Source organism: Rhinolophus ferrumequinum, chromosome 21 (assembly GCF_004115265.2).
Source record: "Rhinolophus ferrumequinum isolate MPI-CBG mRhiFer1 chromosome 21, mRhiFer1_v1.p, whole genome shotgun sequence".
NCBI classification, from domain to species: Eukaryota; Metazoa; Chordata; class Mammalia; order Chiroptera; family Rhinolophidae; genus Rhinolophus; species Rhinolophus ferrumequinum.
Genome location: NC_046304.1, coordinates 52,345,635 through 52,604,594, shown reverse-complemented (window position 1 = coordinate 52,604,594; position 258,960 = coordinate 52,345,635). Strand labels below are relative to the sequence as shown.

General features: G+C 53.7%; 3 protein-coding genes, 1 long non-coding RNA gene and 2 other non-coding genes across 10 annotated transcripts; 5 read left to right on the top strand and 1 right to left on the bottom strand.

Annotated features, from left to right (window-relative positions):
* The first annotated feature begins 10,806 nt into the window (after positions 1-10,806).
* CYTH1 (cytohesin 1) lies at positions 10,807-80,165 on the top strand. Of its 3 annotated transcripts, none has more exons than XM_033090350.1 (13): positions 10,807-10,937; positions 60,439-60,521; positions 61,869-61,933; positions 63,652-63,718; positions 63,994-64,112; positions 64,440-64,520; positions 65,427-65,539; positions 66,313-66,461; positions 66,852-66,964; positions 72,073-72,151; positions 75,625-75,696; positions 76,295-76,449; positions 78,340-80,165. In XM_033090350.1, the coding sequence occupies exons 1-13, from the start codon at positions 10,916-10,918 to the stop codon at positions 78,416-78,418; spliced, it is 1,197 nt and encodes a 398-aa protein (XP_032946241.1). In that variant the 5' UTR covers positions 10,807-10,915; the 3' UTR covers positions 78,419-80,165. The 3 variants fall into 3 exon arrangements, with proteins under 3 accessions (XP_032946241.1, XP_032946240.1, XP_032946242.1); XM_033090349.1 differs by lacking the exon at positions 10,807-10,937 and adding an exon at positions 45,024-45,217 and having other exon boundaries at positions 66,852-66,963; positions 72,075-72,151; XM_033090351.1 differs by lacking the exon at positions 10,807-10,937 and adding an exon at positions 51,304-51,593.
* Positions 80,166-85,956: 5,791 nt separating this feature from the next.
* On the top strand, positions 85,957-221,881 carry DNAH17 (dynein axonemal heavy chain 17). Its single transcript, XM_033089155.1, has 83 exons — positions 85,957-86,286; positions 90,336-90,593; positions 112,787-112,982; positions 116,152-116,523; positions 117,721-117,914; positions 118,701-118,893; positions 119,032-119,131; positions 119,389-119,474; positions 119,633-119,758; positions 120,458-120,610; positions 120,735-120,824; positions 122,490-122,657; positions 122,913-123,029; positions 129,664-129,929; positions 130,624-130,819; positions 132,895-133,041; positions 137,645-137,753; positions 138,768-138,871; positions 141,652-141,792; positions 143,738-143,881; positions 145,652-145,831; positions 148,316-148,570; positions 149,570-149,739; positions 150,354-150,576; positions 150,914-151,030; positions 151,119-151,205; positions 152,429-152,581; positions 156,605-156,853; positions 158,406-158,528; positions 159,534-159,881; positions 159,975-160,066; positions 160,427-160,553; positions 161,105-161,257; positions 162,581-162,706; positions 162,885-162,992; positions 163,721-163,852; positions 164,041-164,201; positions 164,713-164,869; positions 166,063-166,167; positions 168,266-168,423; positions 168,837-168,975; positions 169,180-169,407; positions 169,828-169,965; positions 170,874-171,006; positions 172,022-172,149; positions 172,864-173,012; positions 176,060-176,342; positions 176,420-176,593; positions 176,820-177,027; positions 178,514-178,679; positions 180,788-180,890; positions 181,531-181,678; positions 182,050-182,141; positions 183,733-183,894; positions 184,418-184,582; positions 184,782-184,973; positions 187,954-188,220; positions 189,322-189,483; positions 191,123-191,356; positions 191,902-192,066; positions 193,690-193,785; positions 193,946-194,163; positions 196,071-196,278; positions 196,586-196,701; positions 198,221-198,413; positions 198,704-198,939; positions 199,619-199,741; positions 201,136-201,340; positions 201,941-202,105; positions 202,318-202,458; positions 202,726-202,896; positions 203,230-203,352; positions 203,945-204,138; positions 207,172-207,320; positions 208,147-208,274; positions 209,040-209,267; positions 211,000-211,191; positions 214,252-214,431; positions 214,797-214,979; positions 215,988-216,170; positions 216,541-216,684; positions 217,178-217,403; positions 218,578-221,881. The coding sequence occupies exons 4-83, from the start codon at positions 116,179-116,181 to the stop codon at positions 218,823-218,825; spliced, it is 13,389 nt and encodes a 4,462-aa protein (XP_032945046.1). The 5' UTR covers positions 85,957-86,286; positions 90,336-90,593; positions 112,787-112,982; positions 116,152-116,178; the 3' UTR covers positions 218,826-221,881.
* TRNAR-CCU (transfer RNA arginine (anticodon CCU)) lies at positions 131,166-131,239 on the top strand. Its single transcript has one exon. It is a non-coding gene; the product is annotated as a tRNA-Arg (tRNA).
* Positions 175,197-175,270, top strand: TRNAR-CCU (transfer RNA arginine (anticodon CCU)). The gene has a single exon. It is a non-coding gene; the product is annotated as a tRNA-Arg (tRNA).
* Positions 218,381-251,723, bottom strand: PGS1 (phosphatidylglycerophosphate synthase 1). 3 transcript variants are annotated; one of them, XM_033089156.1, is made up of 10 exons: positions 251,569-251,723; positions 242,618-242,807; positions 240,115-240,192; positions 239,230-239,329; positions 238,298-238,487; positions 237,061-237,239; positions 234,681-235,202; positions 226,101-226,249; positions 221,888-222,016; positions 218,381-218,670 (listed from the first exon to the last, which is right to left on the bottom strand). In XM_033089156.1, the coding sequence occupies exons 1-9, from the start codon at positions 251,700-251,702 to the stop codon at positions 221,897-221,899; spliced, it is 1,662 nt and encodes a 553-aa protein (XP_032945047.1). In that variant the 5' UTR covers positions 251,703-251,723; the 3' UTR covers positions 218,381-218,670; positions 221,888-221,896. The 3 variants fall into 3 exon arrangements, with proteins under 3 accessions (XP_032945047.1, XP_032945049.1, XP_032945048.1); XM_033089158.1 differs by lacking the exon at positions 251,569-251,723 and adding an exon at positions 251,047-251,181; XM_033089157.1 differs by lacking the exon at positions 218,381-218,670 and having other exon boundaries at positions 226,101-226,176.
* A 128-nt stretch (positions 251,724-251,851) lies between these two features.
* On the top strand, positions 251,852-254,450 carry LOC117013715 (uncharacterized). Its single transcript, XR_004421367.1, has 2 exons — positions 251,852-251,910; positions 254,255-254,450. It is a non-coding gene; the product is annotated as an uncharacterized LOC117013715 (long non-coding RNA).
* The last annotated feature ends 4,510 nt before the right edge of the window (positions 254,451-258,960 follow it).

The window sequence follows — 258,960 nt, the reverse complement described above, 5'->3', positions numbered from 1 at the left end:
GTGGTTCTTTCTGATACTTATTATTTTCTATTTTAAAAAGGTGGGACGAATACTGCCTGTGGCTTGCCCTCAGGCTGCTTCTGATCGCAGCAGAAAGTGGACGGGACGGGGTTCTGTGCATGGTGGTCTGGGGGGCCTTTTGCCCTTTTTTCAGAGACCTGGTTTCTGCATGCCACCCGTACCTGTTCAGAGATGCGGGGCCCACCCCAGTGCTCTGTGGCTCTGTCCTTTGTCGTCTCTGCAGGGGAGCCGTGTGCCTTCAGGGGCAGGGTTTTCCCCTCTTGCAGGGAGGTGTGGACATTCATCCCTGTGCTGGCTATTTCCCTGGCCATGTTTTTCTGTAATGTTCCCTGGTTGACAAAGAAATTCTGTTGTCTGCTAGCACAGAATTGATCTCCTTTCTTTCTCTCCCTCCTCTCCTCCTTCCTTCTTCACTGTGTAATTTTAAAACCTTTTCCCCAGGAAAACACATTTGTTTTCCCTAAGGCAGTGCTGAGCTTATCACTGTTAGGTGGGCGGAGTCCTCCCCTCCTACAAAATCATCAGCCAAACTAGGAAGGGAAAAGATGGGCCCAGAAAATTAGTCCAAATTCTAGTGACGTGTACATATATAAATATATATAAATAACTAGAGCTTTTATAATAGCGGTCACTTGGTTGACTTAGAATCTGGGTTAATTTAACTTCGTGTTTAGCGTGGAGTGGTAGGGGAGCAGGGGTCTGTCGGAGGGGCTGCCTCTCCGGGTGTCCCGTGCCCTCTCCCTCACCTGCCTCTCCAGGTGGTGGCAGCCCGCTGTCACCTGTGTGTGGAGGTCTGTGCCCCCATGCTCTGCACCTTCGCTCCAGAGCCGAGGAGCCCCAGATGTTGCCAGGATCTTGGTGCAATAAAATAACGACTTTTTGTGAGTCCTGCCTGTGTCTTTGTTTCTTTTCCTTTGATATTTAAAAAGGTATATTCCAACTCCCACTTTGTTTTCCCACTGTCATCCTGTGACTTCCAGGTGACCTGTCAGTGAGTGGGGAGTGAGCGTCTTCAGCAGGCCTCCCTAAGAAGGGAATAAAGAGACTTGTTCAAGTGTACTAACAGATACATTTACTGAACTTGAAGAATTCAGGACTCCTCGGAAGGGGCCCGCTAAGGCTTGTGGGTGATTTTCAGTGAGCACGATGTTGAGGAAACGTGATCATTCCACGGAGGTTTGTTGTCTGAATTTTCTTTCGCTGAAAAATGAGATTTCTGTGGGGAAAGGTGAGGGAGCAATAACAGGTTTTAGGAAACTGCGCGTTTTCCTCATGGTTGGCGAGAGGGACACAAGCCTTCGGTTTGATGGACGCCTGTCATCCCGCCTGGCCGGCCGGACGGCCAGCTGCTTCAGCCGCAGGGTGGAGGGCGTGGTGAGCAAGACTTGCTCTTTGTGCGGACTGGAATTCACTGTCCTTACAGGAATGTAACTTGGGGTCACATGGAGATTGCTGGGCTTGTCAGGTTGGGCCGTCTTTGTTGAGCAGAAGGGTCAGGGTCTGGCTGAGACCGTGTGTCCAGGAAGTTCTGGGGAGGCCAGGAGAGGCAGCAGGTCCCTGCAGATACCCGTGACCAGGAGGATCCATTTGGCAAGAGCAGCACCTGTAAGTGGGTGACACACTAAAGCCGTTCTGGGTGGAGGTGGGTTCCAGGCGGTGGGTTCTGCACTAAATACCACGGGGCCGTGGTTACCTGAGTCCCAGGGCCCCTTACCTCTTCCTTCCCATCAAAGTGACTCCCCAGATCTCCCCACCCAACCGTGCCCCTAAAACACAGGGACTCGCTCTGTCCTGATCACCGTGAGGCTTTGGTCAAACGCCACAAAAAGGACAACAAAGTAAGAACCAGTGAGGTGAGGCAGCACTGGACCCAAACCGAAGGGGGTACACAGCAGGGTGGGAGAGAGTTGGGGTTACTGCAGGTCAGAGGCCTGTCTGCCCAGCCACGCTCATGTCCAAAGCCTCCAAATCAGTCTGGGCAGTGGCTGGGGTGCGGCTCAGACCGGGGGGTCAGGGTTGCGGTATAGCTCGGCACGGCGGTCATCCAGGCACGACCAGAGCTGCTTCACTGTTTCCAAACTCGTGGTACTGGGTGCAGGTCAAGACGAACAAGGCCAAATTTCTCACAGGTGGCCGGTGGTCTCATGGGCAGGACTGAGCTCCAAGTAGGAACCTCAAGGAGGTGTGGCCTTGGGGGTGAGGTGGTGCCGCGGACAGACTTGGGAGCGAGCCTCCGCCTGCCCGGCTCCCTTGAGTAACGCTGTCAGTCGCCAGAGTGAAAGCACACGGTATGATTTGGTTGGTAATTTGGCACGAATGTCATGCCAGCCTCTGTATGTCTTGAGAGTTACGGCGAGCTCCTGCATTGTTTTCTGCAAAGGTATTACAAGGTCTGCTTTGCTTTTGGACACCCAAGGCTGATGGCAGCGGGCGTGAAGGCCTGGGGGTGGGGATGGGGTGGAGAAACGCTGTGAGGATGACCAGCCCAACAGGCCGGCCAAGAAGTGTCCAAGGCTGGAGCTCGGACATTGGCAGTAACAGGACAGTAGAGTCACTTGGCTATTTGGAGCTAGGATGAAGAGAAAACAGATAAGATGGGAAGGTCAGGGTGCCGTAAGATGACCTCTGGCTCAGGCAGTAGAGTGGTCAGCCCAGGTAGTAGCAGAGAGGCAGGTGCCTGGCCCTTGGTGTCAAGCAGGTCTCTAGGTGGGTGACAGATTCTGTGGCAGTAATGCAGTCACGCCTGCGCTGTTTTGCATGTTATCAGAACAGGGAACCGAGGGAAAATTGCAGGTGTGAGAAACAGATGGACCGTGACCTTTGAGTTTCCTATTAAGAAAAGGTCCAGGTGTTTGAACACCCAGAGAGCCAACTGGGCATCTCTTTAGAAGCTCTGGACCCGATGTCAGGATGATTGCCGCCGAGAGCGTGACCAGCCCAGTAAAGCGCTGGGTGGTGAGGTAGAGCAAAAATCTCTGCCGAGTCCTGGTAGCGCGACAGCCTTGGTGTAGACAGAACGTGGGTAAAACTGGGCAGGCGGCGGTCATCCTTGGGTGGCTGTGAGGAGAGCACGTGATGCCGACACTCCTCGGGACCTCGTCCTTTATCCCACACGCAGGCCTGCAGGAGCCAGACCCTGCTGGCTGTCCGGCCTGCCCCTTCCTCCCACTTGTGCGTCAGGAGCCGCGGGTGCCTGCAGGTTGCCCGTCTTCCTTAGGCTCTGCTTGCCCTTTGAGATTCCGTCCTGGTCCTCAGGCAGCGCCGTCCCCATCGCGTCAGTGGTTGTTCCAAACATTCTCGTCCTCCTGCAGCCAGTGTACCCATCACTCTTGGCAAATGATTTCTAATCCCACTACAAGAATCCCCCTCCCCCTCCAAAATAAAACAACAAAACACGTGAAAAAGAAACCTGGAACCAGCTTCTCTCCTTCCCCATCTGTTCTTCCATCTTTTAAAAGTTATTTAAACCTAACACGACAAAGTCAGAACCGCAGGGGCGAGGCTTACGCCGGTGAAGCCTTCCCCAGTGATTCTCCTGGGCAGCTGCGTTACCACAGAGGTGGAAGGGCCCCATTCCCCCGACGTGCTGCGTCAGCCCCGCTGGGGTGGGGCCTGAGAAGGTGCTTTTTTTTTTTTAAGGAGGGCACAGCTCCCAGTAGCCCATGCGGGGATCAAACCAGCAACCTTGGTGCTACCAGCACCACGCTCTCACCAACAGAGCTACCCGGCCACCCCTAGAAGGTGCCTTTCTGACACGTTTCCAGGGCGTGGAGATGCTGCTGCTGGCAGCGACCACACTCGGGGGCCCGTGTTCTGATCTGATGGTTCTCATGGGGGGCTCGGGGGGGGGTGGGAGTTTGGGAAGGAAGTCAGAGGTTGTTACCCTCAGCCCTGGGTGGGCCCCCCCACTGTGGACCTGGATGAGGTCCCCTTGTAGGGCTGGCACCCCTGCTCTTGGCCACCCCCTCCACCTCTTGGGGGACCGTGCTGCAGTAATTGTCCTGCGTGCCTCCTGTGTCACTCTGGCCCCTTCCTTTGCTCACAAAGCTGGTCAGGTGCCTGCTGTCCTGAAAAGGCCGCCTGGTTCCTGTGTCCCCTCCGGGCCCCTCTCCCTCGTTCAGCTTCAGTGCGCTCCCTCTGCTTCATCCTCCAGAGTTCTTAGTCGGCCGTCCGCGCTCGTCACTCCCCTCGGTGGCCCATCCCCAGCTAGATGGGCATTGGCCGCGATTTCCTGTCAGGATTTGACACTGGTCACCCCCCTCCCTTAAATATTAAATATTAAATATTAAATCCGTGGCCTCTGGTAAACACTGGATGTGTAGGTATAGCCAGAATCAATCAACTCCAATCAATACATCCCGCTGAATGTCTTTCCTGGATCTCCTCCTGGCAAATTCACAGCTGGGTCCAAATCCATTGTTTTCTCTACGCGCCTCTCGCCTGCGTCCTGCTCCTCCTGTGTCCCTGCCCTGGCCGGGCCCCACCATCTACCTTGTTGCCAAAGCCAGAAACATGGCTGCCACCCTCCGCAGCGTCCTCTAGTTGCCCCCACTGATGGGAGTCTCCTCTTTCTACCTGGCTGTCTTGAAATTCCTTCTCCCTTTCCTGCCCCCACCACCTGGCTCTCGGTTTGAGTCACCACCCTTTTTCTTCTGGACTCAAGTCTTCCAACCAGTTCTGCAACCAGCTCCACTTTCCTGGCTGGCCCCCAGGACAGCCTTTCAAGACAAGAAGCCCTAATCAAATCATTCCCCGATGTAAGACCCCTGCCCCACCAGTCAGATAATATGCCGTCTGCTGCATTTTGTGAGATAGACCCTCCTGCCCCTCTAATCTCCACTGTCCGCTGAAGGCCTCGGGCAGCCACCCAGTAATACGTTCTTCCTTGGGAAACAGTGTAGGACTCCAGGAAAAGGACCTCTGTCTGCGAGGGGCCCGGGTGAGCTCACGCAGTGGCTTCCTCAAGGAAAAGCTGCTGCCTACTCTTCCTGCTTGAAAAGGATTCAGGCGGAGTCACGTGGGAGTCAGGCTGGGGTCATGACTTCCGGTAGAAGGACCAGACTGGGGGACAAGGCCTGTGTTCTAGTAAGGGTCTGCCGTGGCTTCTTACCATCGCCGAGCCAGGTGTTAACACACAGAACCCAAGGACGAGGCAGGTACATGCGGTGAAGGGTGTGGAGGAAATGCATGTGTGTTTCCTTAAACTAAAGGCTTTTTCAGTTGGGATTGTTAAAAGGTATCGTTATGTGGTTTTCGGCTCTTACAGTATTAGGAACGATCTGTGCTTCATGTACTTTTTGTCTCCCTTTACATGTATTATTCACTCTGCTGTTCTCGGTCTTACGTGGCCACAGGTAGACACCTCCCATGACGTGGCCACAGGTAGACAGCTCCCATTGGCAGAGACCAGCGGTCATTGTCCCCAGCAGGGCCCAGCACTCCCAGGCACTCAGGAAATCTTTCTTGAATGAGTGAACTGGAAACGCTGTTTAAGGAAGTGTAGTGTGTGACCATGCATTTGGATGCCATCCGCGTCACCTACTGGCTCGGAAATTCTTACACCCGTTCCCCCTGAGCCAGAGCCTCCCCCCCCCCCCGCCCCGCTACCCACCCCCCTGCCCCCGCTTTGTTGTTTTTTTTCACAAGTGAAAACGTTTTGGCAAAGTCTGGCAGGAACTAGAGCATTCGCTCCTCTATCTGAAGTGAAAGCCTAACTGTGTGGCACGTGGCCAGCTGTCTTTTGGGTGGCATGGGAACACTTGGTGACAGCTGGATACAATCAAGTTCCATTACAAACAGATTTTAAGTGCCACTCACATAAAGAAGAAATTGCAAGCTTTAGCAAAATAAAATCTGGGGGCTTTCAAAGCAAGACAATGCCCCAATCGCAGGCTGTGTTAGCGATTTGGTTTGTGGGCTCACTCCCCCAAGCACCCTTTCTTCCCCAGTGTACCACCTGCCCCCCAGAGTGCAGACTGCAGGCTGGTGCGGCAGACAAGGGCGCTCCCCAGCTGTCGTCTGAATTGAATGCCTTCCACCCACCCCACTACAAGAGCGGCTGCCCTGCCTTGGTCACCCTGTCACCTGGGTCTCAGGTCACGCTAAGGGCTCACATAGGGGTTGAGCAGGTGCCGTCCCAGCTGGCAGGCCCAGCTAAGCCACTCTTCTTCTCACCCGGAGGGATTGCTCAGCCCTCGCTGCCCCGCCCACCCCCACCTCTGGCCTTGGCAGAGCTTTGAGCAGCGGCTCCAGAGGGGGGCTTACAATTCTGTCGAGGGGGGTGGGGCTCAGGATGTCATGGTTTCCTGTGGTTCTGTTGGCCTCAGCAGCCCGTGGACCTGAGCTTCTCCGGCTTTTGCCCTTGGCCCTTCTTTCCTCCCCCTGTTCCTTCAGCACGTGCGGGAGTGGGGTGCTCATACAGAGTGAAGACAGTGTCCCCTTTCTCACGAGACCCTCCAGCTTGCACCTCCTTCCTGGCACCCCTGCTGCCTCACTTATCCTCACGGGAGAAAAGAAAGGCGAGGAGGTAGAATCATTTGTTTGAGAACAAGGAACCAGATACAACAGGGCAGGAGGGAGGATAGAAAGGTAACAAAACGCCTTTGCCAAGTATCTAAGCACCCTCTAAAACTTTTATTTTAAACGTGAATTTAAAATAGGCAATCCGTGCATATGGTATATAATTTAAAAGCTATGCATGTCCCAGGGCTGCTATAACAAAGTCCCACAAACTGGGGGGCGCTTAAAACAACAGAAATGGATTCCCTCACAGGTCTGGAGGCCAAGGGTCTGAAACGAAGCTGTGAGCAGGGCCATGCTCCCTCTGCTGGCTCTAGAGGAGTTCTTCTTGGCCTCTTCCAGCTTCTGGGGTCCCTTGGCTTCTGGCCACATCACTCTGATCTCTGCCTCCATCTTGACATGACCTTCTCTGTGTGTCTCTGTGTCCTGATCTCTTCTTATGGGGATACCAGTCAGAGAAGTAGGGCCACCTCAATGACCTCAACTTGATTATATCTGCCAAGACCCTATTTCAAATAAGGTCACAATTCACGGGTACTGGTGGTTAGGGCTTCAATATATCTTTTCGGGGGACACAGCTCAACCCCTAACAGCATGGAAGGGTGTGCAATGAAGAGTCTCTCTCTCCTCTTTCCATGGCAACCGGCTCTCCTCCTGGAGGCAGGGTGGCCACCGGTCCCTTCTGTACCCTGCTAGTGAAGTCCATGCTTGTCCACCTGCATGGAAGCCACTGGCGGGCAAGGCTTTCCGGTCACTGTCTTCACTGATGTGTCCCCAGTACCTGGGGACAGTGCCTGGCACACCACAGGCCCCAAAACAAATATTTGTTGAATGGCTGTATATACAAGTATAAATGTATTGACGTAAGAGCGCCCGAACCTGTTGAGAATTTTATGAGTTTATTTGAGCCAAACTGACTCCATATGCCGGGAGCAAGATCTCAAATGCTCTGGAAAATAACAATTCTGCAGCTTCTTTTATACGTTTGAAATTAAGGAGGGGACGTAAGGAAGATGACATGGAGATGGGAGAAAGCGCGGTGGGGACTGGATTACAGGAGAGTTAAGATTATGTCCTCCTTTGGGGTTAATACCCTCTTCGAGGGACATTACTCCTGGCATTTCAAAAGATGCCCAAGAATAGTGGACAGGGCTGGCTTAAAACCTTTCACCAAAAAAATTACAGGCCTGGGGTGTGACTCCCCACCATGACCTGCCCAGTGAGGAATTTATGGTCAGATCACCCTGTGAGGTTACTTTCCTCAGAACCCCTTTTTTCTGCCCACAAATGTGTATCACATATACGTGAATTTGTATTACAATTGGAAATATACACCACCGTGGTGTCCTTGCTTTTTTCACTTCACGTGGCTTGGGAACCTTCTCATGTTGGTAGATTCTGAAATTAGCCTGTGCGTGTTCCCTTGTAGGAAAGTGTAATCCGGTAACTTGGCCCCTGTTGAATAGTGAGATTGTTTTGAAACACCACTGTATAAGCACAGGAAAACAATATACTTTGGGTTACCTCTGCTTAAAAGACATCCTTCGTAATTCGGATGTTTGAGATTATGATGTAAAGCAGGGTGGCAGAAGGGAGGCACCAACATAACAAAAAACTTGCTAGGGGTATCAACCACTAAGGTCGACAGACCACAGACAGGGAGGCCTGCAGGGAGCCCTGACCCATTTTCAAGGTTCTCTGAGGAGCAGTGAGGCTGCTGGGAGGCAGGGGGCTGAAAGGGTCCTCGCCACTGCGCCTGCGGTGCTTCCCGCTCCGGCCTTCCTCGCTGAGGTCTCCTTACACTCCAGGGGCTGAGGACACAAGTTGCTGGGACGCTCCCAGGGCTCCGTGAGCCTCGGTCTCCAGATCGGTGGTTGGGAAATAACGACTAACCATCTCTGTCAGGAATGGGATCCAATGGAGTGTCCCGACAGTGACCCACAGTCAGAAATACAGTGTACGTCCCTACTGAGGGGACACTTGTGTGCCTTCATACACAACCAAAACCAAACATTACCCTTATTACATGACAGATACTGTTTTTTCCCCATTCATTCTATCTTCTCTTCCTTTAATGATTGGTTTCTCAACCATGAAGAGTGGGGACCTGTAATCGAAAACACCGAAAACACCGTGGTAATGAAACAATGTAAGTTAAGGGGATTTGTAACTGTCAAGTACCCTGCTAATCGAGGTGATTCGTATCATATTCTTCCGCCTCCCAATCCAAATCTACTGGATTTGGGAGTTCAGATAACAAGCTGGGAGAATTAACATGGGATCTGAATTGCTTTCTTTCCTGAGTTTTGGTCATTGAGCAAAAGTTCCCATGGCAAGGCCCATGGCCTACTGCTAAGGTTAGAAAGCCAGCTGGAGAATGCCTGGAACCTTCTGGGGACTGGGGTAGAGAGTACCGTGTTTCCCGAAAATAAGACCTAGCCGGACAATCAGTTCTAATGCATCTTTTGGAGCAAGAATTACTATAAAGCCCGGTTTTATTTTATTACAATATAAGACTGGGTCTTTAATAGAATAGAATAGAATAGAAAATATGTATCAGGCCGTTTATTAATTTTTGCTCCAAAAGACGCATTAGAGCTGACTGTCCGGCTAGGTCTTATTTTCGGGGAAACATGGTAGTAAAGAGAGCAGGTGGCCAACCCGAGTCTCTGCTCCACTGTGATGAAGGGAGACTCTCCAGACAAAGCGGGTGACTCTACAAGTGTCCAAATCCAGGCCCATAGGAACGAAATGCAGCTGGATCACTGAGCATACCCACCAAAACGCAAGGATACATGGGGCCAAAATGTGACTCCCTGTCTAATGTCACCTGTAAAACTGGACAGTGTGGTGAAATCAGTGAAACTTTAAGCTCCTGAGTTCACCAGAACCAACCTTGCAGGAGGAGAAGGGTGAAAATCTATACAAGGGAAGTAAGTGCCTAATTTCTGGGATTATTCAAAAGAAGCATTTGGGGGATGTGCCTAAGGAAATAGAGACCACCTTAGACTTTCGGGGAACATCAAGTTTCTCCAAAGCCTGGGTCACTCAGTTCATGAGATTTAAGAAGGCTGCTTGTTTGTGAATGAGCCATTTTCTTAGCCACCAGAAGGGTGGGCCAGAGCTGCACCCCCGACAGGACATAAAGATTAGGGTTCCTTAGGCTGTGTTGAAATCCAGCTCATTTAACAGAATGCTGATAGCTGCGTAGAAGTCTAGTGGAAGTCGGCGACAGATCCGTCACTTCAGAGATCAATTCTGGGTGGAAGGCTCGATTTTGTAGGCAGAGGCTGCATTTTGTGGGTGGGAAACAGATCCAGGGGGTTGAGGCGTTTGCCCAGGTCGCGAGGCTCATCAGAGCAGATCTGGGATGAAAGCAGAGATTCTTCATTCACTTATTACTTTTCCATGAAAGGACATGACTTTTCTTTGTGTCCAGAACAATCGAGAAATCCTGGGAGGCACATTTTAGGGTTGGCCAGGAAAGAACTAGGTTGATGAGCGGGGTCTCACCTCTGATGGAGACTCCGAGGGGTCCTGTGGTATTTCCGGGGTCTTGGGCTGAGCTCTCCTCCAGCCGCAAATAAAACATGTAGGGAAGTCTAGAAACGTGCGATTTAAGAGGTGCTTGAATCAGGGTCACTAAAATCCTGAAATGCTGGGAGAGGAGGTGCCTCCCTTTGAAACGTGATCCAGGTACATAAGGAGGACCATGAAAGGAAGTATAAGGCAGTGAACTCGTAACATTCATTGTGCTAAGGTTCGGACCACAGACGTAAGGGAATGCAAGTGTCCTGCGGCCTCTGGCCGGCGACCCGGCTCGCCCAGCCAGCCGGGGAGGGCCTGACCGCGCGGCTGGCGGCGGCGAGGACCACCCTGCCCTTCAGCGCCGGGGCGCGACCTTGGGCCTCCGCGCGCCGCGGCGCTGCCCGCGCGGGGCCTGCCCGGACTCGCCAGTGGGAGGGCTCGCACCGCCCTGGTGAAACCCGAAACCTGCTCGGCCCGCCGGGGCGAGGGGGGTGGGGGCTCGGGCGAAGGGCGGGACCTGGGCGGGCACGCGTGCGCAGGCGTGTGCCAGGAGGCGGCCGCGTGCCGCGGGGCGGGGTGTGGAGAGGGGGGTGAGGGGAGGGCGCGCGCGGGCGGGGCCGTGGGCCCAGGGGCGGGGCCGGGGCGCTCGTGCGCAGGCGCGGGCCGGGAGGCGGCCGCATGCCAGGGGGGTGCGGACGCTGGCCGAGGCGGGCGGGGCGCCCCGCGGAAGGCGCGGGGCCGGGGGCGGGGCTCCGAGCAGTGCTGAGGCGAGCGGGGCCCGGCGCGGCGGGACGCGAGGGAGAGGCGGCCCGGCGTCGGCACCGGCACCGGCACCGGCACCGGCACCATGGAGGAGGACGACAGCTACGGTCAGTGCGGCCCGGCGGGGTAGACACTCCCTCCTTCGCTTCCTCTCTTCCCGGGCCGGGCGCCCGGCGGCGCCTCTGGCGGCTCGCGTTTCCCGGGAACCGTGGTGCGGGACGCGAGCCCGGGGGGCCGGACCGGGCGGAAGCCTCCGCAGGGCGGGGGGCGCTGGGAGGCTGAGGGCGCCCCGGTCTCCGGGGCGGGAGCCGGACGTCGCAGGGCTGGGGTCGCCGGGGTCGTAGTGTCTAGGTCGCCCGGGCAGGGACCGGGGGTCTCCGGGCCGGCGGTCGTAGGGCTGGGGTCTCCGGCCGCTGTCCCCCGACGCAGGCCTGGCGGTGCCCCCGCGAACGATCAGGCGCCTCTGCGCCTCCGTCCGCATTCTCGGTAGTTTCCGGCCCTTTTTGGTATTCGCAAGTTGTGTGCCCCGCTCCACGTCTTTGTCTGAAACCAAAATGAGAAAACTGCAGATCACTCCGAAGTGGACAGGCTTCCCCCAGGGCTGTTTCTGCGGCCAAGTTACCCGGGACTACGGTGCTGTCGGCGGCCACCGGTCGCCCGGTAGGTCCCGGGGAATCATTGCTGAGCGCGTTACGTTGTACAGCGGCTGCTGATCCAAAACACCTGTCTTTGGAGCTCGAAGGTGCTGGGACGGAGAACCAAGTTTGCATTTTCGTCTGTGCACATGGACACGGCAGAGTAATTGCACCACACAGATAGCGAAAACTTGACAAAAACTAACAGTGGCCAGTTTTCCTTCAGCTAACCTTATCCTAAGATCTGTCGGCCAACAGCGAGGGTTGTCCTCCCTCAAATAGCTTGAAATGGCAGACGTTGCAAAAGATTATTTGAAATGCTATAGTCAATTTATGAACATTTTATTCGTGAGGAATTTAAGAAAGAATGGCAACTGGAACAAATGGTGAATTTTTGTGGTTTGGTAGCAGAGTACAGATAGAGCAGAATTTAAAATGCTTATGCAGCTAAATGGAACCAAATCCTGGTTTATTGACTAACGCAGGTTAATGTAGGTTTTCTGCTTGTGTATGAGTAAGTCATTGAGAAACCGTTGACTGGCCCGAAGAGGTGGGTTTATGACCCGCAACTTGACCCTGAGCCACAGACGGGGATCCGCACAGCTGCTCTCAAGACTCATTCACAGCCTGAAGTCCAGAGCACGTTTGGGATGGGTGCCCATCAGATGTCCCCTGGTTACCTTTCAAGTAAAAGCCATGTGTGCTTTTTGTGTGTGTGTGATTGAAAATAAAAAATCACCCACTGGCAGGTTCCAAAAGATTTTGTCCATGAGAAACCTCCTTCCATTTTGTCTGCTTTTTCTCTGCCTGCTCTTGACATTTACTCTCTCTCAGACCCCTGTGTCCTGCCAGGCTTTCTTCTTGCCCTCTTCTGGTCTTACCTGCCAGGCGAGGCAGGACGCTGTTGGCCTGGTTGCTTTTAGTACAAGTGATTTCTTTGCCACCAGGCATGACATGAATTCGTACTTGGAAGGGGGTAAAATAGAAGCAGGGTGTATTCCTTCCCTCTGGTGTTACTGTAACAGACACGCACGAACATGGCGGCTCAAAACGATATAAATGTATTATGTTGAAGTCCAAATTTGGTCTCACCAGGCTAAAGTCAAGGTGTGTGCAGGGCTGGGATCCTTTCTGAAAGGTTTTAGGGGAACATCTGCTTCCTTGTCTTTTGCAGCTTCTCGAGGCCCCTCCCATCTTCATAGCCAGTGGGTGGTAGCATCTTCTCATTTCTCGCTGACCTCTGCTCCTTCTGAGGACCCTTGTGATGCCCTTGGACCCACCTGGCTAATCAGTGTAAGGGTCCGCAACTTGATTCTGCAATGACAGTCTGCCTTTGCCCCGTAGAGTGACACATTCCCAGGTCCTGGGGACTAGGACAGGGACATGTTTGGGGGTCCTTACTCTGCTGACCACACATAAAGATGGGGAAGAGGGTTATTCTTCTGTTTTATACAGTTAAAAAAATCACCTTCTTTGTATTTTGGAGAACCAGAAAGGTGGATTTAAGGAGGCTCCCCCACCCGCAGGCGCACCACACAAAAAGTACCTGCTGGTTTAAGGTAATCATAGGCAGAAGGAGATTCTGAGTTCTTTAAGGTTGGCCTTAGTTTCCAGAACTGCCCATTTCCCTCCTAAGTTTTACAGAGAATTTACTTTGAGAGATACAACAGTGACTCAGATTCCGTATTTCAAAAAGAAAGTGTGTCTGCTAAGGACTCAAAAAGCACCTAAAATGCCCTGTCCACAGGCTCCTTCAGAACTTCCATGGTTTCAAGAGTCAGCTGGGCCACAACCACTGTTTTTAACATAGTGTGTCTGGGGAGATGGGTTATGATTTCCTAGCTGCCACTGTTGTATTAAAACTCTTTAGAACATAACTCACAATATGCTGAAGAAAGAGGCTACGTCAGAGAGTTTTAGAGTTTTCCTGTTCAATTAAAGAAAATCTCAGAAACGCACCGAAAAACTCCACTGCCTGCCCTTTGTTCTGTGTAGCCCCAGGAACTGCACCTCTGAGTTCCGAAGCCCTTCCTGCTGTAGACGCCCCTGTAATAGCCAGTTGTTTACACTGAGGTGCTCAGCTCACCAGACAGGTGCTGTGTGTTTGCAACTCCACGTGTGGAATGGTATGCTGTGCTGTGAAGGCTGGGGCGGTGGGGGAAGAAGTCACACAGTCACTTAAAACTTATGTTTCTGGGAAAACATGTGGACTTAGTGATTTTCTAAAAGCTCAATTGACATTTTAAGAAAGATGTTCATGTTCCCTGTGGCTGATTGTTTATGTCCCTCAGTTTCTTCCTAAACACTGTGAAATAATTGGGAGGGTTTTTTTAAGGGCCACATGACCTCCTTGTTAGATCACTGTACTTCCTAGGCTTCACCGCTCTCGCAAAAGGAAGAGGTCTTTTGCCATCATAGGATATCCTGCCCAAGAAAAGGCTGTGACTCTGTTCCTCTTGGTAACTTCTGAACCCGAGCCGAGATTTTGAAGCTGCAGGCCGCCCCTTAATGGCTCCTGGAGCCCTTGGAAGTTGTACGTGAAAGTTGTTGTGAATGTGCCTTTTTGGAGGGTCCGTAGCTTGCGTGGCTTCTGATGCCAGGAAAGCTGCTGGGGAGGGTGCCGTGTCATCCTCTCTCAGGACCGGTTGTGAGGAGCTAGAGACTGGCAGGGTCATCCAGTAGTAACACTGCAAATGTTCGTGGATGTACCACAGCGATGACAAAATAATCCAATTTCTGAGCATGATTCTTAAAATCATCGAACTCACAGTACCGTTCAAGGCCTTTACTTCTCAAGCATAGCTTCGACTCCTCTCGCTTTTTATTAGCTTCAGACCTGTCCCTGTTCTGCAGCGTGAGGGAGAATTGGCCTTTCAGAAGCTTCTGTGGGGAGTGGAGATGTGATCCTCCAGGGAGGGGAGGTGGGGAGGGTCTGCCAGCAGAGGATAAACAGGTGTGGGCAGGGGTGAGCGCTGTGGTGGGATGGTGTGTGGGGGCCCGTGCTCAGGGGACATTTGCTGGTTCACTGAGTCTGTGCTTTCAGAACAAGCGTGGGGCCTGGAACCCAACAGAAGCAGCTCAGCAACTGTTGAGGGCATGCTAGATTGAACCCGGTTCTACGTGGCAAAAGTTAATATTCAGGGAGCTTGAGTTCTTCAACTCTCCATCCCAGCCAGAAACAGGAACACTTTTCTGTATCCGTTTGACCCTGGGCCAAACTAACTTTCTTTGTTTTTCTGTCATATTGATGACTCTCATTGTTCTCAAAGTTAATCATACACTTAATGATTTGTCTTTATTGAAAAGAATACAATTAAGTGAACTCAGCTTTCTTAGAAAATCTGGAACATACAAGGTTACCATACTTACTATTTTGTGGTCTTTAAGGTAGATTTCCAGGGGTGACATTAAGTTGCTGGAGGGTATAAACAGTTGTAGGATTCTTGATGCATGGTGCCAGTTTGCTTTCCCAGAGGGCGGTACCAGTGTACCCTGTTCTTAGTGGTGTATGGGGGTACATGTTCCATCATCGTGGCAAATGTGTCATTGGTGAGGATTAGCATTTGAAAGCTTTTTTTTTTAAAAAACCAATTTAGTGGTTACAAAATGGGACTTCATTAAATCTGTTGATGACTAGCTAGGTTGAAAACTTTTTTTTTTTTTTTTTTTTGCTTATTGGTGTATTATGACCTGGCTATTCAAGTGGGATGATGGTTTCTTTATTTACTTAACTGAGATTAACTTTTTTTATGGGCTTTATCTAATCAAGTGATTTATGTTTTTCTCTCTGGTATTTTAAGAATGGAGAAATATACGTATTCATTTTGAGGTTTGGGTCAGCTTTTGACCAATTGTAGTAGTCACTTATTTACCTTGCCTGAATTTTTCTCTTAAAGATTGAAGATCTCTCCAGCCATATATTGTCTTCTGGTTACATACAAAAGGTTTCTTTTAGAGTTAAGTAGCTCCTATCTGTCTGGGTTGTAAAGATAACTGCTTCAGTCTGAAGGCGTGTACCTGCCCCTTTCTAAATGTCCGGTCATCAAAACAATGTTGCCCAGGAGGTCTTTTTCTGGTATATTTCTTGCATTCAAGGTCAGATGGCTGGCTCTACGGTGAGAACTGCTGAATGCCTTCTGGGTTCAAGGGTGAGAACAAACATGTAGGTCAGTCTGCGGGGGAGGAGGGAGGAGACCCCGGTGAGGCTGAGGCTGGGAGCTTGAGCCCCAGCCCTGGGGGCAGAGTCTGCGCTCCTGAGGGCCTCCCCGCCCTTTCCTGCTTCCCCCCCACCCCCCAACCTGTCCATTTGTTGCCTTGCCACCCGGCTTCCTGAGTGTCTCTAATGATTGTTGCTTAGTTTCAGTTGCAATAATAGAGGCATGGAGGAGGTGGAAGATTACTTAGAAATAAATGTTCAAGAAGTGAACAGCACAGCCTCTGAAGGTGCTGATAACACTGCTTTGCTCCTCTCTGTGTTGACTAAAAACAATGCAATATAGGTTGACGGGCGGCTGGCGATTTCTGTCCCTCGTTATCCAAGCCAGTGTCATACTGTGTCTTTCTGCTTTGGCGCTAGTGACCTGGTTGTTAGCTGCCTTCTGTGACACCTGACTCCTTTAGCAGGGGTCAGGATATTATCTCCCCGAGTGAGTCTTTTCATGTTTTCCACTTTTTTTTTTTTTTGGTTTTCTGTTTCAGAAGCATACCTTTATCTGCCTTTGTCACAGTCCATATTGTAATTACTAATGTTGGGTGTGAATAATACAGTTGGTTTCCTGCTATTTAAAAAAACTGGCCTGGGGGTGGCTGGTTAGCTCAGTTGGTTCGAGTGTGGTGCTAGTAATAACAAGGTTCGATCCCTGCATGGGCCACTGGGAGCTGTGCCCTCCTTAAAAATGAAAAGAACATAAAAATGTAAGTACTGCCCCTCCAGTAGTACTGCTGTCACAGGTTTGCTTTCTGTGAGCACTTTCTCGGCCGTGTTAGCAACCACTCCCCGTCACACAGGCAGCTCCTGCTGCCATGGATGCTTTGAGCCCAGGAGAGTGGATGTGGCAGGTTGTACACGAAACCTCACGTAAACCGAGGAGAGCAGTCCTGCCTGGAGTTGGAGTGGGACTGGCTTGGGCAGCAGAAAGGTCACAGAAGACCTGGTGTCGGGAAAAGGAGCTGGTGCTACCGAGGGGCGTGTGGCACAGGAATAATTTCAGGCGAGAGAAGGAGCAGAGGCCAGGGGTGTGGAGTAACGGGGCCCTGGGATCAGGCCGTGGGGTGAGTGGTTCTGTGTGGCTGGGGAGGTGGAGGCAGGAGGCCAGAGGCAGGGCTGTAGGAGGCGGGCACAAAGCCCCGGAGACTTCCGTGTGTTGGCAAGGACTTGATTCTCTGGGCTACGATGATTATTTCGCATTTTAGAAAGATGCTTCTGACTGTGTAGTTCAGGTGGGCAGCAGGGAGAGCCACCGGGACTGTTGCAGCCGTCCGGGTGAGGTTGTGGTGGAGGCCGGCGTTAGGGCAGTAGGAGTGGGAGAAAGGGAAGAGGACCTGCCAGGTGGGTGAAGGACCTGAGATCCGTAGGATTTGGGTACCAGGGTTCCGGAGGGACATAGCATTGAAGGGAGATAAAGGAAACAGGGTTCCGGAGGTTTCTGTCTCGGGGTGACGGCTTGGAGGGTTCCCAGAGCGTCAGGAGTTGAGCACAGGAGCTCGGCTTCGGACACACTGAGTGGCGTTTTGAGGGACTTACAGACCGTGGATTGGGAGAGGTCCATTCGGCCTTTGAGTCTGGAACTGGGACTCAGAAGTTCTCACACAGGAGTGGAGGTGGCGGCCGCTGGGGGTGCTGCCATGGGCTGATGGAGAAGCAGTCCCAGGGCATCGTCTTGGGCAGGCCACCACGGAGGGGAAGCGGGGCAGAGAAAGAGGCCCGGAAAGGAGACTGCAGGCCGATACACGTCTTAATCTTCCAGGGAACTAGACCGAAAATGGACAGAGAGAGGGAGCAGCTAGAAGACGACGAGACGAGAAACTTGTTTGTAATCTGGGGACACTGAAGACTGTCTGTAGACCCTTTTTTGTAGACATTTGAAAACCCCACTGAACCAGCCTTGAATTACAGTACCCGTCGGCCGTGCTGTAAATCCAGGGGGCCCGCTCCCATTTCCCGGCGTCGCTGGGCCTCTGTGCACAGCAGCTGCCAGGCTGCATGTGTTTCCACAAGCTGTGAGCTGAAGTTCCTGTCCCTCGTGTTCTCTGCTTCCCTGAAGTACAGCTCCCCACAGCCCTCGGGACTGGAATTAGCGGTGTTCTTGACTTGCTGCTGCCTGCTGGGCATTTCCTTTGGGTACTTGACTGCGTCCTCATCTCAGGTTGAGCTGTCTGCAGGCATCCTGCCCCCTCCATTCTGGTCTTCCCTCCAGACTCCCCTGGTTTTTAAAAACTTTGATCACCATTTACATATCACCCCAGTTATTCAGCCTGAAAAAACATTCGATCCCTTTCAGTTTCTTTCTGTCTAAATTGTTTCCCAGCTCTAAAATCCGTCTGTCTATTCAACCTCCCCTTCATTATCTTCTTTTTGTGTCTGGGTATTTGCTTGATTCTGGGGCTGTAAGAGTTTTAAAATGCAGGCCCTGCTTTCAAGAAGCTCACAGTGTAGGGGGATTGACAAGTTGAAAATGTTCAAGAATACACAACAGAGGCCGTGCTGGAGGTGGAAAGGTGCTGTGGGCACCTGGGGGACGCCAGTTCTCAGTGTTTCGGGGAAGAGACACTTCCACATAAACAGCCTGCCTATGGGATCAGGTGGGCTGGCCGGCCCGGGCAGGGTTCCCACCAGGCTGTTCCTGCCGTGGTGGGGACCTGCTGGCTGGGCACAGAGCGCCCTGCTAAGCGGTTTTCATGTGTTCTCATTTGGTCCTCACAGTAACGCTGTAGGGGAAACACAGCATGCCCGCTCACGGGTGAGGAACTCGACACGGGAGATGTATTTGTGTAAAGTGACCTGGCTGCTTGGCAGGGGAGCGGGCATGGGGACCAGATTCCTCGGGCCGCGGCGCCCACGCTCCAATCACTTCTGTTCTTATCCCTTTGTTCCCCCGCCCCATGTCCTATACTTTTCTGTCCTTTATATACTTTTTATAACTCTGTTGTTCTCCTGAATTGGGGTACAGTCTTGGCAGAGTTGGAACAGTCTTGGGCTACCGTGTCTTGGTGGAGTTATAATAGTTTTCTGGTTTACCTATGTTAGGGGTTGTTAAATAGGTTTGTGTCGAACGCGCCCGGTGTTAATCTTCGGGCTGTGACTTGAGAGTTTGCAGGGCCCGCAGTAAAGCCAGCGTCTCGTCCTTCTGTCGGGCAGTACTGGTCGAGACGCGGACCTTCCCTCCCCTGGCATCTGGGGTGGGGACAGCAGGAGTTACCCGCCTGCCTGGCCTTTGGTGACCCCCTGGAGCCAGACACATGTTGTGGTTGGGCGACCAGGGTTTGTAGGGGAAACGCAGGTAAGCAGGTAAAGGTTGATGTTAGAAACCCTGCCTCTTGGAAGCCCGTGCTGAGGGCTGCCTTTCGGCATTCCACGGACCTTTCGCGTCACGCCTTGCCTTTTCACCCTTTATGACGAAATACAAGAGGCTAGTGAAAGAAGAAATTCCCCAGTGAAGCAGCGAACGCTGGGGAAGAGTCGTGTTTCCTCAGGGGAATGAGTGTCTTCCAGCGTCTTCCTGCCCAGGCTCTGACTTTGCAGCCTTGTCTCCGGTCAGGAGAGGCTGGGTTTTGAACGTGGCCTCAACAGGACACAGTCCCCTGTGGGGTCACTGAGGATTCTGAGATGAGACTTCAGCTTTGCGGGTTCAGAAACAGACTTTGGGGCCTAAATTCATACCCGGTGAGGGAGAATGCCGATTTATTACTGTGTTTGAAGGAGGTTTTAACACGAGGCTTTGGTCACGGGGCTGCTCTCAGCCCCGCTGTGGCAGCACCTGCAAGAGGACGGGTTCAGGACCCGCAGGGAGCTGGGACAGCCTCCTGGTGTTCACCACCTGTGGCCCCCACCCGACTCTGTGTCAGGGTGACACTGAGGACGTGCAGTGGCCTTCTCAGTGCCCTGGGCCCTGCTTTTGGAGATGAAGCCCTCCCGGCTGACTTGGTGGCCGTGTCAAGTCAGTCACGTTCTTCTCCATGGTGACGTTCCTGATTGTGGGGGGGTGACCTCTTCAGCCTGTTCAGTAACTCTGACAAAGACTTCAGTGGTTTCCCCGTGTGTCCAGACCATGGAGGAAGCGAAATTCTGCAGAGCGTCCTAGGACTGGAATGGAAAGATTGTTGTAGGCACTTAATAGTCTCCCAGTAGGAATAGGGGTTCCAGAAGGAACCCCTCGCTGGCTGTGTGTGCACAGGAAGGTTCCGGTGAGGCTGCTGGGGCCTCAGCGAGGCCCAGAGATCTGGCCTCACTCCGGGGCAGCGCCCCCTCTGGTGCTGCAGCCCCCCCACCCCGCCCCAGGCACCCCCGCCCCACCAGACCTCCCTCTCAGAGGGCCTCATGGTTAATCCCTCACCAGCTTTTGCTCCAATTCCCCCTCTCCCAGGGGGCCTTACCCAGATCGCCAACTCATTAAGCAACCTGGGCGCCCCTCTCCTCACCTGCCCCCCACCCTGCTGGGCTCCCCAGCACTCCCTGCTACGGCTGGTTTCTGCAGCTCAGATGGGAGCTCGCAAGGGAAGGGCTCTCTGTCCTTGTCATGAGAGGCAGCCCAGAGGACTGCAGGTGGCCCTGCCCCCACGGGCTCCGAGTTTGGGAATGACTTGTTAAACCCGTACTCCCCCGTCTGCTTCTGATGGGGAAACTGAGGTCATTGGAGTCGCTCTGGTCGGCCGGTGAGTTGCAGTTGAAATGGGGAGTTCGCCCTCTTGCCTCGTGGTCTGAGGTCCCATCTCAGTCTGGTGTTTCGTGGTTTATTTGGGGGCTTGCTTTTTGCTGCAGCTGGTGGTGGTCCTAACCAGTTAGGGGGTCCCTCACCGTTGACTTGAGGGAGGGTCATGGGGACACATTCCGTGATTCAGAGATTTCAGTGCAAATGTTCAAAGGGACATGAGATGACAGGTAGGCTTATTCTGTTCCTGACAGGTGAGTGGCAAAGAGGCGTGTTAAGAGGGGCTGATACAGCCTGCAGGGAGGTGCTGTGTGCTGTGTCTGCTTTATTCTGGGAAGTATTTGACAAACGTTTGGGGCTTAAACAGAATTAAAAAGTGGTCATTGGTTGTTTTCGTGATGAACGAACTCATCGGGCACCCGGACCTCTCGTTAGAACGGCACTTGGACGCGGGCTCTTTTCTGGCCGGTGCCCATGCTCGTCTCCTCCGGCTGCTGTGACTGCCACACATTCAGGGCTTTGACAGCACAGCGGACGTCTTTACTGTTCTGGGGGTCGCCAGACAGGGATGGGTCTCACAGCTGAAATCAAGGTGTCGGCAGGGCCGGCCCCCTCAGGAGGCTCTGGGGAGAGTCCGTGTCCTTGCGTCTTCCACCTCCCAGAGGCCAGCACACCCCCGGGCTCACGGCGCCATTCCATCTGGAGGCCTCGCATCTCTTTCTCTGACATGGACGCTCCCGCCTCCCGTTCGGAGTGGAAGGACCCTGTGGTGACGCCGGGCCCATGGGACAGTCTAGGGTGATTGCCATCGCTAGGTCAGGACAACTTCAGTTCCACGCGCACCCTGCTGCCTCCGCCATGGGGTTGAACAGACCCATGTGTCCCAGGGGTCAGGATGTGGACATCTTCCCGGGTCGGCTGGTGGTCTGCTGACCGTATGCACCTAGTGCTTTTGTCCCGAGCACGTTTGTGTCCTCACAGGACAGTTTAGTCTTTGGTGCATCTCTCTCTCTTCCTGAGGAAACATTCCACGTGGATACTAAGCTCAGGCTTACAGCACCCGTAGGCTTTGTCTGGTGAAGCATATCTGGTTCTAGAAGAGCGTTCCCCATTCAGAGGCAGGAGAAGGCGTGTGCAGAGCAGCAGGGCGTCGACCCACACATCCTGTTTCTGTCCTCAGCACCCTGTTTGTCATGAGATGACTAGAACACAATGTCTTGGGTCGGAAGTCCGCCTCGTTGCTGCCCTTTCTGAGGAATGTGGTACTTGCTTTGATAGTAAAGAGAATTTTTCCTGGTTTTCGGCAGTGGAAACATCCCTGAACAGTGGAGCTGGATGGGAGAAGGAGCCCATTATTCTAGGAGGAGATACTGGCAGGATACTGTCCAGTGATGATTTTCCCAGATGGCCGCCTTTTGTCCTCATGTCACGTGACGGACAGCTCCGTGTTGGAAGAAGCAGGCTAGGTGCTGTCACTTTTTCACGAATCCGTGTTACATGCTCCTTTGGTTTAATTTTCACCCTGAATATATTTCAGGGATACAAAACCGAGTTTTTGGCTAAACACTACCGTTCTTTCCTTTTTCTGATACAGCTGTAATCTCCCATTTTCTTAAACACATAAATGTGTGTATACATAGCATTCTGATAAGAGGAATTTAAACTTCTACTTTTAAAACATTACAAAAACAACACATCATCATAGGAAAAAAAACCAATTGGTGGAGAAAAACAGAGAGTTAAAAGTTCCTTTTGATTTTTAAAATGGTTTTAATAGGTTCCAGGAAGTTGGAGCAGTTTCGGTTCTCTGTGTTATCTCCAAGGTCAGTTGATTTCCACACCAAAATAGGTTGCACGTCCCCCAGTTCCAGCCTGGAGCAGCAGGACTGAAGAGCACAGTCCCTATGAGACTTAGTTACGCTTGGAGATCCGCAGCCTGGACCAAACCACAACCTTAGAACCATCTGGACTCAAAAGCCTGGGAAGCACAGGTGTGCAGAGACGTTTGCTGCAGCATCGCTACCTGTGAGCGGGGACGTGGCTGCAGCATCGCTACAGGAATCAGGACTTGGGAACCGCTCACATTGGTATTTTATCAACTCACATTGGTATGTGCAAAGAGAAACCTCTATAACCTTCATAAGGATTCAAATCAAACACTGAAACCAAAACTAAACGGTGGCCTGAGGAGAAGGCAGAGGGGAAGGGGGCTGGGCAGGGATATCTTACAGTTTTTACAGATGAGTGTGGAGGTTGTGAAGATAAACATTATAGAGTCTGTCTTCTTGACAATAAAAATGATGGTGACTAAATAATGGTTATGTTTGGATGAATTTTGATTTCAGGAATTGATGTCATCAGACTTATTTGGTATCTGTGTAGAGTCACTTTTTACTTAGGTTTAAAAATCTTAAGATCTGTTGTGGGATTTTTGTTTGCTTTAGAAAAAAGCGTTTTAAGCTAGTAAAATGCCATTGCATTCTCTGTTAAACTGCAAAACCTAGCTATTTGGATGAGGCCAGAGTTAAAACAGCAGTGGTCAAAAGTAGGGAATTAAGTAGTCCCTGAGTCTTTAGCCTTTATACATGCAGATTTGTAAAATAAACATGTGTTTCCCAGGCCCAGATGGGTACCTTTTGTCGTTGGAGTAGTCAGGTGCCCCAGGCAGATGGATGTACAGAAGTGGTTTGTTTAACCTACTTGTCTGAAGCCTGCAACCTAGTAAATTGGGATTAGAAAGCCGGCTCCCATACCTGGCTGATCTGCCATATCACCTGCGTGAGTTTTTTTTAAACAAGCAATTTATTCTGGAGCCGCACTCTAGCCATACCTGATGGCCCAGCATCCTCCAGGGTTAGGATCCAAGAATGAACAAAGAGCGAACGAATGAAAAAAAGAACGAATGAAGGAACAAATACATGAACACGTATTTTCAAAGGTCCTGAGTTTGCGAAGCCCAGTGGTAGAAGGCCCAGCTCAGGAACCTCTCACCAGCCCTCCTGGGGGCCACGCTGCACAGCCCTGGCCTTGGTCGGCCTGGCCAGAGATGGCTCCCTTCATCCCGTCATTTCCTGTGTTGATTGTATGAAACGACGGTGTGAGGATTTGTGTGTTCAGGATTGTAGGAAGGGCTGGCTGAGCGTTACATGCATTTCTCCAACTGTACCCGCCTGATTGATGTGGTTTTGCTTTAGACCATTCAGAATTCCCCTTAGACAGTTTTTGAGCTTGCAAGCAGAGGTTTTTTTAAGAAGAGGCTCGGCAGATCAAAGCAGCAAAGCAATAACCAAGCTTGGTTTTTTTGTTTTTATTTTTAATAACTCCTATTATAACTACCAAGTTTATCTACGTCCCCATTTCAGCTTCCCCAAGAGTCTATATAGTTGGTGTTTGTTCCTTTTAGAAGACACCTTTCCTTGTGTCACTCTGTTGCTAGGCAGCCGTGGACAGGTGCCATCTTAGAGCTGTGACCTGTACAGCATAGGAAGTGACCAAAAAGATTCTTCCCCTCCCCCTTCCCCACTTGGGACTGGACTGCCGCAGGTCGGACCTGCGGGAGAACCGAGGCCCACGCACCTTGCCCGAGGTGTCTACTCAGGAGCTGTCGGCATCTCCTCAGGGGCTGTTGGTAGGTAGTCTGAAAATTCAGCCACTTTAGGTGGTGTGCTAGGATTGGCTGCAATTGTGTCTATCCTTCTTGCTTTAGCACTTGGCAAACTGAAAAAATGAGTAGTACGAAAATCTTCCAAACACATGCGCAGGAGAGGGAAGGATGTTGTGAAGCCCCACGGAGCCGTCACCGTGGCCATTTTGGTGGAATTTCCTTTCAGTCTTTTTTTCTGTGCCTATTCCTACATGTTCACCTGTCTTCAGTACGTTTTGGAAATTGTAGGCGCAATGAATGGATTCAGTTCAATTTCAGAATAAAAAAATAAAAAAATAGTTCCAGTCATTTTGTGGAATGTTTTGTAGGGTTTTTTTTTGTTTGTTTGTTTTAACACATGTATTTTTCTTTGCCATTAAATTTTGTGATGAACAGTTTTTTAGTGGCATCTGACAGGGAAGGAGCCCGTCGTCACAGGACAGCAGGAGGAGGGGACCTCATGGGAGAGGACAGGAGGGCTGCCGCCTCTCCACAGCTCCCCAGGGGCTGGAAGCAGGTAGCGAAACTCACTGGGTCAGAACCACACGGTTGATGACCTGTAGCACAGCAGACAACAGGGTTCAGCCCTGGAGTGCAGCCTTCCCTCACCCCCTCACCCCTGTCCCACGGGTGTGACATGATGGGCCCCGACGATGGCCACTCTTGAATTGGGTTGGTCTGCAGCTGAGGAGCCAAGGACCAAGGGCTGGTACCTTCCACAGCAGCAGACCAGCCAGGCTCCTCCCCTGGGGGCCAGCAAGTGGTGCTGTGTGGTCTCCTTGACCAACCAGATGTGACAGAAAGATGTGTGGGTGCTGGGCCCACAGCGGCCTGTCTGCCACACGCAGCAGACAGGTGCACCGCGATTTAATTAAACGTTCTCTCCTGTCAGTTATTTAGAAGTTTCCACTTTGTTCCTGTGACAGATAACGCAGTAACATTACTGCTTGCAAGACTTTGCACATGTTTCAGATTATTTTCTTATGTAGATTCCCGGAAGAGGAACCTGTGGGTCATTGAGTTCAACTTTTTATTTTTAATCTTGCTGTGCACTGCTAAATGACTTTCCAGAGAGTTCCATCAGTTTACCTTCCACACTAGTACCTGATGGTATTTGTTAATTTACCCTTCCCAACACCGGATTGTTTTTAATCATTTAGCTTTTTGATACAACTTTTAAATAATGTTTTTCCTCTCCTTTCTCATTGTTGGGGAGGTGAGCTTTGGCTAGACCTGCCTGCTGTCGTGTCAGTCAGGATGGGGAAGTTACAGCAGCTGCTTTCCCCGGTCAGTTTTTGTTCACTGGATCAGCAGATAGTTTTTGAATGCCTCTTAGGAGCTGGACCCTTTCTGCGACCTAGACGTGACCCTTCTGTTCTAGATGGAAGAACTTTGACCTTTAACCAAGACAAGGAGCTGGTTTCTCTGGATAGTGTGTGTTTCATCCATTTCATTTCTCTGCCAAGTTCCCATGAGGGTTTCTTAAGAGTTAAGGTTAAGGTGAGAACTCGTTGTCTGCTTTCCACCTGTGGGTAATCGTAGTCTAGTTTTTGCCATGTTTATTGGACACTGGCCAGCAGTTGACCTCTGTGTTCCCAACTTCTCAGCGTTTGTGTGTCACCTTGCAACCGACACAGCCTTTTCATAGATACCTTCTCTAAAATGTGTTTAAAACTTGAAAGTGAGTGCACATAAATCATGATTTAGTTCTGAAAAGAGGTTTTAAAATTCTTTTCTGTCAGGATAGGGGGACAGTGCCTATTCAGGGATATCCTGGTTGAAAGGAGTCAAACTTGACTGCTAACATTGCCTTTTAATACGCTTTCCAGAACGTGCTGTTACAGATCTTGCATTAGTCAGCCTTAATTCTTACTTTGGCCATTTTGGGCCTTGGACACATTCTCTGCCTTCTCAAGGGGTACAGAACGGGGTGATGACACAGTCAGATCTGCCTCTCGGTCATCGTGAAGGGCCCATTGAGGTGCTCCCTGCACATCGGTTCGGGGGTTGACATGTGGCAGGTGCCTGGGGAGTCAGCAGCAAGGGCCACGACAGACACTCTCGAGGGCCGGGCACTGCCTCTAAGATGCCAACAGTGACATTGAAACATCACTAGTGGTGGCAAGTCCATTAATACCGATTTATCTGTTGGCTACAAACTGTACAGGTTCCCCCTCGTAGATTTTAAAAATTAACTTTGAAGGTATAATTTGCATAGAATAAACTGTATCCTTCCACAGTGTAGAATTTGAGGAGCTGTATTTGACTGACTTGTGCACCAGTAAAACCATCACAGTCACACTGCAGAACCCTGGCACTGTCCCCCAAAGATGCTGCACGTCCACTTGCAGCCCAGCCCATGGCAGGCACCCGCTGATGTGCTTTGTGTCACCCTAGGTTCCCAGCCAGCGTCCCCCAGAATTTTACACAGACGGGGCCATACACTGCAGTGCGTTCTCTGTGCCCGGCCCCCATCAGCATGCAGTGTGTGCGACCGTCGTCGGAGGTGTCGCGTGGGTCACCCCTCCTTGCTGAGCGGCACTCATTCCCCTGTCTGGATAAACCGTGTTATTTAGCTGTCCACCTGTCATGGAAATGGAGGTCGTTTCCAGTTTGGGCCATTGTAAATAAAGCTGCTGTGTGTATCCTTCACAAGTCCTGTGGATGTGTTCAAACAGTTCTCCAGGTTAACACCTGCGAGTGGGTCAGCTGGGTCGTATGGCAGGGATTTTCTTCTCCCCGTAAAAATGTTAGATTATACGTAAAATGTAATAGAGGTAAATAAGGAATGGTATGCACAAGTGGTATGCAACTAGTTTTAAAAAAAGTCTTTTAAAAAGCTTTTATTTAATGGAAGTATGATATGCGAACTGGCTAAAGAATGTTTAAGTATGTTATTTTGCATCAATCAAAAAAAAATTCTGGATTTACCTGAAAAAAAAAGTGACATAAAACTTGAAGCAGTCACAAACTGAATGAAAAAAATCTTTTTTTTTGTTCCTGGAGTAAAAGTCATAATTTTGTATAGTAGTGCCTCGGTTTTTGAACATCTCCGTTGACGAACATTTCAGTTTACGAACACTGTAAACCCAGAAGTAAATGCTTTGGTTTTCGAACACGCCTCGGAAGTCGAACATGTCACGCGGCTTCCGCTGAGTGCAAGGTCCTCGGGCCTAGCTGTTGGTTTCAGAACTCGAATGGTCTTCCGGAACGGATTACGCCCGAAAACTGAGGTTCCACTGTACTTCCTTAAAATAGGAGTGAAAACTTCATGCAAAAATTTTAAAGTATAAATTCTCATGGGTGGACAAATCCACCTAAGAGCACTGCAGAAATCAGGGGAGATGCTGTAGTGGCCTTCTGGAAAGTTCTGTCAGCATCATGTGCATCCTGCTCCTGTGCGTCCCCTATTCAGAGTTTGTCTGAGCGAATGTCTCTTGGTAGGTTGTGGCTTTTGTCCATGACATGACACTTGTGAGACAGCCTCAATGGTCACTTTGTTCCCAGAGTGTGGCTGGCTGGAGGATGGGAACCCTTCCGTGTCATCAGCGGGCACTTGCCACCGACTGGGTTAATTACACCACTGCCACTCATGGGGGGTGGGGAGAACTTCGTCTATTTTTTAAAGGGAGTATTCTAAAACACCGTTTTAGAACAGTACTGTTGTTGAGGGGTTTTTGGAGTTTGAACTACCAGGTAGATGGTGTTCTACTTCAGAATTAAGGTGTTAATTAAGGGTTTTTCTAAAGAATCAGTGATTTTTGTCCCCAGACGAATTAGGTGGTAGGGGGTAAAAGTAATTTAACCTAGTTTAAAGTTGGGGACATTGGTCTTTTCATAATTGCCGCGTGGTAAGTCACCTATTTAGTCCACTTAGTGCCCACCTTATTCTGTTCTGTTCGCATTGTTACTGCTGGATCGTGGCTGGTCTCTTCGGGTCAGGCTCCCACAAGGGTAACAAGGCGTGCCGGCAGGCATCTCGGGTCCTTCATTTACGTCTGTCAGCCTTTGGGGTGGGACGCGATGTCCTCACGTGCCCGGTGACCCTGGCCATGGACAGCAGAGACGTGGGGAAAGGGAGAGCAAATGTCTGGGGGGGAGATTTGCTAACCCCTGAGTACACGCTTCTCATGTGTTCCTGCATGTTTGGCTCCCCAGCCGAGATCACCCGTGACTTTGGCAGAACCGCCTTGTACTAAACTAATAGGAAGTTTCATACTCCATCCCTGCCTGTATGTGGCTTTGTAGTACATGGCTTTGCATTGGATCAGGCAGTTACGTGGTCAGTATAAAGTTTACTCTGCACAGTCACGCTGTTGTGAGAGGTTGGTGACGTTATTTACATTTACGTGGTCAGAGTTACAAACTAATTATGTGCTTTCCAAGGTTCTTTTTGTCCTCTTAACCTTTGGCAGCGTTGTTTATCTTCACAGTCCTAAAACCAGTTCATTGATGATATCTTCCTCCAATTAAATACTTTTTGAAGGTAATTTCTAAGAAAATCATTATGAAATGCATATGATAAAGCTCTTTACAGTGGTAGAGAGCGATCAATGAAATTTCTTTCTTTCCCTTCCATGCTCTGAACCCCTGGAAACAGAGAAAGGGGTCGGTCAGAAGGCGGGGCTCACTGTCAGGTTTGGACCTGGTGAGGAAGGGACGTGGAGAGTGCCCCGACCTCAGCCACGGGCACAGGTTGCAAGTTTGTAAAGTGGGTTCCTCCCTATTTCTTCCCCGATAGTAGGATCTTTTGAACATTTCGGATTATCGTTTGATATAACCAATAGTTTTAAGTACCGCCTGTCCTCTGGTGTCCCCCAGATTTATACGGCCGGTACTCCTCGTTATTTGTAGATCCCATATTTGTGAATTTTCCTGCTCGCTAGCATTTACTTGTAATCCCCACTCTCCACGGTCATGTGTGAACTCATGCAGGGCAGTGAAAAGTGTTGAGTGGCCGCCGCAGGTTCACAGGTGGCTCTGCCTTCTGTAGACAGGGGTCCTTTAGCACTCAGCGCCACATTCTGCGCCTCTTGTTGGTGATGGGCTGTTTAAAATGGCCCCCAGTGAGTGCTGAAGTGCTGCCTGGTGTCCCCAAGTGCAAGAAAGTAGTGATGTCACCCACGGAGAAAGCACGTGTGTCAGATGAGTTTCCTTCAGGTGTGCGTTCAGTGTCAGTGAGGCAACAGACGATAAGGTGTCCTCAACCAGAAACACACCTAACACAAGCTTCTGTGCTGACGTGTTGAGGACCTGTTGGGATGGGGCCCGCAGGCCCCTGGCCCTGTATCTGTCCTGGGAGCGCTGGTTCAGTGGTCGCCAGCTGGGCGTTAGCAGCGACTTCCGAGGACATCACGGGTCACGAGCTCTTCTCCTCACCCTTCCGGCCCTGGGAGCTCACTGCCTCACTTGTCACCCCTCGCCCCGGCCGTCGGAAGCGTCTCGCACAGCAGAGCCCGATGTGCCCAGTCCTAGGAAACAGCATGGCCCTCCACCTCGGGGTGCTCGTCGAGTGCTGGGAAAGCAACCCCGACTCCTCTCTTTCTCTTGTCTTCCAAGTTCAGCTCATTAATAATATGCTCATTCTGCCTCCAAACATGTTCTAAAGTCCTCTGCTTTTCTCCATCCCTATTGCTCCCGTGGGAATGGAGAGGCCCGCGGGATTCCCGGGGCACCTGTTTCCCGCTCCCCCTGTTGGGCACGGCACGTGGGAGACCATACTGGCGGTTGATTCGCTGGCCCTTCTCAGGCTGAGGCGGCGCAAACGGGCTGAGAACTAGTGTGTGCAGTAAGTGTTTGGTATCATTGTAGGAGCACTGGTGTTTCTGTGGGTAATGGTAGTCACTTCTGCAAACTGAGAACTGCTTCTAAACCTGATAGGAGTATTTGGGGGACTGGAAAAGAATGTTTTTAGGGAAAATAAAGATCTGAACAATAGTGTAAGAGCTTGAAGAAAATTTTGAAGAAACGCCCTTTTGAAAATAGATTGTTAGTTTTCTTGTTTGTTTTGCTTTTTTTTACTGAAATCACCTGCCTTCTGAAACAAGGAGATTCTGTTTTAGACAAAACAGGGTTTCTGCTTAGTTTGTTTTAAAATCGGTACCAGACATCAAGAAGCTGTTTGGACTGGCTTGACTTCTGTGCTGTTATCTTCTGCCTCCCTCGCTCTGCCCACGAGAAAATGTGGGCAAGGTCCGCCTTCCTCGCCAGTTCCTCTGTCATGTGATGGCTGCAGCTGCGCTGTAGCTTTGCTGTGTGTCAGCGGGGTAGAAGCAGGGTGGAGTGCATGGATTCTGTAACGTTGGCCTCGTGATTCGACAAAGAGAGGGAGTGCTGTCAAACCATTGAGGCAGAGGGGAGCAGAGGAGACAGGCAGGGTGCGCCGTGCTGTTGCGCGCGTCCGCAGCGCAGGCGGCAGACTCCTGACTGATCCCCCCGCGTACACACTGCCCCTGTCACTGGTGCAGAACTTCACTTTCATAAACACACTGGAGTCTCACCCTGTCGTGTAATTGTCGCATACCGAGTGAACATTTTTTTTAAAAATGGCTAACTGGACTTGGTTTAGTGGTGCACAGGAAACCCAGGGAATTAATCTCACCACTCCCTGTGTTAATTTTGTAGTGAAAGTACCAGAAAGGTCATTTCTGGAAGCACCAGTTGAGTTTACAGTGAACTCTGGTGCTTGGGTGCATTATTGAATCCAGTAAACTCTCCTGTCGTCTTAGTCACCGTTGCCTCCTGCAAAACCGGGATCTTGAACCATCTCCCTTGTGCCCCAGGCCAGGGTTGAAACCATCCATTCATCACAGTGGGGTATGACTGTTTGTACTCAGCTGATGGCGTCACACCTAGAGCGGTTGCTCTGATTACCTGAGACATCGAAAGCTAGCTCAGCCGGCACTTGGTAGCACAGAGAATGGGTGTCTTAGTCCACAGAATCATAAAATGTGTAGAAGTGAAACTCATCATGAATCTGGGTCAGCACCTTCAGTGTGTGGGAGGAGACTCTGGAGCTGGACTGAAGAACGGGTAGGTTTCAAATAGGAAAATAGAAAACATTCTAACGTTTCTTTAACACTGACACATACACGTAGTTTAAAAGATTGTACACACAAAAATTTACATGAATGCTTCTAACAGTATTATTCATAATAAGCAAATATCTATCCACCGATAAATGGAGAAACAAAATTAGGTAAAGCCATTCAGTGGACTTTCATTCGGCCGCAAAAAGGAATGAAGTCGTGACACACACTACAACATTGGCTGGACCCCGAAAGCGTGACGCTGAGGGAATCACTCCAGGGAAGGCCATGTGTTGTGCGAGGTCAAACCCATAGAGACGGAAAGTAGATCAGTAGCTCTGGCGGGCTGTGGACAGCTTTGGCGGGGGAGGGGTGAGTGCCAAGGGCTGCAGGGTGGGCTTTGGGGTGATAAAAGCATTCTAGAATTAGAGGGTGGCGATAATTATGTAACTTTGTGAATATGAAAAACCACTAAACTGTATACTTTAAGAGTGAATTTTATGGTTTATGAATTATACCTCTATTTTTAAAAATTCTACCTGGAGGAAATTTAACATTTGATACCATTTTCAGATTAAAGTAATTTTTCAAATATTAAGTCTCCACATAAATTGTAGAACCTTCAATGCAACCAACACTCATTTCATTTGATCTTTTATTTCTGGAAGCTCTGCATTGATTTCAGCCCCCTTATTTAAAAATCTAATACGTAAATACGTCTTTTAAATAACAAATACAAACACACATTTGCGTCCTTAGAGAAAAGGAAAATATCACATTGAACTAAAAGAGTTATAATGAAAAGTAGCAATTCCCTGCCCCACCTTGGGACAACTGGGGGCAACCATTTTGAAGTTTTTAGCTGTTTGACACACGATTTATCTCTGGATTGAAAATACTGTTTGTTCTCTCACCGCCTCCTGACTGCCGTTTTCAGATACGGTCTGTGGACTCGCTGTTGACCACCACTCTCTACGCTGTCTTTCTTGTACAACTCTTTGTTTCTCCTGGAGCTGTTAATTGCCTCAGTTTGTCCTTTGCCTGGGTTACTCTGAAATTATCAGTTGCTTTGTAAAACACGCCGCTTGGGCCCCGCGCTCTTCTCTAAGGCTTTCTGTCCGCTTTGTCCCGGCAGTTAGCTGTCTCCCTGGACTCGCCCATCCTCTTTCTGCTCAGATCTGGCTCAGTGGCTCTCAGGTCTGCTGTGTAGCCTGTGCTTTGACTTCCTTACAGTCACTGGGTGACATTTCTGTTGGACCGACTTCTAGATCCAAGTCTTTTCTGTTTTTGGTTTACCTTAAGTTTGCAGAAGCACATTCTCTAGAAGTTTCCTAAGAGAGGGTGTGTGGGAGGTGTGTGTGCTGAGTTTGCATGTTAGAAAATGTCTCAGTCTGTCCTTAGCATTTTTTCTTGGATTTGGTATAAGGTTGTTCCAATAAAGTTTTCTTCTAATTTTGGAGGCTCTTTTGCCGACCATTATGTCCATGAAATGTATCCATCTTGTTCCCTGTGGCCATCATATGTCCATTTTTACCAAAGTGTAATGTTTCATTGTTTGACTATGCCAGAGTTTTAAAAATCTGTTTCACTTTTGACGGACATTTAGGTGATTTCCAGTTGGGGTTATTGCTGCAGAGTCTCCTGTGACCATTCATATCCATACTTCCTGGTATTCACGTGACGATACGTCCCCAGCAGCATTTATAGAAAAATCAGTCTGTGATTTCCCCCCACACACACTGATCTGTGTTGACAGTTCTGTCATATGTCAAGTGTTGCCGTCAGTATGGGGCTGCTTCTGGGCTCTGGATTCTGTTCTGTTGGTCTCTTCCATGGCCACGCAATACTGTCTTATCCCTAAAACAAACAAAAACCTGCTGGGGTTGTGATTTGCAATGGCATTGGATCTGGAAAAAATGGACACCTTTAGTGTACTGAGTCTTTAGTACAGTTTCTCCATTTATTTAGGTGCTCTTTAGACTTTTGATAAAATTTCCTTTTTCCATAAAACTCTTGCACATTGTTGATAGATTTATTACTAGGTACTTTTAGTTACTGCTGGTTGCTAAGGTGTTGAAATGCATTGTGCGTTAGGTACTGATTTTGTAATCAGCAGCCTTGTTAAACTGTTAATGATTCTAACAGTTTACGTTCTTTTACCTTTTCCATGTGGACAGTCAAACCAACTGTGATAATAGTAGTTTCATTTTTTTCCCTCTTTCCAATCTTTATGCTTTTTAACAATTTTTTTGGTCCTGTTTAGTTGGCTCAGGCTTTTGGACCTAATTCTCCTGGGGCTCCTGGGTGAGAAAGGCTGGGCTGGAATGGAGTTGCTGAGAGTGGAGACCTCATTTCTTCTGGGTCTTGAAGAAAAAGCTTTCAGCGGTTCCCTCAGGAGTAGAACAGTTATCCTAAGAAGTTTGTGGATCCCTCTTACCGTGTTACAAACTGATTTGTTTCTAGTTCGCCAAGAGATTGTCTTCACTCATAAATGGATGTCTGGTTGTTTCAGTACTTGCCCTACATGTATGTGTGTCACATTGTTACAGGACATGCCGTCCAATCAGCGGGGCTGGCCCGGCACCGCCTCGCTTGTTAACCACCACGAGTGAGCGTGGTCTGAGTGTGCCGCACATACCAGTGGGGAACTTGAGTACAAAGAAATACAAAATATCTCACTATGATCATACTGATTGTATGTTGAAATGGTAAGCTTTTAGATGTATTGGGTTAAATAAAATATATTGCTAATTTTGCCTGTTTCTTTTAGTTGTTTAATGTGGTTATTAGAAAATTTAAAATTGCATATAATATATACGCATTGACCTATAATTCATCTGAATTTTTTGGTTTGTTTTTTAACTATAGAATGACAAAAAAATATATAAGTATATATAAAAATATACGTATATATGTATATATGTAAATTTTAAAGTGGATATTTTTATAGTTTTATTGGAAAGGAACACTACTCCCAAGCAGGTCCCAAAACTCAGAAGTCATGAAAGGAAAAAACAATTGACAGACTTGACTTGGTATAAATGAATTTAACATATAAATATACTATGTATATTTTACTTTGTATGACAAAATCTCCCATAAAAAAAGTTAATAAGACAGCATAGTTGGAGAAAATACAATACTTTTGCAATACTTAAAAGCAAAGGATTACTATCTAAAATATGTGAAGAGTACTTACAAATCAATAAAACGCCCAAACATTAGAAAATAGGACAAAGGATGTGGACATGTCACAGTAGAGACGTAGACAGTCAGCAAACATAAGTGTTCACTATTCCTAATAAACAGAAATATAAATTACAGCAGCATCAGATTACCAAAGTGCAGAAGCATTGGTGAAGTGGGAAGTGGACATTTTTGTGTGTGGTGGGGTCGTTGGTGTGGACTTTCCGAAGGCCATTTGGGAGTGTTGGTGGCAGTGAAGGATGCTGACATGCCACCCCCAGTGCCCAGGTCTTGGTTTCTGGGCACCATTGTCCACTAAAAGGAACCAGGGATCCTTGGGAAAAGGGATCCTTCCAGGGCTGGGGCAGGGAAAATACAAAAGGAGCCTGCTTCGGCAAGCTCACAATGGCAGGAAGTGAGGAGGTGCTCGTGAAAAGATGGGGCTGGATCGGACGGTCGCAGGAGCCAGCTTGAGGAAGTCACAACCGTGGACGCTGAAACCGGTGGGCGAGAAGGATGAGGAGGAACAGATGTCGGCGTGCGCTCAATGTATCTCCCAACGACACGCTGACCACTCAGAGGGACGGTCACTTGGCAGAAACCGGGTGGACTCTCTTTACCAAAGGTTCACGGTGAACACCACGGACCCCTGATGCGATGCAGAGAACACAGCCTCACTTTTTGTTGCCGTCTTGCCCAAAATGCCCAACTTAGAGCAGGAGAAAACCACAGATAAATCCAAATGGGGGAGCATTCCACAAAGTAACCGACCAACACTCTGCAAAGTGGCAAGTCTGTGACACGAAAGGACTGGGGAACTGTCAACGAGCCAAGTGACTAAGGTGACACGGCTACAAAATGCAGTGGGTTCTCCTGGATTGGATCCCAGACCAGAAAAAAAGGACGTTAGGGAGAAAAACGGGTGAAGTTCCACTAGGATCGGGATCGGTTAATGCTGCTGCGTCCGTGTTAACTTCCTGGTTTCAGTAACCGCTATGTTATGTAAGAAGGTAACCTTAGGGGAAGTTGGGGGCAGGGTGTATGGGAGCGCCAGGTTTCTGCAAATTCTCCGCGGGTTTGAAATTATTCCAAATAAAGAAATGCCCATACCAGTGGGCTCTTGTGATGCCCCTTTTCTGTGTGGAAACAGCCCACAGGCTCCTCCACAGGAAATCCAGGTGTGGCATCGACGTGACTGTGGAATGTACCGGTTTTAAAATATTGAAGTAGATCTGTATTCCCCAACATCGGGAAACCGCCCAGACATACGAAGTGGAAAACAGTAACTCACAGAAAACTACATCCTGTTGGCCTTATTATGTAGGCAGTAAAAAGGGACTTTATTTTTTTGTATTTGATATGTTCTGAGGCCTCCCTCAGCCCCAGGCTACAGTAATCATGTATTTCTTCTGTAATTTAAAAACATGAGGAAAATAAGTAGGGTATAGCCTGCCTTCAGTGAGATAACCCTTTGTTCTGTGTTAAAAAGAAACTCAGGGCGATCGTTTACTATTTATACTTTATTTTCTTAAGCAGTTTATTTTGATAAAAAAACAAAAAGACCAGAATTTACCCTTTGGGAAAATTTTCTTGATGCTTCACACCTGTGGTTCTTAAACCTGTTTCAGTCAAGAGGGACTGTCGTGTAGGCAATTTCATAGGCAAGGGAACTCGTACTTGGTCTCCACGCTGCGTGTATCTGTCTGGTTACCTACCACGGACAGAGCGTGCGCCGATCCGGATGAGGGAGCACATGGGGGACAGCGCGAGGGGTCCCGTGACACAGCGGTGAGGGCGCACAGCATGCTGGGAAGCCCCGCACCGGGGTTGGTGTCGGCACGTGTGGTCAGTGTGGCTCCTGCCACTCGCTTTTCCTGTGTCCTAAGCTTGCCTCATCGTGACATGGGAACGATGAGGAGGACGGTAGCAGTGGTTCCCCGCTCTGCTCCAGGGTGATGCCGATGCTCAAGAGACTGTGTTTCTTTGCAGACTGATGCCTGCCTTTAAAGGTGACCTGACGGATGACTGCACAGCAGCATGTGTCCCTTGGGTTAGTGTGACAGACCTTCCCGGGCCGCCTGACTGTTCCCTGAGCCCGTTCCCCATTGGGCCCTTCCCATGCTTTTTCCTTTGAGCCTGCGTTTCCCGGGTCTCTTTCACGCAGATGTCTTTCAGGTAGTTTCCCTGGCTGGGAAGAGAATGTGTAGCCCAGCCCATCACAAGTCTTTGTCCTGTGACTTTCGGTATCACATCATTTCCAGAAGAGCAGAGTAGCTGGACGGAGGCTTTGTTCAGTGGAAGAAAGTTAGGTGGGGGGCCAGATTCCTGGAAGGGTGAGATGTCATTATGTGAGTACAAAAATGCAAGTACAACTCGTGGGTGGTGAAGGTCTTGGGGTGACAGAAGGCAGGTGGGGAGCCAGGCAGCCTCAGGTCTGGAAGCGCCTCTTGTGCTGAGCAGCTCTGTCTGAAAGTGCCCGTCCTCTCCCGACAGTACCGACTCCCCCGAAGGTCGGCCTCCACTCCCTTCAGGGTCCTGGCCGCCGGTGGTGCTTCAGTTTTCCCACGTCTCCTCAGTACAGGTCACTGTGACTGGGGTTTTCTCAAAAGTCACTCCTCTTTTGGACTGTCCCCCCTTTCTCCCCGCCTCCCCCAGGAACTGGTTTTGGGTATTCTTCCTCTAAGAGTGTGGAGCCCCTGCCTCCACCGCCCCGCCCTTAGCACACGGGGGAGGTCTGTGTGGCTGCTGCCTCCACCTGGGTCCCCAGTCCGGCTTGTTTCCTGGGCGGCGCTGCTGTGATCTCTTCATCTTCACAGCCCAGCACCCAGCTAGCATGGTACTTACCGCAGTTCAATGGGCATCGTTCACACTGAACACAGACTCAACTCTTTTTTGAATGAATGCAGAGGACTCAGCACATCCATCTTAAAAAATAATGCGTGATGTGTGTGTGAACACCAGCTACGTATTCTGTGTGTTAGACTCTTACAGGTGACAGTACGGGACTCGCAGGCTACCAGGTGATGAGACTTGCTCCTAAAAGACCCAGCTGGAAGTGGGAGGCTCAGTGCCACAGGCCTCTGGGTCCCCAGCTCAGGTCTCTTCCTGGGGAAAGGGCCTTGGTAACCAAGTCTTGCAGATGTTGCATGGTTAATTTCATTAGTCCACATGGTGTGGACTAGAAAGGAGGAGGTTTGGAGGAGAACATAAATGCATTTCGAACACCACAGAATTTGAGAAAAGAAAAGCCTCTCAGCGGACTTCCCGTGTGGGCAGGGCAGGCTCTGGTGTCACCTTCGCAGCAATCGGGCCTGCCCAGGGCGCCCACCACCATTTTAATGCTTGAATAACCCTCGCTCCGCACGCACACTTCTCATGTCCTTCCCGCACAGCACGTGCACTTCCTAGCGTGCTCGCTGACTTACACCTCCTGTGTACCTCGTGTGTGGTCGGCGTGCCTGTTACCTGTCCCCACGGCTTAGCCAGCGTGTGGACAAAGGGCAAAGCAAGTTGACTCACAAAACCTTTTCAGAAAGCAAGTGCCGGTGCCTGTCAGCGGCGGCGGCCTGTGCGCGAGGCACAACATGCGTTTCCACTCTCCGCCCTCTGTAGGTCCAAAAGGAACTTCATTTATTGGCAAAAATGGCTGAGTGGAAACCTTTGAACATCTCTTCCTCTCGTCAGCAGGGGGCAGCACAGTGGAATCGAGCACATCCAGTACTTTTGACTATGTTACAGGGCATTTAAACTATTGCAGCAACTGCTTTCAGGTCGAGTTTCAAGTGTATTTCAACATCAAGTTGCTTCTGTCTCATTTGTGAATCATGCCGTTGCGTCTCCGTCTTCGTGGGCAATGTCTGTCTGGCATCCTGAATATGTTACGGTCACATTTTGTGAAGTATCCGTGACACGTTTCTGAGTGTCTCCTAGGACTGGTGATGTTGGAGCTGATGACTGCTGAGTGTCGTCCGGTAGGGCCTTGTCCCATTGCCCTCAGGAAGCCGGTCGTCCTGTCACTGGGGTTCCTCGGGGACGAGGCTTCTGTCCACCACTCAGAGAGGAGTGTGATGCCAGACCCCCAGCAGCTCTGAGGGTCCTCTCTGAGAATCTGCTGAACGTGTCAACACTCTTCTTGGGGGAATAAAAAAGCAAGGAATTCTTCATGACACACACAGTTCTTTGTCCTTGAGTCATTTTTTTTCCAAGATCTATTCGGTGCTAGTCATGTCTGAGGACGGACAGCACAAATCCATGTTTCTCAGGTAAGCCGTAAGCCCAGTGGAAATAACCTTCCAAAGAGTTTCCAGTGTTTCCAGGTGTCTGTGGGTTTCTGTCTGCAGAGGAGTGAAGTCTCGTCACTTTCCACCCCAGCTGACATGTCCTTGTGAGGGTTTTAGGACACTTAGGAGCATGTGTCCCAAGCCCCCCTCCCACTGGCAGCTTGTCAGGAGAGACCTGAGCCGCAGGGGTGGGGCACCAGGAAGCAGAGTGGTTTGCCCCAAGTCCCAGAAAGGCTTCGAGGCATTGCCGGCCGCTGAGCCTGGAGTGTGGAGTGAGGCCGAGTGCTAGAAGGTGGGTTGAGCATGTTTACGGCGGGCAGTGAGCACTCCCGTGCCACTGCAGCCAGCACTTTCTCCTCCACTTTTGGGAGAACATGAAGTTTAATTTCTGAAGGAGGCTGTAAAGGCACAGAGAGCTTCCCATCCTTTCTCCCTCCTGCTAGCTCCCCAGGTGCTGCTGGCCGGGTTCATAGCCCACACAGCCCACGAAGGAGGTTGGAGAACACGTCTTTGGGTCACTAGCTTAAGGAAAAAGAACCCACAGAGCCCCTCATGTGGGGTCTGTCTGCATTCCTGCTGTGTTCGTTTGTGGTGACACCCACCACGCAATAGGCTGCACCCCCCACACAGAGCTTCTAATCAGGTTGTTAGTGCCTCGCTCTTACATGGGAAGAAACAGCCTGTGTTTACTACACAGTTAAGGAAAACCCTCAACATGAACAAGAGAACAGAGCACACAGAAGGAAAGAAATGTGAGGGAACAGGTAGAAGAGATGGAAGAAAGCTTTAAAAACCACATACTTAAGAGCCTCAGGTATTACATTAACGAAACAAGAATAGGGTGCTGTCACAAAAGAATACTCAGATTAAGGCTGAGTTCTTGCAAATTCAAAATAGCAGAAATACCATATTTAATAGGAAGGTTGGAAGATAAAGTAGAGAATTGTTTGCTGTTACAACAAAGTGCCACAGAGTGGATGGCTTAAACAACATTTACTTCTCCCAGTTGTGGAGGTTGGAAGTCCGAGAGCAGGGTGCTGGCGTGGTTGGCTTCTGGGCCTGCCTTCCGGTTTGCAGACGGCTGTCTTCCTGCTGTGTCCTCACGTGGTAGTAAGAGTTAGCGAGCTCTCTGGCCTCTTCCCATAATGGCACTAATCCATTCCTGGGGGCCCCACCCCTAATACCTGCTCATCTCCCAAAGACCCCACCTCCTGAGGCCATCACATCGGGGGTTTCAAAATACGAATTTTGTTTATTCTTTTTGTCTTTTTGTTGTTGTCTTTTTTCATTTGTCTTTAACGTGAATTTTGAGGAGGAACAAACATTCAGTCCATTGCAAGAGTATTTGCTAAAAACCACCTTAAAAAAGGAATGAAAAAATAAGAATGAAAAGATAAGAAAAATGAAATGATTCATAGTGGAGGTCCAGTGTCTAACAGAAATTCCAAAAAAATGAGCACTGAATAAAAAGGATAGGAAATTATTAAAGAATGGAAGACTTCAGAATGGGGGTTTACCTAGCGGCTAGCATAATGTATGAGAAAAAGACTCAGCCTAGACACCTTGCTATGAAGCTAAACAGCACCCATGTAGAGACCAGATTCTGAAAGCTTTCTGAGGGGAAAAGGTCACATCCCAAATACTGGGTGGGTATCGTAATGGCACCATAACTAACAGCAGTGTGTGAACAGAAAACAGAACGTCTCCATTATTCTGAGGGAAAACGACTTCAACTTAGAATTCTATACCCAAAGTGTCAGTCGTGTGAGAGAACAGAGGTATTTTTAGACACAAAATTTGCGTGAAAACCCACCCTTTCTCTGTTAGTAGAGGATGTGCTCCACCAAAATGAGCAAGTGATCCAAGAAAGAAAGAAACACAGAACCACAGAAACAGGACCCAGTTTTGGGCAGCGGCTGGGGAACGTCTCAGGACGATGTTGGAAGCAGGCTCAGGCGAGGGGGTGAGGGTACAGTCCATGGATGGCCGTCCCGCAAACAGATCCACGGCGTTCTGACCATGGTGGCAGTTTTACGCCTTGGGGAGAGCTTGGCGATTAATCAGTAAGAGAAGTAAGCAAACAAAAAAGAAGACACTTAACACCTCTGTGGTCATTTTAATCACAGCGCATGGTATGGCTACGCTGTGAGCAATATTTACGAAACACTAACTCCTGATGTAACCAGAAATGTACATGTAGCTACACTGAGTGGCTGCGCGCACGTGCGTGTTGGGGGTAATGGCAGAACTGAAAACTCAAGAATGGATGGTGTGAGCCTGTTATTTAGAAATGCTGAAATAATTAGCAGAAGAAATAGCTGAAAGAGCTTCCTCTACGGAACAGGATTCGAGGGCGAGGGGTAGAGTTGGGCAGGAAACGGTGGTTTCTGTTTTAAGCCTTACGTAATGCTTGCTTTTATATGGTGTGTGCGTGTTGTTTTGCTTAAAGAAAAACACCAGGCACGAGTGGTGAGGAATGAGCCTGGAGAGACCGCAGGGTCAGGTTAAGGAAGGTCTTGAAACGGTGATGAGAAGCATAGACTCGGGCAGATGAAGGGGCCATTGAGTTCTTCAGGAGTGGCTTCCGGCATCGGGTGTTGTAGTGTGCCCTCCATCTCTGCCCGTGTCCCTCCTGCCCTCTGCTGGAGGCCGCCCTGGATGTGCTGTGTCCTCAGTCCCCTCCCTACCAGACTTCCCACCAGTGGCCTCTCCCTGCAGCCACCTCGTCCTGCAGGCCTGGCACTGATAAAGCTGCTCCCTCTCGCTGGCCCTGGGGGCTCCGTCACTCCTGTTGGTCTCCCCAAACTCTGCCCTCACGTTTACAGACAGACATGACTCCCGCTTTGAGTGCAGCTGTGTGTCCTTGGCATTATGACTGATGAGAAAAACCTTTCCCTAGAATATTGCATGAATATTCATGGAAGTGTTCTTGTGTCATTTCAAACCATTACTTGCTCGCATGCTCTCAGCTTATCCTCCACCAGAGGGGGTGAGGCTGGAGTAAAGGATCAAGGCTTATTTAAGGTGTTTCATTAATTGAAAATAAAAAGTGTCTTGGGTGAAAACCCCTGCATGCAAACGGCCTCGTGTGATTTTCAACATGAACAGCTATCGGGTGTGTTCTTCCGCTTTGTTGAGCTGTCTGGTGCTGATGACAAGGCCTGGGCCAGTCCCCTTGCCTCCTGCCTCGTGACTCCGCTGCTGCTCTGCAGCCTGGGGACCTGCTCTGCTTCTGTAGCTCTTGTTCCTTGTTCTTCAAAGTGCTTTGAACTTGGGCACAGCCCCCCTTTGGATAACTGCCCCACCGTCCTTCCCACCGGTGCTGTGCCCAGCAGGGGGTAGGTGATGCCAGGGCTGCCCCCCTTAATGCCTGTTGGCTGATGTCATTCTGAATAGTTTTCAATCTCAGAAATGTCCTCATATGGGTAAGTTACGCAGTCACTTTCCTGATGAGTGAGTCAAACATATAATTGGGTGCTTCAGTAGTTAAATTTCTATTTTAAGGAATTGAAGACGTTACTCGTTCATTACTTCCTTTTTAACAAACAGTGTTATGTGTTGTACTAACTGTGGAGCAACAGAAATCACACAGAAGACAGGGTGGAGTTGGCCCAGGAGTGCCCGCCGTGCTCCCAGTTTTAAGGCCTAAGTGGCAGCCTTTCTGCCAGCAGCTCATGGGTGCTGGCACTGAACCTGTCCTGCAGGCTGGCCTGGGGTCTGTGAGGTGCCCCCCTGTGCCCAAACTGGGATGATGGCCCTGTGAGCCATTTAGTCCCTCTTTTGAGAACGTGAACTGGGCGGCCTCGCAAGAATGCAGCGTGAGTAGTGGAGCAGAGCGGGAAGTCACACAGCCCGCAGCCCGGAGGAGAGAGCGGAGGGGCCGGGAGTGGCCTGAGTGATGGGGGCCGGCGGCTGCGTGAGCTGGGAGGCCCCGTCCTCCTCCTGTCCCGGCCTTCACACCCCATGTGTGGCAAGTCCTCGGTCCTGCCTTCGAAGTAGGCAGAGCGAGAGTTTGACCCCTTCCTGCGGAAGCCACCACCATCCCAGCCGGTCTCCCTGTGTCTGCCCTGTCTGTTCTTCCCCCGCAGCCGAAGTGGTATCTTTACAAAGGAAGTCAGGTCTTCCACTTCATTCCGAACCCTGGCAGCCGCTACCCGCCTCACCCCCAGTGGACACCAGAGTCCTTAAAATCGCCTCCAAGGCCCGGGCAGCCCTCCCCTCCTGTGTCTCGGCTCCAGCCACCCTGGCCGCCCCCACCCCCACGCGCGCAGCTCCACGTGGCGTTACTTCTTGTTTGTTTCCTGCCCTCACCCCCCAGCTCCCCGCCAGGGCAGGCCTACTTCTCTGATGTGTGTCCAGGACGCCGCACAGCACGCAGGTGTTGAGTGAAACGAATGAGGATGAGATTAGAGATTTGACTGCAACAGGAACTCTTCTCTAAGACAGAAGATAACCACAACTGATGCTAAAAGCAAGTGACAAGAGTGTGGGAGAAATATTTACAACATGTACGTTAGTGACCCACAAATCGGTAAGAAAAGATAACTGATCGGAAAATTGGCAAAGGACATGATCAAGCATTTCACAAAAGAGGAAATACCTCACGTTTAGGAAAATATATCAGCATCTCAGTCACAGATCGCTGCAAACTGAACAACTGTGAAGCCATTTTCACTCATAGACGGGCAGAAATGAGGGGTGTCCTTTGGGGGTCTCGGGGAGCCTTGGGCCGGATCTGGGAAAGCTCTGAGCACCGGGCCTCCCGGGCCAGCAGTTCTGCCCGAGGGCGTCTGTTCCGGAGAAACGCTCTTCCACTTGACAGTAAGTAGAAGATGGAAGGGACCTGTCTTCTTCAAATGGGGACCAGCAGCAGCGGAGATCAGCCCTGGTGCCGGCAGGGAAGCTTTAAGCTTTGGCTTGAAAAGGAGCAGAGCCGGGCAATCCCGGGGTTTACTGCAGATGGGGTGGGAGGGAGAAAGCGTAACTGCAACATGGACTTTCGGATTTATGTTAGTTGCCTCTACAAAACAGTGCTTTTTACAAATGTAGATGTACATATTTATTTATTATTAGACAAGAAGGAAAAGGGTGGCCAAGGTCCTGCCCTCGAGGCACCTGTGGCCACCTTCAGATGTGACTGGAGGCTGCGCTCTGGTGTGTCGCTGTGGATGGTGTTTCTGCCCCACTAGGACCCTGTCCAGGACGGCACGGTCACCCCCTACCCCCAGCCTGCTGCAGGAGTTTGCACCCCACCAGGGGGTGGGCCCTGCAGTCAGACGGGGTCAGTGCCAGGTTTGGGACTTTGGGCAAGCTGTGGGACGTCTGTACGTCTCAGTGTCCTCATCTGGGCACGGGCGCTGGAGATAGCACTTGCCTCATGAGGTGCTCTCAGGGTTAGAGGAGCCCGGCCTTGTCAGGCTGGTGCAAAGGGAGCACCCAGGAGTGTTGCCACACGACGATACCCCAGCTGCTGTCACCTGTACGTGTGACTGGCTGAGGTGCCGACCCCTCAGTCTCACCCACGAGCAGGTGGGAGGCTGTGTCTGGATCCCGCTGGGGACGTTGCTGAAGAGGTGGTGACAGGCACGTGCCAAGAAGTACCTGGGTGAGAGGTTGGCACAGAATCCGGCAGCCTCCGGGACGTCTCACAGTAGGGGGATGGCTACATATTCTGTCCATATCGTGAATAATAAAAGTACGATCGGTGTCCATTTTACAGTCATGGAAAATGTTTGTTACGAGTAAAAATAGCTGGTTAAGAGAGAGCATATAAAAGATCTAGTTCTTTCTGTCTATGTATATGTATATATATTTATGTGTATGTATACTTATCTATATGCTTATCTTGAAATAATATAAATATATCGCGAGAGAAATATATGTAATATGTATTATATAGGAGAGATACAGGAGGTACATATATAGATAGATACATGTGTGTGTAGAACATAGAACAAAAGTCTGGAAGAATATAAAGAATATATACCAAAATGTCATCAGTGGGTGTCCCTGGTGATAGGATTAAGGTTTTTGGTTTTGCTTTCCTCATTACTGTTATCTAATTTCAACAACAAACGTATCGTGAATGTAATGAGTGTGCAGAGAAGAACAGCTTGGTGGGGCCCGGGAGAAAATAGAATGGTGGTAAAATTGAACTTCTTCGGAGAGTGTTGCTCTTGGATTTTTTGTTTTTGTCTCTCAAGTCTGCCTTCTGCTTTCAGCCTGTGACCTCATAACATACCGTCTGATTACGATCTTAGTCTTTCCCTTGGGAAATGTTATCTTATTGTGCGAGGCCCAGGGGTTTTCAGTGATTGTGTGCTAAGAAAGCACTTGGGAAAGGAAGAGGGGAACCCATGGCTTTGGTTGAATCTGAGGAAAGAGCAGCAGGGCAGCTCTTAGACTCCTTGGCGTCCAGCCCAAGACTGCTGGTAGGGAGGACGAGGGAGGAGACGGCAAGGAGGAAGCCGCTTGGGCTTCACCTCAGGAACTGGGCGGTGGCAGTGGACGGGTGACGCTGCTTCTGCGGCTGGAGGCTGATTGGCCCAGGAGGGCAGCCGGCCAGCCCCGGGGTTCAGGAAGCAGCTCTGAGCTGTCCTGGCGGGGCAGCCCTCAGGTATTCCTGGCCTGCCCAGCCCTACCTCCCAGGAAAACTTGGCGGAGTTCTCCTTTGAAGAGCAAAACCGAGCCACCTTTGGGGTTCTGCTGTGACGGAGAAAGATGGTCCTTAAAACCGAGGAGGAGAGCGGTGAGTCCGGTCTCGCCGTGGGTGTGTGGAGTGGGGTTTAAGTATCTCTGTTGATCAGTGTGTGAAGTCCTGTGACGACAGTTCCACTGCCCTCTGGGACAAGTGGCAACCCAGACTCTGCTTTGTGTCTTCCTGTTTTCCGGAGGAAGGTGGAGGGCGATTTAGTGTTCAGAGGCTCAGGAGTGTGTGTGTGTGTGTGTGTGTGTGTGTGTGAGAGAGAGAGAGAGAGAGAGAGACAGAGACACACACACTTGGTGTGTTTTTAAGCCAAAGAATCTCCGCCCCCATCTTTGCCCTGGGTGCTGCTTGGCTGAGGGCAGGGAGCGGGCGCTCTGGCTTGGTGCTCCAGCCTATGCTTCCTGCATCTGAGTAAGTTGGTCAGAAGCTCTGGGAGTTGCATGTATGTCCACAGTGAGCGTCACACTAAAAAGAAAAGATGTTAGAGACCTGGTGGAAAGCACACCAGAGAGCTTCAGGGTAAATAGTATCTGCTTGTGTTAGATACAGTGTAACGAAGGGAGCCTGCAGATAGCTCCCATCTTCCTCTTTTGAACTTCCTTCATCTCCTCCACACCCACACTGTAGACAGTGACGCTATGAGTAAAAGGATGACAAATTTTGTGGCTTATGAATCCCAAAAGAGTCTTCAGGAGTGTCTCAAAGCACAGGTCAGGGCTTTACAACGTTCTGGAGTCACAGGTTTGTGTGTGGACGTGTGGATTTTATGTGATGCCTTCACCCCATGGCAGTGTTTTAATGGCACAAGACACAACGGCAAAATGGCTACTGGTTTGTACCTGGTAGGGGATGACATGAGTACGTTTGAAGTAAATACTAGGCTGTGTTTCAAAGTGGATTTTGTAAAAGTTGTAATAAAGTTTGGGAGTCCTTTTATGCTTTTCCTTCCCCGGTTCACTATGAAACACCTTCTAAAGTTTTACCTCTAGTCATGCAGATGACCGTGGGCCGTGTGTGTGGGTTGCTTTGGAAAGCTGTACCGTGCGTGAAAGGCTTTAGGAGAGAGGGACATAAATCGGTGTTTATAATGACAGTTCTGCATTTGAAGAGGGACAGTAAGGAGAGGCAGATCTAGGTCAGGCTGAGCTGCCCGTGGGGGAGGTGTTGTATCCGAAAGGCCAGTCTACGGTAGACTCGAGTTCGAAGGTCTCTAGTTCAAAAGCGGGTACTTTTGAGAGTGAAAAAGGACATTAGGTGTGACCCACTGGCCTGGGCAGATGCTGACTGCTGGTGACCGTGTCCTCTAGACAAGCCTGGCTGTAGACCCACGGAGGGGGCGTTGTTTAACGAACGATGTCATCAGCCTCTAACCGTCCGAGAGCTTTAAAATTCCACACTAGCCATTCAGCGTGTGGCACTTGTTTCAGTGGTGGGGGTGTGAGACACCATTTTAGGGCAGGGACTTCAGACACCAGAGTTTAGGGTTAGATCAATGGGCACCTTTGCTTTGAAGAAGGGGCCTCCAGAAATGAGCGCTTCTCTCCGTTCCTCTAGCCCTCCCCCCCGGGACCTTAGGGGGGCACGTTACCTTTTTAACCACCGCTAAAGCCGCTGCCCCATGGTGTTGAGATGAGATGCAGAAACAGCGTCGGGCACGTGTGCAATGAAGGGAGCTGTGGACTTTCCTTGGGCAGCTCCCCGAGGTCCCAGGAGAGGGAGAGAAGGGAGAGTTAGGTGTCAGCCTTACGCGCACGAGAGCTGCTTTTCCTAGATGTTTAACCCAAAGAGCATGCCCAGTAAAGGGAAGTGGGGGGTTCTGAAGATTTCTTTAAAGAAGTCAGGTCCTCTCCTGATGCACCAAGTCAGAGCCCCAGCCCTTAAGTGACAGTTAGTGCTTTCTGCCTCTGTCCTTACTGGCGCTTTCGCTCATCAGTTTCGGTTGCCGTCTTTCGCAGGTATGTTAGGTGGGCATGGACCAGGGGACTGAATCAGGCACAGCTGTCGTCACTGCCGGAGGTGCGCTTTTAGCTGTTGAATCTTATCTTCGGGATGCTTAGTTCCCCTTGATTTGCCTTTCAACCTCCTCTGTGGGGTGGAGTCCAAGCCCCTCGCTGTGTGGGACACGAGGCCTCACAGTACTCTCTGGGCTCTTCTGAGTGCTGTCCCCGTCCCCACGTGTCCTGGGCCCTGACCTGACCCAGGCACCCAGCCACGCCTGGCCTCCCTGTCTCGTGTGACATGTGGGTCCACACTGGTCTGTGCTGCTCTGTTTGGACAATCCATTCGTCCTCAAGTCCTGTCCCAGAGGCCCGGCCCCTCGGAAGCCTCTCGGCGTCTGTCCCCAGGTGTCCCTGAGTACTGGGCGTGCGCGGCTGCGGTGGCAGTGTGTGGTGCCCAACGGGCTCACGTGCATCCTCCACTGGCATTCACGTTCCACTCAGGGAGGGGCTGGAGCTATTTAAATCCCAGCGCCACGCACAGGCTGGGCCTGTGCACATGCTCAGTAAATGCTGAGCTGACGGGAGCCTGCTTGTAACAGTGAGAGGAAATAAAGAGCCGAGGCCTCAGCCGGGGATCCTGACTTAGTACTAAGCTCCGTTAGCGGCTGACCCGGTAGGTGCTTCGTACTCCGTGAGTCTTCTCTGGAAACGGGAGGTTACACGGCGCATAGTTTATTGTCAGGAAATAGGCATAGTTCATAGTTGGACTTTGTTGTCACATTCAAATAAAAATGGAAATGATAACACATTTTAAGCTATAAGTCACCATGTGAGTATAAAGTATCATTTATAGGAAAAATCTCCAAACAGAAGTAAGTATAGTGCCTCTGCACGAGGGTGTTGATTTTCGGTTGCATCTGAAACACGCACCCGTGGTAACCTCCCACCTCGTCCCGTCCCCTTACGCGTTCATTCCCTGGGATCGTGCCTTCCTCATTCCCTGGCTGAGGTGAGGACTGAAGTGGCGCGCTCCGGTGCTGTGACTGTAAATTCATACTCCCACGGAGTGAGTTCTCACTCCCTTCTCTACGGGCTGGCTTGGTATTTTGCAGAATCAAAAATGGTTACATCTTTATTTTTAAGCAGGAGCGCTTGGCATTGTACAAAGCACGCCTCCCGGCAGACCTGCGTCACCATCTGCTGTGACAAATTTTGAAGGGGACTCGCTGTGGTCTGAGTGTTACAGGCTCCCCTGCGGAGCACACCAGAAAGGAGGGCCAGTAGAGTTTGTTGTCAGAGGATCAGAACCGCTCTCTCTTCTTGATGAAGTCTGAGCAGAAACATGGCACGGGGTCTGCCCCTTTGGAGAAGGTGGACCCTTCCCCGTCTTCCGCGGCTTTCTGTGGCCTCCCATGTTCTCTGTTACGGAGTGTAGAAGCATGAGGCCGGCCGCCGTGCTCAGGACCTGGATTCCAGGAGGCAGGTGGGCTGTCAAAGGAGCCAGCGTCATGGGCAGGAAAGGCAGGGTGTGTGGTCCTGGCAGGCCCGGGTCTGCGGCCTGAGGAGCCCTTGTCAGCCTGCAGAGCGGTCAGCTGGGGCGAGGACGAGGCAGGTGCCCAGACCTGGGAACGCGTGACCCTCCCTGTGGCTCTGGATGGCTCGCGGAAGGATGTTTGTGGTGGCAGCTGGCGGAACCCACATAGTTTGCTGCTGGCTCCATCAAAGGTAGAGGCCAGACCTTCTGGGAATTTTTAATACTATCCGCTCCCTGCTTTCCTGTTGCATTCGACAGGCCCCCGCCCCCCCCAAAGGCACCTGTACTGAACTTCATTGTTCTTTTCTGTGCTTAGGGAAGATGTCCTTTCTAGAAAAAGAGTCTTGTGAGTCTCATACTTACCTTGTGAAGCTCCAACTCGTGGGGGATTTACGTGGGTTTCATCTTGCAGCTGGGACCGTCACCCAACACAGTGTGGTCAGACTCGTGGGGCCACGGAGGGTCTTAGAAGTGACCTGGTCCAGCCCGGCCAGCTCTGCCAGGGAGAGCCATCACCACGGCTCCCGGAGGGACGTCAGAGTGAGCCCGGAACTTCAGCTAAACAGCACAGTGAAGACGTGATGATCTCGTGACTGCACGTGTTCTTCTCCTGAGTACGTGCTGTGTTTGGTTATGTGAAGATTGGTGACACTGGGGGAAACAGGGACGGAGAAGTCTAGTCCTGCTGTCCCCAGCTCCATGTGGTCAGGACTTGCCCCAGCGCTTTTCCTTCCTTCCTTCAGAAAATAATTTCTTGACTTCGTGTGTTCTTCCGTCCTCACTCTACAGAGAAATCATAAAAGCCTAACTGCTGACCTAAAAAGTGACTTTCTTTTCCGGGTCGGTGGCTGTTGCTGCAGCTCCTTTCTGGCATCTAAAGTCTCTCCTCTTTTGAATTTTCTGTTAAGCGTTCAGGATTCTGATTCAGAGAAGCCAGATGGATTCCCACGTATAAAGTAATGGCCTGGCTCAGCAGGAGCTTCCCAGGCCTTTACCACAGGCCTCTCGTGCTTTTCTTCCACAGTACAAACACGAGGCATCAGTCCGAGCAAATGGTTTGGGTTAGTGCCTGGTGACATTTCCCTGTTTTCTCTGAATAGAAATTTCAACCTAGAGTTTTGCCTTAGTTGTGGATCCAAATAGAGTTGACCCTTGAACAACGTGGGGGATTAGGGGCACCAACCCCCCCATGCTGTCAAATCCAAGTGTAACTTTTGACTCCCCTAAACCTTTGGCTGTCTCTGTGTACCTGTGGGGTATTGGTTCCAGGACCCCCTGCAGATACCCAAAGCCTCGGATACTCGAGGCCCCTCTGTGAAATGGGGTAAATTAATGCCTACAGTCGGCCCCCGTGTCCGCAGACTCCCGTCCGCAAATCAAAACCAGTACAGGTGTTTATTGAAAAAAATCCGCCTCTCAGGGAAGCCGTGGTATTCAAACCCGCGTTGTTCAACGGTCGGCTGCATGCAGCGGGGTCTGAGACGAAGTGTGGGAGCCTCTGCTGCGCCCTGTCCACCTCCTGTCTCCGAAGAGCGTCCCTGTTGGCGGTTCAGGTCCTTCCTTCTCAGAACCTGTGCCTTTACCAACATGGGTGCCCTGTGCGGGTTTTTAGTTTTGTCCTTTTTTGTATGTTTGTTTATCCAGAGCAGTGGTTCTTGACCAGGGCGGTTTTGCCCTCAGGGGACGTTTGGCACTGCTTGGAGACATTTTTGGTTGTCACACCTGGGGGTGGCATCCAGTGGGTAGAGGTCGGGGTGCAGCCACACATGCTCCATTGCACAGGACGGCCCCCAACACGGGGCGATCTGCTGAAATGTCAATAGTGCCGAGATCCAGAACCGTCGTCTAGTGTAATGATTCATTTTGTTTTTCTCTTGCCTGTTTGGGACTTGTTCTAAAAAAAGCCTGTGTCTCCTCGCTTTTAGTCAAAGGCAGTGTTTCTCGGTGGTCTGCAGACAGGCGCTTCCAGTTGTCTTGTGCTCTGGTTTAACCTGGGGGCCCGGCACCCCACATCTGTGTTTCACGCAGGGCTGGCGGGGATCCTCGTACCCTCTGAGGTCGGGGGTCACTGCTGTCGGGCTGTAGTGATGCTTCTTGTTACCAGCCGTCTTCCACTATTGTCCCCAGGATCACCCTGCCTAACTCACCCTGAGCACAGTGGGCTGGCCTGCGGTGTCGCAGCCTCTGGTCAGGAAACAGGGCCATTGCAGTGCGGGGACAGCGGCCAGCACCACGTGGGGGCACGCCCGGTGGTGAGAAGGCAGGAGCACCCATGCAGAGAGGGGGTCTGAGGCCTCGGGACAGGAAGCCGAGCCGAGGAAGGAAGGAAGGAAGGAAGGGAGGGAGGAGGTGGCCTGTGGCAAGGGTGGCGGAATAGCCCGCAAGGCACTCCTCGACCCTGTCCCGTGTCCTCCCTCAGGAAGGAGAGGGCATCCTAAGGAAGGGTTAACACCCTCCTGGGGAAGCAGCCATCAGGGTTTTGTTTCTGAGGGGAGAGGCAAGTGCAGCCTGTGAGCGCAGAGCGAATGCCGAGGTGCGTCCCCTCCCCCGCAGGAGACTGAGTGAGGAGCGGAGGGAGGGGCTGCCGATCGCCTGGAGGAGCTGAGCGGGCGCACTGCAAGTGTCAGCCGGCAGCCCCACACCGCATCCCCGTCCACGCAGCCTTCCCCGCCAGGATCGGCTCCCTTCCTGCTAGGGGGTGCCTGCTCGGCTTTTGTTTCCTCCAGCCCCGCCCCCACCCCGGCTGAGCTGGCACACATGCTGTGCCTGCTCCGTGCCTCCCTCCACCTGGCGCTGTGGGAGCACCCGGGAGCCTGGGGCGGTGGGGTCGCGGTGCTGGTCCATCATGGGCTGTGAAGCGGACCGTGGCGACCTGCCCAGGCTTTGACGCTGCTGCTCGGGGTGGCCAGGACACAGGGGCCTCAGGAGAGGGCACTCGCCCTGGGTAAGAGCCGGGTGGGTGGCGCGGCAAGTCCAGGTTTGGAGCATCATGTACCGGGCGGGGACCCTGCTCTGTTATCTGCCTCCTGCCCGCCCCCCCAGGAGCCCGCAGAGCTGCTGTCTGAAGGGCTGGTCTCCGCACCACCGCTATCTTGTGGGTTTGCATTCTGTTCTCTTCTCCTAGGGCTTTTCCTCTGGCTCCTTCAGATAGATGTGCAAGCTTTCAGTGTGGTTTCTTCTGGGCCTGAGATTTAGGAACACGCTGATAACCAATTTCCATGCTCCTGCTTCGGTGAGGTTAGAAATAGGACGGCAGGAAGCCGAGGGACAAAATTCAGGGCGATTCTCCCTCTGGAGCCACTGCAGGAGTTTCTCTGTTATTCTTTAAGGACTTTGGACCCTTGCCTGGGTGTGGGGAGCCCTCTTTCCAGCAGTGCATATAGAAAAGAGATTGGGGTGCACATTTAATTTGATCTTAGGTGACTGTTCCAGCTGTCAGACCGAGGGAGGAGGATGTGTCAGTGTGCAGAAAAATGCAGGGTTTTGCAAAGGAGCAGCATGCAAATAGGTTTTAGAGGAAGGTAAAGTGAGAGAAAACTGACTTCTTAAAATCCCCTTGAGCCTCTATTTTGGACGTGGTGGGGGTGTGGTAGCCCAGCTGTGGCTGATGGTGATTGCAGCTGGCACGGGCCTCCCAGGGCTCTGGAGCCCTTCACTGGGGGGGGGAGGGGCCGAGGGGGGGCGGGCTTGGTGTTTCTGGTGGACTGGGGAACTCCAGGCTTTCCCTGGGAGGGAAGGACTCGGCCACTGTCTCCAGGGGGCCAGAGGTAGAAGGCTCTTCCTTGGTGAGCTGGGTGCAGCTCCGCTCTCAGCTCCTGGGATCCGTTCAAAAGCAGCCTTGGAGACGAGGATTGGCAGTAGGAGTGCTAGAAAGAAACGGCTGCAGAATTCCAGCTGGATCAGAAACCAGCACTGCCAGGTTTTGGAAAAGGTTGAGGTTCTGAAAATGATGATTTTCTTCTAGTTTAAGTCTTTATTGAAAGCAGATGTTCACGTTGTTCTTCCAAAGCTAACTTTTTGGATAAAATTTTGTGACTTAGTTTCTTTTACTGCCTTGAAATTTGACCTTTGGTTAGCTGGTTAAGTCGTAAGGTTATGCAAACTGAGGCTTCAAAATGTGTCGATTCTCTTCTCTGTGTAAAGGGTAAAATACCTTCTTTTATAAGACAGCTTATGGCTGTCTTTAATATACATTCTGTGTATTCTCTCATTCCAGACGGGCAGGGATGGTGACATGCCCCGTCCATGCTTAAGGAAATTGGGGCGGGAGACGTGGTGGCCCCCAAGGTCACAGCACTAACTACTCAGTGGAAACCCTACACAGGTGTCCCTCCTCTTAGCCCTGGGCAGCGGCTCAGCTGAATGAACAGGCCTGAGTGTTGGGTTGGTGGTTAGGAAAGTTTTCCTTAAAAATGCAGAATATGGTAATAAAATCTTTAATATACTCCTAGGTGGGAGACTGGGTGGTTTTGTGTGGAAAGAATTTAAACTAGAAGAATCTATATATGCGTATTGGCAATTTGCTAGAAGGCGCCCCCCCCCCCCCCACGTTGAGTATCAGTTATGCTGGCCATATGCTAATTTAACTCTTTCCGGTCCTGGTCGGGGGTGTAAATTCTGTTAAAACCTCTTAGGCCGTAAATTGGTGGTGAGATATTTCTTTTAAAATGTTCTACACAAAAGTCAAATGATAGCTTCTTGAAAGAAACTAAGGTAAGCAGGAACCAAAAAGTCAGGATATTGCTATTAAATTTTTAATTATGATAAAATACACATAACATAAAATTTGCCGTTTTAAGTGTGCAGGTCAATGGTGTTAAGCACATTCACATTCTTGTGCAACCAGCGTCCAAAGCTTTTTCCTCGTGCAAAATGGAAACAGCAGCTCCCCACCCCCGCCCCCACCCTGGCACCCACCCTTCTACTTTCTGTCTCTGGGGACTTGACCACTCTCAGCCCCTCCTCTGACTGGAATCATGGAGGGTTTATCCTTTTGGGACTGGCTAATTTCTCTTAGCATAATGGTCTCAAGCTCACCCGTGTTGTAACGTGTCAGAATTTCCCTTTGAAGTCAGAATAGCATGGTACTATTTAGAAAGGATGGCTATCGTTTTGACCTAGTAGGAAGGAAAGTAATCAGTTTCCCAAAGTTTCCTGACTTTCCACAAAGGTGTGAAGTGAATGGCCACCTGTGTGTCCCCATGTTCTGGGCTTCAGTCACATTCCTTTGCTCTGTCCATCTTCTCTCCTACGCTATGGTTTTGACAGCTACCCAGAGACCTGTTTCTAAATTCAGGGCTTTCAGCGAAATCAGTACAACTTTTGGGGATCTTTGTGTTGCCTTTACCTGAGAGACACTGAATTTCGACTGCATTCGTATCTCTGTCTTAATGATGTGACCCCTGTATTTCTAACGTCATCACGAATTCAGACTTTTACAAAAGTTTGCCTAACGTTTGTCTCTCCGAAGCCTGAGTTCTTTCTAGTCTTGAATTTTTCACGTTGTGAGTCACTGGGGTTTCCTGGGAGATGAGGTGACGTTCCCCCAGGGCAGGGCGGGGGAGGTGATCTGAGGTAGCAGCTGCCCAGGCTGAGGTCAGAGGGCTGAGGTGTGACCTGCACGGGCCCTTTGATCTTCACGTCTTTGGAAGGGGACAGTCACCCCTTCCTTCGCTCTCAGATACTTACCCTGATTTGCGCTCTTGAACCCCAAGCTCTTTGTATTATAAATGGCCGATGCACCTTCCATCCAGAGCCGGGAAGGAGGGAAGGAGGGCATGGCACTCGCTCCCCTCACCCCGGCCGCCCCTGCTTTATGTGGGCTGACGGTTAGGCTCCTGGGGTCCGTGTTCTCAGCCTCCTGTCTCAGTCTTCGTGAACTGCACAGCTCTGGAGGGCTGGGCCTTGCTCAGCAGGGGCCCCTGGTACCAGGCGGGTGGGCTGGGGGCCGGCAGTGTGTCCGACTGGCCAGTGCCCTCCTTGGCCTGGTGGGAAGTTGGGCTAGGCCGTTCTCTGGCTGGCTGTCTCCTCCACACGTCGGGGAAAGAAAGGGAGGCCTTTTCGGACTCGGCCCCACTTCTTCAAAAGTGTCTGTGCTGCGCCGGTTCAATTTGGACCCTTCTCCAGTGCAAGGCAGGGGCTGTTGTAAGGAGGATGGTTGATGATCATGGTGGAATAAAGAAGGCCAGTGGTGTATTTTAAGCTACAGAGGGTCCTGGTGTAGCCACGACCTCAGTGGTGTCCTGGCCCTCATGCACGCCGCGCTCACTGTTGGGTTTAGGTCTCTCTGGATGGATGCAGGACAGACAGCGCCGTCCGTCCACTGTGGTTAGCAGTGGCCTGTGCTCCTGCTGAGCAGACACTGCTGTCAGAACCGCTTTCCAGTTGAAGTTCATGGCGGGTCACTGGGCACCTGCCCGTGGCACAGAGCAGGGAGCAGCTGGGCGGGAGCCTTGGTTGCCGGCCACGCGCTTGTTCCTGGGCCGCTGGCCGGGAAGGAGGCCGTGTCCCTTTAAGACAGCCCTCCTTTGTGTGCACCGTGTGGAGCACATTTCAGCTCTGGGTTTCTGCCACTGGTAAAATCTGCAAAGCAACATTTAAATAAAGAAATAAATAGAAGCGTCCCTGTGTGGCTTTTCTATTCACAGCTGAGCACAATGACCCCTTGTTGTGGCAGGCACTTGAATCTCCTTCATTAATCGGAACCCTGCAAGGGGACGCTGCGGGGCCCAAGCTGGGCTGGTCCCCGCGCTGGAAGCAGGACACCTTGTGCATTAACCTCTGCAGGAACCGAGTCTCAAGGCCTGGGGACCCTCTGGCTCTGCATCTGTCCTCTGGGCACAGGCTGCTGCGCCCCGCCCCCATTCTTTCCAAGAGAAGAGGGCTTAGCTGCCCTTCCTGGCGCAGAAGCTGCTGCAGCACGTGGCGGCCCGGGGAGGAGGAGTTGTTTGTTGCTCTGCCATCTGGCCTGTCAGCCCATCTTTTACATTTTAACCCTGTTGGCCACGCAGGAAAGCCGCGCCATGGGTAGATGCCCAGCCCAGGGGCCCGCGCTGCTTCCCCAGGAGCTGGGGTGCAGAGTGGACGTGGTTGTTTTGAGTCCTAGCTCCTCCTTCCTGTCCTGCTGTGGCCTCCGGGGGATCCTCAGACACCAGCCAGGATCGCGGGGGTCACCCCAGCCCAGCTCTCCAACCAGAGCTTGGAGTCTTTGTACTGTTAAGTGAAGTTAAGCATTTTGTGTGTGGAATTTCTTTTCCCCCTCGTGGGCAGTATGAGCACGAAGACTTATGTTGCACTGGTAAGTTTAAGTAGAGGAGAACTTTATTAAAATACTGTATTTTTTCCTCATCTCAGAGCACAATTCTAGAGAAGTGAGACCTAACAATCTAATGAGATCTGCTTTTCTTCTGTAAGTTCTTTGATGATTTGTTGGAGCAAAAGGAAAGCAGCACTGTGATTTAAGGTGACTAACGTGGAAGGAAGAAGTGATTTAGAATTCGTGTGGTTGATGTCAGGACACCGCATGAAGTAAAGTGAGCAAATGTCTTGTTTATTCTGGCTGCGAATTGGCTAGAAGCTTTTTCTGGTCCAGCCATGAGGTCCCAGAAGGCCTGTATTTTCTAATAACCAGAGATTAACATTTTTATTCTTCATTTTGCAAATGCAGTAGTACCTCAATGTGCTTTTTAAGCGAGCGTTCAGAAGCTCACATGCCCTGTTACCCCACCCCAGACCCACGCCCAGAAGCCGCCGCTCGTAATTTCCGGTTGTTGATCTTCTGGTCGGTGCTGCCAGATGCGTATTTAATATTCTTACATCGCTGACTTTTACTGGAGTCAAAGATTATCTCCTGACTTCCTCCACCGACGTCACTCGCGTCCTTCACGCTCTCCCCGCCCATTTTTCGTAGTTTATCACAACTTTTGTTTCCTTTATTTTCCCCTTTGAAACTCCATATGCTTACTTACAAAGTGGGTTCCTCGTTGATCTTTTACTCCTCCCCCCATTCCCTGATGGCCCCTCCCTCCGTCCTGCACACCTCTGTCCATTCTTCCTCCACTTTGACATGGTCACGGTCGATAACATGTCACTTCTGTCCTGTAACCTGGCTTAGCCTTTCTGCTGTGTCCACACGCTGACTCTGCCGTTAACAACCGCAGTGGGGACCGTGGAGCTCAGCCTGGAGCCGCCGTGGGCCCGGTCAGTTCCTTCTCGGGAGGGAGGAGTTCCCAGCACCACCGTCAGGTGGGCTCTTCTTCCTGAGCTTCCCCTGACGGCGCAGAATGCCGCCACACAGGGATTGGTTTCCAGTTACCGCAGACGCTTATTTCGTTCACCATCCCCCGTCGTTGTGTTACACTGTTGATGAGACTTGACTCGTTTGGATCAATTAGCCTGTGGTAACATGGGTTTCCTTACGTGGTGTCAAGTAGGGGCTTGCTGTGTGTACCTTTCCATTCTGTTGAGAAGACCGAAGGCTGCCTTCTCACATCATAAATACTCCTCAGTGCTTTCTCATTCATTCTCTGCTTCAGGATCGATTTCATTCTTTGCGAGGACGTTCTGGCAGCCCGTTGGCTTCCTGTTCCAAGCTGTCCACCATTCTTTCATTCTCTGCCTTCTGAATGTTACTGTGACTATCTCTCTGTGAGACTTAAAAAAAAAACAAAAAAAAACTCTTTTTAAAGTACTGAATGAACAGACTTTTTGCTTCTATTTTCAAGTCTTTGCGTTTTGCTCTTTGTTCTGTGGGAGTGCCTCAGCTTTATCTTTTATTCCTTTGTTGACTTGTTTTATTTTGGGGAGAGGCTGGAAGGGCAAAATTTGTTTAATTTCCAAGAGCTTGTTTTTCTGTAATTGTCCCTTTTCAGGGTTTCCTGTTCTTTGAAAGTTGTCTTTTGTTCCCTTAATTACCTCTGTCTGCTCCAGGGTGGGTTTCTGTCCCCTGCCTGTTCCTCCTGTCGGCTGTAGGCTCAGTCATCTCTGAGAGCCACACAGTGGACAGGTTAAGTTGCGGCTCCGTGACGGGTGGACCTCCTGGACCATGAGCCTCTGCTCAGGCAGGGCAGGCCTGAGCCAGCCTGTGTCTCCCAGACGTTGCAATGGGAGACTTCACGGGCCCCGTTCCCCGTAGCTGCTCGCTCACCAGTTGCGTCAGTTCTTTTGTCTTTGCCTGGGAATCATGATGTATATTTGAAACCTTTCGTGCGCCAGGCTCTGTCCTGGGCACTGCCAACACAGCAGTGGCAGGCATGCAGGGTCCCTGGGGTTTGCATTCCCAAAGGAGCTGTTAGCACTCCTCTCTCTGTCCTGGACATTGCTGACGTCTCTTCTGTCCGAGGCCCCTGGACTCTTTGATACTGTAGATTTATAGCTTTTAAAAATTCCTGTACTGTTTCTAAAATAGTGTCTCAGAAGGTGGAGGACTAGAGGTGCATTTTGCATTTATAATACAGAAACTAGATTCTGACCTTCTAGAAAAATTGTCACGTGTGCCTGCTAGCCCCCAATGCTTAGATTGTGAAAAGAAAACCACAGAGATTTTCTAGTTTGGAACGATGAAAATTGGTTTCTCAGGGCACATAGTAGTCTTCAGACATACACGTCGTACACGACAGTTCTGGTTTCACCAGCCTCTGTGGAAACCTCGGATCCGGCTCTGCTGCTGTCGAGACACATCGGTGATCTGATTGAGCCGCCTCTGTAGGGGCCAAACCAAAGCCCGATTAGTTACACGCATGGACTAGTGATTAATGAATCATTGCCTCAAATTGTCAAAACCATGTTAAGTGAGACTGAGTATTTGTCTTCTAGAACGGCAGGAAGTTCGTTTCTTAAAGGGGATGCCTGGTCTTCACGGACCAGAAGCCTGTGTAGTCTGTGGGGGTGTCCCAAGCGGTTGAACTCCGTAGGCATACTTGTCCCTCGGGTGGGGCCGGTGGCGCTGTGGGGCTGCGCAGTCTCCAGGTGGTGTTCGCTCTGACAGCTGATCCGGCCGCAGGCTCACGTTCTCTTGCAGCAGCCGATGGAACTGGAACGCTCGGCCCTGAGTTCTAGGGACACCATGGGAGGCGCACCGTGGTCTTACGGAGTCTTCAGGGTGGTTCCCTGCCAGCCTCCAAGGCCATGGGGGGGGTGGTCTTCAAACCATGGCGTTTGGAACATTCGTGAAGCTACGAAATCAGTTCAGTGGGCCACGGCCACTGTTAAAACGAAGAGTAAAACGACAGTGTCAGTGGATTTTCCATGATATCATCTCTGATACTGTTGTGTATGGGGGAGATTGAGTCATGATATCAGATGCATTTCTTATTGTGGGTCTTGGCGTTTAAAGGCCCTTTCCTAGAGGAAGGTGACAAAACACTGGACAAAAAAAGAAAATTCGGCTTTTAAAAAATACAGCTTAACGCATGCTGTAGACTTCACTGTGGTCTGTGGTTTGTTTCTACCTTCTTTGTTGCCGTACGTGGTTTTTATGAGCTGGTTGGGGAAAGTTAACTGCCCCGTGGACAGAGTCGATTACGTTTCAGCGTCACAGTTAAGAGAGAGTGGTGGCTGCGTCCCGACTGCTGTCAGGCGGAGCTGTTGTCCCCAGTCTGCCGTCCAGTGGGAAGGTGCCACCAGCCACGAGTGCAGCGATTCAAATAATGTATTTGATTTATCGTTATTGCTTCAGTGTGTACTCAATTTAAAATCTTATTAAAGAGATAGTTTACTCTTTTGTACAAAGGCTGGTGTGCATTTCACACACAGCACCTCTTCAACTAGGTTTGCCACATTTCAAGTGCTTAATGGCCACACGTCCCATGGACACCGTGGTACACATCGAGTTCTAACTCACGTAGATGCCTGCTCACAGGAGAGAAGCATCGACCCAGTGCCCCAGCCATCAGGCTGCACGGTCCCTCGGCTTTGGCCCTAAAGGGAACAGGAGCCGCCACTTGAATCACCCTGCTGGACCTGGTCCTCACAGCAGTCTGAGAAAGTGCCACGGGGCCCCCACTTCACTGGTAATGAAACGTGGCCCGAGCAGGTTAAGTGACTTGTGCAGAGTGACCTAATTGGTGCGGGGTGGATCTGAGCCCCGTTTACCCGACGCCAATGCTTGTTCTTCTGTGACCACATGGCTTCCCCAGCACAGTCAGAAGGGTCATTTTACGGGGTGTCTGTCCTGAACCCTGTTTTTATAGGTGAGGAAATGGAGTCTTGAAGGAATGCAGAGTGTTTTGTGGTGAGAGCTGGGATTGGAATAAGTTAACTTTGTTCTCAGGATACGAGCTCCTTTTAAAACATGATTGAAACGATGTAGAATGTGTAAAGCAAAGAGAAAAGCCCCCCTAACCTAGTCCCCAGAGTTAAGCACCGTTTTCAGTTGGGGGTAGATTTTCTTCTCTGTGCGTACAATGCCTCCCCCCACCCCATGCAGAAATGGCACACAGCCCTTCAGGCCTTGCAGTGTGCCTCCCCCGCCCACCTAAGGATGTCACGGGCATCTCGCCAGGTGGGACTTGGCCTGGGGGCGGGAGCAGAGGCCTCGAGAGGCGGTTGACCAGCGGGGATGGATGTGGCCGGCCCAGTGGAGCCTCTTTCCTTCCGGCCTCACTTACCCCAAAGCAGCCTTTTTTTCTCTCATTTCTCGTGCCAAGGGCTCCTATAGCAGAGCTTTTCCTCTGTGATCCCAGGCCCCTTTCCCTTTGACATTTCTGTGGTATCTTTGTCCTTTTGTGGTTTTTGAATTTTATTTATTTTTGGCGAGATTAAAGCTTTCTTACAACACTTTTCTCCTGCAGTCCCCAGTGACCTGACTGCAGAGGAGCGTCAGGAGCTGGAGAACATCCGGCGGCGGAAGCAGGAGCTGCTGGCCGACATTCAGGTAGGAGGGCAGCACGTGCCACTGGGGTGACAGGAGGGCGACACGTGCTCTTGGGGTGGCAGGAGGGCGACTCGTGCCCTTGGGATGGCATGTGCCCCGTATAGAGTCTTCTCCTGACGCCTGACTTGCTGTCACTGCAGCTCTGGACGAAGTGTAGGTATTGAAAGTCACCTTTGCTTGACAGGTGAGGAGGTGGGATCTCAGAGAAGTGAAGTGGTTGTAAGCAACACCCAGCCGGTCAGTTGTCAGAGCCAGAGTGACCCCTGCTCTCCTGATTGCTGAGAGGCGTGTGGGCGAGGGGGGCATTGGGGCTCCGGCTGCGGGGCGAGCAGACCCCACGGCCAGGCCCTGAGGCGGCCACTTACTGGCAGAGCGATTTTAGATACGAGAAATTTGGTTCCTTGAACTTGAGTTTCTTCATCTGTACAATGAGAGTGCAAACGCCTGTTGACAGGCTGCTGTAAGGGTTAAATGAGTTCACATCTGGTCACCAGGGGTGCCTGGTCAGCCACAGCTGTTTCTCAGTTTCCCTAAATTCTTTTGCATAACTGCCAAGCTTGGTAGGAAATCAGTCACAGAAGCCATGACTTGGATTATCTTAGCCCTGAGGCAGCAGGTGTCAGTCTTGGAGGATTCCTCGAAATGTTTGGGAACTTGGGTGGGGGAGGGAGGGGGCCGTACCCTGTCACCCCCACGCTGCAGAGTGGACAGGAAAGACTTGACCAGCTCTGGTGCTGGTTTCAGTGGATTTTGACTGTTTGCCCTGATTTTTTGATTCCTGTTTTGCTGGTCAATTAGGAAAGCGAAGCGGTTTTTCCCTCAGCCCCTCCCTGTGACCGCAGTCCCTGCTCAGGGCCTGCTGACCTGGGGGAGGGAGGGAGGCGGAAAGCCGGCCTGGGCTGGGCATTCCCTCTGCTGCCACTTGGCTTGGCAGCGCTGGCTGGCGGCCTGAGCGTGGGCTGGTGGGCAGAACCTGTATCGCCGGTGTTTGGGAAGCCACAGGTGGGCTCCGAGAGGCAGTGTGGAGGCGCCGGAAGGAAGGCGCTGATTTGACGCAGTGGATATGATTATAAACTTCCTTCCTAGACTGTAAACCCCTTGCGGGCAGGAGCTTTCTGTGTCACCTTGGTGTTCCCTGGAATGCTTAGCATCCGGTAGGAGCTCCGTAAATATTTGTTGAGTAGATGAATTTTCCAAAATTTTTTGGATTTTTGTTTTGGTTTGTCTTATTCATTTTGCTCTATTTTATTTTGTTTTTTTTTTATTGGAAGGAGTTGTGAGATTTCAGAGGTTTAAATGTGATCTGTATCTTCCTCTCCTGGTAATCCTGGGCTGTTTGTTTTGTAGAGGCTGAAGGATGAGATAGCAGAAGTAGCTAATGAAATTGAAAACCTGGGATCCACAGAAGAAAGGTGAGTCTGTCCTGCTGCGGGCTGGTTCTGTGGCCGCAGCTCCTCCAAGTGCCCAGCCGGTAATTGTGGCGAGTTTGAGGAGGAAGTGCGCTCTCTGTCCTCTTTTCCCAGCAAGCACTCGTGGAGCCACAGTCCCTGCTTTCTACCCTTCAGTGTGAGGACTCGTGGATGTGAGGGCTTTTGAGGTTGTTGGAAAGGCTGAACTTGGAAGGTTCCCCAAAAGCCTTCAACTGCCCTTAATTATTGCGTGAATTCCTATTTCTTCCTCTCTGTTGTCCACTGTGTTTGTATTTTAAAGTTTCTGTTTCTCCTTTTTGTAAAGGAAAAGCTTAATGAAGGCTAAGAGTGAAATAAAGCAGGCTAGATTTCCCAGTTTTGTCTGGGTGACCTTGGGAGCCTGTTTGTACCTCCTAATGCTTAGAGACAAGAGAATGCAGACATGAAATTACAGTGCAAAATGAGAAGGGGTATTTGCGGGTTATGTTTTTCTTTTAACTCCGTGAAATGTTAGTGACTTTGAGAGTTTAGTTTTGAGGGGAGTTCCTAGACAATTTTATAACTGCTCGATGTGATAAATGGACTGTTTCTAATTCCTGCGTGTCTGTATTTTTCTAAGCCTAAGTCTCCATGTCTGGCTCTGGAAGACTGTTTGACTTTGTTATTTTAAACTCCTGTGGGCGATGCCATCAGGGATTAGTGAAACTGCGTGCTGTACAGAAAGCGGCCCGCTCATCACTGCTAGTTTCTGCATTGTCTGTTTTGGATTATAGCTTGCTTTCCATTTTTAAAAATAGTAGCTTAAAAGAAATGGATAAATTGGAGTTCATCAAAATTAAAAATTTCTGCTCTTATATAAAAGGTACTGTTGGAAAGAAATGAATAGGCAAGCCACTGACAGGAGAAAATATTTGCACTACTGTATTTGAAAATGGATTTGTATCCAGAATACATACATGCATACATACGTATGTAAAGAATACATGCAACTTAATAAAAAGACAGCCCAAATAAAAAATGGGCCATAAACTTGAATAGACACTTTACAGAAGAAGCTGTATGTGTAAAAGACACCAAAGAATGCTCACATCGTTCATCTTGAGATGCCACCCCACAACCCTCGTGTTGGCGAGTGCTGGTGAGAAGCAATGGTGTAACCACATGGGAAAACTCTTTAGCGGTTTCTTACATTAGACACGTACCCACGCTGTGCCCAGCAGTTCACCTCCCAGGCATTTACTTAAGGGAAAGGAAGCACGTCCACACAAGGAAGGGCTGTACGAGAATGTGTACAGCATTCGTATTGACAATAGCCCCAAACTGGAAAGAGCTTAATTGTCTACCAGTAGGTGGAAGGATGGAGGTAAAAGCTAACTCACACGACATACACTTGCTGGGGTGATGAAAACACTGGGTTGTGGTGATACTGCACAACCTAGTGGGCTTACTGCACATCATTCAGATGTGTGCTGAAAAGGCCACGTAAGTGGTCGGTTAATAAAGTTATACACAAAACCGCTGGAGTGGGGAACGAATGAGCCTGGGGCCAGGGTCAGGATTCCACTTGACCTTCCATCGTTAGACCTAAGTGTGCCTGTGCTTTCCTGGATAAGTCTTTCCGAAATCCCTACAAATCACTGGCTGCATGTGGGAATTGTATTTGTCTTTTGAAACCTCCTGATGACCTGGTTACTGAAGTGGCTGTGATGGTTGTTTTACAGGAAAAATATGCAGAGGAACAAACAGGTAGCCATGGGCAGGAAGAAATTTAACATGGACCCTAAGAAGGTAAGCGAGAAGGACGCCTGGGAGCCTGTAGTCTTTCGGCCGGGGTTCTCTGCCACGCTCAGCCTGGGCCTGGCGGTGTTGGCTGCGGCTCATACGGGCACCATGTAAGCCCTGCTTGCTAAACTCACTCACCTGAGCTTTTGTGTCAATGGGCAGGTCTTCACTAGACACTTCCTCTGTGTCAAGAGCACCCACACCCATTCTTCCTGTGTCCTTTCGCTTCCTTTCTAGATGTTTCTGGGGTAAACATCATAGGTATTTGTTGTCTTTTCTAGGGGATCCAGTTCTTAATAGAGAACGATCTGCTGAAGAACACTTGTGAGGACATTGCCCAGTTCTTATATAAAGGTGAAGGGCTCAACAAGACGGCCATCGGAGACTACCTAGGGGAGAGGTGAGGCCTCGGGCACGTGGGTGGGAGAGCAGGGAGAGCAGGGAGGTCGGGAGTTGAGTAGAAAAACTTCAGAATGCTCCAAGATCTTAAGGAGAGTTTTGTCCTGAGGCAGCAGCAGCCACAAGGTGCCCCTGGAGGCAGCAGCTGGTGTGTGGGGGTATGAGGGCTCCTCATTTGCTCATGCAGCAGACGGGTATGGGCTCTTTCTCACTGTGTGTGGTCATGGGAGGGACTCAGCGTGGGAAACCTCCTGGCTGGGGTTTGGGACGACCTTGGATTCTTAGCGTCAGAGTCTGACACCTGCGTGTCTTTTGTTTTTCTTGATAGAGATGATTTCAACATCCAGGTTCTTCATGCCTTCGTGGGGTTACATGAGTTCACTGACCTTAACCTTGTCCAGGCTTTACGGTGAGTGTAGTCAGGGTGGGCCCCTTGGAAAGTGGGAGAGGCAGGTCTTCGGGAGGTGTGGCAGTTTAGGGGAATTGTACCTTTGGGGGTTATTGAGACTGTCTGGAAGTGTCTTAAAGAAAAGCAGTCTAACTAACGGCCTATGATTGAAAATATTGGGTGGTTAAAGGGAATTGAATTACGATGTATCCTGAAAGCTAATTTTGCAAAAGTCTTCCAGAGGTTTTTCATTCAATATTCTGGAAATTTTTGAAATTTCAATTTTGAAATCTTTTCTCATTTTCAGTTTAGAAATGTTTTAATTTCCTGCTGCCCTAGAATAGGAAGTGGGTAGTTAGCGGTGCACTTCATTTGAGAAAGAGAAAAGTAAACTTAATTTTTCACTAAGTCTGTTACCTTGTGCCTTCTGAGAAATTGCCGTTCTGTATTTTCACGGCTATAGGTGTAAATGGTAACATCATCCTTGGTGTTGTCATTTAGGTAGAGGCAAATAATCCAGGTGAAACCTACTGGCTGTGGGTCTCCCTTTAAATTAAAGGGATCATTGTGGAAGCTTTGATAGAAAATCTCTTTTCCAGCATCGCATCTCGTTTTATGGAAAGTGGAGTTCCTTTAGGATGAGCATTATTCATATTTCAGTGTCGTGTATTATTCTGAGGAGAAGAAGCATTCTCTTGAATAGGAAACTCTTAATTTTTTATTTTTTACTCAATACTTGGCCTTTGACTGAGAGAGAGAGAGCGCGCAGGGATATGGGGTGCTACGTTTGTGTGACTCTCACAGAAGACCGTGGCCCCGCAGCTCTCCCTGTGGCCTCTGGGATAAAAATCACTGGAAGTGTAAGGATTGACGGAGAAATAAATTGTGTCCCCAAGTCCTGTAACACACCCTGTGTTCGTCACACAGGCAGTTCCTGTGGAGCTTCCGGCTGCCGGGAGAGGCCCAGAAGATCGACCGGATGATGGAGGCGTTTGCCCAGCGGTACTGCCAGTGCAACAGCGGCGTCTTCCAGTCCACGGGTGAGTGAGCGCCACCTGCAGTGTGATCACGTCGCTCAGGTTCCTTCCTCGGCACTAGACCATCTGTGAAACGGAAGGGCTTAGGTTCACACCTAAGAACATCGACTAAATGCTATCAATGGCAGTCAAAACTTGGACACAATCTGAAAGTCCAACAGTAAGCAAGTAGGAATAAGGAGCCTCTCTAAATTATGTAACTATCTGAAGCCATGTTTTTAAGAGTTTTTATTGGCATAGGAGGAGGCCGAGCAGACTGCAAAAAAGCAGGATTCCAAACTCTGAATTCCAATTTGGTTGCAACACAGGTCTGCGCGGTGCACTGGTAACGCGCATAGAGGCACGTGTCGGTACAGGGGATAAAATAGGTTACTGCGAGGCGTGGGTTACGGCGAGGCGAGGGTTACGGCGAGGTGTGGATCACGGCGAGGCGATGGTTACGGCGAGGCGTGGGTTACGGCGAGGCGAGGGTTACGGCGAGGTGTGGATCACACGAGGTATAGGGACTTACAGGCCATTTGGGTTTTCTTTTCCGTACCCTGTATTGTTCTCCCGATTTTCCGCGGCGGCTGTGTTCTGTTACGGTCTGAGAAAGCAGGCGCCGTGCAACTTGGGCCCTCGATGCACCGCTGTGCCCTGCTGTCTGCAGTGGCAGCCGCAGCTGCCAGTGAGCGGGCCGCCCCGTGGCCTCGTCCCGCGCTTCTGGTCTCCAGTCAGCTGGCACTTCATGTTCTTCCGCGCGCTGTTTCTCATCGTCTTCCTGCTCTGTTCCTCAGACACATGTTACGTCCTGTCGTTTGCCATCATCATGCTCAACACCAGCCTGCACAACCCCAACGTCAAAGACAAGCCCACGGTGGAGCGGTTCATCGCCATGAACCGGGGCATAAACGACGGCGGCGACCTGCCCGAGGAGCTGCTCCGGGTGAGCGCGGCGCCGGCACACGTCCCACGTCCCCCGTCCCCCGTCCCCGTGCGGGTGTCTGTGCTTTCCACTCGCTTAAATTCCATTACGACGTTGGTAGTGAGGCTCCACGGAGGGATCGGGAGGGGAGGTAGCCCCGAAATCTGACACTAAAGACATGAATGGAAGTCACGCTGCTGTCCTCCCTTGATTATCTATCAGGCATCTTATTTATTTTGTCACCGAGCTGCCTGAAGGCAGGAACGGTCATTTCTTCCTCTGCCCTCAGCGCCTAGCAGGGTGTGTGGCATTCAGGAGGCACACAAGTGCCTGTTGGGTGAATGAAGACAAAGGAGAGGGAGGAACGCTATTTCTAGAATCAGAGACATGCAATGTCATCTTTTATCCCAGAATCTGTATGAGAGCATAAAAAACGAGCCCTTTAAAATCCCAGAGGACGATGGGAATGACCTCACTCACACTTTCTTCAATCCAGACCGCGAAGGCTGGCTGTTGAAACTCGGTAAGTGATGCCCTCTGGTTCGGGGCTCCTGATAAGGAAACTTAGCAAGAAAGGGTGTGTGTGCTTGCACACATGTACACACGCTGTGGGACAGGGTCCACCTCCAGAAAGGAAGTGAGTGCGGGGACGCTAGAGACGTGGGGACAGACTTCGCTCCGCCATCAGTATTGCCCACGAGTGTTTGCGCTCCACATTTCCACTCTGGAAGCGATGGACCAGGTTGCGTTTCAAGGCAGTGCCTGGTCCTTTTCCCTTCCCTGTCCTCTGAACCCCTGGGCGGGTGGCCAGCTGTATCCATCTTTCTACTTCCCATCACACAAGTGTGTACCTGGTGCTCCTGCTACCCCCGCCCTGCCCCAGTGCATTGTCATCCTTCTACATCTGGCTCCCACGGCAGCGTGCATGGCAAACCCAGAGGCCTTGGCTGCAGCGCGACCCACGCCACTCCTCATTCTCGGGCACTGGTTTTTCCTCCTCCTTTCCAACGCAATCAGCCACATCGATGATTTTGTTCACTCAGGGAAAGAAAACGTATTCCTCCTCCCTCTGCCAAAAGTGAGCTTATATGGCTGAGATCTGTGACATGCCTTGTCACAGAGGTGCTGGAGTAACTGTGGGGCTCACACGACATGCACATCCACACGTGACTTTTATTAATTGTTCCAGAACCCAGAGAGAGCCCTGGACTCCCTGGACATAATGATACCAATTTTTTAGCCACTGAGAGAGAGAGTCCTTCCCTTTGTTGTCTTCCGCCTTGGCCTTTTGAAGCGTGGGTTCCCACATGATATCGGGGTGCTCATCAGAGTGAAGCTCCCTTCTGGTTCAGCCGCTTGTCACGGTGAGATCAGAAGTCACTACTCTCAGCCATTACTGACACGCCTGGGAAGTGCTGGAAAGGAATCGTTTATTTCTGACCAGTTCAGATAGCAGTAGGATTTATTATTTCCTTTTAAAAGCATATCCCAAGTCGTCGTATTTATACCTGATGACTTGATCCATGAATTTTTAAAGCCCTGCCTCACTGATTGGAGTTTTAAATGTCTCTTGAATTAGCCAACATTTCATGTATCCTTAAGCCGGTAGTATCTTTGAAGTTAAGGCTCTAAAATTACTAACCCAGGCGGCATCCGTTCTGTGCTTGAGCCTCATTGCCACATGGATACAGTTAAAAGGAAATCTTCTGCAAATTTAAAAGTACAACCAAGTTGCATCTACTTTCCCCTGCAGCGACATTCGTTTAAACCCTGATGCTGGTGTTGACAGGCCCGACCCGATACTAAAATTAGAACAGCACAAAGATGATCTTGGTTCTTGCACCGGGATGACATGCAAATTCGTGAGGCCTCCCATATTGTCAAAGAGAAAAGCATGATGAACTGAATGTGGGACCCGATGTTTAGGTCGTTGCGGTGGCTTCTCTAAGCCTCCACCAAACCCTCCGCAGCCCTTCATACTGTGTTTTCATTGTAGCACAGTTAGAATCACCTGTGTCTGTGCTGCAGACGGCGCTGCCAGCGCTGGACTTACGTGTATGTGTCTGTATGCATACAGCCGTAAGAATGTGTACTGTTGTGTATACACACATGTACATGTGTGTTCATGGGTGTACGAGTGTGTGTGTGCATTCTTACACACACTCGAAAGACTGATAGCCATCTGAAGGAAGACACTTACAATGTCCCCAAAGTAACGTTTACTCTCTTTGCTTGGGATTCTGGATGTAGTAATAAATGGTAGCTGTATGAGGACTCCTTTGTGGCATCTCTGGGGCCAGGTTTCCAGTAGTGCCTGGGAATCTGCTGCTCCCAGGTGGGAGTGGCCCGTGAGAAGAGGCGCCTCGTTTCCCCCGACAGCAGCTAGCGTTACTGTTTTTGTTTGCCCCCCCCCGTGCCCCCGCCCCCAGGCAGACATGAATAACGAATACATTGCACTTGAAGATTTAGGAACTGGGTTTAATTTCTTTGTTTTAATTTTCTTTTCTCCCTCATTTGTATGTTTCCATGATTTGGGCTCTCCTTTTCCTTGCCCCAAACTCCAGGAGGTATGTAACCCCTCAACCTGCTCGCTCCTCTGCCCAGGCCACTGTAACTGCTGCAGCGTTTTCTTATTTTGTTATTTTTGGTTATTTTGTTTTTTAATTGCTGGTGGTAGTGTTAATGCTGCTTCTAACTTACTGCACAGTCCCTAGGGAACTGGTCAGGATCAGGGGTTCGGAGCAACTTGCATGTTTTCCCCCTGGGAGTGGTAGACAGGGCGTCAGATAGCGGGGTGCCAGGGCACGGACAACTAAACCTGTCTGAGCACGGTAACGCAAGAAAACCTCCAGAGGGTGCCTTAGCAAAAGCAGAGGAAGAAGTCACTGAATTTTTTCTTGTAATTATTGGCCAGGCATGTGCTCTGTATGTCGAATTCCACTCGATTCCCATGAGTTAAAAAGTAATTTCTAAAGTGGAGAAGAGGAGGATGCCGGTGACTTCCCAGGCCGTGTGCTTCTGACAGACTGATCAGAAAGCAAACTAGGAAAAGAAATTACACAAATCAGGACATTTGCCTTTGCATGAAAAAGGGAACTGGTGTTTCCTGAACTCAAAATGATACTGAGTAAAATTTAAAAAAAAAAAGAAAGAAAAAAAGAAACCAAAACCCCCTCCTTGAAGTCCTTTTCCTTCATTTCCTGGGGGTTAGGGGAGGGCATTACAACCTCAGCTCTGTTTGTTCTGTTTTGTTTTTCTCCCTCCTCTTTTTCAACAAGTCATCTAGAAGCCTTAAATCGGCCTTAGTTACATTGTTGCTGTCCACTCTCCATTGCTGATTTGGGGAAACATGTTTTCCTGGCCGGGAGCCACGCAGGTGTGTGCTTCACGAAGCCCGACTTGAGCGGGCTGTGCGCTGAAAGACCCAGCCAAACCTTGACACCTGTTAGAAGGTCCTGGGGACTGGGCAGGGCGTCTCCAACAGCAGGGGCAGCCGCCCGCCAGCCTTTCCACCTCAGGGGTCAGGGACCCGAGGGCAGAGGTGGTCCTGTGAGTTCCACGGGGACTGTCCTAGGTGCGCGCATTGACCTGTCTGCTTGTTTCATGTCTGTTTTTCTTTCCACATGGAAATGTTCCCCCTGGGACCGCAGTGGTGCTTCATGGTAGAGGTGTCGGACACCACCCATGGTCAGGCCGAATAGCCAAGCTTTCATAACAGGGAGAGGGCGTTTCCAGCTTTGCTTTGCGCCTGGGTGTCCTTCCATCTTTGTCTTTTTGGCATCTGACCCTTTTCCATGGCTTCCTGAGCCCTGTGCCCCCGGGTGGCCCTGTGAGGGGAGCATGTTGGTAGTCACGGGGTGAGGTGTCCTGGGTGCTGAGCCCCGTGTGGGAAAGGAGGCCCAAGACGGCAGAGCCGAGTTCTCAGACTCCGAGATGGGGAGGTTTCCTTTCTATAGCAAAGTGGTTCCAATTCTAAGTATACTTCTGTCTTCTTTTTCTTTATTTATTTCGATTCTGCCCAGCCTTTCCCGTTTTCCACATGCATGACCTATTTCCATCTATGGTTTTTCCCCTAATCCATGCCGTTAGGGACCAGAGGCACATGCTCACATCAATTGCCAAATCGCCATGGGGGAGAGAGTCAGTCTGCTCGACACTGTCCCAGGGCGGGCGGGCGTGCGGGTGTGTGGCACCTACGTGCTTCTGTCAGACCCCCTTTCAGAACCCCGGTCTGTGCCGGTTAGAACCTTGGCAATGGGTGATCAATGTCTTAACCTCCCCGGGAGTGCAGGCACCCAAGCAGAGCCATCAAATGCGACCCAAAAGCCCAGTAGTCCTTCCACTTGCTGTCAGGCCCTGTGTCAGTGCTTTATTTCCGACGTTGTTTGCGCTGCTCCTGCAGTCGTATCCTTTTAGGAAACCTGGTGTGAGCACACAGCATGTCCCGGCAGTCAGAAGTACTCCTCCTTTAAATGCACCCTGCTCATTTGTGAGGGCAAGGGATCCCACTGGATCACACCCACGGCCCTTGCTTTCTGTGAAGATCGGAGAGTAGTGTTCTCTGTAGGTCAGGTCTTAGCAAAAAGAGCGCATGCTGTCCAGGGCCATAAAAACTGTTAGGAGATGCCACGCGTATCTTAACCTCTGGGTGATGGCGCGGTTCGTGTTCAGAGAGCTCGCCCTTGACCTGGTGGAAAAGGAAGGTGTGGTTCACGGCCGTGGCCGAGAGCAGGACCGGCTTCCCTCAGGCAGGTCGTCCCCTGACTCCGTTCCCATCTCAGCAGAATGGCATGACCCCAGCGTTTCTGGGTGTGTTGAACTGAGAAATACTGAAGAGAACTGAGAGAAGTTGCCACCAGCTCATAGCCACCCGTTAGCCGTCCTTTGGCCCATGGCCTTTTAGCTGTTTCTGTTACAAGCGTCTCGTGAGGAGTCCAGAATGAAAAGGCTCCAGAGTGGGCCCTCTGCTTACCAGTAAATTCTCCCCGGTACAGGACTTCTGTGCTGTGTCCCCCCTGTCTCTGGGGAAGTTTTATTTTTAGGGTACTGGCCCAGGAGCCCAAAAGTATAGAAATGCACTTCAGTTAGGAAGGTGGGGCAGTGGGTGAGGTCCACGGTCCAGGAAAACCTGATTTGATTGTGAAAGGATTAAGATGTCCTCCTTCCTGTTTCTTCCTTCCTGCCCCTTCTGATGAAACGGCTCCACACGGCCCCTGGGCTGCTTGACCCGACAGTGTAGCTTGGACCAGGGGACAGGCCCTCTCCCCTCTTGCTCTTTCGTTTGCCCGTTCCCCCCACACCGAAAGCCGCTTCTCCAGCCCCGTCAGACTTGCATTGCGTGTCATCATTGCCCAGTCTCCCCCCCACCCCCGTGCCCTCATCCCGCTGTCCTGATCCCATCTCCGGGTGCCTCCCACTTGCTTGCTCTGCTTGTACCCACAGACTTTCACTCCGTGAAAGGTGCTTCTGTTCTGGCTCTGTGTCTTGTCACCGATGTAAATCTTGCCATGGCCTCAGTGTCCCCTGGCGCCCTGGCCCTCGCAGCTTCTCCTCACTCAGAGGAGAGCTTCGTACCCCGCAGACCTGCACTGCCTGGTGACTCTTGTGGGACACCCGTCTCTTTTTGCTCTGCAGGTGGCAGGGTGAAGACTTGGAAAAGACGCTGGTTCATTCTGACTGACAACTGCCTTTACTACTTCGAATATACGACGGTGAGCTGTGCTGGTCGGCCTTGGGACCGGAAGTGGGCCTGGGATCCCCGTCCGACATGGCTGGAGAAGGCAGTGGGGCCAGTGGGGAGACAGTCAGCTTTGTCCTTCTGCTTCGTTGGGGGTGGGAGGAGAGCTAAGGAAAACACCAGTGTTGGGAACCCTGGAGATCCGTGTGGTGTCTTGCCAGAGGAGCTGTGGTGCAGAGCCACCACCTGGGCCCAGATTGGGCCAGGGGACACCTGGCCAGGAGAAAGAGGTGGAGGGCACTTGATGTGTGGCGTTAGAAACAGGTTTTAGAGCTGGGCTAGAATGAACTTGGATCAGTTGCCGAGAAAGTTTGTGGTCCTCTTGAAAGGGAGGTGAAAATCATCGTGACTTGGAGAATTCCGATTCTTTAGCAGAAGTGCTGAGCCATTAGATTCCGAAGAAACAGCCAAGGGGTAATATAGAACAGAGGGAAAAGAACTGAAATGAAATGGGAAAATTTAGAGATTACCTGGAGTTTTAGGAAGTCGAACGTTTCTTAAGCTGTGGCAGCCTTGCTGGTTTTGATTCGGTGGTGAAGGAATTAAGTACACTGCTAATACAGGGGTACCTCGATTTGCGAACGTCTCCGTTGACGGACATTTTGGTTTACGAATGCCGTAAACCCAGAAGTAAATGCTTCGGTTTTCAAACACGTCTCAAGTCGGAACATGTCACGCGGCTTCCGCTGAGTGCAAGATCCTGAGTCCTAAATGTCGGCTGTTGTCGAACGTTTCAGAACTCGAACGGGTTACGTTTGAAAACCAAGGTACCACTATATGTGTTAACCTGTAAGTCTCTTTTATAATAAGAGCCTGTGGAAATAAAAATCATCAACTAAAACCTTTTTCGAAGCGCCTTCTCACAGAGCACTCAGCAAGCCGGGCAGGTTGGTGGCTGTCCTTTCTGCCGTTCTTCTTGGTCCCCTGAGGAGCAGGGTAGGTGTACAGCTGGCAGCATCGGCCTTGTGTCTTGAAACAAGTCCCGGCAGTTGAGTGGGAATGCCTTGCTTTTGGTCTCCAACCGTCTTCACTGAGTGAAAGTTGTGGGTCTACTGAGAACATGATTTAGAAGTGTCACTTACAGTAGTGCAGAGCAAGGTGGTCTGTAAATAAAAGATGGAAATCCTGGCTGTGTTTCTGTAAAACAGCCGGAACCAGGGCTCGGTACCTCACTGCTTAGGAGCAAAGTGGGTTTTCTGCTGCTGTGCCCACACTTTGCTTCGTCCCTGTGGACGGCGTACATACGTGTCAGCTTGTAACGCAGAGTCACTCATTTTGAAAGCGTGCTGTTAGGGCAGTCAGTAGTTTTGAAAGGAGTTCTGACCAGGGATTTGTGTGTTAGAGGGGCTAAACTCATACCGCTTAGGTTCTGCAGCAGGCTTTGCTTTTCTGTGATTAACATCTTTTCAACTGTGAGAACGTGTTTCAAATACGCAAAACAGGAAAAAGATGGCTTCTTCCTGCTTCCGCCCCAAAGGACCACTATGAATGGTGTGGTGCACTTCCTTCCGTCCACCACCCCCGCGCCCCCCGACACACACATTGCCTTTTCTCTTGAAGATATCTAGACTGATGACCTCTTTAAAATCTTGTTTGGATTGTTTTCACTCTTCTCTGGGTTAAAACGAAACATACACAGACTTCTAAGCAATGTACCCTAAGTTCTGGGACAGTCCCAGCAGTAATGCAGTGAGACTCTAGAATCTTGGGGTTCTTCCTGATGCCAACCATGGTGGCATCCTCTGAATGCCATTTAGCAATGTGTCAGGCCATGGGAAAACAGAGATCACATTTCCCAAGACAGAGGGAACCCTCAGGGTTGATGGCAGGTGGAAGCTTCCGCAGAGAGCTGCCTAACACAGAGGGAGAAACGGGGGTGGGGGGGGCTATAGCACCTGGATATGCAGGGGCTGAGCTAGCGTGACATGGACACCTCGACCACGGCAGCAAGGACAGAGGCTGCGGGCGGGCACAGGGCCCTCACCGCACAGCCCTGGGGCACCCGCCAGCCCCCGCCACCACCCCACGCCCTCGTCAGGGGTAGCAAACCAGGCAGTTCTCCCCTTTCCCTCTTCCGATCAAGGAACAGTAGTCTGCTGCTGCGTAGAAATTGGTGGAATGGGAAACGTGAAAAGAAGGGACTTCCTTCCTGCGACATCAGTGAGGGCTCCAGACCGTGTTCAGTTTGGAGAACTTCCATAGAGGGTGGGTGCGTGGGCATGATGTCCCTCCCAAGGGGATGGGACCACCCTGATGTTGGGCGTTCGCGGTGCGAGAGGAGAACCAGAGCTCGGGGGTCTGAGAGGAGCTCGCCCTCCCCTCTCGTCCTTTCCTGAGACTGGGAGTGACCAGCATACAATGCACCCAGTTCTCTGGAACTTTCAGACTTAAAACAAATGAGAACATGTTTACAATGTAACTGTAATTGTAGAATTATAAGTTATTCATTAACAAATAAGTTAAAACTTTTAAGGAATGGAACAGATCAGCCAAAACTATAATCACCAAAGAGAAAAGGCTTGAGACAATCTCAGACATTATATCTGAAAGACAAGTATTAAAACAATTAGCTAAGATACAGAGGACAAATAATGACAATCCCAATACCAGAATAATTGGTGCCTTCAAATATATGACATTATTGGCCTGAAAAGGAGGAAAAACCCCAAACCTGCAAATCAAAAGAGCACATGGTATTTCGGGAACCTTTTTTTCAGAGAAAGCTTGGCGCCAAGGCTTAGCCAAGCTACGCTGTCGAGTTTGGAACAAAGGCTGTGGCCGTGGGTTGGCTGCTCGGCAGGGACAGGAGGTGTGATGGCGGATGTCAGACGTCTGATGTGTGTGCAAGCGCGTGCATGTAGCGACCTTTGTTGATGCCGGAAGCACTGAGGGAGGGCCTGTCGGTGCAAGGGGGCGGCGGGGGTGTTTGGCACGAGAGTTGAGGTGGCTTTTGAGATCCAGGTGGAGTTTCGGGGGGCGCTTTCTCTTTGGGGGTCCCACAGTCTGGTGACGGGTGAGAGAGGGTAGGAGATAATGATCAGGGATGACATGTGACACAACTATAGTCCCACGTGTTAGGGCTTCCAGGATGAGACTAGGGTTTTCAGGGAGGTGCTGAGGCTTAAACATGAGTAGGGGAGCCAGGCAAAGAGATACGACAGTTTTCTGCATGAAAGGGGCTTAGGTGTCCCTGCCGAGGGCCATACATGCATCTGTTGGACCCCTTGCCCCAGTCCTGGTGTGCACCTTGCAAAGGCCTTTGGTTAGAGGGATTCACGATGTGTCATCCCGACTACGCCCCTTCCTTGTTTGAGAGCATTGGGCCTGGGCCCTGCTGAGCTGGAAGAAGGGGGGAGAAGGTTGAAGACTGGGGTTCCGCCGGCAAGGAATGTGACAGGGGAGGGGCTCGCGAACGAGCCCTGAAGCACCTGCTCAATTCTTCTGTAGGATAAGGAGCCCCGTGGAATCATCCCCTTAGAGAACCTGAGCATCCGGGAGCTGGAGGACTCCAAAAAGCCAGTGAGTATTGGGGTGAGACCGCTTGGGGGGCAAAGGGACGGGCGTGGCAGTGCTTTGCAAAAGAGTGAAATTGCAAAGGTTTACTTTAAAACACCCCTGGAGAGTACTACCAGGCCTTGAATTGAACCTGACTTTGAAAATGGCCTTCGTGTTCAAGCTGAAGATGGGCTCCAGATAACTTTGTTGTTCTGTCATCTGCTTCATTGCCACTTACTGAAGGTTACACGTGCTTGACTGTCCCTGTTTTAATGGGTTTCAAATGCCTTCAGAGTTGTTTTCCTTTGTTTTGGAATCTCACCGTGCTGCTGGCTTAGCTTTAAAAGGCACTAAGTGGCCTGCAGTTCTCTCCGTCTTAGTTGCGTGTTAGGAGTAGAGCTCACATATGTCTGGTTGATGCCTTTGCTGGCGAGGCCTGTTTGTATAGTTTGCGTTCCCCGGAACTCCACTTCCAGGCTCTTCTCGTCTCCAGGAGCGCTTGTGTTGCCTGTGATCTGTGAGGGTCAGAATGCCGAGCCTCGTGGGAAGTAAACCAACGTTTCTTTCCTGGTTAGCAGCTTGCTAGATCTTTGTTGCTATCTCCCTCTTTTCTCATCCTCAGAACTGCTTTGAGCTTTATATCCCGGACAATAAAGACCAAGTAATCAAGGCCTGCAAGACCGAGGCCGACGGGCGCGTGGTGGAGGGCAACCACACCGTGTACCGGATTTCTGCCCCGACGCCCGAGGAGAAGGAAGAATGGATCAAGTGCATCAAGTAGGTGGCGTCTGAGCGATGGGGCTGCTTCACCTGCCTACGCCTCGCAGCGCGCAGGTGTTTGCCGTGCAGCTGTTGAGCGCACTGCCCTTTAAATCTGTAGGGAAGGGCCGGACTGTGGTTTGAGCTTACCTTCCAGGGCTTCTTGGCCATTACAGCAGGTTTAGAGAGCACCCCACATGTGGGTCCCCAAGTGCACTTCACAGGCCCAGAGGGAGCTTGTGAGCAAGCCACGGGCACACGTGCCCTTCGCTGACCTGGTTTTTCCGTGTCTTAGGGAGCGTCTCATTGTCATGGCGGCAGTTCAGGGGTGATAGTACTCGTCATGTTTTATCATTTCTTAGTCCTGTGAGACGCTGGTGTCCCGTTGACAGATGAGGAAACAGGCCCATGGAGGTTGAGTCGTTTGCCTGAAGTCACATGGCCGCGATCTAGAGTCACTCCGTGCCGCCACGGAGCTGCGGGTCTGGGAGGGAAGGCCTGAGTCAGTGTGCTGGTCCCGCGGGCCTGCGGGTCCGGGGCTCTGCTCCACGCTCCTGCGCAGCCGGAGCACCAGCCGCTCAGCGAGAGGCATGTTACGGGGCGGGGTGTCCAGGCGCCCAGGCCTCCTCCCCTTCTGCCCGGGACTCCGTGGCGCCCGCCCGGGACTCCCGTGGCGCCCGCCCAGATCAGCACTGTGCCCCATGTGCACGTCACTGCTCGTCGTGGTGGCATGTCCTCCTGAGAGCGCGTCCCCGCTGTCCCCACCAGGCGCTCTGTCCAGCAGACGTTACCCAGCTCGTCCCATTCCTGGGCCTCTTGACTTGCCCTGGAGACCAGGGGGGCTGCACTGACAGGTGGCCTTGCGTTGTCCCATGTGGTGAGCGTTCTGCCCTCAGGCCACAGCCTACCCTGAGGGGGCTGAGCGGACTCTAGTCGTCGTCTGGGGGCACCTCCACTAAAACCAGAGTACTTGGTTTACGCCCAGGGTAAATGGTGAACAAACAGCAGTTTCCTCCCACCCACTCTGGGTGGCCAGATGCCTTCTAGGCGGGGTCCCTGGGGACACGCGTCGGGTACTGTCCAGCCACAGCTTCCCCAAGGAGCCGTCAAGACATGGCTCATGGGCACAGTACCTCTTAACGGGGCACAGTACCTCTTAACGGGTCCCAGTCCCCGCACACGTGCTGGCACTTACGTGGTCAGGTGCAGAGCTAGCCGTCTCCTTGACTTGTGAGCTCCCCTGGAAACTGCTCAGCGCCCACAGTACGGCTTCTCTGGAGAAGCAAATGCAGCTTCAAAACTTTCGGATCACAAGTTGCCTGAAGGCTGAGTGTGACACACACAGGGGATGAGGACGGCTGTCAGCGTCCTGTAGTGGCTTCTCTGTGCCTCCCTGTCTACCAGGCTGTGGACGCACAGCAGGCCTGACCAGCCGCTCACGGGGGCCCCAGCGGCAGCGCTGACTGCCCAGTATTAGGTCTTGGTCATGGAGCTGGCAGCATGGGTCCCCCAGTGACATGGTACAGACCGCGGCCGCCATCTGAAAGCACGTGTGCCAGGTGCTGCCATGTGGCGTATTGGATCAAGTGGCGCTCACTGCTCCAGACAAACGCCAGCTGTCACCATGGAACTGAAGAACCACGTTTGTTTTTCTGAGTTAGAACACAACTAAAAGAATGTGTAATATTCTGTTCCTAAACTCAAATTTGAGTATTAGGGTGATGTAGACAGTAAACACCCCAAAACGATCTTGTCACCTGTGTCTCTTGGAGCTTGTCCCTTAGGCCGTGGTGTGGGCATACTGCCTTGGTCTTGACGGTGACGCCCGAGCGGGCAGGGGCCTGGGGCGTCGTCTCCTGCGGTCCTGTCCCTCAGCCTCTTCTCTCTGTCTCCTTTTCTGCATTCTAGAGCGGCCATCAGCAGGGACCCTTTCTACGAGATGCTGGCGGCTCGGAAGAAGAAGGTGTCCTCCACGAAAAGGCACTGAGTCTGTGCAGGGGGCCGGTCCGTCCCCGCACCTCCCATGTCGGGGGGCTCGCCCTGAGTTCTAGAGACTCGCTTCAGCTTTTGCTATTTTTTTCTAAGTGGGCGGAGGGTAGCAGTTAGCGCTGGGGAAGAGGGACCCCGAACCGCATCCAGCAGGGGCTTGAGTCTCTCTGAAGAGAACGGAGCTCGGTTTACCTCCCGGTTATTTCATTGAAGAAGCCTTCAGCCCTGCTCCGTGAGTTCCTATAGGGATATACTGTTACATGTTCAGAAAAGGTGGAATGGGAGTGAAGCCACGTACTCTAAAGATATATTTTTGTTTTCTAAAAAGAGAAAGTAAAATAGAGCTGTTCAGATGCGCCCTGCCCCATGTACCTGGGGAAGCTTCTCCCTGGGCAGCTGCTAAGGGGTGTCAGCCCTGGGCCCAGGGGGGCAGGCCGCCTCCTGCACTCCGGGGAGCCGGCGGGCACGCCAGAGGGTGGAGGAGGCAGCAAGCACTCCGGACTTGACAGCGTCTGCCTGGGATCTGCGGCGGCCTTGGCAGGTGGCGGGCAGGTGGGCGGGCAGTGGGCGGCCTCGGCGGGTGGCTCCCGCTGATGCTTTTCCTGTCCAAGTGCCCTGGGACCACTGAACGGAGAAGAGTCTGGACACTTGCGTTGCTTTTCTCTTTCAGAATTCATTCTTGTCGGGTTTTAAAATAGGAAGTGAGCATTTTTTCTTGAGCTAAATACCTAATAACCAAAACTGTGAGGCAGGTGACCCCAGCAGAGGCTCTGGGGTGACCTAACTGTTCTTATTTGGTTTTCCTTCCTCCTCCCAAAGTCCAGTCCTCGTTTTAGAGGAAGGAGGAGGTCCCCCCATCACCTTAGGGCTTCAGCGTTTCCTGACTCTGAAGTGGCCCTCACCTGGACTGCTCTCCATGCATTTTGTGGGGCCCTTAGGAGGGAAGTGGGCCTTTACCTGCTCGGCGGGGGCGGGTGGAGGGGCAAGGGGGCGAGAAGGTCGGCCTCCCCGGTCACTTTGCTTTCCCATCGCACGACACGTGCATTGGCCTCACCCCTCCACAGTGTGAAAGGAGCCGTGAAAAGCAGCCCTCTCCTGCCGTTCTCTCAGGGACTCTCGGGCACTCCTGCCGCTCGCCAGGGCCTGTGTGCCGGTCCAGCCAGAGCAGGGGCTGGCCGGGCAATCTCGGCCTGTCCCTCCAGGTGCCCAGGACCAGGCAGTGCTGGCCCAGTGCTGCCTCACGGAAGAAGGCGGAAGAGCCGTCGGTCTCCCCCGGGCAGCGGGACCCCGGCTCCCCCGACACCTTTAAGGCAGGCTCACATCTCTGGAAATAGCTTTTGTAAAACAGACTGGTGGAGGAGTGTTGGGGGGGCTCTCTGGGGCACCCCCTTCGTGCAGGTCCTACCTGGAGTGGCTTCGGGTACTTTTATGCCAGAGCTCGTGAAGGTGACAGAGGAGGATCCAGGCTGGAAACCTGAACTTTCTGGGCGGCAGAACCAGGGTGGTGCAGCCGAAGTCCAGGTGGCCTCGTGCCGGAGCCCTCCGCTGCCTGCAGGTGACCTGGACAGAGAGGCACCTGTCAGTATTATTAAGTCTATTTATCAGAGGTGTACATAATCCATGTATAGTTTTTCTCCTTTCAGATTATTTTGTATTTGTTTAAAAAAAGTTTTGTCAAAATATATAAAGAAATGACTGAAAGTTATTGACAGGGTTTTTAAAAAATTATAATTATTCCAATTGTTTTTCGTTTGGTTTGTTTTTTTTGCATTGTAAACTAGCGCCAAGGAACTGCAGCAAATAAACTCCAGATCTGCCCAAAGCACCTTTGTTGTCTGTGGCCTTCTGCCTGTCATTCCCAGGGTGGCTCTGGGCAGGAAGGTCAGGCTCCCAAGGCTGGTGTGGGAGGAGGTGTCACTTCCCCTTTCTTCTTAAGTCTAGTGATAAGATAAATTGGAAGTGGGGAGGAGGGCACAGCAAAAAAGACAGAACGGGGGTGACTGGATGGCTCAGTTGGTTAGAGCGCGAGCTCTCAACAACAAGGTTGCCGGTTCAATTCCCACATGGGATGGTGGGCTGTGCCCCCTGCAACTAAGACTGAAAACGGCGACTGGACTTGGGGCTGAGCTGCACCCTCCACAACTAGATTGAAGGACGACTGATGGATCCTGGAAAAACACACTGTTCCCCAATATTCCCCAAATAAAATTAAAAATTTAAAAAACACAGTCATTGCCAACTTATTTGCCAACTTATTTGAAGAAGAAACAAATGTCAAACATTCAACTTTAAAGATCAAGAAATCTGCCTTCAGCTGAACCCACACATTTGCAGTATAGTTTTGTTTTCAGCTATGCCTGCATGATGCAGGGAAGAGTCACAGTGAGACAGAACTCAGAAGCGGAGAGGACACTTGGCATGGCCTCACAGAATAGAGACAAGCCCGGGCCTGTCCCCTTGGCGGGCAGTCCTTTCACCCGCTGCTCGGACTTGTCTTTCCCCACCAGCAGCAGTAAGTTCCCGTCTCTGCTTGCTTCACACTCGCGGGCCCACCCCTGTCATCCACCGAGAAGGGGGGGTGACCCCTCCACCGAGAAGAGAGACCATTAGATGTGAAGGACAGCTCTCCTCCCTCCTGTTAGCAGCTCAACCATGGGTCTCCTTTGTTGTTCCCCCCCATCTGTGGAGGAAGTGACCACCTCCTTGCCTGCCTCCCTCCCTCGACTCTTCGTCAGTTTTTCCCTCAGGCAGACCCTTAAATCCCCACTGATGCTTTTCCCTCAAGCTACAGACGTGCACGAGTCTCTTTGGAAAAGCAACTCGCAAAGCTCGGGAGCAAGGCGATGCCTGCTCGCCCCACTTGTTTTCAGCATTGTACTGAGGGTCTTGCCAGGGCAATCAGGCAAGACAGACAACATGCTGCTAGGAAAGGAAGAGGATGAGTACCTCATCTAAGGAATCTGTTAGGTTGGTGCAAAAGTAATTGTGGTTTTTGCAATTTTTTTTTTAATTTATCGGGGTGACAATTGTTAGTAAAATTACATAGATTTCAGGTGTACAATTCTGTATTACATCATCTATAAATCCCATTGTGTGTTCAGCACCCAGAGTCAGTTGCAGTTTTTTTTAACCTTTTAAACCGCGATTACTTTTGCGCCAACCTAATACAAAAACCCTGTGAGAGCTAATACATGAATTCAGCAGGGTTGCAGGATACAAGATCGATACACAAAAATCGATTTTTTTCAATACACTACTAGTGAACAACCCAAAAACGAAATGAAGAAAATCTCACTTGCAATAGCATCAAAAAGAATAGTTGGTTTTTTTTTAGGAATAAAAAATAATTTTTTTGAAGAGGAAGATGTACACAGAAGTACAAAACATCGTGAAGGAAATTAAAGGAGACAAATGGAAAGACCCAGCATTGATGGATTGGAAGACTTAATATTGTTACCACAATACTCCCCTCATTGATCTATAGACGCAGCACAGCCCCTCCCAAAACCCCAGCTCTCTTGTTTTTGTAGAAATGGAAAAACCTAAAGTTCACATAGAAATGAAAGGGACCAAGAATAGCCAAAACTATCTCAAAAAAAAAAAAAGGAGGAAGTTGGAGAACTCACATTTCCTGATTTCAAAACTCGAGACAGTCAAGACTGAGTGCTACTGGCCTAAGGACGGACATACAGATCCGTGGAATAGAATTGGGAGTCCAGAAGTCAGCTCATACATTTATGGGCAATTTGTTTTAGACAAGAGGGCCACAATTCGTGGGGGTGGGGGGCTGGTTAGGGGAGAGAATGGCCTTCGACAAGTGGTGTTGGGGTAACTGAATACCCACGTGAAAAAAATTAAGTCGAGCCCTTACCTCACACCATCTATAAAAATTAACGTGGATCAAAGACCTAAATGTTAAAGAGCTAAGGTATCAAAACTAGAAGAAACCAGATGAAAGTCTTCATGACCTGGGATTAGGCAATGGTTTTTTAGGTGTCACACCACATTACCAGCAACCAAGACAACTTCCCAAAAAGGATAATTTGGACTCCCATCAAAATTAAACATGTTTGTGCTTTAATGGATTATGTCAGGAAAGTGAAAGGACAACCCAGAGAATGAGAGAAGATATTTGTAAGTTGTATCAGACAAGAGTCCAGTATACAGCGTACCTCAAGTACTCTTAGAACTTGACAATAAAAAAAAAAAACATAGTTAAAAGCCAGGCAGCACTTGAGGTGGGGGTTTCTCCAGAGACGTGCAGATGGCCACTCGGCACATGAAAGGTGCTGTGTCATCGGCCGTCAGGGAGGTGCAGGTCAGCAACTGTGACATGAGTGGTCGCAGCAGCATTACCCGTAACTGCCCCAAAGTGGAACTAGCCCAGATGCCTGCCGGTGGGTGAATGGGTCAAAATGTGGCCGACCCAGAAAACGGAGTGTCATTCAGCAACAAAAGGAATGCTTCCGACCGTTCATCTCGCTGCGTCGACGTCCTTGTTCCCACTCCCTTCTTGGCCACGTGCCTACCTGCCGTCTCCTCTCCACTTCGATAGACAGACGCATGTGGCTGGGCGCACCTCCTCCCCGCCCACCAACTGCCGGCATCCCCGGGGCTCCAGCTTCTAGTCTCTTAAGCCTGCTTTCTGGACAGATGCCCAGTCCCGTGACCTCAGTTGCCACTACCTGCTGGGTGGCCCTAAATGTGCCTGTGTGACCCCAGTATCTCCCAAGCCTTCCTCTTCACCTTGGACTGCTTACCGGACCTCCCACTCTCAGTGTAGCTGTACCTGAGCCTATTCTCTGAGTGTCCCAAGGGTACGTCTTGCCGACATTTCCCCGTCATTAGTCTCAGTGGACACCCTACACTGGTGGCTGCAAAATGACAACTGCGTGGATTCCTGTTTCCAGTGGTCTGTGACACATCACTGTCGTTAAGGAGTTTGGTGCTCAGATCGTCCCCGATTGGCCAGTGGGAGCCCTGTCGGCTGCTCCGCGTCCTGTGACATGTCCCTCTGTGTTGCTGAGCACTGACTTCTTTGCTCATCACAAGCTGTTCCAGGACCTTGTCGCACCCCCCGCCCCAGCCCAGCTCTGGGGTCGGCCGTGTCTCTGAGGGGTCCTGGTTCCTGTTAGAGACGAGGATCTGGGCTCCAGGTGCGCTTGTTGCTACAGGGGTGTCTGCTCCTTGGGCCTTTCAGCTGACAGCTGGGAGACACATGCGCATAAATACACGCACACACACACACACATGCATGTACACAGCACACACCTCACTGGCTTATCAGAGTGAATGAGGTGGTGCATATAAAAAACACCAAAGAGCAAAAACAACACTTAGCTTAGTGCCTGGGACATAGAACTCAGTTTAGCTGTCAGCGTCGTCATTACTATTTTTGTTAATACCAAACAGTTTCATCCTCCACGTGCCGTGCATGAAATCCTGTGTGCAGTTTGGGGTCCAGAGCAAGGGGCCAGCGGACTCACCCCTTCCCTCGGGGCGAGTGGACAGCTGGGGCCAATGGACGGACTCTAGAATGTGCTGTGTGTCTGAGCCCCACAGCTGCTCCTTCACACTGCAGAACACCAGAGCGTCCCTAGAGATGCCGAAGTGACTCCTCAGTGGCAAGAAATAGCTCTGAGCGGAGGTTCACACCCAAGACCGATCAATGCTGACTGTGGACCACGCGCGCTGGCGTGTTGTCTCTCATGGGCCGTGCAGGTACCGGCACACCGAGAAGCGGCCGGGTGGGCAAGCCCGCCATTTGCAGCGCTGCCGTCACAATCACCCGTCCTGCCTGTGCTCTGGGAATGCATCTCCCTCGCGTGGCGGAACTACGGTCACCTTTCGGAGTGGTCTTGACTTGGCGCGGATAAGCCACAGGCAGCTCTGCGGCCTCAGGGCTGTGTGACGAAGAGTCCGCTCTCCGCGGCATCTCCTTACCAGCTGAGGGGCCTGTCCACCCTCCTCCCCTCTCCCCACCTACGTTCCAGGAAGTCTCCTTACCTCCTCTGGATTTAGGTCCTTGATCCTCTTCAGCCGGAACAAACCTGTTGGTTTCCTCCGCAGCTGCCCCTCAGTTCCCGGCAGCTCACGTCCCACGGCAGCTTCGTTCATAAAACACGTCGCTCTTGACGTGCTACACAGCATCCTCGTGTCTCCATGATCTTAAGCAAGACATAATCACAGTCTATTGAACTGTGTTCCAGAGCCTTTCCGCTCATTTCTCCGTGTTGAACTCACGGTGTGAGACAGGCTGGTCGTTACAGGAAACCGGGAGGTGAAGGGTCAGATGCCTGAACACGGTTCCTGATGGGCTGCTGTGCAGACGAGCCTTGGACCCAATCTGACTTCCACACGGAGTCTGCACAGCGATTACAGCTCACCGTTGTTCATCCCACTAATCCAGACCGACAGGATGCGGCCAAACCCGAAGCCACTTTTGTGGTGTCCCTGGTGTGTGCCCAACAGCAAGTCCCCTGCCCTGGGCCCTTTGCCAAATCCCAGCTGTGCCTCCCCGGCATGGAGCCCAGAGGTGGCTGCCATCCCCCCCCCAGTCACCTTGGGGCGTCTGGATTTCCTTTGTCCTGTGACCACATATGTGTTTCCCCAGGTACCACCCAAAAACTAGCATCTTGCCAGATGTTAACAGGTGTTCCTGGGGGTTACTCAAACCGGCTTGGGAAGTGCTGGATTGGGCTACGTAGCCAGTTCCTCCCTGCAGGCCGCCTCGAGTTCCCCAAGTATCCAGAGTACGTAGCATTTCCTGGACCTGTGTGCCATGGTGCGTGTGCCAGGGACATCTCAGGAGAACCAGCGTTCCTTGGCATACAGGGGCCAGCACTGCCCTCACCCGGTCATTCCGTTCTCAGGCTACCTGCGCAAAGCCCGGCCCTTCCTGACCTCGCTGGTACCACTGCCCTTCCGGGCAGCCCCGCAGCCTAGGGCATCTGGCCCTGCCCACCCGGCCTCAGCTGCCCTCGCCCCTTCCCGGGTCCTTCCTGCTTCCAGCCTCTGACGGCAGTCACTCTGCCTTCTGCTTGGAAGTGCCCCCACCTCCGCCTTCCCTGGGCTTCTCGCTGCTTGTCTCTAAGACCCCAGTGAGCACCCCTCACCCTCCTCCACGTTCCCTGCCAGCACCTGTCTTGTCACCACCCCTGTCCCACCACGCTGACTCCCTTTCCTGTTGGGAAAGTCATGCTGTTAATTGTATAGCTTGCTGGGTTTCACATAATCACACTGAATTTTAATTTCACAGCATGGCTCTCAGCCCCGGCAAACTCCAGGAGAGTGTTTCTCATTTCGTGCTCACAGAACAACCTAGGGCGGGAGGAACGATGCCTGGTCTCACTCACGGGGACCTGAAGGCCCAGAGAGCTCGGGGAACTTAGAGACGCGCTGGGCCCCAGGCCAGCAGCACAGGCCCTTCCGGAAGCTCTGTGGGGCTTCTCTCATCATTCATGGCTGGATTTTTCCTGGGGGCCATTCAACTCTTAGGGCTTTATGTGGAGGCCTGGCCTGTTTTACAGGGGACGGAGGTACAGAGGGGATGAGACGTGTCCCCAGCGCTCTCCCAGTTCGCTGAAAATATCTGGGTCCAGGGCCTGATTCCCACACCCGGGCCAGCCCTGCCGTGTGAGGGCGGAGGCCAGCTGCTACAGTCGGGGCCACTGCAAAGCCATGGGGCCCCCGTGAACCGCCCAGCCTGGATTTGCCCTGTGGGGTTCAGGGCACGGCCCTGCAGAACCATCTGTTCATGGATGAGTGCGGTGAACCCAGTGTCTCCGGGAACCATTGTCTGTCTGGTTTTTCATCTTGGCTGCCGGGAAGCCCAGAGTCAGAGCTCACTTCCCCAGGCGACTCAAGGTAATTGTGCTTTTCACTTTTTTAAATTTATTAATAGACTTTATTCTTTTAGAGCAGTTTTAGGTTCACAGCAACATTGAGAGGGTGGGACAGAGATTTTTCCCATCCACCCCCTGCCTCCCCCCCGCACAGCCCCCCCCCGTTACCAACCCCCCCACCAGATGGTACATTTGTTACAATGGACGAACCTGCATGGACGCGTCATCACCACTCAGAGTCCACAGTTTAGATGAGGGGTCACCTGCTGCTGTACTTTCCGTGGGTTTGGACAAACGTGAAGCGACGGACCTGCCATCGGTCTCACGCAGAGGAGGTTCACGGCCCCAGAAACCCTCGCTCTGCCTGTTCAGCTCCGTCCCCCCAATCCCCTGGCAGCCCCTCCTCTTTCTTCAGGCCACTGCCTGCAGAGCTCTGCCTGGTCCTGAATGTCCCAGAGTTGGGGTCATGCAGTCTGTCACCCGTGCTTTCCAATTGAATCAAGTTTTTGACCCTTTATCCTCTTTCAGTATTACCATAGTGTAAGTTTGAATTGATAAACTCACATTTTTTAAAAGAGGAAATTGCTGAGTACACTGAGGACAAAACCTTTAGAAACTGCCTGAATGATTGGTCCAGTACTTGCTTTAGTGCCCTTTACGGGTTTGGTAATTTTTCCTTTGTGACTATTTTAAAGGGGAGATGGACCAATTGGCTGCAGAGTGAGCTCTGTGCACCGCTGATGGTGATGGCGGCAGTGTTTCTGACCACAGCCTCTTCCTAGGATAGGAGGGGACAGCCGTGGCCGTTGAAACAGAGCACTGACCTTGCTGCACTTTCTACTGTGGGCGACGTTTCTCAGGGCACAGCAATCCTTCCCCAAACTGCCCTGGGAGCAGTCATCACAATTTTAAGTTCTGTAGCCTCTGTCTTAGCATATTTGGGGGTAACACCCTCTGTGGTTTGAGGGAATACCCTCTGTGGCTTGGGGGAACCCTCTGAAAAACCTGTGGGCGCCTGCCAGAGAATGACTGTTCTTGAAGGAATAGATGATTGCAGATGATGTGGAAATACGGTCACAGTTTTCGTCACTGCCATGAAAATGATGATGTGATTCTGAGAACTTTGGGCAACGAGCTCTTTCTGAGAACCGTCCAGGGACAAGGATGTGGCCCAGTGCTTGAGGGCCCGTTGCGTCCCTGGGACCCGCGTCTCCCAGGGCAGGGCCACCCAGGGCAGGGCTGACCTCAGCTGTTTGACGCAGGTCCTCCCGGAGCAGCGTCTGACCTCTTCCCCCCTGCAGGGGCTGGACGCCAGTGCTCTCTGCAGTGTGAGTGGGACGTGCGGGCAAAACCTCTTTGCCTCAGCGCCATCTCCCCGGCCATCAGCAGGATGTTGTCCCTTGGAAACCAAGCAGGTGGCCTCTCTAATGTCACCCTATGTTGACGGGGCAGGGATATCAGACACATGCCCCTAGCCACACCGTGGGCCATGTTGGGGGACATCGTGCCACCAGTGAGGGTTCCAACAGGCACGGCAGAGCCAGATCACACGTGACATTTCATCCTGGCCCTTTCTCTCCGCTCTTTAAGCCCGTCTTCCCCGAGGCATCGCAGCATTGCGGCATCGTACGTCACCTGTCTGCACACTTGCTAGTCACCTTGTAGGAGTCAAACCTGTGTCTCATTTTCTGAATTGGGTGAAGATGTCCACCCCCGACCCCAAAGCTCTGGTCTGGATAAATCAGCCTTCCCGATGTAACAGACTCATTTCTTTGCAGGGGAAGGTCCGTGCCTGGCAAAAGCTTATGCATCTGTGTCTCCCAGAACCCCCAGCTAAATGATTCTCATTGAGGGTCACGGGCCCCTCTGTGAAGCTAGTATAAGCTACAGTGGGTGTCGCCAGAAAATTCCACACAGTCCCAAGTGCAAAGTCGGTGGGCTGCCATAGCCCCGGACCCCTTCCCCGGCTCCAGGTTACACCTGCCCATGTGGCAGTATCTCCTGGGTCCCCCACGTATGGGAGCTAGGAAGTCTTGTGTTTTGGCTCACACAAAGTTTGCTCTTTGACTCTGTCTGTTCCCTATGGGGTCAGCCCCCATGTGCAGAGATGTTCTTTATTTTAGTTTTGGATTTTCGTAAAGAGTTTAAGCCACACTGATGACAAATGCTGGGGAACAAGATCTCAAAACTTTTTTCAAAAATTTTTTATAAGTTTATTTGACATGTTCTTTAAATAGATCTATTTGTTTTAGTCTCCTCGAGTTAATATATCAAAAATACCACAGACTGGGTGGCTTAAACAGCAGAAATTTGTTTGTTCCAGTGCCGAAGGCTGGAAATCCAAGCTCAAGGTCTGGGATGATTCGGTTCCTGAGAGAGAGAGAGAGAGAGAGAGAGAGAGAGAGAGAGAGAGAGAGAGAGAGAGAGAGAGAGAGAGAGAGAGAGAGCTCTCTGCAGTCTGATGGTCTGTGTGTCTCTCTGGAGAGCCCTGACTAATACCCGTCCGCTTGGTGGCACTGCCTGGTCACCTGTGCCCACCATGCAGCCCCCGGCCTCGCTGACTACGGCTTGCTCTACATCGGTGAGGAAACTGGGTGGCGCCACTTGTATTCAAGAACGTGCAGTCTTATTCAGCATCCAAATGGCTCAGGGCACTAAGACATCAGACAGGAGGGGGAGCGTGGGCAACGGGGTGAGAAAACCGCCCACGGGTTAGTAAAATCTCTCCATGAGCCGTCCCTCCTCCCCTCCCCCGCCCCACGGCCCTCGTCCCTCCCCATTGTCTTCCCCCCACCCGTCTCCCCAACACAGCCACACACAGGGAAAGGCCCTGCCTTTCATGATACTTTTTATTTTCAGGAAGAATTTCAAAAGAGTAAAAACGTTGCAAAGATCTCTATATAGTGGAGAAGACCACCTGTGTGCCCAGGTTTACCTGTTACCATTTTACCCATTTGGTTTATCATTTGCACCCCGCCCTCGACCATTTGGAAGCTTGCTTACATGCATGCAGCCCTTCAGCCCTGAACAGCACCCATTTCCTGAGAATAGGGACACCCATTTACATCACCCTAAAACCACGGGACAGTCCCAGACGTCAGTGAATTTAACACGGGTGCCGTGCTTTTGTCCGACCGACTGTTTGAATTCAGATGCGGGCAGTTGACCCAATCGCGTCCTTTGCAGCATTTTCCCTCCAGCCCAGGATCCAGTCCAGGCTCAGGTGTTGCATGGGCTGTCCTGTCTCTTTACTCTTCTTTAATCTGGAACATTCCCATAGCCTTTCTCTGTCTACCACGGCATGGACAGATCTGAAGACTGAACCGCTCCTCCCCTGCCTGGTATGAAATAACAGACCGCTCCTCATTTGGGGTTTGCTTCATGTTTCCTCATGAACATTTGGTGGTTATGCATTTGGGGGGCCCTGTCTAGGGGTTGCTGGGCCTGTCTCAGGGCGCCCTGGGGGTAGGTGCGATGCCCAGCACCCCTCACTGGTGACGTTATGTCGCCACTCGGTCCAGGGCTGCCTGATGCCCCTGCTGAGAGGATGCTCGGGGAAACCTCCTTCGAGACTTAGGTAGCGACACGGGTGTTTCTCACCAGCTGCAGTTCTCACCTCAAGCATTTCTGCGTTCCGTTCTCTGCAAATCCAACTGTGTTGCTGAACTCGGGAGGCAGTCGTCACCTGGCTTGTCCTTCTGAGGGGTCACTTCATTAGGAGGGTTTCCTGACATTGACACACACCTTGATCTGACACTGAGGGAAGTCCTCGCTCGGGCACAGCCTGACTTGGTTGGATCGTCTAAGTATGACCGTGGTTCTGAGCGCCGGAGGCTCTCTGTGTATTTGCTAAGAGCTGTGGGGAGTTTTCCTGGAGTTGGCATGCCTCACGTCTTGACTAAATTTCCATGCAGTTCTGATGATGTCCTTTTCTTACAGCTGCTCTGTGGGACCCACGGTTAGGACCCTGCCTGGGGGATTCACCCAGGCCGGTGCTCTGGCCATGGTTTGAAGATCTGCAAATGTGGATAGAAAGTTCTGGAATCCTCACTCTGAGTCTCTTCCCTGTAGTGTCTCCACCTGCTTAAGGAACGGTCTCGACCAGCCACTCACCTTCTCTGTCAGTCATGTGTGTTGGCATTACCTGCTTTGCCTCTTCTGCGCCTGTTTTCCCGATGTCATCGAGTTGGTTATTCATGGCGTTTTCATTCAGTGCAGCAGAGAACTCAGAATGGATTACCCACTGTGATGGATCACTGTCGGGAATGCTTTGGGCTGTAGGTACCGGAACCCCAGCCGAGTGTTTCTCCTGTAACAAGGAGTCTGCAGGTAGGTGCCTGCCCAGCCACCTTGGCACGGTGGCTGTCACCCTCAGGCTTGCCCCATCGTGGTGCTCTGGTGACCCGGGCAGCTCCCCGCAGGAGGTCTGGATTCAGGACAGGAGAAGGGACACAGGAAGCAGTGCCCGGCTGTCTGTCCCTTACAGTGAGACGGCATATGCTTTCCCATCTGCCCTGTCCCGTGGCCACCGCCGGGTGCAGCTCTGAGTTACCCTTCCCGGCACCAGCAGTGAAGGGTGTCGAGGGAGGGGGTTTGGGGAATCTGCCCACGTATCCTCTTCATTGCTCCGCCTGTGCCCAGCCTAGGCCCTCTCTGTCCTGTAACTCTGTCATCTTCACGGACACTAGGGAGCCGGTTCCACAGCTGCCCTCACAGAGGACATCTCTCCTTGAGCAGCTCAGATATGTCAGTGCCCCTCTCACCGACACGTTTGTGTTGCTTTTTACAGGGGTGTCCTTTGGAGCTGCCTGGGGAGCAGAGTCTGGTGTAAGTTTAATCTCACACAGGGAAGTCATGCTAGCACGCCCTCCCTGGGCCCTCTGACCCTTACCTCAGTGTCCCAAAGCAGTTCCCACCTAATTTACCACCGGTCATAATAATGTGTGAGCTTCAAGGAGCCGTTCCAGCAATTCAGACAGCCGCCAGCCCTTCTCCAGGCCGCTGAACCCAGCCAGTCATGTAGTTCCGTCCGAGTGGGAAGGCCTGAGGAGGTGCGAGGGCCAGGGTGCGTGTCCCAGCTCAGGGAGTCAACTCCCTGCGCCCACTTGTTCTCTCCAGGCCCTCAAAGGCTGGGGGCGCCGTCCCAGTGGGGGCGGAGTGTCTTCTTTACCCAGACCCCGAGTCACTGCCGACCTCCTCTAGAAACACCCTCACGGACACCCGGCAGTAACGTTTGACCCGCTGTCTGGGCGTCCCTTAGCCAGTCAGGTTGACACACGCAACTAACCATCACAACAGGAAAACGCCCTGTTCTGAAGCCCAGAGGTCCCTCTCCTGCCCTGCTCATGAAAGGACAGGTTAGGTGTTTTGGCTTTGGTTTCCACCATGATTACGTCCCTCCACCCAAAATGGTGAGAGTTTGAGGGACGCAGGGGAGCCACCCTCAAACCACAGAGTTCTCATAAAGACCAGACCGGGCAGAGCCAGACAGCAGGAAGTACTTGCGTTTCCAGATCCCCATTTGGGGTTTTTGCCTGACTCCTTAACTTAAAGCATAGCCACCTGCCAAGTAGAAAATAATCCATTTTCATCCTAAAGGCCCAGGATGCAGTGTGTTTTTGCTATTTTCTCCCCTCTGGTTTCATAAACACCCGTGTCCTCCTGCCCCAGAAAATGACTCACGTATGTAAACATAAATCAGGAAATGTCTCCACACTCCCTGACAAAAACCAGCACTGTCTGTAAAGGGAGGTTCTGCTCTCCCATTTTATCATGTTGATTTCCAAGAGGTCCCCGGGGCGTTTGATTTTCATCATTGAGGGTGTCTTCCAGATGGAAAGTCCCAGCCAGCTTCCTGGGGAGAGCACACATGTTCTTTCCCCGAATCTTGTTCTTTTGGTTTGGAAAGTTAGAGGTTTCCTCTGCCATTTGTGGTCTGTGTGAAATACCAACTTCTGCATTTATGTCACATTCAAAGCCAACAGACAGCTTCGTCCATTTTAACCTTCCTCGGTTATCTAGCTCTCGTGGGTTGTGGCTCTTTTCCTAAATCACTTAAGAGAGGCAGCGGCAGGTTCAGCTAATGACAAAGGTTGGGGTGAGGAGAACCCCAGATGCCTTCCGCCACGAGTAGCCGATGGTTGACCTATGGGTACCTGGGGTCCCGGGAGAGCACACAGCGGCTTCTCCAAAGCTGTTTCCCCTGCAGGCAGGCAAGCAGCAGACTTCCAGGGAAGAAAGCTACTCAGGGGCCATCAGCAGTTTCCCCCGGGCCTGCCACTTGTTCTCTCCAGGCCCTCCCCCGGGCCTGCCCCGGGCCTCTCTGTGTTTCCCTGGCAAATACAGAGGAGACCTCCGCCAGGGCAGCGAGCGTGGGCTGGCCCCAAGGAGTTTCTGGATGGAAATGACAGTGGGGAAAACAGGAAGGGATGGAAGGTAACCGAACACACGGATGAAAAGAAGTGAGGCCCCTCATCCCTCATGCTTCACAGGACGAAGGAGGGCCATCCTTGCTGGGCTCATTTTCCGAATTGACTGGACACAAGGTGCATGGAGGGAGGCGCATGAGTCCCGTAAACGTGACACAGTGCAGACAGCCTGGAAATCATCAATCTGGTTGCAATTAGCAAGTCTCCAGCAATGATAACGGGCTCGCTGGCGTCCGCCCCGTGCACTGGGTGTGCAACTGGGAACAAAAGGAACAGCGCTAAGGAATGTGCACACAGGCTGGAAATAGAGTGGCAAGGTGACCTAAGAGCTGCCGGGGAATCGGGTTTTGTAGGGCTTTTCAGCTTTCAGGGTGGAAAAAAATGCCATGAGAGCATGAGAGTTTATTGTTCCACTTGGCAATAGGTACATAAAACGGGAACAGGTGACAATAGGTACCCTTCCACCCAGGGTACGGAGCTGAGGTGTTTGGAAAGTCTCCCGCTCGCCACAGTCCGAGACCAGCCCCTGAGGATAAAAAACTAATCCAAGTTCTCTTAACTGAATAAGGGAACAAGTGGAGCCCGTGAACGCCAGTGGAGAATCCTGTCCTGTCTGAGCTTGGCCTCTCTCCCTAGCTGCCCCATCTACTAGTGGAAATAAAGACCACCTGGATGAGAAGAGCACAAGCTGCGTGGCAGGGATGGGCCACGGTCCCCTGCGTTTGGCAGGCTCCAGCAGGCAGAGGAGGGGGCAGGCTTCCGGCAGAACAGAGGGAAAGCTCAGCTGTGCCCCCATTGCAGGCCAGAAGAGGGGTGTCCCATGTGATTGGTTCGGGCATGTTTGTTTCTTCCTGGTCCTGAGTGGAAAGCAGGGCAGACATGAGGGAAGCTGGCAGTTACCCACGAAGTCCAGGGTTTTGGCCTGATGGCTGCAGGGGTTGTAGTCCGAGTTGTGTTGTCATATTAGCTCTGGCCACTGTCCGTCTGTGTGTTCAGTCACTCGTTCTAATTGAGAAAGTTCCCCAAACACTGGTTCCCAGGAATTCTGCACCTCTGGCGGAGAGTGTGCCCAGGGGTGTGAGGGACCCCTGTGCCACTGGAAATAGACTGGCAGGCCCGGGCACTGGGTGTTGCTACCCCTGGAGTGGGCACAGAGGGCGGGGTCATGGACAAGGCCGGTCCCAGCTCTCAGGGCCAAACTGAGCCCAGGAGCCCCTTCCAACAGGCCCTCAACAGTTCTCCCGCCATTTAGCTCAGAAAAGGCTGGGAGCTTGGGGTTGGGGCTGGAGGGAAGGAAGCCTGCTTAGGTTGCCTCATTCCTGCCATCCTCGGCCCAAATGTCTTCAGATCAGTCTCTCCTAAGCTGCGTCATAATAAAAAGTAAGAACGGTCCCATCGGGTTAGGCCAGTTGTACATCCGTGGGAGTGAGTGAGTGGGTCTGGTTTCCGAGATGAGCCTGTGGACCTTCCATGGCCTTAATTTCAAACATTTACAAATAACTGCCAGGCATCCTGTGATGGGTAATTTCATGTATCAACTTGACCGGGTAACACCTCAGTTCCAGGTGTGTCTGTGAGGGCGTTTCTGGAGGAGGCTGGCATGTGAATAGAAGCACTAAGTAAAGATCACCCACCTCCCCCAGGGTGAGTGGGCATCTTCCCACCCACGGAGAGCCTGAATAGAGCAAAACAGGAGAGGGGCCAATTCACACTCTCTGCTAAGCCGGGAGGTCCCTCTTCCCCTGCCCTTGGACAGGGGACCTCCTGGCCCTCTGGCTTTGATTTGCACCGGATGACACCACCGTTTTCCAGGGCTCCAGCTTGCTGACAGCAGGTCGTGGGCCTCCATAATCTCGGGAGCCAATCTCTTCTCAAAAATCTTTTTCTAGGGCCGACCCGGTGTCAGGTGGTTGGAGTGCCGTGCTCCTAAGCCGAGGTTGCTGGTTCGATTCCCACATGGGCCAGTGAGCTGCGCCCTCTACAGCTAAGATTGTGAATAACAGCTCTCCCTGGAGCTGGGCTGCCGTGAGCAGCCAGTGTGAGCTGCCACCGGCTGCCTTGGGCTGCTGTGGGCTACCAAGTGCTGCCAAGAGCAGCCGGTGGCCAGTTTGAGTGGCCGGCCAAAAGATGCATTAGGGTTTATGATCGCGGGATGTCATCCTGAAAAATCGTGCTAGGGCTTATTTTTCCAGTGAGGTCTTATTTTCGGGGAAACACTGTGTATTCTATTGGTTCTGTTTCTCTGGAGAACCCTGACTAATGTGCACCCCCACTGCTCCTGTTCTAAAGCTCTTCTTGACTTCCTTGAAACCCTTTGTGGGTCCCTAATTTTAGCCAGTCCCACCTTTGGGGTTAAGAAGCCCCTTACCTGTACACCTGCTGAGTCAAGGGAGGTTTTGGGTTTTTCCCTGTGTCTTAAAGGTGTCTCTTTCCAGCAGGGCCAGGACTAGGGGAGGCCCATGTGCTCTCCTGGGGCACAACATTTAGGGCATGGGGCCGGGACAGCCTTACGGATTCTTCCTTTTGCCTCCAGTTCCAGGATGGGTTGGCACAGCGTTATTCCTCCTCCTCTCTTTATGTAAAATTTGGATATTTCGTTATCCTGAATTATGCACGTTAACTTTGATTTTCTCCAACGATTGTATTAAGTGTTGTTGACCTTGATCACTAGTTTTGGGGCATTAAATTTTTGCCCTTGAAGCTCGTGCCTCACCTTCATCACCCTAGCTCCCTCCCCGCCTTCGGGCCCTGGGTGGGCCCCCCTCCACATCTAGTGTTTCAGGATCAGTGAGTAAACCAAATGTGTTTTTAATGGCATTTTAGGTTTTAGTCATGGTTTCTGCTTCTCTTTTTGTTCATGAATCAATAATTCATCCCACAAGTATTTCTTGAGCCAGCTCTGTTCTGCAGTGCCAGTTCTGGGGGTTCAAGAGTGAGCAAACACACGAGGGCTTTGCCCCCCACAAAGCACAGCACTCATGTGGCAGAGCCCAGTCTCTTCATGTGGCCCAGGCCCTGCAGCCAGTGCTTTGATCCTGTTGTCCTCCTGGGAAAGGACCCCCCTCTGCTTTTGGAATCCCTGGGGAACAATACGTGTGGGGAGAGTGAGCGGGGCTGCGTGCCTCTGGCCCCTCCCGGACAGGCTTATGCCTCCCCACGGTGGAGATGGGCTCCTCGGGTCCGGTCCAGTCCGGGTGCTTCTTCTGTCCCAGGAAGGGCTGTCAGACGCCTGCCTGAGGGAGAGTGCGACAGAAGAGGGACCGGCCCTGAGAGTTGCCATCCTCTCCTCCTTCACCCTCGGCTGGCACATTCTTGCTTTTCCGTAAACACACTTGGAGAGTGTTGGAAACAAGCTCCCACCATCCCCAGCACAGGACCTCACAGCAGTGGGCCACCGCACATGTTGAAGAAACCAGCAATTAAAAGCTGGGGTGCCATGTGTGCCGCAGACGCAGAGGTGCAGCTGCATTAAGTGAGCCCGGCTTCTTCCTGGCAGTGACTCCCATTCGCCTTGTAGGCGAGACGAGTAGCTGTTGGCAGGTTTGAGCTCGCGAACACTCAGCTCTTTCCCTCATTAGGAATCAGAAATAGGTGGGTGTCTTTCAGTACGAAGGCTTGTGCTGAGCTTGGAATCTGCACGTGACCTCCCTGCAGCGCCCAGGTCCCGGCGGTACCACCTGGCGCAGGTTTGTAGCTGTGTCACTTCCCTGTGTTCGCAATGTCTCCTTTTCCGGTCTTAAACAGCTCAAAGGCCTAAATGGAACTGATCTCTCATCCACTAAAAGCCTCCCCCATCCTCAGTCCATGCGTCTCTCTGCCGCCCACCTTTTCACTCTCAGCTCAGCCTGGCTCAGTGCTGGGGTGCACGAGGGGAAAATGTTCGATGTGGTCGTGGACGTGCTGTTTGTTTTCAACTTGTCCCATCTGTTTTCTTGTTCCCTTTTCCTGCTTGCTTTCAGTGTCAGTATTTTTTATGATCCCATTGTGTCTCCATGGTTGTATTACTGGATGTTTTGAACTGAATTGTACCCCCTCAAAATTCGTGTGTTAAAGCCCTAATCCCCAGTGTGGTGCTATTTGGAGGTGGGGCCTACGGGAGGTGATCAGGATTAGACGAGGTCATATGGGTGTCCCCTCCCCATGATGAGATCGGTGCCCTTATAAAATAAGAGCTTGTCAATCACTCTCTCTGCCACCTGAGGACTTAGCGAGAAGATCCATCTGCAAACCAAGAGGAGGACCCTCCCCGAAAACAGTCTGCTGACCCCTTCATCTCGGACTCCCCAGCTTCAAGAATCGTGAGAAAGAAACTTCTGTTGCTTAAGCCGCCGGTCGATCGGGTTTTGTTACCACAGCCTGACTAAGACAGTGCCTATTTTTGTTTTTTTTTAGTGGTGACTGTAAATTTTACAGTATATTAGCCATTTGGCTTTGATAGCTGTCACAGGTGACTGTACAAAACTACATATATCTTTCACAGCATCTATAATTTACTTGAAAATAGTCCGGTATAATTGGTGTGACGTCATTGATGTTGAATGATTAATGAGGTGAAGCTTTCACCCCAGGAGTTGTCGGCTAACTTGCTTTTCCTAATGGAATGCACAGTCCCGTGTGGTCAGCTGGCATTTTATCCGAAAGGGCCACCCTTGAGAGGTGGCGACCACACATCCTTCTGTTACCTGCAGCTCACCGCACAGCTGGTGCTTTACCAATTAGTACCTGCAAGGGGATCCAAAATATTTTTTTTTTACTGTTGAAATTGGAAACCAGCTGACGAACACAGTGGATATGTGAGTTGGCTATAATTTCAGAGACATTCCACCCCTCGGGTGGGGCGGGAGCAACCCTGGCACGAGCGCTAACTGGTCATGTATCCAGCCATGGGTACAGGACTCGGACAGCATCATACGGACCAGAGGAAGCTGCCGTGTCTGCGCCAGGTGCATTGTCAGAGCACCCAACCAGAGCTGGATGTCAATCATGCCTGCAGTTTCAACTAACGGTGTACGCCTGCTTTGCTAATTAATATCCATCTAACAAATGCCACTCTGTGTGCAGAGTCTGGTCTGAGACTTGCTTCTATTATCATCCGGTTGAGAGGTGGTAGGGGACAAATGTCCCAACTCAGTCATTTTTGGTAGCTGCTGTCATTAACCAAAAGAACCTTCCAGTGATGCTTGATATGGTCACATTGGAGGAAGCCGAGCCCCCACAGATCCAAGGGGCAGAGTCACCTCACTGCCTCTGTTTATTAAGTCACGATATTCATTTTCCAGTCTCATCTACCAACAGTTTTTAAAAATTGGCTATAAAATTTTCATCTCCCCTCATGTCGGTCAGGTTTTCTTATAAACCAATGGAAATATGTTGTCTTTTTAAACGTTTAACAAAGTGGTTAAAACACCACTAGAACAGCCCTCATGGAGGATTTCTAAAGAAGTAAGAAGATTATTTAAAGTGAACAGATATGAGAATTTTTAATAGGTGAAACAATTATATTTGGCAACAAAACCGATAAAACCATGGAGGTAACGCCTAACACCTTTTCAAAATAGTAGCCTCTATAGGAAGAATTTATTTCAAAAGTGATTATTTTCTCATTCATTGTTAAAATGTTATCTTTGCATTACAGAAGTGTGTGTGTGTGTGTGTGTGTGTGTGTGTGTGTGTGTGTGTGTGTGTGTTTAAATATCTTCTGGGAAGCAATTTGCTGACAAAAAGCTGCAAAAAATTGCCAAGATGAACTTTAAAAGATCTGAATGAATGGAGAGATATATCATGTTTATGGATCAGAAGACTCAATATTGTAATGATGTCAATTCTCCCCAAATTGATCTATAGATTCAATGCAGTCCTAAGCACTATCCAAGAAACTTTTATAAAAAAATAGAAATTGACAATCTGATTGTTACGGAAATACAAGAACCTAAAACAACCAAAATAACTGTGAAATAGGAGAACTAATTTGGAGGACTAACACTACCTGGTTTCAAGACTTATTATAAAGTTACAGTAATCAAAGCAGTGTGGTATCGTCATAAAGATAGATAAACTGGTCAGTGGCATAGAATAGAAGGTCTAGAAATGGACACAGACATCGTCAGTTTATGACACTGGAGAAAAGATAGAGGAGAAACTCAAGGGAGAAAAGAGAGTCTTTTCAACAAATGGTGTTGAAACAATGAGACATCTGCATGCAAAAGTATAAAGAAACCTTCACCATATCTCACATTTTGAAATTAATTCAAAATCAATTCTAGACCTACATGTAAGATCTAACACTCTGAAACTCCTGGAAGAAAACATCAAAGAAAAATTTGTGCCTTTGGGTTAGACAAAGATTTTATAGATGCAACATCAAAATCATAATCCATAAATGAAAAATTGAACTTCATCAAAATTAAGAACTTCTGGTCTTTGAAAGAAACTATTAAGAGAATCAGAAGTAAAGCCACAGATTGGGAGGAAATATTTGAGGATCACATATCTGTTAAAGAATTTATACCCAGAACACACAGAGATCTCTCAAAACCAAATAATATGAAAAAAAAAACTAATTTTAAAAATGGACAGAGGATTTGAACTGACTTCGCCTGGAGAGAGCTGCAGATGGCAATTAAACACATGAAAAAATGCTCCACATAATCATTAGGGAAATGCAAATTAAAACTACAATGAGATAACATACATACCTGCTAGAATTGACAAAATTTAAAAGCCTGACTGTACCAACTGCTTGTAAGGAAGAACTTCATACACTGCTAGCAGAAATAACACTTTGGAAAATAGTTTGGCAGCTTCTTAAAAAGTTCAACATACATTTACCATATGATTCAGTAACCCTGCTCCTCCGAGATATTTACCCAAGAGAAATCAAAACATTGTATATGTAGCAAATAGTGACTGTATACATTTTTCAAAACTCATCACATTGTACAACTAAAAGGACAAATTTTTCTATCTGTAATTTGTACCTCAAAAAACCTGAATTACAACATCCTTTGATGATACAAACTCTCCACAAAGCGAATGCTGAAGGAACATACCTCCACCTACCAAAGGCCATGTATGACAAGGCTACCGTTGACATCACCCTCAGTGGTGACAGGTGGACAGCTTTCCCTCTAAGATCAGGAACAAGACAGGGTGACCACTCTCACCACCCCGATTCAACACAGTACTGGAAATCCTAGCCAGAGCAATTAGGCAAGAAAAAGAATTAAAAACCAACCCAATCTGAAAGGAAGAAGTAAAACTGTCTCTGTTTGCAGATGATCTGATCTTATATATATAGAAAACCCTAAAAACTCCACCAAAAAAAACCTGTTAGAACTAATAAATGAACCCAGTAAAGTTTCAGGATACAAAACTCAATCATAGAAATCAGTTATGTTTCTATACACTAACAAGGAACTATCTGAAAAAGAAGTAAAGAAAACAATCCCATTTCCAATCGCATCAAAAACAGTAAAATACTCAGGAATGAATTTACCCAAGGAGGTGAAAGATCTGTACTCTGAAAACATCAAAAGGACATCAATGAAAGAAATTGAAGAAGACACAAATAAATGAACACGGTCACGGTTCAGAAGAGTTGATATTGTTAAAATGTCACACAACCCAAAGCTGTCTATAGATTCAATGCAATCCTATCATATTCTGATGGCATTTTTCACAGAAATAGAAAAAACAACCCTAAAATTTTGTATGGAACCACAAAAGATTCCAGATAGCCAGGGCAATCTTAGGAAAGATCAAAGCTGGAGCCATCTCACGTCCTGATTTCAAACTATATTGTAGAGCTATAGCAATCAAAGCAGCATGGTAGTGACATAAACATAGGCACAGAGTAACGGAACAGAATGGAGAGCCCAGAAATAAACCCTTGAATGTGCAGTCAACTTATATTTGACAAGGGAGCTAAGAAAACTCAACAGGAAAAACATAGTCTCTTCAGTAGATGGTGCATGGAAAACAATATTCACATGCAAAAGAATAAAATTGGATCCTATCTTACAAAAATTAACTCTTAAACATAACACCTGAAGCCATAAAACTCCTAGAAGGAAATTTAGGGAAAGCTCCTTGACACTGGTCTTGGCAATGATATTTTGGAGGTGACACCAAAAGCACAGGCAACAAAAGGAAAAATCAACAGGTGGGACTACACAAAAGTAAAGAGCTTCTGCACAGCAAAGGAAATTATCAAGAAAATGAAGACAACCTACTGAATGGGAGAAGATATCTGCAAACCACCTGTCTGATAAGGGGTTACTGTCCAACATGTATAAGGAACTCGTACAACTCAATAGTAAAAAAAAATCCAATAAAAAAATGGGCCAAGGACATGGATAGATCATTTTTTCAAAGAAGACGTACAAATGGCCAAGTACATGCAAAGCTGCTCAGCATCACTAATCATTTGGGAAATGCAAATCAGAACCCCAGTGAGATACCAGCACACACCTGTCAGAATGGCTAGCATCAAAAAGACTAGAGATAACAAGTGTTGGGGAGGATGTGTTGAAAAGGGAACCCCGGTGCACTGTTGGTGGGATTGCAGACTGGTGCAGCCACTACGGAAAACAGTGTGGAGGGTCCTCAAAAAATAAAAAACAGAATTACTATATGATCCAGCAATTCCATTTCTGGGTATTTATCTGAAGGAAATGAAATCACTTTCTCAAATAGACATCTGCACCCCCATGTTCATTGCAGCATTATTTACAATAGTCAAGACATGGAAACAGCATAAGTGACCATCAACAAATGAATGGATAAGAAGTGGTATACACACACACACACACACACACACACACACTCACAATGGAATATTATTTAGCCGTGAGAAAGAAGGACACGTTGCCATTTGTGACAATATGGATGAATCTTGAGGGAATTATACTAAGTAGGATTAAGTCAGAGAACGACAAATACTGTCTGGGCTCATTTATACGTAGAATCCAAAAACGTCAAACTTGTAGAAACAGAGTAGAATGGTGTTTGTCAGGGGCTGGAGGGTGGAGGAAGTGGGGAGCTGTTGTTCAAAGCATATAAACTTCAAGTGAGAAGAGGAGCGGATTCTGGGAATCCAATGTACAGCGTGGTGACTTCTTGAAAACTGCTGAGAGAGTAGATTGTTAATATTCTCATCGTCACCACAACAGATGTGAGGTGACAAAGGTGTGAATTAACCTTATTGTAGTAAGCATTTCACAATATGTATGGGTATCAAATCATCCCATACACTTTAATACAGTGTTATATGTTAATTACATCTCAATTTAAAAAACACCTAAAATTTTTAAATGCCTAGCAAACAACTTAGACCTCCAAATCAGAGACTCTTTAATCAAAAAAATTTTTTTTTTCAAGTACTTTTAATTACAAAGCTTCTTATACTCCTAACAAACTGGGCTTTTTTAAAAAATTAAGTGCTGTTTATTTCATCTTTGTCATCCTGTAAGCGTTCTCTTTTTGTAGGTTTCATAAAGAACACGTCAGCACTATGGAGCGTGAACATAATTCACAAACCATAGACACCTCGATTGGGGCACACACTCAAGCAGTGCTCACAGAGGATGTCCACCGGCAAAGTGGGGAGCAGGGCCTCCCGAGAAGCCCCCTCTTGAAGGTTCTTGAGCTCATTTAGGAAGGAAAATGAAGCGGTGAATATTTTGCCCTTTTTCCCCTAGGCCAGGGGTCAGCCCCATGGCTGAAGCTGGCCCCCTGCCTGTCCCTGTAGAGGACGCACCATACCCACCATCCACGCCTGGTCTGGCTGCTTCAAAACTATGAGGCACAGACCCTCTGGAGCCCAGATCCTGAACTATTTACTCTCTGGTCCTTCACAGAAGCAGTTTGCAGACCCCTAGGGCCCCTGAGGGAGGCCGTGGACTGGAGGGTTTTGCAGCCTGAGGGCAGCCCCGCGTGAAATCCTGGGAGTGGCAGTGTGCTGGGGCGGGGTGCGTGTGTGTAAGTGGGGGGGTTATTTAAAAAAACTCAGTCCTCGCAGAATGCTGACCCAGTCTCAGCACGGCCATGTACTTGTGTTTCCGCATTTAATCAGGAGGCCCGTGAGTCACAGGTGATGCGGCCAGTTTGTCCCCACAGGACCACACCCTGGGAAATGGGCAAGTCATGTCATTGAGCCTCTGGGCAGAGGGATCAGGAAAGAGATCCATTGGGCATGGCCCTGCAGGGGCTGGGGGTACTGAGCCTGGGCAAAGGGTGGGGGCTGCAGAAAGGACTCAGGGACCAGGTGGGCTGGTTGAGGGGGCGGGAGGAGAAGAACCTGTTTTCTCATTCAGGGTTTGCGGGGCTGGACTAAGGGAAGCTCAGAATCTCAGGTTTAGCACCCTGGGCCCCCGAAGAGTCAGCTGGGGGATTGGGACGTACCAAGGGCTTCACCATTAATGGTGACGAGGGTTCACCTACTTGGTCCTGTGTGGGGACCAGCGCGCCCTTCCTGTCCCCAACCCCCATCTGTACAAAGGGATCAAAGGCAGAGCATCAGCGCCGGGTAGGAGGGACCCGGCGGTGGGGACCTTGTACTTCTTCTGCAAACGCTCCTCTGGAGGAGCCTGAGCTAGCTGTTTCCGGCAGGAGCCTGGTGAGTGTCCTCAGAGCTGGTTCTCCCCCAGGGGAGCCCGGACACCTCGACTTGGTGAGGAGGTGCAGAGCTGGGAGTGATTGACTCAGTGAGGCCGAGGCCACCAGAGCCGGGCAAGCCGCAGCCCAGCACTCGTTCGGCTGGACGGTGGACCGGATAAACAGGCTGGCGGGGAGCCTGGGGGAGCCTGGGCTTGCGTCCTTGAACTTTGCTCCAGGAAAGTGTCACTTTCAGTTCAGAAGTCTTCGGTTTCACAAGGAGCTCTTTAAGTGCAGAGTTGTTTTTAATCACGGCAAAGGAATAACTAAACAGAGCCGTAGCCCCGCTTCCATCCCTTCTGACTCAGGACTCCACTCCCCTCTGAGTGGAGTCCGGGGAGGGAGGGCTGGCCTTCAACATCCAGAAATGTCAGAGCGGCCCTGGGTGAATGGCTGGCGAGTGGCCCTGCTGGGATCAGGTGTGAATGCTGCCCTGAGGACTGTGGTGCTTTGGCTTAGAGCCATTTTTGGTGACTTTATGGGGACAGAGTCATGCCTAGATGCTGCCACAGACTTGAACAAAGGGAAGAATCTATGGCCGTGATGGTGACCTGAGTGAGGCGAGGTGTCAGCCAGGATCTTGAAAGGGGTAGATGGCGGAAGTCCACGGCGCCGCTGCAGGGCTGCGCGGTGGGCAGGGGGACGCCTGCAAATCCCCGGCCTGGCTCAGTGTTCTTCACACCTCCACAGAGACCTCTTTTTTTTCCTGTTTTTATTGTGATTTTTGTAATACACAAAACAAAATTTACTGTCTTGACCATTGTAAAGTGAACCATTTGGTGCATTCACCGTGGTGTGCCACCATCACCTCTGTCTAGTTCTAGAACATTTTCATCACCCCAGAAGGAAGCTCCGTCCCCATAACCAGTCACTCACCATGCCCCTCCCCCAGCCCCTGACGACCACTAATCCACTCTCTGTCTCTATGGATTTGCTATTCTGGACATTTGCTATAAATGGAATCATACCATATGTGGCTGTGGCTCTTAAAAATACATCATGTTTTAAAAGATTTCTCTTCCCAATTAAAAATTGGGCAAAAGACCTAAACAGAGACCTCGCCAAAGAGGACATACAGATAACAAATAAGCATATGAAAAGATGTTCCACATATATTATCAGGGAAATGCAAATTAAAATGACAGAGAGAGACCATGACACGCCTCTTCGAATGGCCAAAATCCAGAGCACTGACAACACCCAGTCTGGCCAGGAGGTGAGCCAGGAAGTCTCATTCACTGCTGGTGGGGATGCCAACTGGTCCGGCCACTTCAGAGGACAGTTTGGCGGTTCCTTACCCACTAACGTACTCTTACCACGTGACCCAGGAATCCTGCTCCTCGGTATTTAACCCAAATTAGTTAAGGACTGACTTCCACACAAAAACCTGCACACGGAGGTTTACAGCAGCTTTACCCATAATCCCTAAAACTTGAAAGGACCAAGACATCCTTCAGTAGGTGATGGATAAACAAACTGTGGCCCATCCAGACAATGGAATATTATTCAGCACTAAAAAGAAATGAGCTGTCTAGCCAGGAAAAGACAGGGAGGACCGTTAAATGCATATTCCTAAGAGAAAGACGCCAGTGTGAAAAGGCAGCATACTGTGTGATTCCAAGTGTGTGTCATTCTGGGAAAGGCGAAACTATGGAGACAGTGAAAGGATCGGGGCTGCCAGGGGGTAGGGGGTGGGGATGAACTGGCCGAGCACAGAGATTTTTAGGGCTGTGAAACTACTCTGCGTGACACAGTAGCGGTAGGTTCCTGTCACTTCATGTTCGTGCAACCCCACAGAAGGCACAACACCACATGAACCCTCATGTAAACTGGGGACTTCAGTGACTAATAATGTATTGTTATTGACTCATCCATTGTAACAAATGTCCTGCATGAATACAAAATGTTAGTAATGAGAAACAGTAGGGGCAGGGGGAGGGGTGAGAGGGGTGAGAGGTAGATGGGGGACTCTGTACTTTCTGCCCAATTTTCCTGTAAACCTAAGACTGCTCCAAAAAATCAGGTCTATCACAGGAGAAACAGAAGTTTTTTCCCCCTCTTTTCTTCCTCCTTTCCTCCCTCCCCACCACCCCCAAGCAGTCGTCGGTCGGCAGCTCACAGCAGCTCTCAGCTGCGGGGAGAAAAAATTTAATTTTTCCTCCTACTTTTCTCAATCCTTCTGGATGGACAGATAATAAGATGAACATGAGACAGATTAACAGGAGGAAAGACCCAGAGTTAACTACGTGTGTACACAGCGGGGTTCCTTAAGAATGTGGGCAGTTGAGGCGTTTGTGGCATCTTAAGTTAAGGAGAAAGGGAGGTTGTGCTTGGGGCTGCAGAGGGCAGGGAGGGGTCCACATGGAGATGGAAAAGCAAACGTCTGGGAAATGCAGGTCTGCTGGGCCATCTAACAAGGGGCACAGGCGGGACTTGGACCAGTGGCCGTGCCAGGCTCCTCTGTCTGTCACACTGCAGTTTATATAAAAGTGTAGTCACCTATATCTCCCCTCCTAAAGCACGTTCTCTATCTGAATTCTTTCAGGCAGTTAGGGGGACAGGTCAAAGTTTCCTTCTGAGTCTTGGTGTCCTAAAAACAAGCACCTTAGGATAATCAAGATCCAAAAGGCATATTTCGGGGTGGCCTACTCTGCCTCCCCTCTCTATTAATGGAAAAGAAAATCTCTCTGTCATGTATTATTTGTATTGACTTGTTTTTCCAGTTTTATTCAAAGACACATGTAACTGTCCTTCAAAACTTGATAAAACTCCCTGTGGAGCGTAGGCTCCGGCTATTCTGGTGAGCTTGTGCCAGCTGCCTGGAGGGTAAATGCACCATTTCCCTGTGGCTTTAAGTAGTGTCAGCCATGGCTCGGGGTCCACTGCTCTGGCCTCTGGCACAGGACTTCCCACAGCCCACTAGAGCTCGAAGCTCCCAGGGGTGGGGCTGAGAGTCTTCCTTTCCAACAGTTTCCCAGGTGTCACATCGGAGGCCCACCCTTCAAGTCGGAGGCACTGGGGTTTGAAGACCTTAAAATAAAGCTCTGCCATGAAAGTGGTCCCTTGAGGGGCTGAACCAGCAGCATTTGGCGAACTGGAAAATCAGATTCCAAACCTGGCCCCACTAATTACAAAATGGGTGGTCCCGACCAAGTCTCCACCTCTCTGAAAACCCCAGGGGAAGTCTTTGGCTGCCTGCCAGGTCCCCGGGCCTCAGCCAGCCCTGACTGCTCCTCCGGTCAGCGCGGCGCTGGCAGCAACCCGGAGGCCACCAGCTAGTTAGTGCCAGTGTGTCCGGGACTTTCTGCGCTTGGTTCTGAAAGCCCCGGGTCCTGGACACACCAGGGCGGTTGGCCGCCCTGCAAAAGACTCAAAAGACAGAAGGATGCTGAGTTCACAGTTCTTATTTCTTAAGACTTCAGGGACACAGGCCAGAGAAGGGAACATGCCCTTGGTGGTAAATGCCCCGGCCCTCTGCAGACTGACAAGGGGACTCAGGAAAGGCTTGTCTCTGCAGCTGGGGTGCAGAACCCACCCTGCCTTCATCCCAGCAATGATCCCCACCCCCACCCCCCCAGCTGGGGGACCTGGAGGATGCAGAGACAGCTCTGTCACAGCGGAACAAATATCCTTGGGGAAGACTTAGAGACAGACAGGCGTGAGTCAAACCAGAGGCAGGAAATTTCATTTCCAGACCTCCTCCGAATTCTTCTTTCCTGACTCATTATGTTCAAAGTACATTTCATTTTGCAAACAAAGCAAAGAAGCCCCACCAGCCAGAGGCCCAGCTCCCAGGGCCTTGCGTCTCTCTCTCTCTCTCCCCCTCCCCTGAAGTTCAGAGTTAAACTCGAGATGGTCATGTCCACCCGGAGCCTGCAGGCTGGCCGATGCTGTTTAAACAGGAAAAGCCCAACGTCTGTCAGGCTTTGTTGTTGTTCTGATGCTCAGAACTTACTTAGAGTACTTGCTTTTCATCTTGGAGATATTTTTCCCCCAGTATGAGATATACCCTATTTCCCCAAAAATAAGACCTAGCCAGTAATGCATCTTTTGGAGCAAAAATTAATATAAGATCTGCTCTTATAGTAAAATAAGACCAGGTCTTATATTAATTTTTGCTCCAAAAGACACATTAGAGCTGATGGTCTGGCTAGGTCTTGTTTTTGGGGAAAGAGTGTAATAAACTAAGTCAGTGAAGAGGAGATTATTCTCTAACAGTTTAAGTTTTTTTAATATTCCAAAGAAAAGGGGTTTTTGTCCTTTTAAAAAAGAACGATTTGCTATTTTCCAGTTTCTGGTGGAAGCTGAGCTATAATGTTTTGGACGTCCTTGGTGGGACCATGGATCCCTTAAAGCCCAGCTGGCCTTGAATACCCGCACCCCAAAATATAAATTGAGCTGCATTGGGTGGTGTGCTGGGCAGCTTGCATGGAACGTCGTTCTACTGTGTCCTGGAAGGCGTTTGTCTGTGAGTCGATCTGCTCGAGTTTCTCATTTGTTTTGTCAGTGATTGTTCTCCTACAGTGAGCCAAGGATATCAAGACTCACCTCTGAGGGACTAGGGGCTCCCCAGCCTGCCCACACATCAACCCAAAGGGACCTTTGAAAACCCCTTTTGACCCTGGCCCTCTGGGGGTGGAGCCAGGCACCATTAGTTCCGGTGGCTTCTTGGGCAGCACTGCATTCCATCTACGTCCTTCCCTAGAGGCAGAGGCACATTTTGCTGTGAAATCCTCACACCGACCTGCCCTATTTCCAGCCTGGATGGCGTGGAATCCAAGCATTCCTGTGCCTTGTGGGGGCCTCACCCCAGGGCTTGCCATGCATAGACCCCCAAATGAGGCAAGATCCCCAGACCCCCATAGTGCCTACCCTTGAGATGACCTTTGGAAACCTCGTGAGCCAGAGACGTCTCTGGCCACACTGCCCACTCCATGAAGGAAGGAGTCTCCTGCTGGGCCAGCCGGGCAGACAGGGTTGGGCCTCCCTTTCTTCCCAACGCCAGGGGCAAGGACATGTCTGGGCAGGAGGACAGAGGCCGCTCGTCCTCCTGTCCCCTTGCTGGGAGCTCAGAACCAGGCTGTGTGGCAGGGCCAGAGCAGACAGAGGGTATGTGTGTGCGTGCTGGGGGCAGTGACGAGAGCCAGATGGCCCGGCCTCCCGCTGTCTGCAAGCAGGGAAAATTGTCCTGCAATTGTATTTAATGACAGGTCATGTCTCTCCTGAAACTTGGCTTCCGCGTTAATTCAGCAGAGAGGAAGTGCTCCCCAGGGGCCTGTAAGTAGAGGATGAGCCGTGTGGGCTGTGACTGCCAGCACAAAGGAAATGAGGGCCTGGGCTGGTGGCCCTGGCAGGCGGGCGCAGTCGCCACCCACTGCTCTGCCCCACATCTTGTCCCAGAGAGGAAGCTTCAGCCACTGCCCTGGCCATTTCCAAAGGGCCCTCTGTTTCCACTGCTACGTGGACAGCATGTGTCTATCCAAAGATTTGTCGTGCCGCCTAGAAAACGTGGGTCCTTGTCTAGTCCTTTGCTCAGATTGGACACCGGTGTGACCTGCCAGGAAGCTGAGAGGCGCCCTTCGTCGCGTCACTCATGAGTCCCCTTCACACCAGGCAGAGCCCCCACCCCGAAGCCCAAGTGCTGTGGTGTGAGGGCCAAGTGAGGCTCTCCCCGGCTCCCGCCGCGTCCCCGATTTCACCTTCAGACGTTCGAGCCTTTGTGTCTCGGGACACATAGACCCCAGAGAGCACCATCTGGGCGGAAGCTGACCAGCTGAGACCTTGAGCTAGTGTTTGAAACTGTCCCTCAGAAGAGCGATGTCGCTTAAAGGAAGGAAGGGTTCCACCGTCCAGTCGGGAAACGCTGGGTTGGATGGATGAGGTTCAGCAGAGCTCTTTACAGGGAACGTTTGCAGAAGGCCTTCTGTGGGCCAGGCACAGGGCCAGGCTCTGCCGCAGCGCTGGGGTGGGGGAGGGGTAACTGATGCCTAGCTCTGTGCCTGACCAATCGCAAGTGTCCTGCTGGCCCAACGGAGCAGTGCAAGGTGCTCGGAGGGCTTCACGGAGACGGAGGGCGGGAGCGGTCTGCAGGGGGCATTTACTAGGGAATGATACCCCAGCAGTGCCTAGGGGCATGTGTACGCAGGCTTCGAGCCCAAGCAGGAGGGCCCTTCGGTGGGCAGTGTCTTGGAGGAGCTGAAAGGCCAGCGTGCTGGAGCCTGGGGCCGGTCAGATTGGGAATGGGGACGAGCAGCACGAGTGAGGCCCGGCCAGGGCTTATCAAGTCATGTTAGGTTTGCTTGGATTTTACCACAAGGGCAGTGGGAAGCTGTTGGTGGGTTTTAAGCAGGCGCTGACATGACAGCTGTCTTTTGAAAGCTGCCCTGGGGGATGGGCTGCCGGGGCCAAGAGCGGGTGTGGAGATTGAGTGAGAGGGCCACAGGCCCGGGGTTGGGGGGCAACAGCAGCTCGGACCAGAGAGCCATGGAGGAGGGTGGACGAGTTCAGAAACGTTGAGGAGGCAGAAGTAACTTGTGTCGACCATGAGAACCAGGACCCTGCTGGTGCCTGAGCAGCTGGCAGGGCCATTAATGAGTCAGGGAACCCCAAAGGAAGACCAAGTGTGTGGGGATGTGGAAGGGGGCAGGGAGGGGGGAGAGGGCAGTTTTGTGCACGTTGAGTTTGAGGTGCTATTCCAAGTAGCAGCCTTGAGCTCTAGGGGTGGGTCTAGGCCAGCGTGCTGGAGACTGCTCGCTGTCCATGGGATCCCCCCATTCACTTAGTTACCTAGTCCTCCAAGTGTGAGGGGACACATGGATGCCAGATAGAGACTACACTTTCCAGCCTCCCTTGCAGCTAGGTGTTTATGTGACCAGGTACGGGCCAATAGGGTGTGAGCGGAAATGGCGTGGACAACCTCCGGGTTAAATCATTGAAGACATGTTGCACTCTGGTTCCACTCCTCCTCCTTTCCAGGAGAGAAAGCCAAGTGGGAGTGTTTTCATGGAAAGAAAGACGTGGTGAGATAGAGACAGACTGCAGGCAATTCTTGAGAGAAGTGTGGCAGTGAAGGGGAGAAGAGATGGAGGGCAAAGTGAGTTAGAGAAGGATTTTTTTCTAAGATGGTCATGGTTTGTGCATGTTTCAAAGATGATAGTAGGAAAAAAGATAGAGAAGAAGGTGGGCAGGAGAAGAGGGGACCCTGGGCCCTGGTGAAAGGAAAGGGTCGACCTGCATGAGAGAGGGCTACCACCTCTGTTTCATCAGGTTTGGTTATGAGCAATCCAGAAACTTGCCTCTGAGGGCTTCTGTTTTCTAACTGAGGTAAAGGGGAGGTCATCTGCTGAGGGGGAAGAGAAAGGTCAGGGACTTGAGAAAAATGAAGGTTTTGAAGAGTTGTCCTGGAGCAAAGCAGAGCCAGGTGACAAAAAAAAATTTTTTTCATTGGAAAAAAACAACAGCAGACATGCCAGGCAGTACATGGCATGTGTGCAGGTGTGCGACTTCTCCGGCAGTGCTGTCACTGGTATCAGCTCAGCTGAGGAAGAGCTGTGGGACCAGTGGGGTGAGGAAAGGTCCAGCGATTAGGTCATTGCCGGAGTGATAAGCCATAGTCCTGGGACTCTCATGGAGAGAGGGAGGAGGGGACAGTGGGATGACGGAACGGGCAAGCAGAGGCGTCCACGGGAAGCAGAGGGGCTGGTAAAAGCAAGGAACGGACACGCTGGGAACAACTGAGGAGGCCAGGGCGCTGCTGAGGCCATCTGTGTGACACTGAAGTCCCCGAGGGAAGGTGGAGCAAAATGTCGGACTGATCTGGAACCCAGAGACCTGCGTGAGTGTGCAACGGCTGGGATGAGGAGGGGGAAGGCACAAAAGTGGCCGGAGAGCCTGGGTCTCAAAGTGAAGTGGGGCCTTTTTGGGTGTGGTAGAAAATGCATGACATAAAGTCTTACCGTTTTAGCCATTATTAAGGGCGCAGTTCACTGGCAATAAGCACATTCACATCATTGTGCAACCGTCACCACCCTCCATCCCCAGATCTCGTTTCATCTTCCCAAACTGAAACTCTGTCCCCACTAAACACTAACTGTCCATTCTTCCATCTTCTAGGCCTTGGTAACCTCCCTTCCACTTTCTGTCTCCCTGAATTTGACTCTCTAGGGACCTCATCTGAGCTCATTTCCCCGAGGAGCAGCATTTCCCTAATGGGATCGAGCATCTTGTCATGTATTTACTGGTCATTTGTATCTTTCTTGGGAAAATGTCTAGCTATATCCTTTACCCATTATTCAGTATGCTGTCTGTGTTTTTATTATTGTGTTAGAGGTTCTACAAATATTCTGAATATAGTTCCCTTGTCAGATGTATGATTTGCAAATATTTTCTGTCATCTGTGCGTTGTGTTCTCACTTTCTTTACAGTGTCCTTTGAAACACCAAAGTTTTTAATTTTGATGATGCCCAATTTATCTATTTTTCTTTGGCCACGTATACTTTTGGTGTCATATGTAAGAAACCACTGCTTCATCCAAGATCATGAATATCTACTCCCCTGTTTTATTCTAAGAGTTTTGTAATTTTAGCTCTTACTTTTACACCTTTGACCCATTTTTAGTTAATTTTTGTAGCTGGTGTGAGGTAAGGGTCCAACTTGGTTCTTTTGCACGTGGATGTCCAGTTATTCGAATCCCATTTGTTGAAAAGACTATTCTTTCCCCCACTGGATTATCTTGCACCCTTGCCTAAAATCAATAGCTCGCACGTGTATATGTTTATTTCTGGATTCTCACTTCTGTTCTGTTGGTCTGTATGCCTGTCCTCGTGCTGGTAACACTCAGTCTTGATTACTTAGCTTTGTAATAAGTTTTGAAATTGGGAAGTATGACTCCTCTGACTTTGTTCTTTTTCAAGATCGTTTCAGCTGTTCTTGGTCTCTCACATTTCCCTGTGAAACTGAACGTCAGCTTTTCCATTTCTGCAAAAAGAGGCCAGCTGAGATTTTGACAGGAACTGTGTCGAATCTGTAGATTCATTTGAGGAGAACAGTATGAAGTCTTCCAATCCATGAATACGGGGTGTCGTTCCATTTATTTAAATCTTTAATTTCTTTCAATGATGTTTTGTAGGTTCCCGTGTACACATCTTGCACTTTGTTTAAAAAAATTATTCCTAAATATTTTATTTTTTTTATGCTCTTGTAAGTGGAATTATTTCCTGAATTTCATTATCCAGTTGTTCATGACTAGTGTGTAGAGATACAGTTGGTTTTCATGTGTCAGTCGTGTGTCCTGCAACTTGCTGAACTCTTTTATTAGCTGTAATAGTTGTCTTAAGGATTTTTTAGAATTTCTACATACTAGATTACGTCATCTGCGAATAGAGATAGTTTTGCCTCTTCTTTTCCAATCTAAATGCCTCTTTTTTCCTTTTCTTGCCCGAGCTCCTGTCCGAAACCCCAGTGCCGTGATAGGGAGTGGAAGCGGTGGAGTGGACCTTCTCTTCCTGCCCCTGCACTTAGTGTGTACCCCAGGAAGTGCAGTGACTCTCCGCCTCCTCCACGTTGCATTGCCGCCAAAGCTGGTTTTTCCAGAAGATGAAGGGAAATGCTGAGAGAGGCAGAAAGCAACTGATCCCAGGTAGAAGCTCATAGGGGAAAAGAAGTGGTGAGCACGGGGGAATGTAATGAATACCTACCCAACTACATTATTAGTAACACTGTTTCAGAACTAAAATTTATGACAACCCTGGTATATAAGTGGGGAGAGAAATAAATGAGGTCAAAGCTTTTCACAGCTCTTGCCTCGTCTAGGAAGAGAGCAGAAGCAGGAATATTACTCTGTGAGATGTCAGGTGCATGTTACAATGTCTGCAAACCTCTGAAAGAAACACGGATGAAGTTTAATAACCTAGTTACTGGGGGAGATGAAATAATAAAAATTATTTAATCCTGAAGACAAGAAAGGGAACCTAGAAGAGGCAAGACAGATAGCAAGCACTTAGTAAGACAATCGATTTAAATCCCAACATATTAGTAATTACATGGAATGAGATAAGTACTCCAATTCAAAGGCAGAGGTTGTCTGATGGAGTTTTAAACACTATAGTCCAAGAGCCTCTTCACTGTGGTGGGCGGTAGAGGGTTGCTGTGCTGCCAACGATCACTCAGGTCCCAAGGAGAAGGTTCTAGAAGCCCCAGGTGCTGAGGGGACGTGCGGAAGTTCCATGGCAGTTGGAGTCCCTCAGGGAAGGGAACCATTTTCTTCACTGGTCTAGGGAAGAGCTGCCGTTGGTTCGTGCTGCCCGTGACTGCAGCAGCCGTTTACGTCAGCTGGTGAGCAGCCCTTAGCTGAGGGGACGCCAGAGGACAGAGGTGGACCCAGGTCCTGGCAGTCAGGAGACCCATCGCCCACCCGGCAGTTGCTCTGCTCCCACTCAGAGCCAGTCAGGGGTCTGGGCCTGGGTGCAGGCTGCCCCCGGCTGGCCCGGCCCCCTTCCCGGACCCCCACCTTCCTGGGTCCTCCCCCAGCCACTTCACACTATTCTCCATCCTGCCTCCGTCGACTGTCCGACTGTTTTCTCCTGGGAGCCCCCAACCTGGGCTTCTCCTGTTAGTCCCGAGGGCCCGGCATAGGGCCACCTCCCCGAGAAGCTGTCCCTGCCCACCCCCCACCCCCGCTCCAATATGGCTGAGCTTACTCTCCTCCAGAAGCATCATGTGGGACAACACTTTTAACCGGGACCTCCTGGCCTCACCCCAAAACATGGCTAGATGGGCGTTTGACATGAGACTGGCTGCCTGGGAGAGACTTGGGGTCAGCGGGTCCTCTCAAACCACACGGTGTGGTTCAGGAGGGAGCCCACCCATGGCATTCCTAGGGAAAAGTTGGTTTCGTAAAAGCCCAAATCTACAAGATCAGTAAACCGGAAGATGCTCCCTTAAATGCCAGCAGCATCACCAGCTTGGTGAGACTTACAAACAGTGAGGTTACTTCAGGCACGCGCTTCCCGGCCTTCCCATTGCCACGTCTGTAAAAGGAGCCCGTGATGCTGTGTCGGAGGACCCGTGGGGGTAATTTAGCAACAGGCACAGAGCCCTGGTGGGGCGCAGAGCAGTAGGCGCTCTGTGAATGTCATCGTTGCTCCTGCCATGTGCCGAGGTGCCTGGCGGGTCCCCTTCCCCTGCACAGATGTGTCTGCATGAGACAGGTTTTGCTCACTGGCCACCAAGCTCTCGTGTACATTTTCCCCAAGTTCTCTCATAGGGAGAATAACACCATAGGCTGCTATGCCGCATTACACAGTTGTTTTGCCGTAACATAGTGGCCAGGATGAAACGCGGCCACTCTCACAGTGTGTCGTTTTGAGACCTGCAGACTGTGACTATCTCCAAAGCAGTAGCTTTGATCAAAAGCTGGAATCTGCAAGTGCTTCTGGCATCATCTGTTGACACAGACACCTCAGAGCAGTGCAGTTGCGAGGTCTGGAGAGAAGCAAACTCCTAGGAATTTGGGCTGGAGGAGTGACAGCGCCTGGTCCCCAGAGGAGCTGAGCAGCGCCAGGTTCCCCCAGAAATCTAGGCGCTGCACACCTCCTAGGTTGTGGTGAAAGCCAGCATCAGGCTTAACTGTTCGTTCAACCCAGCAAGGGCAGGTCCGACCCTACAGAACCTACCACACTCACGTCCCCGATGCCGGCCCTCTTGAAAGAGCCTGGCTTTATTGAGAATTTTGGTATTTCCTTCATGACTGTGTGCTCATTTTGCTTGTTAAAATACTCAAATACCATTTATCTTGATTAGTAACATTTGGGGCATCTCTTTACAGTTTGTGCCCACAGGGAGTGCCTCACTCACCTCACCCTAGTCTCGGCCCTTTGAGACTTCAGGGAGTTCTGTAAGGGGATCCCCCGTCCCCAACTCTCCAGTTAACCCTGGAAAAGCCACGTGGGGTTCTCCCAGGGAAGACATGAACAGGTTCTGAGAGGTCTCAGGGAGTCTGCAGTGGGATCCCTTTATGGGCACACGGTGGGGGGTGCAAGGGAGAGGCTGAAGAGCAGGGCAAAAGTTGGGGTACACTATGGCCGGGTTAGGACAGGGAGAGTGTGAGGAACTTCATACCCTGCACACCAGGTCCACCCCTTCTCTTGCTGCATTTCCCACGTATTCTAGAGGTGCGATCTGTTTTGTTTCTCACTTTCCTGGGAACATTGTACCTGACCTTCTCGCGTCACTTTGCCTTTTCCACGCCGTCACCTTCAGACGATCTTGCTATGATCGTTTTCTTTTCCCTTTTTCCCCAGCACCCGTCTCTACCTTCCCTAGCCTATTACCGTGTTTCCTCGAAAATAAGACCTAGCCGGACCATGAGCTCTAATGCGTCGTTTGGAGCAAAAATTAACATAAAACCCAGTCTTATTTTACTATAATATAAGACCGGGTATAATATAATAATATAATATAATACAATATAATATAATATAATGTAATACCAGGTCTTATATTGATTTTTGCTTCAAAAGATGCATTAGAGCTGATGATCCAGCTAGGTCTTATTTTCAGGGAAACATGGTAGCTCTGTGGTCACAACTAACACAAGGACACACCACGGCTGGGCGGCCTTGTTCCATCCAACAGCCCACAGTGGGGTAGGGGCAGCTGTCCAGACGTGACCTCCTGTCCCTCCCCCACCCCCAGCCCATCCACAGCTGAAAACATTCACCCTTTTCATTCTTGCTTGGCTAGAACAGGGGCTTCAAATGGTCCCATCACTGTGCATCTGTGCATCTGTGTCTCTGTGCATTTAACAGAGGACAGCGGTGCAAGAAGACGTCAAGATGACCATTACATCGGACGTCAGATTAGAGTACTTGGAGGGAGTCGCTGCCATCATGCTTAAGTTCAAGCCAGACAAGTGGGGCAAAATGCTGGGAGCGGAGGAGAACCTGGCCTTATTCACGGAATTCTTCGAGAAGCCGGACGTCTTGGTTCTGGTGCTGACGCTCAACCCCGCCGGCATGATCATACCCTGCCTGGGCTTCCCGGCGTCCCTCAAGTCCAAAGGGGTTTACTTCGTCAAGAAGCAACCTGAGAACATCAGCAAGACCAACTACAAGGAGAGTCTGATCTATGGGGACATCAGCCCCACGCCTGTGGACCAGCTGATAGCGACTGTGGAGGAGGTGGGTATATCCCGGCGAGCTGCACAGAGCGGGGGCCCAGAGCCCCGAAGCTCTGCTCCTTGTACTTACAGTGACGGCACCCCACACCCATGGGCCACCAGCCTCAGCGTGGCCGGGGAGCCATTAGAGAGGCAGGTCAGCCCCGCCCCCCCAGAGGCTCAGACAGACCCGCCTTCCAGCAGGTGGCCCTGGAGGCTGAGAAGCTGGCCTCCTTCGCTCTGCCTGGGTCCCTTTAGGAGCTCTGGACCAAGCTGGGCACAGTCCCTTCTCGCAGCTGCAGCAGGCGTAGGCCCTTTGAGGACCAGTAGATGGGCTCCCCCAATTCTGAGATGTTGTGTAAAGGAAGGGGAAAGCAGAGTGCTGTTGTATGTGTCTGTCCACTGTCCTGCCTCAGCCGGTGTCACCCGCGCAGGTACGGCAGGTGCAGCCCACTCTGGTCATCAGTACGAGTGACTTAGCCTTCTAGTCATGGCTCCCCTCGTCTGTGAAATGGGGGCTCACACCCCTGCCTTGTGAGAACTCAGGGCACAGGGGCTGCTCAGCAGGGCCAGGGCCAGCCTCCTCTCGCATCTCAATGAGGGGCCTGGCAGGCCCGAAGCCGGAGCCTGGGCCGCCATAACGAAGCGCCAGTCCTGGAGGCTGGCACTCCAAGACCAAGGTGTCAGCAGGGTTGTCCCTTCTGAGGCCTCTCTCCTCGGCTTGCGGTGGCCGTGTCCTCCCTGTGTCCTCACATGGCTGTCCCTCTGTGCGTGGTCGTGTCCTGATCTCCTCACAAGGACGCCAGTTAGACTGAGCCAGGGCCCACCCTAGTGACCTCATTCTAACTAATTCACCTCTTTAAACACCTCTCTCCAAACACAGTCACACCCTGAGGTGCTGGGGGTTAGGTACTTCATCACTTGAATTTGGGGGGCCACACCCCATCACCGCACTCCCAGGCAGCATAGAATGTTTGCTTTCAGCAGGGAGTGCGCTGTTATGGCAAGAGCAGGGTCTCCCTTCGTGGAGATGGCTTTGCCTCTACAAGACACGGGAGCTGGGCTGTCATCCTGGGTCTAAGCACCTTGACCGGCCCCACTTCCTGGCATGGAAGGACTCAGTTTCTCCAGGTTCTGGGCACTGAAGGCCACCCATTCCTCTGCGGTGACACAGAGTTGGAGAAGGCACGGGCCAAATTACATAGTCATTTCCTTTCAGGTCCTCTACTCTCTGCTAAACCAAAGTGAAAACCTGAGTGGATGGCCCCGGGTGGTCTCAGAAGACATTGTCAAACAAGTCCACAAGCTGAAGAATGAAATGTTTGTCATGGGGGGCAAGATCAAAGGGAAGACGCTACTGCCCATCCCTGAGCACCTGGGTAGTCTGGACGGCACGCCGGAGTCCATGGAGAGGTGGGGGGCCCCACCAGGGAACTGGCCGGGGGGAGAGGGAGCTGGTCTATGACCACCCACGATAAATGGTCTCACGGCGCACGGGTTTTGAAGCCGATGAAACATCTGAGGGCAAAACAGCACTGATTGGCGGCTCCAACTCTGAGGTCAAAGGCTCAAGGGCAGGACAGGCTGGGGCACTGGAGGCCCGCCCCCATCACGCATGTGTACCAGTCCAGGCATCACATGGCATGCACAGGATGTCACACTGTCACCCGTCACACAGCCAGGAAAGGGGATACCCAGCTTTAGGCTGTGGCTACAGTCAGGGGCACTGAAGGGCACGGAAGGGATTTTCAGCAAGTGGAGACTGAGTCTGAGTAGGGTCTGTAGCATCCCAGGGACCCCAGGAAGCACCAGGACTCTGAGATGTCCCCTGGTGCGTGAGGCTCTTGGAGCTGCACAGGGTGATGACTTGTCCCATTTACTCACATCAGAGGGGGACCGCTCCAGGGGTTCCTCGTGCGGGCAGGTCCTCCATGGGTCGTCCACTGAGCCCCCAGCATGTGCCCCATGTGCCCCCAGTAAGAACTGCCGAGGGGGGCCACCTTGAGCATTTAATTCCAGCGTTTTGTTTGTGTGGGTCTGACATCTGGCAACACCCATCGTTTGCTCAGGCTCTCTCCTAGCCGGGAGCCTTGGGGACTTGAGGCAAGATGCGGGGCCTGTGGGCTGAAGGCCGCTGGGGAAGGGACCGGCCCTGCCCGGAAGGGGCAGAGCTGGTGGAACCCCCGCCCTACCTTGCAGGCTTCCCTCTTCCCTGGACAGCTTTCTGCTGCACGCCATCGAAACCATCATCATCGACTGGTCCCACCAGATCAGGGACGTGCTGAGCAAAGACTCAGCCCAGGACCTGCTGGACGGGCTGCACCCCCTACCCCGAGTCGAGTTTGAGTTCTGGAACGCCCGGCTGATGAATCTCAAGTGCATCCATGACCAGGTGACACATCTTCTCCACCCAGCAGCCCCGCAGGAACCCAGATCCCCTGCGGTAATGCTCCCACCGGCCGCAGGCTCTGGCTGCCTTTGCTCAGGTTGTCAGCTTTCTGTTGAAAGCTCAGTCTTCTCTCCTTCTCAGCTAAACAGGCCCAAGGTGAACAAAATAGTTGAGATCCTGGAAAAAGCCAAAAGCTGCTACTGGCCAGCCCTGCAAAACGTGTACATGAGCGTCACTGAAGGTGAGCCAGGGACCAGCCAGGAGCCCCCGGGAAGCTGCCGGTGCCTTCCAGGAGGGGTGGGGGCACCGTTGTCAACCCCAGGGGGAGTTGCCGTCCCCATGAGCAGCTTCCTCGGCCGCCACCTTGTTTCTTGAAGGAGCAGGTCTCCATGACACACACAGCTGCATAGGCCTCATTTCTGACCAGTGAGGGGGCCGGAGGGGCGGGGCTGCTGGCTCACCTGCGCTTGTCCTGCTCCTTGACCTTGGCCCATGCAGGGCTGCAGGAAGCCAACGACATCGTGCTGTACCTGACGCCGCTGCGCGTCCTGCTGGAGGAGATGGAGCAGGCCGACTTCACAGTGGTGAGTCCGCCAGAGAAGGGCCGCCGCCGTGCAGGGGAGGGGGCTGCAGGGCTGCGACCAGCTGTATGGGCCCGGGAGTGCCTGTCCCTCCGTTTGGGGGTCCCCTCCTGGGGCCACGGGGCGGGGCGAGCTGAGACGCCCGGCCCGTTTCTCCACAGCTGCCAGCCTTCATCGCCAAGGTGCTGTACACCCTCTGCTTCATCTGGGCCACCTCCGACCACTACATCACCCCCTCCAGGATCATCGTCATCCTGCAGGAGTTCTGCAACCAGATCATTGACATGGTAGCGTCCCCCTGGCCCGCGGCAGCCGCCCCCTCCTCCAGTTTGGGTCCTCTCGGCCCTTCCGTCTCTGGTCCCCAAGCAGAGACGTTGGCACTGGGATTTTCAGGCCCTGAACTAGGGTTGGGTCTTCCTGGTGGCCACCCAGAGTTCTCCCAAGACCTGGGCAGTGCCAGCCCAACCTTCCCCATGTTGGAGGGAGGAGGAAAGGAAGGGGGCTCTGCCCCGCGAGTCCCAGCACCCCAAGCCTCAGCCGGGAGTGTGTGTTTATGTGCGGGTCCCTCTGGCCCTGCCCCGAGCCTCTGCCTGTCTCCCTCAGCACACATTTCTTTTCCTTCTTCCTTTTCGTGAGCACTCATTAGCCAGCCCGGGCTGCCTGTGAGCGCTGAGCCCTGGAAGGCACTGTGGCCGGGGACCCCTAGGCCAGCAGCAGGACCGTGTTTCTTATCTGTGACCAAGATCCGTTTGGGGCCAGCCTTAGCAGGGGATGAGTGCCGGGTGAGGGGAGCCGCTCGGTCTCCTGACAAGCACCCGGCAGTTGGCAGACAGGTTGGGACAGGAACCTGAGGGTCAGTCCAGGTGTCATGAGAAGCAGGTGCTGGGGCCCCGTGGTGGATGGCTTCTAACCGCCTGCAGACAATGTCCCTGGATGTCAACCCACGTGGCACGTCAGAACTTTGGAATGTCTTCTGTTTTGCCCAGACACGGACTTACCTGAGCCCAGAAGAGGTGCTGAAAGGCTTGCAGGGCGAAACCGAGGAGATCCTGAATGGTATCTCTCTGTCTGTGAACATTTTGAAGGAGCTCTACCGGACCTACGACTTCTGCTGCGCAAACATGAAGCTTTTCTTCAAGGTACGGCTTCCTGTGTAGGCCAGTCAGGGCGGAAGCGAGGTCGTGGTGAGGTCAGCCCAACGCTGGAACCCGTGGAAGCACATGAGGCAGACGCGCCTTTCCTCTCTCTCTCCCTGTCCCCTAGGAAGACAAACAGCTGGTGCCTTGGGAATTCCCTTCTTCTTTTGCGTTTTCCAGAATGAATTCTTTCTTTCATCGCATCCAGACCATTGAGGTAAAGGTGAAGTTTGGTGCGCCTTCGGCTGTACTTCACCGGCTGCCCTTATACCTGAGAATCACTGCTCTTCTATCCTCATCACCCCACCCCCATCCATGTCACGGGGAAAGTGAGCCATTGGGACAGCCTCCCCAGGGCCCAGAGCTATTCACCAAGAACAGAAGTGACCCATTTGGGTGGCTTCTCCCCTTTTCCTAATGATACATAAAATGACCATGGTCAAGAAGCCTGGAGGCCATAGGGAGAGTTCGTGGGATAAGTTGGCATAAAGGGAGACGTAAGAGGGACCTTGCAGAGCATTGTTTGGGATGCAGGGAGTCACACATAGCAAATTAAAATTTAACAATGGTTCAAGACGGTTTCCTCCAGGAGGAAAAGTAAGATGTGTATAGAGGAAGAGAGCTTTGCTTTGTTTTGTAATCTTCTGGGGTTTTTTTTTGTTTTGTTTTGTTTTTTAACTTTGTGCCCATACGATTCACACTATTAAAAGGTAGGGAAAATACTCCTGGAACCACTACACGTTGATTTTCTGGTGGAAGCCAGTAGCAGTAGCTTTGGGAAGGCCTGTCCAGTCTCACTTACACCCGCTGGGAGGCTGGGGCGAGGCCCAGTTAGACCCCAAGATTTCCACCACAGAGCGTCCTTTGTGCCTAAAGGAACGTGAGGTCCCAGTCAAGCAGCTGTTGGTTCCTGTTACAGATTCCAAATCAGGATGAGGTTTCTGGGAGAGAGGGGCCTTTGGGGGATGGGAGAAATGGCCTTGCTGTCATCCTCCCTCACTGCCCCGCCATGTGGGCCGTTTCAGCCATGCCTTCTCCTCACGTGGAAGAGCCCGAGAGCCCAGGGCATGGCCATGCTGTTGCTCTCACTGGGTTTGGCTGTGGCTCGATGCACCTTGCACACTTGGGGGGAAATGGAGTCCACCTCGGTGCCGGCCCAGGGGACTGACAAGCACCTTCCGTCTAGTCAGCTCTGGGCCCGGTGCCAGACCCGCTGTGATCCTCGAGGAGCCTTTGGGCTCCCGATCAGAAGACAAGAGCTACACACGGAAGCATTAGCTAATGATATGATGAGACTGAATGGGATTACGTGTCAAAACGAAGAGCACAGGCGGCCGATGGGGGTTCTGGGAAGGAAAGCAGCACTCAGTGCGCACCCCTACAGGGGGAGGGGTGAGCTGCAGCTCAGAGGGGGCAGAACTTACATGCATGGAGTTATCGGGCATCCTCTCAGGTCCCTCCAGGGGCGGGCTCCGAGGGTGGGGTGGTCTTCCCAGGAAGCAGGGCGCTTGAGACCTAGCGGGAGCATCAGAAACCCCTCGGGCCTTTCCAGGGCTTCCCTCCCCCACCAAGGACACAGGACCCCAACACAAGATGCTGTATTGAGGGGCGTGTTTCGGCCCCACTGTGTTCGGTCAGGACAAGAGCCCAACCTCGTCTCCTCCTTACTTGGACATGATCCATGGAACCCTTCCTTCCATACCCTCTCCCTGTGTTCCAGAAATGACGTTAGAGAACATTAGCACGAATAAACAGAGTCCCTGCCCCCAGGCTGTCGTGTGGCCCTGGGGTACCGCACTGCTGGCCTCAGAATCCATTCGTGGCTGAACCGTTGAGTTTGCACAGAGTTGCTGACAGCCGTGCTGGGCTTCTCCTCCACCAGGACCTCTATAAAACGGCTATCGAGTTCCTGAAGCTGGAGAAGATCGAGCTCGGGGGAGTGAGAGGGAACATCCTGGCAAACCTGGTCACTCAGATTTACGACGAGGTCTTTGAGCTGGTGAAGGTGTTTGCTGACTGCAAATACGACCCCTTGGACCCGGAAGATTCGGTAAGTCGGCGCCTTGGCCGGAGCAATGAGACGCCCCCGGAGTGGGAGGCACACGGAGGGGGCGTGTGTGGCGGAGAGTCCCAACACTTTTTTAAAGACGTCACGAAAACTCTGCTCACGGAGCAGTCCCCAGACAGTGCATGAGCTCAGCTGGGATGTCACCCCCAGCCTGCCAGCAGGCTCGGGGGCATTGGGGCGGGCACCACCCCTGCTTTGTGTGCCGATTAAGAGGTTGATGTTTTAATCCGCTTTTAGAGTTTTGATGATGATTACGCTGATTTTGAGACCAAAATTCAAGATCTGGATAGGAGGCTGGCCACGATCTTCTGCCAAGCGTTCGACGACTACAATTCAATCGAGTCGTGCGCAAAGGTACATGGGGGTGGGGACTGCGCCGAGTGGTAGCACCCGCTGGATGCCGAGGACGGCCTTAGAGACAATCTAATGAGACGTTTTCATTTGAAGATGGTCAGCGGGGCCCAGGAAGGTAGGGGCCTGTGCCCACGTCTCTCAGCGAGTTGCCCGTGGGCACCTCACGTAGCTTCTGGCGGCTTTTCCTGCCGCGTCTTCGAGTAAGAGGCGTGAGTACATGGTGACAGTAACTTTGCTGACTCTTGTGCTTCTCACTACCTGCAGTTGTCCGTTTATCCTCATTCGATTCGATTCCCTCTCCACTTAAAAGGAAATAACGTTAGAGGGAGGCAAAGTTGCTATAAAAACAAAACACATCCACATTTTGACCTGCTGAGCCGAATTTACATTCTTCAACGCGTGAGGCTCAAGAAGCAAACACAGAATCTTACAGGGAGCCATCTCTGTGTGGCGGGGTGATGGCTAATACTTGTCAGTCTTGTGTCCTTTTCAGCAGTTTCCAAGTTGCGTGCATTAAGTGTGTGGTACTTTTACAATTAGAAGAAAGAAATGATGCTACGAAAACAGCATTAAGAAAGAGATCATAGAAAAGCACTAAAACCCTTAAAGAATGTCAACTCAAAAGAGAAATACACATGGCTGATACACGTGTTTTAAGTTTGGCTTCACAAATAATCGGAAAGGTGCAAGTTAAAATAGCAAGTGTCGCTATCACCACCCAGGTCGGTTAGAATCGTGAGGAGCTAGACACTGTCGTCCCCGACTTCTGATTGGATCCCTTAGCCATGGCGGGGAGGGGCGTGGAGGCATGTCCCGACTTCTGATTGGATCCCTTAGCCATGGCGGGGCGGGGCGTGGAGGCATGCACAGGCCTTCCCAGTCCCTTCAGCGCCAACGCGCGGATTCTCTGTCTTACAGCCTGAGCGAGTCCAACGCTGAGCACATCCTCTCTGTGGGCAAGCCTCTTTACTTGGGGCGATCAGCTCGCCCCAGTATTCCGAGCACTGTCTGGTTTTGACACCAAAAGTCCAGCATTTCAGAGACCCCCTCAACCCCGGGCAGGACCCTCCCCGAGCAGTCAGGTGGTGCTCAAAAAGTGTGAAAGACAAGACTATGCATTGGTCGAATACCTCCTGGCATCAGCCTCTGTATGTTTTCTGCTGCCGCCGTAACGAATCACCACAAGGGAAACCAGCTAATTTAAATTATACACTCAGAAAACGTAACAAACAAAGTAAATTTGCACACAAATCCCCCCTCAAAACAGCAGCTCAGAGTTAAGTCTCCAGGATGATGATTGGACTTTCCAGGGTTTGGCCGGCGTCACCGACTCATCAGAGAACTCAGAACACAGGCTCTTACAGCCGTTGAGCAGAGGCACACACCGATGGCTTGGGCCCCAAAGACTCTTGGTGGGTTCCTTCTGGCTCACGCAGTACTTTTGAGATACAATTCACATACCATACAGGTCACCCATTTAAAGCATACAGTTAAATGGTTTTCTTTTTGTATATTTAGAGCTGTGCAATTATCCTCAGAACAATCAACCTCAGAACATTTTCATCACCCCCAGCCAGTCCCCATTTGTCCCCAATCTCCCCCACCTTAGGTGGTCACGAATCTACTCTTTCTATATTAGCCGGTTCTCCCGTGGCACTCTTCTAAAATTTTGAATTAATCACCAACATATACAAACTGAGGACGTGCACGTAGAAGTCCAGAGTTTCACCCTCGGAAAAGCAGACATGGCCGCACTGGGCACACAATCCCTCGTGGGAACCCGTGGCCCAGGGGAGCAGCTGCAGACAGAGCATGAGTGGTCTAGTCTGCCCCAGGCCCCATGTCTCTGTATGGTCCTAGCCCAGCCAAATGAATGAGAGGGGGATCTCTGCAGGATGTAATGTGTGTGGCCGCAGCTTTCCTGGAGAACGGGTACTGAGTGTTGATATGAGTCAGTGCACGGATATGCTGGGTTTTATTTCTGCCTGGTTTTATGCATGTCTGTCAACTGGACTCGGCAGGTCAGAGCCGTCTCTTCCCTGCGCTTTGCGAGCCTCTGGGTTGCTGTGGGTAGTGCAATGCTCAGAGATGCCCAGTAATTATTACAGGACCCTAGGGCCCAAGCACTTTGCTAAGCCCTGTATTATCTCATTTAATTCTCACAACAACCCAGGCTCTTTGCTAAACCCATCACTTACCTTATCCATCCCATTTTAAAAGCTCAGACAGGTCAAGAAACATGCCCAAGGTCACACAGCTAGCCAGCAAATAGAGGCACCAGGACCCCAAACCAGCCTAGAGCTTGACTGCTTCCAGGGTCCCTGTTCCTAACTACTAGGCCAGACAGACTCCCATGGCCAAGGCCAAAAAGGCAGTCAAGTGGACTTGGGAAGCGCAGGGCGGTGGCCATCATTCCAGGGGATGGCAGGCTGGGCTTTCTGGGGCTGAGCTGGGGACCCAGGAAGCCTGCCACCCCGGAGCACAGAGATCTCTCCAATGTAAATGCCAAGATGTTTGTCTTTGCTTTTCTTTTCGTTTTTCTTTTCTTGCCTTTTAGACGTTTCTTTAAAAGATGTAACTGCCTGGGAATTTGAAGCTCCGCAAACGTAATGATCTATTACGTCCTGGATCAAATTGGCGCTCCGGCAAATATCAATGCAAATTAATACAGCAGCGCCTCCGTGCTCTTCCCTTCCCTGGACCCCACCCCCCACGGCCCGCCCCCCCGCAGCCTGCTCCTCTCCCCATCCTTTCTTCTCCATCTCTGAGGCTGATCTGCTCAGTTTTCCTTCTTAGCCCTCAGCCCTCCCTGCTGTCTATCGCTCTGTTCATTGTCTTCCCAACCAGAGTATCAGCTCCCAGAGGGCATGAACTTAATTGGGTTCACTCAGAACCAAGTCCAGCACACAGTAGGTGCTACTGAGCTCTCGCTGTGGAGGGGCCTGGCTCCAGCTGAGGGCGATGCATTCCTGGAGTCCGGGAGGCAGTTGCACACCAGGGCAGATCCTAGGCGCCGATCCCCGAGGATGCTAGCCCAAAGCCCCAAGGGCTGCCCAGTGCAGGAGGGTCCACGCAGAGGTTTCCAGCCAGTCCTTTAATATGGGAATACCAGGTCGTCCTCCGTGAGGTCCCCAAAGTTCAGGATGATGCCGGAGCTAACCAACTGGCGTGCCAACAGTGAGCCCCCTCACCTCCTGTAGGTAGCACACACGTGGGTGCGGGCCCCCGCCTCCCGCTGACAGGATGGACTTTGTGGTGTTTTCCAAGAAGTGGGAAGGAGCTGGGCTGTTGCATGAAATGGAGGCCTATCCCCTTTGTGATCCAGAGTACTAGGTCCCCACTCTGAGGGAACGAGGGGGTCCAGGAGGAAACTCATTCTGGCGCCTGTGGGATTGACGGCCCCACATGAGCTCAAACTTGCAAACATACCGGTTCTACCCCGGACACTCCCATCATGGCCCAAATCTGATGGCTTCAGTACCCCAAAAGGAAAAGTCACTTTCTAAAAGTTAAGTTTATGTTTGTGCTAGGTTATAAAGAAAAGAACGAAAAGGAAACTAAGTTAGAAAGCAGCTCTTGTGATCCACTTCCATCTGCTCGTCTTTCTCTACCTGGGGATGTTGGACAATCCCATGCTCTAATTAGAGTGGACCCCTGGGGTTCCCTCCACTCTTCCCTCACGTCCCCTCCTTTCCCTGCCTGTCCCCAAGCTGCCGCAATACTATTTTTCACTGTCTGTAATTCACACACAGCCAGGAAAGTTCTAGAGCAATTTTCCACATGATCTCCTCCTGGCAGAAAATAAAATTAGCTTCCTTCCCAGACGCCAGAAGCAAAAAAAAAAAAAGTAAATATGAAAAGAAAAGAGAAGTGGAATGAGAAGGTGGAAAAAGTCAGGAGGTTCATAAACCAGCAAGAGGAACATTTTTTTTTCTACTGTCACCTGTCAGTTTGTGTTTTTTTTAAATGACACTGGTGACCTAATATGTTGTTAGCTTCCCTGTGAGTAGCTAGGGGAGGAGGGGAACTGTCTAGAATGTCAGAGGTTGTTTGTCGCAGGAGTCAGTGGTTGCTCCATCAGGCTCTTTGGGGCCTGAAACTCTCTCCTTTCTCTCTAGCCATCTTTCACTCTTTCCCCAAAAAGTCCAGTTTTAGGGACAGTGTTTTCAAATCAAAAAGCGGGGCCAAATCTGAGACCAAGAGCTGTGGCCACGTGTCCCAGAGAAAGTGCGGCGGTGTGTTCTGAGCAGTGAGGAGTCCCCGTTTGCCTCTGGAGCAGTCCTCTGCCTGGGTACCCCCAGCCCGCAGGCTCTCGTCAGCTGGCCAGTGGAGGAGCCCTGGCTGACAGAGGGGTCGAGAGGAGCCTCAGGTGGAATGTCAGGCTCTGGACCTTCCCTCCAGCGGCCCATCCCACACGCCTTCTCCCCCTCCAGGTCCAGTAGGGCCCCTGCCTCAGCCCCAGGCCCAGCCCAGGGCCTGTGTGGCCCTAGGCCTCCCTGCTCCCTGGCCACCCACCCGTCCCTGTGCAATGACCTTTTATGTGACCCTCCTCTGTACCCCAGTGTGAGCCACCATCCGCTCCCAGATGAGGTATCCTATTCTCTCCCACTGAGCTTTTCCTTTCGTAGACCGTTCCCAGGGCTTACCCTACGCACTCTGGGAGGATGACATGCTGACGAGCAGCACAGGTGCTCGGGCCTGGTCACTGCTCTCAGAATTGCCATGACACCCGCCTGGAGCACTTCAGGCCATGGCCCTCCAGCTACCAGACCTGCAGGCCCAGCCTTTCCTCTCACAGAAATGACACAGTAAAGGGACCCAGGCTGTCCCTGGTCCTTGGGGATGTAGGTAACCTGGGCTGGAGCCCTGCCCCCAGGGTCATGGCCCACACGACATTTCCAGGGCGCTCCTGTAATTTCCTCGGGTCCTCCAGTGCAGGGCCTCCCGGTCAGTGGTTCCCAATCTCCGCCCCTGTGCCCAGGATCGGCCTGTCCCCACCTCCATCTCCATCCTCGTCAGCCCAGGACTGAAATGCGCCCCCTCCCCCCATACCCCGGCTGGTGAAAGACGTGCCTGGGCCCCTGGTGCCGTGGGTGTGACCTCATCTGGAAACACGGTCTTGGCAGATGTGATCAAGATGAAAGTAAGATGAGGTCCTCCTGCAGGGGCGTGGGCGCTCAATTTAATATGTTTGGGGTCCTCGTAAGAAGAGGAGAGGAGACACAGAGACAGACACACAGGGGAGAAAGCACGTGATGACGAAGGAAGAGGGTGGCGTGGTAGGTCTCCTAGGAATGCCAGGATGGCAGGCTGCCCCCAGAGCCAGGGCAGAGGCCTGGCACAGGTCCTCCCCTCGGCCTCAGAGGGCACGGGCTCTGTGACACCCTGGCTGTGGGCTTCCGGCCTTGAGAACGGAGAGAGCCCCTTTGTGTTGTTTAGGCCGCCCAGCTCGCGGTACTTTGTTACCGCAGCCCACGAACACTCATGCAGGTTCCTGCTAACACCCAGCTCTGGGTGAGTTTTGTAATTTGGGGACCCCACATAGTGTGAGATCAGCCTCCCTTTCTCTGGCTCCCCTCTCTCCCTGTTCCTTTTCCCCCATAGATTTTTTTTTTTTTTTCCCAAGAGCAAAACAAACTTCCTGATGGTGGTTTTTCTTGCCTGGGCACGGCCTTGAGGATTACTGCCCTTCCTGAGAGGAATAATCCTTGGACCTCACACATTTCTCCATCCGGTGGTCAGAGGAAGCCCTGACTGACTATTATAAATGCAGTACCATAGCTTTTTTTTTTTTTTTAATTGGGGAAGGGGAACTTTATTGGGGAACAGTGTGTACTTGCAGGACTTTTTTCCAAGTCAAGTTGTCGTCCTTATATTTCTCAGTTGTGGAGGGCGCCATTTCAGCTTCAAGTTGTTGTCCTTTCAGTCTTAGTTGTGGAGGGCGCAGCTCAGCTCCAGGTCCAGTTGCCGTTTCTAGTTGCAGGGGGCACAGCCCACCATCCCTTGTGGGATTTGAACCAGCAACCTTGTGGTTGAGAGGATGCGCTCCAACCAACTGAGCCATCCGGGAGCTCAGCGGCAGCTCAGTTCAAGGTGCTGTGTTCAATCTTAGTTGCAGGGGGCAGAGCCCACCATCCCTTGCGGGACTCGAGGAATTGAACCAGCAACCTTGTGGTTGAGAGCCCACTGGCCCATGTGGGAATCAAACTGGCAGCCTTCGGGGTTAGGAGCACGGAGCTCTAACTGCCTGAGCCACCGGGCTGGCCCCATAGCTATTTTTAAATTTTTGAAACTGCATTTTTGAACTGTGGAAATCTTCCTTGCCCGAACCCTGATTTCTCCTGGGCCTAGAATAAATTTTTCCAGACCTTGGACCTAGTTTGTGCCATTGGCTTATAAGCCACGTGGTTTGGAACTCAGCACCCGTCAACACGAGAATGATGGAGGCGCCCGTGTAAGCAGCTGCTACACAGAGAAAGGCTCTTTGTCTTGACAGGGCCTGCAGCACTGCCTCCTGAGGCCCCGCCACCCGCACTGTGTCAGCAGCCAAGGGGCTGCTTCAGGCCCACCCAGGGTGGAGGCTGAGGCAGGCGATGGCGACCCCTGCGAAGGCACGTCTCCCGTTTCTCCCCAGCTCCTGTACATGTGTGGGGGCCTGTTGGAGCGGCCTCTGATTCTCATCGAGGTGGTGCCCCGGTATTCGGTCATGCTGGGCATGTTTGACGCCGAGCTGGACAACACCAAGATGTTGTACGATGCCCAGATTGCAGCCTCCGCAGACGGGAATATCCCCCCAATCCACAGAAACATGCCCCCCGTGGCCGGGCAGCTCAAGTGGAGCCTGGAGCTGCAGGAGCGGCTGGAGGCACCCATGCGGGACCTGAGGCGCATAGAGCATCCGTGAGTCAGAAAACCAGCTGGACATGGCGGGGGTGACGAGTTGTGGGGGGGCGGTGCTTGTGGAGGAGGGAAGGGGCTGCCCAACGCTTGACTTTCCAGGCAGTGTCAGGAGGTCCGGGCCTGTCGCCCTCCTCCTCCGGGTCCCTTCTGAGCTCATGTGCCAGGATGTACCGGCCAGCCCCCTCCCCTTGCTGGTCAGCCTGATGGGAACGAACAGAGACCACCAAAGGAGGATAAGCATGGTTGCTCAGTCAGAGCTTGCTGTAGTAAGGCCGTGGCCACTGTCACTTGTGTTTGGCAGAGACTGGAAGGCAGGCAGAGGAGAGGGAGGGCTTCCACTGAGGTGTGTCCCTCCTGGGGACTGGAGCAGGACAGCCTATGTGATTGCCTCGGCAGCACATTTGGCTTTGTCCACTTGGAAGGAGCACAAAACTTAGGGTGGCTGGCAGGTGCTGATGAGGCCTGGCCGTTGGGGTCATTGCTGCCCGGGCTGTCGCCTGACTTCCTGACGATTGAGGGCCTTGTCTGTTTGTAGATTCCATCTCCCAGCCTGGAAGAAGCAGAAAGCTGCCATCTGCTCCAGCACCCCAAGATCTGGCAGAGGTGGTTGGGGCGCTCGCTAGAGAGGCCCCAAAGGAGAAGCGTGCGTGGGTGAGGCCCGGCGCCTCACCACACCACCGGATTCCAATTCCAGGGTCATGTCCAGCGTGGAGGCCAAGCTGATCTTCCAGAAATACGCCGAGATGATGGAGCTGCTGAGGAAGTACCGCGAGCGGATCTACCAGCAGTGGGTGGCTCGCGTGGACCAGGATTGCCACTTCAACCTGGGGCAGCCCCTCATACAGAGGGACCCCCTCACAAACCTCGTCCACGTCAACTTCAGCAAGGCGGTGGGTGTGTGTGGGAGGCGGCCGCGTCCCAGGCCGCCCGGCCCTCGGTGCCACCGTGGGTGGGTGGGGTGGGCCCGGGCGGAGGCTCATCCCCTTCCACCAACAGCGCGAATTTGTGGGCGTTGATGTTTCTGTCATACTTCGCTGAAGCTTTATTCTTTGAGTATTCTTCAAAGAATGTCCAGGACATATTTAAGACCTCAGACAGACTAGGAGCATTCTTGAAAATAGCTTCAACGAGTGCATTGTTTTAACACCCGGCTGCCTTTCATGGCCTGCCAAGAGGAGCCCACCAATTTGAGAATTTATTATTTAAAAAAAAAAAAAAAGAAGAAGAAGAAGGGCCGGCCCGGTGGCTCAGGTGGCTGGAGCGCCGCGCTCCTAACGCCGAGGTCATGGGTTCGATTCCCGGATGGGCCAGTGAGCTGCGCCCTCTACAGCTAAGATTGTGAACAACAGCTCTCCCTGGAGCTGGGCTGCTGTGAGCAGCCGGAGGTTGGCGTGAGCTGCCACGGGCTGCTGTGTGCCGCTGTGGGCTGCTGTGTGTTGCCATGAGTGGCCGGCAGCCAGTGTGAGTGGCCGGCAGCTTCCATGAGCCGCTGTGAGCAGCAGACCAACGACCGGCGACCGACTGCCTCAGCCGGGGGGAGCGCAAGGCTCCTAACACCAGCATGGGCCAGGGAGCTGGGTCCTACTTAACTAGACTGAGAAACAACGGCTTGAACCGGAGTGGGGGGGGAGGCGGAAAAAGGGGGGAACATCTTTTCAGGATCTGAACAAAAGGGCCCTCTGATGAAGGCGGGCAGGCTGCAGGAATTGACTGTGTGGGCTGTGGGGAGGGCTTTCTGGGGCTAAAACCCAGCAGTGTGGACACGCACGGAGGATGGACGAGGACAGAGGCTGGAGCAGCCTGAATTCCTGCTGCTGGTGTCAGACCAGAAGGCAGGGAACCCAGGTTTGACTTGTCCTCTGGAACCTTCTCTTTCACCAAAATTCATTCTTCCTTTCATCTAACAAATTGTACTGTACGTCTACTGTGTGCGTGTGCTTGGGGAAAATTAGTGACCCAGGCGGACAGAAAGCATGTCCTCCCACAGGAGCAGGGATGGTCAGCTATCATCACAAAGGAGGCGAAGCATATCATACTCAGAAACTGAGACAGGTGTCCCAAAGAGCAGAAGGGTAGGGGAAGGGGGACCCATGGAGCTGGGGGTGGGGTGGGGGGGCGGGTGTGAGATGTGAGCAAGGATGCAGTGCGGGGCCAGGGGCCAGGGGCCAGGGGTTAGCCAGGAGACGCCTACGGAAAGCCCTGAGGACGGCTGCCAGCAGAAGCAGAGGCCAGGAGGTGTGAGTGTGCCTGGCCTGCTCCAGGAGCCTTAACAAGACGTCAAACCAGAGATGCTGAGTAGGGAGGTGGATAGCAGAGTCTGGGGGTCAGGAGAGAGTTTGGTTGGGGACGTAAACATGGGAGTCACCCCCACATAGATGGTCTTAAAGCCATGGTGTTGGGGGAGACCCCCAAGCTGAGTAGATTGACAGGACCACGCCCTATGCCTCTCCAACACGCAAACCGTAAAAACAGCAAGAGACTGACAGCCGTGGCCAGGAGAGTCTGGTGTGGAGCCAGGGGCCGTGGCCAGTGCTGAGCGGTTTGTGAGCTGAGTGAGGTCTCTGACGTGATCAGTGGATTCCACAAGGTTACCGGACCTCGATGGGAATGGCCCTCGGCGAGCAGTGAGGGCAGAGCTCTGCTGGCAGGGACACTGTTGTTGGCGCCCAGGGTCACGACCAGGTGGGAGGAGAGGGACTGGGTCCTAGGAGGACCCAGGTGAAGCCCAGGGGAGAATGATGATGTAGTCCAGCCATGCTGGTGAGCCAGCACTTTCTACCTCGGGACCAGCAAATGGGGTAAAGACGTTTTGATCCTGCCAGTAGCCCCCCTCCCCACAGGTGCCTCCCCCCAGCTTTGAAACCCCCAGGCTGTAGGGGCCTGGGGACAGACCCTCTCTTATGTCACTAAGCGCTGTACATTGAGGCCACCCCCTGACCGTGTCTTTGCTCTTCATCTCCCTTAGTTGGTGGCAGTTCTGAGAGAGGTCAAGTACTTGAACTTCCAGCAACAAAAAGAGATTCCAATGAGCGCTGAGAATCTGTTCTCACAGCACGAGACCTTCTGGAAGTTTGTGGGCAACTTGGAGCTCATTGTTGGCTGGTACAACGAGGTGAGCCGGTGTCGTCGTCGTGCTTTGTGTGCCAGGTTTCAGTTTTTGTTGAAAACACACATGGGTGTTAAGATCTCCAAGTTGAGAAGAATAAGAGTACATTTCCATAGTCAAATGCAGCTCCAGCCACCTTCCATCATTCACGCAAACGGTGGCACAAAAGTGGCGACTCAAACAGCTGATGGTGGAAAGCTTGTCTCCGCTGGGCTTTGGCTCACGTTACACGACTGTTTGTAGACGCTCTAGTCTCCTGAATATATTTTGCTCTGGGGAACATCAAAGTCACTGGAGATCACTTCCATCAGCGTTGGGGGAGGGGTCCTGGAGTCCGCCTGGGATTACAGATGTTCAGGAGCACACGGGAGGCAGCAGAGTGTAAGGGTGCTGCCCTCGAGATAAACGAGGTGCCTGGGGCGGGGGCAGGCCCGCCCCCAGCTCTATGGCTCAGGAATTCCTTTTCTTCAGACCTGGGGCCTGACAAGTCATCCTAAGGAGCTTGATGAGCAGCAAGAGCTCCCAGTCATTGACCAGCCTCAGGGGACAGTCCCTTCTAGCAGGAGGGCTGTTTGTTCAGAGTATGCCCTCCTGGCACGACAACCCCTGGAAGCTGAATCAGTAATCCGAAAGGGGCCTGGAGAGTGTGGAGTCGGGGCACAGAGGGCAGCTCTAGGCACCCCCTTTCGTGCAGAGCCCACCACAGATCCCAGGAGAGACTGCCGTCTGTACCGTCGGACCTTCACCCCGCCCAAGCCGTAGGAGATTAAGTCAGGTGTGGACAGCGTCTGAGCTCCCTGCTGCTGCCGTAACGAGTCACCACAAACTGAGTGGCTTAAAACAACACAAATTTATTATCTTCTAGTTCTGGAGCTCAGAAGTCCAAACTCTGTTTCCTTCTGATAAAATCACGGTGTCGTGGGGCTACTTCCTTCTGGAGGCTTCAGGGGCGGGGGGGGGGACCTGTTTCCTGGCCTCCACTTTCTGGAGGCTGCCTGTGCTCCTTAGCTTGTGGCCGCGTCACTGCACCTTCGGATCACATCACTCCCACCTCTGCTTCCACTGTCACACTGCCTCTTCCCTTTCATCTGGCTGCCCTCTTATGAAGACCTTGTAATGACACCTGATTATCCATCAGTCCACACTCCTAGGTCAAGATCAATAACTTGATCAAGTCTGCAAATGCTCTTTGGCCATGTAAAGTGACATATTCACACGTCCTGGGGATCAGGGTGTGGACGTCCTTGGGGAACCATTTAGCTTGCTGCATACACCTAACCCAAAAATGGGAATCCTGCGAGTTTGGAATTGGGTCCCAGCCGCATGCACCCTGGAGTTACAGGGGAGCAGAGCGACCGAGAGTGAGCAGAAGGAAGGGAGCAAGGCAGTGGCACAGATGGCCCGAGGAGGAGCCCACCTGGGACTGCAGGTCCGGCCCCAGATGCGTCCATGTCTGTGGGGCTTCCCTCTGCAGCACCCCCTCCTGTGACTCGAGCTCGCTCAAGTGGGTTCATGTTTCTTGCAGCCCAATTGTCCCCAGCCAGAACAGCTGTCAGGGACCCAGAATGTCTTTGTCCCTGTGTTTTGTGTCTCCTTCTGTCCAAGAGATGCTTCCGCACTCACAGGTTCCTGGTGTGAGGGCCCCTCTCCCAGAGCCACAGGGGCCGGGCCTCTGTTGCCTTCTCTGGCCCGTCTGATGGAGGCTGTGGACCCAGCTCCATCTGAACAGAATGCCCAGTTCCATCCAGGGCGTGGAGAGGGAGCCCGGTCCACTTCCTGTCCCTCCCTCCCCAGGTCCCTGCTGAGTTCCATCTGGGTTGGTATTGACTGGGCACAGCCATGCCTGCCCCTTCCTCCTGTGAGAGAGAGAAGCGGCAGGAGTCATGTCGCGAACCCAAAGGATGTTTCCATTCCCCAGGACGTGCCTGCAGACGTCTCGTGTGGGGGTGGTGGCCATGTATTTGAGCAAGCCCAGGAACTCAGATGCTAAGCACGAGAAGGTTGTAATAAAAAGATGGGGAGCGCGGCCTTGGGGAGCCTGAGGAAGTCCCCTGTGTCTGGGGGTGTGACCTCCTTCATGATGGGCTGGGAAAGCCAAAGGCCGGCTCACACCAGCACATCGATTTGGCAGCACATAGGTCATGCCCCCATGACACACGCACCAGAAAAATCAACCACAGAGCCACTCCTTCCTCCGTTCCGAGAATGAGGGCATGGTGGTAATGCCACCTAAAATGTGTCCAATATAAACAAAATTATTTTCATCAATTTCATTTTTCAAGATAAAATTTTAATTACTTATTTGTGCTGCAAACTACGAAACAGAGTCTGCTTTCAGTGCATTTCCTTGGATTAGCTTTCTCCATAATCAGCTCTCTTCAGTCTCGGAGAGCTTGCGCCCATCCACTCCCTGGAACCTTCCAGCCATGGTGTTTAGAGAAAATGGAAGCTTTGGAAAAACTCTAAAGTGAAAAAATCTTCGTGGGCTACTTTCAGTGCAAAAGATTTTCTGCAGGGTCGGCCAGATGGCTCAGTCGGCTAGAGTGCGGGCTCTCAACCAGGTCGCCGGTTCAATTCCTAATGGGATGGTGGGCTGCGTCCCCTACAACTAAAGATTGAAAACGGCAACTGGACTTGAAGCTGAGCTGCGTCCTCCACGACTAGATTGAATGACAACTACTTGGGCCCTAGAGAAACACACTGTTCCCCAATATTCCCCAATTTAAAAAAAAAAAAGATTTTCTACAATGATGCAATCAGGAGAAAAAAAATCTCAACCAAATTTATTTAGAATAAAACAAAAAAATTGATCTTCTGCTTCCGTGTTTCCAGGCACATGTTGTCCAACCCAGGAAGTGGGTTCATTCCACCATGGGTGGTACTGTCACCGCCGTGGGTAGTGCTGTCAAGCTGAGAACATTGCAGGACAAGGGTGGGAGGAGGGAAGTCAAGCTGGACTGAGCCCCGCAGGGACTCACTGTCCACGCTGCCCCCGCCCTGCCCCACGCTGGGTGGAGATGCTCCTGGGCCTTTAGAAGCACTTCTTATCCTTAGCGTGGTTTCTGTTGCCAAGGGGCCCCCAGGGGACTACCCCAGCTGGACAAGACGTTACGGAATGTGCTGGAGTTTCTGAGGGACACATGAGAATGGGGTTTTCCCCAGATCACATTTCGGGGGAAAGTGCCCTGAAGGTGTGGATTTATAACGTAGGCTGTCAAAATATAATAACCAGGTGTATTAAATGGATCTTATCAACATGAGCTTTGTTTACTGTGACATTTACAAGGGTGTAATAACATTTAGCTCCTCCTCTGAGCTATCACTATGAGGACTAGTCCATAAATTGCCCTCCTGAGTATGTGGGTGGGCTGAGGGAGGACACTCCCTCCGCAGCTGCCCGGCTGGGCTGGCCCTGCGTCCTGAATATGGGGTGGCCCTGCGGCCTTTGTCCGGGTCCGGTCATCAGAAACTCAGCACCCTTTTCCAGCTGGTTAAATGCCGCACGAAGGGCTCGCCCCTGAACTCTGTTGACAGCGATTTAGTTACAAACATACAAAAGAGGCGTGTGATGAGATGATCTGACTTAGGATATATTCTCAAAGCCAGGGCACCGATAATTGGAAGGAGTCCACTGCACTGTGTAAGCGTTTGCTAACCGAACCCTGATAACTGGAATCATAGTTCACGTTGACTTGCTTTATATGTAATTCCATAGATGCTTTCTTCTGCTTCTGTCTGGTTCCCACTAATAATAGCTTTCGAGCTTTATTTCTCTGCCCTTACCCGCCTTTTCTAAGTGTTTAATCATCCGAAAACACTTGAAGGCACTGGTGAGGCGAGGCAGGGCTGGGTGGGGGGTTAGGGGGGAATATTTAAAGTACCAAATGTATGTAAAGAATTATTTGGAAAGGCAAATAGCGTCTAACACCCAATTTTAGTTCTGTGTGCTTCCCTCACTCTGTAGAGCAGACGTGTCCTTGAAAAGTTACATATAAATCAAACTGTTGCTGGATAGAATGATACTCTAGCGCCCAAATGGTGTGTGTTCTTTAAAGGAATCATTGATCAAAATTGTACCTCTCTCCTTTGTTTCTCTTTTGTGAATTGAGGTTTTCAAGCATTAAATTAATTTCTTAGAGCAGGATAGGACTGTGTCAAGGCTATACAGAACCTATGCTGTTTTAACTCTGCTGTGCTGACCCTGGGGAACCAAACGTCTTAGACTTGGGACCAAGCAGAGGGGCTGAGCCCAGATATGCCCGTTACCCACGTCTGTTTCTCTGGTTTTCTTTGTATGACTCTAAGCCAAATTTAAAAAAAAAAAGTTTTGGATTATACATTCCCTGTTTTTGAATTATCGTATTCTCTTCTCTTTCTATCCCGTAACGTAGATAATTAAATGTTAAGTATATACATAAATCTTGGCAATAAGAATAATTTGGAAAGCTGAAATCATCCAAAATTTGATTTGCCTGTACTTCCCAGTCAAATAGCATGAATTGTAGTGAGTTTGGTTGGTACCGAACAACAAAAGTCCTTACGTTGAGACAATTTTAAATCTGGGTGGATTTGAAACAAAGGCCCTGAAACTGTCACCTTTGTTTTGCAGATAAAGACCACCATGATGAATGAAGAGTTTCCACTAATACAGTCAGAATTGGAAGCAATCGACGTCAAATTACTGGGCGCTGAAACGACATTGTTCTGGAATGGCAAAGGTACCAAGGCCACGTTTGTGTCACCTTGGGTTAAAATTGGGTGGATGGAAGGGTGGGGGCGTCCAGCATGTTCAGTGTTTGTCCTAAGACACGCCGAGTGGCCTCTTCTGCCTTCTGGCGGGTGGGCATGTTCCCGCCCCTGCCGTGGGGTCGTTTGTAAAGGTAAAGGTTACCTCCACCTGCTCACCCAGTCCCCAGGCAGCCTATTTGTGCCACTTACAAGTGGAATCTTGCAAAGACTCCTTGCGAACCACCAAGGATCTCCGAGTTTGCAAACTGTGCTTATGTAGGCCGGGGCTTGTGGTGGTTTCCCACGTGGGCAGGCACAGCAGAGGGCACAGCCAACGCCCGTCACCGTCGGCTCAGCGCAGGTGTCGGAGAAACAGAAAGAAGTGTGCCTACGAGCCCCCTTCCTTCACCCCACCATGGGACCGTGGAAGCCCCCACCCGACTGCCCCATCACCGGGACCCACTCTGGGTGGGAGCTACCGCCCTGCCTCCTCCCCCCAAGACCTTTCGACATGCCTTTTGCCCTCTTTTTTGCCCCCCTCTGGAGCCTCCTGCCTCCACTGTCCCAACGAGGAGGCGGGACTATTCACACCTGAACTAGGGTCCACCAGGTCTTTTCTGGGCAAAGAAGCCACGTGCTTCTTTTCTCTCACTTCTGCCCAAGAATACGTCTCCTTCCAGCTGCTCTGACCCAGGCCACTGAGAGCTCTGTAAAGGAGCCGAAGTCTCCAGAATTCTGTTCTGGTCAGCGGAGGGCCTGGTGTGCTGGTGGCATTACTGATCCGTCTGTGTGGGGACAGGGTGATCCTGCTGCCGGAGGCCCCACGTGCTCACCCCTTAGCGTTACTTGTCAGGGAACCCTCAGTGCCTTCTGCTTCACTGTCCAGGGGACCAGACGGATTTTCCAAGCACCGTCTCCTGTAACGAGTGTTTAGCCAGCCCACGGGACGTTTTCTTTCAGCTGAATCGTCCCTTTTGAAAGATTCCTTCCTGCTTCTCTTGTAGGTGTGTTTGAATATATTCAGGAGATGCGAGAAATTCTCTACAACTTGCAGAACAGGATCCAGAAAGCCAAGCAAAACATAGAGGCCATCTCCCAGGCCATGAAGGTGAGCCCACTGCGGCTGGCACACAGGGGTCCTGGGGAAGAGGGGTGCCAAGACGCTTGCTCAGGGAAAGTGCCAAAGGGGCGGGAACATGCTGTCTGCAGGTCGGGACTGGACGCCCATGTTGGCCTCTGGTCCCTCTGCGGACCCAGTTCTCTGCTGTCCTGTGGGGTTCAGCAAGTGGGTGTGCGGGGTCCCCTCTGTGCCAGGCTGGCGCCAGGAATCCGGGGGGGAAAGGTGCATGGAGACAGGCCTGCCTAGAAAGCGCTCACCACTCAATACAGGCGCAGCACAGCCCTTCATCAAGCCCAGTCCAGAAACGGAGGAATCCCTCCACTCGCTTCCCCAAGCGTCTGTCACCAACGCCCTGATTTGGAAAAGCATCTGCAGCAATTGTTCCAAAAGGAAGTTTTTAAAATCCCTCCCCCATCAATTTGTAATGTCCACTGTGGAACTCCAACTTATTTGAAAACAGCCATGTTTAAGCTCTACTTCTCTACCAATATATCGTGATTAAATAATCGCGATTCCCCACCACGCTGATCACGGTCGGCCACCCCACTGTGATGGGCCTGCGATCGTGCTGATTTCCACCCCTGCCCTCTGCACCCCCACAAGCTCCCGAGCTGAAACACTTCAGGATTTCTGAGCCAGGCCATCGTTACTTTTTTTCACGAGAACACATCTCTTCTATTTCAAGACGCCTCTGGCTTTTCCCGCGTGAGACTGCTCCATTGTGGTCCTCATTCATTTCCTCACCATCCACTTGGATTGACTCAAAATTATAGACGAAGCTCATTGCTCACCACTATCTTTTTTCCTGATGCAATTTTTATCTGAATGGACCGTTTCCTCAGAAAGGGTACATTGGTGGCAGACTTTCTAAGTCCTCGCTTCCAAAAATATCTTTCTTTTCACCTCACCTACAGCTATCCTGTCCAGGTGAAGAAATTTTTGATCTGGTTCTTTTCTTTCAACGGTCTAGAAATGTCCCTGTATTATTGTGCCACACATGGCGGGGCTTAAGCAACAGGACTTTATTTTAATCACAGTTCTTGTGGCTGGAAGTCCAAGATCAAGGTGCCGTCAGGGTTGGCTCCTCCTGAGCCCTCTCTCCTTGGCGTATAGACGGCCGTCTTCTCACTGTGTCCTCACATGTTTGTCCCTCTGTGTGTCTCTGTGTCGTAAACTCTTCTAAGGACGCCAGTCGGATGCCCACCCTAATGCCCTCGTTTTAATGAGTCAACCTCTTTAAATACCCACACTCCAAACACAGTCGCATCCTGAGGCGCTGGGGGTCAGGACTTCAACACATAAATTTGGGGGACACAGCTCAGCCCACGGACGTCCCTGCCGTGTAGCTTCAATGTTGAGAAGGCTGAGGATGGCCCGACGTTTCTTTATATGCGCCTGTTCTAGCTAAGGATACGTCAAGTTCTTCATTATCTTCAGGGTTGAGAAACGTCACCAGAGTGTGTCCAAATGCGTGTCTTCTTTTGTTCATGTTCCCCGGACGTCACTGAGTGCTTTCAGTCTGACACCGGCAGCATTTCTTCTGCTCTAGCACCTTGTTTAGTCAGTTCATGACTCACGTGTATCCTGTTCTGGAACTCAGCATCTCCACATTCTTCTCCGGGTCTGGCCCCCTTGTCTCTTGTCTCGTGGATTCCACATCTCTGACGAGGTTATTAGGTTTAGGGGTATGTTCTGACATGGCTCTCCGTCGCGGCAGAACAGCAAAGATGTTCTGGAGACTGGAAGTCCACGGTCAAGGTGCCAGCAGACTTGGTTTATGGTGAGAGATCTCCTCCTGGCTTGTAGATGGTCACCTTTTCACTGTATCCTCACAGGGCGGGGAGAGAAAGGGGTGGGAGAGAGAGTGTGTGTGTTCTAGTCTTTCTTCCTTTCCTTATAAGGATGCTGATCCCATCATGGGGTCCCCCTCGTGACCTAATCACCTCCCAAAGTCCCCACCTCCAAACACCATCACATTGGAGGTTGGGGCTTTAACATGAGTCTGGGAGGCTCACAGACATTTTATCCACTCAGTGGGGACCACACTAAATCCCAGTTCCAGGGAGAACCATCCCTGGGCCAGTCACAAGTGAGAAGCACGCCGACCTCATGCCCTCACGGCTCTGCCCCAGCCACTTCCTCTTGATAGCCGTTCAGAAGCTACAACTGCAAAGTGACGCGGCTGAAAGTCACTTTGGATGGATGGAGTGGCCAGCATGCTCAGTATTCAGGTGCAGAAGTAGCGTCTGGAAGAACACTGGCTCTCCCAGGTGCATGCCTCCCCACACAGGACTCCATCTAAAAATTGACAACCAAGGCAAGAGAGTGGGTGGCATCTGACTGCCTGGCTTAATGAGAAAACCACGTTCTTGGGAAAGAAACCATTCATGTCAGCCCATCAGACCTGAAAGAACTAATTCAGAAAAGGCCCATGTAAATATCAAACCCTGAGCAGAGGAGGGAGGCCGGGGAGCTAAGGCTTCATCGTTCACACCGGCTTCACAGAGATGGTCTAGAGGTGGCAAAACCCACCATGAGCCTCACAGGTTACGTAGAAGAAGGCAGGCGTTGCCCTTCAAGACACTGATGGGTGTGGAGCAAAATCACCTAAGGCTGTTTGGTCAACATCCTGGGCGGCGCCTCGGCCTCTCAGAGGCGAGCGAGGGACAAGGAGAATTCACTCACTGCCAAGAGCGTGTAGTGAAGGGGTGAGACCGAAGCGCTTTCTCCAGATGCTTTTCTCAAGCTCCCGTTCGTTTTCCTTTCAGGATTGGTCGGCCAACCCGTTGTTCGAAAGAAAGGACAACAAGAAAGAGGCCCTGTTAGACTTGGACGGAAGGCTCGTCACCCTCAACAGACGCTACACCGCAGTCAAGGAAGCCGGCCTGAGGATCCACGCCATGGTGGCGGTGAGGAACCGCCCGGAGCTCCCGCTGGCTTTCAGTGGCAGGAAGGGAAGAGGGAGGGCTGGCAACTCCTTCAAATCGACGTCAGTGGTGGCAGAATCGACACTCTTTAATCCCAGAGTCCTATTAAAATAGCAGACCGCCCTCAACATGCCCTTTGGGGCTGGACTCCTCTGTTCAAAGGGCATCAGAATCCCTATACTGCACAAAATAGGTGCAGACAAGGGACATCTTCCTGCAAGGTCCACAAAGCTTGTTGCCGTGGGATGAGCTGGTGGGAGATAGCACCACGTGGGTCTGCTGTCCTCTGTGCTTTCCCACCCATGGACATAAGGAAGAAGCAGCGTGTGGAGAGTGAGGGTACCACACACGTGTGCATGGTGTGTCAGTGCCAGTACATTTAAATTGGGGTAATCTGCTGTCTGTGGGCTGCTGCGAGGCCTGGAAGACAGGGGACTCCTTTCGGCCAAGAGTCTCGACGGCCCGTGGCCTGTGTCCCTGCTGGCACATAGCCCAGTATTCCTGGGAGCTCTGCCTGGATTCCTGACAGCGTGGGGTTCTCGTGCCTTCCTCACTGGGCTGCCGTTTTATCCAGCTTGTGTTTTGTTTCTGAGGCGAATGTCAGAGGTGGAGCTCTGTGTTGGCCTGAAAAAGGGAAAATTCTCCCTTGAGGTCCAGATATTTTCGGGCAGTGTTTGTGTGTCCCAGTGCATGGTGCAAATCGTTGGCGTGACTTGAATGCGGGCCACCACCCCCCGACAGACCAGCAGGCCCCACTGGGAGGAGCGTTTAGAGTGGCTTGTTCTCATAGTCACTCCGTTGCTTGGAGGGTCGTTATTCCGCCGGAGTGAGTTCTCTGGACCCAAACATATTTTGTCTCATTTCCAGATTCTCTTCCAACCCCTTTGCCATGGTGCGTGAAGGTCCCGTGAAATTCAAATGGTAAACTGCAAAAATGTTACTTGGAAGAGTTAACCAATCAGCCTGTTAATATTTTCAGATGTGTTGAAAACAGAGCACAGGAGAGATAAATTTGGCCTAGAGTTAGGAAAAGGTCCACAGCACAAGAACACAGCAAGACGGTGGGCAAGGAGGCGGGGTAGCAGGACAGAAACCTGGTGAGGCAGAGGCCAGCGAGCCTGAGAGGCGAGGCTTTGTTGTCACATACATTTGCCAGAGGCCTCTACTCCCATGATAGTCGTTTGAACCATTTCTGGTTGTCCTACACTGAGGTTACTTAAGCCTGCGTCTTCTCGTCCTTATCAGACTATTACTGCCTGAGGGGACAGATCGGGTCATATTCATCTTTGTATTCCCCTGTAGCTCTCAGTGTCTTACAGATTCATCCACGCATCCACCCATCCATCCATCCATACATCCACGCATCCATCCACCTGCCCATCTATCCATCCACCTGCCCTTCCATCCGCCCACCCACCCACCAGCTCTTGCTCTGTCCAGGCACACTGCTGAGAGCTGCAGATACAATGATGGAAAGTCCCGTTCATCCTGTCTTCATGAAGCTTGGCACCAAGGGGAGGTACAAACCAAAGACAGATAAATAAAATAATTCAGAGTTGTCACCTGTGCTGTGACACAAATAATGGATTGCTAGAGGGAATACAGGTGGGGGGGCAGGGACGTGAACCAAACCTGAGATGAATGGGGGGGTATTCAAGAAGGGCCTTTGTGAGGAGGTGACAGATGAGCTGAAACCTAAATGATTAGAAGAAGCCAGACCTGGCAAGAACGGGAGGGAGCAGCCTGTGTGAAGACTCTGGCACAGGGAAGAGCCCGGCATGTTCAAGGAGCAAAAAGCAGAGCTGTGTGTCTGGTGTATGTGAACAAGGAGAAGGGTCGCCCAGAGAGTCACTGCATGAACTGATTAAAGAGGGACTGAGTGAACCAGTGAAAGGTCAGGCCGCTAGCTGTGTGGTTCTGTTTGCAGGAAAACGCAGAGCTGTTCAGAGCGGACACCACGAGCCAGTCCTGGAGAGATTATGTCAGCTACATTGACTACCTGGTCTTAGACGAATTTGACAATTTCATTCGAAAATCTCTAAATTACTTCATGGACAACATGGTTATGGATGTAAGTTGTAGCCATAAGCTCCCTCATGTGTGTATATGTATATATGTGTGCGTATTAGAAATACGAGCGAGGCTTACGCTGGAATGTACAGTGTGCAATTTCCTGAGGAAAGAATAGGCTATTATGTTACAAATAAACAGGGTTAAAATCTGCCAGGGTGACCTCGTCCCAGGTTTAAAACTGAAAGTCCTGTACCCTGGACGCCCCTCAGCCCCAGGCACTGAGGACATCTGGTCCCCTTAAACCGGCCGTACCAGAAATGGGCTGTACAACACCCACAGGGATCGAGAGCATCGTCCTCCCTTGCTTCCAGGTGAGGGAGGGCAGTTACCACTGCCCCCGACTCACGCTGATGGGGAGGGTGGGGGTGCAGTACCAGCCACTCCTCTACTCCACCCTCTTCTGGCTCGAGTAAAGGGGACGCGCTCGTTACTTCATCCCAGCACGTTCTCCGATGTTTCCACGGGGATGAGCCGCCCTACCCATGCCCTTTTCATTGCAATGGTGCCCCGACTCTTTGGAATACTGCCAGTAGGACACGATCAAAGACCCCCAGCCCACGAAGCCCACCCATGGGAAAGGCTGAGCCACGCGGTGCCCTGTACAAGCCACAGAGGGTGGAGAGGGTGATTCGTGCGTGAGCCCAGCACGTATGTCTCCAAGGCCGGCTGTCACCAACCACAACCCCAAAATTCCATTGATGAAAGACGTCATCACCACCACCAGGTGCTGGTTCACCAGGCAACCCATAATGCTGCAAAGCGCCAGTGATGAAGTTAACTCGTTCTAAGTCAGAATCTGTAGTTACAAAGCGAGGAGAGTCACAGTGGAAAGCGTGATGATGCTCTGAGAGCAAAGTGTCCCCAAAACACCCCAGGGAGTCCCTGTGTTTGCAAGTAACAGGAGCAGATCCCTGAGACAGAGGCTTTAGAAAGGTCTGGTCACCTAAGTCCGTGACAATTGACCTTCCATATCACTTCCAGCTCACTCAGACACTAGCAAACACCCTCCCGTGGCCATGGAGAAAACAAGTGGACTCTCAGGTCAGCCACCCCAGGGCCAGCGTGGGGCTGTTTGGAGGAAGATGAGTGGTGCTGGAGCAGAGCTCGGGGCCGCCTGTGGGCCGGACCCCACACTCTGAGAACCACTGGTGTGTTGGGGTACCCTCCATCCCATCTCCGTACAATGAGGCCGGCACCCTCAGCCTTACCGGCTCACGAGGGGCATCCAGGAACAGACAGGTTACGTGCTTTTGAGCCTCCGATGGCCATTCGGGCTTGTCCTTTTGGGAGCACAGCAGAGGTTGTCCTGCCTGGCTGTGACGCCACCACATACAGTGCGCGTGGCTGCCAGCTCTCAGAAGTGAGCCAGCACCACGCCACACTCTTTATGTGGTATTGGTTCATCGAGTCCTCACAAGAACCCATGGACGGGGACAATTACTGTCTCTCTTCTATAAAATGATTTTACGTAGTATTTGAAGTCAAGTGTCTTACTCAAGGTGACACCGCTAGGGAGTAGCAGATTCAGGCCTTGAACCGAGGTAGCTGGTCTCTGGTCTCCACTTACCGTCACTGCCCTGGGCTACGCCAACCTGCTTGGGGCCCTATGGCTGTGCACGTGGTTTCATCCCACTTGCTCCAGGGGCCACCAGTGTTCCCAGCCAGCAGGAGTTAGGCCTCCACGCAGGATGGTGCCTGGTGGGAACGTCCGGCGTTGAGAACGGCTCAGCCGAGGGCGAGGCTGACTCCTGGGATGGCCTGTTTTCAGGAGAACGTCGCACCGCTGTTTGAGGTCCACATGGAGTTGGACGACGACGGGCTGGTCTTCAGTCCATCCATGGAGATCGGCGCGGACCACAGCTTCCTGGCGCTCGTCGAGAGCCTGATCAACGACATCTACAACGTGGCCAAGCTCATCCCCCGACTGAAGAGCAGACTGAACTACAAGGTCAGTCGGGCTTCACGCGGCCCCGCCTGCTCCCCTGCCTGGGCACCATAGCTCCCCTGGTTCGGAATGGCCTTCCTCACTCAGCACTGCCTGGTGTTTTACACTAAGTGATGGTGGTTCTGAATGTAACCAGAAGCCCAGAGCGTCTGTTCCAGCAGGCTCTCAGGATACAGACCACTGGCTTTCATCACTGGACACCTGCCCGCCCCCAACCAGACGCCCAGGTGGCCCTTACCCTTCCTGGTGTTTCAGTCCCTCTGACACCGGACGCGGGCTGGGAGTCTCCCCGCACTCAAGCATTTTGACCCATGTGCCTCCCACTGTCGCCTGCATCCATCTACTTACTTGAATGCATCAAACGCAGCCCACTCAGTAAAATGCAGCCAGATCACGTTCCCAGGATGCAGATGACAGGAAATTCAGCTCTCCCTGCAGGGAGATCTGAGGAGGTGTGTTTGTCAGAGCGTTGCTTGTACAACGGTAAAACAAATACTGGAAAAGACCTCCACCTCCACCACACAGGGGTCGTTCGATAGATTCTGGCCCATCCGTTCAGAGGCATCTAGACAAGACACAAAAAACGAGCCGGGGGTGGAAAGATGCTCGAGACATATTATTAAGTGTTTACCAAGTTGTGGAACGATGCTTAGAATATGAGTGCATCCTAAACAAACACTCCAAACTGCAAAGAGTGCTTACTTCTGGGAAACAGGGAAGGGGTGAGGATGAAGGCAAGACAGGGGACTTTTTACTTCATATATTTCTGCATTGTTTGAAACTTTTGATAATGGGCCCAGATTAGTTATAATAAATATTTATAGCAAAACGCTGTGGACTATAAGGGAGAGAGCTATGTGTGCACATGTCTGTGTGAATGTGTGTGTGTGTGTGTGTGTGTATGTGTGTGTGAGGTGAGGACACAAGACAGACTGCCTGGCAACGTCAAGGGCAGCTTCCCGGAGGAGCTGACCTGGGAGCCAAGTCTTAAAGGTGAGAAGGAATTTCCAGGCAGAGAAAATGGCTTGAGGATTTCTGGGCCACAGAAAGGTGCCTGGCCCAAGTGCATGCAGCCAGCTGTTCCACAGTTCAGAACAGAGTCTGCCACTAGGGAGCTGCCAGTCATACGAATGTGGGACCCAGCGATGGGCTTTTGGGAGCCAGGCTTGTCATGTGCTCTGGGACCTGCCAGGATGCGTGTCTCCTGCACTGGGCTCCTACAGCCATCCTGGGCCGTGGGGGCTTCACCTACTGATGCAGCCGACCTGGGGAAGGACAGAGCAAAGCGGGGTGAGGCTCCTGGTGACGAAGCTGTACCCCAGTGTGCAGGTCCCCAGTCTCACTTGTACCCACGAGGTTGTAATCTGTGGAGTTGACTGAGTGGCATGGAGGACTCAGTGCCATTGAAAGAAACACTCAGTGTTACTCACAGTTGTCCCAGAACCGAGAGGCACGGCAGCCACGCAGGAGCATGGGGGAGCCGCGAGTGGGCAGGAGGCAGGAGCAGGAGTGAGGGGGTGCCCAGGCCAGGGGCATCACTGGGGTTTCTGCAGGAAAGGCCAAGCGGGGCAGGGAGCAGCGCAGGGCCAGCCAGTCTGCACGATGTCGCGGCTCTGGGCTCCCAGAGTGTCCCCAGTTATCTGGTACCGGGTGCACGTGGGTTTGTCGATGTGTATATGAAGAGTGTGCCCCCGTCCCAGCCCTTGCTCTCTTAGGATTGGCTAGCCCTGGGACCGGAAGTTTCTAGCCCTGGGACGGGAAGTTTCTCTCCAGCAACCAAGACTTTTTAAGATACAGAAAATAAAAAACATCATTAATACTCCCCCTAATCTTGTGATTCTCCAGTTTCGTGAGCCAATAGTTGTCTTTTGCTTGTACCAGTTTGGTTTGGGTTTTGACATTTGACGCCAAAAGGTCCTGTCCGGCATGGGCCTCCACGCTCCCTGCTCCCGCCGTGGTAGACTTCCTCCATCTCCTAAACATCTGCTTCCTCCCTGCACATGGGCTTTGCTTCTCCTCTCTTTGCCCACCTGTCCGTCAGCTCTCGGGAGCATCCCCCCACCTCTTCCCCATTACACCTTAAAACAGGGCTGGAGTCATGATGTCTCATTTCTGTGATTCTTTGATGAACATGTGACCTCACCTCTGGACCACACCCCCTGTGTGAGCCCGATCTACGTCCCCAGGGTCCATGCCCTCGCCTGGCACACAGCAGGGGCTGAGGAACAAACGAATGAATGAATGAATGAATGAATGAATGAATGAGTGAATCGACGCTCCAGCCATCCTGGGGTCCCCAGACAGAAGTCACAGTCAGCATGTCTTGTAGAGGGAGAACATTGCAGATCGGCCAATGTCCCTCTTTCTGGTCTCGAGAGGTCAGTGACATTTCCACAGACAGAGAGCCACGCTCCGGGCGGGGAGGTCAAATCTAAGTCGTGACCGCAGGTAAGATGCTGCCTGTTGCTTCTCTCCTGCCTCTTCCAGTCAGACCTGGAAGACATGGGGGATCTCATAGATATGCGGGAGGAGATCTCCAACCTGGTCGTCAGTGCCATGAAGGAGGCGCAGGAATACCAGGACTCCTTCGAGAGGTACTCCTATCTCTGGACGGACAACCTCCAGGAGTGCATGAAGAATTTCCTCCTCTACGGCCATGCGGTCACCCAGGACGACTGGGACATCCGGGCCGAGGACTTTGTCCCCAAGTCGCCACCCACCCTCACTCAGTTCCAGCAGCAGGTATGTGTGGGGGGGCCTCACGCCCGGCTGCCTCACTCCAAACCCCCCGTGGAGGGTCACGGGCTTTGATCAGGAACCTGGGTGAATGGTTTTACAATGTAGGTTTTACTTTTATTCTGGTCTGGTGAAGCCAGCAGATCAGGAGACAGCTGCCATTGAAAAGAGGGTTTGGGACTCACGGCTCCCAAGAAGAGGGGTCCACATGGGAGCACCAGGGTCCGTCCATCTGGAGGCAGAGGGAGTGCGGGGAGAGCATTAGCGAAAGCCTGTGTTGTGGTTTTCAGGGAAGGAGGGAATGGCCAAGGCAGGATGAGCAGGCTTAGGATTGGCTAGTGGGGATCTGTCAGTGGACTCCGGGGTGTAGTGGCTGCCCCAAGTGGTCTGGCACCTGGTTCTGGGGTGATTAGGACAGGGGAATACTGGCCTGAGCGTGAGAACCCCACAGAGGAGGTGGGCGTGTGTGGGCTCTGGGGGGTGGGTTTGCCCATGAAAGACGGCCTTCCTGGGGAGTCGTCAGCTATCTGTAAGAGCTAGCCAGCCCTGGGAGGGGTGACCCTCCAGGGTCAGCGAGGCCCCAGACGCCAGAGCATGGAGAATATAGAAAATAAGAAAACACGGTTAACACACGGACCTCCACCTTTGTTCCATGCACGGTGAAAGACAGCCGCGTGGTGAGTGGAAGTGACCCACCCACAGGGGGATGCACAGCTGGGCACATTTCGCTGCACAAGGTGGGGACGGCTGGTGGCACTCAAGAGCCCTGAGAATGTAAAGCAGCCTGAAGAGGGCTGAGTGCCCAGCGTCACCTCCTGCAGCTTTGCTCTGTTCCTCAGAAGCCCTGCAGCCACGATGCCCCTTCTGACAGACTGTCCTGAGCTGGGCTCCACGGAGCCCCGGGAAGCGGGAGGAGGAAAGTGTACAGTCAGGGCCTCCAGGCACACACGTGCCACTCCTGTGCCCATGGCAGCCCGGAGGGTAAGTGGAGGCTGTGTTTTCCAGATCGACTCCTATGAGAAGCTGTACGAAGAAGTGTCCAAGTGCGAAAACACCAAGGTGTTCAGCGGCTGGCTGCAGTGTGACTGCCGCCCCTTCAAGCAAGGCCTGCTCAATACCATCAAGCGCTGGAGCTTTATGTTCAAGCGTCACCTGAGCAACCACGTCCTCAGTAGGTGGGCGCCACTCCCCACCTTAATCCAGAGGAGGTCCACATCCCGGGAGAGCCCCAGGAGTAGCAAGGGCCACCTGCCAGTGGCCTCGCCGGAAGTGTGTGGTGTCGGTGGCGCACCTGCTCCAGGGAGGCGCGAGGGTGGGGGGGTCAGGCTTAGAGACCAGCAGCCCCACCGAGGTGGCACCGAGCGGAAGGGGTCAGCTGGCTACGAAGGAATGTCCCTTTCTCCATCGATGCCGCCTCATTCAGCACTCAGTGTCTGGGCCCCAGATGCTGAAGGAACCTGGAGGAGCCTAGAGCCTGGCAGGGAGGCCAGGCACGTGACGGATGGACCAGTGACCATGCGCTTACAGGCAGTAATAGGTGCCGGGAGAGGGTGTCATCGAGCTGAATGCCACCTGGGACACCAGCAAAGGCCTCTCAGAGATGCCAGCCAGGTTGAGGGGAGCTGCCGAGGCATGGGGTGACATGCTGGCAAGGACAGGGCAGGTGTCCTGATGGACGTGAGCTCTCCCTCCCTCGGGGCCTGCCCTCCCCACAGCCTTCCTCCTTGGATGGGCGCAGCCCTCACCCGTGGAGGTGGCGCCTGTCACAGGCAGTTCTCTTGTCCCTTAGCCTCAGTGACCTGGAAGCCTTCATGAAAGTCTCCAGGATGGGCTTAATGAAGCCCCTCAAGGAAGGTGATTATGATGGTCTCGTGAAGGTGATGGGGCATCTGATGAAGGTCAAGGAAAGGCAGGTGGCGACTGACACCATGTTTCAGCCCCTGAAGCAAACCATTGAGCTGCTCAAGACCTACGGGGAGGAGCTGCCCGAGGAGACACACGTGAAGCTGCAGGTAGATGGCGGCCGGGACAAAATTGCCTAGGAGTACACACGCACACACACACATGCATACACACACATACATGTGTACACGCATACATCACGCACGTGCACACACACGCACACACGTGCATAAATGGATTCAGGTCACCTGGTTAACAGAAACGCGCTGATGCTGGTCACCGGGTTCGGCCACTGAACCACAGCCATTTAGATGCCACCCCCGAGGAGGCTGAGAGGCACAGGACTCTGCTAGTTTTGCAACTCCCTGTGGGTCTATAATCATTTCACAATAGAAAGTGTTTGAAAGAACTGGAGAAGGGACGGTCCTCGGCCTCTGTCTGCCGTAGGAGCTGCCGGAGCAGTGGACCAACACCAAGAAGCTGGCCATCCAGGTGAAACAGAATGTGGCACCTCTCCAGGCCAATGAGGTCAACATCCTGAGGCGCAAGTGCCAGCAGTTCGAGGTACCGCGGCCCCTCGGGTGGGGCCATGGGGGAGGCCTGCAGCGTGGAAGGACAGGCAAGGACATGTCCCCGCATGGTGTTCCCACAGCTCAAGCAGCACGAGTTCAGGGAGACGTTCAGGCAAGAAGCCCCATTCACCTTCAGAGACCCCGACCCCTACGAGTCCCTGAATAAGGTATTGTTGCTCAAGGCTGAGGGGTGCTGACTGGGAGCCCTGCTGCTTCCTTGTCTTTTGTCAAGCTGTCATTCTTGAGCGTCCAGACCATGGCCCCGAAGGGACTGGCCTCCGCTGCAGGCCCACAGCTCACAGCCCTCTGAACATCCTGCAAAGCCACCCTCCCCTCAGCCCGCCCCACCTCCTAGGCCCCCAACCCCATTCACATGCAGCAGCTTCCTGCCCTCAGGCTGAACGCTCGCCCATCATCCCTGCCGCCTTCCTGGCCCTGGCCCACTGTGCAGCGGTGGCCACACCTCACCCTTGCCCTCCTCCCTTCCCACTGGACACGGCACCACTCACGCTCAGGCCCCAGGGACTCCCTCCGGGCCTGGTGGGGAGCCCCCTGGGACACAGTGAGCGCCGCCAACACCTCTTGGCACCCAGCACCGTGCTCAGGAGCCGCTGTGACCGGGCCCAGCCCACACCTCTCTCTCACCCTGCAGTCCCAAGGCGTGAGCACAAGGAACCCCACCGTGTCCTCCAGGGTCACCCCACACTTCCTCGCCCCCAAGCCTCTGCTCTTCCGCTTGCTTAGTTTCAAAGTCCACCATTCCTGAATGTTAAGACCCTCCCCTTTGTTCATGGCCATTTTCTAATGTCCCCAAGCCACAATGGGGACGTGCCCATTTTCTCCTTTGGCCTCCAGAGCCCTCATCAGCAGGGCCCCAGGCTGGATTCTTTGAAGAGCTCCAGGTGAGCTCCATGTAGAGGCCACACACACTCGGCCCACCTGTGCGTCTGTGCAAACACACGTACATGTACTTGGCGCGAAAGCGTTCAGAGCGGTCCACGCTTAGTCGTGTGGTTTGGGATGCCTCTCTTTTTTTCTTCTTTGCTTATCTACATTTTTCTAATATTCAAAGCAATCGAGCACAGCTTATGTAATTTTTAATAAGATAAAATACATGTAACATGACAATGGGGAAGATCCTGGGGAATGAGGAAATCTCAACAGGAAATTTGGCATTCCTATAACGTCCATGAAAAGCCAGTCCTCAGACCTGAACTCTCAAAGACAAACCACCTTCCCATCAGATGGGAAGCAAGGGGGCAGTGGAAGGCGGGAAGGGGGAGGGTGCTGGCGTCACTGTGTGTACGACGGGTTGGAGTAGAACGTGCTGATGGCTCTGAGGACACGGCATACAGACAGCCCTGTTTACCGCCTTCCTCACCACCCCCAGCAACAAAACAGCCTCATGGCCATGGAGAGCGTCATGGAGGCGCTGTGCCAGTCCGGGAGCCTGTTCGAAGTCCCCGTCCCCGATTACAAGCAGCTCAAAGCTTGTCGCAAAGAGGTCTGCCTGCTGAAGGAGCTCTGGGACATGATCATCATGGTGAGAGGGGACCACAAGCTCCAGGGTGCGGGCAGGGGAACCTCAGCACCACAAGGGAACGTGCCTGCCTGGTCGTGTCCTTTGGTTGTGAAAATGCAACAGGTTTCCTGGTCTTTGATGGAGGCACCTAAAGGACCCCAGGATGGGTCACTCCACGAAAGCATCTCTGTTGATCTTTTTCTCGGTACGTGGATGCTCACACTCTGCGGCCTGCCTCTTTCCCCGTCCTCCTCCTCCTCATTCTCTCTCACATCTCACCTCTCTCTCAGAACTAAAAATAAGGCATGCCACCCAGTCTATTAGAAAGAATGGCCCTGGCGGTTTTCGTTAGCACTTCCCACTGACTCATGTTCTTTTGACATGAGTCTCTTCTTTTGACATCTGTACATCTCTGTAGACTGTTCATGTCTTTGTCCCATTTTCTAATTGGATTTTAAAAAAACTCTTGAGTTTTGAGATTTCTTTATATAGTCTAGAAGCTAGTCCTTTGTCAGATCTGTGATTTGCCAATAGATTCTCCCTCCCTCCTTGACAGGGTCTTCTGCAGAGCAAAAGTTTTCAGTTTTGATGGCGTCCAGTTTATCAGTTTTTCTTTTCATGGTTCATGCCTTTTGTGCCAAATCAAAGAACTCTTTGCTTAGATACTGAAGCTTTCACCTGTTTTTTTCCTGAAAGATTTACAGTTTTATGCCTTATGTTTAAATTTGTGACCCTTTTTGAGTTAATTTTTGTGTAAGGAGTGAGATTTAGGTCAAGGTTCATTTTTTATTTTTTTATTTTTTTTTGCCTATGGATGTCTGATTGGTCCAGGACCATTTGTTGAGAGGGCTCTTCTTCCTCCATCGTCAAAAACCAGTTGGGCCTGTTTGTATGAAGCTCTGTGTCAGTTGTCTATTCTTACTTGGGTCTGTGTGTCTGTCCATCCCTCCACAGCCCTGCACAGCCTTGGTTACTGTAGGTCTCTACAAAGCCTTACTATCGGGGAGAGTGACTGGTTCCTCCCACTCAACCCTTCTTTTCCAAGATGGCTTTGCTATTCCAGGACTTGTACTTTTCCTTACAAATTTTAGGATAAGTTTGTTATGCTCATAAAAAAAACCTTGTTGGGATTTCTGTAGGAATTGCATTAAACCTATACAGCATTTTGGGGAGAACTGACATCTTTACTCTGTTGAGACTTCCAATCCATGAACATAGTATGTCTCAACACTTACTGGTATCTTCTTTGATTTCCTTTAATTAGCACTCTGCAATGTCAGCACATGGGTCCTACACATGGTTAGTTAGATATATACCTAAATATTTCTCTTTTTTCTTTCCTTTTTTCTTAAATTATATATGCATGTATATATATATATATATGTGTGTGTGTGTGTGTGTGTTTTAATTATTGTTGACATTCAACATTATTTTATATCAGTTTCTTTTTTTCTTGACGTGATTGTGAATGATATTGTTCTTTTAATTTTTGTTTCCACTTGTATGTCTTGGCATATACAAATATGGATTTTTGTGTGTGTGTTGATTTTGTATCTTGTAAACTTGCCGAACTTCTGTTTTTCTATTAATATTTTTGATGCGTGTTTGTCATGGCGTATCCTTTTCCATTATTTACTGTCAGCCTACCTGGCCCGTTATATTTGAAGTGGGTTTCTGGTAGATGGCATAGCTCTGGGTGATTTTTCTTCATCCACTCTGCCAATCTCTGTCGTTTAATTGGTGTATTTGAACTTTTTATATTTAAGATATTTACCGACATGTTGAGGCTTATGTTTACTCTTTTGTTATTTGTTTTCTGTTTGTTTCCTCTGTTTCTCATTCCTAAGCTTCTCTTTTCTTCCATTTGAACATTTTGGGATCTATATTGATTTATTTATAATGATTTTGAGTATATTGCTTTGCGTAGCTTAATCATTAGTGGCTGCTTTGTGTATTACAGTATTCTCAGGTAATTTTTCAGTCTACTGGTATCAATATTTTACTGCTTTGAGTGAAGTATAAAAACCCTCCTTTCATTTAGGTCCCTTTGCCCTCTCCTCTGCCCCTTTAGAAATACAACAGTCTTAAGTATTTCCTTAATACATGAGTGATTTTTTTTGTTGTCTTATCCTGTTATATCCAGGATATATCCTGGTATATCCTGGTAAATCCTGGTATATCCAGGATTTTTCTAGTTGTATGAGGGGGTACCTGGGAGAACAGGCTACTCCATCGTGACAAAACTAGGAGCACCAGAAACGTTTTTTAAAATGCAAATAGACTTTTCAGTTTGGTCAGTGCTAAGATAACCCTGAGGGAATGAGAACTCGGGCCGGTTGTGGAGGGGTGACCTTCAGGGAGAAAACAAGGCCATTGAGAGCCCAAGAACTGCCCGGGTGAGGGCATGTCCGGATGGGAATCCAGTGTGGTGCTTGGTGGGCTTATGGGCAGCAGAAGGGGGAGGACACGTGAGCCTCGGTGCATGAGGGGAGCACGGCCTGCACGTGGCCCCGCTCGCTCCTCAGCACTTCTTCTGTGCACGTGTGAGGTGTCAGCTTCTGCCAGTGTCTCTGCTTATATGTTGTCAAAGACATGTTACCTCTTATTCTCTCTCATTCTCCTGAATGAACTTCAGAACCATTGTCAAATCCCCCTTCCCTCCAAAAGAAAACACTGTGGCTTTAGATGGACTTGAATCTTCTCTGGAAGCTGACTCTGCAGTGTTCCCATACAGAGTGTGCTCTGTCTCCTCATTTATTTTTTAGTATATCAGTAAAACATTGTAAATGTCTTCATTCTGACCACACTGAGTCTACATATTTCTTACGTGGGGGGAAAAAAATCTTTGGGGTCACAAGCTATATTACAGCCACCCCCAAAGGGGAAGTACAGATTAAAGCCACCGAATTCAAGTGTCTCGTGTGTGGATGACATTACAGAACACAGTGGGAAGCATCAGAATGAGGAACTGCTCTTTCCCTGACAAACAGGGAGCCCAGACTAGAGAATAAAGGCTACACATTTCCCAGGAGATAGCAATAAGCATGTACAGTCAGGATAGTTCCAGAAAAATTCTCCAAAACCAACGAGCCAGGACACTTATAACAGGATAGAGAAGCAGCCTAAACCAGAGAGGGTCCTTGATCCCTAACGGGGGTTAAGGTTTCGAGCCTCACTGTCCTCAAGGTAAAGCTCTCGTCAACACCCCAGTTTTTGTCTTTCTCTAGCATGTATGCTGGTCAAGCCTAGGCCTTTCCACCTCAAGCGCCTGTGTCAACAACCTCTAATCTTCTCAAGGACGAGTATTTCCAGCTTCACAGCCATTTTCAACCTGCACGAATTAGGCTGCAGGCTTCATGGCGTTCTGTTTCCACTTTTGGTAGCGTTATTTCCAGGGAGTTTCTGTGTCTTGTTTCATACTGCTGTGAATGAAATGTCTTTGATTATATTTTTTTTATCAGTCAGTATATGCTAGGTAACAAACAGCTCTAAAAAGACTCTGTGTAGTTAACAGCAAAAGTGTATTTCTCATTCATACAAAGTCCATTGTCCAGCTCCAAGCCACCCTTGGGCAGCTCAGCCTTCCAGGCTGTGTATTGGTATGCATTTCCATGATTGCCAAGGCAGGTGAAGAGAACTCCGAGTCCAGCCTTGGCAATCAAATGCTTCTACCCCGGAGTGTCAGGCGTCACTCATGTTTCCTTGGTCAAGGGAAGTTCTGTGGCTGCACCGAGAAGTAGGAGGGGACTGGATCTTGGTGAGGCAGTCACAAAGCCCACCTCAGGCCTTTTGCCAAAAGCATATTTTAACTGCTAACTCTTAAGTTGTATGTTTAAAAGTTCTCTTCAACTTTTTTCTAATCTTTGAGGTTGTATCTTTACAAGGGGGCTGTTTTCTCCCTATATCTGCCCACGTCACTGGCCTCTGGTTAGTTCTGGATACCCTCATCGGCGTCTGCTCCCCAGGAGCAATGCGGTGGGTAGCAGAGCACAGAGGTCTTCCTGAGCCCTCCCCAGCAGGGTGGACACTGAGCTTCACTCTCAGGTGAACACCAGCATCGACGACTGGAAGACCACGAAGTGGAAAGACATCAACGTGGAGCAGATGGACATCGACTGTAAGAAGTTTGCCAAAGACATGAGGTCTTTGGACAAGGAGATGAAGACCTGGGATGCCTTCTTGGGACTGGACAACACAGTGAAGAACATGATCACCTCCCTGCACGCCGTGAGCGAGCTGCAGAACCCCGCCATCCGGGAGCGCCACTGGCAGCAGCTCATGCAGGCCACCCAGGTAACGCCGACTGTGGGCGTGGAGGGTGCGGCCCCCGGGCTGCAGGATGGGGCTGGTCAGGGCGGCTCCCCGAGCGGCCAGGGCCTCGTACTGACAGCACCCAGGGTGGGCAAAGCCGTTCGTGCACATGTGACCTGGGCAGTGACAGGCTCTGCACTCAGAGGCGCCCCTGGCTGGGAAGGGCTCTGCTATCGCCATCTTGAAATTCTCAATTTTTTTTTTTAAATACTCCCTCTCACTTTGAACACTTTTGTGTTCTTGCCACTTTCTTTTTAAATTTTTTATTATTATTATTTTTTTATTGAGGAATATTGGGGAACAGTGTGTTTCTCCAGGGCCCATCAGCTCCAAGTAGTTGTCCTTCAATCTAGTTGTGGAGGCCGCAGGTCAGCTCCAAGTCCAGTTGCCATTTTCAGTCTTTAGTTGCAGGGGGCACAGCCCACCATCCCATGTGGGAATTGAACCGGCAACCCTGTTGTTCAGAGCTCGTGCTCTAACCAACTGAGCCATCCGGCCACCCAAAAGTCTCGATTTTTAAACTAAGAGCCCCACGGTTTTCATTTTGCACTGGATCCCACAAAATGTGTAGCCAGTTCTGGTTGTAGGTTGAATGTTTCTAGGACTTGGGAAGTTTGGGGCAGATGAACAGCTTCCCTGGGCCTCCATGCACCCCAAAAGCACAGAGTTGTAATGTCCAGATTTTCCCAGGGGTATCCCCCCGTGGGGTCACTAGCCTCGACACCCACGGAAGACAAATAGGAAGACTCCACACTGTCAACCAACATTGAACAAAACTATATTCGACAGCTACTCCACAGGGACCCCACATAGATGCCAGGGGTACAAGAGAGAGAAAACATGGCCTCTCCTCTCGGGGAAGCAAAGGAAGAAGTCACAGCACCTGGACCACGTAGGGGATGCCAAGTGGGATAGCTAGTCAGTGATGATTCTAATTGTTTAGAAGGGATAGTGATTTCCAAGGGAAGGGAAGAGCAGAAAGCGTGTACAGTGTGGCCTGCGCCTTGGGGGGAGACATGAAGGCAAGCAGAGGGTGGTCTTGAGTACTGGACACTGAGACCACGGCTTTCCCAGACCACCGGCTAACAGGCTCGCGTGCCCCATCTAGGTGCCCCAGGAGAGGCCACCTGCTTCGCCTCAAGTCACACGACCTCCTTCTGCATTTCAAGCCCCATCTCTTTTCTCATGTCGGAGCACCTGCCCTTGGACTTAGGTCCCGTAGTTAATCAGGATGATTTCATCTCACGATTCTTAGCATCTGCAAAGACCCATTTCCAAATAAGGTTGCGTTCTGACGTTGGGGTGGACATTAATTTGGGGGGAGGACACTATTCTATCCACTGCAGGTGGGCTCTGCTGTTACGTGGTTTTACCGGGAGGAAGGGCGAGGCTGGGAGAAGTAACTGGCCAGCGTCACGGACCCAGGAAACGGCGGCACCGAGCTTCCAGCCGCTCCCGCTGTGGCCTGGGATGATCACTGACCTGCTCTCTGAGGAACAAGGTGACCTTATGTGAACATGCCTCTTCCCGCCAGGTGAAGTTCAACATGTCAGAGGACACTACCCTGGCGGATTTACTGCAGCTGAACCTACACAAATACGAGGACGAGGTCCAGAATATTGTGGACAAAGCTGTGAAGGAGTCCGGGATGGAGAAGGTACCTTTGTGGGCGCGACCTGGGTCGGGTCGGGGATGACGCAGAAACTGACGCACCCCCAGCCTTACGTCTCTCGCTATGTGGGACCAGCGCTCATTTACAAAGCAAAGTTTCCTGGGCCTTCTCTTACCCAACCCATGACAGAAACCTTGTCAAATACCACTAGAATCCATGACCGGAAAAAACCATAATCCGGTTCCTGGCTATAGGTTCTCCCCGCCTGCAGCAGGCTGCGTGTTTCCGGATGCACTGGATACTGCGCCTTCCGCGGGAGCGCCCTGACCTGTGTCCTGCCCACCCCGCCCTCTGACCTGGGGGTGCTGCTTCTCAGTGAGCACCTGGCTGGCTAATGAGGGCTCCATTGGCAATCTCCTCACCTAACTGTTTTGGGAGTCACATTTTGGCTTTGTGTATTTTAACGGCCTTATTGAGCTATAATTCAAACACCATACCATTCACCCATTTAAAGTGTACAATTCAATGGCTTTTAGCATGTTGCAGAGTTGTGCGACCATCACATACTAGAATTAGTCAATTTTAGAACATTTTCATCATCTCAAAAAGAAACCTATACGCTTTAGCTGACTGCCCGCTCCCTGATTTTCTCATACCCCAGCCCGGCCCCAGCACTAAGCAACTACTAACCCACTTGGTGTCTCTGTGGATTTGCCTATTCTGGACGTTTCATATCAATGGAATCACACATATGTGGCCTTTTGTGACTGGCTTCTTTCACCGAGCGTAATGTTTGCAGGTCCATCCCTGTTGTAGCACGTGTCAGAACTTCACTCCTTTTCATGGCCGAGCAAGGCTCCACTGTGTGGGCGGGCCACGTTTGCTCGTCCGTCCACCTGTGAAGGGACGTTTTGGTAGTTTCCCCCTCTTGCCCATTGCGAGTGACGTTGGTATGTGCCTTTTGGCTTCCTTAAAGCGGGGCCGACTCCAAGTTCTGGGAGACTCGGGGTCCCCTCAGCCCCGCACGTCCTGGCTTGTGTCCCCTGAAAGGTGCTGAAAGCCCTGGACAGCACCTGGTCCACCATGGTGTTTGAGCACGAGCCACACCCGCGGACCGGCACCATGTTGCTCAAGTCGGACGAGGTGCTGGTGGAGACGCTGGAGGACAACCAGGTGCAGCTGCAGAACCTGATGATATCCAAGTACCTGTCCCACTTCCTGAAGGAGGTGACAAGCTGGCAGCAGAAGCTATCCACAGCAGACTCGGTCATCTCCATCTGGTTTGAGGTCCAGAGAACCTGGAGCCACCTGGAGAGCATCTTCATTGGTTCCGAAGACATCCGCACCCAGCTGCCCGAGGACTCCAGGAGCTTCGACGACATTGACGTGGAGTTCAAGGTCAGCATGGCCCTCTCGCTCCTGCCGGGAGGGAGGAGCTGTGTCCGAGGAGACAGGGCTCCTAACACCTTGGCGGTCCCCTTCTCTTCCCAGGCCTTGATGGCAGACGCGGTGAAGACACCCAACGTGGTGGAAGCCACCAACAAACCCGGTCTCTATGACAAACTTGAGAATATGAAAAAGAGGTGTGTCCCCACACCTGTCCAAACCAGGGAGCAGTGCAGGGACCCGAGTCATGCGCCCCCTGCTGGCCAAAACAAGGCAAAAAAAAAAAACAAAACTCTGCTCATGGGTTCACACATCCCTTCCCTGGAAGCTCCAGCTCCTGAGCCACATCCTGCCACGCCAGCCACAGCCACGTGGGAGGAAGCAACGTTTAAACTATACTCCCTCCCACCTAGGAGCACCCACAGGCGAGGGGCTGGCAGAAAATGAGCATGTCAGGTTGGAAGGTCTGAATCGAACTGGGGCAGTGTCTCCAGCCTGGGCTAGAAGAGACCCTCTGCAGAGCCGGCATGAACAGCCGCGTTTTCTCCCTCCCCTAGGCTGGCTGTGTGCGAAAAGGCCTTGGCGGAATACTTAGAGACAAAAAGACTGGCTTTCCCAAGGTTCTACTTTGTCTCCTCGGCTGATCTCCTGGACATTCTCTCCAACGGAAATGACCCTGTGGAGGTAGGCATTGCAGAGGATAAGCCAGCTCCAGGCGGGCCCCCTCCTCACCCACATCTGGGTAGCTCTGGGATGTTGGAGGGGTGTCCCCAGATGTGCCTGTATCACCTCCACGAGGTCATCCACACCAGGGCCCCGGCCATGACAGGAAGACCGCGGGACTCTAGCGTTAACTAACTAGGTGAAGGGAAAGCGACTATTTCATTTTCATCACAAAGCTGCGGGATACACAAGGGTGGCCCGAAATGTAAGACCTGAGCATGTGACCTAGAGAAACAGGCCCTGTGGCTGGGACAGAAGTTCTCAAGGAAAAGAAATCTTCAGGGACAAAGGCTGTCTCTGAAGTCAGGATCCTTGGGCTGGCTTCTGTGTCCTGCCTGAGAGCGGTTTTCGCTGTTCCTTTGGTTGGTTAAGTGTGTTTAGTTCATTAACTGGTCAGAGAAGGGAGAGTATAGGCCCCCAAAAGAAAGATACTTAAAACTACCAAGGAACGCTTGCTGTGTGTTCCCCTACAAGTCCCTCGGTCGCATAATTCCAGTGTTCTCCCCACCCAGGTGAGCCACCACCTGTCCAAACTCTTCGACAGTCTGTGCAAACTCAAGTTCAGACTCGATGCCAACGAAAAACCACTCAAAGTTGGCCTGGGCATGTACAGCAAGGAGGACGAGTATGTGGATTTCGATCGCGAGTGTGACCTCTCAGGGCAGGTGAGTGCGTGTGCAAGCTGCAGAGTGAACGGACAGAGACACCCCCAGGGGAATGACAATGCAGCAGGGGTAAGAGTCACATGCCCTCAAATGGCTGTCACCCCAGCCCGTGACTGTCCCTTTTCTTTCCTCCTCCTCTCTAGAACAAATGCTTAAGGGGCTTCTTTCTAGAATTTCCAGCACAGCCTTACCCATATAGTATGAGGTGTATCCTGAGAACAAGAGAAGACGAAAGACTGGAGGGGAGGGGAAGGGAAGGGAAGGTAGGGAAGGGTTGGTGAATGCCATTGAAGTTTTCCATGGCTTTCAAGGGGGCCACGTACACCTGACCCACCAAGTTCTAATACTTGTTCAGAATCATTGGCCTCATTGCTTTGATAGCCCAGAGAGGTCCCCTTACCTTGAGTAGGTAGCTTGTGCCCTTTTCCAGCTCTCCCAGCAAGTGTGTCAGCCACCCGAGAAGGCTGACTCCTGCTGACAGCAAACGTCCTCGCTGTCCCTGTCCCCACATCTCATTGCCCAAGTATTAATCAACCATCCTAACAAATTTTGACATTAGCCTAAGCAAAATATAATTCACAGGTAAGTCAGCTCGCGGGAGTGGGGGTTTGGGGGAAGACTCACACTAGAGACCCGAAGCTTGAGCCAGGTGCATTTAGAGCGCTGGCTGCTTTGCTTTGTAGGGCCGCGGGGGGCAGGGCCGTGACCAGATCCATCCATCACAGTTTGCTCAGGTCCGCTTCCTATGCCCAGCTCCTTAGATGTGACCACAAACCAGCAAGGGCTGCTGGCGCTGGATTTGCAGCTAAAAAGAAAAAGTGACCCGATTATCTCATTTGGGACCTCCCACCCCAGTAGCGGTTAATTGAGGGTTTGTATTTTAAAATACAAACAAGGCTTGTCAGCAGGTCTGTCCCGTGATGAGTGCAGACCCCGTGACAATGCACTTGTGGATTCCATTAGCCAGAACCTGCCGGGGACACAGGGGACTGATCCAGTGTCTCGGAACGCCAGCCGTGCTCCAGGGGCCCAGACATAGCCTGTCTTGTCTGCTAAATTCTTCTCTGGACCCCCTCCCTTCTCTGCCTAGAAACAATGTATGCACACACAGGCCCCTGCCAGCCAGGTTTGCCTGGGTACCACTGGGCTTCCCAACCCCATTGGCCAAGTGGGTCATTCTTACTGCTCTGTAAGAACCTTGACATTTCCACTCCTGGGATGATGAGGAGGGCAAATATGAATTACTTTCTTTTTTTACAACAAAGCAAGGCATTGGAATTAGAAGCGCTCGTGGCCCCTGGTCACTGTGGCTCCCGCCCGCAGGTGGAAGTCTGGCTGAACCGAGTGTTGGACCGGATGTGCGCCACCCTCCGATTCGAAATCCCAGAAGCTGTGGTGACATATGAGGAGAAGCCCAGGGAGCAGTGGATCTTTGACTACCCCGCTCAGGTCAGAGGCACGGGCACTCCAGGTCTGAGAGGAGGGGCGGGCTGGCCACGCTCGGCGGTTCCCTGTGGTAACCACAGTCCAGTGACAACAGCCTAACTTACCGGTGTGGAGGCTTCCGCGCGCGGAGCGAGCCGGGGGGGATGGCTCACTGCGGGTGGCGGGGCCCGTCTGCCTCCAGGTGGCGCTCACGTGCACTCAGATTTGGTGGACCACGGAGGTGGGCATGGCATTTGCGCGGCTGGAGGAAGGATACGAGAACGCTATCAAAGATTACAACAAAAAGCAGGTGTGTGGGCCCCGGGGACCCCACAAAACGGCGAGAGCTCCAGGGCCCTCTCCAGGGCTCTGCCCGTCAGAACCCAGAGGTTCTGCCCCGGGGCTACCACTTTGGAAATCCACGGCTTCAATTTCTTGTCTGGAAATCACCACATGCTACCACGAGTCGTTTACTTTTTTAAAAGATTCCTGGTTAGAAATTTATAAACTACATGTAATTTTTAAGTGGATGAAGGAAAAGCTACCCATAAGCCATCACCAGATGTAACCATTGTCAACATATTCTTATCTAATTGTTATTCTAGTAATTTTATTTAGTATATGTAACATACTAAATATATGGTATATAACATATAATGTGATAGCATATATAATATACTATAGAGTGAAATACATATACTAAATATATATATATTATTCTAATCCTTTTGTGTGCATATGACTGACTTATATGTAAAAATACGCAAGCTCTCTGACAGCTTTAAAGTCCCGTTTTCACTGACTGTCCACCACGTGCCATAGCACCAGCTTTTCTGCCGTTGTGTCGTCTTTTTGGAGGCTCAGTGGTGACAATGGGGGGCTGCTCCCCAGCTCACCCCACCCCTCAGGGAACTTCTGCCTATGTTTCATTACTGAGAACAAGAGCACAGTGAGCTCCCGGGGACCCCCCAGCCCGGGCCCACCCAGCGGGTGGTGGGCGCCACCAGGTGTCCCAGCCACGGGGCCTCTGCTCTGCAGATCAGTCAGCTGAACGCGCTCATCACGCTGCTCATCGGGAACCTGAACGCCGGCGACAGGATGAAGATCATGACCATCTGCACCGTCGACGTGCACGCCCGGGACGTGGTGGCCAAACTGATCTCGGCCAAGGCACGCGCAGGGGCAGGGCCGGGCGGCTTGGGGACTCGGGGCCTGATTGGCCTCTTCCTGGGGGCGGTGACTCCGTCGGCAGCGTCCTCCCCTCCCCCTTCCCCGAGACTCACCCGCCGCGCTGCAGGCGGCCAGAGCCCCGGGTCCGGGATGGGCCCAGAGACAAGCCGCTCCCGGGCCGCCCGCAGGTGGAGAGCTCGCAGGCCTTCACCTGGCAGTCCCAGCTCCGGCATCGCTGGGACGAAGAGAAGAGGCACTGCTTCGCCAACATCTGCGACGCCCAGATCCAGTACTCCTACGAGTACCTGGGTAACACGCCGCGGCTGGTCATCACCCCGCTCACCGATCGGTGAGGACGCCCAGGCCGCCTTCCCTGCGTGGCTCGGAGAAGCACCTCGGGGTTCTCTGGGCTCTTCTCCACAGTTCCTTCTGCTGAGGCGGAAAGAACTGGGCCTTTGGGCCAGAGGGACCTGGGTCTGGGTCAGTCCTGCCATCTGCCACATACTCTGGGCACCGTGTGTGGCTAATCCCCACACCGCGCACTAGCTGCGCGGCCGAGGGGTGTGGCAGGACCTGCCGAGGGCCTGCGAAGTGAGTGGGGATGAGGCGTCAGGCATCCTCCGAGCTCGGTGACGGTTCAGCAAATTAATTAACAACAAGCACCTAGACCAGCAGGCTCAGAGTAAACCCGCAGGGACGTGCTATGACTCTAAGACTTATGTTTTGTCAGCAGCCCCGAGTGCTCCCCTGTTACAGCTCCCTCTGTCACAGGCTTGGGCAGGTGTAATTGAAACCACAATGCAAGGAAAGCGGGTGGAAGTGGGGTTGCAGCACATGAGTTTATCAGACGTCCCTTGCAGATGCTACATAACTTTGACCCAGTCTCTCCACCTGATCATGGGTGGAGCCCCCGCTGGCCCTGCCGGGACTGGCAAGACAGAGACGACCAAGGACCTGGGCAGGGCATTGGGCACCATGGTGTATGTCTTCAACTGCTCCGAGCAGATGGACTACAAGGTATGTACCCCAGGCCCAGAGGTCCCCTTGGAGGACCCAGTATGGCCCCTCCCCCAGGAGGCTTGCAGCCTCCACGCCCCAGGTGAGCTCTAGATGTCTGTACACTGCCGGCCCAATCCGGGGACGAGGCACCAGGTCCCCAGTTCGCTGATGGCCTCCACCCCGTGGACAGGCCAACAGCTGAACTCCTGGCGGCCTCGGTCTTCCTGGGAAGCTGGGGCCTCTTGAGCATGACAGACATTCCTGGGAGAGGCTCCCAGGTTGACAACCCCAACCACCGTTGTCCTGCCTGCCCATGGAGGTAACCCCTCCCGGCCTGGCTTCCAAGGACTCCAGACAGAGTGAGCACCTCCAACGAGGTTCAGGGAGGGGCTGCCCGGGGAAATGTCCAGGAGGCTTGGGAAGGGAGCAGGGGGTGGGCTGGGTCCCATCCGTCACCCGAGGCTTTGCAGAACAGTGTCAGTTGTCAAAGGGACCCGGGAGAGAGGACACCCTCCAGGTCCAGGCCAAAGAGCCTCTGGTGGGTGGGGTTGGGGAGGGCGCTGAAGTCAGAAGGCTGGGCCTGCAGGGGGCCTTCCCTCCCCATCCTGGTCTGGGGTCTGAACCCCACAGGCAGAGAGGCCTCTCCTGAGGCCGAGGCCAGCTGCCCCTCCCCACGGTCTAGGCCACACCCACACCAGCCTCCCAGGTTTTAGTAACGTGAAACCTGAAGCTGGCTCGCCCAGAAGGAATTCAGTATCCATCTGGAATCTGCATATAAACAAGGAAGAGACGTCCTGAACACCCAGCTGGGGAGGGCGTGCTCCCCCAGCCCCCACCTTAGAAGGAAGCCCTTCTCGGAAAAATGCAAGGACTGACTTCAATAAATGCACTCATCTGAGCCCTTCAGTTAGGGTGCCGGGGCCAAGCCCCCATCCTAGGAGGGTCTGGGTGCCAAGGGGGTGCTGTGGGAGGAAGGGCTCTTCTTGGTACCCAGCCCCGTGCTGTATTAATCCCTTCTGGGGAGTGGGCTGTCGTGCCAGCTCCCCCTCCCTCCCGATCCTAACCTCGGCCTGGAGCCGTGAACAGGACTGTGAGCTCAGCTGGCGGGGCTGGTGGGGCAGCTGGCGGGGCCCAGGCCAGCTCGCTGGCTGCCAGGTCGCTGCGTCTCTTCCCCTCCCCCACACACGCCTCTCCAATCTCACCCTTTCCAGTCCTGTGGAAACATCTACAAGGGCCTGGCCCAGACCGGAGCCTGGGGCTGCTTTGACGAGTTTAACCGAATCTCTGTGGAGGTCTTGTCTGTGATCGCTGTGCAGGTAGGGCCACCAGGGCCTCTGGGTCAAGCCAGCGTGGGGGTCATCAGCTTTCCTCTGCTCCGTCCAGCCTGACGGGGCACAGAGCTGAGTGAGGCCGCAGCCCTGTCCTCAGGGACCTGCACTCAGCTGGGCAAACAGAAGCAAACACAGTAACAATCAGTCAGATGCAGTGGCATGTGTGTGACCAAATGCAGACACGGGGATCATTAACTTTGCTTGGGGGACCGGGACAGAGGGCTTTGTTGTAGATATCAGGGGGTTGGGCACTGAAGGGTGCATAGGAGTTTATTGATTAGACAAGGGTACTGGGAGAGAACAGGAGGAAAAGGGAGAAAGGAAGGAGAAAATGTGCCCCAGGACCCACGGCGGGGAAGCTGGGACAGGAGGGTGGGTTGTCAGATGGGGGGCCCTGTGCCAGCATTATCCCATGCGGGCCCCACCCCACAAGTTTGCATAGCAGAATTGGGAACCACTGGGCTCTCTCAGGGAAGCTGAGGCCAACCTCAGTCCTGGCACCAACTTTGATATTCCAAAGGGCTGCCGGCCCGCCCCCCACCCCGACAGTAGATAGAGGAGTAGAGACAAGCTCCTAGGAGCCAGACCTTCTAGACCACCTGTGAGGTGAGATTGCGTGCAGGGCTGGACAGCCCCTCCAGTTACACAGGACGTGGGAGGAGCAGAGGAGGGCATGGATGTGTTGACACCAGCCCAGGCTGCTCCCCACGCACAACTCCACAACGCGGGGGTAAAGCCTGGTTTAAATTGATTAATTTGACTCCCTAAGTCTGTGCTTCACAATGATTTATGAGGGTGCGGCTGTAGAGGGGATTTAAACTCTCCATGCCTCCATTTCCTAATCTGTAAAATGGGTTCGATGACACAGGTTTGCTGGCAAGGTTAGAGGTGAATGCAGAGAGCTGGCACTGTCCACTTCCATTACCCTCCTCTACGCAGAATGGTCCCCAAGCCTCCAGGTGGAGGCCAGTAGGGCAAAGACAGAACAGCAGCCCCAAGAGCAGTGCAGGTCACTGCCTGGGGGACCCCCGTCCCCAATGCAGTAGCAGAGTTACTGGCCTCCCCCAAAGTCAGCCAACAGACCCCAGGTTTCTTACCTAGAGTCTTACAGGACCCACGGGGGAAGCTGGGACAAGGGGGAGTGGGAGTTATTGTTTCAGGCAGTAACTATTTGTTGACTGGAATGGAGAAGCAAGAACTGGAACAGACTTAAGGAGGGGCCGTGCACAGATGGAGGCAGCAAAACATTCTAAGGCCCCTAGGCCCCTAAGGCCCCGCTGCCCCTAGGCCCCTGCCCTGCAGCATGTGAGCTGACACTGCAGCTGGTCACTGTGGAGAGTCTGGAGGAGGTTTGCTCTAAAGGCAGAGGAGGCCTAGGAAGGCAGGCAGGCCTTTGAAAGGTTTTAACCATGAGCATGGGGCGCCCTCACGTGGTGGCTTGGAGCTTTGCAGCCACCTCAGCAGGCGTGGATGATCCCTGAAATGCAGAAGTCACCTAGGGCCGGCTTCCTTACAGACTGTCTGATGTGGAGCTGCTACAATCAGTCCTGCCAGGGGTCCCTGCCAGAGTAGGAACAGGACTCATAAAACGGCTGGGAGGTGGGACAGCACGCGGCCATTACGAGGAACAAACCATTGACACAGCAACAGCCTGGGGGAATCTCCAGGGCATTTTGCGGGTGACGAAAGCCTGTCTCAGGTGACATACAGAATTACAGACCTGGGCTGTGCAGGTCAAGGGGAGAGTGGTGGCGGGAGGGAGGAGGGTGCGGCTGTAGAGGGGACAGAAGGGGTCCTCGCGGTGACAGAACCATCCTGACTGTCCAGCTGTGTCCTGGCTGTGATTCTGTACGACGGTTGTGCCAGCTGCCACCTTTGGGGTCTCTGGGTGGGGGCGCACGCCATCTCCTCTGCATTCTCACTTCCAACTGCACGTGAACCTACAATTGTCTCAGCATTTAAAGTTTAATTTAAAAAATGAGAGAGAAACCTGGAGGGTCCTCTGCAAATGCACAGCCACCTGCTTCAGCGCAAAGGAAGCTGGTGGTTCCCACATTGACGTGTCGCTGTGCCAACCGTTTAGGTGAAATGTGTCCAGGATGCCATCCGGGCCAAGAAGAAGAAGTTCAGCTTCCTGGGGGAGATGATAACCCTCATCCCCACCGTCGGCATCTTTATCACCATGAACCCTGGGTACGCGGGGCGCACGGAGCTGCCCGAGAACCTGAAGGCCTTGTTCAGGTGTGTGGACGGGAGGGTGAGGAGGCCCCAGGAGAGGAGAAGAGGGAGGCAGAGCCGGGAGACAGGAGATATGGTGCAGATAAGGCTCCCGAGTCAGGCAGGGACCAGCAGGCGGGCCCCTAAGAGCAGCCGGTGTCTTCCTGGTGGCAGAGGTCCCCACTAGAGGTGCCACCTGCCCATTGGTACAAGGCAATGCAAGGCAGGGTTCAGAGAGGCTCTCAGAGCAGGGCCTGGAGGCCCCGGTGTGGAGGAGAGGGGAGGGGAGGGGAGCAGGCTCGGAACCCAGCTCCGTGCCCTAAGATCGAGGCCCGTGGTCCTCCCAGCAGGTGAAGTGCACACCTGGGTGGGGAGGGGCAGGTAGGGCGTGGGTGGCAGGGGGGCAAAGCCAAGGCAGACCCCACTGCCCTCCCCAGGCCCTGTGCCATGGTCGTCCCCGACTTTGAGCTCATCTGTGAGATCATGCTGGTGGCCGAGGGCTTTCTGGAGGCCCGCCTTCTGGCCAGGAAGTTCATCACGCTCTACACCTTGTGCAAAGAGCTGCTGTCGAAGCAGGTGTGTGCTGAGGGTATTCTGGGCCCACAGAGTCGGGGCACATGAGGGGTTAAAAATGCAGGCGGCCCAGGTTGCCGTCCAGACTGGGCTGGTGAAGGTTCCACGTGCCCCAGTCCCAGCCGTCCTTGACCCCAAGCCCACCTGGGGGGGAGGCAGCATCGCCGGCCAGCGTGGGAACATGTGCTCACGCCTGTGCGCCCGCAGGATCACTATGACTGGGGCCTGAGGGCCATCAAGTCTGTGCTGGTGGTGGCCGGCTCGCTGAAGAGGGGCGACCCCAGCCGGGCAGAGGACCAAGTGCTCATGAGGGCGCTGAGGGACTTCAACATCCCCAAGATCGTGACCGACGATCTGCCCGTGTTCATGGGGCTGATTGGGGACCTCTTCCCGACCCTGGACGTGCCTCGGAAACGGGACCTGAATTTTGAAAAGGTGAGTATACTGGGCCTCGAGTCCAGCCTGCAAGCCCAGCTGTGTCAGGCCTGCCTGCCCGCCGAGGACATTTCTTTCTGCCACATGTCAGATTGGTGCCTAAGTGGCAGATGCAACGTTGGGGTAGGTGGCCACATCCGCCAGCCCACAACCGTCACACACATGCGGCTCCTTGGCTACGAAGAAAACCCTGAGGCCACAAGCTGCCTCTCCAGCCCTGGCCAGTCCTCACTCAGTGCTGGGCATCTCAGGAGGAGCTGAGGGGCTTCGGGCAAACCCGGGGCTGTCTCAGTAGCTCCACGTCCACCCCGAGGGCCACTGCTGCCCCACAAGCTCTCCTGCTAGGTGGGAAGCTCCCCGCAGGGATGTCGCAGGGCCTTGCACCCCGTGCCCAGCACCCCACGCTGCGTGTGCCCCCAGATCATCAAGCAGAGCATCGTGGAGCTCAGGCTGCAGGCGGAAGACAGCTTCCTGCTGAAGGTTGTGCAGCTAGAGGAGCTGCTGCAAGTGCGTCACTCGGTGTTCGTCATTGGGAACGCAGGCAGCGGCAAGTCTCAGGCATGTCACCCCACGTCCCCGCCGTGGTGTCCCCCTGGAAGGATCCTGCAAGGTCCCAGCACAGTGGTGGAGTGCTGCTAGGGGGTCGGCCCTCTGTCACCTCCCCCTACCACAGAGACCCCAGTATAGTGAGTGCATCCAGGGAGGCCCCCCACCCGGAAATGTGTCCTGGGCCGAGAAGGAAGCTGTGATGTGGGGGGCGGGGGAGGCGGCAAGGAGTGGCCACAGAGCCCTGGTACCACTGAGGGGTCCTTCTCCGGGATTGACCTGCCTCCGTGGGGGCGGACTCCCACCCCGTCTGCTGCCATTGCCTGGGCCATGGTGAAAGCAGAGGGTGGCAGCCAACGTTACAAATATCTGTAACAAACACTGGAAAACTCTGGAGCGGCCCAGTGTTCAGCTGGACGCTCACAGGGTGGACCATTATGCTCTTATTGAGGTCATTTCAAGACCAATAACATGGGGACACTCACGGCAAGTTGTTTTTCAAAAGGCAGAAACTGTCAGGACCCCATTTACTAAAAAGGAACATATGCATGTACATAGGAAATAGCCTCAAATGTCTTTAAAAATCCTTTGCTCTGAGTGGAGGAATTATGGCTTGTTTTCATCCCTTAAGTTTTTTTTTTCCAGTGAGCATGTCTGCTTTTATTATCAGGAAACTCATGTGAATTTTCCTGATCTTAGCGTGGTCTCAGGCCAGCAGCTCTCTGCTGTCTGCAGACAGGAACCATTACAGCACATTCCCATCCCCGCGTCCTTGTTTGGGGGACACAAACTCGCCTGCATGTCACCAAAGCAAAACGGACCCAGGGCAGGGATTCTGGGATCCGAGTTCACATGCAGGGCCCCTTACTGCGTGGGTGTCACTCCCCAGCCGGGTCCTGAGTGCCCCCGACTTTGCCCAGGTTCTCAGATCTCTCAACAAGACCTACCAGAACCTGAAGAGGAAGCCAGTCGCAGTGGACCTGGACCCCAAGGCCGTCACCTGCGATGAGCTCTTTGGCATCATCAACCCAGCGACCAGGGAATGGAAAGACGGTAATGGGGGCGGTGGTCCTAGGGTGGGCTGCACGGGGGCGTGGGCTCGCCAGCTGGTGTCCCAGGCCACTCACCAAGCTCCATGAAGTGAGCACGAGCTGAGCTGTTACCACGTGCCTGGCCGGCTCCAAGGAAGGCACTCAGCAGGTCTGGGGTGGGGGGCACCCATCTGCACAGTGTGTAGTGATGGAGCTTATGAAGTGCGTTGAGAATGCAGGAGAAGCCAGGTCGCTCCACCAGGCAGGGGAGGAATCAGGAAGCCGCAGTCACTGGGGACATTTGAGCATCAGCAGAGCTGCCCTGAGCAGGCTGAGGGGAGCAGGGGCCCCCACTCCAGAAAGTCAGGTTGGAGTGGCCCGAGCCGTGGGATGCTGGGGACGGCCTTGATGAGATTTTCACTTTATACGAAGAATTCGGGACATTGGAGAATGGGCTGGAGAGGCTGGTGAACAAGTGGGGGGACCCAAGGTGTGATCCAGGTGGAGGGAGGGGCACTGAAGTAATGGATGAGGTAGGTGCACGTTGCTTGTCGGGGGCACCAGCCCTACACTCTATCAGAGCTGCCATGCACCTCCTTCCAGACTGGGAGCCTGAGGAGGCCTCTGCTCCAGCAACCCCCTGTGAGGGGCCCTCCCAGCCCCCCACTCCCTCTCTACCCCTCACCCAGCTTTTTCTTTGTGACTTGATCACCCCTCATATCAAACAATACATCTATTTCTGCAAGATTTTCTCAGCCCCTGCAGTCTCACACCAGCCCTTCTCACACCAGCCCTGTTTGCTCACACCAGCCCTGCTCGCTCACACCAGCCTTGCTCACACCAGCCCTGCTCACACCAGCCCTGCTCGCTCACACCAGCCTTGCTCACACCAGCCCTGCTCACACCAGCCCTGCTCACACCAGCCCTGTTTGCTCACACCAGCCCTGCTCACACCAGCCCTGCTCGCTCACACCAGCCTTGCTCACACCAGCCTTGCTCACACCAGCCCTGCTCACACCAGCCCTGCTTGCTCACAGGCCTTTTTTCCTCCATTATGCGGGACCTGGCCAACATCACTCACGATGGCCCCAAGTGGATAGTCCTGGACGGGGACATAGACCCTATGTGGATTGAATCTCTCAACACTGTCATGGATGACAACAAGGTTCGAGGGGCTCCTGGATCCCAGAGCTAGAACCCCAGGACCACAGTAATGGTCCTGGGCTCACGGGAAACGTCCCACATCTCCACCCGCCACATACAGCAGACAGAATCTATCACAGACTAGGACTCGGGGAGGGGGTGGGGTCTCTCTGAAACTCCGTACAGACAGTTACGAACCTGGGAAGGTCCCCTGTCACAGATGTGTTCCTCAGGGTACAGGTCCATGTGTGGCCCATAGTAGACATTTGGGGCAGCAGCGTGGGTGGAGGGGAAGAATGGAAAGCATTCTTGCCCAGCTGACATGCAGCATAACGTGGAAAGGAGAGAGAATACCTTGGAAGGAAGAAGCGGTGTTCAGAATTATCTAGAAGCACCTTAAGAAAATGATTCTCAGTTGGGTGGAGGAAGACACTACAGAATTCCCGGGGAGGGAAGGAAGGGGGGGTCATGGTTTGAAAACGCAAATTGAATATTACAGTGAAGTCCTACATGCACACACGTCTGGAAGCCTCTCGCCTTGTCCCCAGGCCGGAGGAGGCATAGGGGGGACAGCATCAAGGACAGCAGAGAAACGCTGGCTCAGCAGAAGCTGGCCAGCAGTAGGCATGGCTGCGGGGGTCCCCGGCGTCCTCCGCCTCTTCTGGGATGTTTCCGTGTGACACACCCTCAGGATGCCAGTGTGGTCCCGCTGAAAACCCCGGGCTCTCCCTACCAGGTCCTCACCCTGGCCAGCAACGAGCGGATCCCGCTGAACCGCACCATGAGGCTGGTGTTTGAGATCAGCCACCTGAGGACAGCCACGCCGGCCACCGTCTCTAGAGCCGGCATTCTTTACGTCAACCCTGCGGATCTAGGATGGAACCCGTGAGTTGCGTGTCAGTTCTCCCGCTCCACATTGTGGCAGAGAAAGACGAGGCTGGTGGCATTTCAGAGTTGCATACGGGTGCGTGTGCACAGTCATGGGTGTTTGCAGGCGCAGGCAAGTCTGTAGGTGAGGGGAGAGAAGGAGGTGTGAGAGTCACGCGTGAACCCCTCTGTGCCTCTGCAGTGGGAAGTGAGACTGTCTGCTGGGACAGGGGCAGCATGGCGAGGCCAGGGTTTGAGAGGGGTACCTGAGCTCAGTGGCCCCTGTGGGGACAGGATGGCCTGACCCTCAGAGGCCTGGAGAGCCACTGAGACCCAACCCCACTGTGCCTTCTTCTCCAACAACACAGGTCACCCCACTTGTGGTCGTGTCCTGTGGCCGCCGGAACGCAGGCCAATGAGCTGGGTAGCCTCAAACAATGGAAATTTATTGTGTCAGTTCTGGAGGCCAGAGTCCAAAATGGAGGCGTCAGGAGGGCTGGCTCCTCCTGCAGCCTGAGGTCTGTCCCGGGCTCTCTCCGTGGTTCTGGCGGCTCCAGACGTTCCTGGCATCCCTTGGCTTGTGCATGAATCACTCTGCCTTGTCGTCACTTGGCCACCTCTCGTGTCTCACATGGTCCTCCCTCCATACACGCCTCTGCGTCCCAACTCCCCTCTTCTCACAAGAACCAGACACTGGATTAGGGCCACCGTAATCCAGGATGATCTCATCTCGAGATCCTTAACTTGATCACGTCCGCAAAGACCCTTTTGCCAAAGGTGACACTCATGTCCGGGTGGACATGTCTTTTGAAGGGCCACCCTTTTGCCCACTCAGTTTTCAGGGTGGGCAGCAGATAAGGGAAGAGAACGCAAATGAAGTCTGGGCGGGGACTGCGAAGATGCAGGGACAGGGGGCAGGAAGCAGATGTGATTGTGGGCGCCCTGGGGACGCCCAGTAGGAGCAGGGAGGAGAGGGCCAGAAGATAAGCAGGTGTGGACAGAGTGGGGGACCGGAGACCCGCCGGCCCTTCAGCCAGGGGTGGTTCTTGGGGCTCCCAGCGGAATGACCAAGAGGGTGAGCAGCTTTTTGGGGAGGAAGAGCCCAGGCTTTGCTGGAGGAGAGAAGGAAAGAGGCTGAGAGAAGGGCGCCGGGGTCCCAGGACAGAACGAGCAGCCCTCCCACTGCGGCTGCAGGGCCAGCAGTGGCTCCAGGCCAGAGACAGAAAGCACGTGCCAGAGGAGGACGGCCACGAGGTTCCAGGGCCGCCGGCCGGCCAGCTGCCTCTGGGGGGAGGGCAGGGCCCGCAGAAGCCGACTGGTCCTCCCAAGTGTGCGCGTCTCGGCTCGATTTCAGGCCACAGCCAGCAGCCCATTTGCATGCGCTGCATGACTCTGACCAAGGCAAAATGTGAAATTTGACCTAAACGGCTTCAAAACCGAAGGCAAGCACAGCAGTCTTTGTACAGATTTGCAAATTGGTCTCTGTTCTAAACACCTGCTGTACCTGGTATTCAGTTCCTCGCTGGGGCACCGCGTCTGGCTTTTACACAGATTGTGTAAGAGTTCGCTCTGTTGCCCTGGTACTCCAGGGGGCAAAGGAACAAAGGTTAGCGGCCCTGGGTTCTCTGTTCTAGCAGAGCTTCCAGAGCACGAGCTCACACCCAGAAAGGCGGGTGTGTCATGCTGCAGATGGCAGGCTAGCTGTATGGTAATGTCAGCTCCCTGCTTATGCTTCGGGCGTCCTGGAAATGACGCACACACTGACCCGCAAGGGAGCTGGACTCTGCTCACGCTTTTAGCGGACGCTTACTTAGCACTCACCATGGGGCAGGCTCTCTTCTGTGAGCTTTAAAAATATCAACCTGGATGTCCTCTGAAATGGCAGTGGCCATCATGACTTCCATTAATGGATGAGAAGCCGGGGACCCAGTCAGACACGTGGAGTAGCTGGCCCTCGGCCACTGCTGGCCACGGCAGAGTCCATTCAAGCCCAGGCAGTCTGTCTCTAGAGTCCATACCCTCGCCTTGTGGGGGCCATGTCTCTGCGACCTACTCCACAAGTGAGTGTGTGCCAGATAATGCGACAGGGCTCCTCGGGATTGCGCGTTGTGTTGGTTTGGACGCTTCCACTGAACATGACAAATTCAACTCAAGCCAACTGAAGCAAGGAAAAAACAAAAAACAAAAAAACAAACCTGGGTGGGCCCAGTGGCTCAGGTGGTTGGAGCACCGTGCTCCTAACGCCGAGGTCGTGGGTTCGATTCCCACATGGGCCAGTGAGCTGCGCCCTCTACAGCTAAGATTGTGAACAACAGCTCTCCCTTGGAGCTGGGCTGCCGTGAGCAGCTGGAGGTTGGCGTGAGCTGCCGTGGGCTGCTGTGTGCTGCCATGAGGGGCCGGTGGCCAGTGTGAGTGGCCAGCAGCTAGCATGAGTGGCGGGCAGCCATCGTGAGCGGCCGGCAGCCGGTGAGAGCTGCCATGAACTGCTGTGAGCAGCTGACCAACGACCAGCGACCGACTGTCTCAGCAGGGGGGTGGAGCGCAAGGCTCTTAACACCAGCATGGGCCAGGGCGCTGTGTGCTACACAACTGGACTGAGAACCAACGGCTTGAACCGGAGTTGGGGGTGGGGAGGCGGAAGAAAAGGGAGGGGGTAAAAAACCTGTTTGCTCAATTCACCAATGCAGGCTTCAGTCATGGTTGGATCCAGGAGTCCAGATGGTGTAGTGAGACGTCCCTGCGCCTCTCCTCGCCTTTCTCTTCCCCTTCCTTCTGCCCCCAACCAGTGCTGTCATGAAACCTCTCCTCATATTAGCTTCATATGGGGGTCGCCAGGATGGTTCCCAGTTGCTCTAGGCCTTTAGCACCTGCATAGCTGGACTGTCAGGAAGGGAGCACACCCTCAGCGCACCAGCACGCTCAGCAGACCCTCTTGCGGTCTGTGCTGCCAGGTGGGCGCAGCAGAATCACGTGTAGGTGCCGAGAGGTGTTCTCCAGGGGGAGCGCCGCGGGGCCGACCCCACGCGGTGGCCCCGTCCTCACGAGCCCCGCCCCGTCTCGCCCAGGGTGGTGAGCAGCTGGATTGAGAGGCGCAAGGTGCAGTCTGAAAAGGCAAACCTGATGATCCTCTTCGACAAGTACCTGCCCACCTGCCTGGACAAGCTGCGCTTCGGGTTTAAGAAGATCACGCCTGTGCCTGAGATCACGGTCATCCAGACGATCCTGAACCTGCTGGAGTGCCTCCTCACGGAGAAGAGCACGCCGCCCGACTCCCCCAAGGAGCTGTACGAGCTCTACTTCGTGTTCGCCTGCTTCTGGGCCTTTGGGGGGGCCATGTTCCAGGACCAGGTGAGTGCCGGCCGCCCCGCCAGGCCTCTTGGCACCGCTCGGAGCCGGGCCCGGCTGACGGTTTTGTTTTTGCACAGCTTGTAGACTATCGCGTCGAGTTCAGCAAATGGTGGATCAATGAATTCAAAACGATCAAGTTCCCCTCACAGGGAACCATCTTTGACTACTACCTAGACCCTGACACTAAAAAGTTCCTGCCCTGGACGGACAAAGTGCCCCCCTTTGAGCTGGACCCTGATATTCCACTGCAGGTAACTGACCCCGATTGGAGACAATTTACAGACGATTTAGGAGCAGGACCCAGCATCCCATCGCACGCTTGTTCACCGGATGTCCAAAGGCAAATAGTTCTCGGCAGGAGGACCTTTTAAGTAAAACTGTTCGGGTCTGCAAACTGGTCAGAGGTGGAAATTGGAGGCTCAGGTCCGTCTGAGGCTCACGGACCTTCCCCCCTCCCACCCTCTGCCCCCACCACAGGCCTCCCTGGTGCACACCACGGAAACCATCCGTATCCGCTACTTCATGGACCTGCTCATGGAGAAGTCGTGGCCGGTGATGCTGGTGGGGAACGCAGGGTCGGGCAAGTCGGTGCTGATGGGTGACAAGCTGGAGAGCCTGAGCACTGACGACTACTTAGTGCAGGCTGTGCCCTTCAACTTCTACACCACCTCCGCTATGCTGCAGGGTAGGGCCGGGTGCAGGGTGGGGCTGGGGATGCAGGGTGGGACTGGGGTGCAGGGTGGGACTGGGGGTGCAGGGTGAGGCTGGGGATGCAGGGTGGGACTGGGGTGCAGGGTGGGACTGGGGGTGCAGGGGGAGGCTGGGGGTGCAGGGTGAGGCTGGGGGTGCAGGGTGGGATGGGGTGCAGGGTGGGGCTGGGGTGCAGGGTGGGGCTGGGGGTGCAGGGTGGGACTGGGGTGCAGGGTGGGACTGGGGATGCAGGGTGGGACTAGGGATGCAGGGTGGGACTGGGGGTGCAGGGTGGGACTGGGGATGCAGGGTGAGGCTGGGGGTGCAGGGTGGGATGGGGTGCAGGGTGGGGCTGGGGTGCAGGGTGGGGCTGGGGGTGCAGGGTGGGACTGGGGTGCAGGGTGGGACTAGGGATGCAGGGTGGGACTGGGGTGCAGGGTGGGACTGGGGGTGCAGGGTGAGGCTGGGGGTGCAGGGTGAGGCTGGGGGTGCAGGGTGGGATGGGGTGCAGGGTGGGGCTGGGGTGCAGGGTGGGGCTGGGGGTGCAGGGTGGGACTGGGGTGCAGGGTGGGACTGGGGATGCAGGGTGAGGCTGGGGATGCAGGGTGGGACTGGGGTGCAGGGTGGGGCTGGGGTGCAGGGTGGGGCTGGGAGTGCAGGGTGAGGCTGGGGTGCAGCGTGGGTCTGGGGGTGTAGGGGGCTGGGGGTGCAGGGTGAGTCTGGGGGTGCAGGGTGGGACTGGCGTGCAGGGTGGGGCTGGGGGTGCAGGGTGGGGCTGGGGTGCAGGGTGGGTCTGGGGGTGTATGGGGGCTGGGGGTGCAGGGTGAGTGTGGGGGTGCAGGGTGGGGCTGGAGGTGCAGGGTGGGGCTGGGGGTGCAGGGTGGGGCTGGGGTGCAGGGTGGGTCTGGGGGTGCAGGGTGGAGCTGGGGGTGCAGGGTGGGGCTGGGGTGCAGGATGGGGCTGGGGTGCAAGGTGGGGCTGGGGCCAGGAGCAGAGCTTCAGGGTGAGGCTGAGGACGAGGGGGTGGTCCTCAGAGCCAGGCCTGGACACACAAACTACATGACTCCCCACCCCATTTCCTGTTGTCCCCTCTGACCACAGACCCAGGGACTTGCCAGCTGCCTCTTCATTTCCCACAGCCCTGCCCACTGTCCTCTATCCCCAGAGTAAGGGGGACAGAGTGGCAGCAGGACCCTCTTCCCAGTGTTCCCAGGCAGATCCCACAGGGAGCTTCTCTGATAAACCAATCAGAGGTCGCCCCAAAGTTGACAAGCCACAAGGTTCCTGCCACCCTTGCCTCCCACCCACGGTGTCCACCACCCTCTCCTTCACCCCTGAGGGTGATGGAGGTGAAGCCACCCACCCTCGGGGTCCCCTCCAGGGCCATTGCCTGGGCTGCTGCACCCGCTGCTGGGGGCTCTGGGTCCGATACGCCCCTGGGATCCACCGTGCACTGGTGGCCAACACGCTAACCTCTCTAGGGGTTCTTGAGAAGCCGCTAGAGAAGAAATCAGGGAGGAACTTCGGGCCGCCAGGCACCAAGAAGCTGATCTACTTCATCGACGACATGAATATGCCCGAGGTGGACAAATATGGGACGGTGGCCCCGCACACCCTCATCCGGCAGCACATGGACCACGGGCACTGGTAATGCTTCCCCTACCCACTGTCACGCTAACCCCGCCCCATCCTATGGCCACAAAGGATCGCGGGGGGGGGGCTAGTTCACACTTTCCTGGGGAGGCAGCAGGGCAGCTGGAAGCTGGAGGCTGAGTCGGGCCTGGCCATGGGATGGCCCTTGGCAGGAGAGCATGTGCAGAGGCCCGGTGGCAGGAGGGAGAGTGGCCGGTGGAGGAGCCACTGTTGCTGGCGTGACTGGAGTGTGCAAGCCAGAGGGAGAGGACGCCTGGAGGGGGGACCGCTGTACCCAGACCCCAGGACCCATGGCTGCTGGACAGAGGAAGCCGAGGGGGGCAAGTTTAAGTTTGCAGTTTGGAAAGACCAGATACTCAGTGCAGCTAAAATGTGGGTCCTGTGATGACCTGGCAAGCAGCCCAGGCCAAACCTGGGGGTTCTGAGACCAGAGGAACCCGAAGAAAAACCTCATCAGAAACCAGTCAGTGGATGCCTGCCAGTCACCGCCAAGAATTAGAAGCACAGAGGGGTTAAGTCCCCTGCTGGAGGTCACAGCCCTAAGTGGCGGGGCCGGAGGTGAAGCCCACATTGTCTGATCCCATTGCTTACCTTGTGCCCACGACACGACGCCAACTCCCCGAGCTCATAGCTGTAGGAACGCAGGAAGGACAGCAGTGGCACACTACAGGTTGTAATGTGGGGATGGCTGTCAGGGTTGGCTCCCTAGGGGAGGTGACAGAGCTGGCCCAGGGGGTGGCTCTCAGCGGGGCCTGAGAGAGCGAGACATCTTTGAGGAACTGAAAGTGCTATGGGACGGCCAGGGCCGAGAACAGGTTAGGGGAAGGCAAGTGTAGGAGGCAGGAGAGGATGCATGAGGGCTGTCCAGGCCCCTTGAGGACAGTCGACCGGGAGCCCCTCGCTCACACGGGCCCCTGGTTCCACGCCCTCGAAATGGGTTCACCACGTCCCACGTTCTTGCCAAATTTGTAAAACTAAGACATTTTATTTTTTTCTCCTTAAAGAGGGCCCTCAAAGTTGTGAAGCTTCAGCCCTGGGTCCTCCCCTGCCCTTGAGCTTATCCTGAAGAATCTTTAGAAGCGAGAGACAGTGAAAAATCCCTCTAGAATATCAGATAAAGGTGGGACTGACGGGAGGGTGGGCCGTTTAGCAGCTATTTCAGCAAGTGTGGAAGACGCAGCGACCCAGAACACCGCCTGCCACAGAAACAAGGGTGAACCCATGTGGCATGCAGACCTACAAGCAAAAGGTGAAACCGCAAAGTTGATAGAAGAAAATGGGAGAATATCTCCGTGACCTGGGGAAGGGCTTCTTGAACATACATTTCAAAAGCATAAACCAGAAGGCCCAAAAATGATGACTTGGATTTACATCAAAATTAAGAAATATTTTTCCCAAGAGACACCAGGGACCAACATAATACAGAGTTAAGAGAATGGAAGAAGGTACTTGCCATGTCTAAAACTGACAGGGGATTCATGCCTGGAGTATACGAGGAATTTCCATAAATCAACAAGAACAGGCAACAAACTCCCAACAGAAAAAAAATGCATAATGGGGGAAAACCCACAAGGTATAAGCATGTGAAGAAATGTGCAAACCCTTTACATCCTTCAAAGACACTGGAGCCCCTGGAAGTCTCATCGGTGCTGACATCAAGGAAATTATTTTGTGTGACGACAGGATCGTCATCGTCGTCAGTACTAGTCATAATGATACCTGGGGTGGGGACAAACAAGTGCTGAGCACATACTACACTCCAGGTGCACTTCTCAGTGTGTTTCGTGCGTTAGCTCATTTCGTCCTCATAACGACCCATTGCTCAGATGAGAACACTGAGGCACAAGACGTTAACCAACTCACCCAGAGTTCTGATGCTACTAGATGAAAGAGCTGGAATACAGACCCAGACTTGCATCCGGAACCACGCTGCTGCCTCCTATTTCTAAATTTTTCTTGAGACCATGAAGTAAAATTGGCTGTTTCATATACAATCAATATTTATTGAGTTTGTTTTTGGTTTTTTTTAAACCACATTTGAGGCATTGTTGGGCAGGAGGAGTGGGGGGAGGGGCAGGATGCCAACTCGTCTCCCCATGCAGGTATGACAGGCAGAAGCTGACACTGAAGGAGATCCACAACTGTCAGTATGTGGCTTGCATGAACCCCACCTCCGGGTCCTTCACCATCGACCCCAGACTTCAGGTAGGCGGCAGTCGGGCTCATTCCTGCAGTCGCCAGGGGGTAAGGGTCACCTGGGCAAACGAGAATAAAAGCCTTGATATGGGGCATCGGGGCTGCAGGCTGCTAGTCTCTGGAGAGTTCCCTAACCTTTCAGAACGTGTCAGAACATTCTGGGGAGCAGAGAGGCCAGCCCTGGGGGCCCCATGGGGCTGCCAGATTTAGCAAATGAAAATACAGATGCCCGGTCAAATATGGATTTCGGATAAACAACAAATTATTTGTTTAGTATTAGCATTTCCCATCCAACATTTGGGACATGCAGGATATCCTGTAGTATATTGTGACCCTACCCGGGCAGGGCCTCACCTCCAAATCATCTAAGCAGATGGAGACCTGGAATACAAACCCAAGCCCGGGCTCTGAGACACTCTTGTTTCCACCAAAATTTTTCTTGAAAGCATGAAGTAAATTTGGCTGTTTCAGATATAACGAACATTTAATGGGATTTTACTACATCCAAGGCACGGGGAGGGAAAGGACCCATTCTGGCCATGCCCACAAGACATTAGGCGATGAGGACAGAGTCTGCACCCCAAGAAGGTAGCCCGGCCACGAGCTGGTCCCCAACAGCCTGACGCAGGTGTGTGGTTGTCCCTGGCAGCGGTACTTCTGCGTGTTTGCCGTGAGCTTTCCAGGCCAGGAGGCCCTCACAACCATCTACAGCACGATCCTGAGCCAACACCTGGCCTCCCGCTCGGTCCCCATACTGGTCCAGAGGATAAGCAGCCAGCTGGTGGCCTCAGCCCTGGGTAAGCCGGCCAGCCTCCTCTCCCCCGTCAGTAACCCACTGCTTTGTGGGGCTGATGGCTGCTTCCTATTTTCCCCTGGTAAATATTTTATTTCTACTTTTCGATCAATATGTTTTAAATGATGCTATGTTCCAACAGGAGATGTTGTGAAATCCAATTGCTTGCGGGGGAGGCAACGGAGGGGAAATTCAGTAACAGAAATGATTTACACGTCATCGGGGCAGCAAACTTCCTCCCAGGGCAGCTGTGCAGTTTCCTTACTTACGTTGTCACCAGCTCATAGTCCATTTGCTTTAGAAACTCTAGCGCGAGCAGGGCACTTCCTGAGGCCATTAGAGTAGGTAAGAATCGATGTCTTGTTCCTGTAACAGCCCTGCATCAGAAAGTCACCGCAACATTCCTTCCCACGGCCATCAAGTTTCATTACGTCTTCAACCTCAGGGACCTCTCCAACATCTTCCAGGTACTGCTCTTTAGCTCTGTGCTACCTATGGCAAGTCCCTGACACATAGGTGCTCTCCTCCTCTGCTGCTCTCAGGGGAGAAAGCAAAGTGACCTGTGGACTGGTGACAGTGATGATGGTGGTGGTGGTGATGGTAATGCTGATGTGACGGTGATGATGGTGACGGTGACGATGGTGACGGTGATGACAGCGGTGGTGGTGGTGGTGGTGGTGACGGTGATAATGGTGACGGTGATGACAGTGATGGTGGTGGTGGTGGTGACGGTGACGATGGTGACGGTGATGACAGTGATGGTGATGGTGGTGGTGACGGTGGTTGTGGTGGTGATGGTAATGCTGGTGTGACAGTGGTGATGGTGACGGTGACGATGGTGACGGTGATGACAGTGATGGTGGTGGTGGTGACAGTGATGATGGTGACGGTGATGACAGTGGTGGTGGTGGTGGTGACGGTGATAATGGTGATGGTGATGACAGTAATAGTGGTGGTGGTGGTGACGGTGATGATGGTGACGGTGATGACAGTGATGGTGGTGGTGGTGACGGTGACGATGGTGACGGTGATGACAGTGGTGGTGGTGGTGGTGACGGTGACGATGGTGACTGTGATGACAGTGATGGTGGTGGTGGTGACAGTGACGATGGTGACTGTGATGACAGTGATGGTGGTGGTGGTGATGGTGATGGTGATGGTGATGGTGACCATGATAATTGATGGTGACAATGATGGTGATAGTGATGATGATGAGGGTGGTAATGGTGATGACGAAGAGAGTAACACTGTTTCCTCTTATTTATTGACTGTTTCGTCTGAGCCAGGCACTACGATTGGCCACTTACACCCCCATTTTCTCCTCCAAACAACATGTATTAATAACATGCTCGTACATCTAAGGGTGTCTACGGCTCAGGGACATTAAATCATGCCATCTCCTCCCACTTCAAGTGTCAGCTCAAATGTCATGCCCTCAAGAGCCCGCCTCCTCCCCACACACTCACCTGACTGCCCCTGTTTCGGTCATTCAGAGCACATCACAATGAGTAATTAATTACCTTGTTATCTTTTTTGCCTGGTTACATCTCCTACGGGAATGCCAACTCCGTGAAGGTAGAGTCTGCCTTTTGTCACTGTGTTCCCAGCACCCAGAAGAGGGCCTGGAACACAGTAGACCTTCAGTAAGCACCTGTAGAACTTGCCCAGGTCACTTTGTTAGTAAACGTGGACCCAGGCAGGCTGGCAGCAGAGCCCACGCTCGTAACCCACTGCTCAGTGGCTGTCGACAGTCTGGTTCCTCGACGACAAGCCCCTCTTGTCCCTTCTCCACCGTCCACCCCACTAAAGGATAAAGCCTTGACCTTGCCTTGTGAGGAGAGTTTCCCCACATCCCTCCAGCCACAGACACACCCTCCAGCCTCTAGGATTTGCATGGACTTGGCAATCGGTGGCTTCCTGGGCCCAGAGAGGACATCGTCCGAGCAGCTGAATGGCTCACTCCCCGGGAAGTGACTGCTTTGCAGTTTCACATGCACACAGCACTGGGCCTGCCTCATGACACAGCTGAAGACACTGACCCTCCTGTGTCTGGGACAGGGGATCCTATTCTCCACGGCAGAGATCCTGAAAACCCCGCTTGACCTTGTCCGCCTCTGGCTACATGAAGCTGAAAGAGTGTATGGCGACAAAATGGTTGAGGAGAAAGACCAAGAAACACTGTACAGAGTCACCGTCGCTTCCACCAAGAAATTCTTTGATGTAAGTCAAGCCACCAGGCCTCTCTGCTGAGCCCAGAAACTCTCCAGGCGGGCAGAGTGTCTGGGACCGGTGGTGACCCCAACCCTCCTGGGAGTGCCCTCGGGTGGGGAAGGGGTGGACCACTGCGTTGGGTCCTATGAGACAACTCTGTCACACGGGTGTGCGTCTGAGTGGAAGTAACGGGGCCCGCGGTCGATCAGGATATGATGACCTCCGTCCTCCCACGTTGGGTGGCGAAAGGCCCTGCATGGGCCCATGCGTTCTGCTGGTGTGTCCTGGGTTTTCTTGGGGGGTTAGTTTCTTTGGACTATTAGTTTATTCCTTATATGATGGGGATCAGACCATCGCCCCGGGCGCGTGGCCCAGCCGTCTGCAGGGCCCCTGACAGCAGTGGCCTGGGCCCCTGCAGACTTGTCCTGGCCTCCTGAAGCACCGTGGCAGGTGCGAGGGCTGCTGGTACTGATGTGTGTGCACGGTGTGTCCCCGGGACAAACCACAGACGTGGCTTCTCTCTCGTCTGCAGGATCTTGGTGATGAGGTCTTATTTGCCAAACCCAGGATCTTCTGCCACTTTGCTCACGGGATCGGTGATGCCAAATACCTCCCGGTCACCAACATGGCTCACCTGAACAAGATTCTCGTGGACGCCCTGGACGGTTACAATGAGGCCAACGCAGTCATGAGCTTGGTGAGTGGGGCTCGAGCCGACAGCACGGGCCGGGGCCGCGACACGGGCCCCCTCGCCAGTCTCATCATAAACGCCTGATGGCATTCCGGGGCTGCATGACTCGCGGCAAATGCTACCGGGGGACAGATGAGGCTCCATGCCGTGGAAGGCCAGCCCACACGCACGCAGTGAGGTGCTAATGTGAGTCTGGCCCGTGCAGGTGCTGTTTGAGGACGCGGTGTCGCATGTCTGCAGGATCAACCGGATCCTAGAGTCCCCCCGTGGGAACGCCCTGCTAGTGGGCGTGGGCGGCAGCGGCAAGCAGAGCCTCTCGCGCCTGGCCGCCTTCATCAGCTCCCTGGATGTGTTCCAGATCACCCTCAGGAAGGGCTACGGGGTCCCAGACCTCAAGGTGAGATGCAGCTTTTCAAAAAGCCCGCCTTGGGGGGGTGGGGGGAGCGGGGAAAACTCCTCCCGCCCACCCAATCCCACCCCCGGGTCCAGCCCAGAGGCTCTGACTGCCACCAGCGGGGTCTGCATCTTAGACAGTAAAGGCCAGGAGACATTTTGGCCAGTGATGAAGGTGGTAGGAAGTGTGGGTCTCGACCCAGTAGACTGGACCCTATGAAGTTACCAGCCAGAACAGCTGTGAGGGGATGTGCTTGTTGCCCAGGTCGCATTCTGCCTCTGCCGTCCTCCCAAGTCTGCAGAGTCGATGACTCAGGACCGTTGCTAGGCGTCCAACCACATGCTCGGGACTCTGGGGCCAGCGTAAGCTGGTCTCCCATCACCAAGATATCTGCCGAGGCTTTTTATTGATTCCGTTTTCTGCAAACCTTGCTCAATTGAAGAGCCGCGTGCTAGTTAAACACGATTTGTCCAGAACAAAGCATTGTGGCGCCTCCCACCAGAACTGAAGTTCTCCTGAGCACGTTACACAGGCACATCTTTCTCCTGGGTGCGGGGCTGCGTGGGTCATCAAGGCCCCTGGCCCCGATGGTGAGCGGGCAAGGGACCTGCAGGAGCCGAGCTTCCAGGGCTGACATGGCGTTTGCACTGGGGCGAGTATGAGCACGATGGTGCCTCCAACCAGATAGGAGACGAGGAAGGAGGGGAACGGGACAGCCAAGACACAAGTGCCGGGAAAAACCAAGAAAATGGGTGCTGCCTCACAGATGAGGGCGTCTGAGTAATTCGGCGACGCTGGGAGGAGGTGGCCAACATGAAAGTGCACATGCACAGTGGGACGTGCAGGAAAAGGTGGGAGGTGGAGGTCTCGGGACAGGGCCCCCCGGCCTGAGAGGGTGGGAGTGCAGGAGACCATGCAGAGAGAACAAACCGCCTGGGGCAGGGCAGAAGCTCTGGAGTGGCCAGGATGGAGGCCACGGCACAGCCCTGGTCAGCAGGGACGGAGGAAGTGCCTCCGTGGGAAGCTGTGACCGGGAAGGCCAGAGAGGGCTGAGCTTCCAGACGGTGGGGTTGGCCCCAGGTCGAGGCCGCAGAGCTTCTGGGCAGGACAGAACACGGATGAGGAGGGGCCCGTGGTCGTGGCCATAGCAGACCCTCCTGGGGCGTGAGGGGTGAGCAGAGAGCAGGAGCAACAGAAGGGGCCGCAGGAGAAGGGGCAGCAAACGCCGCCGTCTCCAGAGAGGATCAGCGGCCAGGACTGAAGGAAGGGCGAGTGCACAGCAGGGCCACTCGTCTCCGCTCCTGGGCCTTTATGGGCCATCGGCCTGTCCAGAAGCAGCCACTCTGAGCGGGACCCGGCAGCGGCCAGCTTCGCCCTCTCCAAGCAGGAGCCCTTGCCTGAGCCAGTCTAACAGGGTTCGAAGTCTGAACTTGGTGGGACATGGCAGCTTCTCCTTTGGGTCATTCCTGGTGCAGGGGTGAAGAACCCTCAGCCGTTCTCCTGGACATGCAGCCTGCGGTCTGGACCTGCCAGACGGGCCTTCTCACTGCAACCTGGACGCAGCCGCTCTCCTTCCTGCTCCTGAGGGGTGACTGCGGGCCCATGCATACAGTCAGGCCTGAACTTAGATACAGATCACTAATCCCGGCTGGCCCTGTCAGCCTCCGCCAGCGGCCTGCACGTATACGGCTGCAAAACAAGAAGAGAGGCTCAAGCGAAGCCTTGCGGATCCAGGGTCACGGCCACGGCTCGAATCCCACCTGTGGCCTCTGCTCTTCGTGCTGGGGACTTCCCTTTGATTTTTTTTTTCCCTTGTCAAAAATATGGAATTTGAGGCTTGCTTTTGATCCGTTAACATGCCAGTCAACTTCAACTAAGGGACCTTGGCGACGTTTTTCTCTGAACGCAAGGACGTGGGCTCACTTCCTGAGGGCAGAAGTGAGCCACTCGGGACGCCTACAGTGGGGATTTTTAAAGCCTTTTAAATGATTTTACGGAGGCCCATAGGTCTAATAGAGAAATTAGGCATTACAGATGAGCAAGTCACCAAAACCCTGAAAATTCACACGCAGGTGACATTGACAGACATTTTTAATGTATACTCACCATTTACACATGCAAATCGGAGTACTTTTCAAAAATAGCACGCTATTTATACTGCTCTGTAACATGCTTTTCTCTTTTTGCCATTCTCTTCAGCTGTTCTTTCAGAAGAGCCGTGCAATGGCTTTGTCGGGTTATCTCTAAATCCTACTAGTGACAAAGTTACCGTACGTGTGACTCACAGGGGGCGCTGTGAGGACTAGTCCTTATTTCCAGTGCCCAGTTTCCCAGTCTAAGCCTGTGCTTCACGTATCTGGAGCCTCCCTCAGGGTCTCCATTTAAGGGTTTTCTTCCCCTTTAGTGTGTGTGTGGTGAAACCTACATAGCACGCCATTTACCATTCTAACCACACGGCGCGGTGTGCTACGCACATTCACACTGCCGTGCAGCCATCCCCACCACTCGCTCCAGAACGTCCTCATCGTCCCAAGCTGAAACTGTCCCCATTGCACACTCACTCCCCTTCCCCTCCCCCAGCCCCTGGCACCCACCCTGCTACTTCCTGTCTCTCTGACTTTGGCTCCCTAGGGACCCCCTATAAGTGGGGTCACACAGTAGTTGTCCTCTTGTGTCTGGCTTATTGCATGCCACACAATGTCTCCAAGGTTCATCCCTGTGTCAGAACTTCCTTCCGTTTCCGGGCCGAATGGCATTCCACGGTGTGGGTTGGCCACTCTTTATCCACACGTCTGTCCACGGACCGGAGGTGCTCCCACTTTGGGCCGTCGTGAATAGTGCTGCTGTGATGGGGTGCTCCCCCACCAGGGCGTGCACAGGCCGTAGGCCGCTGCTCTGCAGGTGTGCCCTCCTGGTGGGTGGGGACGCCTCTGAACGAGCATCGTCTTGGCCACGGCTCTCAGCGTGTCCTCCTTGGGTGCAGATTGACCTGGGCGCTCAGTACATAAAGGCGGCGGTGAAGAACGTCCCCTCCGTGTTCCTGATGACAGACTCCCAGGTGGCTGAGGAGCAGTTTCTGGTGCTGATCAACGACCTGCTGGCCTCAGGGGAGATCCCGGGGCTGTTTGGGGACGACGACATGGACAGCATCATCTCCTCCATGCGCCCGCACGTGAAGTCCCTCGGCATGACCGACACTCGGGAAGCGTGCTGGAAATTCTTCATTGAGAAAGTACGCAGGCAGCTTAAGGTAGGATCCCCATTTCCACGGGGGAGCCCGGGGCCTGCTAGGGTCCGGCTCTTTACTCTGTGTCCAGGTGGGGGCCGTTCCCTCCCAGGGTAAGGAAATCCATTAGGAGAGGACGGTGGGGCGGCCTGATGGGCGTGGGGTGTTAGAGGTGTCTTGTGGCCCCAAAAAGTGTTTTACACACACACTCAGCAAGTGTAAAAAGATAAGTACACCTTGACCTTCAGCCTTCCTGCTTAGGGGAAGGAGTCTGAGCTACTCGGTGACACTGCTCTCCCTCCCAGGAGCCGCCCGGTGGTGCTGACCCGGTGAGGGTCCAGCCCCGCAGCTCCGCTAGGCACCAGCTGGCTCTCATGTTTTCCTGCTTGGTGCAATTTATAAAGCAAGTTTCCTCTTTGTCTCCCCAGTGGATACAGTCCAATCAGTGGATGTCACTGGGGGGCCAGAGGGGTCCCCGGCAGAGGCTCCCTACCCTGACTCCCTCCTCAGTGCCCCGCCGAGCTCTTCAGTGCAACACCCACTTCCAGTGCACCAGCCGCTACGCCTGGGGAAGAAGGGTCTACACGGGGAGGGCCCGGGAGGCTGAGGCCGCCGTGAGCGGGAGGTCCCCAGTCCAGCTGAAGGGACGTGTCTGTAGAACCCTCTGCAGGTGGGGTCCTAGGGAGTCCAGCCTGTCTGGGGATCAGCCACCACCCGTGGGGGCCTGGAGGAGGTTCTGTGTCCCTGGGGACCAGACCTGCCCAAAGGATTGAGGCCCTTCCTGTTCTCGGGCCTCATCTGCCCAGCATGGAGGCCCATCCCCCCACTCCATCCTTCATCCAGCCTTTATCGTCCCCCTTGGCGGGGTCACTTCAGGAAGGCTTGGGGCTGACCCCTGCACCCTGACGTCACTAGCGAGAGTTGTAAAGTCAGTGGCGTGGTCGTCCGTTGCGGTGTAGTGGTCACACCACGGACCCGGGAGCGGGAACGTGCTCTGCAGACATGCGGAGCTGAGACCACGCAGAGTGCTTTCTCCTGTAAATGAACTTTCTACAAAGTGGCATGATTTGCCCTCGGCACTGCCGGCCCCCTTGAGCGAGCGGTTCCTCTGTGTCCTGCATCCAGGTGATTCTGTGTTTCTCCCCCGTGGGCTCCGTCCTGCGTGTGCGGGCAAGAAAATTCCCTGCTGTGGTGAACTGCACGGCCATCGACTGGTTCCATGAGTGGCCAGAGGAGGCCCTGGTGTCCGTCAGCGCCCGCTTCCTACAGGAAACTGAGGGGGTTCAGGTGAGGCCCTGGGCCCGGCTTCCCCTGCCCCCCTCTGCGCCAGCGCTCACAGGGCCAGAAGCATCGGCCACCTCGTGGGGAGGGATCCCCGGCCATCTGCCTCCAGGGCCGGGATTAGGGTGAGGCACGTGAGTCACTCGCCTTGGGCACAAAATTTAAGGGGCACCAAAAACCTCCGTAATTCAGATCAGTGAGGTTTTAATGCAATATTTTTAGAAAACGATATTACTGCTAAAAAAATTCCCGGTGAACAAAATTATAAACAAAGGCGTGCCGCTGTTGGTGGTGTCTGGGCCTTGTGTTACTGTGCCAGGGGAAGTCGTTTGAATCAGCTCAGGGTCCCTGGCCCATGTGGCCACACCCCGCCAGGCCGGTTCAGGAGGGCCGACACCCGTGTGCCAACAGACTGGGCAGCTCGGACCTCACGCAGTCCCCGACTGGAGCTGGTTGGAGAGCCTGGATTTACTGTGATAAGTGCACGCGGGGCGCACACTTCTTCCGCTTGCCTCTGCTCTCCTTGACCTGTCCTTCTTAGAGGGTGTGACGAGTACACCGGGCGAAAAGAGGAAAAGAAAAGTCCCTTTTTTTTCTTTTGTGGTGTCTTTCTTATATTGAAAGATGGTGCCCAAGTTCACTGTTGAGCTAAGTGCCGGCCCAGCAGTGGTCTGTGCGTTCTGACCCGGCCAGGGCAAGGGATGAGCCGCAGCCCCAGGATAAGTCACACGTTGTTTTCCTGTCTCATTTATGTCTAACGCATATTCAGTTACGGTAGGATAACATAAACCTGAAATTAAGTTTTCCCCTAGTTTCTAAAGCTGGGTCACTTACCCTGCACATCATCTTTGGAGCATTCACTCTCAGGACGGACTGCAGTTACGACCGACGTTCCGTCTGTGCCCCGAGTGAAACGCAGATGTGGGTTTCTAGCCCCTAAGATAGGCTTCCTAGGAGCGGGAAATCCCCCACCCACCGCTGGCACCAGCGAGGGCAGCGGAGTAAATGCTGAAGCGTGTGGTGGTGGACGAACACATTTCCAAATGAACCTGCATTAAAATGAACATGGCTTGGACAGGTCTTGGGGCAAAGCTCCCAGTGCCTGTCTTTGGGCAAGCGGGGCGCACCCAGGTGGTGGGCGACGTAACCCTGTCATGGATGGGGCACAGAGGAGGCTGGCAAAGGACTTACTGAAACCCCCAGACCCAGCACAGAAGACGCACACTAAATGCTTGCCAAATGACCTGGGTTATTCAAACACACCGTCAGGCCCTGCGCCTTGCCCAGTTTGCAGGTGTGTGAGTGTGAGTGAGTGTGTGTGACCCAGAGAGAGAATAACAGTAATGAGCTGGGTCCCCGCACGGAGCTATGCCCTCGGTGGTGTGCTATCCCCGGTGCTCACGGCAGCCCCGGCCGGTGTTGCTGTGTGGAGCCTCATTTGATGATTGAACCGCTGAGGTTGAAAGAGGGTCTGCAACTCACCCAGAGTCCCCAGCGAAGGAGGAAAGCCCCCCCTTGCTGGTTCACTGTGGCCAGCAGCCTCCTCTCCCCTGGGCCCCTCCGAGAGGGAGGCCAGGGCCCCCTGCAGGAACAACGCCATGCCCATCAGGGAACAGGGGACGAACGGCCCATCTTGTCTTCATAGCCGGAGTTCAAGGACTCCATCAGCCTCTTCATGGCCTACGTGCACACAACCGTCAACGAGATGTCCAAGGTGTACTTGGCCACCGAGCGGCGCTTCAACTACACCACGCCCAAAACCTTCCTGGAGCAGATCAAACTCTACCAGAACCTGCTGGCCAAGAAGAAGTTGGAGCTGGTGGCCAAAATCGAAAGGCTAGAAAACGGGCTGATGAAACTGCAGAGCACGGCTTCTCAGGTAGGAAGGACGGGGGCCCGGACCCAGGTTCCGAGAGGAAGTAAGACGAACACGGTTACCTGCCCTGGGGAACTTCCACTCTGAAACCAGAGAGAGCATGTAGGTTTGATGTACAAAATGTGGTCGTAATGCTCACTCTTCGTGGGGCGCTTTACACAGGCCCGCGTTGAATGGGGCACCCGTCAAAATGCCTCCGTTGGAAAACGCACTTCGCGCTGTGCCCAGATGGAAAGGCTTTGTTTCACGCCGTATTGAATTTCAAGGTTTCTGCTGGCTTTAAGTCCCCTCCGAGGTGTCGCCTCGGCTTTTGTTTTTACTGCCCACTGTTGGCATCTGAGGGAGCCCGGTAAACAGCCACCACTTTCCTGCCTGAGGAACACGAAGGGACAGGAAGGGACGGCACGGTCCTTCTGCCCCTAAGGGGGCCTGAGCCCGAACCCTGTCTCTAGCGGAAACCCCGCTGAGCCGGAGCCGGCTTGCCCCCGCCGCAGGCAATGCTGGACAGCGCTGGGCAGGTCAAGCCACCCCCTGTGCCTGTTCCCCAGGTGGATGATTTAAAAGCCAAGCTGGCAATTCAGGAGATTGAGCTCAAGCAGAAGAACGAGAATGCGGACAAGTTGATCCACGTGGTGGGAGTGGAAACGGAGAAGGTCAGCAAGGAGAAGGCCATTGCCGATGAGGAAGAAGTGAAGGTGGAAGTAATCAACAAGGTAGGAGACGGCACGGCGTCAGGACAGACACTGACGCGCCGCTCGGCTGGGCCTCCCCAAGGGGACCCAAATCGGCAGGACTCCCTGGGGGGCAGGTCTCCCAAGCACAGGGCCCCAGGGTCAGAAGGGGGCTGTCCTTTAGGGAAATGCACCCGGAAGCCACATGCCTCAGAGTCCGATCCCTGTCTGTGGTGCCAGCATCTCCGGGAGCTGGTAAGAAATGCAGGTTCTCAGGCCCAGGAACCGCGGTGCAGACGCTGACAAGGTGCGGGCGATCCCTGAGCACGTTGAGGTTTGGGGACACTGCACTGGAGCCCTGGGCCTCAGACCTGCTGCACCGAGAGCCCCCAGAGGTTCCCATGTCACTGGCAGGGTAGGGTCCTCCCTGGAGGGCCTTGTCACTGTTGGTTTGATTTTTCGTCACCCCTCCCTGCATGCTTTTGTGTCATCAGTCACACGTCTGCATGAGTGTTTAAATGAGAGTGTCCCAGAAATTGTCGGCCGTCTCCTGAGATGGAGAACAAGGACGGCAGGACGGCCTCCTTCCAAGGCCAACAGGAGCAGGGGCGGAGCTGGAGTCAGGGGAGGGGCCCAAGGGGGTAGTCTGGAGCTCCACTCCACTTCTCACTGTGATCTGCACGACCTCAGCCCGCTCAGGCAGGTGAGGAAACTGAGGCTCGGCGTGGTTGGCAGTGTGCCGAGGACTCAAAAACAGCCCGTGACGTAGTCTGGCTCCCAGCCAGGCTCTGAATAAGCCAGGACCTGCACCCTGAGCTCTGTGACCTCTGCCCAACGTCTGGGCGTGCGCCCCTCTCTAACGCCTGCATCTAGAAATGGCCCCCAGAGTGCTCCGTGGGGGAAGGCTACAGCCGGCCGATCAGTACCTTCTATGCCCTGTTCCCTCAGTCGTGCACTCATCGTCCCTAAAGCAGGTGCAGAACAGGAGTCGCCGGGAGGTCACTTGTCCTGGCTGGGACAGGACTTGGACAGACCCTCTCCTACTGTCCTTCCTCCTCGGTGCCCTGTGCAGCGCCCGCCATTATGGCCTCTTCCTTTGCTCTCTGTTATCAGCCAGATGCTCTTTTTGATAGTCATCCAGCTCCCACTGGTCTCTCTGCTTGGCACCCGAAGGCCCAGAGGAGCTCTTCCTGACCCAAAGAGTGAATGAATGCACACAGGACTGAATGAACGTGGGGATGAATGACTGAGCACATAGACGAATGATGAATGAACGAGTGAACACATGCACAAGTGAATGAACATGTGCATGAATGAATGAGTGCGTGACTGAAGATGCTCTCACTTTCTTGAGGGGAAGGATGAGCTGTGCCTCTGAAATAGTCCAAGAGGCAACAAAGCCTCACAGCCAGGGCTTGTCTGCGTGGCCCCAAGTTCCCCTCCTACCTGGAAGCTGGAGCCAGTGGAAGGAACAGTTCACATTCATGAACCCCAAGTCTGCCACTGCAGGCTCACTGCGACCTGAGTGCCGAGGGGCCAGGGACAAAGGAGGCAGGCTCCAGGCAGGGACTGGTGACCCAGTGAACGTGAAGGGGGGCCCAGGGCTCCCCCTACACCCCCAGATGGACCGGCCGCATTGATCTTTCCTCTCTGGTTTCCTTCCAGAATGTCGCTGAGAAACAAAAGGCTTGCGAGACAGACCTGGCCAAGGCAGAGCCTGCCCTGCTGGCCGCACAGGAAGCTCTTGACACTCTGAATAAGGTAAGGGAAGAAAAAGAAAGAAATGGGGACCCAGCCTGAGTGGAGAGGAAACCCCGTGGCCATCAGTTCAAGTGGTGGCACGCTCACGGCAGCTTCCCTGGGGTCGTCACTGGGGGCCTCCAGGCCCTCCTTTCAGGTCTGTCCTGCTTGTCGTTTGCAGAACAACCTGACAGAGCTGAAGTCTTTCGGGTCCCCGCCGGACGCCGTGGTCAACGTCATGGCCGCCGTGATGATTCTGACCGCGCCTGGGGGCAAGATCCCCAAGGACAAGAGCTGGAAGGCTGCGAAAATCATGATGGGCAAAGTGGACACGTTCCTGGACTCCCTGAAAAAGTTTGACAAGGAGCACATCCCCGAGGCCTGCCTGAAAGCCTTTACGTGAGCCGGGGCTCGGCCGCGCCGCGTGCGCTGCCGTTCGGGTCTTGGACCTGCTGGGGCCCGTAGAGTCCAGGTGCTGCGTGGCCCTGGAATCTTCTCCCGCCAGCCCCAACGGATGCCTGTGCTTGCCGGGGGTGGGGCAGGGTCTTGGGTTTAAGGAGCAAGGTGGAGCCCCCCAGACAGCGGGTGGCAGCCTGGGCCAATCCGGCTGCACCTGGAAATGCACTTCGTCTGGAGGGACACACTCAACCGGGTTGGCTGTGTCACCTTGGGGGCAGAGGGGACTGGCAGAGGGGACGGACTTCCAGGTTTTACCCATAAATTTCAACACGCTACCACTCATGAGCCACTCCCCTTGTAAGCACTCCAGACCTACCATTTACGTCTCATGTGGCACCTGCCTGGACATCCCCTGCCCACCCAAGTTCAGAGTCCACCTGACCCTGACTGAGAAAGAGTCATACCCCCATGACCCCACGACCCCAGGTGAGACCCCCAACAGCTCCAAGCTCCCATTTGTTGAGGAAGAGAGCTGGACAGTTGAAAAATATTGGATAAAAAATAGTTTAAAAGAGAAGAAAAAAGACAAGAAAACCTTTACCGACTCACCACCAGGGAGCGGCCACTATCAACATTTGGGATATTTCCTTTCCATCTTTTTCTAGAGTTGAAATAATACTGTACATATGCAGTTATTTATTCTGCTTTCATTTTTTACTCAACACTGTTGGGGGGAAATACTTTCCCATGTGTTATTAAAATACTTGATCAGCTTCATTTTTAGCTGTTATATAATCTTGCCACAGCTGAATCGTAATTCATTTCACTGCTCCTGCACTGTAAAGGAGTTAGGCTGTCTCCATTTTTGCCATCATAAAAAATGCCACGATGAATGTCTTTTCCTCGTCACCCAACCGACTTCTGTGCGGCCACCACCCCACACTGTCTGGTGCGGGTGTGAAAGACAAAGCCACCTTCACATCAGCCTCCACAAGCATGAAATAAACCAGAGGGAGGAGATGGCAGGCTGCGTTCCCAGCCGAAATTCAAATCACCTGTCAATCATGTTTTGAATTATCCATTCAGAAGTCTTTCCACAGATAGTTCCATTTGTTATGCTTAAGGACGTTGGTGTTATTTTAAAAACACTAGTTTCTAAAGTCTAAACTGCACCTTCGGGCATTTTTCCTAGTCTCTCTCGTAAGGTAACTCCTGCATCGTCGTGTCTTTTAAGCCTCAGCCTTAGAGCCATGGCCTCACTGACGATCCTGGGAACCTGGGCACCTTGCTAGGGAAGCAGAAGCCTCCCGGGGGGGTGGGGGGGGGGCGGTGCTCTGGGGCTGCCTGGTTCTCTGTGAATCCCAGAGCTGCCCCTTCTGAGCTGTGTCACCTCGGAAGAGATGCTCGGCCTCTCTGGGCCTTTTCCCCCAGAGTAAGATGAGGTGTGGCACCCACAAGGCAGGAGCCGGCTCCAGGAGCTAACCTTTGGGAAGCTGACACCTGGTACCTGGTGTTACCACTTCCCATCGGTGTTGCTTTGGGCATGTTGCTGACCCCCCTGTGAACCCTAGTTTTGTCACCCACGAGTGGAGTCCTTGACGAATGACAATGAGACCAGCTATAGAAAGCACCAGGAACAGAGAGGATAAAAGCGCTGGCCTCCTTTCTTCATCCGGGACGTACACGCCGACTCACTGCTGTCCATGCCCCCACAGCCCTCTCCTCCAGAGGCCAGAATTCTGTTTCATGTTTTTCCTCCTTCTTTCTGAAATCAATCAGATTAAAAAAGAAAAAGAAAAAAGAAAGAAAAGTCAACAACTCTCCTGCTCCCCCGGGTGATCAGGTGGTAGGAGACCTGCATCCAGTCCCATGGGGCCCACGCTAGCGCCCTGTCCTCCCCTCCCCAGGCCCTACCAAGGCAACCCGACGTTCGACCCCGAGTTCATCCGCTCCAAGTCCACGGCGGCCGCGGGCCTGTGCTCCTGGTGCATCAACATTGTCCGCTTCTACGAGGTCTACTGCGACGTGGCCCCCAAGAGACAGGCCCTGGAGGAGGCTAATGCAGAGCTGGCAGAGGCTCACGAGAAGCTCTCCCGGATCAAGAACAAGGTTGCCGTAAGTGCTCGCTCACTTGCGGCCCCCTGCCAATGCTAAAGCCACTTGCCCCCGGCTGCCGGTCAATACCTCTGCTTAAAAGGGGTTGGCACGCCCGCTGCCGTGAATTATTCAGCGACTGGAGGGAGAGCGTACGTAGGCAGATGCGGGGACCGGTCACTCGGGGAGGCCACTTTGCGTCCGCGGCCCTCGTGCTCTGGTGCCTCTGGCCCTTCTGGGAAGCCCTGTTCCCTGCCCAGCGTCACAGGACGTGGCTGGGAAAGCCAGCGTAGCTCCATTCCAGGTTCTTTCCGCCTTGTTTCTCCAGGAACTCAATGCCAACCTGAGCAACCTAACATCCGCATTCGAAAAGGCAACAGCTGAGAAAATCAAGTGCCAACAGGAGGCCGATGCCACCAACAGGGTGATCTCGCTGGCCAACAGGTAGCTCACGCCACTGCCCGGCCCGCCCCTCCTGCCTGTACACCCCCAAAAGGGACGAGCCCACAGAACGGCCTTTGCAGGAGGACGAATAAGCCCCGTGGAGGGGGCAGTGTCCCAGCCTTTCACTTTCTGAGCACAAAGTCACAGGATAAGTAAGCATCATGTCTGGTTAGTGAGGCGAGCCCCACCGACCGGAGCCGGTCACACCTCCATGGTGGGCCTCGTGCACCCAGTGGCCTTCAGGAAACACGACCTCTCGCGGTGCAGAATCCCAAATGGCCCCGACCTGCCTGGGACACTGTGTCCACAGAGGCCCGCGCGGGCAGAATTCCGCTGTGACCCACTGCCACCCTTCCCATGGTGCTGGGGCAGGCTCCCAGGGTCACCTCACTCACGGTTTTAGGGTACATAACGCAAGGGGACCCCAGAGCAGCGCTGTCCCGTGGGAACAGGACATGAGCCACATCTGTCATTTGCACTGTTCTAGCTGCCACCTTAACACAGTACAAAGAAACAGACAAAACTGATTTCGATAATATATTTCATTTAACCCCAAATCTGACATTTCAACCTCTGATGACATAAGAATGAACCTGAGAGATGTTACACACTTGTTTTCACTCTGAGCCCTTGTGTGTGTTCACGACACGCCTCAATTCAGACCAGCCAGTGGCTAGAGGCCGCCCTACTGGACACGCGGCTTTACAGCTTGCCTTTTCATGTTTCCAAAAGTGAGTACGAGGAGCCCTGCCGATGGAGTCCAGCCGATGGAGTCCATTCTAGGGCACAGCTTCGGGGATTTCTCATCCCCAGGGGGCTGGCAACCACTAGGTGGTCATTGTCAGCATGACGTGGGGGCCCCAGGAGATCCCCAGGCTGCTTGAGACTGGCCCCCAGATGACTGTGGACAGCACCCTTGCTGTGGGTTTGAGGCACTTGACCGCACCCGCCCAGAAAATCAAAGCGGTCTTTTGATCGCTGGGAAGTAGGGCTGCTTGGATGACACCAAAGACAGACCACAGTGGGGCTAATAAGGGAACCTGTACTTTGAACAAATTTACCTCAACACTCGCCGCATGCCGCTGAGGGTTGGGGACCCGTGCTCGAGCCGATGACCTGAGAAGCACAAGGGACACCCTGGAGTCCCCGCTCCACGTGCTGTCCTGTGGCCACCACCCCGACCTCCCACTAGCCGAAGCCTAGGCGCAGTGGTGTCTGGCAGCCGCCCGGACGTGCGGTGACATGGCAGACAGTGTCAGTGCAGCCGTGGCCTCAGCAGGTGGCCGGGGGATGGCGAGAGCAGTTTCCCAGAAAGCATTAGACTTGCTTCCTTTCAGCACTTTTCCCCCAAAGGCACGTTCACTGTTGAACTTCTGAGTGAAGTAAGGCCTCGGAAGCTGAGGTCTCGTGGGCATTAACCGTGGCCGCGCCTCCCTTGCTCGTCTAGGCCGAGCCGCTCCCCCACGCGGTGCTGGCTCTCCTCTGATCCCCGCTGACTCTCCTCGTGTTCCCGCGTTAGGCTCGTGGGAGGACTGGCGTCGGAAAACGTCCGCTGGGCTGAATCGGTGGAGAACTACAAGAGCCAGGGGGTCACCTTGTACGGGGACGTCCTGCTGATTTCCGCCTTCGTCTCCTACGTGGGCTATTTCACCAAGAAATACCGAAACGAGCTGATGGAGAAGTTTTGGATCCCTTATATAAAACAATTAAAGGTAAGAGGTGTACCACTCAGGAAATGCCAGGTGTATGACAGGGCAGGCCCAGCCAAATCGCACCTTCGCTGCTGAGCCGGATGCTCTAGCCACGCAGGGTCTGGACTGTGGCCCAGTGTGGCTGGTGCTGACGTCCCGCTGGCTGGTAAGGTCACGTGAATGGCTGTCTTCTCACAGGTGGCTCAGCCCGCCCACCATCTGCTACAGATCCACCTGTTATTTGGGGGGACGTTTTCCATAAAGCAGTAAGGCCACGTCACCCCTTCTAAGAAAGAGCACTTCCTTGGCAGGTCCCCATCCCCATCACGGAAGGTCTGGACCCCTTGAGGCTGCTGACTGACGACGCCGATGTGGCCACTTGGAACAACCAGGGACTCCCCAGTGACCGCATGTCCACTGAGAACGCCACCATCCTGTGCCACACCGAACGCTGGCCCCTCATCGTGGATGCCCAGCTGCAAGGAATCAAGTGGATCAAGAACAAATACCAGAATGAGCTGAAAGCCATCCGCCTGGGACAGAAGAGGTGCCTGATGGTGACCACACTGTGGGGCGTGGGGGGCTCCAAAGGCAGCCACTGGCTGTGCCGGGAAACGCACCTTAGGTGGGACTTGTTAAATGATGGACAGATCTTTAAGTACAATAGCTGGCCCACACGTAGGTTTATTTTTTAATACCTGGCCCTGGGGAACAGCGCCCAGAGTACAGAATTAAACTCGGGGCTCTTCTCCTCCCTGCCTCATTGCCTGCGGTCCTGACCAAGCCTCCCAGCCTGGGTGGAAGCCCGGCCTGGCCATTCACTGACCAAGAGGCTGCAGGCTGGTCATTTTCTCATCTCTCGTCCCTTGTGTGGTTTATTTCCTCATCACAGATGAGGAAAACGGCCGTAACAAAGGCCGTCCTGCCTGCCATCCCTGGGGTCCTGGGGAAGTCGGGTGAGATGCAGGTGTGAAAACGTGTGCCACCATACGCGTTTGCAGCCATATGCGGCTCCCTTTTCACCTCCACTCCCGTGATCCTAGAGGGGTGATCACACAGTGGCCCCCAGCTCCCCTCGGGGAGGGACGCGTTTCAGAGGGGCATGAGCTGCTGGCCCCTCGGCCACCTCATGGCACCTTCTCACTCCGAGGGCTGCCTCCGGGGGCACACGATTGTGCCGTCACCAGGTCCCCAGTCATTCAGTGTCGCCCATGCTGTGCCCCCAGCTACCTGGACATCATCGAGCAGGCCATCTCAGAAGGGGACACCTTGCTTATCGAGAACATTGGTGAAACCGTGGACCCCGTTCTGGACCCTCTCCTGGGCAGGAACACGATTAAAAAGGGAAAGTGAGTTGCCGGGTCCGTCTCCGCCATCTAATCCACGTGAACCCCTCGGTGGAGAGGTTTGGCCACGTGCGGGGAGAGAGTGCCAGGAACTCCCTTTGCTTTCCTGGTGGGCAGCAGGGGCTTCAACAAAACGCGGCCAGGTGTGAAGGAGCTCCCAGCTCCCAGGGGGAGGCTGGAGGTCATGGGGCCACATCCCCTCCGAATCGCTACACCATCTTCTAGGCGATGACCTCCAGGTGGTGATCCTTATGGGCACGTCCTTCTTTCTATTGTTATGCATTTTGCAAATCTTGAGCCTATACTGCTTTCTCTCTAATTCAGGTGAGATTCATATAACATACAAGTAACTATTTTAAAGTGAACAGGTCAGTGGCATTTGGCTCATTCACAACGCTGTCAACCAGCACCTCTCTAGTTCCAGCACTTTTTCATCGCCCCAGAAGGAAACCCCGTAGCAGGGAGCAGTCAGTCCCCTCTCCACTTGCCTCCAGCTCCTGGCAACCTCCAGTCTGCTCTCTGTGTCTGTGGATTTGCTGGAGGCTTCATGTCAATGGACTCATACGATACGTGCCCTTTTGTGTCCTGGCTTCTTTCACACAGCATCATGTTTGCACGGTTCATCCGTGTTTAGCGGGTATCTGTGCCTCAGTCATGGTTATGGCTGCGTCATATTTCATTGTGTGGAGACAGTTCTTTCTCCACTCATTGGTTGATGCATTGAGCTTATACTTTACCTTTCAAATACAAACTCTTAAATCAACATACAAAGTGTGAAGTCGGAGTTGATGCGAGCCACCTCTAAATGCAGGGGTGCGTGCAGAAGCCCAGAGCAAAGGTGGCAGTAAATACGCTGAGGTCTAGACTCTGAGAAGGGCCTGGCAGGGCTGGTGATGCCCATGGAGTGGTTAGACAGAGGCCCCAAAGGGTGAGCTTGATCAGAAAGAGGGTAGAGCAGAGCCGAAGCCAGAGAGAAGCAGCCCCTCCGTGGGTCTGCAGGCCTAGCCCGAGGCCCTGGGAGCTTTGGGAACGTGCAGGTGTTCTGAATTGGGAAGCAGGTGTGTTTCTGACAGCAACGGCTTTAGGGCAGAGCCCAGACCAAGTATTTCTGTTGGGGATCCCGTGAGGATGACTTGCAGCCCAAGCTGAGTAAACACTGCTGTAGAGATGAGAGCAAACCAGCCCGAGACTGAGCAGAATCTTGCAGAAAGGTTCACCGGCCAGAGAGGGGGACTAAGCAAGGAAAGTCGCAGTCCCTTCCTGGTGAGCAGGGCAGGGTTCAAGGCAGCAGCTCGGACTGGGCCGGCCACCAAGCTGCTGTGGAAGGTGCCCTGTGTTTGTGGTGCTGTCACTGGTGGCCGGGAGACGCTCTCACCCCTCCCCATACCACCCGCCAGGTTCATTAAGATCGGGGACAAGGAGGTCGAGTACCACCCCACATTCCGCCTCATCCTGCACACCAAGCAATTCAACCCCCACTACAAGCCCGAGATGCAGGCCCAGTGCACCCTCATCAACTTCCTGGTCACCAGGGATGGCCTCGAGGACCAGCTCCTGGCCGCTGTGGTGGCCAAAGAGCGCCCAGATCTAGAGCAGCTGAAGGTATGGGGCCCGTCGGTGGTGGCAGGGGGTGCAGGGCCGGCCAGCTCAGGGACAGAGTGGGGGAAGGGCAGCGTGCGGTTCCCTGGCCCTCAGCTCCTGTCAGAAGGCACCTCAGCTTGTCACACTGCATTCTATTTTGCACAACACAACGAATCACGCTTCTTCCCCAGCCGCCCCCCAAATGTAATTCTAAATCAAAAGACGGCTCCAGTGAAATACCAGGAGTCACAGCGGTGCCCAGACAGTCCTAAAGCACCAAACTGCTGTCCCACAAGCCTGGTCTTTGCTGCCGGCCCGTGTGCCCCTCACATCCTTTGTGCTGTCTTAGCCACACCGTGGGCCAGAGGTGTCCCAGGCCCCATGCTCCCCCCATGGTCCCCGAGGCCTTGCCACATGGTGGCTAAGGACAGGCAGCCGCAGAGGCTGGGGCCTGGCCACTGCCCGGCTGGGTCCCCCGGTCCTGCCGGCTTTCTCTCAGGCTCATCGCATTTCTCCTGTTGGGGTCTGGCCCCAGCTAAGCTGGAGAGAGGTCCCGAGCACCAGGGGTGCAGGAGGGCCACGCATGGCTGGCTTCCCTTCCCATGTCTGCCCCTCCTGCAGGCGAACCTCACCAAGTCCCAGAACGAGTTTAAGATTGTTCTGAAAGAGCTGGAGGACTCCCTGCTGGCCCGGCTGTCGGCCGCATCCGGGAACTTCCTGGGAGACACCACCCTAGTAGAGAACCTGGAGACCACCAAACACACAGCCAATGAAATTGAGGAGAAGGTAAGCTGTCCCGGGGTCCCCGCCAGAGCACACAGGGTTGGCAGCTGGGCTGAAAAGGGGCACGGGTGGCCCCAGTGCCCCAGTCACCTGCCGAAAGCCCCCCAGGACGGCTTCCAAGAGCGCCAAGGGCTTGGGACAGGTGGGTGGGGCCCATCTGCTCACCTGTGTTGTCCAAAAGGGGTTTCACTCAAGCCCCTTTTGTTTGTTTTGAGGTGCAAGAGGCAAAAATCACAGAGGTTAAAATCAATGAGGCAAGAGAGAACTACCGGCCAGCTGCGGAGAGGGCGTCCCTGCTGTACTTCATCCTGAACGACCTCAATAAGATTAACCCCATATACCAGTTCTCCCTCAAGGTGCGGCCGCACCAGGCTGCCATCGGGGCCGTGGGGGGTGCCGGGGCACCCTCGGAGGGCAGACGGGGAGGTGGGGGGTGCCGGGCACCCTCAGAGGGCAGACGAGGAGGTGGGGGGTGCCGGGCCACCCTCGGAGGGCAGATGGGAGGTGGGTGGTGCCGGGGCACCCGCCCAGGGGGAGGGGGTTTCGAGCCCACTGCCGGCAGCGTGGAGTGGCCTCAGAGCCCAGACCTGCCAGCATCCGTGCGCTCCGTGGCCCCTTTCCAGGCCTTCAACGTGGTCTTCGAGAAAGCCATCCAGAAGACGGCCCCCGCCGAGGAGGTCAAACAGCGAGTGATGAACCTGATGGACGAGATCACCTATTCCATCTACATGTACACGGCCCGCGGGCTCTTCGAGCGGGACAAGCTCATTTTCCTGGCACAAGTGGCGTTTCAGGTAGGGCCTGGCCTCACTGCTCAAAGGGGGGGTCCATGGGCCAGCAGCATTGGGGACCCTTGGGGGCTCGTCAGGATGGGAGTGATTGCTGATGAGATGGACTTCCCTTTGGGGATGAAACCGGTCTAGATCTGGATAGTGGTGACGACTGTACCACACTGTGACTGCACTAAATGCCACTGGATTTTATGCTTAAAAGGGCTAAAGTGGTCGGTTTTATGTTCTGTGTGTTTTACCACAACATGAAAAAAACAAGGTGATGCCAAAGTTTTGCCCCAACCCAAAGGGACGAGGGAGGTGACGGGGCACTAAGCAGCGCCCCTGGCCCCTCAGGTCTTGTCCATGAAGAAGGAGCTGAATCCCAGCGAGCTGGACTTCCTCTTGCGGTTCCCTTTCAAGGCCGGGCTCGTGTCGCCCGTGGACTTCCTGCAGCCTCAGGGGTGGGGCGGCATCAAGGTGGGTGTTCAGACGTGAGCACGGTCCCCTCTCCCTGCTGCTCCCACTGGGGAGGTTCACAAAGCACCACCCACTGGCCGTGACATGGAGTAAAGGCAGGAAGCCCCAGAGGTAGGGCTGTGAGCAGCGGCTGCCTGCCCGCTCCTGGGAGCTCTGCGTTCCTAACCGAATACAACAATGCTCCTTGGGCCTCGTGTCCTTCTCTGCACGCGGCCAGCTGAGCCGCGCAGGCCCCAGGGTGTGCCCAGGGGTCGCCCCTCCTCCTCTCCCCCACCTCCAGTTTCCAGGCAAGTGCAGTGTCACGGGAATTCCTCAGATTTCTGGGCACACACACTCAGGGGCCCTCCGTGTCTCGGCTCACAACCATCTGAGGAAGGTGGTCCCCTGAGGTGAGGCTGGTCCCTGCTCCAGAACCCTCAGGAGAAGCGGCCGAGTCAGTCCCTGGATTAGAGGCCCCCTCCCAGGTTCCTCCGGCTCTCTCTGGTTTGCCCAGAGGTTCATTCTTTTCCCAGAGCCCCGGGCTTCTCCTCGGGAATAGCTGGGAGGGAAGGTGCTGGAAACAGGGAGAGCTGGAGGGGTCAACTGCCCCCAGGCTCTCTCGGAGATGGATGAGTTCAAAAACCTGGACAGCGACATTGAAGGATCCGCCAAGCGGTGGAAGAAGCTCGTGGAGTCAGAAGCCCCAGAAAAGGAAATCTTCCCGAAGGAATGGAAGAACAAGACGGCCCTACAGAAGCTGTGCATGGTGCGGTGCATGAGGCCCGACCGCATGACCTACGCCGTCAAGTGAGTGGCCACCTCTGGGGCCGGGGGCAGGCGCGGCTCCGTGGGACTCTGGTCCATGTCAACCCTCCACTCTACTGCCCGTTGCCCAGAGGGGACAGTGGTCCCAGACAGGAGTTGGCCCGTGTGGTTCCTGGGGGACAGAGGCAGCAGCCACCCCGTCCGTCCGCTGGTAGCGCTTCTGAGTTCTCCCGAGCTCTCGGGGCCTCAGAAAGTGGTCAGCAACACGCCTGGCCTCCCCTAACCCGAGCGAGGAGGGTGCCCAGGGATGTGATGGGAAAACAGACCCTGCACATGAGCCCCCTGAGATTAAAGAAAAGAAGTGTGGGCACTGCTGACGTCCGTGGCCACAGACGGTCCTTTAGGGTGTTGTGGGGGGAGAGCAATGGCAAAGCCGTCAGCATCCGTGGACTCGCGGCCCACGATGGCCACATCGAAGTACGTCTTTTCTTTCTGACACTTGGCTCATTTTCAGAAAACTTTTCTGATTTCTTGAACAATTTCACTGGACCTGAAGCCCCTCCGCAATCAGGAAAGTCATCGTCATGTCCTTTCAGCTCCTCATTCCTGTGACGCCCCGTTGGTCCTGTCATTTCAGAGGGGCTGCTCGTGTCACATCTGCACTGAGTCCCCGGGGCAGACATTTGTAACTTCCCATCCCTCCTCCCCGGTGGAGAGAATTTGGCTCCTCCTGACACACCCCCCACCAACTGTCACAGGAAGGAGGAGGGGGTGACAATGACGTAAGCCAAGGGCCCATTCTCCCGGAGGATGTGGGTCCTTTGTGGCACCCTTTGCTTTTCATCTGTCCTACTAGCCTGCAAGCAGCCAGATTTCCCAGAAGAAGCCCATGTCCCTAACAGAATGCCCCTCTGGCGAAGCAGAGGCCTGGCTCACACCCAGTGGTAATTCACAGATGTTTCTGTTTGGCTTGGTTTCCCTTGGACTAAGAGGAAAAGGAACAGGAGGGGTTGTGGAGGAGGGGGGTGGACCAAAACAAGAAATGCAGGAGCATCACCATCAGGCTGGGCCAGGGAGAAGTCAGGCCCGTGTGCTGGATTCAGCGCTGGAAGAAGGTGGGACAGTTTGGGGAAGTCCAAGGCCAAGGGCACCGGACCCCACCGCAGGAACACCACCTGCCTGGGGAGGGGCGTGCGTTTGGATGTCCAGGATTTGTAACTCAGGTTTCAGAACCACCTGAGTTAATACACGTGAAAGCACGTCGGTGACCTGAAGAAGTGAGTGCCGGCTGCTTGAGCACCGGTGCCCTCAGCAGGGGTGGGGGTGACCCCAACGCCAGGTGCAACCCGACCAAGCTGTGCCCTCTCTGTAAGGCTGAGGAAAGCTGGTGTGCCTCCCTTACTGTGTAAGGGGAGTGTAGCCTCAAAGTGAGAAAGTACAAATCGAGCACCAGTGGTAATGTAATGGCCAACATCAGGCAGCGCGCAGAGCTTCACCCACTGAACTCACAGCCTCCAACAGCCCCGGAGGCAGGCACTGTCACCGCGGCAGCGTCACACGCCCAGGGAGGGGAATAACTCCCACACGGGGGGGTGGGAGCTGGCAAGCTGGCACAAACAAGCCGCAGTTTGATCACTGCCCACTTGGTGTGGTGTCCACACTGCCACGGCGCTGACTGCAGGCTGCCAGGGTTTCCTGCGGGCCGCTGGGAGCTGGCTCCAGCGCTCCTGTACGAGGACACAGAGCTGGGAGTGGTGGGGCCCACTGGATCCAGGCGCACGCCATTCTGCATCATTAATTCATCCGCACAGAGTGACCGGGTGGCCTGGTGATTAGGAGCACTGATCTAGTGACATCCTGCCCAGGGCAGGGCAGGGCTTGGGACACTCTGGAAGTCCTTCCCGACGAGGATCCAAAAGCCAGAATGGAGTTCAGTGGCAGGCCTTCAGGAGGAGCGCCCCCACCCAACCCCCACCCCGTAGGCAGCATGGGTTCAGGAGGCTACAGAAGCCAGAGCAGGGGCTGAACATAGACAAAGTTGCCCCAGGAAGTCCCAGGGGGGGCGGGAAGGCCCACCCGGCACCAGCCCGCAGATCCAGGGGCAGGAGGGAGGGTGTGAGTGGCCTCTCAGTGAACAGGTGCACCTAAAGGGCCTCCAAGGTGCTCAGAGCACTCAGAGAGCCACCTGGCTGGGCATAAGCAGGCTCTCTCTGGGGACGCTGCCATTGTCAGTCTTTCAAAGACCGGGCTGGACATTCAAATGGTGCTAATTTTACCTCCTATGATTCATTCAGAATATAGTCAGCTCAGCTGCCTGTGATCTCAGGAGCGGGACAGACAGCTGAGCTCCAAAGGTCACGCCATACGACATTGGATTTCCCGTAAGAGGGGCCTCGACTGACCCCGGGGCTCATGGGGTCGAGCTAGAAAGAGTCTGTGGCTTGGGACAGACAGGTGCTTATGTACATGGAGGTATTTATGTCAAGTCACTTTTTTCCTGTGTTTTCCGATGATCCACGCTCTGTGGTCCTTGAAGAAAACGGCTGTGAGACCAGCTTCCTTCCTTCTGAAACCCCTCAATCGGAAGGTCACCCCCTCTGAAGGTCACCAGGATGCAGAAACCTGTCAACGATCTGCTCCTTCTTGCTGCCCTTCTCTGGACAGCAGATCGGAAATGTGTGGGAAACAGGAAATGGCTAAAAACCGAGCCCTTTCTTGGGAGCACGGAGGGCTCCCAGGGTCCAGGAGCCACCTGGCACCGAGGCGCGGTCACCCGGCGGCACTGAGCTGCTCCCCCCCCATTGACCCTGTGCACCTTTGAAAACAGGCAGCGTCAGGTCAGCTCGCGGAGCTGCCCCTCCTCTGTGCACACATGCTGCAGGGCCCCGGGGAGCAAGAACGGACCCCTCCACACCCCACACTGCACAAGGAAAGCCCCTGCAGACTGTTTTCTGGCCTGAGACCTTTCTCTGCTTAAGGAATTCCACCAGAAAACGGCCCTTGCCCCGGTCATGCCCACTGCGCCCCGAGCCCCGCACCCCGAGCCCTGGGGTCTGACCTGGCACGTCTCCTCAGGAACTTCGTGGAGGAGAAGATGGGCAGCAAGTTCGTGGAGGGCCGGAGCGTGGAGTTCTCCAAGTCCTACGAGGAGAGCAGCCCCTCCACGCCGATCTTCTTCATCCTTTCCCCAGGGGTCGACCCCCTGAAAGACGTGGAAGCCCTAGGTAAGTGTGGCCAGCCAGCGAGGGCCTCAGTCACCGGCAAACACAGACCCAAGCCCCAGTGAGATGACACTTCACACCCCTCGGGATGGTTATTGCCAAAGACGCAGAAAATGACAAGCGTTGGGAGGACGAGGGCAAACTGGAGCCCTGGTGCGTCGCTGGTGTGGCCCCCCCGTGGAGGGCAGTCTGGTGGAGCCTCGAGAAGTGACACGAGACCCAGCAGCTCCACTCCCAGGTGTACACCCAAGGAACTAACACAGGTGCTCAAACAAGCACTCTACATTCACAGCGGCCAACAGGTGGATGCACCCCAAGGGTCTACCGACCAACCAATGGATAACGGCCGTGCAGTAAATCCACACAGTGGGATAGTATTTCACCAGGAAAAGGAGTGGGGCCCTGACACGCTCCACTATGGATGGACCTTGTAAACTTTGTGCCGAGGGGAAGAAGCCAGACACAGGGGCCCCTCATTGTATGGCTCCATTTATCTGAAGGGTCCAAAACAGGGCAATGCACAGAGACAGACGGCAGAGTGGGGCTGCCGGGGCTGGGGGAGCAGCATGGAGAGCGGTTAATGGGTACGGAGATTCCTCCGGGGTGATGGAAATGTTCTGGAGCCAGACAGATGTTTGCACAACACTGTGAATATATTAAACGTCACTGAGTTGTACACTTTTTAAGATGGTAAATTTGATGTTACGTGTGTTTTGCCACAATAAAAAAAGTGGGGGCGGGTGTGGCGGTCCCAGCCGTGCGTGTATCACAGAACCTCAGCCGTGTCAGCCATTCGCCCCCACACTTTCCCTGTTTTTCTTTCCTTTAGGGAAAAAGCTGAAATTCACCATAGACAATGGGAAACTCCACAACGTGTCCCTGGGGCAGGGACAAGAGGTGGTGGCGGAGAACGCTCTGGACGTGGCTGCAGAGAAGGGACACTGGGTCATTCTGCAGGTACGGGGAGGCTGGGTGCTGACACCTCTGGGGGTGGGCGCCACGCTGACGGGTGTGGGGATTGGCCATGGGGTTCGTGTTCACAAATGGGCAGGAGGCAGCCCTACCAAGTTGAGCGCCGCCCGGGTCAGCCAGGGAGCGGGGGCTGTCGACTGCTCCGGTGGAGGTGTGGCTTCTTCAGTGAAGAGAAGGACACTGGGCTTCATGCCAGAGAACCCCTAAAGAGTATGATTTTAAACACAAAAACACTGGTGACAAAAGCGCCCCTCCACCTCTGAGGCCAACAGTCAGGAGGCCTGTGCTCCCCATTTTGGGGAAGCCCTAGCACAACCCCCATGAGCCCATCCTCACCCCGGCTTGCCTCCTAGCTCCCGCAGGCTGGTCTGGCTCCCACAGACCCCACAGGGTGCTGACACGGCCTCGGCTGAACCCAGGTGGAGCGCTCAGTGTCAAGTCGCTGCTTTTTACCCAAAGCTGTCGGAGGAGGGGTGGGGACCACACGATCTGGGCCCGCAGAGAGCGGGAAGGGCTCCCAGGAGGCTGGAGTCTTGGATTAACTAAGCACGAGAGTCGCCTCTGGGGCCACAGATGCTAGCTGAACCGATCCTGCCTGCCCCGCGGCCCGTAAGGGTGGGCTGGATGGAGGGGTGGGGAGCACCGGCAATGTCAGGAGGAGCCCTGCAGAGGACGCGGCAGAGTGGCCTGTCCTTGTGGGCCCAGGGCAGGGAAGGCGTGTGTGGGCACTAAGCCCGGTCTTGGCCACAGAACATCCACCTGGTCGCCCGGTGGCTGAGCACCCTGGACAAGAAGGTGGAACGGTACAGCGTGGGCAGCCACGAGGACTACCGTGTGTTCATGAGCGCGGAGCCCGCCCCCGGCCCCGAGTCCCACATCATCCCTCAGGGCATCCTGGAAAACGCCATCAAAATCACCAACGAGCCGCCCACGGGCATGCACGCCAACCTGCACAAGGCCCTGGACCTCTTCACCCAGGTAAGGCGGCTTCTCCTATGCGCAGGCCCGGTGCCAGTCCCCAGGCGGAGCGGCCCGGGGACCCCGACCACGTGGAATCACTGGGCCTGCAAAGCCAAGGATCCGACTGCGCTGTGAGGACGCTCCGTGCTGGTTCTCTGCCGACGCATGCACGCACACACGCATGCACACACGGTCACACACACACCTAGCGTTGCAAAGTCAGTATGTCCCTGAACGGGTGCACAAAGTGCTGTGGGAATAGCCATCACTGACAGCTTCATAAAACAGAAGGGCACGTTTATAATGAGTTTCGTGCCCTGCAAGTCAGTGCAGGTCCGGGGCCTGGGTTTGTCTGAGCACCTCAGGAAGGGGCCCAGCTCCCGGGGATGGTTCCCGACGGTCAGTCAGTTTTGCTGAGGCCACAGCACCTCCTTGGTCTGTCCTCTCCCTCCCATGAAGGAGGATGGCAATGCCAGCCTCCCTGGGCTCTGAGCTCTGGGTCCCTCCCCAAGCAGGCCACCACCTTCCCTGGCTTCCCTGCGCCCTGTGCAAATCCTTAGCGTCAATATCCATTCTTTTAGCACCTGACCATCTTCTGTTGCACACTAGAACTTTCTGGGTGCACAGACTTGGTCTCCAAATCGGAGCCTAAAACCTTCTTGAGGAAGAATGCCTGTGTTCTCAGGTAACACCTAACAAAGATCTACTTATGGAGTGCATTGTGCCAAGAGTGTATAACTTCTATGTCTGATGTATTTAATACCTAAACTAATATATGGAATTAGCAACTAACAACTCCCTACCGGCTTTGAAAGGACCCAGAAAGATCAGAGTGAAGTCACGGAGAACTGAGGGCAGGAAAAGAGATGTGTAGAGTGGTCACACATTCCTCCCTCCAAGCACAAAATGCTGTGAGCCTGGCAGGTGGCAGGCACAGGGACATCAAAGCCAGTGCCGGGAAGTGGGTGCCCAGGCAGACAGCCAGGACCAGCGGCAAGTAGGGATTGGCTAGGTGCAGGGAGGCCCGGAACAGACTACACAAGGGGCTTGAGAGCCTGCAGCCACTGCCCAGTGTGAGGGGGGCATGGGGAGTGTGGGGAGCTGGGGAGCTGGGGCCCCTCCCCACATGCCCACAGAGCCCTGGGCCCTGGGGCGCAGTCAATGCTGAGCAGATGAGGAAGACTCCGCTGAGCTTCCAGAAGCTGCCCACTTAGCAAAGACAAATCACAGTCAGTAAAATCTCACAAACCTGATTCAGAACTTGGGCTGGGTCTGCCATTCCCCGGGGCCGTGGAAAATGGCCCCGCCCCCTTGGATTGTTTTTGAAGAGCTAGGGTACTGTTTGTATATAAACGATGAGGAATGCTGGTAACTGTGAAGGAACATTATTTCTCATTAAGTAAGCAAGGAAGGCATGTGTGGGCACCATGCCTGAAGTGTCCTGGCATGGGTGATACTTTGTCAGGACGCAATCATTTGACTTGTAATCAGTGCTGAAGTGATAAAACACTTGCTGTCAGTGTTCTGAGTGTTGCCCACCAGGCTTTGCAGACCAGAAAGACTTTATCCCCCACCCCACCCCACCTCACCATACCCCACTGCACCCCACCCCACCCCACTGCACCGCTCCCCACCCCACTGCTCCCCACCCCACCCCATCCCACCCATCACCAGCGAACCAGCTGGCAGGCGGGACTCATCCCCCTGGCACTCTGCATGGGCTCCGCTGACAGCGGCGTGCACCCCGCAGGACACTCTGGAGATGTGCACCAAGGAGCTAGAGTTCAAGTGCATCCTCTTCGCCCTGTGCTACTTTCACGCTGTGGTGGCCGAGAGGCGCAAGTTTGGGGCACAGGGCTGGAACAGGTCGTACCCCTTCAACAACGGGGACCTCACCATCTCCGTCAACGTGCTCTACAACTACCTGGAGGCCAACGCCAAGGTACAGGGCGGACCTCCTGCCCCGGTCCATTCTCCCATCTAGCCTTTCCCCGCCCCCCCCCGCCCCTCCCCGCCCTCCCTCTTTGGATAATTCTTAGTCATATCTTTAAGAGACCTTAAATGAGGTTAAATAAGCGTCACAGCCCAGGAAAACCTGAAACCTAAGAATCATCTAGACCCCACCAGCCTGAGACAACCATCAGCATCCAGTCCCTGGCTGCCACCACAGCAGGCGTCAGCCTTCTGGCAAAGTCTCTGCTTCTGATCACACTCCATGGGGTCACCTACCTCTGGGGGTCTGCCCATCTGGCACCCGACAAATCCCAGCACCTTGGGGCAGCGTGAGCCGATCGTGGACAGGGCTGGTGCTCAGTCAGCATCTGGAGACAGAACCCAGTTGTAGAGCAAGGTCCAAAAACACCTCCCTGGAAAGACGGCAATGCTTCCTACCTTTTTTATTGAAAATTCAATGTCTAGTCAGATGCATACAGCCGCAGAGGGCTGAAAAGAAAGCCAGTGGCCTCCAGTACCGGGTTGTGGCTATGAGGGCACCAGCAGACTGGGGAAGGGGGGTTCAGGGGGACAGGGCTGTCCTGGAGAGGTGAGCCCCGCAGTGAGGCGCTCATGCCCCCGTGGGTAGCCCAGCAGCCTGTCTAGAGACTCCCTAAGCCTTGGCCTCTCACCCTGAACCGAGGGCGGTTCTCCCGCTGCACTCGGCCTTCTCAGGACCTTCCGTGAAGCCTGGCTCTGACCTGGCGCCGCCTCTGAGCCCCAGGAAGCAGAGGACTGGGCCCCCCATAAGCCTTGGGCTCCTCCTCCTCCCTCTTGCCCCTAAAGCAACAGCAACAAGAACGGGCACCAGCACCTTCTTAAGCCAAGAGGGGTGGACGGGGAGCAAAAGCAGTGCCCGGCTTGCCCAGGGAGGCTCCCAGGAACCTGCTGGGGCATGAGTGAGGGGGGTGGTCACACAGCTGAACCAGTGGTCAGAGCTGGCATCTCCCTCCCAGCGCCCGGGTGGCCTAAGCACCCACCCCTAGTGGCACAGTCAGGGTGCTGGTGCCCAGGGACCTGGGTTTGAAGCCTGGCCCTGCCCCTCACTAGCTAAGAGATTCTCCAAACCTGAGGACAACACCCCAGCCTCAAAGCTTTGGGGTTCAGGGAGGAAAGGTGCAAAGTGCCCCACCTGGCCTGGGAGCGCTAGTCTCAGGAACCCCTCCTGCCTCCCACCCTGTCGCGATGCAGGGAGTGGGGGAGGCTTCAGCCCTGCACGTCCACTCCCTGGGACGCCTGACAAACATCACCTTGCCCTGGGCCCAGAGTAGACCCCCTGCCTTGACAGCCAGGACGGAGCCGCCAACCCAGATTGGGTGGGGGGGAGATGGCCTCCCAGGACTGCTGTCACCCAAGCCTGAGCTTGGAACGTTGTGTTTGCCGGCCTTGGAGAAGGCAGGAGAGCGGCACAGGCAGCAGTCGGTTCCCATCCCCGCAGCCCCCTGCCCCGCCACCCCCACCGCGGTGGTGCCCAGGTCCTGTTGCCGCCCTTCCCTTCCGGGGAGCGGAAGCCTGCTGTCCTCTGCAGTGGGTCAGGCCGGGTGCTGGTGGTCACGTCACCTAAAACAGGGTCCATAAGGGCCAAGCGCTGGTAGCGTGTCTTCCAACACTCACACCAACAAATCAATACAATGGGCAAGACCTGAAGGGCTTTCCTCATCACTGCAGCTCGTCAGATTGGGGCTCTTTGGGGAGACGAGGGTGGGAGGAACAATCTTGTTAGAATTTCGCTTAGACGCCTCCCCCGTCACGCCTGCTTGAATCCAGGCTGGGTAAGCACCTGCTAGAGACTACGCCGTGCAGTGGGGAAGGGAGGGGTAAAGAACGGCACAGGAACCCACGTCCTGCTGGCAGTGTTTCCTCAGGCCACGCACTGGGCCTGGCCCACCTAACCTTCCCTTTGTCCCAGCTCTCAGCCTCAGGAGGCACAGTAAGTACCTGGAGGAAGTGAGTGACGATGCTGTCATGTCCCAGGGCCGTCCCACACACACTGACCAGTGAGGCCTGAGGTGTGACAGGCACCCCAGGGATTCCATCGGCAGGTGTGGGACACTGATAGCTTCCATCCCTGGGGGTTACTCCACTGCCCCACCCCAAGGGGAAGGCCCGTCCCCAGGAGGCAGAGTAGGGTGTGCCCACCCTGCCCCACAGGAGAAACAACACGACGTCCGTAAAGCAAAGAAGCAGCATGCAGACACCACCACCCAGCACATCCCACGACAGCTGGGCCGGGAAAATGACCATTTAGAAAATAGTAACTTTCTGAGTAAAACTCATGAGACCGGACAACCGATGACTCAAAGTTTTACTCAGTGACCTTTTGTTTGCACGTAGCCGGTAGACAGTGGCTTCAGGCAGGGCGCTGTGGCCGTCACGTCGCTAAATGTCCAGCTCACCCTGGGAAGTGGCGAGCAGAGGCAGTGGCGGCCGAGCATGCGTGGGAGTGGGAATGGTTGGGGGGTCCCACGCCTGCACTGCCCAGGGCAGCTGCCCACCAGCATGTGGCACGCAGCCAGTCCAAACCGAGGGGTAAAATACACACTGATTTCAAAAGCCAGGTACAAAAAAAGAGTCAGTGGGATCAGAAGAGCCACTTGAAAATCTGACAACTGGGCTTCACGGCCAGAAAGCTGCACGGTGCCTGGGAGTCAAAACCCAATCTCCATAGAATCAAATGTTTCTGGTGAAAGTAGACAGTGAGGGAATCCCACCCCGTCTCCGATCACAGGTAATAGAGGGAGAAACGGGCAGACAGACAGTGGGCTGGACAGTGGACCTGTGGACTCTGGGCCACTGGCCATGATCCAAGGAAGTGCGGTCAGAGCGCCGAGGGCTGTCCCCGGCCGCCCGAGTCAGACACCAAGGACCGGTGGTGGTGTGCGGGGTGGGAGGAGGTGACCCTCGGGCCTGTGACTGAGGGTAGCAGCTGCTGTGGAGGAGATGGGGCCACCCTAATTCCAGACAGAAAGGGGCCGGACGCACCGTCCCTCACTGCTGCCATCCTCTGAAGGTGCCTTGGGACGACCTCCGCTACCTTTTTGGTGAAATCATGTACGGCGGCCACATCACGGATGATTGGGACCGCCGGCTGTGCAGGACGTATCTGGTGGAATACATCCGCACAGAGATGCTGGAGGGGGAGGTGCAGCTGGCCCCGGGGTTTCTTATCCCCCCAAGCCTGGACTACAAGGTGAGGAGCGCTCCTTCCCGGGCACAGACCACAAGTTAAACCTGAGCTCACTCTGTGACACAACCACGACCAAGGCTAATGCCATCCTGGCCGGCTCCCGGTCAGAGCCTCAGATCACAGCTGGGACATCAATAATTGAGCAAGAAGCCAGGAAACCAAAATGAGAGGGTTTGAAAGGCAGCCTCTCGGAGGGGGAGTGGAAACTTCCTTATGTAGCTGGGCAGCAAAGGGGAGCCGCCCAGGAGGGCAGTCGGGACCACTAGGTTTGTGCAGAGGGTGAGCTGTGCATGGGTGGAACATTCTGGAAAGAACGTCCCAGCTTGCATAGCTCTCCCTTGGCAGCCTGACTAAACACCCCTTTTCAGAGTTATCATGAATACATCGATGAGAACCTGCCCCCCGAGAGTCCCTACCTGTACGGCCTGCACCCCAATGCAGAGATCGGCTTTTTAACGGTCACCTCGGAGAAGCTGTTCCGTACTGTCCTGGAAATGCAGCCCAAAGAGACGGACTCAGGAGCAGGCACCGGCGTGTCCCGCGAGGAGAAGGCAGGACCCCTACCATCCTTCCCAGGGGCGGTGGAAGGGCAGGGCCTAGAACCTGGGGTCGCCCTGATCAGCCTCAGCACCTGGGCACCTGTTGGCACCACACTCGGGTCCCACCCCAGACCTCAGAAACTCCTGCACCGAGCAGGCTCTCAGGCTAGAGAGGGGCAGGAGGTTCTCCAGCTTCCCCATCTGAGTGCCCCAGAGAGCACCTGCCCTTCTCCGACCCAGCCCTTAGACCACAAGAGCAGCAGCTGAAAAACCCCAGGAGAGCAGCGGGTGTAACAATCAGATGAGTGGGAACAGGCCCTCCCTCCAGGGGAGCTTAGACGGCAGTGGGCACGCCCTGCTAACACTCAGAGAAGCAGGCACGCTCAGAGAATGTAAGAGCATTTCATAAATTCTCACCTGTCTGGGCTCCTCTGCCGTCTTTGGAGGTATGACACCTTTGCGCTTTGTAATGTATTCAGACAAGGTCTGTTAAAAATTAGCTAACTATTGGGCTTCAGAGCAAGTCGACCAAATTCTTGACTGGAAGATTCTCCGTGCTATTAGGCCCCGTGGACCTTTTCTTGGTCTAATCATTGGTCTAATGATGGAAAGCAGGACTCCATTGCTGGGAAGGCAATGTACCTGCCCACTGAGTGGGCCACTCCTTGAGGGAATGACCAGCATGGCCCCTGCAGATAGTCCACACGGAGGACAGAGTCACAATCCCACAACCATCGGGTGATCTGAGCGGGGGAGGGATGCTGGTACATCCGGGCATGTCTGCAGGGACCAGGCTGGGGTGGCCTGATGCTCCTGGGACAGTCACGTGGCCTTGACAGTGGGGCCAGAGCACTCCCAGCCCACTGGCCATGGTTCCCTCCCCTCACTGGGTGTGTGGCTGCACCTGTGATCCTGGTTTTCTGGCCACTTGTCTTTGCTGCTGGGTTTGGAGCTGTGGACACTGGGGGAGGGCTGGCTGGCTGGGGGCAGTGACAGGGCCGGCTTGGGGCTTCCTTCCAGGTGAAGGCTGTGCTGGATGAGATCCTTGAGAAGATCCCAGAGACGTTCAACATGGCCGAGATCATGGCAAAGGCGGCTGAGAAGACCCCCTACGTGGTGGTTGCCTTTCAAGAATGTGAACGAATGAACATCCTAACCAACGAAATGCGCCGCTCGCTAAAGGAGCTCAACCTGGGGCTGAAGGTAAAGTGTGGGTCAACAGGGCCCAGGGATGGGACTTAGGAAGTGGACCGGCCGGTGCAGGCTGATTCCACCTCAGCTGCACAACCACCCAGCCACCCCGGGCCCCCGGGAGCTCAGCCCCTCGGCCGGCAGGCTGCCACAGGCCCATCTGGCTGTCCCCCCACAGGAGGCACAAGCGTGGTCACATCAGGGGCTCTGCAGAGGCCCCACACTGTCAAGCTACATTCTGTGGGCGACGCTCAGCACACGTGGGTGGGTGCTCTCTTGCCTGACGGAGCGCGGGTGGAACAAGGCCCGGGACTGGCCAGGCCTGCGTCCGTGCCGGGTGGCGCAGCCTGGGCCCCCCAGCACCCATCTGTGTGTCCCTCAGGGGGAGCTGACAACCACGACCGACATGGAGGACCTGTGCACGGCTCTGTTCTACGATACCGTGCCCGACACATGGGTGGCCCGGGCCTACCCCTCCATGATGGGCCTGGCGGCCTGGTATGCCGACCTGCTTCAGCGCATCAGGGTGAGGACCGGGCTCCCAGGTGCCCCGCCCCAGTGTGGCCCCGCCCCCAGAGCATGGCCCCGCCCAGGCCTGGAGGCCCCTGCTGGCCTGGCCTTTGTCAGAGCAGGGCAGGAAGGGCCTGGTCCACACCCTGGACCAGTGCAGGCACTTCCTCCTAAAGGAAGAGATGGCAGGCTCGAAGTGAGAGCAGATTCTATTGACGCACACAGAGCGCTCTCGCCAGCAGCGCTAAGGACGCTCGCTCGAGTGACGCCCGTCAGCGGGGGCGGCCTCCTAAAGGTGGCCAGGTGACGAAAGCAAAAGCCTCTTTGGGGCTCCCAAATTCTCAAATGGTCAGCCATCCCTCCTGGCCCTGCTCTTCCTGTCCCCTCCTTTAAAATGGAGCCAGACGGGAAAGCCCGGCCAGGGCCTGCCGGGCTGACTCCATGATCTGTCCGTCAGGCAGTCTGCACTGCACTGGGAGGCACGCACCGACCACTCGCTTTCCTTCCAGGAGCTCGAGGCCTGGACGACGGACTTCGCCCTGCCCACCACCGTGTGGCTGGCCGGCTTCTTCAACCCCCAGTCCTTCCTCACGGCCATCATGCAGTCCATGGCCAGGAAGAACGAGTGGCCGCTGGACAAGATGTGTCTGTCTGTGGAAGTGACCAAGAAAAACAGGGAGGACATGACGGCCCCCCCACGAGAGGGCGCCTACGTGTACGGGCTCTTCATGGAAGGTAAAGAGGGGGTGCTGGTCTGTGGAAGCTTCTAGAACTCGTCCTGCTTGGCTAGAGACTAACTCTCGGCAAAAGCAGGCTGTGTGCGTGCTGCAAGGGGGCACTGGGAGGGGCACTCAGGGCGTCGTGGCTCTCAGCTTAGAGCTGCCTGAAGACGGGTGGCACGGCTCAGAACACAGTCACACAAGGTCTGGAGGAGACCGAGTAACGGTGCTCCAGACAAGCGGCTGGCCCTGCTCCGCTGAAATGGCCGCTTCCTCTCAAACGGGAGCGCCAGCTCAAGGTGATGAGGGGCTGAGCCCTTCCAGGCCTCGGGGCAGGGAGCCCAGGCTCGATGTGCATTTGGTGGGTGAGGGGTGAAGGTCCAGAGCTCCTGCAGGTCCCACTCCCCCTCCAAGCTGCTGCTGCCCCCGGGCACAGGTTTCAAGGGAAGGGCCGCCTGGCCATCCACCGCTCTGAGCCTGGTGCCAGGCCGTCCGAGGGGCCAGGACCAAGCAGCAGCTGGGCAGAGGCCACACAGCACCGTCGGGCGAGCCATCCCCTTAGCCCCACTGAGTGCCAACAACTCCACCATATCCCTCCATCCTACTCAGTGAGTGACGTCAGCCCTTACCTGTCGGGGTGTCGGGGGCCCCAGTTCCCATAGCACAAAGAAAAGCACAGTAGCAGCCGTCCTCCATGTTTATTTGGAATGACAGACAGGAAATATAAACATCATTAAATAGGGTGCGTAGAAATAACAGCAGCCTGGGTAAACGCAGTAACAGTTCTGTGCACATGGAAATGGGTATTTACACGCAGATGTACACACAGGACGCTCCCTCCCTGTGAAGGAACTCCCGTCGTTTTCAGCGGAGTGGTTGTTTCCTGCACTGAAATTAAGAAGGCTGGCGGATGAGGCTCTAAACGAATGTAAACGGTGGCGCCAGTGGCTTCCGTGCCAGCTGCGCTCGGTGCACAGTGGGGTGAGGGGGCGGCCACGTGATTACTGATGACCTCTCCGTTTACAGCTCCGTCTTCAGCAATTCCTGTGCCCAGCCAGCCCCTGGCACCTGGCTTGAGCTCTTTGGGAGCAGAGCCAAGTCGGGGGTGTTGGGGGCACCAGCCTATCCCTGCAGGCGTGGGGTGCGAGGCCAGGCCCGTCCCCTCACTCACGGCCAGCATTGCCCTGCAGGCGCTCGCTGGGACACCCAGACCGGGGTCATCACTGAAGCGCGGCTGAAGGAGCTGACGCCGGCTGTGCCCGTCATCTTCATCAAGGCCATCCCTGTGGACCGCATGGAGACCAAGAATGTATATGAGTGTCCCGTGTACAAAACACGCCTCCGCGGCCCCACCTACGTCTGGACCTTTAACCTGAAAACCAAAGAGAAGGCCGCGAAGTGGATCCTGGCGGGCGTGGCGCTGCTGCTGCAGATCTAGCTGGCGCCCGCCCGAGGCCACGCTCCCCAGATGCGAACCGCACCTCAAGCTCACAGCTAGAGTGTCCACCTTGCAAGGGGTGCTGCCTTTTCCCTCCTACATACTCAAGGCACATGGTAACCGTGCCCACGTGGACTGGCCAGAGGGTGAGGGTAGCGTGGGAGAGGGGATTCGGGTGGGATTAAAACAATGACGTCACTGAGTTGTGCCCATCTGATTCATCTGAGCCAGCCTGCAGCTCGGCACCTGATGGCCACCAGGGACCTGGCACAGGCTTGGGGACGAGGCCCCAATTTGAAACAGCCGGGGCAACTGTCCCAGGAACCAAACCCCCAAATCCTGACTTCCCATAGGGACCACAAGCAGCATACAGGGTGAGGGCATGGCAGTCCCACCCCTTGGTCCTATGCTACATGCCAAATGCTACATGCCAAAGACCCACCAAGAAGGGGACAGGGCATTTCGTCATAAACAGGAGCGGCCACCTCTCCAGTCCCCTAAAGCATTCCCCTTCTGTCACGGTAAGGCCGCCTCCACAAACGACTCCCCAGAGGTGCCGTTTCCACATAGCTGAAGTGCTTCCACACCAACTGCCCACTTCCTGAAGGTGCTGGCAACAGGACATAACGAACAGGGATGCGGGGAGCAGCTCAGACGTGTGGGCGTCCTGGGAGGTCTCAGGCTTCCGCAAAGAAGTGCCCAAGCCCACGGGCCCCTTGGGCCGCTGCCTTCACCTCCGCCCCTCCTCAGTCACGGCAAGGGCGCGGGGGTGCGGGGCTGGTCAGACCGTGCCCATGAGCAGTCCAGGGCGCTGCTCGGCACCAAGAAGCCCTGACTTCCTACCCGTGAGGCCTGGGCGGTGGTACGAGGACTGCCCGGCGCTTGGTCCTCTGGACAAGGCCCTCAGCCAGTCCCCGTTTCAGGCCTCTGAACATATCCAGGGACAGGGCTCAAGAAAACGTGCGAGGACACAGCCCACCGCACCAGGCGGCCAGCAGCAGCCTGGCCCCTCGCCGTCTGGCCTCAGGCCTCTCTCTGCAGGCTCCTGACCCGAGGGCCGCCCTGGGACGGAGCTGGCTGGGACCTGGGAACCAGGATGACTGGTAGGAGGCTGTTTCTATCTGCCACCAGAATCACCTCAGTAGAGTGAGACCAGTGAGTCCCAGACCCGTCTGACACAGTGGCGACGTTCCAGTGAAGAGACTGGACGGCCAGGGCTGGCTTGGGTAAGGGGGTACAGGCAAGAGGAGGGAACCCACCGGGAAACGGGATGCAGGCGAGGCCGCGAGCAGAGCCCACAAACTCCAGAGGGGGCACACAGGGGGCCCCCTTCCTGTTTTTAGGCTTAAGAGCAGAGTAAAGGCTGATAAGTCACGAGGATCCTGGGACCCGATGGGGCCGACAGGGGGAGTCCTCCCTCCCTGGGGGCCGAGGTTCAGGCAGGAGTTTGGGCCTGGGAGCCTGGCTGCCCGGCAACCTCCTCTACTGGCCAGGAGAGGTCGCTCCTCAGACAGACGGCACAGAAAACAGCTAGCAGTCACCAGGCAACTCATCTTCAATCCCCGGTAATCACCACAAATGGGAAGGGTTTCCAGTTTTGCCTTCAGAGCCTGAGACAGTCAGTATTCCACACTATGCATTGTGAGCGGCTAACAGAATTCTCTCCGAACTTTCCGAGATGATTTACCTCTAGGTTACAACCCAGTGATGAGGAAACAGGGACGGGGCCAAAACCCGCTTCACACCTGAGTGCTGGGAGGCCTCGGCAGCCACTCTCTGCACCTGGGCTCTGCCACCTGGCTCACCGCCAGGATGGCCAGAAGAGCCGGGAGCACTCCTGGGGGGACAGCTGCCCAGGACTGTCTTGTAGGTAATTAGTAGGGACAAAGGGAGCAGCCAAGCGGAGAGCAGGCTGTGGCGGTGTTTGCGCTGATCCCACAGAACCTGCAGGAATGCCAGCGCTGTTTACAGAAAGCCTCTCTCCAAACAGAAACCCGGGCCGGCACATTCTTTTGGCTTCTCTGGTCTAATTGTCCCACAGGACAATTTAACAACTAGTTTGAAGGCAAACAGTGTTAACTGATGTGCTGCGGCCCCAGGGCAGGGCGGCCTTGGCCACCAGCCACTCCCAACCACTGAACCCGCAGGCTGCCTACGGCGAGGAGAGGCTGCAGAGGCTTCTGGTCTACGCCCAGAAGCCCCCTGCCCCTCACACAGGCAGCCTCGGGCTTCGGGGACCCCCGAGGTGACGGGCCAGGACTGAACACCGCACTGGCCACATACCCCTTGACCCTCAGCATCGAGCCCTTCGCACTGTCCCTTCCCCACAAGCCAAAGGCCCAAGCACCCCACCCCCACCCCCAGTGTGGGCAGGACAAGTGGGAGCCCAGAACAGCCCCACCCAGAGCACCTTGGGACGCTGATCCCATCTGGGGACCTCTGGGGTGAGCTCAGGGCCTAAGGGGTCTGGAGCACAGAGGGTCACTCAGGAAGACGCCACCTCCGGTGTCCGGGGGCAGCTCAGGTCAGGCTGCTCACTGGGCAAAGCGGTGGCCTCCCCCAGAGTGGGCAGAGCGTGTCCTGTTACCAGCTGCCAGCACAGAGAACGTGGAGCCTCCGTAAGTGCACGTCACAGCAACGTCAGACAGAGGAGGCCGAGCCCCGAGGTCTGGCCCCACGCTATCTCCTCCTGGCATCTCACCCTGGCGCGAGCAGCTGCCAGGCAGCACGCCAGGGCCCTCTCCCAGCCAGGGCGCTTCCTGCCCTCCTGCCCTCTAAACCATGAGCTCAGCTTCAGGGGAGGGCGGCGCAGTCTACCTGTGTCCCCACGGTCCGGGGGTAGGACGGCCCTCGTGACACTGGCCCCCACCACAGCCTGCCCCGGGACTCCCTGGAGAGGGCTGCCTGATTAGCGTCAGGATAACCGTCCACCCAAGCGCTGCACCACTCCTGTGTCACCAAGGAAGGGATGAGAGCACCGGGGTTCCTATGCGAGGTCTGAGAACCCCAGTTGGGACAGTGACCCCTGGGGAACCCCGCTGGGCCGGCCCTGGAGGTGGCACCTGTCATCCTCAGAAGAAGTTCTTAATCAGCGGCGTCACCAGCTTCACCCACAGCTTCACCTGCCGACTCGGCTGCTCGAATGTGGCGGAGGACACCACACCTGACCTCAGGTAGAGCTGCTCCTGCTCCTGAGGAAAAGGAACAGGAGTTAGGGGGCCCCTCCAGCACCAGGCAACAGGATGGGTGCCGGGGCCTGGCGGCCAGGCCCTGCAAGTGGCCCCTTTGAAACATTCTTTGGAAAAGCTCAGGAGCCCGTGTTGCTGCATGTTTTTAACACCAAGCCGTGCAGGGGACTGGCAATTTAGAATTGAAGAGATACAGCTGGCAGAAAAAGTGAACATTCACCTTTCTACAGGAGGCACTGCACAATTATGATTATTTTGTACATGAGACATAGTTTTTCTTCTCTGCAGTTGGCAGAAGCTTCCGTAACACCACCACCGGGGCTGACAAAGTCCTGGGAGCGGGCGCTGATGGAGGGGATCGCGTCGTCTTTGCCGAGAGCAGTCTGGCAAAGCCCTCAGAGCCTTCAAAAGCGCCACTCGCAAGAGTTTATCCCCAGAAAAGAAGCATGCTCTGAGATTTTTGTACACTGATATCTGTAATAGGGAAAAACTGAAAGCCACCTAAATGTCCAACAACCAACTAATTAAATATAATAAACCCAAATGACAACCCAGCACTCACTATGAGACACTCATGTTCTAGAAGAACGTTTATTCAGTAACGCAGATAAGCACATACATTAAGCGAAAAATCCTGAATATGAAATCATAGACACCATATAATTCTAATTTCATTAAAAAGAAACAAGTTAGGCCTCTCCATGTGCTCATAGAATATGGAAGATCAATCAAAAGGATTTCAGCAATTATCTATGGACGAAAGGGCCAGTATATTCTAACCTCTTAATTTTCACAATTATCACTTTCATATTTAAAAACAAGTTAAGTAACACATATCTAAGCCTTGCCATAAACCGCGCTTGGGATCACTGACGGAGAAACTGTGTCTTTTAAACAACTCGCCCCCCACGCACTGTTCCCTTTTGTAGGGGACCTACCGCACTTCCACATTGGCTGCGACCTACGTCCCCTGAGCTATGAGACGCCTATCATCCCACACCACCGTGAGGACCGAGCAGCAATGGCTGTGAAGATGCTCTGACCACGGAGGACCAGCAGCGCCCGAGAGAAGCCTGGCCGGCTCTCCTCTGTGGGTGGGGGCAGAGGGTGTGTCCCCCCCAAGCTCCTCTGACCCCGTGAGAACGGGACGAGGCTGCCTGGCCTTCCAGAACGCTGGGAGCTGGTCCACAGCTTTTCCCATCAAGGCCTGGGGCAGCCGAGCGCCTGGATGCAGTTCTTCCTGCACGTTCCTGGCGCTGGCTCTGTGGCCCTGTGGCCGGGAGCCCGTGCTGCGGGGCCTGGCCCCTGAGAGCTCCCGCCGGGCTGCCCAATCCCACCGTCGGAGGTCCCTGGCCTCCGACGGCTGCTGCTGCGCCTGACGGAGCTGCCAGCTTCAGTCTCGGGCTTCAGTCTCGGGGGCTGGTTTGCAGGAGTCTCCACTGACCCAGCTCCAGCTTTATGTTTTCAAACGAATATGCAGCCAAGATTTCAATTAAATTACCAGAAACACTTAAGTTTCCTCACAGACGCCACAACAGGGATGGAGAAGGAAGTCAGCTGATCGAGGTTACAATGCTGTTCTAGGGTGTCTTTCTGGGGTCACAAGTGGTAAAGCGTGTTCCCTGAACAAAACCAGGAAGCTTTCAGTCTTTACTGTATGCACTAAGAGAAGGGCGGGACTTGGGGTTCAGATAAAAATACCTCCCATCCCATCCCAGTGTGACCCAAGCGGGGCCCATGCCCGCATCCCAAGGAGAGTTCCAAGGCGGCTTCTGGGAGAAGGCACCCAGGCAACGGGGTTTTAGGGACTTTCTGGGCTGTGGGAGGTTGTGTGGCTGGGCAGTCCCAAAATCGGGCATTGACGGGCCTCCACAACGGCAACTGCAGTCCCAGCATATGAGCATACGGGCGGAATTATCCAGAAAGGCGTTTCTGCATTTCAAAGGCTCTAAAGAAGGGAAGAGCTGCAGCATGAATTGCCACCCTCCCACAATCAAAAGCCCCTGGGATTCAGGTTTGGGAAGAAAAAGAAAATATCCCAAATATGTCATTTGGGAAAACAGATACTGACCACAACCAGCCCAGCTTTTCTCAAGAACCAGGATGTGGGTTCAGTCCTCCGTCTCAGGAAGTGGGGGACAGTGGCCAGTACCAGGACCCTGGGCACAGGCCTGGGGAACTTGCTCCCCCAAATGAGCCCAGGTCCACAGAGACTTTGTCCGGCCCCAGGCCAAGTCACACAAACGCTTCTCTACTGATCGGGGACAGACACTCAGGGACCCAGGCGTCTGTGGAAACCCGCTCTCTGCGGCGGGGGGTGGGGGTGGGGGGCGGAAGTCCAGGAGGCTCACCCCTGGAAGGTGCAGGTGTGAACCTTTCACGCCAGCCGGCTCTGAGGCCGGCCGTCCCCGCTGGGACCTCGGCTGTGGGGGCTTCCTCAGTCATTTGCTGGAAACCTGCTGAGCGGATCGGCTTCTCCCACTGGCCACCCAGAGCGTGACCGCTGCCACTTCCTCTCACCCTCCATCGTGAAGCCCTTCCCGGCACCAAGGCCCCACTCAGTCGGACAAGATTCCCAGATCGCAGGAGGCAGATCCCGGGGCACAAGGCCGTGACCATTTCCTCCTCCAGCAACAAAGGCTCCAACTATTTCGCAACAGCAATTCCCAAACACTGGAGAATAAAAGCTTCACAAAGTCACCAGCTGAAATGAAGCCTCTGCGGCTGGGCCTACAGCAATGTTATCAGCAGTGGGATCCCGACTCGGGAGGGAGGAAAGCTGGCACCTTCCCGGGAAGGCTGTGTTGTACAGGCCACAAACTCGGAGCCCAAAGCTCTGCCCGGACTCACACGCCGGGGTGGTGTGTTTGCATTCTCAAAAGTCTATCAGCGCTGACGGCTGCAAGTGACCAAGGACAGACATTCACACAAAAGCATGAAGGAATTGCCACTAACTTTGTCATTCTCCACTTTAAACAGAGAGTAAATCTCACTAGCATGCAAGGAGGTGGAGCCACGGCTGACGCTCAGGGAACCACCACTGCGTTCCCGTCCCACGGAGGAGACGGAGTGCTCGCCCTGCTTCTCTGCACCTGGCGCTGGGTCGCCAGCCAGCAGCATGTGGCTCAGGATCCCCGACCCCACAACTCTCCAGCCCGAGCTCAGGAGAAAGGGCTGCTCTCCCGACTGAAACGGCTGACAGCGCAGGCCCGACCAGACAATGGAAGTGTCTTCCAAGGGGAGGAGAGGAGGGTCCTCAAAGGGCCACCTGCACGCGATCACCTGTCCACACCAACGTGCTGGGCCAGACACAGCAAGTCAGGTCCCATCCCCTGCTCTCCACAAGAATGCCTGCCTTCTCCCTCTCAGGGTTGCAAGGAAAGCAACCCCATTACAACTATAAGCATGAGAAAAGCCACACAGAATTCCAGGACCCCCCGCACCCCGAAGGAAGAGGGACCCTGCCTTGGCCAAGCTCCGTCCCTGGACATGGGGGGCAGGCAGAGGCCGCCCGCAAGTTTCCCCAGTCCCACACACCCGTACCTTGACCCTGCAAACACGCCCCGAGGAACCCCTGCTTCTGGCCTGGCAAATGTCCAAGCTCTCCACCACCCCCTTATATTCAATCCCAAAGCAACCCGGGCCCGATCACCACCGAGCGCACGAGTCTGAGACAAAAAGCCCAAACATCCGTGCAGAGAGGGCTGGGGCTCGAGGGCACGGACACCCGCGAGCGAGTTCTCCACGAGCCCCCGCACTGGTGCTCTGGTGCTCTGGCTTCTCTGTGGGTCGGCCTCCTTTTCCTGGCTTCTGTGTCACCCCTTCTGCCCGGGTGGGCCCCTTCCATAGTGGACCTGCATTCCGGGAAGGGCTCCGCAGTCAGAGGCCTGCAGGCTTCAGAGGGACGCCCTGCAGCCAGCTTCTCTGGCCACCAGCCATTCCTGCCACCACCAGGGGGCTGCTGAGGACTCGGGCTCTTCCTCACTGGGCTCAGTCCCGGCGGGTGGGCAGCGGGAGACAGCTGCCAGGGAATGCGAGACAGGCAGGGCTGAGCACCCAGCTCCACGCCCCCGCGTCCCCCACGCACCTGGTGGAGCTGCTGCTGTAAGGCCTGGTTTTCCGTCACGATGGCGATCTGGGCCTCCAGGTCCCGATGGACTGACCTGTACCCAAAATTAGGAGAGCCAATCAACGTGAGACAGGGCAGGCTGCTCCCAGCCAGGTACAGCCACAGGCCTGCAGGGAAAAGGAAACGTGCAGAGGAAGTGAGCACAGCATCTTCCCAAGCCGCTCCACACCCCATTTCCACCTAAGAAAACCCGGGTGCTGGGGGTGCCGCTGCTGCAGACCCGCTGGGCAGGCTGGCCAGCCTCCTCTTGGCCCCGGCCCCAGGTGGCTCAGTGGGACGGCTCCGTTCTTTCTGCCGCCCTGCACGCTGTGGCCTCTTCCCCCAAGCATGGCGAGAAGTGGGTTCTTAAAGGGAACCTGGGGTGCCCGTGCCCCCCAACCCCAGGGGCTAACCGGAGGCCCTTCCCACTCTCTGAACCACCTCCACCACAGGCTGGCCACTGGGACTCAGCCCAGCCACTGGGACTCAGCCCATCTGGGCAGAAGCTCCATCGTCCTTCCACAGGCACTGAGGGAAAGAGGCCACCGCCGTGCTACATGGGGGTTGGGGACAGCAGAGGCGGCCGGTTCCACGGGGGTGACACAGGCGCTTGGTAAGAAAAGTCACACCATTCTGTGTCTACCTGAACACAGGCCGGGGCCTTCCTCCCGAGGGACTCACGACCTCCCTCTTCAGGCTGCTAACACAACACACACACTGGAAGCCCCCAGGGCACCAAAGGGAGACCCGCTGGGCTCAGGCACCAGCCACTGTCCCCTGGGGGCCGGTGGGGGCCGGACCTCAGAGGCGCTGCAAGTCTGCCCGCCCAGAGGACACTGCTTCCCCTCTTTCGGTAGAAAATGAGCCGGCTGACGTTACACTCAGAGACGAGGCAGGGCACAGTACGGGCAGCTTGGAATAGGGGTTCCTGCTTTGTCCCCCAACCTGGCAACTTGCTGTCTCTGACAACACATGGTGTGACATTTCTGTAATGCAGGTCCCGGATTCTCTCAGAACCTAAAACGTCACATGAAACGGGACAGGTAGGCCTTCTGCTCTGCACCCCGTGCCCCCATTCCGTCACCACCCCCGAGCGCCAGGGCCCACTTGCACAGTCCAGCCCCCATCAGAACTACTTCTCCCACAAAAACAATTCCCAAAGCCTCCCAGGGACATCTGTCGCCCTCGACTTCCTTCCTCTTACGGGAGGGAGCCCCGACTGCCCTGGCTTCTTTCTTTTCCTCTGTGTTGTGCCCTCACAGCACCAGGGACACTGCCCAGAAACCCCGCCCAACGTCCGGGTGGCCGAGGGGGTGCCAGGCAGCTGTGTGGCGCCCCTGCTCGCAGCGGGCTCCTCGCCGTCCCAGCACGTCGGCCTCTCCTCCACCAACATGACCCTCTCCAAGGGCCAGTCACGCACCATCGTCACACGCGTATCAACAACATGTAACGCTCACCAAGCTCCGAAAATAGAAGGTCATTTCCTAATTCTCACTCCATAAGAGCATTTCCAAGGACGTCCTGGGTAAGAGAAGACGACGCTCTGCTGCCTGTTCCTGTCATGTGTCTGACATCCCCCCACACACACAGGGGCCACATCAAAGCCACTCACTTGCCTGTGGGCACCGCTCAATCAACTGTCCCGCCCCACTGGGCCACTGCCGTGGGGACAAGCACGTGGCCTGCCTTATCCTGTGTCGAGAGACCACAGGGGTGGACGGGCTGGCCCTGGCACCCTAACCCGCTGCCCAGGGAGGTCCGAGCAAAATGGCCGTGCTTGTCTTGTGCAGGCACATCAGGCTCAGGTGTTCTTGCCCAGCTTCCCAGAGTCTGGAGCGGGGAGGGACACGGGACATGGGACACGGTGACAGGCAGCTCGCCAGCAGCCTCAGAAGGCAGGCAACAGCTTACAGTTCCAAGTCTTCTGACGCCAAGAGCAGCCCTTGTCCAGCCAGCAAGGGGACAAGTGAGGCTGAGGAGGGAGGCCCGACACCCTCATGGGTGACATGAATGTCACCTGACGTGAATGTCACCCTGGCTGTGTGCATCCAGAGCTTCTGGACCGCAAGGTCTGCTGGGATGGCTGAAGGGCCTGGTCCTACGGGAACTTTTTATTTGTAAAATCTGCTTCAACACAGGGTGGCCAGCCCGCACCACCAGCCCGCCCCGCTCCCCCACATGCACCACTGCTTCTCTGCCTGTTCTCACTACTGGCCCGGAAGGAGCTGTTTTACACCCGTTCTTCCTAACTGCACCCTCAGAACAAAACTTCACTGTCACAGACATACTGTCTGTCTGTCTGTGTGCTGCAGTCACACATACCCGTGCTGTGCATATAACAGATCATGAGTTTTTCAGCTCCCTCCCCGAAAGCCTGGAACCGGGACACACACCTACTTCCCTGCCACGTCTGCCTCCCTCCACTTCCTTCTTCAGCCCAGGATGGACTTCAGGTGATCAGCTGGGGTTGAAGAGGTGGCGCCCCTTTTGCCCTGCTGACCACGTTGGGGAGGCCTGCGATTGCTCCTCCACCGCCCCCTGCACTCTAACTTGCACTGCACTTCTTGTCCATCAAAAAGAAAATAAAGACCATAAATGGTGCCACGGGCGCCCCCAGAGCTCCGAGCGCTGGGCAGGCAGGCGCTGGGACGTGGTCCTTCTAGAAGGACAGAAGCTTGCCAGTCAGGAGCGCTCAGCTCTTGTTCTGCACCGAGGACAGCTGGGAAATGGCCACTGGGGGCAGGGGCACGACAGGTTCTTTTGAGCAATCTTTCATCCCTGCGTTTGGAGCTCCGGGATGTCACCGGGACTCGCTGACGGGAAACACGACACTTCCCAGCCGGCCAGAAACCTGTTATCAAGCCCCAGCTCTTCACCCAGGCCTGACCTTTGGGCCCCACTTCTCCACCGTTCCAGGAATCACCTGGTCAGGGAGAGGCTTCCCAGCGGGACGACAGCACTTCGGGGACTGAGCAGGGGTGGTTCAGATGGGCAGGGAGAGAGCATGTGTGTGGGTGCCCTGGAGTGCGTGCTTCCTGCTTCGGGGGACACAGGAAGACTGGGCTGGAGTCCCGAGACTTCTGCAGCTTCCCAGCTCTGGACCAGATGCCCTGCTCCACGCCTCCTCCTTAGAAAGGAGACACCTGCTTCTGCTCTGCTCACTCCCGCCTGCAGCCCCTTCTCCACACGGCCCAGCCTCAGTCTGAAGGGCAAGCCAGACGACCCAAAGGCTCCCCACGGCCACCGCTCCCTGTGCCTCAGCCCCTGCCGATGGCCCCGGCCACCTTCCAATCTCACTGCCCCACGCCCAGCCCTCCCCGCCTCACTCCTGGCCACACGGCTGTGTGCTGCTTTGCAAGGCCCGCGGGGTTTTGGGGCTTCACATTTCTGTTCCCTCAGAGTCACCTCCTCAGAGAGGCCCTCCCTGAGCCCTCATCTAACAGCCCCCGTGAGCCTGGATCCCTTCTCGTGCTCTGGTCTCCTTCATGACCCTTCCATTATATTTGAAGAGACTCATCTGCTTATTATCTGCCTCCCACTGAACTACAAGCCTTAGGAGGCCAGGGAGTCAGTCTGTCTAGATCCCGGTGACTATTCTCAGTGCCTTGAATGCTGCCTGGCACACGGCAGGCACTTGGTAAATATTTGTTTGAATAAAATAAATGAGAATAGTAAAGCCTCTTCCAAAAACAACTGATGACTAAATTGAGCCTAAAAAAAGTTCGGAGGTTCTAAGCAGGAGCTTGTACATTTTGAGTTAGAGGTCTCCCCTGAGGATCACTCCAAGGAAAATCCAAACTTATCCAGCCCTCCTCACCTCCCCCGCCCCACGAGTCTGCAATCGATCTCAAAGGGCTCTCAGACCCCTGAAAAAGCAAGAGGGGACAGCAGACCTCAAGGTCCTCTGCTGCCGCGGAGGGGTGAGCACCCGCCTGTCCCGATGCCAGGGTGCACGCTTCCATCTCAGGGGAGCAGCGCATGGAGCTGCCCCCACAGCCTACCTGCCAGTTCCCAGGTGAAACTGCCTCCCGTGTGCCAGGGGAAACAGGGTGGAGCTGCCCCAGCTCTCACTGCAAGTTCGCTTTTGGGCACTATGCCAAGCGGCCTGTCGGGAAGGCAGTAAAAATAGTGACAACTCTCACAATCATTAACAGATTCCTTGTCAGCAGGAGCCAGAAGAGTCTTCATCTGTGGCCCTGCCCCGCCCTAACCACACACGTTGTGCTGTTAACGCCAGAATATTGCATCCAGATGAGTCAAAGTTAACATCTTAAAACTCGTTTTCTGATCCTCATGTCCCCATCTGAAGGGGCTGCTGGGTGGGGCTGGGCCAGGCTGGGAAAGCTGAATGCTTCTTCCAGAAGTCCCGTGATGTGTGAGCGCCCCCATGGAGCAGAGCCGAGATGTGAGGCGGGAGGCCTGCCAGGCTTCACTCACGCAGGCTCCCTGAAGCCTCGTGACAGGTCAGTTTGCTGGCACGTGGGGGACACAGTACTCGGAACTGCACACAAAGCCATGCTGCGCCTGACCCCCTGAACCCCACTCTCGATCAGAACCAGGTTTAAACGGGGGATCCCTGCAGGCAACCAAGCCGCCCTCAGTGGACGGACGGACAAATAGATTGTGGCCCATCCAGACAAGGGAATATTATTCAGCACTAAAAAGAAATGAGCTGTCAAGCCAGGAAAAGACAGGGAGGACCGTTAAATGCATATTCCTAAGAGAAAGACGCCAGTGTGGAAAGGCTGCATACTGTGTGATTCCAAGTGTGTGTCATTCTGGAAAAGGCGAAACTATGGAGACAGTGAAAGGATCGGGGCTGCCAGGGGGTGGGGGGTGGGGATGAACTGGCCGAGCACAGAGATTTTTAGGGCCGTGAAACTACTCTGCGTGACACAATAGCGGTAGGTCCCTGTCACTTCACGTTTGTCCAAACCCACAGAAAGTACAGCAGCAGGTAACTCCTCATGTAAACTGTGGGCACTGAGTGGTAATGACGCGTCTGTGCAGGTTCATCCATTGTAACAAATGCACCATCTGGTGGGGGTTGGTAACGGGGAGGGGGGCTGTGCAGGTGGGAGGCAGGGGGTGGATGGGAAAAATCTCTGTCCCACCCTCTCAATGTTGCTGTGAACCTAAAACTGCTCTAAAAAGCTAAGTCTTTAAACAAATAAATAAAATAAAAAAACAAAAGGGCACAAACTTTCAGTTATAAGACAAAAACTTATGCCGTGCTCCACCATCTGTAAAGAGCAGCGTCTGCGCCTACTACCTGCACAGTGAGGGAAAGCAGACACGAAAACTCAGAATCCCCAGGGTCCACTCGGGGACTCTCCTGCAGTGTTCGAGCAGCTTTCCATTAGGAGGCCCGATGCTACCCCAGCTCCCAGACCCATCCCACCACACCTGCTGGGTAAGGAGGCGGGAGACAACAGGAAACCGAGGGGCCGTGAATCAGAAGATTCCGCCAGCTGACTGATGCCACGCCGCAGCTAAGACCTCTGGCCTCACTGACCCCGGGGACAAGAGCACCACCACCACAGAGGGCAAGGCCGCCTCTCTCCCAAGGGATGCAACGTTGCGTCCCCCATGTGTGGCACGTCACCCTCCTCTCCTGAGTACGATCCAGTGCTGTCGCCCCATTTTACAGACGCTGAATCAGGTCCCTCCACTTCTGCCAAAGGTAAATGTGGCCTGAGAACCAGGCTCCGAGACTCGAGCCTGCTAACTGCTCCCTCCACTGTCCCACTGGCGCAGGGTCTCCTTAGTGTTCTCAATAGGCGTCCCTTGCAAACATCCAGGTGAAAACGGAACAGATGAACCAGGTTGCAGAGGAAGTCTCCAGCGCGTGCCTTTAAATAGGGGGGGCTCCTCTGGCTCTTTGAAGAAACTCAATTGACTAAAATGTGGTATAGATTCAAGTCTGCTACGAAATCGGCCAGGTGCGCCGGGGGCAGGCCTGTACTAAGCAAAGTTAGCACACAGCAGCTTTCCCGACAATCCCCGTAAGACAGAAAATCTTGCAGTCCCCGGACCTTCCTGTCATGGACTGAACTGCCACCCACGCCTGTTTCTCCCCACTCAGCCTGTCAGCCTCCTGCGGGCAGGGAGCAAGCGGAGCTTCCTGCCAGCACCACGCTCCCCAGGCCGGCAGCAGGTGCAACACACACTCAGCCCTCAGAGCCTCTCGCTGCCTGACTCCCAGGGATGTGCGGTGCTGACACGTGGGACACCGTCGGAGGCACAAGAATCCAGAAGCAGCAAATACACTGTCCGGCTCACGTCCCTTGCCCCAGGGCTCATGGGAGCAAGAGGAGCCGAGATCGTCCCAGGCCTGTCCTGCAGGACCCTGGCTAAGGGGACAGTGGTATCGGCCACTCAGCCTTTGGCAGGAATTTTCCAGGGTCCAAACAGACACCCCAAACAGGCACCCCGCCTGTACCCAGCAGGGCCTTGCAGAGAATGGACAGTCTGTAAGTGGTCTACTGCTCCGACCACCGACATCCATACCCATCTGGGCTGCACCCGACACAGGCTGTGTCTCTTCGAGGTTGCTCTAGGAGAAGTGACCATCAGAAGATAAGCCAGAAAAGGGGACTGACTTAAGGCCCCCACTATCATCACAGCCATTGAGCAGGCAAGGACCCTGGACCCTGACTTCAGCACTGAGTGATCTCTGACCCCGGATTCCTCACTTTAGGGCGAGGTCCTCTGCTCTCCGTGCATGGCCGCCATCCCCCAACCCTCTCTCACACACACACATGCACAAACACACCCTGGGATTCCTGGCCTTCCCAGTAACCCAGTGCCCCCAGATTGCAGAGCCACACCCGTAGCAGGGTGGGGGGAGGGAGCGCCAGAAGCATGCCAGTCCGGGAAAAGGCGAGACACACTGGAAAAGCCGGTTAGGTGTTTCTGTTTCAATGGTAACTGGGGAGTCACTGCACGTTTATCACTCAGCTTCAGGGAAATAACCCACTGCACAGTCAGAACCGATGAGCTAGGCTGAGCTGGGGGACCCGAGCGATAAGGGACCCCTTACTGGCCCAGCCACAGGGCAGATAAGGAGCAAGTGCAGTCTGATGTGCCCTGTGCAGCTCCCCAGGCACATGTCCAGGCACGTGCGTCATCTGCAAAGCTCAAAGCTTCCCCGCTTGTCCAGCAATCTGTCTCCAATACCCCACCCCAGGCACTGCTGCTATTCTCAGAAGTAACAAAGCCAATCCTAACATATTTCTACATCCCTCCACGGGCTGGCCCTACCTGCCCTGAGACGTCTGACCTCCAGCCTGGCTTAGCCAATGACACACGCGAGGAGCAATACGATGGGGTAGCTCCCTTCCCACACCAAACAATGCCACCTGCCTGAGCAGGCCCGTGGGGCTCGAAGTAGGCAGCAGGAACCACCCAAAACGCCAGAAGCTTCACCGCTGTGAGAACTACGACAGCGGTTCTGGAGGCGTCAGACTCTCCTGGGGAGTTTTTGAAAACATCCTGTTGGGTTCAATCCCCAGAGAGCTGGTTTCAGGTCTAGGGTGGCCTGGGCTTCAGTATTTCTTATAATGCAGCCCCACGTGAAAACCACTAGGTTAAAAAAAAAAAAAAAAAAAAGTCAGCCTGAGGATTCCAAGATGACCTCCAGTCTAACAGCACAGACAAGGGGCCGCGGCCGTATGCAGCCGGGATCCCCCCTGATACGGAGGCCGAGGCAACTCCACCCCTCCTCCCTCACTCAGCTCCTCCGAAAGCATCCAGGAGCAGCACAGGAGCCAAATGGGCCTCTGAACCACCCCAGAGCAGCCAGAAAAGCCATGTACTTCACTCGTGGCTCAGGGGCCCTCTGCACCTTTGGACTAAGCGACCTGGCTGTGCGGTTTGCCCGAGCGTCACTCCACCCGAGGCAGGTGCACTCAGCATCAAGCAGCAGCAGGGACCATCTGCTGCTGAGCGTGTGTTTAAACCCATGCACTCCCGCCTTAGACCAAACACCCGGGACCACGCCTCCTGTGGGCGACTCAGGTGCCTGAGAGACAGGGCACCACAAACACGCAGCTCAGACGGACCTCTGGAGCGGCACCGCCCACGTGCGTGTCGTAAGTGCACAGCCTTGGTTTTCTAGGCTATAAACCAAGTGCAGTGGTGAGGAAAAGACTGAAAAACTGGGCTGTTTAGTGCTAGACACGACCCTGAAGAATCCCCTCTGTCCCTGAGAAGGGCCTGGCCCACGCAGGAGAACAATCACGGAAGATGAATCGCACGCTTCGGGCTCGCCTGCAGAGAGCAGCATGTGCACGTTTTAAAACAGCCACCCCAGCGATGTGAGTTTGTAAGTCTGGGGTGCATAAATGAGAGACTTTGCACAACTGAAACGCACTTAAACAGGACAAGTGTGATGTGCCCGCAGGGCTGTGCTGAAGACAGACCCAGAGAAGGGGCAGGGCTCTAACCGGCAGGCACCAGAGGCACTAACAAGGGGGCCAGGGCTGTGGGGCGTTCCCCGCCTCCCCCGCCCGCCCAGGCTGCCCATTGGGGCGCGGTCCTCCGGCAGCCGCCGCCTACCTTTGGCATGAAAGGTCCAGCCCCTGCGCCCGTACTCCTGCAGCCGGACTCGCTCCTGCTGCCCCAGGCTGCACACCTCACTGTAGAACTGTCGCTCAATATGCACGTAGGCGGCCGGGATGGCGCCTGCCACCCCTTTGGCCCCAAAGAAACCATTCACTTCCGGCGAGGCCAGCAGGATCTGGTACTCAGCCCGCGTGCCCAAGACCAGGTCCATGTAGGCCTGCGTCAGGTTGAAGTAGCCAGTGGTGAGGTAAACCTTGGCACCTCGCTCAGCCTCTGTCAGCAGGGTCTCAGTGACAATCTCATCAATCTGAATCTCAAAGGGCTTCATCTGGACGAGCGGGTAAATCCAGGTGTCCGGGGCGGGCCTCCGGTCCCCAGCAGCCGCTGCGTCTTCCTGGGTCAAAAGGGCGTCACTGTGGAAGGTCTGGGCGTGCAGCATCTGCTGGCGGGTCCTGGCTGAGTTGATGACACCCATGACCCTCTCGTTGGCGGCCTTGCAGTACGCAGCCCGGTCACCTACAGGGAGACACGGGAAAGAGGGGTCAAAGGGACAGCAGTTGGGGCTCCGGACACCTGCCCAGCACAGGGAACATGGCACCGAGAGGCGAGCAGAGGCCACAGTGATCACTGACCGGACACGTTTCTACCGAGCGCAAGGCACAGGCTGCAGGAGAGGCCCCTGTGGCCAAACACCCAGGAAAGGGCCTTGCCACAAGGACCTGCGCCCAGGGGGACGGGGAAAGGCCTTAGCCATTCCGCTTAAACATTTCAGAACAGGCCAGACTCACTGACGGTGACACAGAGCAGGACCGTGGGCAACTTGGGGAGGCTGACGCGAGGGTGCTCCGGGGGCCAGCCTCTCTGAGCACATACACAGACCACACCCGTGACTGCTGCTTGGTGTGCATGTGACAGCTCAGTGAGCACGTCTCCCCAGAGACACCTGTAAGTGCAAGCACACGGGACAGGCAGAGACCCCACAGCTGTGCGCGGGAAAACATCATGTGGGTGGGGACAGTGCAGGAGAGCCCTCCGAGGGCCACGTGTGGACAGGCAGGCTCGGGTCACACAGACACTGGTGACGAGCAGCCATCCAGACATACTAAAAAGAATGAAATGCCTGTACATGTTATTAGATGAGAAGGGGCTGAAAATTAATCAGCTAAACACCCAACTCAAGAAGTGAGGGGCAAACAACAGGAAAAGACCAAAATACAGTGTAAGAAAGGAAATGCCAAAGAGCAGAAATTAACGAAAAGAATGAAAACAGTACAAGCACGGAGAATTTCAACACTGACAAGTTGCCTCTCTGAAAAGAGAGACACAACAGCCAGCCTTCAGCAACTGACCAAGAGTGAGAGGGAGGAGAGAACGGCCACCAGGGCCTGAGCTGGGAACAGGGCCACACCTGAGTGCCTGTCGGGGCTGGGCTACGGAGCTCACAGAAGGAATGGCCTGTGCACGATGCCCCCTGTGACACCAGCCACCACCAGGGAGAGGCGGCCACCCTCCACACATCGCCTCAGGCCCTGTCCCCTGCACCTGGTGCCCAGGCTATGGAACCGCCCCTGAGCCCAGTCACCCTGCCTCAGCCCTCCCCAGCTGACTCTCCCTCATTCCTGGACGCAGGACCTTTCCTACATGTGCGTGCGTGGCCTGTTAAGTTAGAAGGGGGTCAGCCAACGTTTTCCGTATGGGCCAGAGAGTAACTGCTGTAGGCTTTGTGAGCCAAAGGGCAGAAGGATAACGTCATTGCTAGTTCATATAACAAGACAAAACAGATTTCCATAAATTTTTTAATGAGGAATTTCAAAAAACAATGGTGATAACCGAGCGTCTGGCAGACGCACAGCCTGGCTCTGCGTCCCAGGTGGGGACCTCAGGAGCCCCTCTCCTTAGTGGCCTGGGTTTAACCCCTTCCCCACACTGCTGACACTGTTGCAGAGTCCGCAGCAGACCTTCCTGGAGGCCACCAGAAAGTCACAATCACAGGAATCACAGGAACACAAATGCCCCCGGAAACGCTAGCTGCCAGGATTTGCTCGTTTCCAAGGAACAGAGCTGATGGCTCCTCATTTCACTTTCCAGGCCGGAGGCCACAGAGCCACCGGCCAACACGAGACAGAGCCACTTCCTGTAAGCGCGGGCCAGAGTCCTGGCTCGCCCCCAGGCACACAGACTGGAGCCCTGGAAGCCCAGCTCCCACCTTCCCGACGGCTCCCTCCGCGGCAGAGCACGGCTGAAGGCCAGTGAGTCACCTCCGTCTGGCTTCAGCAACAAATGCAGAATGAGTTTCTACCACCCGAGTCCCCCAAGCCCGTGGCAAGGCCACCCACCCACATGCTCAGGAGGGCAGCGCAGCCGAGGACTCTACCTTTGTAGGGGTGCACCATCCCCTCCACCACCTGCACTGTGTCGTCCCCCTGCAACTGCAGAGAAACGTCCCCCACAGCATCCACCAGCTCCGTGAAGAAGTCCGCAATCTCGGGACAGTCCTGCAAGAACACGTAGCGGTCCTGACGGTTGGTGAAGTAGGAGTCACTCAGGTTGGCCCTGCAGGGAGGAGAAGCAGCTGAGGACAAGGGCAAGCTGGCAGGAGCGGGGGTGTGGAGGGGTGATCACGCAGATCAGGGCACAGCCGCAGTGGGAGCCAATTAACCATCACTCACAAGAGACAGGCTAGAGTGGCACTAAGGTGACATACAAGAGTGACGGCGAAGTCCTGCCCCTCACAGAGCTGACCATCAGCTGAGAAGAGACACGGTCACTTACAGAGCCAACTACCATGCGGGACTAGTCACCAGGGCCTGTTTTAGAGTCAGAAGGACCTGGGTTTCCACCCTGGTTCTGTCTTGTTTTTGCTTTTGCTTTGCTGGCCATGCCTGACGAAGTCACTTGTCCTCTCTGATCTCTGGCTTCTCATTTATAAAGCGAGGAAACCACTAGCCAGGGTCGCGGTGAGAAGTAAATGAGGAGCACACATAAGGGGCTTTGGCATCGCGGCTAGCACGCAGGACGTGCTCAATACACCCGTCGAGCTGGTATTATTTACAACGAAGAAAGTACGCTACGATTTTATTTATTTGCTTTTATGTCCCCATCCTCCACCCCCTTCCCTTGGGCAAGCAACAGCTTATCTGCTGTCTCCGTGGGTCTATTTCTGTTTTGTTTATTCGTTTTTTGTTTTTTTTTCAGATTCCGCGTATAGGTGAGATCATACGGTACCTGTCTTTCTCTGTCTGACGTACTTCACCCAGCACAATACCCTCTATGCCCACCCATGTTGTCGCAGATGGAAGATTTCATTCCTTTTTATGGCTGAGTAACAGTCCGTTGTGTGTATGCACCACTTCTTCTGTATCCATCTGTCTATCGATGGACACGGAGGCTGCGTCCCTCTCGGCACCCCTGGCTATCTGTTAACAGCCCTTTGAGGGCACCCAGCTGCCAGGCAGACTCAGTGCCGAAGAAGATGAGAGGGAGGCAAGCAGACTGAAACATACAGGCAGGTTCTCGAAGGCTCCAGCAAACGGAATTGCCCTTCTCTGTGCTCCGCGGACGTCCACGCTGGAGAATGCTAAGGGAGAGGCTGCCAGCAGGAGCCAACTCACCCGCTCAAGATGACGTTGTTGTCAAAGAGATACGCTTTCATGTGCTGGAGGCCGATGGTCTCGTTGAAGCGCTCCGGGATCAGAAGCCGCAGAAACCCGCGGAGGTTCGGGGTGTGGAAGAGGGAGACTCGGACCTGTTCCGGAAACTTCTGCAACAGCGGGAGCAGCATGGTGCGAGAGTTCTTCCTACCTGAATGCAGGGCAAGCAGAAGAAAGGGGACAGGCAAGTCATACCAGGAAAAACACCCACATGGGCCCACGTTCACCGGCGCAGCCCGTCCAAACCGGGTCAGCCACCTGGCGCAGGTTCTAGCCGGAGGAGCTCCAGGCCAGCCTCCGTCCTGGACACCCGCCGCGTCTCAGGGCCGACGGATGTGGTCGGGCAGTAGACAGCGGCTGTTTTACCAACCAGCATTCATTTGCCCCTACTCTTGGCATTTCCGCACCCCCAGCTCCACAGAGGGAGTGCCAGGCCTGGGCCGGTCAGCACACTTGGGAGCTCCAGTCTGACCATCAGGGATGCAGACTCTTCCAGTGGACAAGATGCCGTGGTGAGACAGGCCTGGCCGTCAGAGGCCACCACACGGAGCCTGAGATTAAAGCCAGCAGCAAGGATGCAGGACCAGGAAACAGGTCCTAGTGACACACCTGAACCTCAAATCACCACCGGCCCCGCCCCGCCCGAAGCAGGTCACGGGAGTCAAAACAAGTTTCTTTTTGCCCACGCTGTTTTTAGTTGGGTTTACAGTCATGTGCTGCGGAAGGAATCCTGACTGATAATCATACAGTCCTGGGCCAGCCAGAGTCTTCAAAGAGCTCCCCCCACCCTACCCACCCATGCCTGAGGATGGGGAAAGCAAGTGTAATTCCTAAAATAGAGGCTGTAAAAGAGGAAGAATTGGGGGGCCACATGGGGAGTGCATCAGACCTACCTCGTGAGCCCCGGGTGAAGTCCAAGAGAATGGACACCTTGAGGTCTGAAGGAAACTTCGCTTGGAGTGAGTTTTCTAGAGTGCTTTCCAGACAATCCACCTACCCAGAAGAGAACCCCGAAAGAACAGAAGTGTAAGATCCGAAAAGATGAAAATGTCTTAAAAATGAATCAGCTTGCCAGCTAATGCCCTACCATCCTCTTTGAACACTACCCCCCGAATAGCGCTCAGAAGCCAAGGCTAAGAAACGTCTTCATCTGAGACGGCCTTGGCACGGTGATCAGCAGACGACACCTGACGCCCGTCTCCAGCCTGAGCCTCACAGGAGCGGGGTCTGTGGGTCAGGCGGGGTGCCCAAGCAGTCTGGACCCTGCCACTCGGGGAGACGCTAGGACACCAGCTCCCACACACATTTCAACAGGTGCTCCCCACAGACAAAGGCCAGCCAGTGCCCCACACGTGGGGAGCACCCGGTAAATATTTGTTAAATGAATGAATCCAAGACACAGCCTGCCCACCGGCCATTCTCCATGGGTCACACATGATATTCTTCTCCAGGAGAACCAATGTAAAGCCAGTCTTAGCCCACAGGCCATGCAAAACCAGGCAGCAGGCCAGATCTGGCAAGGCCTGAGCTGGCAGGCTAGGGGTCCCTGTGCAGGGTGAGGCAGACACTGCCCAGCAAGGCCAGAAGCCCAGGATGAGCGCTCCCCAGACCTCCTCACCGGTCCTCCTGACATACCCCAGGATCTGGGCCACAAGAACAAGAGCTGGCCATGGACGGAGGCCAAGAAAGAGCCACCCTCTGCCGACTCACGGCTGAGCCGCCCTGAGGTTCTAAGGTGATTTGCAGCTGCCACAGGACCACCTCCCCTTAAACCTTACCAGTTCCTGTTCCAAAGGACCTGTCCCCAGGTAGAGGGACGCCATCACGACCCGACTCTTGGCTACTTTTATCTGCCCCTGAAAGAGAAGAGACAATTCAAAAATTCCCAATCGTCATTTTCGTAGTTCACTGAGAAAATGTAGTGCTTTGACCTTGGAGGAAAACAGCAGGAAGCTCAACTCCCGTGTCTTCACCGCTGAATATTTAAAGCAAACCCAAGGGGTAAGGTAGCCTAACCATCAGCCTAACACTCCTGAGTTAAACACTGCCTAAAGTAAAGCATGACGGGCTGCACGTGATACAATGCAGCCGCCAAAGGAAGGGAGGACATCTGTGCACACTGACCGCAAGGTCCCCTGTGCCACTGAGACAAAAGCAAATCACTGAACAGAACACAAGTCCCACTGCCACCCGTCCACACCCTGCACGTGTGTGTGTGTGTGCGCGTGTGTGTGCAGGGCATGCAGAACACACGCCTAGTTGCCGAGAGGTCCCCAGGGGCAAAGCTAGAGTAGGAGAGCATGGGTGTAAACCTGCACCTCCTCCAACCCACCTGTGCGGCTGGGGTTTTGTAACGAGCATGTATGTTACTCTTGAAAGGCAAACAAACAGGTATCCAGACACATAAACAGAACCTACGAACATTCGAGGAGGGCACACTCCTAACAGTCCGTGTGCTCCCCCAGGCCTATTCCAGCCCCCCTGTGTGGCAACTGACCCCATCCCACAGGAGGTGGCAAAGGCAGAAAGAACAGCAGCACTACCCAAGGGCAAGCTCTCGACAGACACACAGGAGAGCAAGGCCTGGTGAGAGGAGGGCAACAGAGGATGCCCTGGGCCTGCTTTCCTCTCAAGAAGGAACACTGCACCCTCAGCTGCACTGTGCACAAGAGGTAAATACGTGACGAACACACCGCTGGGGAAAGGCTTACGTACATACCAGGAAAAAACATAAGAGCTTCCCAAGTTTCCTTTGTCTTGTTATTTATTAAGATGGATGCTTGTGGGCAAAGTGACCATGAAGAAAGAGAAAAGACAAAGGAAAAACAACAAATAAGATACAAGCCTGACTGTTTCCTGTGGACACCAGGTCCACTGGCACAGCCTCGGCTACAGTAACGACATGGGACCAGGTAGAACCAACCCAGCGACGCACCCTCACCCCAGGGCACGCAGGCGCTCTGTCTGTGCTGGGAACAAACACATCCACTCACTCGCGCAGTATGTGCCAGGACATTCTGCCCACCACGCAGGTCAGAAGGCAGGAAAAGGCGGCCTCGGTTCCTCCCGCCCTCCACAGCCCCACCCACCCCAGGCAGGTTCCCAGTGGAGCCGGCCTCCTGGCCAGGAGGTCACCACATGAGCCTCAGTCATCACCCTCGGTTGCTGAGGACACTTAAAAAGAACCTCCTCTGAAAACTGTGTTTCTTCAGGCCAAGCAGAGAAGCAAAGAGGAGCCAAGAACAAACAGCGTTGGCATGGACTGTACACAAACAAGGACGCACGGGACCAACGAGCCGGGCAGGGAAGTGAAGGAGGGCAGAGTTCACATGTGGGTGCACACACATGCACATGCGCTCCCCACGCCTACTGGCCTGAGCCAGGCGGGTCTCCAGAACAACAGGGACAAGCAGGGAAAACGAGCAAGCGTCCAAACGAACTAGAGTCCATTCAGCAGAGAAATGAATCTCTACCGGTTTCCTGTGACTTCCCGGCATTCTGCCGGGCTGACCTCACCATACCAAATCCTAACCTCACTGAATCCGAACTCTGAGAGTTCATGGTAATAAAAATTAATTGGCGTTGAATTACTTCATTCCAATTAGCAGTTTGACCACGAATAAACCGGACACGTCACAGACACCTGAGAAATGTACTGAAAGCTGAACCCCCCTCCAATGCAGTTTAGCGTGTCTACCAGGAAAGAGACACAAACGTCAGGGTCACAGATAAGAGCCAGGCTAATACGGCCCAAAACCAGATGTCCAAATTTTCAGGTTATCTGCTGCGCAAGAGGCTTCCGGCCACTTCCTACGTATAGGATCTGTGGGTCACCTGGGTCTTCACTTCCTGTACATGACGTCTGCCAAGATGACGCTACTAGATTTGGAGCGGTTTCCAGGGCAGAGGCCTAGCGTGCCCTGACTAGAACCAGGTCCATTCCTTCCAGACGTCCTGAGCGGTGCCGTGCGGTGTGGTCCACGCGCCCTCACAGCCTCCCTCCCCGTGGGCTACAGCACAGCACAGAGGGGACGACCTGCCCTAAGCTGAGAACCCAGGTCCTGCCCCCCACCGCCCCGCACTCGGGGCTACGCTACCTCCGCCACTCCGGGGAGCTTCTGATCGAGGCTCGACCCAGCCATGTGTGAAGCTGAAACCCGCCAGGCAGAACCCACAGGAGTACGCTGAGCAGCCATGCACACCTTCCAGAACCGAAGGTGGTGCTTCTGCCCAGGCCTGTAACTCAAACGTCCATCACTCTCTCTCTCAGATGCGACTTACCTTCATGAGCTCAAAAAACTCTGTGGGGGAAGACAGCACCCTGACATGAGAACTGGAGACGCCAAACTCTGGAACCAGGTTTCTGATCCACTGGAACCTGTGCACACCCTCCGGACACAGGCAGCAAGGAGGGGAGGTGACTTGGGGGACAGCTGGGGACAGCAAAGGAGCCAACAACAGCCATGGTGACCTGGTCAAAGAGACATGCACAGGGTCATACTTCTCACATACTTCCTCAGAAGTCACTGTTACTGGGGAAGCGGGGAAGCTGGGAATTTTCTTTTTTCTTTTTTGGCCAATTTCACATTTTCTAGACCATTTTAAATGAGCCCAACTCAAACGTTGCAAAAAGGTTTTTCCTTCAGACCCCACTGGCCAAGCAAGTTGAGAAGTGCTGACGCCTATGGATAAACCCCAAATGCGAACTCCAAACAACCCCGGATTTAGAGCAGCAACAAGCAAACTCACAGAGACCACTGCGTGTTAACACTGCCCCTAACAAGCCCACCTTTGGGGAGCCCTCGAAGGCCACCTAGAACAAGGGCAAGTGTGGTGTAAGCCTGATGACTGCACCCCAGGCCCCCAGCTGTATGACTGATGAGATAAACAGGGCTAAGGAAGGACCCCCCAAAAAATTAAGTTTCCTCTTTAATACTCGGATATGAAAAGAAAAGCTGGAGCAGGAAGTGGGGGAAGAGGAGGTCATCTCAAGAGGTGCCAGTGGTGACGACTGCCCCTTCCACGCTGGACACATCCTCCTCGGGGGTCACGCCCCACCTCTGGCCAGCGCTGGACAACCACATGAAGCTGCACCCTGGCCCTGCCGTCCAGCCACGCCTGGGACCACAGCACGCGCGGCTCCAGGGCCCCATCTCTGTGGCCTGGGGACTGGAACACCTGCCGGGATGCGGGGTGTGGCCAGAGCCCCACACAGACCCAGCCCGGATCTGAATTCCTACAAACGGCAGCAGGAAAATCCTGCCTGCCGTGCCACGGCCTCAAGAGGGACTCTGGGGAAAAGGTGCTTAAACACCCCGAGGCCTGCAGGGCCACAAATGTTCCAGGAAGATGATGTCATGGACCTGCCTCATGATAAAGCCCTGAATCCTCCCCGGCTGTGGATGGGCCTCCACAGCGGCCAGACGGTTCACAGCTGTGCTTCCCAGAAAGCCCACCGGTCTGTCATGGCCCATTCATCGCCAAGAAAACGTTAGTCAGCGCTGGAAGGTACCGCTCCCCGGGCCCCGGGCCTCAGAGGGCAGAGCGGCTGCCCTCCCCACGGTCTCTAATGGGGTGCTGACCACACCTTGCTAAGTTTCTCTGGCTCCCAGACACTGAGAGGCAGCTTCAAATGAAAGGCCTAGACACTGCACAACGGATGGCTGCCTCGGTTTCCCAAACCTGCTGTGCTCGAGGCTAACTTCCAGGGGAGAGGGGAGACCCTCAGTCCAACGGAAAACCACGAGGCAGCGGGGAGGCTGCCAACTGACCCGTCCACTCGCAGCCGCACCGGGGCCTCCCGCTAACAGTCATCAACTGAACACAGCCCGTCAGGGTGCAAACCCCAGAGCCGCGTCAGGTCAACTGCTCTCCCGGCCTCGCGGCACTTACCATACCACCCCTCGGACCATAGCAAAGCACTAGAGCGTCACCCGCCTCCCCAGGCCATGCAGCCAGTCCCACTCACTCCTCATACGGGCCAAGAGACTCAGTCCCCGAAAAAGAGGATGAGCAAACACCTCCTTGGCACACGCACCTGGGAGACGGCGAGTGCCAACCTGGGCCTCCAGCCAAGTCACCATGTGAGCACCTATGACGCGCCATGGAGGGCGCAAATGAAGAACCGGGCACAGCCCCCGCCTCCCACAAACCTGGTGGCAAACAAGCTTAAGAAATTATCTGAGAATGAAAGTGCTCAAATTAATTAGACAGAGGTCAAAATACACAGTACGTGTGCTTCGAGTGATCAAAAAGGGGAGCTGGTGATACCTGAGCTACTGGGAAGGCCTGGTGACACCCTGCCTTCAAACGGGCTTTGAAAACCTGGTGAGCTCCAGACAGGGAAGGGGGTACTCCAGACAAGCAGAGGTGTGGGCAGGAAGTGGCCAAGGCCACCATCGCCAGGAGGGCCCAGGAGGGTCTCAACAGGCAGCTGACGAGTGGACAAAGGTGTCAGGTCCACGGCCACCTCTGTCCCGCCGGGGAGAGGGGTGCTCTGGCAGGCTCGGGCGGGATGGGCTCAGGTGTCCCGGGCCTCCATGGGCAGGTGGGCAGGGCTCACCCCCGCCAGGCAGACAGCTCCCCCAGGAAGCTCCCCCAGGGCCTCTGCTGAGGGCTTTTCCACACAGGCTTCCTGTGTAATCTGCGAGCTGATGCGTTCATTTCTGTTAGAGAGGAGCAGGGGCTGAAAGCCAATTCGATTTCAGGGACTCACTGTGAGGAGACCCAACCCTCCGTGGCAACTTCATGTACCAAAGAGGAAGGTGCTTTGGAAGGGAGCAAAGGCCCCCCAGTGACAGCACAGAGGGGTACCACAGCTAGCCTGGGGACACTGACACCTGACAAGGCGCCTCCACGGGCACCACAGCCCATGCGCCCTGAGCGCCCACTGCGGCTTCTCCAGAGCCTGCTCGGGACCCACGTTCTTCCTTCCACCTCAGCTGGCACCCCGTGGGGGTTAGTTCCCGCTTTCCACAAGGGAATCCCTGGGTATTTCCTCAGAAAAGGTTCCCCCCGTGCTCGCAGCAGCTCCTCCGGCACAGGAATCCGGGCCCCTCCACCAGGACGCCCCTCACTGCAGGAAGGGCTCCTAGGAAACCTGTCCCAGGTCAGAAACGTCACCCCCGAGGTCTGAGGAGGCAGGGAGCTGGGCTCATTCTGCCAAAAACGCAGAGCCACGTCACACCCACAGCAGAGAACTAAACACACGATTTCCAAAAGTTGGCCAGGGCTCCCTGCCTCACCCTGGTCTGGATGCCACCCAGCCCGTGTCTACTTACGACAGGAGGTGGCGGCGCCGCTGGCCCGGCCTCTCTGAAGCCCACTCGGTCCTCAGGTGGGCACATCAGGCACTTTTAGAGAACAGGGCTAGGGCCAGTGCAGGAGGGTGCCCAGAGCAGGAGGGTGCCCAGAGCAGGGGGGCGCCCAGAGCAGGGGGGCGCCCAGAGCAGGGGGGCGCCCAGAGCAGGGGGGCGCCCAGAGCAGGAGGGTGCCCAGAGCAGGGGGGTGTCCAGAGCAGGGGGGCGCCCAGAGCAGGAGGGTGCCCAGAGCAGGGGGGTGCCCAGAGCAGGGGGGCGCCCAGAGCAGGGGGGTGCCCAGAGCAGGGGGGCGCCCAGAGCAGGGGGGCGCCCAGAGCAGGGGGGCGCCCAGAGCAGGAGGGTGCCCAGAGCAGGGGGGTGCCCAGCATTCAAACTCATGCAAACCCAACTACTGCCCAACCGCCCTCAGCTGGTGGCAGAGGCAACAAGAGCCACCAAACCAACCAGGCAAATCGATCCTTAGCCTGCAGGTCCGAGTGTTAAGGGGCCGGCATCCTCTAGAAAGGGTGGGACACGGGACTCTGGTGAAGGTTCAGCCCCGGTGGGGGGTGGGAGGGTTCCCTGAGCTGGGCAGGGCCTAAGCACTGAGGCCCTTCCTGCACCCAGAGAGGGGAGTGGGCGAGAGGATGGAAGGTGGGTAGGGGGCCCGTGGGTCACAGTGAGTATGAAGGCTGGGGGCGTGCAGGGAGGGCGGGTTCTGCCCACCATCTGAGGGACCCCAGAGGAACCGCTTGACTGAGGACTGTGCACTGACGCTCGTCCTCTGGTCCCCGAGCACTGGGCTGGAGGCCCCACTGGGGAGGCCGGGGGCTTGAGTGCAGAATAACCAGCCAAACTGCCAGTGAGAGCAGCGTGGGGCACACCTCCCTACAGGGGAGCCTGACGGACACAGAAGGCACTTCTCCTTTTTGTGGAACATAGCAGTTGTCCGTTTCACCAAACTTTGAAGTGGCCCATGCTCCATGGAGAAAAACGGCCACCTTGCTTTTCTCCTTTGTCTGGATGTGCAACAATGGGCCTGAAGGTGCCACCTAGCACCTTCGTGGTCAGTGCAGAGATGCCAACAAAAAAAGGCCAACGATGAGAACTGAACCTAGGGGTCCAGCCCCTCCGTGCCCAAGGGCGCAGGACTGCCTCCCCTGAGGCTGTGGCAGTGACACCCACGATGGGACACAAGGCAGCAGGCCAAACTCCTAGGGATTTCTCCCTCGGCTATGCGGGGCTTGGTCCCCAGACATGAATCACACCTCCACGACGGACAGGGTAGGGATTGGAGTCTCTGTCCCGAAGCGTCCCTCACTGCAGGCTCAGAGCCACGGTCTAAAGCTTCCTGAGCCCTTCGGGAACTATAAGATAAGATTTGTGGGACAAACGCTGTGGCTTGGGTCCCATCCAAATCCACACACAATGACATAAAAAGACTGACTTTTTAAAAGAAACTGAGCTCTCTGGATTGCCATATTTTCAGAAACTACTTTTTAAGAAAAACCTACTCTCCCCCCTCAGTCATATACATTTAAACGTTAAAAAAAAAAAAGTTAACTAATGAGAAAAGAGCAACAGTCATAACACTTCCTGAGAAAGGCTCAAGAAACTACATGAAGGTACCATACTTCCTGCAAGCCTGGCAGCAGGCAGCCCTTCCTGACTAATGCAAGACCTTGCCCCCCCCGCCCCCCCCGCCAGGGAAGTGAGTGTGGATTCCCGTAGGTCACAACAGAACATGGCCCGCTGAACCCCCACAAGCAGTCCGACCTGAGAGACCGGGCTGCCAGCATTTGGCTTCAGGCTGACCAGAGGACTCTCCTCTCAGCTTGTCCAAAAGGAAGTCGACCACATGGAGGGGCCTGGAATCTGAAATGTACTTACAACCACACCTCGGGCGGCAGTGCCTGATGACAAGCAGTCACGTGTTCTACTAATCCAACTGGCTTCCACCGGCCTGACTCCCCAGCCTCGCTCACATCAATCAGATCACAGGCTTACCAGGGGTCACCTATCAGAACACTTTAATGCCAGGCTAGTTGCTAGCTCTGTACCAACACCCAACCGACGGACCCAGCCTAATGCCCCCCAGCTGCAATGTGCTCAGGGGACAGGCACGTTAACTGAACGAAGCTACAACTGAAAAGTCAGGCAGTTGCGACTCTTATTCTAACTCCCAGCAAGATCCAATTTGAATTATTTGGGGAAATCATGCTTCGATTCGAAATATCCCCCTCCCACCCATTCTACCGCTGCTCTAATAAACCAAGAGATGGGTCTACTGAGCTCCGAGTCGGGAGGACTGGGTCCCCGCCTCAAGTTCAAAGAAAAAGTAACTCCTGGCAGCCTGGTGGTCCCTCTGAGCAGAACTGCTACCAGGTCGAACAAGAGTATGTTGACCTGCCATCGTAACATAAAAAAATCTAATTGAAAGAACAGTCTCAAATATATGGTGATGGAAGGAGAACTGACTCCGGGTGGTGAACACACAATGGGATTTATAGATGATGTGATACAGAATTGTACACCTGGAATCTATGTAATTTTACTAACAATTGTCACCCCGATAAGTTTAAAATAAAAAAAAAAGAACAGTCTGCTAGTTGTGTTTCCCTCTTATAACTCAGGGAAGTTAAGGGCCCCCCTCAACACACACACACCTCCCCTAGAATAGGACTTCAGTTTCAAAAACAAAGACTTTACTGCACATATAGCTCAAATTGAAAATAATGTGTGTGTTTTAAAGGAGGCCACAGAGAAAATATTTCCTTGTATGGCAGGCAAGCTCAAGATTAGGAACTAACACCCTTTTGACACGTTTCCCACTAGGTCTCAGGTACTCCGAAAAACAAGTCAGTTCTGTGTAGTCTGATGACTGCAAAAAACAGTCTTAAGTTTTCATCTCCCTCTCCTGAGCTCCAGCTCTGCCAGTCAACTGAACACTGAACACCTCCAGCTGGACACACCTGGACACTGCGCGACTAACAGGCACAAACTCACCTCATCAATATCTCCCACCCCGGGTCCTTTCTTCCTCCGTCTTAGTGAAGCATGCCACCGTCCCTGCAGCCACCTGAGTCAGAGACCTCACCTACCTTCTCAGCACTCGCCCTACACAAGCCCCTGTCAGAGCTGATTCGAAGGCCACCCTCTTTTCTTCTCCCACTGCTCCTGACCTCACATAAGCCCCACCATGCCAGGCCTAGACCATTGGCACAAGAAAGCACACAGAATCTCAGAGCTTGCCTCCCCACGTCTTGGCCCAGGGGACTGGCTGACTTCCAGCTCCCTTCTCTCCCTCCCTTCCCTACTCAGTGTCCTCCTCAGGTCCTGGAAATGGTTTGAGTACCTGTGGAAGCTCAGAACTGCATACTCCTGCTGCGACGGTCACCCGACCACATCACTCACTATCTTCCTCGGACACCCACTCCCCCATTCTTCACCCAGCCTACTCCAAAGCGTAACGCTGAGACCACCACCACCAGGAAGCCTCCTGTGATTTCCCAGTGTGCCTCTCAGGTCCTGCCACGGCTTTTTCTCCCTTACTTCACTATTATTGTTATTTAGGGTCTGAGCATTGTATGGCTTATCTTTGTTGCCTAGGTACCTGGCACAGCATCACACTGCTCTATCTAAGCTGAATAAATGAGTCCAACAGTCCATAATGATGAGTCAGACGCCTGCTACCGTGCTTCCCCAAAAATCAGACCTCGTCAGACCATCAGCTCTAATGCATCTTTGGGAGCAAAAATTAACATAAGACCGGGTCTTATTTTACTATAATAGAAGACCCAGTCTTATTTTACTATAGTATAAGACCCGGTCTTATAATAGAAGACTGGATCTTATGTTAATTTTTGCTCTGAAAGATGCATTAGAGCTGATTGTCCGGCTAGGTCTTATTTTCAGGGATACACGGTAAGACAAAACAACAGTATTTCTGGATCACTAATTAGAAGTAATTTTAACTAGAGTTCTCTGTCACTATGGCTATCTTTATTACTAAAACCACTGCAGTCAAAGAACCGTTCCCTCTCACCACTGCTCTTACTAGCCACGAGGATTCACCCACCAGGCACTCCAAAAGTTGAGTCAGACTGGCAACCTAAGATCTAAAATGATTTAAGTTCATGACTACACAGAACTATCAATGAATCAATGATCAGAGTTACAAGAAACCACATCATTCTGGGAATGAGGAATTGGGGGGTGCAACTGAACAATAGAGGAGAAACGAAAGCCAGCAGCCATGGGTGAGTGGCCAGAGACATGAGTAATCCCAAACACCAAGGCCACAGAGAATCGAAAAAAAAAATCTGCAAACTGAAAGTCAGAAACCTACAGTACTGCGACAATACTGATCAAAGTACAGGCGTTATTTCCAATTTCTAACGTGTGCTTCTGTGTTTGTGATTTAACTGAGTTTCTGGTTTAAGTGTTGACCTAGAAAAACAATTCTCTCTCTGCTTAAACAAAAAGACATATGGAGCCACACAAGCTGCGTCCCTTGATACTATTTACAAAAAGGACATTGGAAAAAGTCAATTTAGACTATTCCCACCAACACAATGCCCGCCCCCGCCGCCCCTCCCCCCCAAAAAAACCACTCAAGGTTAATGCCTTTTTTTAAAAGAATTCGTAGAGATTGCCCAACATCCGTTAGCAATCAATTCTAAAGTTAAACAACGATGAATAATGAAGTGTTTTTCGTATGGGTTACATACATACAGGGAAATGACAAAATTGCCTAAACATCTCATCTTTGAGGAGAGAACATTTCTTGAAACTTTAAACTAAATTTCTCGGTAGTTTGATGCCAGGATGTAGAAATCATCTGATTTCACTACCCACTGGAATGGACAGGTCTTCGCTAAGAACCAGTTACAGAAAATGGAGAGGCCACTTCTTCTCCACCCCTACTCCTACTGGGTTCCCTGATGTGAATCTGAAAAGCCTTTCTGATCAGCAGGCTTCCAAGAGTTCCATCCTGATTCTACCACCTAAAAGTTCCCCTAAATCAAACTTTGTTGCTGAAAATCTTCCACCGTCACCCAGTATGAAGCAAGTTCCTTTCCATACTTAGAATCAGCACACATGACTAGACCACAGATCTCAGTACCCAAAGCCAGGAGGTCAAATCTCACCCGGGTAGCACACATCAAAATCTAAGACAAGGGAAACTCTACTAAAGGATGCAATTAAGACCTTTTTTTTTCTTTTTTTTAAGGATCAAGTGTAAGGCTCCAATCTAACAATAAAACTGTTTGCACACAAGAGAATTTTTTTTTTAATCTTAGCAGTAGCTGCAGGCCTCTTAGGTCAGCGTGTTCTTGGCAAATGTTGACTTTAAAGACCACTGCCTGAACAAATCGCTTCAAAGCCTACTTCACCATTTACATAACTCACTTCAGTACTTTTCCAGAACACGGGCGCCTTGAAAAGCGTCGAAGGGGGTTCGAGTGGTTCCTCTGCCCTGGCGTGAGTGTTACTGAGGGTCAGGATTGCCTCACAGCCCTCTCTGGCAGGATGTGACAAACGCTGCGCGCACAGAATCCCAGCAGGGCCGATTCACGCCCGCCAAGTCCCCTCACAGCCAGGTGTACACGGGCCAGACCCCTCCGAGCCCAAACAGTGTCTGTCGCGACAAGACTCTCCGCCACTCACATCCTGAGGCCAACGCACCGCCCGCACTCAGCGCCCTCCCGCAGGGCACACAGACCCCCGGGGGCGGCGTGGGCGGCCGGTGGCCGGGCACCGCGCAGGCCGAGCCGGCCAAGCAGGGCCGGCGGGCCGGCCGCCCGTCGGCCACCGGCCGCGCCTCCCCGGGGCAGGCTGGCGGCGAGGCAGCGGAGTGGGGAGCCCGCGGGGGCGGCGGGCACCCGGGGGGCGCGCGGGCGGGCGTCGCGTCGGCCCCGCCGCCCCTCTCACCTCCTGCGCCGGCGGTCCCGGTTCCTGCCGAAGCGGTCGGACAGGCGCCCGAGGAGCGCGGCCAGCCCGGGCCGGCCGGGTAGGAGGCCTAGCAGGCGCCTCCAGAACACCGGCCCCGCAGCCGCCGCCGCCATGGAGACTCACCGCTTCCGCTTCCGGCGCGAAACAACTTTATTGACAACCGCGTGCGGGGACACGGGCGCGGACACGGGGCGGCGCGCACGCGTGCGAACCGCGGCGGGATGGCGGCCCCGCCCCCCAGCCTCGGTTTCCCCCCCTGCGCGCCGGGGCCCGGGAGGCACTGAACGCCGGCACCGCGCCCCTCGCCCGCTCGGCAGCGTGGTAAGTGGGGCGATGCTGTTCAGACCCCACGATCGAGTCTGGGCTGCAGCTGATAGGCCCAGGCGCCTCCCCCAAGGTGTGCGTTAGATTTGTGCAACGCTGGGTTCGGCTGAATCACTCGGGCGCGGAAAATCCCCATCGAGGAGGCGAAGCCATCTGCACCTTGTCAGCCCCGCGGCCTGCAGCTCCATAGCACAGAGCAGCTCAAACAATGTTTGTGCAGGGAACGGAGACTCCTGCATCCTTCTGATGCGCCCAGACACACAGGCTGTCAGCGGCCCCCGGAATGTACGGGACTAAGGCCAAAGAAGCTGACGGAGCTCATCCCTATAGCCAAGAACTTTCTGTAGCTGATTTTACAAAGGAAAACGTTGCAGTATTCGGACGGGCAGGAGAGGTAGCTCGCTGGTCTGCAACATGTGGCTCCTTGGGGGCCCTACATGACCTGGGACTTGGAAACTGGGAAAGCTGTAGGAGACAATCATTTCCCAGGGGGAGGGGGGAGGGGGAGGTTAAAAGGATATGAACACACTGGATACAAAACATTCCGAAATCCACTTCCACCAAATTATCCGAAGCAAATCAGTTACACGTTCCCTACAGGAATGTTCATCTCAGCATTGTTCATATCGAAAAATGTGGACGCAAAACAAATGTGGACGTAATGGGCGGTGGGGGAGTTAGTTAAATAAACAATGCTGTGTCACTATGGTGTCACTATGTTGGAAAACCATGCCTCCATAAAAAATTATGTTCTGGAAGAATGTTTGTCCTAGAAGAATGTTTAATGACATTAAGTGGAAAAACCAAATTACCAAAGAGCAGTATAAAGTTTATCTCCTTTTGTTAAAAATTGGAATGAGTGTATAGACTGAAAGTAAATACACCAAAATGTGAAAATTGGTCACTTGGTGCTGTTCAAGAATTTCCAAGTTGTTCGCCATCAACAAGTATTTCATATTGATTTTAATTTTTCCTTTAAGTTTAGATAGTTTTACAAAATACAACGTGGAATTTAATTCAACTCTTCCAAGTAGAAGTAGTGAATCATCAAATTTCCTAACTTCCAGTAACTAGAATGAGACCATCCGTTGCATGGTTCCACTTTTGCACCGTGCCTGGCACAGGGTGTTTGCAGACGCAACTTGCTGGACGGCTGGCTGCACCATGAAGCTCCGTGGCGAGCATCTCCCAGACCACGGGAGATCCTAACCATTCTGAAAAGAGCTGGTCGCTTCTTTTTGCATGAGGTGCTTTGCGGGGTGAGGTATTCAGAGAGACAAACAACCGTGGTACTGTCCCACTGGGAATTTCCAACCGGTAAATTGTAGCAACACACCCGGAGATTGATAGCACTGGGTTTGGGAAATTTACATGAACTGCAGTATTTACATTAAGTATAAACAGCAGGCAATGACCCAGTGCCTTTCGAAGCCACACACGGAGAGCCTCTGGCCTTCATGGCTGATTCGAAACAGTCGGGTTACAACCAGAGTGAAGCAACCACAACTTTGCCCCAGAACACACACATTTAGAGATTGCAAAAATTTTAAATAATGGTTTTCAGAGATTGAGCAATTTTTTAAGTGGTTACATTTATATGATGACAGCACAAACATTCTTTCCTCCAGGAGGTATCATTTGAGCTTGTTGCTGAGTGAGTAGAAGAAATAAGACCTGCTCAGGTAACTCAGGTGCCCCCAGAGAGTCTTCCTGGGAGCATCCGAGCTGCTTGGAGGGCAGGCAGTCTGGACAGACACTACTCGTGCTGCTGGGGTTCTCTATTCACACCTTGATGACCCTGGACAGAAGGCATCTGTCCTTCTGTCCTCTGAGAACCCCCCCTGGTGGCTCAGAAGCCCCTCCGCTGAGTACCCCTCACCCACTGCCTTCTCGTTAGTCTACTCGCTCCTTCCCAAATGGGGGATGCCAGGATCAATGGACTGATGACAGAGACGGTGTCTTCCCAAACGGAAAAGGAAACCCATTCACTGGAAGGAGAGTTGACGTCAGGGAGTGGGGGGCTGCTGCCCCTGAGAGCTAGACTGGTCTCCCTGGCAGGAAACACCAGGAAATCCTGAGCCCAGTGCCCGTGCCTCACTGTCTGTGATTCACTACCCAAGCGCAAAATCCTGCCACTGCAGGAGGAAGGCCCCTCCTCCCCCAGCTTGCTTTGTGTGTATGGGGGCAGGGGGTCGCAGGCGTCTCTCCCAAACACAAGACCCTCAGCAAATTCAAGAGGGAGGAATGGCTGGCCAGCCCACTTTCTGCCTCAGCAATGAGAAACTCACTTTGACAGGTGGGCTGATCCGTTGTTTCTGAGGAGCATGCTCTTATTTTACAGGGAAACCAGCCCAGGTACTAAGGATGCAATGAACTCAGCCTCGGGGCCACTGGCCGTCTCTCCCTCCACTCTTCCACTTGGGCACTGCCCAGCCTCAGCAACCTGGCCTTTGTTCAACCCGTTCTACTCTCCATACAAGCCTTCCTATTGTAAAATAACAGGATTTTCTTTTCTTCCTATTACACACTGTGAGCTAATCTAATTCCTTGGTTGCTTGTTGTGTGTTTTGTCTCCCTGCCCCCTCCCTGTGTGAACCCGTGGAGCCTTGTGGGCTCTGAGTCCCCAGAAGAGGACCTGACACCAGAAGTGGGCTCCATGCATGCTGGTTTAACGATTGCACGCGAGGTGAAGGTGATCAACTCTGGAGCCTCCCAGCTGCAGGAGGGAACCACCCCATTTGTGCTTTTCCACCCAGGTTGGGGACAACAGTGACTTGACCTCCTGGGAGTTTACTGACCTGCTGCCACAGGTCAGTTTGCAAACCTAGCCGCTCAGGCCTCCCTTTTGGGGCGGGCTCACGTGAACCCTACGTCTCCCTTCAGGCCACGTGCCCTTTTCCTGCCTTCATTCTCCCCAGGATACATCCTGCTCACTGAGCTGTTACTCTGACCTTTTCCAGTCCTCGACACCCTTTCCCCAAAACTAAAACCTGACCTTAGCCCTCCCAGGCATAAGGCAGGCTTCTGTTCCCTGAGAGCAGCGCCTGGCAAACATTTTTTTACAGGGCCCAATAGTGGATATTTTATACTTTGTGGGCCAGATGACAATTACTCAACCCTGGAGCAAAAGCAGCCACGAGAAATACAAATGAATGTGGCTGTGTTGCCAATAAAACTTTATTTACAAAAACAGTCCACCAGCCCGTGCACCATAGTTTGCCATCTTCAGCTTTAGAAAGCAGCTTTTCCCTGTATGGCCCTAAAACTGGGAGAGATGAGGTCCTCTGGCACCAGGGGTCTGAGTCAGCTGGGGCTGTGGGGAGGCTGGAGGAACTGAAGGTTGTAAGGAACAAATTTGTCAAACACTGAAGCTCAAATCAGCAACCTCCCCGGTAGGGGTGGGGAACCGGTCAAGGTTCTGGCATTTATCACTTAAACTTTTCAATGTCGAAAATCTTGTCATCTGCAAAACAAAACACCTATTGCACAATGGCTCCGTCACCACAGAGAGGCCGAGGATAATCTGGCATTTTATCAACAAGAAGTCAGAGCCCAAATTTCTGGAAATGCCTCCTGGGCAGAGCACACTGGTTTGTTTCTCTGTTGTTGGTGAGAGATAAATGCAGCTCTCAGTTTCAGGGGAATCTCGGCCTCTTGTGGCGTGGCAGGCAGCCAGCACCACCCCAGCAAGGAGCTGTGTGCCTCCGTGATGCAGCAGCCCATCCCGGGGAAGCACGTCGGCCTGTGGCCAGTTATGCTCCAGGGAAGCCCGGGCTCCCCTGCGGCTCATTTGGGTGGCTAAAGCCAGGGGTGGAGGGCTGAACGCCACCTTGCCGCATCTTCCCCTGGGCAGCCCCCCACGGTGAAGTGAGGCAAGAGGCTAACTATTCCTGGGGCCTAGCATCTGACTCCTATGCACGTTAAGTCCTGCTTGAGATGAGGCCCAATCAGGTGAGGCCCAAGCAGGTGGCAGAGGAGGCCCTGGACTCCTGGGCCCAGGCTTGATTTATTTCCAGTCTCCTAGAGTTTAGGAAATAAAGTGAATCCCCAGAAAAGAAGGGGAGGTAGGAAGACAGAAGCCAGGTGGAGTTGCTGGGTCAAAGCCCACAGCTCCTGGGGAGGGAGGGGAGGGCAGTTGTCCCGGGGGTGGGCCTGTGCTGAGCTCCAGAGCCCACATGCCATCTGGGGGCCAACAGAGGCCTACTTGCCATGATGCTGGCCCACTGATGCCAGATCATCCGATTTTTCTCAAGAAAGCCCCAAATGCAGATGTGGATGTGAAATGTCCTGATAATTTTAACTGTTGCTTCAAACACTTTTAAAAATTCTGCACAGGCCAACCAATGGATCTGTGGGCTATACTCAGCCTGTGGCTCCACTTTGCCCATGTCCTTTGGTCTGTAGAAAAAAGGTCCCAGATGCCACAGGAGGACAGGGTGACAGCATATCCCAGTTCATCTGTTTGTACCTCTTGAATGTTGAACCACGGGACTGCCTTGCCTTTTCGTAAAACACATTTTTAAGTTTACAAAGTTCTAGAAGTCAGAGAATATGCAGGACCCAGCTCTCACAGGTGGAATGCAGGATGGCATTCTCAACTTCTCAGCTTGTAGCCACCTCATCTTGAGCTTGGAAGCAGGAGGCTAAAGCCTTCAGTGGGTGGGAGGGAGAGGGAGGCAGAAGTGACCAGCAGAAAAGACGCAAGTGGCGTGCAGGTAACAGGCTCTGCTTGTTCGTGGCACCTACAAGTTGGGAGACCTGGGGAGGTCAGGTGACCTCTCCAGACCACAGTTGCCTATCAGCCTGCGTGTGTCACTTCCTCTGGGAATCCCCTCGGATGTCCCCCTCCCCAAAAGATTAGGTCTCCCTGTGATATTCTCAAACAGCCCCCGGGCCCCCCCCCCAGGACTTCTCCTTCATAGTACTTAGTACAGTTGAAACTAACTAATCATGACATTAATTGTGGGAGAACCTTGTCCTTCTGGAAAGAATCTAAGCTGCAAGAGGGCCCAGATTGATAAACTCTAGACACCCAGCTCAATCTCAGACACCTAGTAGGTGCTCAATAATTATTTCTTAAAGGAATGAATGAATGAATGAATGAATGAGTAAAATACGTCTTGCAGGAGTAAGAAGTAACTCCAGATAGGTCCACCTACACCAGAAATCTGGACTGCCACCAACATTTTGTTTACAATTATAGGGGCAGTTCACAAATCTTGGGTTTAGAAACTGAACTGCACCAGTATGAGGCCAGGTGACTGCAAAATGAGCCTGGGGACAAGTGGAAGAGACGGCACAGGAGAGCCACCCCAGTGCCACACCGTGTACTCTCTCACCTCTGTCCCTGACAGACTCCCCCCTCCCACTTCTTCTTCTTGCAGTCAATCATCTTTCCTGACCCAAACCCTCAGACCCTGCTGTGCCAGGGGCTGTGGTGGGAATAGTCTCTCTGTGCCCCACTTCTCTGCTGTTGCGGCTGGTTTGGGACTTTGGGAACTCCAGAGACGGTATATCATTTTCCCTTTGAACTTGCCGAAATCAGTTTGTGACAAAGTGCGTGCCACTGTGTGCTTCGCGATGCAGGGGAGCCCGGGAGCTTCCTAGTGGTGTCACACTCGTGGATGGTGGATGGGGACTCAGGAGGTCCTTGTGGAGATGCCACTGCCACCGCTGTGGGAAGCTTGAGTGCAGGCTGTGGGTGGTTAGTTCAGATGCTACACACACACCCAGGGGAAGTGGTGAGCCCCACCTGGCCCAAGAGCCCCAGGGGCTCCTGGCTGCCTCGCTCCAGCTGCCAGCATGTCCGGCTTATTGTTGGGCGAGCTGGACAGTGGCATCCACCGGGTTCCCCAGCAGCCCTGAGCTCTCCCAGTCGTCTGGGGCCTAGGGCAGTCTCCCAGGAACCAGCCTCACTCCTCACCCCCACGCGGGCTCTCCTTCTCCTGGGCACTGCCACTTTAGCTCCAGGCACCAGGCCAGGCTTCATTTGCATCGCAGGCCAGATGGTTTACCACAGTCTCGCTTCCCCGAATTGCCAGCTACCCTCACGTCTGTTCCCGGGCACAGGCACGGTGCAGGCACAGGCCCGGGCACAGGCACAGCGCCGCTTCAGGGCACATGAAGACCCCCGGCACAGCAGGGTCTGTGGGCTTGGGGTCAGGGGAGCCGATTGGCTGCAAGTTAAGTCCCTTCCTTCTCTGCCCTCCAACTCAAAACTTGGAACAGATGTGGATTCCACATAGAACTGGCGGGAAGAGACTCCCCTCCCCTCCCCTGTGCACCCCACACACTTCAGACTCTGCACCCTCCTAGAGTCACCCCTCCCCCACACTCACCCACCGCCCAGATCTCCTCTGTGGGTGGAAGAATGGGCCCCCTAGGGCAGGGGTCAGGAGCTCGGGCCCAGCTCAAGCCCCAGAGGAAACAGGAATCTGAAAAGACAGAGTGGGTGGCTGGCTGGGTGGGTTGGTAAAGTGTTTTCTCTCCCCTCACTTTTTCTGGGAAATGCCAGAGGCTGGCTGGGCCTGGAATGTCAGGCTTGAAAGAACTCCTCCACTGCACACAGACGTACAGCCACAGACCTTTTCTTTAGCTCCGTGGCCCCTCCCGGCAGGAACAAAAGCCTGCAAACTGGAATGCTGTTCCCCACTTCCAGGTGGCAAGCCATTGTTCCTGCCTCATGGCCAGCCTGCCCGCTGGGATTGTCTCAAGCAGGAAAAAGAGAAATTAGGGTCAACCTGGTATGCAACCCCTACACAGGAACCTTCCCCCTGCACTGAGAAGGTCATCTCTGCTATAGTCCTGGTGCCAGCAAGGCTGGTCTCCACCATCAGTCCCAGTGGGCAGGGGCTTCAGCTGACAGGGGCTGAGATGCATCAGGGCTGGGCTGCCCAAGGAAGCCACACTGGGGCCACGGGGAGCAGGGCTTCCAAGAGGTCAGGTGTAGTGCAAGCTGACCACACATCGGCTTAGCGAAAGGGGGCAGGAGGGCAGGCTGCACTGCCACCTCTACTGCTCCTGTAACCACCAGCACTAAACGAGAAA

Bases quoted from the DNA above. Each gene is read 5' to 3' on its own strand.
- CYTH1 (XM_033090349.1), top strand. From the start codon at position 45,190: ATGGTCCTTAAAACCGAGGAGGAGAGCG. The intron at 61,934-63,651 runs GTGAGTCTGTCC...GTTGTTTTACAG, and splicing joins CTGGGATCCACAGAAGAAAG to GAAAAATATGCAGAGGAACA. The intron at 63,719-63,993 runs GTAAGCGAGAAG...TGTCTTTTCTAG, and splicing joins TTAACATGGACCCTAAGAAG to GGGATCCAGTTCTTAATAGA.
- DNAH17 (XM_033089155.1), top strand. From the start codon at position 116,179: ATGACCATTACATCGGACGTCAGATTAGAGTACTTGGAGGGAGTCGCT. The intron at 163,853-164,040 runs GCACGCGCAGGG...GGCCGCCCGCAG, and splicing joins CCAAACTGATCTCGGCCAAG to GTGGAGAGCTCGCAGGCCTT. The intron at 204,139-207,171 runs GTGAGTGGCCAC...ACGTCTCCTCAG, and splicing joins CGCATGACCTACGCCGTCAA to GAACTTCGTGGAGGAGAAGA.
- PGS1 (XM_033089156.1), bottom strand. From the start codon at position 251,702: ATGGCGGCGGCGGCTGCGGGGCCGGTGTTCTGGAGGCGCCTGCTAGGC. The intron at 242,808-251,568 runs GTGAGAGGGGCG...CTCTTTGACCAG, and splicing joins CGGGACCGCCGGCGCAGGAG to GTCACCATGGCTGTTGTTGG. The intron at 239,330-240,114 runs GTAAGGTTTAAG...TCTTCTGGGTAG, and splicing joins GTCCTTTGGAACAGGAACTG to GTGGATTGTCTGGAAAGCAC.